The 288358-nt window shown below is 33.6% G+C and overlaps 7 protein-coding genes and 1 long non-coding RNA gene across 8 annotated transcripts; 5 read left to right on the top strand and 3 right to left on the bottom strand.

Annotated features, from left to right (window-relative positions):
- The first annotated feature begins 7589 nt into the window (after positions 1 to 7589).
- On the top strand, positions 7590 to 91960 carry LOC149482239 (uncharacterized). The gene is made up of 6 exons (XM_089704080.1): positions 7590 to 7826; positions 20358 to 20495; positions 20930 to 21043; positions 22436 to 22591; positions 79366 to 79468; positions 91879 to 91960. The coding sequence occupies exons 1-6, from the start codon at positions 7604 to 7606 to the stop codon at positions 91958 to 91960; spliced, it is 816 nt and encodes a 271-aa protein (XP_089560206.1). The 5' UTR covers positions 7590 to 7603.
- A 42643-nt stretch (positions 91961 to 134603) lies between these two features.
- On the top strand, positions 134604 to 172907 carry Ten-a (Teneurin-a transmembrane protein). Its single transcript, XM_089704519.1, has 22 exons — positions 134604 to 134996; positions 149032 to 149282; positions 155323 to 155442; positions 155524 to 156201; positions 156275 to 156469; positions 156783 to 156992; positions 157176 to 157361; positions 157473 to 157619; positions 157705 to 157912; positions 161827 to 161946; positions 164715 to 164879; positions 165338 to 165512; positions 166000 to 166242; positions 166398 to 166625; positions 166847 to 167037; positions 167148 to 167383; positions 167480 to 168205; positions 168349 to 168752; positions 168844 to 170729; positions 170826 to 170979; positions 171071 to 171425; positions 171522 to 172907. Exons 1-22 carry the CDS (start codon positions 134869 to 134871, stop codon positions 172511 to 172513), a joined length of 7998 nt encoding a protein of 2665 aa, XP_089560645.1. The 5' UTR covers positions 134604 to 134868; the 3' UTR covers positions 172514 to 172907.
- Positions 172908 to 173066: 159 nt separating this feature from the next.
- On the bottom strand, positions 173067 to 187422 carry Spt20 (transcription factor Spt20 homolog). The gene is made up of 18 exons (XM_089704521.1): positions 187227 to 187422; positions 186886 to 187134; positions 186252 to 186407; positions 185735 to 185974; positions 185255 to 185476; positions 185025 to 185177; positions 184641 to 184950; positions 184386 to 184525; positions 183576 to 183664; positions 183284 to 183341; positions 182390 to 182707; positions 181962 to 182111; positions 181707 to 181839; positions 181175 to 181395; positions 180583 to 180759; positions 178133 to 178367; positions 177112 to 177231; positions 173067 to 176085 (listed from the first exon to the last, which is right to left on the bottom strand). The coding sequence occupies exons 1-18, from the start codon at positions 187260 to 187262 to the stop codon at positions 176000 to 176002; spliced, it is 3093 nt and encodes a 1030-aa protein (XP_089560647.1). The 5' UTR covers positions 187263 to 187422; the 3' UTR covers positions 173067 to 175999.
- Positions 187423 to 189266: 1844 nt separating this feature from the next.
- LOC149482236 (uncharacterized) lies at positions 189267 to 191598 on the top strand. Its single transcript, XR_016316707.1, has 3 exons — positions 189267 to 189618; positions 189918 to 190093; positions 190498 to 191598. It is a non-coding gene; the product is annotated as an uncharacterized LOC149482236 (long non-coding RNA).
- A 4510-nt stretch (positions 191599 to 196108) lies between these two features.
- Srp9 (signal recognition particle 9) lies at positions 196109 to 197102 on the bottom strand. Its single transcript, XM_089704235.1, has 2 exons — positions 196794 to 197102; positions 196109 to 196227 (listed from the first exon to the last, which is right to left on the bottom strand). The coding sequence occupies exons 1-2, from the start codon at positions 196932 to 196934 to the stop codon at positions 196132 to 196134; spliced, it is 237 nt and encodes a 78-aa protein (XP_089560361.1). The 5' UTR covers positions 196935 to 197102; the 3' UTR covers positions 196109 to 196131.
- A 4692-nt stretch (positions 197103 to 201794) lies between these two features.
- On the top strand, positions 201795 to 214786 carry mei-P26 (E3 ubiquitin-protein ligase meiotic P26). The gene is made up of 9 exons (XM_089703975.1): positions 201795 to 202053; positions 204109 to 204285; positions 204676 to 204820; positions 204899 to 206294; positions 206406 to 206686; positions 206766 to 206954; positions 207140 to 207308; positions 207788 to 208020; positions 208313 to 214786. The coding sequence occupies exons 2-9, from the start codon at positions 204173 to 204175 to the stop codon at positions 208415 to 208417; spliced, it is 2631 nt and encodes an 876-aa protein (XP_089560101.1). The 5' UTR covers positions 201795 to 202053; positions 204109 to 204172; the 3' UTR covers positions 208418 to 214786.
- Positions 214787 to 214911: 125 nt separating this feature from the next.
- LOC149482233 (N-acetylglucosamine-6-phosphate deacetylase) lies at positions 214912 to 217644 on the bottom strand. Its single transcript, XM_089703976.1, has 6 exons — positions 217251 to 217644; positions 216900 to 217174; positions 216122 to 216340; positions 215748 to 215883; positions 215358 to 215534; positions 214912 to 215150 (listed from the first exon to the last, which is right to left on the bottom strand). The coding sequence occupies exons 1-6, from the start codon at positions 217453 to 217455 to the stop codon at positions 214969 to 214971; spliced, it is 1194 nt and encodes a 397-aa protein (XP_089560102.1). The 5' UTR covers positions 217456 to 217644; the 3' UTR covers positions 214912 to 214968.
- A 12100-nt stretch (positions 217645 to 229744) lies between these two features.
- LOC149482232 (uncharacterized) lies at positions 229745 to 249161 on the top strand. The gene is made up of 4 exons (XM_089703920.1): positions 229745 to 229944; positions 244662 to 244756; positions 245294 to 245417; positions 247880 to 249161. The coding sequence occupies exons 2-4, from the start codon at positions 244734 to 244736 to the stop codon at positions 248927 to 248929; spliced, it is 1197 nt and encodes a 398-aa protein (XP_089560046.1). The 5' UTR covers positions 229745 to 229944; positions 244662 to 244733; the 3' UTR covers positions 248930 to 249161.
- Positions 249162 to 288358: the final 39197 nt, after the last annotated feature.

Below are 288358 nucleotides of genomic sequence, written 5' to 3'. Positions count from 1 at the left end.
ATAGAGATATAAAAATATTGTAAGCCGTTAAATAACACAATTTTCAGCGATTCCATAACTTGAAAGCGTCTAACCAACACTACTTCGCTAAATTTCCTTTAAAGTACCTTAACCGCCAGATTTAATAATTATTTTTTAGCTTTTTACTTGACTAAAAGTACGTTATCAGATTATACTTGACTATAGAGACGCAAAAGGACTATAACTGCTTTATGATAAGCTTTCATATAACTATTCCAATGGAAATCCTTACCTTATTTGCAGTTACTCGCACTTAACGCTTTTTTAGTTAAGTAATTTTATTTAGGACAAATTCTAATAACACTTTTTTGCTTAGCTACAAAGCAGCTAACCCTCATTTTTTAGCTAAAAGGCAGTTATCCGATTCTGGTGATGCATCAGTTTTGGGGATGAGAGTGATGATGAAATAATGTCGCCCCCAAGCAGAGTACCGATTGCTTTTGATTTTCTTTTACAAGACGTATTATTTCTGATCAAGTTTACTAAGTTTTAAACAATCTAGCAGCTAAATTACGGAAAATATAACAAGTCAAAGTTACGAAAATTTGGTAGATAATGGTTACGACATTGCGAACTTTCAATCGTATTTCTCTGTTTAGACTCTGATTTGTCTCTGTAACCGAGAAAGAGAACATAGGCAGTTTATACTATTTAATTTTTAAAACTATTTATTAATAATGTAATTTACCCCTTGGGTGGAATTAGTAATCGACTGTCAAGCAATGTACTAGAGATGGTGATACAAAAATTGTTATGAGTACACTACCTTTGACCCGCTGACGGGGAGACCATTTTGCCACAATTGCTATTTTTTCTTTTCTATATATTAGATTATTAAGATATTAAGATTTGTATTTTTTTACATGGTAGCAAATAAAAAGTTTTCTACCTCCTGCTATTTTCCACATATTCTGGTATATTATATTTTCTAAATGTGGATGAAAGAGTCTTCTAATCATTTGATAAGCGGTTCTACATTATTTATTAACACGTTCGCTGCGAAACAGGGCTTGAAACACCCTGTCCGTGTCTCGTCGTTATAGCGGTAGGAAAAAACTTAAACTTCTCTGTCGTGCGGGAGGCATAACTTCCATCTGGTTCAGTGTAGGAAAGTGATATCTATATATCTGAGATGTGCTATTGATTCCTAGTTCAATGGTATACCGACCTTAATACCGGGTTTCTTAGACCTCGTGCCGCACTAAACAAATAAAAATTCTAGCACAGTGCGGAACGAGGTTGCGAACACCTCGTACCACCGCGCACCTCGTACCGCACCCTAAGCTAGCTTCACGCGGTTAGTGTTGTGCAACGCATTCGAGACTATTTATGGAACAACTTATTGAAGCTTTTACAAAGAAGGACTTGAATGTGGAAACAGGTACCTAATTTTCAAACTACTCGTTATAATAAATATCGTTAATAGAAACGTGAATGTGACATGTTGAGTAACTTTCTTCAAATATGTTGATAATCATGATTACTATTAGTGTGTTTGTTCATTGAATCAACTAGCGGCAAATCCAAAACACCCGGCAATCGGTGTATGGCTCATCAAAATTTAACTCTTGCCCAAGTCAACAAGCCAACAAACAAGGCACATCATCTCTTAAAGGGATCAAAGAAGAGGAGATGTGTAGGATGTTACGAAAAACTCCGCATCTTCTTAACAAGTCGTGAGGCCGACAAAAAAAGTAAAGGAAATTCTCACAGAATGCACTGGTTGCAAACAATATTCTGGTTTGGCCTGTTTTAATAAAAAACATCCATAAGTTTGATAAATAAATACAATTAAATAAAATCGATATTTCTTTTCCCATCACTAAATTATATGAAAAACTGCTATTGTTCAGTGCGGTATGGGGTACATCAGACCCCACATTTTATTTTACCCATAGAATCTAAACTAACTAATCTAACCACGGGCGACGGTAGATTTAGGTTAATGAACTCATTGTTAATAATAATCACGACAAAAGCCGCACACTTTGTCTTATTTGGCGCCAAAAAAAGGATTTTGGTCTCCTACGGGCGGTGGGGTTTAATATGCCTCGTGCCGCCACAATCTCTGGTATAGGACAAGGTTTAAAACGACCCGTAACGCAGTAATGGAAAGTACAGATATATCTGTGCCGCAGCGAACGTGTTAAGAGCATCCCACATGTAAGTCGAGCTTGAAGCCCTATTGAAACCAGGGTGTTTTTTTCAAAAACCTCGTGCACAAGTCTTAATTTTTTTTTCAGGAAACGATTTATGTTTACATTGTTTGTGGTTCTATATGTACTCACATATCCGTGACTCGTATGATGGCTTCGCAGAAGAGTACTTATAAAATAACGTTATAATTGCAATTCTAAATGAAAATACGGTTCCAAAAAGAAAAGCGAGAAGATTTATCTATAATATTAACCCCTTAATGAGCCTCTGTAATGAAATAAACGTGAACATGATGAGAAATAAAGGTTAATTTTATCAACAACTTAAAAGAGTCATTTAGTAAAAGAGTTACAATACTTGTTACTCACAAACAGACGCAAGAACCATTAATTTAGATAGTGTTTAAATCCTTAATACTTAAACCTAAAAGCTTTTGATCCTTTTCCTTTCCATTGGTTGACCTAGAGGATGTAATTCCCGAGAGCAAAGCCTAAGACAGCAGCAAATTTTTAACATTAGTAAGATTAAAATTTAGTACAACTATATAGAATCATAGTACAAAAGCATCTAAAAGCCCTTAATCGTTGATTATAAAGTTTTTGAAATTTAAATTAAAGCGAAAGTCATAGCTTAAAAGTAGTTATAGTAGCTTAACGACGTTTTAGGTAAGCATTTTATTACTAAATAAAAAAAAATCCCAAAATGAAAATAAAAATACTAAATTACTTAGCTAAAAAGTCGCTACGGTATGTTAACGGCCGTCTTGTCCAGTAAATAGTTAAAATTTTCAGATTATATGCTGAACTAAACGAGAAAAATTGAATTTAAAAATAAATTATAACAGTTTCTGGGTAAAAACTATTATTTATATATAATATAATTAAATTTCGATCGATGTATCTCACAATATTTATTCTAAGTGTCATAATTTTTAAGAAATAACGATTTCCGTGTTTTTTGCCATTTACTCGAAACTCACTTCGTGGGCTTAACGGCTTTCTAGTTAAAGGACGGCAGTAATACAGTGTTGATATCTGTCTCAGTCGATACATTCCTATAATAGTGTAAGTGGTTCAATACTGTGATATAGATCTGTTTGTTCATTTGCATTTAACAGCAGCGCGGAGTTGATTGCCAATTGTTTATGATTCCTTACAAGACAGACGGGCTTTAGATGCATCATTATACAGACATTATTGAAGATGCATATTCTTAAACTTGTTTACAATTGAATGTTTAATATTACGGTTCTACCTATATATTCTATAGTGAAAGGAATGTAAATAATGTGATTATGAATGTGTATGTTAATTTATTTCTTAAATCTTTTTGATACATTTATAAGTTATAAAAAGTACCTAATTGTATTAAATACAACGACTTTGTGCTACGAGTTGCTACGAGAGTTATCGTAGACAGCGCTACGAAATTATCCATTTGGCTCATACATATTTGTTTTCGATTGTTTACTTATCTTTAGATTAAAAATAGGGTTAACATTGCATTATTAACATTAATTGTAGTGTACAATATGATTTACAAGGTGAATAATGTACTTTAATTCAAATTATATTATCCGTAGTTTCACCTACACACGAAAGTAGTTTAACTCACGTAACTTTATCGAAATCGAAATTAAAAACGCCTCCACCTTTAACTCAATTTACAAAGATAACAAACTACATGAGTCGTGTTTGTTTTCGATGGAAAAGTTTTTGTTTCGCGGCTTGTAGTGTGTTTTAGCCGACTTACGTGATGGGAATATGATCCTTGCTGCACCGATACGAGCTGGGAGTTTGGGGCTCACGTCCTAGAACGAATTCTTCTGATTGTTATCATTAAATTTATTACACGTTCGATTTATAAATGTCATGTCAATAACCTTTTCAAACCATATAAATAGCTTTAAAGCCGTATTTATGTAGGAGTTTTAAAGAGTATCTGAGCAATCTGTTTAGTTTTCGTTTATTTTAATATATGAGCGTATGTTTTAGATGTTTTTATGCTTGTATAAACGTTATATATATTTCCATATTTAATTCATCTTCACTCAAGATACGGTCGGTTAATAAACTATACATGATTATGGTTTTATTTAATAATAATTATAAAGTTCCCATGTTTGGTTTTATTAAAGAGTAATAGATAAATAACTACTCAATAGTGGAACGATACCTACAAACTTTATTTTTTCTTATAGTATGACGCAATCATATGAAACATGCATTTTAAGCTATACAAAATAAAAGCAGGTAGCAACCGATCGAATAGCATGATACACTATACATCGTAGCATACGTAATCTATATGCATACGCAGCCAAGTGTGCTTTCTAAAGATTTTTCTTTCTAGCGTGTATAAGATATGAGATAGAATTACTGAATACACGTTTCTATCGCTTAGGTTAAAGCCTAGGTCGTGGAGTCGCTATGAGTTTAAGATGCAGTTTTAATACAGCGAGGGCCGCGTACAGCTCATATTTTTCATGCTTGTCTTGTTCCCCATTGGGCTCACGCTTATTTTATACGTGACGTGCACCCACAATCTCGCCGTATCTCCTAATATCTTTTGTTTTTGGTCATTACATCTCATTGTTATTTGGACGTATTCAGTGAATTTTTCAAAACATGTTTCTAAGGATATGTGCAGTGATTAATTTTTATAAATGGTATTATGTTTATAGGAAATAGTTCACATGTAGTAACTACTATAATGTTGTATGATTTTCAAACTACTGCCTCTTTTTTAAATTCGTTCGTTTTATACGATTTTGTTACTTCTTAATTGAAATATAAGCTTACTAAATCATTTTCTGCTAGGAGCGTCCTTCAAATATTTTATTATTTTAATGTTGGAGCGCAGATGTCTAGAAATTAAGTAATTACTATTATTAGAGAAGAAAGAAAAAAATATATAAATCAGATAAGATATTTAAAAAGAATGTATATTGTACATTACAAAATGTATTTCTTCAGTGATTCTTACTTCCTATCAATAATTCTTTGTAAATGACACTGCATTAAAACTTAAATTTAACGTAGGCTTGTATTTATTTCTGTGAAATGAAGAAGACATTACGAATTTATTTTTATTAAACTCAATACGAACCATTAAGAGTCGTATAATTCAAAGCCCAGGGGAATGTAAAGTTAACATCAAAGCGAGTTTACTCGATGACAAAAAACCAATTTCATTCACGTACGAACGTTACACTTTAATAAAGCATATTGAATATGTATAATGAGAGTAAATATTAAAACCGGTATCAGAGCAAAGCTAAAGGAAGCACGGAATTTATTAACGCTGCGACATAGGCGAATAAACAGAGCGGTCCGTTTTATATTAAAACCAAGTCCATCATACGCCATTGAGTCTGTGCTAACTTTTATTAATTACAAATATTAATAACGAGTTTTAGGGTATATTTATTCTTTCTTTATTTATGAAAATGGTGTATAAATGTGTGTATAATAAAATGAGTTTATGGCTTTTTATTTAAAAAGATACATATAAAAGCTTGCTTGAAGTTTGATTAGATTGAAAAAAAGTTTAATGAAAATTTATAAGTTTTAGTGTACCTACGAGTAAATCATTTTAAACATTTTCGGGTAAAATTCTAGTCTCCTATATTAATTATGTAGGAGACTAGAATTTTACCCGAAAATTATTTATTATATTTTAATTATTTTAAGTCTCCTATATTTAATACACTTTGCTCAAAACTTCAGAAAATTTCCATCCCCGAATAAAATTCTCCTCCATTTGTGTTTATGCAAATTTAATTTACGAACTTACAACCTTTTTTGATTTATAAAGTAAAGGTCGTAACAATGGAACTGTAAACATAAATTGCAGCAATTGGAAGCCATTTCAAACTGAATCAATATAAGAAATAATGTGGGATCGTTCGTTCTTAGTGCGCAAAACGGGAGTCGTCGGAGCACAATCCGGTGGATTAGGACTCCAACACGCACACCCTCACCATTTCACTAACTTTCTATTTATGTTGGGTCGCTAACCAAACAACTTGTAGGCTCTTTATTACAGTTGTTCGTTTCCGTTCACGATGTCGTTATCATGCTGATAAAATATCGTGTCGATTTTTTATTTGGAACATGGCATATTGGATGCTTACGGCGACTTACGATTCAAGTCTGCGATTGTTATTGGATCGAATTTTATATTCCTACTATCAATATTTGGTAACAACTTGAATATGTTTAATATCATAGTTTTTAATGTTTAATATTATTTCGAACATATTATAGGTTTGGTCTTTGGTTTTTCGTTGCGGGTTAAAAGAGCGTTTATAACATTTGTAGTGCTACTTTTACGGCCGTATCTATTACATATTCAACATTATTGGGATATATATGAAATTATGAAAACGATAATAATAATTAATACGTTTTTAGGAAAGTTAACATGTGTTTACACTACACAAATAAAACATGGGTTTACGGTGCAAACGCTACATTTGATATGCGATTTGGATTGGGCTATTCATTTTTAATATGCACATCATTTCTTTGATCTAAAAGAATTGATGTTACCTACACAAATTTTCATGTAAAATGTTCACTGTGCCACAAAATATAATTAGTAGCTTAATGGAAGTGGTTACATTATACACTAATTTAAGTATTACACCTATTATTCATTGATGCTAATGGGTAATTGTTTATCATGTTTATTTAATATGTAAATGCAGCGGTTAATACATTTCCTCTTTACGTGTATTTTCGTAAAATACTGACGTTAATTGTTTTATGCTGATGCAATCTGAAATACGGTTGGGTGAATAGATATTTATACTTTACTCTAGGTATTCAATATTACTTGTATTTTGTTAGAACTGGGGAACGGGAAACAGTTTGGCTTCTGAGAATACAATAGGCGCCCTATATACATTTTAGGAGTAGGTCCAACAATTCGAGCGGCTCAAATTTAGTTCATTGATATATTCAAAAGAGATTGTTTATGCTTGGGAATATGTAATGAATATGGAAATACATATATGAACATAATAGGTATCATAAAACTGAAACAAATACAAATGAAGAATGAAGAATGAAAAAAAGTTACGTGGTTAACTAGAACCTGTTCTTACAACGCAAACATGAACCATCATTATATTACTATCTTTGTATGACAATTATTTGGCTGTGATAAATGAGTATTATATTTAGAGCCGTTGTATTGATTTGAGATATATATTAGTTTTCAATAGAACTTTCATGTTAAACTATAAAATGTTGAAGTTTGTTCAACATTCATATAAAAAAATAGTAATTAAATGCTATGACTATGAGGCACAGATGAGATTATTACTGTGTAATCGTGAAGTAAGAACATAATTTCACCTATATCTAATACGATTATTCTTTCGCAGGCGTTGTAACAACATGACATGAATGCGTCAAAAATGGAGCGGCCGGGGCGAAGAACGAAGGCGGGATCGCTCAGCGGGCTGTCAGGAGGATTTCCCAGCGCCGTTCCTAACACGGGTAGTGTCCGGCGTCAGCGGTCGCTCGAGTGGAGTGGTGATAGATACAGCAGCAGTGATGATGATCGTCCGCAGAAACCGCCACATTTGGATGACAGAGTGTTCGCCTCCCTGCTGGCTCAAGCGACGCACCAGTTTGACAGTGAGTTGATACAATTGAAAGCTTAGGCTTGAACATGATTGATGGTATCGAGGCTTTTGTTAAGCGTGACATATTTTTTTACATAAAATAACTTCTTTAAAGTGTATATAACCGCACTATTTATCAAATGGTATTTAAAATCTCCGTATTATAAAAAGCTAACAAATAGTTTGCATATAATGTTTTATAATAAGTACTCGGTTACATCTGGATTAAAATTAACGGTTGTAGAAATGACCAAATAACAAAATGGATCTTCCCTAAAAACACATTATGACCACGTAAACGAACGTGTTATTAAACTTTATTAGTAATATTGTATCGGCACAGCTGCGTTTAGTAGTTAAGCTTTTGTACGAGTAATATGTATTTTTATGTTTGTTCTTATAGTTCTGTTCTGTGTCTATGGCAATCTAAATGTATTTTCCTTGTTAGTTTGTCGATATGAAGCTATAAACAGAGCATGTTTGCATAATCGCAATTGCAGTAGACTAGAGAGCGGGATCAGCCCAAAATTTGTTATTCATCGGGTGACACGGTCGAAGGTCCGCGTTGAGCCCTAACAAGTGGCATCATTAGTGGAACATTGAGGGGGCAGGGTGGCATGGCAATTGATAGGGGAACGCTGCGGTGAGCTTATGAGGAAAACTTTATACGTAAACTTGCTGGAGAGGCTTCCTCCAGTTTTCATCCTTCTGTCATGCTAACTAAGACGTTGATGAAGCTCTGGATAGACTTTGATTAATAATCTATTGGATATCGTCTACGTTTTAGTTTATCGGTTATCTGAATGCGGTATACTACATTCTTGCAAATAAATATAATTTGAATTTGAATTTTGAATTTATAATGTTTCCATTGGTGACAGATAGCAAGTTCAATTAAATACTTGTAGACAGAGTCAATTTGATAGCTTCTTTAATTATTTAATAGACACTTTTGAAAATTAGACCATAAGAAGGATACAACATTTATTAAATGAAACATTTAAAAATTATAATTTCACAAAACTCATCTATTGGAAAATATAGTTATTAATAAGATAACTTTACGAATAAGTCGTGCCCAGACAGAATTGCATATGGCTTTTTAGGTTAACATAGATTGGCGGTGGCCTCTAATGTGATTAGTCTGGCCGTGCGTCGGTATTTGCTGAGCTTTATGCACCACTAGATATGCCATAAACGTGTTTTCATATTTAGCATTCGGTATGTCTGGCACGTTCTCGTTATTAAGCCGATGATCAACTAATCATCTGCTAATGGATTTCCATAGTAATGAACTTGGCGTAGAGAGTGCTTTTACTGAGCATACTAACTGATAAGAGTAATATTTTTCATTAAATGCTGCAACTTGGAATCTTTGTTTAAGAGCGCGTATTAACCACCATTTATAAGGGTACTTTTGCATTTTCCGCTGACTTACGTTTATGTTGGCAATAAAATTGTTCTCATCTAATAAAATATTAAAATGTTTATGTAACGTCATAAAACATTGTTATGTAAATAGCAAAAGTCGAAAATTTATGTTTATATTTGAGAGTTTGCCCTTCAAAGCTTAAATTCAAACATGAGACTAGAAGAAATTAAATAGAAAGAAGGTCGTATTCAAAGGTAAATTATAAATATAAATTGGGCGTATTAATTAGAAAAAGTCTATAGATAAACTCAAATAAGAACGTTGATGAAAAATTTTTCTAGGAAAGTAAATTCACGGAAAAGATCGAAGCTCAAACTCTTACATATGTAATTAAATTAAGCATTACTTAGAAACATCAAAAACTGCTATTACACTCGGATTTCATATGAATAATATTGTATTACACCATGCAGTATAGGAACACTTGAAAGGAAACGGTTCACATAACATATTGATAACATAGATTGGTAGCAAGGCGGGCGGAGTTTCCATTTCATTTCGTATTTTTCTCCTGCACAAGCGGTATCGTTGGTGTTATTAGAAAGCAAGCCTAGAGTACGCAATATCAACGGGCACGCTCTACGAGAATCCGCGTAGAGATGCCCGTTATTGCATGGAAATTCTTCGACGTGCAACTTCATTGAGGGACTCTTTTGTATAAAGGTTTCAGAGCAATGTTCCCCGGTTATTGTTTTTCGAAAGCGAGGGAGGCACCTGATATTACCTTTCTTGAATCAAAAACAGTCGGGTTTATTCTATTAAGCCGATCTACATTTGCAAAATGGGTTTACGATAAGACTTGGGCAGATTTTTTTACAAAACTAGTGGATGGTCTTGAACTGTTATTAATTTTATATTATAATGGTTGGGGTTTAGTTTTCTTGTATTTGATTAAAATGCTATAAAAATGAAAACAACAATGAAATGCTTGTGAAGCAAATTTCATCAAATACTTAGAGCATGACTTTTAATAATATCTAAAAACTATTCAGATATTTACTCAAGCCTTTTCACTGCTATTTCTATAGCCAGAATTATTTTGGCATGAATTTAGGGAAAATGCGATAAAATTATTATAAATGTTGGTAACGTGACAGGTGGTTATGAGAACGTTGGCAGGTGGGACGCTTTATCGGCAATATTGATACATTATAAAGTCATGACTGTGTCCCGCGGCTGGTAAATAATAAAATGATAGGGAGCGACGGCTATAATATCTGGCAACAATGAGCAAAATATTTCAGGTAAATAAAAGAAATGCATATGATTTATAAAACGTATACAACGTAAAGCGTACAGTTTGGGGAAGTGAATATATTAACTTTGTAGTAAATTATATGAAAAGGACTAATTAAGCGATGAAATGTCAAATAGGGGTATTCACAAACGAAATCAGTTGTATTTATAGTGTCATTGCACCGGGTCGTCAGCCGCCTCATGCGGGCCCTATCACTCGTCTGTTCACATAGATAAGCCACCGACCTTTCACTAATACAATTGGACACCATTTACTTACTGAGAAATTAAGGCTCCGAGTGACCTCTTGAAACAGTTCGCTATTAAGTTTAGGATAGGGTCAGAGATAATTCCACCTATAAATGTTAATCTGGTCTGAATAATTCTTATTTGTTTAGTAAATTTATTTAATGGTTTATACTCAAAGTTTGTTGAATTTTGTGAGTTATTCGATCTTATATTCTGTTTATATGTTTAAACATATTAATAAAATAAATAAAACAATAGAATAGTATTTATCACAGAACTTATCCCCATTGATGAATGTAGGTAACTCACAAAATATAATACCTTAAATTAGATAATATTTATGGAGATGTAATAAGAAAAATCTGTATAAACGTGACACTAAAACTTTTCGAATTGGCTTCAATAATACTGGAAAGAAAAACTCACGGAGATAAAACATTAAAAGAAATCTCATAAATCTTGAAGATCAATTGCAACGCTTGTTAGAACACGCTAAATGCGTTTACAAAGTTCTTAGGTAGATTTATTCTCCGTGATTCCAGGCAAAGAATAAAAAACATCGTTTGTTTATTCAAACTTCTTACTAGGAACAATATATATACGGTAGGTAGAAACTAAGTTGAAAAACAACAGAGATCCTAAGTGAATAAATACCTAAAATTGTTCCCTTTATCATTCAAAAATAATTCATCTACTTAACTTTTTCCTTTATGCTAAAATACTTTGAAGTCGAGAAAAGCTCCCAAAAAGTAATTTTATTAATTACGAGTCAGGAATTCAACAAAGTTCCAAGCCCGGAAGGTTCTTTTCTTTTGAGGAACAATCCATTATCTTATGAAGATTTAGAAATTCCTGCGGTTTGAGACACCACGACGCGGTGAAACAGCGGAACTGTCCATTATTATATTTTATTATATTCGGTTTATATTGCTGTTTATTTCATGTTTTAATATAGGTATATTATTGTTTTATTTTTATTATATCAAATAATTGTACATTACAGTAAAATGCATACCTACAGAAAAATGCAAAATTGGTATTAAATCTTAGAATATTAAATTAATCAATATCAACGACCTCAGAGAGTGCTTTGTTGTAACTTACTGCCCTGACAATAATTGCATTTGCATTACCTAAATATAAAAAGAAATTGTTTTGCTATAGGGAAAAAATAAATAAATCTTATAAACATTGTAATGCAATGAGATTAAACTATCCATTAATTATTTAATATGTTTAAATGAATATCATATTTCGTGTTATGGTGCCGCGTACCTAATTTATTCTCACAAAGGTATTCCGTATGATGTTTGAAACTGCTATAGAAATTAATTATTATCCTTTAGTTATTACTGTGGAATTCTCAGCTGGTCATAGGCGGTGGAAAAACAAAGGGTGGAGGGTGGCTTCCTGCCTTAGGGCCATTTTCTGTATAAATGCCGTATTTCTCTTCGTCGTTTTGTTCTCCTGAGGTCACCGGGAAGGATACAGACAACCTCATTTAGCGTCTTTTACAAGACACCATGACCGCAATCTTCACAGAATGCGGCTGCCCAAATCTTTGAAAGCTTTTAACCTTAAAATTCAGCAACTTGGTATATTTATCTGATAGATATCTTAATTTAAGTTTTTAATTTAGTCCAAATAAAAAAAACGAAATAGAGCAGTGAAAAGTAAAACTGAGAGAAATTTTCATTAGTTTCAATGAAGTTAGTGGTTTTAAAAATTAAGTTAGCGCTAAAAAATATGTTTTCTTTTATAGCCTTAACCTGAGACTTGTTTAATGAGAAAGGTTTTTAGGTGGAATAACAAATTTAATAACCTGAATTTCATTGTAATGAAAATGTAGCCTATTTTATTATCGCTTACAAATTGCAGGTCCCCTTCGCAACCATTGTTCACAGGATCATGCAAGACTAAATAAAAAAATTATACTGTGTAAAATAAATTAAATATATTTGCTATGAATTAATTTATTCTAATCTTTTCATGTCACGTCGTTCACAATTGAATTAAAAATACAATTTGCGTGTGCAGTTTCGTTACATCATAATTATTAAGCATTTGTTTATATTATTACTATTTAATATTCCATAATATTATTCTTTCGTCGCCTTGACTTTTGATGTTAGGAATATGTTAACAAATTACAATCAAATGCAACGTAAAATTTAAGGTTCTCTTAAAATTAAATGATAGTCTTTTAATTTATAATTAATCTAAAATTTGTTACAAAGACACACACAATAAAAATAAATAATAATAAAACAGTAATTTCTTATTGGCTCTTTTTACAGAAACAAATTTTATCACATAAATTATGTATTATGATTCCATGTTCTGTTTTAATTGACTTCTATATTTAAATGAATTGTTTAACGACTGCTTATGATAACAGTAAGTAACGAAGTAATGTTATCAAGGCCGCTAATTGGTTATTCTGTTTAGTTAGTCAACAGGGAGTTTGAATGTTTCATAAGATTGCTTGCCTGACTTGCGTTGGGATTCAATAAAGGGCCTTCATATTAAATTATATCATCTTATTGAAAATTAATACTGTCGGTGTTTAAAGGTTGAGTGCGATTGTAAATGTATATGTTATAAACAGATTTATGTGTGAAATAAAGGGTTTTAATTTAGTGTTTTATTCTTATCTCTAAACCAAACATATTTTTAAAATTAGGTATTTCAATACATCAGTTTACATTTTGGCGCTTAAGATGTTTAGCACTTGTAAAAGATGGTAAGCTTAGTTACGTTCAAAGTATCTTTTAAACAGAAATAATACTGCAAATCCATATTTATTTTTAGTTGTCTCGATATGAACATTTTATGAGTTTTCATGCAATGGAATTTTGGTAACACCAATGTCTTGTAATTTAGGTTATAAGTACACATAAAACATACATAACCGTATTCAATATACGGCGTATGGGAATCGAATCCATGTAAAGAAAATTTCATTAACCCAGTAGATTTACGCGGAGCCGCGCGCACGTGCCTAGGATTACCAGTAATTGATGGGACCCGTGACTAATCTCTGCACTTTGCTCTCCAGCCCGAATTGCACATTCGCTATTAAATTTCAAGATATATGTCAACAGTGGATTTAGTACTAGTGATGTTATTTAGAGTAAAACCATTGTAGTCTTGTGGTGGTGAAAATGCTTTCCACTATCTATTCTATACCAATTTTCAGACTGTTACAATGTTTATTTGCAGTAAATTCATAAATTTATATACCCATTTCAATCTTTGATAATTATTTTAAGAAACTGAAACCAAATATTAATAATACAAAGAATCATTGCAAAAAAGTTTGATACCAGTGAATACTAATGAAAATGCCCTGAGAACTTCTAAAACAATACATGACACGAGAGTAAGCACCTACTTCCCTGTAATTCGATTGAGTATAATGTAAATGCATTTTTTTTCTAAATTATAGCCGGATAAATAGACAAGACAGCTCTGTGATCAAAGGCGCCGACAACAAGCTGTAGGGTTAATAAGCTTGAATAAGCCGAGGGTTTGAGGTAGGCTGTGCGTGCATGAAATTTTAATCGTCATTTGTATCATATCTAAGGTAAATAAAATATTATGTTGAAGGAATATTGTACCTACCGGTAATTGTCAGCACTTTAAATACCTTTTATGTATTCCAAACGTTTGGTATGATAATTGCAAATGTAGTTAAATAAGGAATATTTAAAAAGCAAATCTTTTCAATCTCTATTCATATTTATTTATAGTTTCCGACGACTGAAACAAATTGCTACCTATAAAATACTTACTTTTTGCTATATAAAAGAATTCTCTTTTCACATTTCACTGTAAGCAGACCTGTGAGTGACATTAATAAGAATGACTTTAACGTGTAGCCTCACGAATTTTTAGAAGCTAAAAATTCTCACATTTAACGAGAAATATCATTGTTTTAGTTCTCTTTATTTGTTAAAAGCGTAATTTAGCCAGAGCGACGGCGTTGCGGCGGCATACTATTCGCGTGAGCTTCTTATCTCCAGATATTTAAATTCCAGCGTGAGCCTCAAAATAGTTCAAATTAAATGGAGCTTGTAAATTAAGTGTTGCTATCACGCAATTTCAGCAAAATAATTTTAAGTGGTCTGTTGTGCAATCCGCTGTTTTATTGAGGCGTTTTAATGATATCATTTGTTAGAAGTCTGTATCAATATAGTAATGGATTGGAAGTTTCTAGAATTACGAACTATATTTATTGTGCACATACTACTATCATTCATTTTAAAATAAATAAATGGTGCCTTTTTATTTTTTGGAAAAAGGCTGTTTTTACATACATAGTATGAATTTACAAAAATCAATAATTTGAATGAGAAACATTTAATGTACGACATTTTAGCAGCAAACTTTCCGTAGATGCATATTAAGTGTGTTTTAAACATGAGTTTGTGGGAAATGATTTACGTGCGGACAGTTGGCTGAAAAGGGGAGGGGCAAGAGGGGCGAAAGTGACGCTTGTGATCGCTCTCAAGGGTACAGGCGAGACGAGACGATTGAATGTGAAAATTTAATTCAGGTCATTTTCATCACTAGAAGTATCCGTTATTATCCCAAAGTAACTTTTGAATAAATTTTATTTTGCTCCGTATCCAGCTGCGAGCATTGTTTCTGTTTATTAAAGCGGCGCACGTTGAGTGTGCTTACTACTTGTTTAAGTATTCCTTTCGCAACCATTACTAGTATTTAATGTCGAGACAACTTGTTATTGTGTACAGGAATTTCCATAATCATTGAATAAACTTGTATCTTATTCTGTACGGGTTGTATGAAAATGTTTACATCGTAAATAGTGTCTGTGGCTATACAAGTGCAGTAGGGCGGAAGTGCAGGGTTCAGAGCAGAGGTATAAAGACTGAAAAATGCAAATTCCGAGGGTGGTTGGACAACAACCTTCGCAGCGCGTGCTCTCCTTGCCATTCAAATAAAACCAAACTTGTCAAACTTTTGTGTTGTAAATTAATTCCGCTTTTTATAGCTTTTTCAGACTTTCAGTCAGTCTATCATAAATTGAGGCAACCGTTCAGTATTAAATGAAATGTATTCGAAAATTCGCGTTATAAAATTCTTACAGATAATAACGAAACGAAATAAATAACTTACTTTCATCGCACACTTAGTCTCTATCCGCATAAACAAAATATAATAAAATGATAAACGATAATATCTGTTGAAATAAATTAATCGATTAAATTTTCATATTCAATCTCGCCTTGTTTACCGAGGGGAAGCAATACACGGTTAGGAGAATTTTTGCCATTGCAATATGATACTTATCCACGCATATAAAGGTTGAAACAGGTGTTTCAGCGGAGATTAAATAATAAACCTGTCTGAGATACCGAGAGTAGTAATAACAAGCTGAAATATCTGATCTTCATCAAATAAATCATCATCAATACATATAATAAAATTCTAGAAAAGTGGTGTCTGTACAATGAAAATATGTAAAAAAAAATTAGCAGGGGTTATTACTAAATCGATCCCAATCCCAAAACTGTTGTTAAAAAAATTTTTGTCTGTTTGTCTGTTTGTCGGTTTGTCTGTTTGTCTGTTTGTCTGTATGTTTGAACACGCTAATCTCAGAAACGGCTTATCCGATTTAGATGCGGTTTTCACTAATATATTGTGGTAAGCTTCATTTAACATTTAGTGTTTATTTCATGTCAATCGGTTCATAAATAAAAAAGTTATGACCATTTAAGTAATCACAGCGAACATTTGCTAAGGCATTCTATACATGAATTACTTTATTACGTAAATTATACGCTAAAGTTATTCCTTGACATGTCCAGATGATCATATCGAAAGTCCCCAAGCGTGGGGGGGGGGTGGTTATGGTGAGGGGGTAGTAGGGGGGGTCAAAGGACCTTTATTTAGATTTTTGCTCATAAGTCTAAAACCTGCACAAATAGCATTATGGTTACTTCTAGGTAAATTTTCTATATAAAAGGTCTTTTAAATTATGTCGTAGGTATTATATTTTTAACCCCCGACGCAAAAAGAGGGGTGTTATGACCGCTGTGTGTATTGCGTGTCTGTCTGTGCCACCGTAGCTCGCTAACGGGTACCTAATACGAATTAGATGCGTTTTTTTGTTACATTAGTTGTTTATTATATTATATAGGGGTGAAAAAAACGCATGTTAGTTGTTAATGTAGGTGATGTGATGATTACATGTCAGAAACAATTAGTCAAATTTTATCAAAATCGGTTCATCCATTTATTTGATATAGGGGTAAAAGTGGGAATAAATAAATGAATTTTATCAAATATACTCAAGTGACGTATCTAATGAAAGACATGACGTGTAAAGTACAATAAGACATATTTTATCAAAATTGGTTCATCCATTTATTGGATATAGGTATAAAAGTGGGAATAAAAGTTGTCAAATAATATACCCAAGTGGCATATCAAATGAAAGGGCATGACCTGACGTGAGAAGTATGATGAGGCATATTTAATCAAAATCGGTTCATCCATTTATTGATTTATAGCGGTAAAAGTGGAAATGAATAATCGAATGTGGTCAAATAATATAATCAAGCGGCATATCAAATGACGTGTGAATTACAATTAGTCATGTTTTATCAAAATTGGTTAATCTGTTTATTACATATAGGGCACCTTAGGAGTGATAGTGGGGATAAATAATGGAGTACCAAACGAAAGGATATGACATGTTTTTTTTTTTTTTTTTTTTTTTTATGTCAGAGCAAGCAAAGGGGCAGGTGGGCCACCTGATGGTAAGTGGTCACCACCGCCCATAAACACTTGCAACACTAGAAGTGTTGCAGGTGCTTTGCCGGCCTTTTATGGACAAATAAGCTCTTTTCTTGAAGGCCCCAATGTCGTAGTTGTTCGGAAACACCGCAGGTGGCAAATTGTTCCACAGTTTCACCGTACGCGGAAGGAAGTTGCGGGTGAAGCGGACATATGACATGTACATAATATATAGGTATGATTAGTCATGGTTTAGATCAAAATCGGTTCTGCCATTTACTAGGGGTGAAAGGGAAAAGTTGAAAGTCTGTGAAAGTAGAAGGAATATGGGAGCGGGAGAATAACCACATCCTGGAAATTTTGAACTCTTCTGTACCTAAGTTTTATAGCTCAGTTTAGTAATAAATTTTACTAACAGTTCTTTTGTGTTATTATTTATTTTATTTCTTAACTTTATAATAATGTGTAAGTACTTATAATTTAGTTGTTTAAGATAGTACGTGTTTCAAGACGTGTTTACTCAATAATTGTGTGTTAAGTAGTAACTACTATGCAGTCACTATTCCACGCGGACGAAGTCGCGGGCACAGCTAGTACATAAATAAATTGACAAGTACTCGCTTCGTCTGAGTATCGGGTCGTCAGACTTTAATTTATTTTAAACATCTCTCTGGTCCTTCATTTTCGTGGAGCGTTAATACGATATATATACAACAAATATGTGAATATAGTACTGTGAGTGTGGATGATTAATTATTTAATAATTGAAATATCTGATTTACAATATCCAGTCCAGTGACCCTGTGATGTTGGATTGTATCAGTATCGTATTCTTTAATACCTAGCTTTCGATAACGAAATAAACTTTGCACACTTATCAGGGATCAGTGATAATAAAATAATTTTCATTTTTATATTACCAATATCTATGTTTTATTTTTTAATTGATTCATAGATTAAAAATTATTTTATACTTTTTTATTCATTCTGATATTGAAGCGGTAGTACCGCTCAATGTCAAGGTTTTTAATTAATATTTAATTTGTTATTTAATACAATATATTTTTTTTATATTTTTTGAGTCGCTATTTTCTTTTTAGAAATATAAACAAAAGCAAATAGGTTCGTATTAAAAATAATAATAATCGATAACATGTGTCAATTAAAGAGAACTGGCATTTAAGATTAAACGTTCTAAATTTGAAACGATAAAAAAAAATCGATTTAATTTAAAATAACTTACAATTTATTATAGTCTTTTCTTGTCTGTAATTTTACGCGAGTATTACACCATTAGAAAAAAAAGATAAAAGGGATTTAGTTTACACACAACAGTTTTTTTTTATGATGGCCAATAAGATATGAAATATCTTAGTCACCAAGTAATAACTTTGCTGTAAAGTGTTCAAAACGTCGGGTAATGTAATATACTGAAGAAATCCATTTTAAATTACATTTTAAATTACATTTAAATTTCTAAATTTACATACTAAGTACTTTTATTGAAATTGTAAAGAAATATTTGTTTATAAAGGAACCATTGTAGACACTTATTCGTGGCATGTGTAGGTACTTAACTTCTTTTTTATTTAGCTTTCCGGCCGCTGCTTCACCCGCGAAGTTAAAGAAAAATCCGCAGAGTTCCCGTGGGATTTCCGGGATAAATTATCCTATATCTTTTCATAAGTCTCAAGTTATCTGTGTACCAAATTTCATCCAACTCGGTTCAGTAGTTGAAGTTGAAGAGACAGACAGAGAGATAGAGTTATTTCTCATTTATAATATTAGTAAAGATTCCATGAGACCTTATGTTTTTTCACGTACATTTCTTTCTACTATGTACGACCTTTTTAAATTTACAAAAATAAAAAAGGCTATTAGTTTATATGGCCATTTGTAACACCAATACTTAAGAGATGTGTGAAGCTATACAGCTACATATATCCCTTAATGCGTTTTAGAGGTTGTTTTAGCTACTAATTGAGTTTGCTATTCGTTGAGTAAACTAAAGCAAGGTGCTTAGTTTTGCATAGCCTTTGGCTATTTGTGGCCCGTAACTTAGGTTAATGTTACGTTTAAGCCTTGTTATAGCAGTCATTTTAGATGTTAGGTCAAAGTTGTTAAATCTTTAATAATGCGTTGTGTAATGTTGGGATGTATTATTTGAATAAATGTAACAAGGGATGGTATATTTTAAATAATTAAAAATAACTATTTATCACTTTTATCTTACCGATATGTTACATTCGATGTGCAGCTGAAGAAAATTGTCTTTCAATGTCAAAATGCACGAAAAACAGGCGGACTGTTTAAAAAATAAGAGCGCCTTTTATAAAAAAATGGATAATTTAAGCTTATGTACTTAATTGAAATGAATACAAACAAACCTTTGATGATTTTTGTTGATAATCTATCTATGACAATATTATATGCTATAGTTTTGTAAACAAATTGCTTCTTCTGTATAGATACTTACAGACAAATATGGATAGTTAATAGATACATATTACCTTTAAAAGAAGGAGTATTTACACAGCTGTCCCTGACCCGAGGCGGCCTAACTACTATTTAATTCTGACCTCAACTATCGCAAAGTTATTGTTTAGATTATATACGCAAATTAGGTACAGCCTAAATGTGTGTTCATAAATGTAATGTTAATTTCTCTTTATATTGATTGCCTTATGGATATAATAATGTAGAAATAAATATAGAGATTGTTTGTTAGGATTTTACTAAAAAATATCTCGACCAGTTGTAATATTTCTTTATAATTAGAAAGCTTTATCTTTAAATAAAATTTTTGTTTATGTATGAAATCTCACTACTTGTATTTTGGAATTAACATCTATCCGCTTTCAGGTGAGCAACGACGAATATACGGTTCGGAGGGCGGCGAAGAACCACCTCGATTTCTGAACAGCCCGCAAAGACAAGCATCCCCTTTCCCCATTGAAAGCACTAATCGACGCTTCTATAGAAGAAACAGAAATTCCAAAGGTTAGTTACCATATTTTATACTTATGCCGATGTCTTAGTGATATAACTAATGTACAAATCATAAGGAAGCAGGAATTAGTATAGCGCTTGGTCAGATTAGGAATGAATTGAATTTCCCTTTCCATTATTTTTCTTTTTTTTAACTGAACTTTTATTTACACCACCACCACTTAAGTTTTATTTATACTGAACTGTTAATAAAATGTATGGGTTTGTATTTTATTCAAGTAAGTGTAGGTTCATACTTTTTTGTGGGGTCCATGCACTTCAAATGTTTCACTGATTTGATTTGATTACCTTACGGATCAATTACCTACAGCCTCAACTTTATTTTTTATCTCTTATAATATATTCCCCTGTACCAAGGAAGCGACCGAAAGAACATTAAGATAACAAATGGACACCATCTTATAAAATATTGTTTTTTCGTTTAGGTGAAGAGATATTTAACAACGAGGGCGGTGGCACATTATCACGGCGCAATCGGCGACAGGATGAATTTCAGCATGACAGCAATGGCCGCGGGCCCAGGATCTGTCAAATAAATGGTATTATATTATTATAGTTTAGCTTGCTATTGATCCTGTCCGTTCAGTGGGATGATTTGATTCCAACAATATTAGATAATAATAGACAAACATTTGAATAGCGAACCTTATTCGGTGTACTGGAGCGTTTCTGTTTTGTACGTTTATATTTTTAGGCACACAGAATCGGGGCTTAAGTTATATTGGGAACATAAAACTAACGCAACGGAAATTATTTTTCTTCCAAAGTTTTCGAAAATCGGGATGTGATAACGAATTTTCGAACAATCCTAATCATCATGTTATATGGAAATTCAAAAGCACCAAAAAATGAAACGTAGTTCAATAAAAACACGTTTGACTGAGCAATTTATTTAGTGATGCTGCATTTTCACAATAAAAGCAAATTCCAGCATTTTTTTGTATTAAATTCATTATCTATCTAAATACCATCACCATATATCGAGATACATGTGATCTTCAATTAATCCACATTAACAATACCGATCCGGTCAGAAATGTAGAGAATGAACGAGGCATATATTCAGTGGATTCCGATGTAGTTGTTGTTAGGCATTCTGTATGTAGCACGGTAGCATGCCTATTATAAGCGTAATGCTAAGGTGGGGCGTGCCTTTGATAAGGATGCTTCGAATACTTCTCTCGGAGGCTGACGCACGTGACGTTAGCGTAAGCATCCCGGAATAACAATGTTATTTGCAGCTAACTGCTTAGGTTTCGAAATTGATGTGAAAATTTTGCCCTCTATCATATTCACGTTGATAATTTTATGAACTTGAATGGTTATTGAGCTAAAAATAAGCGTGGAAGGATTCACCCTTAATAATTCGTTCGTACAATGTCTAGACTATGATAATTGATTGTTTTTCTGGATTATCGTATCATTAATCAGAACGGAGTATGAATAAAATGATTAAGATAATATTGGAAAAGAAATTTAGTGCTTATCTACTTTCTATTGTTATTTTTTGCGAAACCTACAGTTAGGAAAAAATTTCTTAAAACTTCATTAAGAATTTTCTTAGTAACTGTAGGTTTCGCTTCGCTTCATTGAGGTGGTATTGTTACAGATAGTGTAAAATATAATTTAAGAATAAGTTGTTCCATCAAACATCTTGTTGTATCGACATCCTTCTTGAACATTAAATTTATAATTTCTTACCAATTATTATTAGCTAGACATTTTGAACAAATCCTTAAAAAATCCCACAGATAAAATATAATTTTATCGTCGCACGCAATAGTCGTACGACCCGATGCGTAGAAAACAATTTTAGATATCAGCGGGACGTTAAGGGACTGATACTTGCGAGCACATGCATAATTTGCAGCTAACTTCCGAACCGCCATTAAGTTTGAATCGAACTGTACCAAGATAATCTTATAAACCAGGTCCAACAAGCGGTCAGGGCGAGCGCGAGTGCGAGTCGCCGCCCGAGCCGGCCCCCCCGGAGGTTCCCCCGCGGGGCCCCTCGCTGCACGTCACGCTGCGACACCGCGCGCCGCCCGACCAGCCCGCTGACGCTGACCGACTGTTCCTGTCTGAAGGTACAATTTAGATTATAGGATAGAAGATAAAACTTGTATGAAACTATTTATTTATCTTATTTATTAAACTCTTCAATATAATTACTAATAACTATACATAAACAAAAAAAATTTTACACGGTAGGTAAGTATAGTTTATTAGGCAGCCTGTAATCTCTATCGGGCAACCGGGGCAAAAGGTAACAAAGGGGGTAAAAAGGTAAACCAGCTAAGTAAAATAAAATTTGTAGGTAGAAAAAGACATATAGTGACGATAAAATACTTACTCAAATATTTAATAGAACTAATTCTTATACCTCTAATATAGACGCCCCATCCTAAGTGAAGATATTGACCTAATTATCCAATTATAATTTGTGTAATGTGTATGTAAAAATTAATGCCTTAATCAAGGAACAGACTCTAGGTAGAGGTTAAGGTATGTTTTAACTTTTAACTAATTATTATAAAACTAAACACTGATCGCTTTTAATCTGATGGTATGCTAATAAATCATAATAATATGTACCTACATATACATATATCATCAGTTATCTATCAGTTTTTTCTGGTACCTACCATCAAAAACTGATTCCAATAATATATGCTGTGAAGGAATGATGTAAAAGGTAAAATAAAAGGTTTTTATGGATTTATTTTTTTTGTTTCCCCCTTCATAATTTATGTTTATTTTTCAGATTTTTGCTTAATTTATTTAGCTTTATTGCGTTTTCATTTGAAAGTTTGTTTAACAAATTTTAAAGTAGTAAGTAGTTTTCGTTGACATAATTTGTTTCAAAGTGCTCAAGGGTAATAGATAGGTGGGTTGTAAGGACGCTCTTCTGATAAGTTAGTTAATTTAATTTCCAACGTAGATGTACAGTTCTGTTGCGTTAAGTAGGCTCCTCTTGTGTAGGTACTTCAGCAGAAGTTTAATCGAATTGCAGCGTCCGCACAAGTCCGCGACGGCAAGTTTGCGCTCACTGACAAATTAGCCACTTGATTTCGCTATGCCCGAGGCGCTGCAATAATAAAACTTTGATTATAAATCAGTCTGCAACATCCTATCATAAAACAATTCAGATTTTCATGCGAAAGGAATCACAATTTTAAAAACAAATATAGATGCATATTTTGATAGACTTACAAAGTGAGACAGGTCAAAAGAAGTAGCTTTTGGAGCGGTAACGAAAGAAAGTGCTGGCAAATTTGATTTGTGCGAGAGCTCGGCGCTGTATGAGCCGTTTGATGTGGCGTACCGTACCTCTGACGCGCCGGCGTACGTCCCTATAAAATGGCGCGCACTTACAGTGAAACTCCTAACGTAATTTAATTTTATGATAGCGCATTGTGATCTCCCGGGGAGATTTTTATTTAGATTTGTACCTCACTCAGCGACCGCTACCATAAAATCGCATCCATCCCTTTAGATTTATCGGCGAGAGAAGTGGTCGCACGGAAAATAATGTGAAAATATTATTTTTTAAAGGTCCTAAATCACTTAAGCCGCTGAAGGATGAATTAGGTAAATCTTAATTTAAACAAGAAAATAGCTTCAAAAGATCTCGAAAGTTTAATGGAATCGAACGGGACCGGCCGAAGTAAGTAGTCGGAAGTTTGCACGGGTGACAAATTGGGCACTTGACCCGCGCGCCGAGCGAGCCTCCGAGAGCTTGTTTCTCGAGGATCGTAATAAGTTTAACTTAAAGTAAACTATATTCCATTCCCTCTAATTTGTCCTCTTGCTACGCTGTTGAGGCACTTTTTGCAGTTTCAAATTAACAGTTTCTATTTACTTCTAACTTAGTACTTTCAACTTTATGTCGTCTTGTCCCCTCTGTGATTTGTTTGTTTAATTAATTAAAATGATTCATTCAAAATTTATTCTAATGAATACGTAGCTCGAGACAAAGAACTTATTGTTTTCGCAAATTTATTCGATGGTAAGCTGATACAAGATAGGCGCCGACTAATTATGGAAATTTAAGTTGCAAGGATATTATGCAGAGAGCAGCAAAGAGCGTCTCAAGTTTACCGAGCTTTTTGAAAATTGAAACTTGCTCGGATTCATTGTAATTTAATTTTTTGCGTTGTTGTATTGTTGGCGCTTTGAAAGAGATTCTTTGCAATGTGATAGCAGAATACAAACGTTTTTCCGTTATGCTTTATAATAACACAACATTGTGTAAGTACCTACCTACTTATTCATACATTTTAGATATAGCGGTAACTGTATTCATTACATCGTGGATGTAGTCGGAGGATAAACATAATAGTCCGGGATACATCGCCCATTTTTGCAAGTGATTACTATCAAGCTAATTTTTCGTGAGTAGCTTTATTTTGATGAGATGCCCAATAATTTCATGTACGAAACTCTCGATTGTGGTAGCTTACAGAGGTAACAAGGATAAAAATTTTTGATTTGACGGTTCTCAAATATTTATTACGCAATTTGTAGGACAATATGTCTGTTGAATTATATAAGTATTAAATAAGTGAAAATAAAAAAATCAGCTTGTTAGTAATCATTTATGATGACTTCGTTATCGATACACATTGGAAAGGGGGACTCTTTGATTAAACCATAGATTTTGTAGGACAAATATTTTTTCGAATAATTTAGATAATTATCTTGAGATTGAACAAAAAAAAACATTCAGTTAGTAATTAATATTTGAGAACCATCAAATCAAAATATTTTATCCTTGTTTCCTCTGGTAGCTACCACAATCGAGAGTTTCATACATGAAATTATTGGGCATCTCATCAAAATAAAGCTACTCACGAAAAATTAGCTTGATAGTAATCACTTGCAAAAATGGGCGATGTATCCCGGACTATAATGTTTCCAATGAAAATTTTATATGAGCACAGATTAAAAGGATGGATTTAGTGTTTCATTTAACATAGTCAACGAACACAAGAATTTAATTTAACAGGCATTCCGTCGCGCGCATAAAAACGACAATATACTGAAGCTAGCGCGGGTATTCATAAACTTTTTGTAACTCGCCGTAAAAATGTCCTCGGCCATGATCAAATCTGACATTGTCATGTTATAAGTGGAGCCTACTCGATCCCGCTGTGGTCTCGTAAGCTCAAGTTTTAAACATCCCTCACCCGGAAGGCACTTAAGTGCTCATAAAGCACCCATGCGAGCAGCTATCTAGAATGCTGCCTACTTTTTGCATTTATTGTCTGATTCATGAAAACGTTTGTAGATAGGTAGATTTCATTATTATGCATTGAAATGTTGCAAGAATTTAAGGAAAAGCTTTTAGAAATAAGCTTTTTGAAAGCGTTCATGTATTTATTTATGTTTATGATACGTTTAATATTAGTAGATTTCCTTTGAATCTTGGATTACATGAATAATATTAGTTTAAGTATGTCTAAACTAACATAATAATTATTAACAGAAAAAGTTTTGAAGACCGTCCCGTTTATCGGTGCTTATGAAGATAATAAAAACTTCTCCCGAAAACATTTTACATGCATACGCTTCTTAACTCCCTACACGAGAGGCAGTTAACTTTTGAAGAAGTACGTAATAATGTAAACATGTCAAACTTATAATTCAAGTGGGTCGTGCAAATGATCAAGTGTTCGATACGTCACAGTAACACGGAGCACTTTAAAGTTTTTCCTCAGCACGGCGCGGATCCATTCGCGAAGAGATGCGGAGATGGAGTAAGTAGGATAAATGATTGATGGCGGCCCTTCAAGTATAAACTCGATTATCCGTTGAGACGTGAACAACTTACGAGTTTTATGTAACGATGGATCAGGATTATTCCAAAGTTTCCAAGTAAAAATCGACTCATGACAATCATATTCATGATAAATAACAACAAAGTTAAAAAGAGGGTAAACAAAATATGCATTAAAAGCACGTGGTATCTTAAACAGTTTGTATGTTTAATACAATATGTGCCTTCATGTAACCGCTTACACGCAACATCTTTAATGACTGTTGGTTTAGCCATCTGTAGTTGCTGGAATGTAAACAGCTTGAATGATAATTTGGTATATAAAAAGGAGCTGCAAATTTCTGCCATAACTAGGAGGGACAGAAAAAAATCAAAGTTTTCTCATCCGCACGTTTCAATATTAGTTTTCTCGAGAGACGGGGACGCGCAAAGAAGGAAAATTGTTTCGCCGTTTACTATTCCGAGTTTTAATCAAGGAAGAAAGTCGTCTTGGAGAGCCGTCTGGAGATCGTCTGACTCGTCGCCGCGATCATCCAACCTGACGTTAATTGCATATAAAATATTTCGTTTTAAGTACTTCTTAGAGCCATGCTCATAGGACAGCACAACGTTTTGGTAATGGTATTAACAAGATAACTTCTTCGCAACGTAGAAGAGAACGTGGAGAAATTACACAATTTAATATCATATTTTAATTTAATATTATTTTCAGAATGTTTCCTATAATTAATTATCGGTACAACACGCATAACAACAATAAATTTCAGGGTATATTGGAGAAAGATGTCTTACAAAAGCTGCATTTGCCTTTTTATCAAACAAGTGGTCAATTGACTTCGTGATTATAATGTTTTGTGCACAAGGATATATTGAAAAAAAACGTCTTATAAAATCACTATAGAGAGCAATAGTATTAAAACATTTATGGGATATTTTAGCTTGTTTGTATTGCTATTTGTTGGATACCACAAACAAATCTGTACAAACACGATTTGATGGAACAAAAGAAAACTACAAAAAGCTGGCATTTGTCGCAAGTTTACCGTTCATTTAAACATAGACAGAGGAATAAGGATGTGTACAAATCGTTTTCTTTGATAGGGAACGCTGGGCGCTCGGGTGGAATAACTCGAAACGTTTGCGCACTCAAGCCGCGCTCTGCGTCTCCTCAAATGGGATTTAGCCAGGCTACTTCAGTCTCTTTATTATGTATGTTGTTTACCTTCACGTAAATATTGTTCATAGACCTATATAATATATACATTTGTTAGTATGAATAAATAAACTTCTGTTTCATGTGAAGCAAATGAAAACGTACTTTGTCTAAATGAACAATCTAATACAACATCCAAAGATAAAAATTCCTTTGGTAACTGATACATTATAAATCGCAGTGGAACAAAAGTATGGATTAAGAGTATTATTTTTAAATCAATACCTATCCTTTATCTCATAACTTACCTTTATATAACAACCATAGCGACTGTATCGTTTTCTAACAAACCGATACAAAGTGAGTGCCCGTCCATAAAGGTATATCGCCCTCGTTACTTGGTATTTTCTTACAATCTCGGTGAGGAGGAGGCTGGGACAGCGCTCCTAATGGACCAATATATCAAATAGGATTAAGTATAAATGAGAGCAGCGCAGTCTGATACCTTGTTGTACGCCGCTACAAGAATAGGTAGTATTAAATTTTTTATCCTTTTATTAGGTTGTATCTTGACACTAATAAAGTTTATTGCTTAATTATTTTAGGGTTCTGCGTTGATATGTTGCTTATTATTTATGAAGTGGGGTTCTTGATCAAACAAAGGATCGAGTATGAGTTTGCTCTACATTTATTACGCAGATGTGTAACGAAGACTTGTCGTAAGTCGACCGTTTCAACATCGATTTTTAGAATTCTTCGTGTTCTATAAAATCGCATATGTATAAATAAGTTTAATATAATTTCAACGAACTATTTACAGTTAGTTGTAAGTAGACTAATGTAATAAGTAATTTTTATAAGAATCATGAAATTATAAATTTCATTGATACAATACATATAATCATATTAATCACGTGGTTTCCTAAAGGTCATATTCAACTCAATATATCATTTTATAAAACACAATTTTATAAAAATTATAAAAAAGCAGAAAATAAATTAAGTGCATCATATTAAACTTAAAAACAATAATATCTGTAGCGGCAATACAGGGTTGATGTTTAATTAATTGAAGTGTCGTGGATGAAAAATGATTCAGTTATTTTGCAAACGCGTAGTCTGTTTATTTATAGATAACCGTTTAAAATTTTCATCGCAAATGTTTGGGAATAGAGTTTCAGTGTTTCGAGCACGCGTCCTGTGGAAAGTTTCCACAAGTTGGAGATAGGGAAGTAATATTGATTGATAACCCAATTTATGTTACTCGAAAATTGAAAGGATCGAATCCCGTATGTTAAGGTCTCTAAATGACGGTTTATCATTTCTTGTTCTTTTGAGTGTCGTTTTACGCCAGTTCTGTAAATTGGCATTGCACTGGCATTACTATAGTAGTTTAACCTTGTTTTACGTACTTACTCGTACTTACGCAACAAATATTGGCTTTTCAATTATTCAAGTTCATGTTTATACAACCATTGATTTGCAAAGTCATTATTTAAATTGAAAGAATCGTAAAAATATTAAGAAGTAAAAATAAACAGTTGAAATGATATTTAAATCAATTTTACCGTACCGAGTATAATTCAACAGCGATAGCAAATTTCCCTTTCAGCGCTGATAAAAGTCTCCGAAAATAAAACTCAGTGTGCCTTTATCAAGATCCGGTACCAATCTATTATGTTTGCACGGTTTCTTTTTACAATGAAGGCGGTGGGAGCCTTTTAAAGTCTGTTTTAAACGTGATACATTATAAAGTAGAGTCGCTTTAAAGCTTTTCGCGGTATTGCTGGAAGCGCTTCACGGATAAATGATTGATGGCAACGTACCGTCACATTGCTATCACAGCCACTTTCACTAACAGAGGAAATATTTTACTCGCTCTCCGGCATTTTACCGGTATCATGGATTTGTAGGGGTTCATTCAGTAAAAGTTTTAAATAATTAATACTAAATCAGTGATTTTGGATCTGTTTTGTTTATCCTTGTTTCTATACTATGCGAGCTATGCGTTTTTAAACGTTTAACAAGTAGGATTACCAAATTATCGACTCGCTCTTAACGTGGCATTAGAATAAATTCTCAAAACAGCTGAAAAGTTTCATTTGAATGGAACTTGGAGCATAATTTGCATACTTATTTACATTATCTCTGCAGTACACAAGTGAAGCCCTTTCATTATCAAATTTGCAGAGCGGGAGTAGAGTGGGAACACCGCCGGAATATAAAGTTAAAGTAGAAGATTATTATCAACTAAAATATATGCAAAAAGTAACACCCCATAAATAACAATAATACGGGGCTTCGCTAAACGATAATCCTTTCTAAAATATTTGTGTATAGAGAATGATAAAGAGGTTATACCAGCTACGTATTTTAGAGTATATGTTCTTGGCACGTATTATATCATATGTTATGTTTTAAGTTATTTTCAATTTCAGATTTTTTGAACGATAACAAAAACTTCGAAGTTCGTTAAACAAATATTGTCTAACGAATATATTATATTACATTTTTTTATATATAAAAAAATGTAATATATATAAGAATAGTAGTTTATCGTTCCTTTATAATACAAATAAAAGGACATTGTCAAACAATTTCCAAAAAGGCTACTTAAAATTCCATTTGACCTTTCGTTAATGTGTTATTCATTCGAATTGAGTTACAATTACGTATAATTTTTACGAGATTCAGAGTTTGTCGGTGTTGAGATAATTAAATTCAACCCTTTTACTCTCTTGAGTAAAGGAAAGTCTCGTAAATTAGAAAACTAAACTGTGCGGATCTCACCCCGAGATTCAATTAGCTACTAATCATATCTAGAGGGTGTGAATGGATCGATCGGCTTCCCTTTCGTGCATTTCAAATTAACGAATACCCAACAGCGCTGACAAATGATTATTTTTAAATATGCATCCGTGAAAATTGTATGAAAAATTAAAAACGGAGCTTTGAAGTGCAATACGAGTATTATATGTTCAGTAAGTATGTTCGGAAACGATACCAATGGCGTATAGACTTCATCGGGCGTGCACTTTCCGATCCCTTTTCTACAGCTCTCGCCTGCCGGAGACTATCGAACTATCTGTCGCTGCTTCTCTGGGAAAATTTTGCCAAGTCATTCAACTGGAAACTTTCGTCGCGCACTGATACTTTGCAATAAGTTTTCTTAATGTTCATAAATAACTATAAATCATCTCTTTTAATCAATTTATAACTATCGTGCATGATTTATTTTATTTTAATATTTTTCTAGTTACACGAGCTAAAGTCATGTTTAATACATAACATAATGTATAAATAGTTGAGAAAGAATGCAGCGTTATCGCACGTCGTTGGCCGGGAATGTGAACGATATAAACTTCCTTTCTACATTATACAGAGCAAACACATACGGGATACCAAACTATTGACCGGAGTCGTCGCATACACAGCTTTTAATATCGCGAAATTGCCTCGACATCATTTAGTCGCTGCAAATATTACTTTAATCCCACAGCAATAAAGTTTAAGCGTCTGTGCTTGCGGGGAATGCAATAAAACCTTTAGAAATTTGAGACGTGCGACTTTAGTCTTATACGTTTCTTTCTAACTTATGCCTGATTGTGTACGAGGAAAGAGTCTCGTCTCTTTTCTCTTCGTCAGGACTATAATATATTGCTAAGGCTACAAGCCGACGGCGATGAGAATTCCTGCTACCTCAATGTTATCTTATGAGGTTTACGTTTAATATCATGTTTTCATAAGTTAGACCTATGTTTTGTTGAGAAATTCAAATTGTTTTAATAACTTTAAACAAAACATGATTTTGACATTAATTATAATATATTATTACTACGAATTTCGTTATTAGTATACCAGATTTAGTCTTATAAACATTCAAATATGTTTTAAAAAACAATGGAATGGTAGATTAGTTAAAGGACTTCCAATTCTTAAAGTTGTATTTATAGTTATATAAATAAAGGCCTAGATCATAAACTATACTGGTTACGCTATTTTTGAGATGAAAAAGGTTACACACACATAGAAAGCATAAATTTCACTACATGTTGTCGTTTCATTTTGTCATCTTTTCGCGAAAGCCCGCAAATATGAGGAGACCCTATATTGTCACTTTATCGCTTCGTATATAGCCAGCTATACAAAGCGGGGTTGTAAAGCAGGTTTATGATGGACACGTGCTGAGCCAATAGAGGGTTCAAGGGACGACCTCAGTGAAAGCTGGCAATTGTAAATTCTATTTGATTTATACTAAATTGGATGTTTTATGAGAACCAAATTAAGTTCGTTTTGTGTGTAACTTTTTATTGGAATTTCTATTGGAAAATTTAATTGTTGTTGTTTTGATGATAATAATAACATTTTTGAACGCCGATTAAAATTTAACTGTCGTTAACTTTCACTTCAATTTTTTTTATGTAATTGTAGTTAGATACATAGGTACAAGTTTACATAAAATGTTTTGTTTTTGCGATGGAAGCGTAAAAGCTAGAGCGCTCATTAATACCGTGGACAAACAATTATTATCCACCTAGCCTACACAAGCAGTACTTTGTCTGTCTGACAACGGTTAATGATCATTATAATTTATTTATTATGCTTTCCTAGGTTACCAGCAATCATAACTTTTCCTGTAAATTGGATCCTTGGGGACTGTTTGATTATTGGCGAACAAGGGTGGTCTTGTTGATAGAAAAGCTCCATTTTATAGGTAGATCGAAGCGATGAGGGTAAACAAATTGCTATCGTGTGCCTTATTGCACGTCACATCAATCATCAAGCCCTGGAGTCAGATTGCAAGGCGTTCCTTAGTGGGGCCTCTTGCATTTTATCAGATTGTTGTAGCAAATGTAATGGATTGAGCTTGTAATTAGATCAGGTATGTATCTATTGTTTTGTAATGCCGGTCTTATTCAGGGAAAGATCATTCAAAGGTTTGTTGCTTCTGTCAGAATTATATCAGAAAAAAAAGAGTGTTGTGATTTAAAATGCTGTTTCATGATAAAGTTCTGTAAAAATGAAATAAGGAACTAGGTTAACTATTTTTACTAAATATTTTCTGGTTTCATGCTCTTAGAAGAAAAAAAAAACTGTTGTCTGAGAGAACTTGTAATTTCGCTATTTACGTAGCATTAAAATAGTTTTCCTTATATTATATCGTTTAAATCGATCTTCAATTGCAATAAAAAAGTTCATCATCAATTAAAATAGAAAATCATTATCTTTGAAAACATAGTGATTCTATATACATGCACCAAACAAGTGAAAGAAGCATTCTTATCAGAAATGTAATTTAAGTATGTTCGTATGCATTTCTCGAAAATTTATTTTAAAACCCAATACGCATCCTGTTATTTTAAAAATAATAATCGAGATGAATAAATATGTTTCGAGCTCCAAACAAACATTTTGTACTCAAACGTACCGTAAATTTACACAGTTCGCAGAAAATCATTAAAGGGATGTTAATATCAGTCAAAGCAGAGAGTTTTATTACAGTTTTCCTGAACAACACAACAAAAAGCTGACGACTAGACTTCATTAGTGGCCGTTTACCGTAGCGGATAATAAAAAAAATGTAATCGGCGGTGTGACGTCACAGGCCACTGAGCCGAGAGGGTGGCGGGCGCCCACAACGCTCCGCAAATACGAGAGATAGCCTCGTCCGGAAATTCAATCAAGCTCGCACGGAGATTCGATCAAGATTGGGGTAATTAAAATACGTACCTTTTTACCTAAACATGACTTACTTATTAGGCAACTGCAGGTTATGGAAAATTTGGCTCTCATATAACTAATATTGCTTATTAATTATGCATAGCTTGGTTTGTGGGCTGCTTATAATCTCAGAGGTAATTAACTATAGAAATGGAAAGAAGGGCGAATAATACGTGGGATGTTCATTATTTAGTAATATATTTTCATACAAAAAGTAGTGAATCTCGAACAGGGTTTTCCTTGACTTATTTATGGTCCGCAATAGAAATTCAATATGAAGCGATGCGACGGTGTGGTCGTAGGTAATTAAAAATACGTCACTCGCAGCCGACCTTTCAATTCGAGCGTGTGTCGAAATTCGAAATGAATCATTTCCCGTTTATATTTGTACACCGCGAACGGAACTCGGGATTGTTTGTTGTCGTTTTCTGATGGAAATATTCGAATGTCTACATCAAGTTTTCTTGTTAGCGCCGTCCATTTTGTAGCTAATAAAAGTTACGGAAACCAGTTAAACCAGTTATAGTTTATTAATAACCTGTTCATTTGGTTGTATTTAGAGTAGGTACCTACCGTACCCAGGTCGAATAGTTTTTAGGTTTATTTGGATACAAGCTTCTCTTATTAGCGCCTACGGATACATTAAAGTTTTAAGCAATGTGGCAAAAATTCAATTTTTATAGAATCATACTTTGAAGTAAAGTATAGTTGCTTTCCGTTTCATATTTAAGAGTTACTTAAATAACACAAAATGTAATAAACAATGTAACAAAGGGTGGCACGTGAACCCGTCATTAAGGAAATGTCTTATTATTCACAAAGTGAAAATATCTCTGTTTTTGCTTACCGAATTAACTTTGAGTGTTGACTGGGGAATTTTTCTGTGTAAAATTATAAAAAAATGTAAAGTTCTAAAAATGTTTCTTATTAAAAGGATGCGACTCATAGCTAGAGGAAAATTTTTGATTTGGTAATTTAAGCGCATAATTCATAACAAATTATAATTTCACTTGTCATAAAAAGCAAAAGTTTTAATATTTTGTTAGGGTTTTTCTATTCATACACATAGATGAAAGATAAAAAATATGATTACAGTCATATCGAGTATGAATGTTACATTGTATCTCTTAATTTCGTTGAAATGGAATCATTCATTTATCAGATATAGGTACATTGTGTTTGCGTATTTCAATAAAATATAAACTTATTATTACTAATAAGTACACGCCTGAACATAGAAAAAGCCGAAACTATTAAATATTTCTATGATTATTATGATCTGACATCGAATTTACTGCGCAGTTTTTGTGCGCAAGTAGTTTCCTAGTTTCTACGAAAAAATTGTATATATTGGAGGGTGCTTCATTCATTTTATGATATATATATCAAATAGTTTAGCGAAATCGTATTATTTTAACATATTACACGGGCGCATCTGGTCACCTCCGGACGAGTGCTGAAAGCCGATTTATTTTCGACATCCATCACTTGGAGTCTCTCGTACGGTTGCTTATCTCATCCCTTATCCTTCTGGAGATTCATGATATTCAATTAACCATTCTGTCATTTTATCATCGCTTACAGTTATATGCGTGTTTGCGTGTAGGTACTTGGCTCTAGGTGAATTAGCTAGACTTCTTTTCATGTATTGCTTTTCATAACAGTGAATTAAGAATTTGAGACCTAATATAATTGTATACAAAAAAAATATATATTTCATATCATCAAAGAAATCCTGAACAGTTATCGTTTCTTGCATTTAACATCAATCATAAGTATATGAATCATGGTTTTTATTTTTATATTACCTTTGTATAATAAATCAGTAAACTACGAGATACTACTAACTATGAAAATCAATAGTTGAAAATAATCTTCTAAATAGAATTTAAAACTGCCTGGGAACAAATTTACTTAGTACACCTGGTTATTCAATTTCATCGGTACTAAATCTTCTGCAGTCTAATTCGGTGTTAGTGGGCTATATTCGTTTAGCATATAAATTATATTCGACCCGCGGATTATACAACTGTGTCCAGAATTAATAATGTCGAAAATGTTTAGTCGCATACAATTTTACTAGATTTTCAGATTGCAATTTGCATGTTAAACGTCAATCGGGTGGTGATGCGTCGGGCCCTATAGCTGAATATTAATGTGACGTAGAGATTTTGTTTTACTTTGTGGGAACTCGATTATCATGCAAAGTAGCTGACGGCGTGGATGTGAGGTTGACACGCGTTGAAGCGATCGCTACGGCTTACGCTACGACTATTTCACGACGTCACCCGTCACATGATGAACTTATTTATATTCTGATTCTCATTCATTATGCATCTGTTCCGGATCACACAAATGTTTCGTCTTGTGATGGAATTCATTTATAAGGCGGTACGAGATGATCACAGAGATAATTCTGATAGTTAAAGACAACGTTATTATATATCTATTTTTTATCACTGTTGTCTGACAATAACATTTCAATGAATATACAAATTCTAGGTTGTTATTATTCAAGAAAATATTATATTTAATCATAAATATAATAAGATTTTGAAATATGTGTCTCTGTATTTGATGTAGGTTTATCTTGTGAATATTTAAGAATAACGCACCGCTAAACATAATATACTAAACAAAAACTACGTAAGTAATTGAAATTTTACTAGTACACATTACATTATAGTGCTCTTATTATACCAATAGTAATCTATAATGATTAAATAATCGAAGCGATAAATCGTTTGAACATTTTGATGGGATGTTTTCAGTCGAACCGAATGCGAGAGGCATTGGGTTCATTTATAAAATTCACAAGGCCTGGCAAGTGTGAAAATTTTTACCCTCCCTTACTACAGTAATGGTGTTTGTGTTACGGGGTGAGGTCAACTACTATTTAATCTAGCGTGAATGATTTATTGACGTTTTAAAATATAGTCGGAAAATGATCGGTTTGTTTAACTTAAACTTGGGGGAAATAGCTTTTAAGTTCACGGTGCAAAGAAGTAATTCACTATTAAACAAGTCACTAATAAAATTATTACAAAAATGTTTAGGAAAATAAATTAAAATAAAAAGACACACTTAGAGTACCTACTTATGTTTATTGTCATAATGATCCATGAAAACCAGCATAACATTAATAAAATCTTAGTCATAATTATATTCTGGTAGATATATATTCATGATAAAATTCATAATTATATTAATGCTTAAGTACTTAATACTTATCCTTAAGTACTTATTATCTATTCACAGTAGTGAACATTTCAATAAAGCATAATGTCCCATAAATTTATGTATTACAACGTAAAAAATGTTCTACGAGAAATTTAGGAAATTATCCTCGGGCGAGACGAAATTGGCTGATGTTGGGAAAACTGTAACAAGAAATTTTGGCATGTTGATCAAAATATATGCGTCTGTTAACGTAATTACGTAAAAGTTTAACCACCTGTTCTGCGGAGGGCTACCGAGGGGACACCCGTAGCTCTTTGCGAAATAGACCTACTTGCTTTAATTAGGCTGGCGTAGGCTTACAGGCGGTCATTTTTCTTGTTTAAGCGTAATTGATAAAGGGCCCGCGTCAGGGTTTCGGCCTAAAATTGGTACCTAAATAAATGAGTGTATTATTTTGTAGTTGCACCTAGAGCTATTATTTTAAATTTAGTGATAAGTTCTGTATTTTGCGAGATTTAATAAATACGAGATTCACAATGAAAGATTAATGCAGGACCATACGTATAAAAGGAAAAATGGTTGAGTGTATTATGATTTATAAGGTGAACAATAATAAATCGAAGAAATAACTGGACTAAGTGGAGTAAAAATCGTTTAACTTAATATTTCTAAATGGCACTAAAAAGTTAAGTTACAATGGATACAATTTATGGCTTATTCTGAATTATATAGAAATCTTTACAGTAGATAGGTTCAGTTCAGAGCATTTAAGTCTTAAAAATTAATATTGAAAACATGCACGTAGCCATTCCGGAAAATATACTCACAATATCATAAATGAAATTCCAATATAACTGATAGTTTTTTACAGTAGGTAGCTTTAAAGCGGATTGGATAAAATATTAACAAATTGGTCTGCAGGTGGATTTAACAGTAAATTCTCGTAACCTTATATTAACGTTTCCCCTTCATCGAAGCGTGACTGGCCTTATACCCCACGAGGGGATGAAACCTCGGCAATTGCTTTAAATCAGTACTAACACAGTAAACAGTTTCACATCATGCATATAGCATATCCGGAATAGTTTAAACTGAGAGTTAGGAAATCTCGAGAGACATCTTTGACATCTCTACGTATATAATCTACGATACATTCGCAATTTATCTTATTTTCTTTAAACATTTACATTTTACATAAAGAGAATTCACTAACCTACTCTTGGTTTTGGGAACTAATAACGAAAAGTAAATCATGTATGAATAATATTCTCAATAAGTTTATTTACAATATATGTAAAATAATTGTTTATGTAGCAATCATTTCACAGTGAAGTAGTTCTTTCTATCGGTACATTCAATCTTCTTAAAGGTAGTAAACATAAAAAAATAAAAACTTTTACAGGTAATTTCAGTTGCAAGTTTTCTTGCAAAAATCAGATAAGGCTGGATGATTTGATTTGGTCGTCGAAGCCCCGATTCGACGAGTTTCTTTTTGAGGGAGGCAGCCGTGCCTACAGAACTGTCACGAGACCAATATTGCCAAGGAAATTAGTTTATGTAAAATGTAGAACAGGAACGAAAAATATCTTAGATAAAGTAGGTACGAGCCGCGATGAAATTAATTCACTTTTTACTCCTTTTTCAATAAGAACTTATTTGTTATTGTATTCGTTTGCTTACTTCAAGACACGCAACATTCGTATTTTAGTTATAATACTTTAACTAACAGCACAACAAAACAACTTAAAATTGATTTGGATCAATTTGCGAATAATTACCCTCACGAATAATACATTAGCTGCAATGAGTATGACAATCGACTGCTATGTGATCGGATAATAGCATTGGACTCGGCCATGCATAATTTAATGAAATAAATACACATCACCATTTGCGCTTTGGCAAATAGCAAACCACATAACACCTGTAAGTACCTATAAGTGGTGTTGCTTTGCAAATTTAATAATTAACAATACCGTAACAGTTTTTTTTAAATACAATCATATTGTAGAGATAGACATACTGATTTAGAATGAACATTTTAAATGTATGTAGTTAATTTGGAGCTATCACAAAATAGCTCTTAAAAATTATTTATTAAAGTAAATATTTACTTTATAAAGAAGCAAATAAGAATCCAACATTCCAATATATTAGAAAAGCATTAAATTATGCAAAGCCGTGGCGTAGTGCCAACTCAAGGATGCGTTCAAATGCAGCCGTTGTGCATCCAATTATGTTTCAACCCTAAAATATTAAGCGATGTGCCTAGAATACAAATTAGCTAAATAAATCAATTTTATCACTGGCTACAGAGAAAAGTTCATTTTGCTAAGCCTTTGTTAGCAGTGTCGACGTTTTAAATTAGTTTTCTTTTTATTACGAAACGAATAATAATTAAATATGAAATTCGATAAGTAAGTAAAAGCAATATCATTAAGTAATTACTTATTTAGTTGTATTTAAGGGAGATGATAAAATAATATCTAATTATTACTTAATTGCTATGATAACCTTCGCACGACATAAACATTGTCAAACATGCATGTTTAATTTAGTTCTAATACATCAAGCAAGTACCAAAATCTGTTAACTAAGTCGTAGCAAGTTTGGCTATTACGAGAGACTGGATAAATTATGCAATATTGATATGTTTGGTATGACCGAACGCGGAGTTCATCTAGTGGCGTGGGAGGTGACTGTAAGCTATATTCCTGTCACTATACCTACGTATAACCTGCCAGTTCTGAACTTTGATGAGGAAACTTTAGTCCGGATTGCTATTCTATCGAACTATTTAATCTTTATTTACAACGTAGCTTTTGTGTAAATTACCCTCATTGGTTTCAAATTTCATAACTTGTTTAGGTTGATAAAATATTTAATTAAATAGCAATAATTTTAAAACTCATCAATGAAATACCTAAACAAAGAAATAAATAGAATATCTTAACACAAAAATAAATATTTACAATGCACAACTTAAGTAGATAAGATTATTTCTTATAAAAAGAGTATAATATAAGAGGTAAAAGTAATAAAATTGAACATGCAGAACATAATAGGTGTTCGGTACGTAGGTTCATAATTGTCGCATTAAGCCTCTATGCAGCACGGAGCGTTACACTTTTGTAATCACTCATTATGATGATAATCTCTATCTGAGTGATATAAAGCACGTGTACACGGTACAATTTGAGTGCAGCGCTCGGCGTTGTGTCGTAAATCCGCCATTGATTGTGTGTGCCCGCCGGAGCTTGAGGCCTTACAATGGCTACCCATCGAGTGAATAGCACCATGGATACACCGCCGAGCACTATGAATAGTTGTTTGCAATCTCCATTTTGTGCCCTCTTACCTAATTTTCCCTCTTCATGAAATTAAATAACTCACGATTATTTAGTTTCACTGGAAGGTAAAGTAATTTAGTTAGCTCCTATTGTGTATGAAAGGTTCATTAATATTGTTTGTTGAGATAATTCCAGACGACTGTTACCAACCACCCTTTAATAGTAATTTGTGTTTTGTCGACTTTCCCGGAAAATTTTATTTGCGTCGTATTTCTAAAAATTTTAAACGTATTCAGTAGATGAGCTTTATTAATTTACAGAACTGTCCAAATACAAAAGATAAAATATGACGATAAATAAAGCTATTCGTATCACGAAACGACAATTTAGGTTCCATAAATGTCACGAGTTCACAACTTGTACATATGACGTAGGTAAAAGAAATTTATACATGCTAGTACATAGTATGTTATATGAAAAGTGGTCCAACTCTGCAAGGCCGTGTCTACGAGTAGGACTGACGTTCCGGTGGGGGTCCAAGAGGCATTTAATCTTGCGTTGAATTATGTGTTGATGTCGGAAACCCGGAAAACGTTCTCGCCCCATACCTCTGTAATTTCAGTTTTTATCATGTCCCTTTATATGCCCTTTTTGATCTCGAATTTTTTATTCAGTTGTAGGTTAAATATAAAAGAAAGTTCTTTCTTTTATGTGTAAGTACCTAACCTTTGTGTTATTTATAAAAACGCTACACTAGATAGTTCTTTTTAATTAATATATTTATGAGTTTCAGACATTCAATTACTGAAAATTTTGTTAATGTAATAACGATGTAAAGCAGTTTCTTTATTGAATCGCGAAACATCAGATAAAATATCGAAAATTGGCACTAAATCACAAAAACAGGTTCATTTCCGTTTTTATTATCTCCCGTGGGACAAAAGCTCAGGTTGGACCAGCAACTCAGTGCACTCAACATGACAACGCCGTATAAACTCAATTATTTAGTTTAGGTATCATGATAAAATTCCTATTTACCTAGGTGCTGCAGAGTGAAAGCAGGAGCGGCGCAAACTCGTATTCCCTGATGTAATTATTGCAAAGTTGCCTGAACGTATCCGGTTACACAATGACCTACGCCCTGGGTAGGAACGTTCTAGCACTTACAGGAAAACTATGGAAAACAACCTTTATACGAAACGTAAAACTGAATTAGTTTTCTTGCATGGGATGAAAACATACAACATACAATACATCTATATGTGATTTAAGAGAACTATATCTTGTGGTTCCATCTGGTAAATAAACATGTACCTACACATGTAAAAGGAGAAACCTTTGTAAATTATCATAAGTTAATATAATAAATGAATGTGTGTACTTCAAGTTTTTTTTATGGAATTACATATTATATTCATACCTATTACATTCTATATTATATACTAGATTTCCGCCCGCGGCTTCGCCCGCGTTTGCAAAGGAAAACCCGCATAGTTCCCGTTCCCGTGGGATTTCCGGGATAAAAACTATCCTATGTGTTATTCCAAGTTACCCTCTATATGTGTGCTAAATTTCATTGTAATCGGTTCAGTAGTTTTTACGTGAAAGAGTAACAAACATCCATACATCCATACATCCATACATCCTTACAAACTTTCGCCTTTATAATATAATATATTAGATATTAGATTTACAGTCTACAAATTATTAAATAATATATGAATATAAATTCGGTATAATCTCCTATCCCTGATTGTATAATTTGGCATCATTAACTTTGTTTTTTGTAAAGAGTATAAAACCGTTTTTATAAGTGCTACATTAGCAGTAATTAAATTCCTGAATTTTGGCACCATTCTCGGAAATGGATTCGTTCATAACGGAGTATAACACGAATGTAATTAGGTTCTTGGTAAGTCTTTCAGCTTAAGTACTGAGAACTTTAATATTTTAGCCTTTAATAGTGATAATGAGCAGTGTCTGATTGTTGGTTATTTGATATTCCATAGGTATGGTTTAAAATATAAACTTTATATATTTTATACTTATAAAATGTTATTCACACAATAAACGAGGATAAAAACTCGCATGTTAACTTAATAAACTTGTAAAGGATCGTCGACGGCATGCAGTCAAGTTTTCGCATGAAATATTTTTTCCAGCTCTCAGTTAAAAAGTTCCCTCTTAACGAGTAGTTAGATAGCCTACAAACCATAAACAAGATCCGTGTGAGTCTCTAGTTAGCCGGAGATTTATCTCGGAAACGTGTTAAGAGGACACGTAGAAGATATACTGTACACTGAACACAAATTTTTCCAAGTTTGGTTAGTTACTGAAATATATTACCACACCGTCGTGTGAGTGGTTATGTAAACTGGGGATTTTCATTTTAAAAGAACTGTCCCACTTTTAAATAAGAAAAGTTTACATTAAATTTACTTTAAGAGCTTTTCATATTATTTTTCTCGATATCGTATATTGATATAAAACCCTGCCAAAATATCGGATATTCTTTACAAATAACAATTGCAGGAAAAACTTCGTATAATATCAAAGAGCATAATAATTTGTAGAAAATATCACAAACATATCCTTAATACACAAAAGAAACTCGGTCAGCTACGAGAGGATGCCAAAGATATTATAAATGAAAATACTTCATATATTCCAAGAAACAGTAGTTACCAATCCTTTTAGGATATTTTGCGATCGCTTCTGATACGAAGCTAATTAGCTAGGAGGAAGAACGTACTTCGTTGAATATAGCCACAGGACGTTAAAGGGGTGACAGACGTACGAGTAAGTACGCGAACTTCTGGCTCGACGACCTTTTTCGCTCGTGTATCACCCCAAGTACGCGTACTAAAAAACCGTCGAGTAAGTTCGTTGACGATCCAACATGTTTGAAATTTTACTCGTAGCTCGCCTTCGCTCGCACGTCTGTCACCGCCGCGAGCCGCGAGCCTAGCCTGTCTAGCTATAATAGGTGTTACTAAGTGCAAAAGTTCATCATATAATGGCTCAGGCATCCTTAAATTATTACGCAAGTCTTCCTTCTACATCGTAACTCCTTCATCAAATTTACGTGGGATAAACGCTCTCTTTTTGTAAGCCAGTTTTTCACCCACTTTTGCTGATTTCGTTTTCTTCTTTTAGTTTTATGAAAATAATTTAATATAATTAATATGAATGAATATACACCTCAAAGGCCGGCAACACATTCGCGGTGGCCCTAACATCGCGAATGCTTATGGGCGGCGGGCATCACTTCCCATCAGGTGACCCGCCAGCTCGTGTGCCTGCTTAAGCGATAAAAAAAAAAATATAAAATAATTGAATATTGGCGAAGGTATCTTTGAATCACGCCAAGGAAGTTTCACTCCTGACGCGTGGGCACACGCTCTTTTTTTGTAAAGTACCCTCAAAATATAATAGTAAAAACGAAAATGTCCTTCAATTTTTGAACATTTGTTTTGTTAGAATGCTATTTACTTAAAAATTAGTGCTGGTTATTAAATTAAAAATGTCTATATTTAATTCCTAAATAACATAAAATTCCCTCCGTTGATGACATAGCGATATCGGTGACACGCGAGAAGCTACTGACCAAGCTCTTGCGTGTGTCACCGACGTCGAGCCGAGTAAGTACGCGAACTTTAAAACCGCAATTTTAAAGTTCGTACGTCTATCAGCCCTTTTATACTGAGTAAAAACTGGTAAAAAAATTTTACTAAGCATAACATTTTTTTCGACTTAATTTATTTGCATTTTAAACCATAAGCGTTTAGTTCTGCACAAGAAGCAAAATCCCATTACGGTTAAAACGATAACTAAGTAAAGATAACTTTATTGTATCGTTTTTGCTGCACGCTACGAAGCGATGCTCTGCCGTAATTCAATAACGCTTGCAGGCAAATCCAGTTACGGTCAATTAAAAGTATGCCACTCTCTCACCGGATGACGGTGAATCGAGTTACGGCTGCTGCGGGAAGCCTTGAGACAAATAAGTCATAAAATAATTAAACTATTTGGAAATTTATAATTTTGTTCTCCTTACAATTTTTTATGCTGTGAGTTGCGCTTTGGATAGATCTGAATTTAAGAGGTTTCTATTGGTCATTGAAGTTCATCTTTTTTATTTATTAAAGATTGTTTATTTAATTGTTTGTGTAAGTCAGGTTGACGAACATGAAGGGCGATTTGTAGAACTATGTATTTGAATAAGTTTTCATTCTTTCATAATGATGTTTTGACGAGATTTTAAACATTGTCATAAACAATTTAAACTGGACTCTTGAAATAGCTATTGTGTATTATTCACGCGATGGCGCCGGCAGACAGCTCAGATTTTCCAATCAAAGGTAATCGCGCGCGTCTAGCCGCAACATCGTCTAATTTAAACTTGAAATGAGGCATTTCGGGCGCGAACACGAGAGTTCTTCTCCCGTGCGTCTGAATGAGACAGTGTCATTAAATTAAAGTTTCATTTGTCTTCATTTGCTAAACAATAGCAATTATACAAAGCCCCACAGCGGGCGAGTAATCAAGCGTCCCTTTAATTAAGTACAGAAACAGTGCCAAGTAATTGGATCTGAACAACTGAGTAAACAAATCGAAATGGAAGGTAATAAATCTAGCAAACACCTCCTTTAGCATCACTGAACATTGAGTTTCTATCAAAAATAACGCTCCACTAATCACTAACTGAATTTGTTATGAACCTCTACCTTCTCTGATCCTGGCCGTTTTGTGCTAATTAGATCAGAAAGCACACTTCAAATTAGTTTCTCTCGGTTTCATTTGTATAATTAGTATAGTTTTTGCACGACAACATGGTATAGTTGTTAAAATTTCTCATTAAATCAAATCAAATATGTACCTATGTTTTATTTATTTATGCGAGATACTGAGCTTTTGAAACCTTTATTAACTTAATAGCAAGGCTCAGAGCGCTTTCTTTATAATTTAATGCGAGTCAAGAGAACTGATCTTCATTGAACCATTAAATTTAAAACTCTCGGTTACTTATGTGACAAAATCGAAATCTTCACAAATGCAAAAGCTTAAAATTTAAAATAGTTTTCCCGAGGAGGAAATACAGTAACTGCATTTCCTGTTATAGACTGTATGGCCGTGTCCCCACCTCCCCGTACGTACCCATAGCACAGCGTATTCATTTCCGGCTTCTTGCATTTTTATAACCTTTATTCTGTTGCTGTTAGCCCCGTAGGCTTGTAGGGCTGCGCGATAAATTTTACTGCAGCGATAGCATATTATTTTTTATAATACTATAAAAGAAAATGACACGTTTTATTATTTACTAATATTATGGATCTATCTTATATGGCTATAACGGAAAGAGAATAACCTTTCAGTATAAAAAAGAAACATAGCTTCAAATCTCTTTAAATTATGATCATATGAGCTTGTGATTCTCATTTTCGTCCCTACTAAACCGGCGCACTTAACCAAATTCGTGCAATACCGTACAATATTTATATTCATGGTCTCAGAACCTTTATCCCTCTACAAAATAGTTTCCAGACGTTCTCATATATGTTCCTTGTGATACCAACAAACAACCTTACTTTTTTCGCTGTTCGCAATTTGATTGCAGGGATTTATTTTTATAGTCAGATTTATAGACGGTTTCGCCAAGATTTGCAACTCGGCGAATTTTTAAGTGAAGATTTTCCTACGAGGAAACACAAATAAAAACATATTGAATCGTTTATAGCAAATATGATTAAGTATATAGTTTTTATTTCATAACTTATGATTGCTTCAGTTAACTTCCCAGTCTTTCAACGAATGATAGTAATTTCCACACGGGAATGCATCGAAATGTCGGAATGGGCTGCTAAGCGGAGCCCATTTGTAGAGATTGCTTCCCGGGCTTAGATTTGATAAACGAACATTTAAAAGTGTTTCCCGAATTTTCTCACAGAAAACTGGACAAGATAATCTATACTAATATTATAAAGCTTGTTTGTTTGAACGCGCTAATCTCAGGAACTACCGGTCCGATTTGAAAAATTACAATAGTGTTCGATAGCCCATTTATCGAAGAAGGCTATAGGTTATAATATTATATCATCACGCTAATACCTACAGGAGCGGAGCAATGCGGGTAAAACCGCGGGGCACAGCTAGTAATACTATAAAAATAAAATATACACAATTAAAGAAGGAAAATGTTATGGTATGTTGACTGACATTCTATAATGTGATGTTGGGTATATTGACTATTTTTAAGTTTTGAATAAATAATACTTGTAGCCAATAAGCATTGAAGTCTGAAAGTCCAGTTGTATTAGCTTTACCAAAATGGTTAAGGTCACTAATAAGTAAAAATTTGTTCATAAATAAATCACTAATGAGACACTAATTATTTTTTTCCAGAAATTTGCATTTCATTAAATCGTTGTTTGGTAAATTATTTTAATCAGTATCATAACTGTACGTCACCGCATATTAAATGATGTAACACCGACTCCATTATTATCAAGACATGACAATTACCTGTCTTGGTATTTATTGACTAGCGTCGCTTATTGCTTGCTTGATGAATCCCCTGGCACGGCGCCGTAATCCAGTAATCTCTGCTGTGCAAAGCAACGGTACTGACTTGGGTATTAGAGGCTTTCCTACCTTTGTTGCTGCAGCTATTCCGGTATTCTGTGTATTGCAAGCCGTATATCAATTAATTGGATACAGCTAAGCCCGCAACTTTAAAATGAGACTATCGGAAAACGAAGTAAAGCGCCTTATTTATATTCTATGATCTTCAATAAAGGTTGAGACTTGTTTTTGTTGCTTTAGAATAAAAAGGTATTCCATTTATGGTTGTATTTAAGCGTCTGTGAAGTTGTTTAATGGGAAAAATATAAATAAAACGTAAGCTAAACGATTTATCAGGAAAGAGATACTGCGTTGCAATATTAAAGCATTTTCTTACTACAATAATTAGTACGTAATGTCATATGTATGAAGCAATGTAGTTTTTTTAATAAGTCCTGTTCATTAAAGTATTATGATCGTTTATATTGCATCGATTTTTACTAGGCACACACCAAATGTGATGAGTAAAACATAGTATAATGAATTCATATTATCTATTCCTCATTCATTAAAATTATACAAATATATCATTTTCAGAGTTTTGAATTAAATTAGACGATTCTAATAATAACAAGCCGGGTAACGGACGTTTCAAGGAGTAATATTTCAATTTGCTGCAATTTAGTCTGGACTCGGGCGGACGCGGTAGAGCACACTTAAAGTTTACGTACGTACAAATAGGGGCAATTCGCGTTGCAATATAAATTGAGCGACCAGCTAACCTGGCTCCAGACTTCATTAATTAAATAGATACGTCCGCTGCTCGCCTCAATCCGACCTTAATCACTCTTGAAAAGACTCGATCGTAGCTGGCTCTTCAAGAATCGAAGCCGCAGTATATTGTACAGGGAACCGCACTTCCATTTTGATTGAGTTAATTTTGATGCGAGATCGAATTCACTCGTATTTATCCTTGATCAATTTTACTTTACTTTATTAGTTCTGTACTTATAAAATGTTTGATTCTATCAATTAATTTGTTCGTTCATCCACTATAATAAATTACATGAATATAAAATTATTTATTTATTTATTTATTTATTTAACACTTTAATAGTTGTACATGGTTGTATAAAACAGTCGTACAGAAGCCTTAGAACTACTTACACAATATAGAACAGAGTACCACTATTTTGGCGGCCTTATCACTTAATAGTGATCTCTTCCAGGCAACCACGGTAAAAGGTAAACAAGCAAAATGATCACTAATTGGCGGGACGAGAACAGAAAAAGAGTAATTAATAGCAAGAATACAAAAAAATAATAATAAATATATATCTACCTTAAATAATACATGTCCATATACTATATCACATATACTATACATATACAATATACATACACAATAAATAAATATACAAATACATAAAATAAAATAAACAGATATACATACCAATTACATATTATATAATATACATAAATAAATATATACTTAGAAGGAAACACACTGATATTGAATAAGATACAATTATTATTAAACGAATACCATCTAAATCTACTACAGAAAAATCAAATTTGAATTGAAATTGGGCAAAATCCGATCAAACGATAGTACCATAAAACTTGTCAACTCTGGTAGGGTCATTGACAAAAGTGCTGATGTTGCGCTTGCTTTTGAAGATTTCTTTAGTAGTGTCCCTGCTAGTTTAACTAAGAATTTAAATTCGTCTTCAGCGCTTGCAGAGTCTTTGTCAATTTTTAATGTGGATAGACATGACACAAATGTTGACGAAGTAAACTCTGCTCTTTTACGCATATCCAATTGGTTTAATGCTAATAATTTACTATTAAATACAAAAAAAACAAATTGTGTAGAATTTATCCTCCCAAATGTAAAAAAGGTGAAAAGGATTATTATTTTAAACGGGGAGGTATTATACCCTGTGGAATCGACTGTTTTTCTTGGTTTGACATTAGATGAGAAGCTTCAATGGGGGGCCCATGTTACCACCACCGCTGCTAAGCTCAGCTCAGCTGCATATGCAGTTAGAAGAATAAGGCATCTCACCGATGAAGAAACGGCTAGATTGGTTTACTTTAGCTACTTTCATAGCATAATGTCCTATGGAATCCTGCTATGGGGCAGGGCTGCAGATATAGAAACTATATTTATATTACAGAAAAGAGCCATACGCTCTGTATATAATTTGCGTGCTCGAGACTCACTAAGAGATCTCTTTAAGAATACTGGTATCCTTACTGTACCGTCGCAGTATATATTTAATAATATTTTATATGTACATAATAACGCTTACTTACACACAAAAGTAGGAGATAGACATTGTTATGACACAAGAAACAGAAATAAAATTGAAATGCCATTATTCCGGCTAGCTAAAGTTAAAAATTCATTTATGGGCCAAGGTATACGCTTTTACAACAGAATTCCTCATAATATTAAAGAGTTTAGTAGTTCTAAATTTAAATCTTATATAAAAAATGTACTTGTCAAGAGAGCCTATTACAGTATTAAGGAATATATGGAAGATAAAAACCCATGGAGGGTTGTCGCGTAAAAACCACAGGACAGTTCTTTGGTATATTATGATAATATATTATGATATTACATATTATGTAATTTGTAAAATTGTAAATCTGACATGATTAAAAAGAGCAACTATGGAGTTTCTTGCCGATTCTTCTCCGTAGATACTGCTTTCCGAATCGGTGGTAAATGTTAAAAACATGTACTTAATGACGTTTCAAAAGTGCTTCTAGAAGAAGTCTAATTGAATAAATAAATGTTTGAGTTTGAGTTTTGAGTTTGAGTTTGAAACCACGTACATATAGAAACATAATGAAAATAAAAAAGAAAAATAAAAAAGTTAAAAAGATATTACTGGTCCGGATCAGCAGCGGAAAGAAAATGTTGTCGCACAAGATTTTTAAAACCCGAAGGGGTCTGGGCTTGACGAATATTTAATGGCAGAGAGTTCCATAACTTGACTGATGTCGCTGCAAAAGACTTGCCATAAAAATTTGTGCGTCGGCTTGGAACACGCAGGATGAGTCTATCCTCAGAGCGAAGTGAGTAGCTTTCAGTGTGCAGGAAGGAAAAATTGGACTTGAGGTAGGAGGGAGCGGAGGGGTTAAAAAGGATACGGAACAGTAGTTGCAAATAGTGTAGATCCCGGCGAAGTCGGATAGGGAGCCACTTGAGCCTTTTCCTGAAAGAAGAAACGTGGTCATATTTTCGAAGGCCGAAAATAAATCTAATACAGAAATTTTGGAGACGCTCAAGTTTATCAAGATGCTCGACTGCTAAATCAGGAAAACATGCATCTGCGTAATCAAGTATAGGAAGGAGAAGGGATTGTGCTAGCGTAATTTTGGTAGGAATAGGCAAGAAGTTACGAAGCCGCCGGAGCGTAGCAGAAGCAGCATAGATCCTACGGCTTAATTCCTGAATATGGTGAGACCAGGACAAGGTTTGGTCAAAAACCACACCTAAGTTTCTAACTACCGTTTTGTATGGTATAACAACGTCACCGATTTTGATGTTAGGCAAAATACCCCAGTCAATTTCCGAAATTAGATAAGGACTACCGATGATGATGACATTGCTTTTCGCTGGGTTGAGTTTTAGTCCAAATTCGTTACACCAGCTGGTTATGTTAGCTAATTCGGAATTAGAAAAATGGATAGCCATAGGTAAGTCAGCAAGGGAGGACTGGGTGTAAATCTGTAAGTCGTCAGCATACATATGGTACAGAGACGTCAGCCGCGAACATAAGGAGTTAATGAAGATGGAAAAGAGGAGAGGAGACAAAACGCCGCCCTGAGGCACATCGGCAGAGACCGCACACCAAGATGAGTACTTAGTATCCACCAAGATACGCTGCCTCCGGCCGTGAAGGTAGGAATGGAACCAGTCAATTACGGAAGGAGAAATGTTAAGTACACGTAGCAGACCCAGCAGTACGTCAAAGTCCACAGTTGTAAAAGCGTTGCTGAAATCTAAAAGAGTAAGTACTGTGAGCTGCTTATTGTCCATACCAGCACGAATATCGTCAGTAACCTTGACCAGGGCTGTAGTCGTACTATGACCGGGACGGAATCCGGATTGAAAATCACTAAGGATATTATGTTTGTTCAGGAAAGAGGTAAGTTGCTGATGTATTATACGTTCAAGGACTTTGGATAGGAAAGGTAATATGGAAATTGGACGGAAATCTGAAAAGGAATTTGGGTTGGATTTTTTGGGTAAAGGGATGACTTGAGCATCTTTCCAAACAGTTGGAAGTGTACCGGTGGACATGGAGAAGTTCAGAATGTGAGTAAGGGAGGGAATAATGATATCAAGGATGGGAATGATCATAGTACGGCTAACAAGGTCACAGCCAACAGCATTTGATGAGATGGACAATATGTGTTTCTTAACATCCCGTTCGGAGACTTGCTTAAAAAGGAAAGGAGGATAAGCAGGGGTAGGAAAGGTGGAGAGGTTTTTGAGAGTACGGTAGAGAGTACGGTAAGAGAGTATTATTGTGAGGGCATACTACGGATATTTTATGTATTTATTTTTATTATCACAAAAATCAAATTTTGACATTACGACAATAGCTAACAATTTGAAGCTTTCGTTTAAATTTTTAAATTACTCGCTTTATTCCCATTTTCATTTTCAGCGAGATGAATGCTTTCCTAAACGGAAAAGTGAATGCAATCAGAACGTAAACGCGACTTATCTCGTATCATTGAAAGCAATTACATTCGCCATAAGTGTTCACTCACATTTGCAATTAGCGAGTGGTCCAAAAACGTGCAAATCGTTAACTGCCGCCGCCGAGAGCCGTGTCTTTGCATATTCATAGCCTGCTTAAAATATTTTAATACGCGTCGACCCCGCGTATCCAAGCCTTTCTACTAATGTTGAGTTCTATTAAAATTAATAAAAAAATTGTTTGTGCTCACTTTCCAATCAACCGCTTTTATTTGCACTCTGTGAATCAGCAAATATTTTTCGAAGTAAAATACAATAATGAAACGAATAACTTCTGTGAGGTCGCTAATGTCATGAGGGAATCGTAGATGGAATGGAACGTATTTTTCACACGTTGAGCGTAATCGATATTTTATCCATGTCTTAACCTAGTTTACAAAGTCAGATCCAAGTAGCACATAGGATACCTTACAAAAACGTACGATATTTCCTCTATATCCAGAAGTATTTTTATAAAACGTATTCAATTTTCATTCTTTAAATAATTCTTGGAACGCCATGCAATATTTGAATTGGTACTATTATTACACACATATATTACGTTATTCGATAGTACCGTCAATTTCTTCCGCATTCACCCTCTTCCTTCCTTCCATCCACTTTAGAGGGTATTTAGCTATAAGGGATCCCTAATTGCTATTAGAAGGAATTTATATATATATTTCAGCTAATTTCTATGTAAATTTTTTAAAATTGCTGTAATATTCTCGGAAAAAGTACCTCATTTGAATTTGTAACGAGAATTTCGCCTAGCACTGAGATATTAATGTAATTAGTCACGTAAAATTCAAAGATTTCTAAACGGATTAATTTGTAACTAACACAAAGGACGATTAAATTATAGAAAGGTTTAATTTTGAGTGGCATCGTGGTTTCTCTTGTCAATAACGATTTAAATGAAGCCGGCGAGAATTTTCAATTAGCGGGGACACTGAGTGATGGCTGACAATTGTCTTCAATGGCATCTTTCCCGAACTCATCTATCTACATTTGAGTAACCAAGTGAAAAAGCAATGAGCCGCGTTATTACCAGTCTTTACGCAAAAATTTTTGAATTACATTTCTCCCTTCCTCAACCGGTACACCATTTCCTGTGGTTACCAATGTAATTGTTGCTACGTGGAGGCTTTTTAAGCTGCTACCTACTATAAGGACAAAATGAAGCTTTAGTAAAACTTATAGAATATAATAATTGCTTCTCATAAGATAACGAAGTAAGTGCTTTAACTGTTTTACATGTTGGTATTATTGGTATTAATAGATATTATGTCCTCTCCGAATTTTTGTTTATTGAAACAAACAAGGACTCAGTAATCTTAATTACTACTTATCATTTCATCAATTTTATGGCACTTATACTATCTCTCATTACGGAATTATGTAAAAGAGCTCGTAATATAGTCTAATAGTTCATAATTTACCAGCAAACGGAATATTTTCCTGCTCCCAGCCGTTATACTGTCCCCTTGACACGTAACAACATACCATTATGTCATATTCGGACAATAATGACATGTTAACGTCACAAAATGGCTTCTTATAAAATATGTAATGGTTTGCAGAAAAAATATATTATTTACTATTTAATATACTAAGTATATCAATTCTTGAAAGTTTACAAGTGAAATATATCTATGTTAAATCATATATTTTTTGTTGTGAATTGTTACAAGAATACCAATCACAGTAATTGAAGAAAAGATTACATAGATACACATTGAAGTATAAATAAAGTCAGTAGAATCGTAGCATGCATTCTTTTAAACCAATTTCTATTTATTATAGAATTAAATTCCAAGTTACGATTATGTCATGATTAAAAAAAAAAAAGAAAATCAACATCCATATGAAGTGTCATTAAAGCTGTCATATTCTGATGATATGAACCGGGGCCAGATTGCTAGGCGTTATTGACTGTTACGCGTGCAAACAGTCACCCTTCGTACTGGGACTTAATTTTCGAGGACGACACATGTCAGAGGACATCACGCGTCGTATTCACGCTATTAACATACACATAGAATGATCCCCGGATGGACGCCCTCACTGCTTGTAAATAGACGAAGGCGTGGCCAGAACTTGATTAAAATGAAACTAGCCTGCCGTATATGTACGTTTTCAGAGAAAATATTGATTTTCATGTGTGATGCACTAAAGAGTTATGAAATAAAAGCTTTAAAATTATTTAAAACCAATGGATATGTAAATCTCATAGGAAAATACAAATATCACATATATTTTTAAGAGTAGGTACTAATTTGGGAATGTATGGAAATTTAAAGACGTTAATAGCAGTATTTTAAGAAATATACATCGTTTCACCTGATATTTTAAAGACTGAATAAATTCAAAGAGAAGTTAACGTATTGAAAATTTTCTTTGAGTGGTAAGAGCGAATAACCATATAAAAGTATTTGCAATGGGACCTGTTGCTATCGCGACTCTATATTCACGTGAAAAGCCAAAGATTACAGGTACCTACGCTCAATAATGTCTTATATTTATATACATAGGAGGCATTATTAACCATGACAACCGCCATCCCTCGCCCTCACAACTTTTTCAAAATACCGGCTAACAACGTCTGATCACCCACACCCTGAGTTTCAACTTGTTTTCCTTTTTCTATAAAATATGATGTTTACGTTTGTGGAATTTTATTAGTACTAATTGTAAATAAAAGGCAAATAAAACTGTACGCAATATAATATATATTTTCCTTCATCATTCAAAATGGGAGCAAATCATTTGAGATAATGATTTTAGAAAAGGTAAAGATTTGTTTGTTAAAACGTCTTCATTCGAATCCCCTGTTTAATTTCGCTTCACTCCTCTTTGCGCTCCCTAAATTTGCAAGTCGTGAACTGCAAAGGGTGCGTCATACGCCAAATAGATGACGGGATTATTTTTGTGTTTGACATAATCATAGTGACAAATTTCTCTTTAGACCTGTCATATTTCATATGAAGTTTAGTGAAAGTGTTTGAAAACACCGCCTTTTCATTCGGGGAGGAAGAGATGAACTCGATCTAACAGGGTATTTTATAAAAAGTATCATTGTTATTATAATAAATATAATCGTTTAGAAAATAGCAGATGTTTTGCTATTGTGTCCAAATAATATCAAAGCATTGTATGGAGCTAAGGGGATTATGAGAGCGGTTGTAGGTGCCATGACCGAAGACAGGGCTATTGAGGGGTCGAAAAAAGGTATTGTTACAACGAAAATACCATATTTTTATTAACCGAACATTTCTCAATAGAACATAATAAAATGCAGTTGTACGTATTACTTGAAATTTTCAAGATAAAAATGAAAAAAAAAAAAGAACTGAAACATAAAATAATTTTAATAATTTCCGTTACTTTAATGGACATGTTCTTTTTATATGCTGAAAAAAACAAATATTTAATTAAAGATCACGTCTTGAATGCTAGGATTTCGTGATTATCAGTAAGCTTCTTATCACACTTACAAAAGTTTAATATCATGCAATCAAAAGTTAATTTGAAGAGCATGACAGGTACGCATCTCCGATGTCTTCGTAGGAAAATGTAAAATTATCTCGCGTCTTTATCTTCAAAGAGATGTCATCCACATCTGCGGGGCCCGGCCAGTTTCAAAGTTGTTTGCGGCACCGCTGGAAATCGTTCTTATTAAACCTGCTGATGTTTATCCTAATTCAGAGCTTTGGAAATTATAAGACGGGGAATATGGCTTTAATTGGATATGTTGGGTCGGGAATATTTTAGCGCAACGTGGGCATGGTAAATGGTATCTTATATTCAATACTACAAAATAATAAGAGTGGGATAAATATCATCTATTAACAAAAGTTAGCTATAATTTTGTAATAATGGCAGCATGACATTGTTTGTCCAGTCGTTGAATTCTAGATTCACGAAAAATATCTTTAATATTTCAAATATAAAAAAAAACTTTTGAACGCGTTTGACATGTTTTTAAATTTTCATTTATTTGGGGGCACTACCGTGCCCCCGCCAAGACGATGCCAAGCGAGGCGCACGGGCACTACCTACCTTTTCTCGTTCTAAATGACAAGGGACCATTTATAATAATTACAGACGAGTTTTCAAACCTTCTAAAAACGTACTCACAAACAATGTGTTTTTATAGAGGAAAACGTCGTGTATTTTTACGCAAAGACTTAGCAAGTGTCACAAACAGCAGTCGACAAAAATTGCACCTCAAAGGGCGGCACCGGTGACTCTGAAATGGATTTTGTTCATATTACCCTGTCACGGTCACTCTTTGTACAAAGCGCTACTAACTGTTACCTACACCCACACACCAGAATGTTATTATTCAATTCCAAAACCATTTAGTCTATTTAAATGAGTATTGAAATAAATATTCACGTTTACAATGTTATTTTGCACTTTGACAAAGCTACAACTCAATTATAAGGAAATTTACCAAACATGCGGAACGGTAAATTATCTCCATTTAATTAACGTGATCATTATATGAATTTTGAGCGAATATGACCTTCCAAACATTTTCCGGCGAAGCAATTTGGTTATGAGCGCAACAAACAAACTACTGATGTCAAAAACTGTTTTGTGTGAGACAGCTCAGAGTTTTGTAAATTAATTCCGTGGTTCCGAGCTATTACACAAACTGTCAGCGCAGGTGCCCCGCTCTTACTTCTCTGCTCAGGATTTGCATTTGGAAATACTCCTACTAATTTAACTTCTCTGTTTGCTAAGTCAAACTAAACAACACCCGTAGTTTCTGGCTCACGGGAGCCAAACTAACATTCCTACATTATGCAGATATCTTTACAGGTATTATGATAAAATGAGGTCGGCCCGCTACGGTTCACGTTTATATTCGTAGAAGTATCTATAGAGATGAGGATTCGCGCAATTTTCGGTTCCATTTAGAAACGCACACAGGCGTCAGACAAATTAAAGCAATTGTGTTAGACGGATTATGTTGCGACGTCCATTTGTATGTAAAATAGTGACGCGTACGATCGGAGCCAGCCAACCGTGCCGGTGCCAGCCGCCATCGACTGTCGCACCTATTGATAATTTGGTGTCTATGAATTTTAAATGCAATCAATTCTGATATATATCCTTATTAATTCTCAATTGTTTCTTCTTTCTATTCCATATAAAATTTTCGATTTATATAATTATAAGGTCGACAGTCGACACACAATCAATGAAACACCTACTTTATAAAATTCTTCAATAAAATTAACATTTAAAGGATAATGGATTTCCATTTCAGATGTAGGTACTATTGGGACAATATGCTTTTTGGAGAAAGGGTTGTGACGTACATACTTGTCACCCTTTAAAACGTGTGAAGGACCCTTTATGTTCAATCAACAAATAACTCATTAGAATTTTCATTTCCAAAGAAAAAATATATTCAAAAACCTGGAATGATTACCTGCCTATTCTATGAAGAATGAAAAATGATTTATTACACACTTAATGCAGAATTACAAAAAAAAAGCTATAGCTATATGCTTTAAAAAAACTTTCAAGCTATTCGGGTTGTTTCGCAAGTTTATAAGAAATACAGTTTCCATTAAACAAAAACAAACAAAAATTTCAAATAGGAATTTTAGCATTTTGCAAAACAGGGCGTAAACAAAGTCTGTTTGTGACAGACAGCACGTCATTGACGCGACGAAAGTTTTCACAAACACGGTGTAAGCTAAAATATCGCCACTTGCAGGCGCCGCGAACGCTGACTTAAACGGCAGCAGAGCTCACATTCAAGTGCGAGCATTCAAGTCATGATGCCTTTGTGAAAGTATAATCAACGACCCTCAGATACGTTTGACTGTTATGTAGCAACCGCAGTTTCATGCTCTTTGTGATGTGGAGAGATTACTGCAACTTTCCGGAACGTTATATTATATTCATCTTTAAGTATGTACTTTAACTTCAAAAACGATTTTTTTTAATTTGATTTCTAAACGCAAATCAACCAACTTTGTAATTGTAGTTATCCAGTTTTTTCTCCATTGTAGAGATAATTTTGAAACGTATTTAAATGCATCTGTTATTTTCAAACCAATCTTATTAATGAAAAAATTGTTCAAGCAATATTATACTTACCTACCATAAGAACAATATTATCATGTGGGTTTGAGTTTTGAAGTTAATCAATTGGTTTGCACATGTACATCAAAACTGCGGGCGGAACAAGTAGGTAAATAATATAACATTTTGCTCAAAACTGTTGTGTATCGCAGATACAGCGTGCATTTCATACATGTTTCATTGTAGTTTTGTTAGACAATCGCGTCGTGTCTTGCTCCATACAACATATTCGTTAGCCGCTTGTTTCAGTTCGCACGTATCCATATTTACATTTCAATGCGTCAGCTCAGTTCGTCGTGCTGTAAGCGGACACGTATTGGCTAAAATGTAACACGAATTCTGCATTGGCAACAATGGAAAGTTCACATGAAAAATCCGTTCAATTTTGGAGCGGTCCGCTAGATTAAACAATTTTTTTATAGATATTCATTGCTTTTTTTCCCCACTGCAGATTACAATAGGTGGTGGCTGAGTTTTCATGATTAAAAAATAATCGAAGATTTTCATTAGCAATTAGGAAAATATTTTAAGTCCAATTACAATCGTTACGTAGGTGGTTAAAAATGAATGCCATTTTTTTCGTAAAATTTAATATCAATCGAGAGGTGTGATCAATTTGCTTACCCAGACTGTTTGAAACAAATTACCCCCATCGTATGGGATGGATTATGTAAAACGACGCCCATTTGTATGTTAACTAATGGTGGGTGTCGGAGTACAGTGTACTGTTGGCGACAAAGACATGACGCGACAGGATCGATCTTTTTATATTACTTTTATTTCTAAATTCAAATGCAACCGATTTAAGCAAGCAATTCGTAAACATAGGATCAATTAATATCCAGTATTACAAATATGAATGGCCTCATGTTATTGGATTAGATGTGATATTCAGTCAATAAACAAATTTTCTGATACTTTAAATTATTTATTTATAACTAGTTGTTAAATTAAATTAAATTTTTGATGTATAAGTTCGATTGTTAAGTTTATGGAAAAAAAATATACTAAACATTATTTCATAATCAAGTGTAAATGTGAAAATGAAATAAAAAAGTTACTATAATGTATAATAGTTCGGACGTGCTCCCATGTATTTTTAAATATTCCACTTTTAATACGTTTTGAACATTTCAGCCCAGCATCATGTTGTTTTTGTAACGATAAAAATGTAATACATATTACAACACCTTTAGAACGCAAAAACGGTAACATTTTCGATGTTACATGTGAGTAAAGCTGAAAGATTTGGTTAAACTCGCAATATCTGCGTGTTATATAATATCGTAAAAAAAGAAAGCGTGCATTAAACATTCATTTAATGTTCGTTGAATGGACGAGCAGGAAACCGGAGGTGGCATTACGTTCGTAATGGAGCTTATCGGGCCACCGCAGCATCCTTTAAATGTTTTGTGTTCTGGTTTTAGCAGTGCTTGAGATTACTGTTATATCATTGTAGCGCTATTCCGGTGATACCGTTTGTGAGTATGTGAGACGGTGCACGAATGTAGATCTGCAAATTAATACTCAAATGTCTTGTTAAGGATTTCTGTTGCGTTTTCTCAATGTGTGATAACTGTTTATGTATTTCATTTTTAGTAGATATACCGTAGCCATTAATACGTAGCAGATGTAGAGACTACGTCTACACATACATCTACAACACTACGTTGAATGTTGTTTTCGCTGATATGCACTCAAATCAATTCGCAAGAGCAGTAAACATTTAAGTCTAAGTTTAGTCAATGGTATGGATTATTAATTTCTTTCAGAAAGTTTATACAGTAAGGTTATATCGTTTAAAACACATCTAATTCTCGCGTTTATTAATGAATATTGTATAATTGATCCCATTATACTTTAAATTAGTTTGGAGACATGGTTGAAAATCAATTATGAATCACCCGGCACATGTGTCTAAAACGTGATTATATTTTAAAATATCGTTCGAGGTTTGTGCTTAAAATGGAATTTTGCTCAGGTGAACACTGAAAGGCTGTTTCCGAGGGGAATGCTACATGAAAATGTACTAGCGTCAGTAACAAAAACGTGAGGGTTCAAAATAAACTAGTTTGCCGAAGAAATGTAGAGATGCGACAAAGAAAATGTTCTTTCGGTGCAATATCTACTCACAACGTAATAACGTTCTCAATAATGTATTGAACAAAACTTTGTGAGGGCGTTTCTCATAGAGAAAAACTTAAATATAATAATTATTACGCAACTTTGGATCGCTTACAAATTGATTGTTATAATTAATGTTGTATGTTTGATGAGTTTGTGCCCAAAATATATCGTGGAGAGTTTTTAAATTCAAATAATTACATTGAACATGTTTACAAAATATGAATTTATATATTACTTATTTTTTTTCCTTTTTATATTAATTTGATGAGTATTCAAATTCATGGAATAATGGAAAACAAAGGTTTCTCCTAATAAATCAGTAGTCTAATTTGACTAAACAAAAGGGATTTTTGTTTGAGGTCAACGCTTAAAAACTCTGAACTTTACGTAGGAACTATTTCTATCCGATATATTTGCTATGTAAGCCAACCCTTTATCGGATAACAAAAAGAATTCCATGAGATTAAGTAAAAAGGACAAATAAATCTTTTGCTTTTTACCCACTGTAGGAATCGTAATAATGCAGTTGTTACTCTAATCACTAGATCCATATCAAAGAATTTTTCAACAAAGAAATGTCTATTTTGCGAAACGCTGTTACGTTTATTATATTCCCGGTTGGCAGTTATTACGGGTAGTTGCGAGGATAAAAGATAGGGACGAAGATCACGCGATACATTTCTTTAATTACAAGCGGAGGCATTTCTGCGAGCAGATGAAATGACACAATATCATTTAAACTATTGTTTTTTTTATACGACACTTTTGATAAAGCAAATAAATTGTTGAAGAAGAAGACACTTTATTTAAGTCGCCAAAAGAAAAAGTTTGTTTGGCAACAAACGCAAAGTAAACTCGAACATGCACTAACACCACTAACACTTATCTTCGTTACGGAGAAATAAAAGACTGTGTTGTTAAATAATGTGGGTTAATATGGATTATTATCATTGTGTGGAAAACTGTATATCTTCCTACTTTGAATAAATGTGATGAAAATTTAACATACTTACATGAAATCATATAAATTATATAGTATGGTAAAATTTGTATAGTAGGCTTAGAATTATCTATCAATTATTGATAAAAAAGGTGTTGTTATTTTAAAAATTTTAACCATTTAACACCACAGGTGACCTTATTGGCTAGGCCAATTCAGCATATAAAAGTAGAAACATGTTTTAAAGAATATATATTTTAAAGAGGTTATTTATTGGTTCGATATTATCCAACTTCTTTGATATACAATACTTGTACTATATTGGGCCCCTGCAAAAGATTCACTTGCCTTTATAAGTGTCCATTAAGGAGCCAAGGATGTGTAACCCTATATGTTTGACGTGTTATAAGATGGAGGTGAAAATGGCTGATAATGCATCCTATAAAAGCCATTATAATACAATATTTATTAATTTATGTTACGAAGAAGTCAATGCTAAACTAAATACTAGACTTAAACGCAAGGACAATTCCCTATAAACAAATTATCAAAGACTGATTATCAAGGATTTGTAATTAAGAACTTAATTTATCAAGACTACTTAAGGAACAATAATTTATATAATTATTCAATAAGCTAATGATTTTGCCCACAATCATATGAAATTAAATTGATTATATTAATTTTTCATAAATCCACTATTTTTATAAAGAAAGATAATAAAACTGTTTTAACACGCAAAAAGCGACATTAGATTGAAATATAATCCAACACTGCGTGGTTTAGCAAATCAACGAGGCGAACTGTCGCATCACTCTTTTGATATTACATTTTCCCATATTGATATATGATTTATGAAATATCTTGTGAACAAAATTATCCGACGCGTATCCCGGATGCTATACAATGTGATTGCCTTATCTCGCTCCTATTTTGGTCTTTACATGTTATTACCGTATTGAAAACCGACGCACGAAGGATTTTCGCTATCGTCTCTTGATACGACATTGTCAAGGATTAAGCCGGATATATTGATTTGTTACGCGATTCTTGTATATTTATCCGATTCTGTATTTGCTGACATTTCATGTTTCATTCCTGTACTTTGTAATATGCTTATCATACGTAGGAGGAATATTGAATTATAGACCGGACTCTCAGTGGAGTTTCGTTTGCAAAAATACCGGACCTAAATCTAACTTCTGATATATATTGTATAGATCCCAGACATCCTATAGACAGATGTTGCCAACCAGTTTTGTGGTCCCCCTCTCCCCACAACGGTAATTAAATATGGCATACAAAGAAAAAAATAAAAATTTCCAAAACATGCCGCGTGGGGTATCAAATGAAAGAGCTTATGGAGTAGATCACGAATATATAGCATACTATAACATTTCTTACACTTTCTCTAAGATTTTTTAGAAAATTTACGAAAATGGTCCATTTTTGAGTTAACTTTAAACCACTATAGATTGAAATCTCATGAATATATTTCTTAAATTATTATTTTAAATAATTAACAATAGTCCATTGTTTACGATTCAATAGTTCGTACAGTGAAATAGTTGCATGGGGGAGTGGGGGGAGCATTCAAAGATGGCGAGTATATTTTCAAGTTTAGAAGAGGCTGATGAAGTTAAGAGGCTGATTCAAGAATGTTCTGCCATATTTTTCATTCTGTCAAACACAACGACAGTGCAGAGATAATTATTCTAAGCCCTGACACCGATATTTTTGTATTAGGCCTTTATTTCTGGCATAAACTTGAAAATATACTCGCCATCTTTGAATGCTTCCCCCACCCCCCATGCAACTATTTCACTGTACGAACTATTGAATCGTCAACAATGGACTATTGTTAATTATTTAAAATAATAATTTAAAAAATATATTCATGAGTTTTCAATCTATAGTGGTTTAAAGTTAACTCAAAAATGGACCATTTTCGTATATTTTATCACGCGGCATGTTTTGGAAATGTTTATTTTTTTATTTGTATGCCATATTTAATTACCGGGGTGCGGGGAAGGGGACCACAAAACTGGTTGGCAACATCTGTTTATAGGATGTCTGGGGATCTATACAATATATATCAGAAGTCAGATTTAGGTCCGCAATTTATGCAAACGAACATCTCCTTGGAGCCTGCTCTATTACATAATGATGAATTGATAAAGATTGTTGCTAGGTTGTGTTTTGTTCAGAGTACCTATTATGTTTTGAAATAATTTTCTTTTTCTAAAGCGACATTTCTATGAACATTTTGCGTTATTGTATTCAATCATTATTTGTTAAGGGGTTAATTTTGAAACCCTTTCCTCCCTTCCTTAGACGTTGCTTTCTAACATATATCATTAAAGATATGGTAATCCCAACGTACAAAAGATAAAATGTAATTATCTTCGTAAATATTCACCACATCACACGAAATTAAAATTGTAGACAATGAACAGAGTCTCGTCATCAAGCGTCGAGATTTGAAGCTTCTATATATGAAATTTAATTTTAATCCGAGCCGCAAATAAGATAGGATTTCACCCTTTCTTATCTCGGGTACGAAGCAGCGGTGTCTGACAATTCTGCAAGGTTAGGTAAACGTTTGGGGTTTCCGCGAAATGAATTTTATAATTTTTGAATAATTACATCAGTGTTTATGATCTTGATGAGAACATTAATGGAAATACATTCTTAGGGAAACGTTTTAAACATAATTTAATTTTGTATGGGTTTAAAGCAAATATAAATTATGTAATGTTTCTAATAATAATTGTTTAAAATGGAAGTAAGTGCTGTTATGATTTATTTTACTTTCAGTTCTATATATATTTCAGTTTCTATTATAGATTTTAATTTTAAAGTGCTATGTATTACCTTTCATGTTTTCTAAATAACTAAAGCACCTGTCTCCTGAAAAAATTCATTTCAGATTTTCTTGAGCGGAAGAAAATGTCATAACAATATTATAATGAGACTACCGACACCATTATCATTCAAAAACCGTACCTTAATAAGAAAGCGTTAGATAACGCGACGTTAGGTATTCACATGTCGAGTATATGGTATATCGTAATAGCGTGGAATCACAATATCTTGTTATACGCGAATGAACAGAGTGCGTGCTGCGAATATAAAATCTTGAAGGATAACCGTTGCAGCCTGAATTGTAAGGGATAGACATTTTCTGCAACTACAAATAGATTTTTATGAATCATGGATGTGCTTAAATTTAGTTGTAACGGTCAGTGTTGTGTAGATTAGACTATACTAAAACTACTAACTACTAAGCCCTTCTTCGCCTTTTCCTAGTGCTCTTCTTTGTAAAGCAGCATTGATGTTATATACAGTGTACTTCAGTACTAATCTTCTGCCCAGAAAATAATTCCCCAATCAGTGAAGTTTTCCATAACTGTTTATCGTAATTATCTACAAAACGAATATCTAATTGACATCCATAAGAAGAATATAAAACACAAATACGTTTATGATGAAAACAACGGAAGTCCATAATATAAAGTACACCTGAATATAGTGTCTACGAAAATAAAAGAGTATTGTAACACTTTATATCTCAATAAATTGTGCAATAAAGTAAGCAGATGTCCTACGAACCTATAGCATGCCCCTTAACCTAATTCTGGCATTCGTTTCACCAGTTCACTCGTAAAATTTTAATAGCTGCAGAGAATGTGCGTCTTATAAAAGGAAAACCATGGGATCGGCGTGCCTGTAAATTAATCACGTTTTATGACATAATGTAAAAGGGAGCAAGCCCTAGTAGTTATCTATCAGTAGCGTTTTTACGATTGCGGCAAATTAAAGTTTTTTTTGTTAGAGTTCGTCTAAGAAATCGCCCATTTAAATTACCTCACCCAGTAAAGTTTGTTGTTTCCAAGTTTTTTAGATTTATGGTTAAGAAAAACTTTATTAGCTTTTTTATTTATTTTACCAAAAGAAATTATTATAAATTCACACTTCAATAGTTATTCTCAAACTATTATTTTATTTCTAAATTATTCAGCCGTAGTTAACTTTAGAATTGAAAAAAATTCGACTAATTTACCACAACAACGATTGATTGTTATTTGATATAAAAACGAAACGGAAATTTATGAAGTATTTTAGGAGGCTATATATATTTGAGCGCATCCCGAGCCTTACGAAGCGATGGAGTTTCCCATAAAGCGAACATTAAAGCGACGACTCTTTTTACACTTTATTATCATTGCATGTGAGCGTGCCGGCTCAGATTCTAAAGCAATTTACCACTCGGCGAGGAAGACTCACTTGTCGGACGTTTTATCGCAAAATCAATATAACTGATGATGGACTGAGCGCTCCAAAAACCGTGCCTTATGAACTCGAGTTTATGAAGCAACCTTTATTACATTTACGCCCAGCTTTATTGCGAACAATTTTTATAACACATAACTTTATACAGTCTCATAGTTATCACATTACTATGCTAATGGCATATTGTAAGTTATCGTCAAATTGACGTCCGACGCCCGATGGATCGGGGAGATCGAGTTGCCCAAGTTTCGGCCAAGTTTTAAGACCGCTGAAGGCCTCTTACTATCTTCCTTAACGCCTTAGTTAAGAAGCGTCTTATGAGAACTTTGACGCTGAGATTGAGGAAGCTATTACGGGATCCGTTCAGATAGATATAAGCATGTCACCGCCACGAGTCGACTTTGTAAAGTTTACTTTGAAGCTGTGTCTTCGATTTCAAGTTCAAATTGGAAGTTGAAATGTAAATTTTCCGCTCGGTGACTTCCCGAGAAAAGTAATGCCAATATTTCCTCATAATTACGTAATAAGAACATGAAAAGCGATGGGTCGCGAACAAAATTGCGGAGGTAAGATTAAAATATTATCTCAAACAATATTTGTGTAGTGCACTATACAGTTGGCAGTTGAATCGGCCAGATCGGGTGGGCAGTTGGTTGCATCTCGTTCTATCATTACTTCCGGCCTGCTCTCAACTGGGGCAATCGATAATGGCGGCGTGAGGGGAGTTCCACCCGCGGGCACCCTTTTCCTCGTAGGGCTTCGAGCGCATCACTCGTGTGACAATCGCTCACATTTAGTGTACCTAGTATCCATTACACAGACTTTCTATTAGACAGCTAGCACATCAACTCAACTTTCGTACGACACTTGTTTGTATAGTAGACTAGCGGTCTGCCCCGGCTTCGCCCGTGGTACATATTTACGTTTTCTCTACATAAAAACCATCCTCGTACTTCAAGGAATATAATAAAAAAAGAATTATCGAAATCGGTTCAGCCGTTCTCGAGTTATGCGCTTACCAACACATTTTGCGATTCATTTTTATATATAAGAAGATATATTTTGATTTTAATATTTTTTATTGTTATATTAAAAGCAGAAGTTATATTTTTTAAATATTTCAGAAATAGATGTCCTTCACATTTTGATTCAGTGAAAGCTTACAAATTTAAAAACACGGTTATGGAATAAGTAAGCAAAACAAATGTAATACATATACGGGTATTATTTTCGAACGTTTTATTATTCTTTAATACAAAATTATAAATTAATTCATAATATAAAAATAGTTTTCAATTAATTAATTAACAAATAAAATACAGAGCTTAATGACCTTCTAAATGAATAAGTTTATAATATTACCATTAACCATATTTTTTAATATTGGCATATTGTTCTTAATGTTCTGGAACTATTATGAGCATAACACAAATACCTAATACAAAAATAAGCTTATTTAGTTTAAAAGCTAAATAAAAGCTTATTTAGTATAAGTTTTTTTATTTTTACAATCGCAATTTCCCCCCTGTGATTTTAGATCTCTAAAGAAAAGAAATGTCTGTAGGTTAGTACCATCGTCTCACGTCTACACCTGGGCGCAATCACTGCACCTATTCTAATATTTATTGCGTGTAAATATTAAATGTGTCTAAGGCTCTGTCTCAACGTAATATGTTTCTTACGTTTTATTGTATCTTGTATAAGTGGATACAATAAAGATGGAAATTGAAAGAATAACGTATACAATGAATATAATTTCATATTCGTAATATTTTTGTGAGAAAGTAGAAAGAGAGTACTTACTTTTGTACTCTGTAAAAATAATTACATTTCCAATGTATTTCTGTAATAATTGAATGAGATTCATAACTTTGCCTATCTATCTTGTGTTGAAATTAAACTGTACACAACAGTAATAAAAATTACTCTAAATATTATTCCGAAACAGATGAAACATATAACATAGGGAAAGAGTAAAATAAGCCACATAATATCATGGATACATATCTATAATCTACATATACATTCATACACCGCTAAAAACTTCATGCGCGTATCTCGCTCGCTATCTAGAGACTGAAACTAAAGTGGAAGAGCAAAAGTCAAGCCTAGAGCAGCCTTAGCTGGTTTTAATTAAACCTTAAGTTACCGTTCGAAGCTTAATGAAGCGGTTAGGTCTTTACCAGGCCACAAAGTAGTTATTGTTATCTAGGCAAGTTCTCGTGCAAGTAATCGAGTACATACTGGCAGGGAGAAGCAGTTTCCCGCCGCGACGGCAGGACAAGAACAAAAGCCTCACGTAATTAGAACGACCGTGGCAATACATAAATAATTTGCCTCGCATTGTTCTTCCGCCAGGTTTTTATTTAACGCTCTTATATTAAGGACAACACTTGTGCGCTTTTGATGACAGCAATCCGCGATCCTTTTATCTTCGCAGGCGGTTGGTGTTGTGTCGGAATATGTTTTATTTATTAGGTGATTATGGGTAGCGATTGTTTATGTTACATTTGTGCTTTTGCCTTCTAATAGCTATTGTTTTCCACGTACAGTTTGTTAGTTACAAAATTATAATAATAAATTGTCTGGTTTTGTTATTAGATTTGCTTAAATGTAGGTGTAAGGTTTTTGTACCTTTAGACAAATTATCGAATCGAATAAGATTCTCAATCATTATGTAATGATGTTCATCTATTTGCCACATATCCATTATTATTATAAAAGTTGATATACACATACATAATCTAATATATACTTTATCCCTACGTATTTAAATTGTTTGATGAGGAATGAGAGTGATGGTGCTACGGCGTAGCACTAATACATCGTAATCATAGTTAAAGTAAAAAAAGTTAGAACATGTTAAATAAATATACAAAAGACTTAATTAACATGGTACATCATACATTATTAATACCACTATTTTAACAAAAACTAGAAAGTTTTTAGGAATTTAAAAGCACACAATTTAAAATAAAAAAAAATTACTTTTAAAAATTTAAAAGCTAATCATATCGTAATACACATACTTCAGTAGAAGGCATTTCACCTGCACATTGACCCACTTGCACCATATAATGTGCGTGGCGAGGTTCAAGCGTCGCGCATTCACGCGTACATGAGCGTTAAGTAGCCCCTTCTGGACACGTTCTAGAGTCTAGTCACTTGTAGGAATATTTTATGCTCGATTGGTGATGTTTATCCATTTAAAAAAAGTGAATTTTATTTTCATACTTTGCCTTCACATACAGTACAATGCTTGCAGTAATCATGCTTCTCTACGAATGTAGTTTAATGCTATGGGATGCTATTATATCCACATATATACTATTTTATGTATCTACTAGCGGTCCGCCCCGGCTTCGCCCGTGGTACATATGAAAAATAGATGTTGGCCGATTCTCAGACTTACCCGATATGCACAGAAAATTTCATGAGAATCGGTCCACCCGTTTCGGAGGAGTATGCAGACTAACATTGTGATACGAGAATTTTATATATAAGATTCATAAACATTGATCTTACAAACTCGTTGAATTGACGATAAGTTTGGTACGTAAATTAGAATTAATTAATTTATTAAATGCTCATGTTATTTTTTTTCTTGTTCCCCATAATTTCATTTATAGATCGACCCGTTTTCACGAATTACGCAAACTTAGGACCAGCATCTATCGCTTACGCGTCGGTAGATTTACATAAGACAGATCTTTTGCTATTACTTTACAATTTATTTTACGCCATAATAGGGTATAACCCTTGCCCTTTGTTATTTTACACCCTGTGTAAACAAACGCGCACAAAATACTCGATACTAGATTATAGAGCTTTTGTTTTTTGTGTTGAAGGAAACGAAAATTTAGGCTGGTTCGCTTAATGAAACAAATTTTGTGAGCGGCGACATCTAAAACCTTGAGCCCTTTGTACATTCGGCCGCTTTGTCCCAAAGCCGGTTGACCCGAGGCGACACTCCTTTGTGCCTTACAAATATTGCTAATTACGATTAAAAAAGAACCTTCCAACTCTGCCTGCTTTTATATCCAACGTGAGATTCTAATCTGATAAGCCCTGCTGATTAAATTAGACATATTTTTATTTAGTTTCAATTAATTTGTTAACCAGATTGTACTTAAAAATACGTTTAGTATTTATATTATATTTGTTTACAAAATATATTTTACTCTTAAATTATGTTATATACCTATTTGAATTAATAATAACAATGGGATTATTTACAAAGATGATGTTTACGTTAAAGTTGCGACACGAGTTCACTACCGATGGCATAATATTTTCTTTTTAAATAAAATATTGTTAACTTGCTCGCTAAAGCGATATAAAAGTTCTGATACTATTTTCTCGTTGTACGGCCGCAATCACCTACCAAGATCCTACATAGTTATATAGAGTAACAATGTTTTTATACAAACACATTATCCTTAAGCTTTTTCTAACCAGCATGGCGCTTCCAGATGATATAGTTTTATGAGAGACTTACGTTTTGTAAACATAACCTATAATGTATAAGATAAGAGTATTAAGGAAACATCGCAGCACAATTTCATGTCCATCGCGACACCCCTCTAATAATGTCTGCTTAAAGGCGGCGACAACACGAAGTACACATTTACGCACCGTTAAATGGGCAAAAGCTTTTTTCGTGTTTACTGTCACAAAAACTGTTATTAGCCTGAATTGTGACAGATAAAGCCATACTCCGTCAGCTTATGATATTTCGGTAAAGCCAAAGGGTATAAGGGGTGTTACTTATTTCGATTTTACGTTTAAGTAATTCCTATTTCTAAAATAAACCAACCTAATTTTTATTTATTTCATTATATTTCTTTTGATTTAATTTAATTTATTGTGTTAATATAGTTTATAATAAAAATGAAGATTACAGTACATTCAAAGAATATTCAAAGAATACTACCTACATACAAGAAAATAAAACATATCAATAATTTTACTTATATAAATAAAGACATTAAACCTTCTTGTAATCAATTTCTTATTCGTCTCACTGTATATTATTTTAAGAAAGTCATTTCTTCTGAACTTATTTAAAATGAAATTAAAATTTCCACCAACACCTACGTTCTCAGCGCTAAATATATACAGTCACTTATGATCTATTTTTAAACTTAAATGTTCAAACATACATAAAGTGGAAATAATAAAGGGGCGATAAATCAGATAAAACTTTATTTCTCATTTTAATTTCTCTTTCAATATTATTATTTACACCTAGCTTTTGTTTGCTACTTTGTCCAACTGTGTGTCATATATCTATTTATTTTGTTATTATATTTTTTAACATACAGACAGATATTCATAAAAATAAATGTTTTAGCTTGTCTATATAATTTATATTCAATATCTGTAAGTATAGATTCATATTTATTTGAAAAATACCTTTGAGTGTTACTCACATGAGCTCGATGCCATACGTGCTGAAATTCAGCTTTGTCATTATATTCGAGGACACTAAGATCGAATCCACTCAATGGAGTGCTATTAAACCAGATGAAGCAGTCTAGATTATTGGATTTCACAATATTGTGCGTACAAGCCCCTACTGTTATACAAACAATAGGGAGTTAATTAATCTAATTAAAAACTGAGTATTCAATTTTATTGGATCTAAATATGGATAAATACAAAAATGTTTAAGTATCACCACTACTGATAAACAAACACATAAATAACATCAACACCATTTTTCTATTCATACACCAGTGACAACGTGAAATATGATATTAAATAGCTGAAGCATTTTAAAAATGTAAATAACACAAAATTGCTATGCAGACAACAGAATTGGAACAATCATGTCTACAATTCACCTGTACGGGTAATTGAACGTCCCATGTCCTTGTCAATAGCCAGTGCTTTCTTGACTGACACCCCTAATGTGAGGTTCGCGTGGACGGAAATGGACATTTTGTATTCACGCCGACAAATTGTACCCGTGTTTAAAGCGTCTCCATCATTAATAAAATAACAAATGAATTGTTAAAATTCATCCTTGTTTTAATAACGGTTTCAGTGAATTCTCAACAGTTGTTGGAAAGTCAAGATACGAAAGATCCATTAACTTCGTTACTATGCAAGGTACCTTGAGCACTCTAAAACTCATCGACCTGAATTGGAGATACAAATACGTGTCTGTTTACGAGTACAGTTTCTTTATATATTCGTTTATTTAGAATGTTTTCTTTTTATTATTAGAAAGTCTGAAGATTTACATAACAATATTGTATAAAAAAAACATGATTTTTTCACAAACATTACTTTTAAAATCACTGTACCAAAAACTGTTGCTAAATAAAGTTATTTAAATGGTTCACGTTTAAAGATGATTTAATATTGATTAGGGATAGCTACTACACGATTAATTTAAATAACGTTATTACGGCCACATAATTAAATTTCGTTCCGTATCAGTTGCATGATTAATTAGCAATATCATACGGTAATTGATTTTAGTCTAACAATGGTATTTGTAACCGCACCCGTCTCTGCCACGCCCAGCCACAGGCCGCTAAGTGACACAACGTCATTTCATGCTTCAAAATCCGTGACGAATGACACGTGCCTTGTGCACGACTCACTTTGCGCGAAATCATAATAAAACCGCTAGATCACCAACCAAGTTTTAACAAATTGCCTATTCTATATAGTAGCTTTTACAGATAAAACAATTGTGTATTAATAAGGATTTTTTCTTTAAAAACAAAGTATTATATCTTGATACATAAGAGCTAATTAAAGAGAGAATGTACGCAATCCCAAGCAGAAATAAAAGTAGGGATGAAGAAAAAACAACGTATGGCATACGTAAAGCAAATCTTTCAGACGCAGACGAGCACTATTAGTCTGTCTGCCCGGACTGACAAAGGATAGAAAAATAAGCGACTCTGAAGTAAATGCACTGCTTTCGATAAATGGGAGAAAATGAAAAATATAATAGCAAATACTATAATTGTTTAGCGGGGCGAAAGCGGGAGTGACGGCAGGGAGTGTCTGGAGATGGGTATTAGTTTTCGCAACATTGAACCCGTTGTGAGATCCTACTTATTAGGAGGCTTGATCATGCGAATAATACCCGTTTTATATATTTTATTACATCCCAAGAGAGCTGTCAGGTTTGATCCCGCAATATTTTGTATCCATGATACTGGTCAAATGTTATATCCACTGCAGTGTTAGATTAGTGAAATGTTTTAGTTAAATATTATGGCTTATTGAGATGTTATTTATGAGAAAGAACTGTGATTTTGCTGTTTATATGAAACGGAACGGATAAAGATTTCGAAAGGTATTCAAATTATCAAAGTATATTGTGTTCTCTCTCGTAAATCTAAAAATATGGATTAAAATCAAAGACGATTGATATTCCTAGCGCTTTCGAGATTCATGTTCGTTAATAATATTTTTTTTACCTATAGATTTTAATAATTCCTATTTAAATTTATTTTAGTATAAAATTCATGTTAAAATAACTACTCCTTGAAAATAACGATAATGCTTTGTAAAGAAAGTATTTTCACGTAAGATTCAACGTTTGCATGTTTTTAGCTCGTAATTACATTTTCTATGTTGGAAATGTAATTTATGTGCATTCTGCTTTGAAGTTATGTCCTCTATGTAGAGACTCCTTATGAACTAAGTTTTAAATAGAGATTATGATTCATACTATCAATATTTTTAGTCATGTATTTACTTTCATTGCCTTTTTATTCAACTAGCAATAAAAAATTTATGTTCGTATGAATTTATTGTTTTAATGTGTATAATATGGTTATTGCTTACTATTATGTTAACTTAATTTATTTTTATACATTGCAATTTGCATTCCGTTTTGATGAACCTTTATTTTATTTTATTCTTTAAGCATTACTTCAAGCAATCACAAATTGCATTTAGACACTAATAAGTGATAACAATTGAGCGCAATTGTCGCCAAAGGTATATGTTACATCCAGCACATGTGCAAGAGACACTTGTGTCATAATGTTCATAGTGTATTGGCTGCACGGTCCCAGTAGATACGGAACCAATTTATACCTATCGCTTTGTACCTTTAATTTATAAATATTATGGTTTTCCTCGAATCTGCTACACGCCTGGTCTTCGCTTATAGTTCTATTCTCAGTTATAAATTATTCTGGTTTGCTTAAGGTTTCGGTGTTATTTCATTGTGTTTCAGTAATTAGATCATCAGCCTTCTGAGTACTGCGAAAGCGCCTTGTTATGTTTTCGGATAAGCTCTGGCCTCTAACTATTATTTGGAGAAGGTCATGTCTTACGAAAGTTAACCACTGTGACTGTATCTTCTTATATATAAAAATGAATCGCAAAATGTGTTGGTAAGCGCATAACTCGAGAACGGCTGAACCGATTTCGATAATTCTTTTTTTATTATATTTCTTGAAGTACGAGGATGGTTCTTATGTAGAGAAAACGTAAACATGTACCACGGGCGAAGCCGGGGCGGACCGCTAGTAACTTAATATTTAAACTCGCGTTGAGTGATATACTTTACTACAAACTGAAGAAAATAAATATCATATTAAATGAAGCATGTGTACGAAAATGATGTCTGAAAATCGACGAATTCCGTTGGCAAGTTTAGCATCTATACGCTAGGAATATTTCTTACAAACTCCTGACCATGAAGTTGGCGCCGATGAGCGTCCACCTCCAATCTAATCGAGTAGAGTGCACGTTCTCAAGCTTTCTAACTTATTTCCCTGAAACGTTTTGGTTGTTGACACGGCTACCTGCGCTCACCTTACGATAACAACATCTTTCGTAATGTTATTTAAATACAAGTATTCAGATGAGTTTGGTACGGATATTTTGTTGCGATGATGCATTCATTTCGTGGTTTCAAATACTGCAATCTGCAGGTTATATTTTTTTCATTTTAGCGAAATATTACGAAAGATTTATTTTAAAACTTAAATATAGTTTGCTTGAAAATAAACTAAATTGTATAATTTTGTGGACACAAAATGCATAAGCAAATTGAGAAGTATTTAAATTGAAGATAAGTTTATGCAATTTTCCTGCTTGTTCCGAAACTCTGCAAACCACTCGTACAAAAAATAACTAAACGAGCTAATTAAAATGGAAATACTAGAATAAATTATTACCAAGCTTCAAATTGTTTAAAATTTTATAATTTTCTAGATAAATATTTCATGAATTTGCTACTCAAAGATAAAAGGAATCATGTTGTATGTACCACTATAGCAACCTACAAAGAAAAATAATATCAGCAAATGAAACTATTTTGATAGCACCTGCTAAGGCTATTCGTTTCCGGTAAGCAAAGAACAAAAGTTAAAGTAAAATGTGTTCTGGGAAGTAACTAATGGGTGGCAAGTTTCAGCTGTAGGTACTTAAGCGGCCAATTCTAGTGGCAAGACTACTTTCTGAGTACACATTAGTGGGCGCTGTAGCTTTCTCGGCTAAATCTTAACTATCTACTTAAGTCAGTGTCAGTGTGAACTCGCGAACGAATTGAATAAGCCCCCTTTTCCCCGCTTGTGTTTATCTGCTTTCATTACATGAGCTTCACTCACAAATTTCGGTTCAATTACGCCGTAATTTGGGGAATTGGCGTGGCATTTTATTAGCTTCTTCGAATGTTGTTTGGGGCATAAGTACTGGTTATATATTTCAAACGTATACGATTTATATGGCTTTATTTCATTGGTTTTGGAATACTTAGAATATTTATTGACCTACTGACAACTATATGCGCATAATTCGGATGAAAATAAGTTGTGATTACTTTTAACGATGAAAATTTTAGTCTGTATAGATCAACAGACTAAAACAGACAATTTCATAGCCAGACAGCTTTACTTCAATATAATTTTCGTTTCTTTGAACTAATATTTCATTGATCTGCTCATTATTTGTAATTTTTATTTTTACTTTACTGCTACCTATCGTTTATATCACGCGCTACTAATAATAAACAAGATAAAAATAACAATATGTAACTCCAGCTTTTATCTACACTAATATAATAAATCTTAAGAGTTAGTTTGTTTGAACGCGCTAATCTCAGGAACTACTGGTCCGATTTGGAAAATTCTTTAGATAGCTCATTCATCGAGGTAGGCTATAGGCTATATTATATTATATCATCACGCTAAGACTAACAGGAGCGGAGCCGCGCGGGTGAAACCGCGGAGCGCAGCTAGTTTAAAAATAACCTTAAAAATTCTAATGCTCATGTTTTAAACTATAAAATGTTTATTTAATTCTCAGAACAAATTCCAAATTCGTGTAAATAAAAATATTCTCAGCAAAGTAGGTACATACGACTTGCACAGAAATGTAACAAACAAGAACATACTAGGACTATGTTATAGCAAATTACATGGCGTGTAGTGCTCGTTGACTTAATTACGTAAATACAAGAGCTAATTAGGTACAGGTTACGCTAACGTGTTACTAATTTCAGCAGAACTTCCAATAAGAGCATCAGTACTTCTTCGGGCCTTGCGTTCTCTCATTAGTGTGTTCTGCTAGTTTTCCAGGCGAACTTGTTATTTATTAAACCTGCTGCTTTGTAATCAAAAATAGCGTAGAGATGTGCCAGTTTTTTGGCTGTAACTAATTGTACGGTTTACTAAACATACAAAAACGTTTATAAATAATAATAACATAACTTACTTTTGTAACAAGTGTAACTTGCTTTTGTTACCAGTGTATCGAAACATTTGTATATAAGACGAATCCAAAATACATTTGTATTATAAACAAGCATCGCATGGCATATGCATTATAACTACGTTAATATCTGGCCAAAGAAAAATATTCCCTTCGTATTGCAAAATAGCACTCTGTGGTGTCCTCGTAAAAATATGTTTAATGCCATCGTAAAGATCGGATGTGTTAGCGAGGCAGTGTGCGGAAAGTGTACTCTAACTCCAAGTTTACGTTATATCTATAAATCTAAGAATGTCTCATTTTATCACCACCTCTATCGATATTGACATTATATTTATTGATACTTAAATATTAATGAGAGAGCGAGCTTGAAAATAGTTTATGAGGAAGACTAAAATACCTCCTGTTGAGTATTGCTTTTGACGCGCAGGCTGAAGCTGATAATAATCTGTATTTATAAAATGTACTATTTATAGAACAGTATTAATATTGTTCTATAGAATTGAAGATTAACACATGATTCCTAGAAATATAAAATTATACATATTATTTAAATAAGTGCAAACTTATTTTTATTGTTCAGTATACGAGCCAACGCAAGACTAACCAATGATCCATCCTTCTAACGGTATTTTAATTAACCTATAAAGGCATTAGCTTATAAAGCTTGGATCCAACAATAAGAAAAAAAGACGTCCGTGGATATTTTTAGACTTAGCAACTTGTGGTTGCCATCAATGTCTATAATTAAAGCATGGATATGCAATTAAAAATAACGGTAGCATTTTTCTAGGACAGCTTTAATAATATACTATTATTTTTACGAATTTAATTTAAAATTTAGTATAACAAGTATCATGTAAACGGTGTATAAATAATTAGAAACAAAGTAATTAAACCGCGCAGAATCGTAAAAAAATAAGTGGAAACAAAGATTAAAATATCATGGCCTTAGCATTAAATACGTGAATCTCTAATTACATTTCGACGGATTACGCGGGATTTCATGACATGATGTTCTGAAAATGTATCGTACAATGGAACTTTCACAAAGGCCGATTTTCCTATTGAATTGTCTCGAAAATTCATCCCAACCACCCCTTCCCCCTTGCTATTAACCGCAAGTTTCGCTATTAGCGACTGTGTTCGAAAGTTATAAAGGAATCACCTTCATTTAACTTAAGATTAAAATCTTACTTGGAACGCACAGCGTGGTAATAGTTATGTCGCGAAATTATATTGCTGTCATTATGCTACGTAAGTTATGTGAGGACTATTTTACTTTTTATGGTAATTTTATGTGTGAATTTTATGAATATTGTTAACAATGTTTTAAATTTATTTTTAACTACATACTAAAACTATTAAGGTTTTATTTCTAATTGTAATGGTATAAACATTGGAAATTTGCGTAGTTTCTTCGTACTTTTTATACAAATAACATAAGGGCAGATACAAGGCGCCGTACGCAAGACATTATGAAGCTTTCATAGAACGTCACGGTTAACTTGGTAAACTCATTCGATGCGATATATATAACCTCGTAAAAATCTATGCTATCAAGGTTCACAAATAACCGCATAGGTATACATATTCAAAAACCTATTGGTGTAATTTAGTTTGGTGTCATAATGTCGGCATATCGCATGTTTTTCAAATATCGTTCTATTAAAGCATTTTTTCTTTACAGTAATATGATTATAATTGTTTGGTAATTTTAAATTACAATAAAAACTAATTACTTAACTAATTAAACCAATTACAACACTCCAAAATGCCTTACATAGTTATCCTACATTAAATAAACAGAAGAGAGTGACGGTAAACAATAAATTACACACAAACTTTGTGAGAAGTTGGTACAATCTTCAAAGGCCTGTAAACGAGATCAAGTAATTTAAAGCGAAATAAGCAAAATTACTCTGGCATTGTCGGCTTCTCAACGACGGCACGGGAAATCGTTCCCACGAGTATTTCGTTCAAAACATCTCAAATTAAATTTATAATTTTAAATAAGTTAAGTCAATGATATTTCGATGAGACGATGGGATATTAGAGTGCAAGCCCTCGGAAAATTTGTATGAATATCTCGTAGGGACGTGATGTCCGTCCTTTTTTTGGTATTCAGCGTGCGTGTCGCGGAGGAAAATTAAGGTAGACCGCTGCAGACATGTGGACTTTGATTCTACAACGATTCTTATGTAAAATGACAGCCACCTCATACGGTATTCATCCTTCGACATAAGACAGCCTATGTAACCTGTCACTTTCATGATTCACGCACCCGAAAATGATTAATATTGAAATAGTTACACACGTGTGCTTTATTTTTTGGTACGTGAAATACTTAAACCTAATTACTTACGCTTAATAACAGTAATTTAAAAAGTTATAATCATTTATTTGAAGCCTTACAATAATTCTCTTATTTATTTTGTTTTAATACACAATTAAATAAATAGCTCTTCTTTACCTTTATTAGTTAATTTATTTATCATTCGTCCTTATTTTATATAACGGTTATGAAGATTTTGTTTTCCCGGCTCGTCTGAAGTACGTTCATTCCATCGTAACTTTCCAAACTTATCTTAGTTAGTGACGATCAATTTTCATTTTCTCTCGATTACACGCTCCTAGAGATAAAATTAAAGTACAGTTAAATTGTTGTCTTAGCTATTACGGCTCCTTTAAGTAATTATATACTGCTATGATACTCGTGCACTTTCTAAATTAGTTTATTATGAACATTCGTTACTTCGATAATAACTATGCAAATGTGAATATTTTACTTCAGATAAAGTAAATATTAAGAAATATAGGCTTGTACTTTAATTTGTTATTTTATTTATGTACTTACATATATAAAACCCTAAAAACTGACACTATAGATGTTATATAAACAATTTTTATCTGTAGAAAAATATTTATCCTAAAACTCAAAGGCCTAAATTTAATTTATTTAAACAGTAAATATTGCCTGAACCAATAATTAATATTCTACAAACATTATGTCATAATTTCCATTTCTTCACATTAAATGACAACACTTTTAAGCCATCTAAGCCAAAACAATAACCAAAGCAAAGCATGTTTAAAAATTGAATTGAAATTATACAATTTATTTATAAACTTTCCATCAGCGTGGAATATAACGAGGAGTCGCTAGATTTGTTTTCGTTTCTTCCGCTTCAGGGGCGTATTTACATATTATACAAAACGGAAAACCTTCGTAATACATTCGCAAGATGATAAACAGAACGGAATACGGGAAGTTATATTTTAGACTGTTTCGACGGGCATATATCAAGCGCTCCTCATAACTTCATCTTGTGACATACATTCGTCAGTCAAAAATACGTCAATTAACCTAGTTAATTTAACATTTTCCAATAACTTTGTTTTGATAAACCCAGTTCGGATGTTGAAAGTCTTTGTCGTAGTATGTACTTTCATCACGATATTTTTCTTCCCCAATACCATATGTAACAATAGAAAAGCTATAAATAATATATCTACACATCGATATCTCAATGCATACATTTATGATAAACTAGCGGTCCGCCCCGGCTTCGCCCGTGGTACATATTTCGCAATAAAAATTAGCCTATGTCCTTTCTCGGGTATCAAAATATCTCCATACCAAATTTCATTCAAATTGGTTCAGTTTAGGCGTGATTATGAGTAACAGACAGACAGACAGAGTTACTTTCACATTTATAATATTAGTATGGATAAAGTTTCCAGTCCCCACTTTAACTTTTTTAGTCCGGATGTAAGCCATTCGTCACCATAACGTCCAACTGTATAAAAACATCGATATATTGGTAAATCTTGTTGGTTAGCGGGGCGTTCGGTGTTCGATTCAACATCCATCATGATCACAGGCCGCACTTCGAGAATAGATTGATCGCTATAGCCGCACGCTACATAAACATAGCCAAGAGCGAGGAAACACTGAGACAAAAATGGTGAGAGCAAACAAATGCGCTGTCGATGGCCTGACAGAAGGATTGATAGTTGGCGACGGCCGACCAACTAACGCCTTGTCTTTTCGCAGCGCAAATATAACCTTCCTGATATCAATGAGAGTAACATATTAAAGCGTGTTTCCTTTTGTTAGCGTATAACACGTCTTTTTGTTTTGATCTGTGTTTTTTTTTCTTTGAATAAGAATATATCTTTTTTATTATATCAAAATTATTAAAAAAAAAACTACTGATGTAATATTGATCTAATTATTATCTTGTTTCAGAATTCGTGATGTCTGAAGGCGGTCACGGGGCTGGCGGCAACTACCCCGCACGGTCACCTCTGTCCACATCTACTACGGGTCATTCCAGCTCAAGTCATCACAGGTAAATATTTTTTTATAAATACATATAAATTATCTGTTTCAATTTGTTAAAAAATTATATTCGTTAACTAGTCCGTTACCATATTACTTACATAAAATAGTTAATCTTTTCAAACGCGTTCCCATTTCATTTCTTTTTTTTAGCCGACATTCATAATATATTTTCATACAAATACACAAACTATCTAATGTATACAGTAATTTTGGATGGTAAAAGAGGCCCTATTTATTAGCAAAAACTTTATTAATGCGCTTATGTTCGAAAGTTTCCTTTGAGCTCGAACCCTCCGAAATTAATCTTAGCTCTCATCAAAAGGCTCCTCTAAATATTCCGCATTCCCACCGCTTGGCTAAAGAACAGTAGAGACGAAATTTTATAGCACGAAATTCAATAAAACATCTAGCGCGGTATCTAATTGAATACAAAAAGTGCCCTTAAATTATATTCTGCATCTATTCGAAAAGGGCACCTCGTAGCTAATAAAAATTAATAGACCCTCCCGCTTTGACTTCTGAAAACGTAGGGTCATTGTCCTGTAGCGTTATCTACGGGTATTAAATTTTAAATTACGATTGGACATTTCATCGCCAATAGAAAGGGCTTAATCAATGTTTTATTATTGTTTTTATTTTATAAGCTAGTTTTATTACTGCTTTTTATGTTAAATTTTCATATTTTATTCGGTTTTTGGTTTTTGAAACAATAGAAATAAGAATATTTCATAGCGATAAAATTAAAGATGTATAAAATGGTGAACATTCCATTTTCCCGCTTATTTTAGGAAAGAGTAAATTTAGTCCGCATCAAACGAAAATGGAGCTGCTGTTCGTTTTCGTTTTATTTGCTAGCTAATTGAATTTCATGTTGCGGTATCATGAATTCGTAGTTCATATTACTATTGTATATCTAGCCAATTTTTCTCACTTTCATTTGTGAAAAGTGATTAAGTATGTTTCATTTTTCTTTTACAACACGTACCTATTCAATTATTTTTGAGCAATTTCAATTTGCAATCTATATAATTTTTCACACATTTGAAGTATTTTTTCTGAATTGAGAGAAATCTACATATTATTTATTTTGAATGTAATACCGATAATTTAACAAAAAAATCTTATAAATGGTATACAAATTAGGTCCGTCTCCAACTAATCAAATCAATTCGTAAATGTTGATTTTAAACTGAAATTAATGCTCTAACGACATGAACATATTTTTAAAAAAATTTTTTTGTAAAAAGTGAAAAAAGGAATGAAAATCGTTAAACATTCTGGAATTAAGAAATTTAAGTGCATTGTCCTGTGTTCACCGCGTGCTCGCCAGCGAGACACGAAAATGCTCTACTGAACCTGTTATAACTAAAACCGCTTAACCACTTTTGTGCTGTGAAAAATACAGTAAATTTTCCAAATTACTGGACATTAAAATTATAAATACATTATGGGATAAAGGACAAATAATTCGCATTTGTTTTAACAAGGAACAAACATAAAACTGATAGAGTTCCTAAAAGTAACTGGTTTAAATGTATATTGTATTATGCTTGCCTATAATCCGTTTTTCAAACTACAATCCCATAACCATCATAAACAATGAGAGATTATCCATGCCTTCATAACATATGCTTCATAATCACTAATCTTCAAAAAGTACACGCATAACATGATGTAAGCAAAATATTAATGAGACTTTCATATCGCATCTTGGGTTAAGCTCGGACATAAAGTGGTATATCATTATTATGTTATAGGGTACGACCCCGTCCGGTCACAATTTTGCCTGCTCACCATTCCAGACAACCTTCCTCGCGTTAGCTTTTAAATTGAACCTAAATAATACATGATCTAACCTTAAAATGTAATTCTGTGTATTACCTTTACAGATTGCTATTTTATTTGAGTGCTATTGGCCACTGAAGCGTAAATTGCCTGCCGAAATGTATTTTGTACTGGATATTTTAGATCCTGCTAGTACAGAAATATCATAAATATTAACATCATGATAATGTCTCAATGGCTCAATGGCTCAATCTATACTCACCTATTGTATTTCAATATGGGGTGGTGCCAATAAATCTAAAATAATATCTCTTGAGAGGGGCCAGCGATGCTTATTGAAGGTCATGTTCCATAAACCAACTAGATTTCCTACAGAAGATTTATATAAACATTGCGGTCTCTTATCTGTTAGAAAATTGTATATTTTAAACTCTGTCTTAAAAACTCACAAAAATTTGCTATTTAATCCTTCGCTAGATTTTGATAGAAGAAATGATATTATTAAAATTCCGCATACTAAAACATCCTTTGCTAAATCACAATTCGCTGCTCAATCTTCAAACTTGTACAATAAAATAAATAAAAAATTAAATGTAGGTAAATTGCTCAACAAAAAATGTAAAAAAGTATTAACGGAATGGTTGAAACCTTTAAGCTACTCAGATACCGAAGCTTTGCTCCAATATAAAAAATAAACGTGCTGTCACACACACACACACACACACACACACACACACACACACACACACACATACACGTACACATACACACACACATACACATACATACACACACAGAGATTTTATTGAATTCTTTCTTTTCTTTTATGTTTTTGCATTGTATTCATTCATATTGTATTATTTCTGTTTCTGTAATCTAGTGTTAAGGAAGAGCGGAACCTCCTGACACAAGCATTTTATTTGCTTACTAGGAGTGTTCCAATCACAAATTTGTTTAAGACGAATGTAAAGGAAACGAAATAAATAATTTTGAAATTTTTTTGAAATTTGAAATGTTATGAATTTCAAGCGAAACTTTCATTATGAATTTATGCTATAAAACATTATTGGATTTATAAAATTTGTTAGTGAATTAAAATATAATTTGGACGTGTATTACTTATAAAACGCATAAATCCTAATAACGTCTAATATGAAGTAAGTTAGATATAGATTTGATAATTTTTTTTTTCCAAAAAACACATCACTCTTTTGGTATAATTCTAAGATATGAACAATTTCGTGTTATTTCATTCAGTAAAGTTATATCTACTATATAAAAATAAGTCGGGTTTTCCTTCCTGACGCTATAACTCCAGAATGCACGAGCCGATTTCCACGGTTTTGCATTCGTTGGAAAGGTCTCGGGCTCCGTGAGGTTTATAGCAAAGAAAAGGTGTCTCTGGTGACGAAACGGAGTTTTCCCGGTTTGCTAGTGCCCTATATAAATTCATCAATTTTGATTTTATCACGAATACCTACCACGAAATCATAGATAATATTTTCTTTCTTTTTACGATTATTAATTTATATTTAATCCAAAAAAAAATTTTAATCTAGCTTTTAAAACAAAGTCAAGACTAACTTGTCTAATTTACTTAAAACTTTAATGTTAATCACATCTTCCTTGACATCATTTTCTGTTCGAGGAACTTATATTTTATTATAATTAAGTAATTGGTTTTTAAAGGGTTTTCAATTTACCAACATAATAAATTATTATAAGCAGGGATCTTATCATGACAACAATAAAACATTAAAATTGATGAGTCATTTACATTCATTAGTTACTTATATCAAAAACACGAGGCAATGAAATTACCCCTTTTACATTGTGTTAAGTGGTAACGAATCATATCCTATCATCAATCATAATTGCCCCTCTAACTTGCACCTAAGCCCCACGGGATACCAATGTCTCTAATTTTATTTGCCTCAACTTCCTCTTATAATAAACATGCTACCGGAACTAATACACTGGTAGGTCATTTAATTACTTGACCGTGTACAATAGTTTATGTTGGGTAGTTGATAGTTGAGTGTGTAAAATAAACAATCATCGCATACGCACCCCTCAGGTTTCGAGAGCGGTAGGTGCAACTAAAATTTGTTTTGTTTTAAAGTGTTTTTTTTTATCAATGAACGGAGATTCTTTAAAGGAATGTTTGTAAATATAGCGAATATTTTAAATACATTACTATTACTAATATACACAAGTCGTTGGATCCTTAAAATCTTTAAGCAAGTTCTGGCATTACTTTATGTCTTGTGCATCTTTCATAGTTAACGTATATCCTCCCTTCGGTTTACTTAAACTGTTTATTCGTTCTCTATCGACCTGTCACTCACCAGGGGGAGGAAAAAAATAAGCTTGGACCACATGCCGGACCCGCTCCCCTCTTGTCCCTCAACATCCAAAAGTGAGTGACGTCTCGGCCTCAAAGAAGCTCCATTAACCACCAACTTTAAGGGGCTCAACCAAGATGCGAACGCGTAATAAATAAAGCGCTTGAGACAGATAAATTATCTTTGACTCGAGCACAGTCACTTCAGACAAATTGTCTGTCATAAAATGCAGAAACAAACTCGTTTTTCTGAAAACTTTGTAAACACCTCAAATTGAAGGAATGTATTACACGAATATTCGGCTTCTAAAATGCCAAGTTTCATCTATTAATATTTAATTATGAGAGTGGATTGTTAAAATTAAGGTACATCGAAAAGAGAGGGTCTGATGTTGTTAAAGTTTTAATTGCTTTTATCGCTGGCTTTGGCTTTAAAAGCCTGAAAGTGCGTGTGACTATGTACAGTTATCGAATTAAATCTTTCAGCAGAGTGGTTTTATAACGACACACCATTACATATTGTGTGGTCAGTAAGCCCTTTTAATGCAGAATTAAATCACGACCGCCGAATTGAATTTGAGATTTGGAGTTGTAGATATTATCCCGTAGATTTTATTTTTTAATTTAGGCAAATTTAGTATTTAGTAGGTAAATAGGCATAATATTTCTATAGTTAAACGAAAAAAAAGTGTATAAGTAGCTTTGCATTTGTACTTTATGTAGATAAGGTGCGTGTAAAAAGGTATAGGAACTGCACAGTGCATTGTTCAGTTACTTACGCAAATGACTCCACTGTCAATAAACGCAGTAATCGGTATGAATATGGCAGCCATTTGGCCGGCTGTGGCAGGATTTATTCAGTGCACCGGTTTCAGCGTCCAGCCCAGACAGATATAGTTAAAATCGTTTGTTTCAATCGGGAACAATATGTCATAATAACGACGCGTCGCCACATGGTCGGGGAGAGTCCAGTTGTCCTACTATTGTTCACTACTATCCAATTAACAGGAAACATGTCAAGCACATTGATGTAGAGTGATGTTTCGCTGTGTCACTAATTATCGGCCTTTTGTATGGCAAATATTATTACACTGGCCAACTGAACGTAAATTTGCGTTGCAATTAAAATTATTTTGCATCACAAACGCTCTTATCGGGGGAATGATAAGTCAAATAGGGAACTTAGTGGAACGAATTTATTGTATTCTGTATTAAATACGTCGGGGATTTTGGGGATACTCGTTTATTCAATTTTAACCTGTATATAAATTTCGTAGGCATGTTTTTACTTCGAAAGATTAGATTGCCTTAAAGTGAATTAGATAATGGAAACCATTTAAGTAGGCGAATAACATTTATATTTTGAAAAAAAAGAAAACAGAGATAATATAAATTAGGAATGTCTATTACAAAAACCTTAATCTTCGGACAAAAATCTGAGTAGTAAATAGATGATAAACAAACAAGCTAAATAAAAACGTTCGGGAAAATTATAACGCGATTTTTTCAATACTCATTCATCCCTTATCCGCCATTAGCATTAAAAGTAATTATCCAAATCGTAAGAGCAAATAAAATCGGCCGCTAACGACCTCTAGAACAAATCATGCGTCCATAGGCAATCCTCTTACGTTAAGCCCTCGCCCTCGCACGGCACATAAGCCGCGCAATAGAGATATGATAGACGTTATTAATTAGATGTCGTTACGTCTTCTGCCATTTCATTGTGCGAAAGCGGAAAAACCCATAACCCCTAAGTGAACTTTGCTGGAACAGCCCTGTGATTCACCCCACGATATTTTGATCAATATGAAATTGTTAGATAAAGGTATCCGGATTTCCAAAAATAACTCCAGTTGCCTATAATTAGAATACATTTATTTGGAAGCAAATTTAATTGAATTTGATTTGATTAGTAGTTATTTAATTATGAAATACTGTAACTTAGGTGCTTACCACATGGTTTATTAAATCTATCGATTACATGACTTGCATAAGAATTCTAAATATTTATTTCTATGATATAATTAAATAGTATTATCTCCCTGTGAGGAATTGATAGGTACTTAATAATTCAAACTCCATTGTTTGTATAATCATCAGGTAATTTGAAATTAAGAGAATTGAAGAGGTCTGAAGTTTTCAATACCAGCATCCTTTAAACCTTTATTAAAATGTTTTTTGATAAAGTAACACGTTTTTTACACAATATACATCATTTTACAATTAAAATATTTATATATTATTAAGTTTCGGATTTAATACCTGCATTTTCAATCATTTTCCTCTGGGACATCGACATTACGCAAACATAGCGTAATAATATATGCAATACAATTTATAATTGACTCATAAATTAATCCCGTAGGATTGAAAAATTCTATAAACAGCATTTGATAAGTTTTGTTTTGTTTTGTTTTGTTTTTGTTTTTAAGGATATATTTGAATTTAAATGTTGTATTATTTTATTCTTCAGTTATATATAATGAATTTATAATTATTTTTCATAATCATTTCAAAATTTATTACTATAAAAAATATTACTAAGATTCTTCAAAAATAATGTTTGCTATGTAGACTACAGGCCCATGTTGAAAAATCTCTATCTGTACTTTTGAATTCCATCTGCACTCAGTCGGACAGCTAACAAGTGACGGCATAGTGCTGAATCGTATTATTTTATGCTCTTATATCGTTCTAGATAGGTCACCTGGTGGTTCAAATGACCCATAACTTTTTCAACATGGGCCGGTAGTCTAATGTAGACGCATAGCAAACATAATTTTTGAAGAACAAGACAGACGGAGATAGAGAAAAAAATTCAGGCAGAATGCAAGAGGGCGCTTTAAAATTAATTTCAGTAAAATGGACAATATATTTTAAAACCATATTTTTACATAAAAAAAATGAGTGTTTCCAAAGTTTAACACATATCAAGTAGGCATATTCGCTTTACCATTCCGCTATGGAACACTAAAAACAACAGATTCATATTGCCGAAAAATCAACAGCAATTATTTACAAACACGATTCCACATTTACACGCCAATTAGCCGGCTGCATAGTTGACAGCGAACAGTAGCTACAATTACGCAATTGCGACCAGACACTGAATTGAATTTTATTTTAAAACCGTGATACCGGAGCGGAGTCTACTGTTACGCGCCATTTCATGCGTAATTTGATATTCGGATGACAAATTAGTTGGCGAACGCCGGTAGCGAGCGTCGCTGAAATTACAGAGAGGAGCGCCAACTGAGCTTCGCTTTAGCTAAACTTGAGCTAGCTTTAATGCAAAGATTGTTGTACTTTCACGCTATTTATCTAAATTTATTTTTAGTTCATTGGCTATGTCTATCAGTTTACAAGACTTAACATCAATTTTACGAATAAAAAAAATTAAAGATCAATTCTAAATTGCAGCATATATAAGTAATAGTAGGAAATATTATTGTAATACTGTGGTAATAGTCATTAAAAATAAAGTTCAGCTAAAAATAAAAATTGAGATAACATGTCTATTCAAGGCATTTTTTTATGTATTCATTTATAACAAAATATTTGAGTACAAATAGACGCGAATACCGTACGTGTGTACACTTATATTCTATAAAGATGGGTAAGCTCTAATTTCGTAAACAAAGGCGCTCAATGACTCGCTTCCTTCCTTGGCTTGACGAGCGGTAATTGGACGGGCGTAATTACAGCTTGCTTGTAAAGCTATCATCTTATCATTTTCGAAGGGGTATTAGCGAAAAACATGGCCTGAAAGGGGACAGACAGAACGCTATAACCGCGTTGTGGTATAGACAGCCAACGAGTTAAGTTCGTTATTAATATCTTTAGACAAGTCGGAAATAGCGACGGCTCCTCAAAGGGTAAACGTCAAAACAGGGCAATTATGGGATGGAATAATTAAGTTTTGTGTATGATGCCTAAGTCGTGATTTTCGGCGTTTCTATTCAATTTCGTGATTTTAAAAAAATATTCTGTACGTGACCATACATATTTATATTCAGAAGGTATATAAATAATGGTTAAATTATTTTGATAATTTAGGAAAAAATTCGCTCACATAGGTACGTAAATAAAAAGTTATATACAGAATTACAATAAATTAATACTGTCACCCCCAGAGTTATACGCAATTGAAATAGGCAAAGGTTTATTATTCTACAAATAATATTCAATCCAATCTAACCTATATATTTCAGTACATTATTAAAATGACAATATATTTGGTTACAAAACATTTATATAATAAAAGTCCCTTTTAGTTACAAACAATATCAACACAGAGTTTATTCACCATATATTTCAAAGAAAATTCTCCCTATTCTGTTGTATAAAATTTTAAACATACAAATAGAGATAAACCTTTATATTTCAACTTACAAATGCATTATAAAATCCTGTGACAAATTCGCAAGCAAGTTGTGAACGTCGTCGTATCAGGGGCTGAAGGGTTAAGATATGCGTCACATTTATTTGATGGTTTGTCATCCTGACAGATGCTGCTGTAATCTGATTTTTGATAAATGGCCGTGTTACCCATCTCCCTTATAAAAGGATTTTCTACTTTTATTATTATTCCGAGTCATATATTATATTGAACGCTATTGATCACAAACTGACTAGCAGGTTTCATTTATTAAAGAAAAAATAACCAGCCCCCCTAGTCAAGTGGCTTTCTGTTAGCGTAGCGTTCAATAGAATAGACTACGAATGTATGAGATTGACGTAAGCTGTAGATACGTTATCTACAGCTTACGACTATTCTATTGAACGCTACGCTAACAGAAAGCCACTTGACTAGGGGGGCAGGTACCTACTAACTCACGTTACACAGGGCAATACACACGGCATTTTATGGATTTTGAATTTTGAAGTAAGTTTGAAGTAAGTATGAAGTCAATAAAAGTATGAAAATCTGTTTGGCGTACCTGTCTCACAAATCCTTGCACATGTAACTAGCAGCATGTATTAGATCGAATAATTCCGAAAGTCACTTTGCCACGCTTCGCGAAGCCGGTGCCGGTAAAAAGTACGCGCACATTTATGAAGAGCAAAAGAACAATTTTGTTAGGTGCCCGTTGGAAATTTGCTGACTTCAAAGGGCATTTCAACAACGGCTTTCCTCCCTCTTTGTTGACCTTTATAAAAGTGTTTAAAACAAAAATTATATTACCTAAGAAGAGATATTTGTGAGTGTCGTTAGGATACATTTGTTTGTTAAAGTTTATTAAGTCACAGTTCATTTACTAAACAAAAATACAATTTATTGTGTAAATAGATTGGATTGTATGACATACGATATTTATAGAGTGTGATTAGCGTACTATTTTGTTGTAATGAACCGCAACGTAAAGTATTAAATTGTTATAACAAATTGTGGTGATGCTATAGAATCAATCGTTATTAATGAGATTAGCATGTAGGCACACCTTGGTAGGTGTTTTTATAGCTAGTTGTAGAAGCTGCTATTTTTTTTTAGGATTTCATGTTATTGATTTCACGTTAACTTCCAATTAATAAATAAAAATTTAAATCATAACCAAAAATAAACCTTAAAAAAATGTTAACAAAACAGTTGGATGTTGTAAGCAATTTTGAACGATCGTGTAAAGTAGAGTCACGAAAACATTTTTGACTCACGGTATTTATTGGGCAAAACTTTAAATTGCTTCCTACCCACTTTGAGTGGCTATTGAACCAATTTGCCAGTTGCCTCCGTCTAAACTCCATGACGATAAGTAATCTGCTTCGATTTATTTATATCTGATAACTTTTACTTGTACAATGTTATTATTGGCGTAAGATAGCAGAATTATAAATTCAATTATAAGTTTATTGGAATTTTTATAAGTCATATTTTGATAAATTGGTAAACGCATTACGTTCATACTGTTTCTTTGATGGATAATGCTTGTTTATGCTAAATAAATTTTCATTTAAAAATAACTTTATATATCCAATATTAATAAAAACAAGTTAACGTAAATAAATTATTAAGCATGTTATTGCCTTTGACAGGATTTGTGAAAGATGAGTCGTCAAGTCAGACAAATCCATTTATATAATAAACTAGAGGTTCGCCCCGGCTTCGCCCGTGGTACATATTTCGCAATAAAAGGTAGCCTATGTCCTTTCTCGGGTATCAAAATATCTCTATACTTACCAAATTTCATGGAAATTGGTTCAGTAGTTTAGGCGTAATTGAGTAACAGACAGACAGACAGAGTTACTTTCGCATTTATAATATTAGTATGGATTACCTATACAAGGCTTTATAAAATATTATATGTTTTATTATTAATAACTCTAATATAACCAAAAGCTCTTATTTTCACTTATAAAGTTCTATAGAGTATAGACATATGCTTAGATGAATTTTCGACGCCTGATAGTTTTACCACCAAAGACTTCTCAAGTGTTGTTTGCTCCTATAAATTTACTGTTAACACTATAGTAGTTACTCCAATAAATACACTGAAATAAATAATATTTATTTTATTTTATGGCAATTAAATACTCAATAGTAGTACAAATAAGAATAAACCATTTAGATTTCTGTCGCATCTTTGTTGTATAATACAAATACGCCTGGTCGGAAATCAAAGGAAAACTGCAACCTCCTCGCATTGAATACTGCTTCATACTGTAGTTATGTATCGGGTTAATCAAGTGGCGCATTCACGAATCACCAACTTCATACACAGTGTTATGGAAGCGTTTGTAAAGACAAGACGATCTAGTTTGTATATTCGAATTCCATATACAATATTGTTTGGGGCTTTGGTTTAATCGTGACTTCATAAGTTCGCAAGTTCATGTAGGATGGTTAAAACTTTAAGTACTATTTTTATCGGATAGACCTTGATAGAGATACTATAAGCGGCTCCCTTGGCTAGACTAATATTATGTTTGTTCGTATTTGCAAAAAAAACAACAGAAATTCGTTAAAATAAAACAATTATATGATGAAATGGTATTTCTTCATAAATAATGTTGAAGATAAAAATGTAATTGAGATTTCAATATTTTAAAGTCATGACTAAATTGTAGTTATTTTTCACAGACTTGCTTGCTACGTCGTACGCATTTAAATTGGAATTTATCCCTTCCGCTCCCTTTTCATTTAAAATAGCCAATGACCTTTCTGGCCTTAAAATATGTATTTACTAAGTCACAAAGGAATACAATTATTCACTATCAACTACGAAGTTTGCTAATGAAACTTACAATGAAATACTACCATAATGTTGATGTTTCGAAAATAATAATATCAATAACTTTGCTGAAAAATTTCAGAAGACGCTTTCAGGCGTTTGTGTTCAGTGCTTAATTAAAATATTTACGTAACGTGTATATGCTTAAGGCATTCCATGTATTGGTGATCAATAACCACGTACGGCTGAAACGAGGGGTTGGGCGTAATGAGACCGGCTGCGGAGGCGTTCGCGCGTGGCGACAAGCGAGCCGTGTCAATTTCGTGGGCTTAAATGTGCGCACCAACATACAACCACAATATATTACGTCCTTTATAGCAGACACAACAAAGTTCATCAGCGATAATACTAGACTTCATAAAAATAATTGAATTAATACTCATGTCAAAGTGAGAGCTCTCGAGTTCATGTTCTAGCGTTCTTGACTAATGCTCGATTTAAATTAGCCCGACGAGTGTCGACGGCGCTGCGTGCAGCTAGTAATAAACGTACCTACTATGTATTTAAATTTAGTTTAGGAGATTAATTAAACCGAAACCGGGTGAACGGACGTCGTTCGCCGCGCTCTGTCAGAACCGTCAATGGCAGCCGTCGCACTGTTTTATTCTCGCACTAACGCCATCAATGGGAGACGCAATCGAATTTGCCAAATGACGCTCACACTAAATTGGTGAAGAGTGATTGATTGGAACGTTCCACGGTTAAAGTATTTTACATCCACAATAATTGAATCTGAATATATAGAGCGAATCGCTGCGAGAAACGCGAAATAAAATTTGCAGTTTCATATGACGCTTTCGTTCCGCCTGGTTACCTAATTAGATCATATCAGCATGAAATATGGCCGAGTAAATATTTTATGCAAAATTGCATCTTGCTAGAATTTTCACATGCTAAATTTTCTGTTTATAATTGCATCAACTTTTGCTTGAAACTTAGCTGAAAATATTATTTTCAATTCTTTAAGCTGTTTACATACGGTATACAAGCAAACATACTATAATAATAAAAAGTTCTTTAAATGCGCTAACCAATCGTTAAAACTAAAATCTGTTACAGCCAGTTAAAGGAAAACAGAAAACCAGCTCTCAAAGAGTTAATAAAGGTTATCAAGTTGAAGGTGGACGTAAAGTTAAACTGAATGTTTTATCTTTTTGCTCCGCAACTCGTAACTCGATAAACGAATGGCGAGTGACCACCAGGTGGGGGGTTGCTCCGCTGACCTGACACGCAGTATTAGCCTGATTAGGTCTAAAGCGGGCGTGCCTCTGGAAAAAGCTTTAAAAACGTCGCCAGTAATTCAGTTAGGGATGGCACCAGAACGGCGCTTTGGTCCAACTACGACATTTCACTGTTGGAAATGTTTTCGAAACATCTCCTATTTAAAATATCTACTAGTACCGTATATGATTTATTTCAGTTCTGGACTCACTCAAGCAGTTTTGCTGTGAGAAATCGCATAAAAATCTTGTGGAAATTAAATCCGGGGCGTTTCCGTTTACACTCTTGGAAATTACTTTCCTGGAACCAACTTTCCCTAGAATTAATTCATCCTAAGATTGTCTCCAACTACATGGTAATATGGTTTCATAGTTAAAGTTAAACTTACGGTAGTATATTTCATCGTATAGTTTAGTTTGTTTCTTTTCTATCTTGCTCTACATTCCGGCTGTATTTTTTTATATTTTCAAACTACTATACCACATATTCTTACTAGACTGATATTGACGTGAATAAAATTAGTTTCCTTATTAAAAACTGGATTAAAATGACATTAAATGGGTTGTTACAGCAAGCGGAGTGAAACGTTCGTGAAGGTATTCATGGTACGGCCACTGTAACCCGACGATAATTAGATACGGCGCGCTTTTACAGCGGCGCGACTCTGAATACGAACCAAATTGCCGCCCTCCCAATCCTGTTTATGCCACGATGGCACTCTGAAGCTTCGTTTGGCGATCATTTTGTATTCTTTTTTATATTCCAACGAGTTTCCACTCTGTAATTTTATAATTTATACCATTTTATATTTGCAAACTTCAGCGTACAATTTCACTAAAATTAAATCTAGAAAAATTTACTCGCATTTCAAATTAATTTTTTTCTGACTAAAATAGTATTCCTAAATTAATTTAGGACTCTTTCTTCTTTTATACAAAGAGAATAATAATCCTTTCATAAAGGAGCTTATTGTTATTAGATTTTTTTAGGTATTATTTCAATTAATGAAAAAATACTAACATCCGCGCGACTTCGTTCGCGTAGTCAAAGAAAACCATAGATAGTTCCCGTTTCCCTGAAAAATCTTGTATAAAGAGCGAAAAGTTCATTCAAATCGGTTGTTGTTGTTTAGGCATGATGGAAAAGACAAACTGCAGACAGAGTTTCATTTGTATTTATAATTATACTTAATATTATTACTGCTGAATTGAATATGACTGAAGGATTATAAAATATGTTTTATCGTTAAATGTATACATACTTCAGCAATACATTTAAGTAAATTATCACTTAAACGTTGACAGAGAGATGTTATTTCGTTCTCCGTGCCTTTATTCAAGGTACACAAGCGAGCCTCAAACAAACAGAACACACGAGGTTTAAGCTCATCACATATGCATCTTTCGGTAAATTTCTCGTTTTGCTGGCTATAGTGCGCTTCAAATTTCGACCAGTTGATTAGGCGTCGCCGGATGCCGAGTTTCCTCTCAGGCTCGCCGCTTTCACGATCTAACTGTGCAGTGTGCACCTGCAGTTTTTGGCGCTATTGTCTGATAGAAAGGAATGAATGCGCGCAATTCTCGCTACTGAAATTTTAAACGGAAAGTTGTCTGCTGATTGCTTTTTAACGAAGAAAGTATTTTATTCGAAATGTTAAAGGTAATGGCTGAATGTGCAAAATGTCGAACTTGTATTTACTTTATTGTACCTACGGATGCTGAAAATTTATATAAGTGATACATAAATATTATATAAAATAATATTGATTGAAATAAAATAAATATTATTATCATAATATAAGTACAATGATAAGGATCAAATTCTAAGTTTACTGTGTAATTTAAAAGGTGATTTTCACTGCACTGCACCGTCTATAAAAAGATAGAGAAAAACGCATATATGAATGTCCATTCTTGTTCCGATCATATATCCCTGTATATACTGTATTATAGTGCTTAAAATAATTGTATTTTTCTGTTAGTAGATTGAGACTTTACTGTTCTTAATACGAAACAAAACAATGCGTTATGTCCGATAAAATCATAATCACACTATTTGTTTCCCTAATAGTATAATATTTTTGTGGAATTTTAAAGAGGAGAGTAGTGGAAGGTTCAAAGTGATTTGTAGTAAAGGCGTTGTCACGACTTGGCTTGTATCTGATAAGACTTGGTTGTTCCGAGAATACGTTCATTTGTCGAACGGACGGCTCGCTTCAATCGTGACTGCGTGGGAGTGTGTAGCGACGGTTTAATATACAGTCACCCTTCTAACAATATGGAATCAAAAATTTGCTTATAAGCTCGTCAGAAACTAATACCGACAATCTACATAAATCGTTGTTATTAGCAGAGACAACCATAAATCAAATAAAAAAATCTCTATCATCAAAGCGGTCAAAGCAACTGAACTCTTTCCTTATTTTGTAACTAGTAAATCATTTTATCATTTCCCTACAGTCATTTATAATTCTTTGGCGGATTACTCTACCAAATTTTATAAAACATGGCTTCCATGATTCTATGTATGAATGTAAGTAAGTATTTAAGGGCTGCGTTTTATTCTCAGAAATGAAAGGAAGTCATTACGTAATTCAGACTAGGTTTTATACTTTTTCTGTACGAGAATAAGTTTTAACGCACTAACGTTCCCATTGAGCAGGCATTTACTGAGATAGGAAAATTATCGGAGCGCTATTTGTTGTTTCAAACTTCTCGATTCGTTCATCAAATAATAGCTCTATTTTAAAACAATGTTCTGGCTGTTCTATATAACCGTTAATTTAATAATGATACATTTTAACATTTACAAAACATAATATTATTGTTGGCAGATAAATAACGATTATTTAAAAAAAAATGTTTGTATCTAATTCTACTATCAAAGCATAAAATAATTTTCTATTGCCAAGGGGCATATAAGACGTATTGAACAACAACTCTGTAGAAAGATCATACACACATGTAACTTCTTCTTTTTGAACAGCATCAAAGGCTAGAAATATAGTTCATATAATATAATTAATGTTTGTTTTATGATTATCCTACACATGAAAGAGAGGAGTACATTTGTTCCCACGTATATAATCCACACGAGCAAGCAAACAACGAGCATTTTTATTGTGACACTGAGGATTTATATTTTAAAATTTAACATCAAAAACTTCTTATTTACGGTGTTGCTGAGAGCTCACAGAGGTGGGTATAATTACCACATCGTTACATTTTAATTCCCATTAACGCTTCCACCCACTTTACAATTTTATTTCATTTTTGTTTCAGGTACGAGTACATTTAAATCTTCGGTGAGCAGTGGTAAATTATAATAAAATACACGTCATGTTCCGCATGTAATGTGGTTATTGATTACAGGTATTTCCATAATTTTCTGAATCCTACATTTTTCAGGTTGGGTACGTTCCATTTTATGACTTATTTTTAGATAATTTATATTTTACTACTGATAAAATAAATTTAACAAATATTCATATTAAAACAAAATAAATCATCAATTAAAATTGCAAAATATGAAAGTGTTCAACCCTTTAATTGCTACACAGGAAAAAATCATTATAACGCCCCTATTAATTTAATTCTGAATTTCAAAACGCTTTTGTCGTCATTCGTAGATTTCGGAAGCGATCGCATTTTCACCCTTCACTTCTAGCGGGCGATTCTCATTACGAACTTTTTTAATCGTCCTTTATGCTAGTGAAAAAAATAAATCCGTTGTGATGCCGGTCGAGACGCCGTATCCCGTGCTCGTAATTAAACTGACACCGTCCCCGGGGACGAGTTTTGAATGTTATTAGAATCTCTTTCGAGCTGTCGCCTCTGATTGAAAGCTTATACTTTTCAACCGCTGTTTGTTTTAATGGATATATAAGATATGAGATTGACTAGCTAGAGACAATTCTAAGAATATCCAAGTGGAAGATTTAGATGATTCCCATTGTTTTAGTTTGGGAAATTTAAAAACTCCCTGAAAGTGAAAATTTAATTGAAACTTTATTTTAAAATGGACTCTAAAACGATGCTGTTGCTATTTATTATCACATGCCATGATAGCCGTTTCATTCTTAAAAATAGCTTAAGGGTGCGTATAAAGCAAAATTACCAATCTTCTATTAGATGATACGTGTAATATTCAAGACCAAATCTAAAAATAAAATATATATCAAACTAGATGATATGTTCAACGATTCTGTTCAATCAAAAACATAAAATATTAAAATTGACTCGATAAAAAAAAATCACCAAGTTATCTCTAATTTTCACACTTTTACGTTTTCTACTTGACATGGTAATACTTATTATGATTTTTTTTTCATAAACAATTATATTAAAACATTTGCAAGATATTTGTCAGAGCATTTTGTGTAATTACTTTTAGTTTTGGTTTTATCTGCGATAAACCACTTTTATCGTGACAAAACCAAACGTTTATCTCGAGAAAAAAAGAGCGCCAAAAGTGGTTTATCGCAGATAAAACCAAAACTAAAAGTAATTACACAAAATGCTCTGACAAATATCTTGCAAATGTTTTAATATAATTGTTTATGAAAAAAAAATCATAATAAGTATTACCATGTCAAGTAGAAAACGTAAAAGTGTGAAAATTAGAGCTAACTTGGTGATTTTTTTTTATCGAGTAAATTTTAATATTTTATGTTTTTGATTAAACAGAATCGTTGAACATATAATCTCGTTTGATATATATTTTATTTTTTAGATTTGGTCTTGAATATTACACGTATCATCTAATAGAAGATTGGTAATTTTGCTTTATACGCACCCTTAAGTGAAGTATATTCTGATACATATTATAGGACGTGAATAGGGATGTCGAGCAGAGTTCGTGAAGCGTCGAGAGAGCATGTTGACAGTCCTCGAGCCGCAGACCGCTCGACGGAAAAACAAACAAATTTGTTTAAACATCGACACATCCATGTGTGTGCTTTGAATTTTAATTAAAGCAATAATGAAAATCGAAATTCGAAGCATTCCCAATTTACTCTCTAAACATATTTCGTTAAACGCCCAGCATAAACACACAATTTGTTCATGCAAAACATCACTGAATTGTTGGGAAAAAAATAATTAATTATTATTAACCAAGCGTGTTTAAAGCGAAACATTGATTGATGTTAATAGCGTCTCAATTCTCAAAACAAAACCAACTGATTGTTATTTATTTGAGTAAATTGGGTCTGTTATTTTCATGCTATCTATCCAATGGTACTGACATTGTTTATCTGGGATTCTAAAGAATGGATTTATAAAGTATAATATTATGACAGTAATTATGAAAATATTTCAGTTACATATTTTATTTTTAACGATTTAATGAAGCCCATTAAAACGTGGTTAGATTCGTTAATTGTTTTATATTTTTCCAAAAACAATAAATATGTCAATGTTTCGAATGAAACGTAATAAAATTAAACGAACTCGATGTAATCCTTTTGCTGACAAAAATGTTAATTATCACCTTAAATTTCCTTTCACAAATTAGGTGGAATTAATAAATTTAGACGCATTTTGATGGGCGGCTTCTGTTGGCCGAGCGCCAAGTTCTACGTTACTTTCTCTTAAAAGTATATCCTCTTTCACTCCGATCCCTATATTTCTTTACTCACAACACTGGCCACGATTTCCGCGAACTATTCGTTTCCAACGTATTCGAAATGACGATGCCATATTTTATTGTAGAGGACAAAACAATTCTTTTTTTCTGTTTTCGTTAATTGACCTTTTTGTCGGAAACAAAGTACTCTCTTTTTTATAAAGTGTATTACTTTATTATAGCATAATATAGACTATTCATTCCATTCAATTGTTTATTAATTACAATATTACTATAACTTACCCGAACCCTATAAAGTGTATTCGTTTAAAAAGTCCAATTAAAAGTACAATTCAAGGCAATATTTAGTTTATAAAAACTTATAAAATAAATGCAAAGCATAAAAAAGTTCAGAAGAACTTGTAAAAAATATTCTGTACCTCGTATATTTCAAATTATAGCACTCGTTTATAAATTAATGAAAACGCCAATCTCGTGAGAGTGCTTATATAAAACTTCTGCGTTGTTTTTTCGTTTAACATTAAGCAACTTTATTTGACTTTTCCAACATTGACCAAAACAAAAACAATTAAGTTGTTTATCCTGTGTTAAATAACTAACCTTTCCTTAATTTATTCGTTCATATGGTTGTACTTTGCGATGAATTAAAAGGGTGATAATTAGATACATTAGAAGGAAGTTTTATCTTTTTTTATCATTAAATATAGGTATGTTTGAAATACCATTACGATTATTCAAAACATCATAATAGATATTATGTTATTTCAAAAGCAAATCTATTTTCATATTAACACATCCAGCGAACACAGGGTGTACACAAAAGGAGCATCACGTGTAAGTCCAACAAAGCGTTGTTTCGCCGCGTAATTCGAGATCCCTGGGTTGAATGATCCCATATCCACTGAAGAACCTTAATTCGGCTCTTACTGAGACTGAGGTGAAGTGCACTTGGGTGTAAATAAAAAGTTGAACGCTGGTGTAACGAGAGTGATGTAGACAATGACGCTAGACAATGCGTTAGCGGAATGACACTCCATAACCACTGTAGGCGCGCCCTGCCAGCCTAACGCTGTACTCCTATTTTACATTAAGGTATTTAGTAAAATTAACTGTTCATTATTAATTTGAAGCACCACTACGGAATATTTGTTGCAAAATAACCATATTATTATAATACTAAATAGCACAGCGGCTTAATTGGGCTGGGTTATTGGGTATAAATAATGAAAATGTCTCCAATTACGTAAAAATAAATGATTTTATTGAACATTAATGAAATCGCTACCGAAATATCACACTAAAAGAGCTCGAAATATTCACGATCTTTAGTTACGTTTTGTATCCAAAATGTTAATATATTTAATATTATATCAAGCAGGCACTACTTCAAAAACAGATATAATTTTATCGTAAAGCTATTAACGAGAAGTAGATTATACAGTCACTTAATTCGATAACATGTTTGCCCGTAAAGCAAATAAGAGATCAAGTAATGAACGTACGATTAATTATTTTGCACAATTAGTTTCGAATGGCGGTTCGGTAGTGGATAATCCGGGAGATTATTAAACGATACCGAGCGACGAGTGTGGTGAGCTTCTTATTCACTTGCTTGCTATCATTTTAAATTTAAATGAATATCAAAATTGGGGAAGGGGATTGTTGTTTTTATATGTATTTATAAAAACGTATATTTTCTATCTGCGCTACTCTTTTATTTATGTACTATTATGTAACTCAATATGTATAAGTATCATAATAGCAAAACCTGGGCTGCAATATATTTTGTTAAGCTATAGAAAAGACACGTTAGTTGTGTTTCTAAGAATTCTAAGTAATTACAAAAGTAATGATTCCAAACTATACACGCTGGAAGAGACTGATTATAATTATTAAATCTAAGAATAACCTTTTTTTTAATAAATCGTAAATTTACACTTCAAGTTCAATTAAATTCATCATTTAATAGACTTGGTTATGGTATAAATAAAAAGATCTATCATACGAATATCTTTCATACGAGCAAATTAGCTATAACTCATTACTATCCGTACAAAAATATACTTCAAACAAAATTGATTACATTTTCCGCAGCGGATTTAATAAAAATGAAATCGCGGTGGAGAAACCGAGTACCTAGACGTAAAAAGAAGTGCCTTTGCTTTAATCCACATAAAGGGTACTCCGTTGCTAATTATAAATGAATACTCTGCGCTCACGTGAACAGCGGAGATCTTAAAAAATAAATTCAAACATTTCATCGCGGCTTTTCATTTTCCTGAGATTAAATTAAAGCTATCAACGGCGACCATTGTTATGAATAACTACTATTGTAATTTACATGCCGCCTATCGCGTTAACGATGACTGAGTGGTTTCTCTTAATTATCATTTTGTACGGTTCGTCAGCCACATGGTGGGCTGTCCTGACCGATAGCTAGCTGCCTATTAAAATGCTTGTTCCTATGATCCTCCCTCACGTAAATAGTGTTTTGCCATAAAATAATTCAATCTACATAAATATTTATTATTTACTTTGAACGTCGGTATAGGGTTGCTATCGAGATGTTATGAGACTCAATTGCTCTTCAACAAACATCGTCCGTGGAGTTGGGACACTGGAAGTTTGATTGTTTATTCAGATACGACCAACTTCTGGAATTAAGTAACCCGGAATAGCCGCATTAATTAATATTTGTGTTTAAACTGTATCCATGCCCTTCAGTGATTAAGCGACTAAGAGTTATTCGAAGACAATTTCCAACGTTTGCTCCAATTTATTATACTAATGCCATCGCGTCACAATTTGATTACAGCGAACGTTTGAGATTCAGGATAAGCGGCAATTCCTTCAAAGATTCAATACAAGTACGAATTGATTCAGTTACGATTACTGAATATATAATTATAGGACTTGCACTGAGAACATAAGGTTCATAGTCCCTTAGATTTAAGATGACTCCACACATGTCTCGATTGAACAAAACACCGCTCGGCTTTCGAGCAATTTTCGTATTATTCTCCCAACAATAGTAATGCGAGACAATATTGGGTGTATCGACATTCGATCTTATCCTCTCGCCGGCTAAAGAGGCGAAGCGAATCGTAAATAATATATGAGAATAAATGAGATGAACCCTTTATATAACGTTGCGCATTTACATAAAAGCAGACACTTCTCATTTTATTTACAGAAATTGGGTTCCTTTGTCATTTAAATGATATGTAGTAAGTAATGATATGAATAGTATATATATATAATGTACTAGCGGTCCGCCCCGGCTTCGCCCGTGGTACATATTTCGCAATACATAATAGCCTATGTCCTTTCTCGGGTATCAAAATATCTCCATACCAAATTTCATGCATATTGGTTCAGTAGTTTAGGCGTGATTGTGTAACAGACAGACAGACAGAGTTACTTTCGCATTTATAATATTAGTATGGATAATGTAATAATAATATTCTTTCATAGCATTTCTTTGCATTGCATCGATACAATCATTACTAAATGGAATATGTAGGTATAAACATTTACCCTTATTGGTACACTGCGCACTTTTTATAAATTAAATGAACTACAAGGAAATAAATTAAATGAACTCTAAGGAAGATCCTTCAAAGTACGATATTCTGTGTATTTCATTGATATTCAATAAGAAATCGCAATTTTACTGTCCATTCAAAATACAACATCCGGTAGGGATGGATAATATAATTGTATCCATACAGAGAATTGTAAATTTGTTTAGTAAGGGATTTTATTTGAAGGGCAACCATTACCGCTGAAGATACGATGATAAGACGAACGCTGGGCGCATAATCCTCTCTGATACGAAATGCAATGTATTTGCCGATCTTCAGGTATCGATTGTTATGGCAAATACATAGTTATTACAACGCTTGAAGTGTTAGTAAAAACCTATTTGTTATTTTGAATTTTATGTGGGGTCATATTTGCGAATATGACCGTTAAACTACTAGGTGAATGCATAATTTTATAGCATACTTTTACGATTATTTTACTACAAATACATAATATAATATAAAAACTAGTGGAGATAATAAATTGAAGTGCAATTTCATTAAAAAATTACTGTAAAAATAAGAATAAGAAATTCTACCATTAAATTTATAAAAAGATGTCTTTAAAATCGCTTTAAATTGAGTATTTTTTATTTGATCATTAAAATAATTGTTCAACAAAAGTTGTCACACAATATTAGAATTAGAGCGATATTGAGTACCTACCTAATAGCTACACAAACATTTTTATACAAAATATGTTTTGTTTCACAACGCTTCCAGCAAAAAAATAAAACAAACAAATGGAACAAAAGTTTTGATGTACCCGAAATTTGTAATGTCATTCTTACGTCTATGACAAAAAGTAAACATTCTAAAGTTTGGCTCGGAACATGCTGCGACTGCGGTCCCAAAATTCTTCGCACAATACGTCATTGTTGTCAGGACATAATACACGGCATTAACATTTTATACCTCGATTCGTGTCATTGATGACGATTTATTGTTACGCAGTACCACCAACTGTACACGGTATAATTAATCCCTCATTTTTTTTATCTCTGCGATGATTTAGGTTGTTGAAGTTTGTTTTGCAGTGACATCTGCCGATCTATTGTTTAACATGTCTCTTTTCAGGTAGCGAAGATAGGAATTATCCTCAAAGAGTTGGTATCTCCTCGTGACCTTTTACATCGAGTGTTTTGGGAATTTTTATTTATTTAGGGATTAAGTTTGTTTATTCCGTATTTATGTATCGCAATCGTTTGTTCAATCTAAAGAGGGATAAACGTGTATTCTTGAGAACATAAAAAGATTTAACGTTTTATAGAAAATAAGGCGTGAGTAGATCATTGCTCTGGCAGAAAGTCGTTCATTTATCCGGTAAACAAAGAATTTATTGGTGTCGTATAATTTTATGTTCTAAACAAAGGCTCGTCAAGTCTCCGCCTCCCGCTACCCTGTTCCCCCCCTTCCCCTCCTCTCGCCGCACACCCGCTGCGCTGCACTTGTTGCCCGCATATGTCTACACGTGCATTTGTTTGTATTTCCACAGTTTACTACAGATCTTTCAACAGATAAATAAATCGTTGGAATGTCAAAATATTGCTGTACTTTAACATCGTTGTGCTCCTTTACTTTGTTTATATATTACCATGGGAATGTAAATAAAATATTCGGTACAGTTATCTATCACGATAGCATGTCGATTCTTGTTAAAGTTTTATGTACTTAGAGAACAACATCGATCAAAGTTTTTCTACATATAAATCAGTGTGAAATCAATTGGACGGCGTCGGCATTTACATTCACAATTTGCCACGCGTGTTGTCGAAATATTCCAACGTTTTTTGTTGTTAGTGTCCCCTGCTGAGAAATCGCCAATACAACTCCTCCCTTTAACGCCGCGGCCGCTTAGCGACCATACTTAAGAAATGGTAATTTATCATTCTATTAGAGAATTGAACTGAAAAACCGCAAGTTGCTTTTTCATCCCGCGTCTCTATGTGTAAACACAGCTTAGATGGGCTGCGACAACATTTTAAGTCATGAAAGTAAATTGTGAATGTTCTAAACAAAAGTAGATCGCGAGATCCAATCCGAGTTTGCAAACAAGGGAAGTTACGTCAAGGCGGGCGCCGGTCGCGGCTCGGCAAATAGGTACCGGCCGCGCCGATAAGACGACGTCTCTTGTGACTTCTATTTAAACAGACAGGGAAACGCTCACAGATTAAATTTTTCGCCTGTTTATTTTTCTTCCCGGCGGGCTGTCACTGAGTAAAATACCCTAAACCGATATGACAAGTCTACTTATCTGTCCCAGCGCTAATCTAAACGAAGAACGAGTTTTTAAAAGCCACAGTCCGCTTGCTCTTTCGGTGAAAAGTGCACGATTCGGATTATGAGAGCTTTCAGCTTCGTATTCCGTTGTGGCGGAACCTACGTCATAGTTATTAAGGTAGCTGCTTTGTTTGCGTATTCGACGATTCAACGTAGAGCTTCTGGTAAAATATTAAAACATGAAATCCTGCTCAGCTCCACACAGACTCTATCTACAGTGCAGGTAGTTTGCCGCACGCAATCACTGTAAAGGATATTTTTGCTTTGTATTATTGTATACCTCATTTTTGACCACATGTTACAACTTCCTCCTCCTCCCATCATGTTGCACTGACGACTTTATGTTGATAAATGATTTGATAAATATAATGATCTACAGATGTAAATTTTGTTATCTCGTCTATGATTGATTACATTATTCTTCTCATATAAATTATATTTGTCATTGTAACTTTATAACGGTATTGTCGACAATAAATGGTATATTTCGTTATTAAAGAATTAACTTATGTAATTAATAACTGCTTTAACGACCGCCTTTAATTTGTTAGGCGTTTTAAACGGCTTTGCACATTTGAATCGCAAATTTCTCAGAATATTTCAGGAGGGTCGCTAGCGTCGGAGGATATTATCTCTTCATAATATTCAAGATCGCGTAATATAGTAGGTATAATAAATACATTTTAAATTAAAGGTGAATACAGAATATACATTAAATACAGATATAGTCAAGCAGACGAATAAAAACAGAATTTTACTTTTAATATGATTTTGTATTGATAAGAAAAAGTTTATAAAGGACAAAACTGTAAGAGAAATAAAAATATTGTATAATGATATTTATATTGTATAGTGTACAGAGTACACTCCTATTGTAAAAAACAAGCCATTAATGTTTTGCATACTTTGTCATACTAACTTTGTAAATTTTAATTAGACACAAGAATTGTAAAAGCTTTTCTCATTGTATGAAACAGCAAAGCAAAATAAAAAATGAAGTTTTAAAACTGACCTCTCATTCATACAAACTAATTATAGTAACAAAGACTGTGTTCTTTGAGTGGTCGAAATGATTATCATTAAATATTTATGAATTTTTCAGTAATTTTTTAATATACTATATTTTTGAAAAAGGTATAGGTGTATACCATAATTTTATTTGTATTAAATTAGCTATGGACTACCAGTTAAGTATCAAGGATATAAATAATGAAAGTTGGTAATTATTTCAGTCAAAATGTAAAAGATTACAATGTATTGAAAAAGGATACGACATTATTAGATTAGCTATTAATATAGCGATATGAACACGAAACCGCTCTTCATCCATACACATCAAAATAATGATGAAAGCAATTCCATTAAAAAGTATAACCTGAACTAATTAACGAGAGAGCTTACACAATATTTCATTCGTTCGCAAGAGTTCCCGGGGCTCCGGAACCACGATCCAGTCAGTCGGCAATCGGTCGCACATCCGTGCCGTAGGAACTTTGCCGACAATCTGCAATGTCTCTAACTAGTTATTTGCCTGCCTCACAACTATAAGAGTAATTAGCTATTGACGTCTCTAACTTAGCAGGATGTTTGAACTCCGTTGCATCCAGTGAAGTTGGAAGTATTGCACCTTTTAGCATTTATAAGGTGCATATGAATGATAACACAAATACGCCATTTATATAATTTCCTTATCTTATTGCTATCAAAAAGAGCTTTAATAGCAAATTAATATTTATAGAAGGGTTTATTAATGCACTTAAAGATAAAACAAGCACAGAGGTCAGAGTGAACAGGTACCTTCTAGGGAAGCGCGTACCATCTTAGACCACATCTCAGCTTAACATCAGACGAGATGTGGTCAAGCACTTCCCTATCCAAAACAAATTGGTAATGTATTCCAGGTTAAAGTTACTATAACAACTCAGTACTTCACCTGTTAAATGCTTGCCAAAAGCATTTGCCAAAATTTAAGCAAAGCATTCGCTGTGCAGATCTTGTCAATACCAGATTGTCTGCTATTTTGAGATGAACTATAAATTAACTAACTCCAAGTTTTGATTGTGATTTGCCTACAATACTAACAACATTTTGGTTCAATTACAGTTATTATGGTGCAGTTCTACTTTGTTGTGTATTATGTGCATTTATAACACCTGGTTCAATAAAAAATGCAATCGATGATTTTATGACATTTTAGGAATCACTATAGTTTTCGTATCGAAATATTTCATTACAATCTTTATGTTTTTGTTTAATGAATTATTTCACATCTTCTATTTTTTCATAATTCTAATACATCTTATCTAAATATAAAATATTATATAAACAAAAACATTATTAACTTTAACGTATTTTCATTACAAACACAACGTAAAACTCAGATTAAATAAACAATCAAGCTTAATTGGTAGCAAACTGTATAAGATTTACATCAAAACAATCTCAAACAAGTATTGATGTGATTTTTGATTAACATATTAATGGGGTAAAATACAGGGTGACATACAACAGAGCTGATGTCGGCAACCCTTTACTTTAGTCCCCGAAGGCGTGGCCCTCGTGGAACAAACAAACGGAAGCGAAATTGAGAGGAGCGCCCGGAACTGACGGTATACCTTTTCATTACAGAATCCCTTTTTAATTACCACAGCACAAATAAAAATTGTATTTTTTTATTTCAAGTAGGCGTAATTGAAAAGGAAATTACCGAGTTGTGCGGCCGCGCGCGGCGTCGAATGAAACTTTAATATAATGCATAGGGCTCTTTGATCTCCGCACTTTGCTGCTATCAAATTGCGGAGATATCATTATTTATAAATAAAAATACGGAGTAGCCCGCTCGCGGTTTCGAAATTGTTTAAATGAAATTATGTAGAGAATCCGTTCTTATTCAAAAATGTATTTGAGAGTCTTTGAAATAAAACGCCTTTAAAAGAAAAGAAAGTCACGAAGCTAAGAAGTGACATAAATTACGCGTGATATAATAAAGAGAGGGAAATCTTTCATCCACAAACGTTTTACAAAGAGAGGTTCCTAAAAGAAATAATACGATGATCTTTCCCTGAAAAGTTGTCTTTTATTTTCGTCTCTAATGAAACTTATTAAGCGTTTATATATTACTATTTTACATAAATTTAGTTTTTTTTTAAATCTGACTTCACAAACGTTCATATAGCATGTATTAAATATTACAATTTATGTTACAAGTAGAAGGTACCGCATTAAACAACATTCGAAAATCTTTTAGTACCTATAGTATGAAGTGGAAACGCGCTATGAAGCAGTATAAAGTACGAACCAAAGTTGAAAGGCATGAAATACTTCAACTTCTGCTTCATAAACATCGGCGTTTTAAACATTTTATCATTTGAAAAGCATCTATAAGCACCGATAATTGCTCTCCCCGCCAGCTATAAGGGCAAAGAGTGGATACGCAAAGACACACGGTCAAAGGGAGGATAATAAAGCCCTGTATTTTCCATTCTAATCCGTAGTCGAGGCGGGATGAGTCGCGATTTCAGGAGGGTCGCTCGATATCTAAAATTACAAGCCTGCGGAGTGACTGTCTAGAAGCAGACTGATATATGATTTATACCTCACTCTTGAGAATATGTAGCTACAGAAATATTAAGGCTATTTTTGGAGACAATGATCTTATTCTATTACGTGTTGATTGATTTTCTCAAGGGATATACGTTAGCTGAATTATTAAATAATTATATTATTTTATTTATATAAAGATAACATTTAATATAGAGTTGGGAAATAAAATCCGCTTAGTGACGAAAAAAAGGGCAAAAAAATTGTGTAGCTTTGCTCTAGTTGGCTGTAGTAGTTAAAAATGAATTGTGTTCATTAGCACTCGTGATTGGCCTTTGTTTGATGTCATTTTATAACTTACAAATCCTTTCGGACGATTACATAGAATTTTCATTAATACTGGTTATATAACGTTTTAACAAGCCATCACATGCAGTAGTACAAACAAACAAAATTTATCATTCCGTTCCACTGAGCATTAAATTTCTTGGTGGCCTTAAATCATAACCGCATATCAGCCATGAGAAGCCATGCGTAACCGTAGGAACCACTGCGGTCGCGTGCCGTCATAACATAAGGTTGCACCCTGCACATACTTTATTAACTGAAACCTTAAACGAACCTTGCTGGGCTTAAATTTCACGTACATCTGCGTTGCGCATAATATTTATTACGGCTTATTAATTACCTTAGCTTGCAAGCGCAATATAATATGTTAAACTTTGTTTGTGCATGAACGTTTCCCTCCGACATAGAGACTATTTAAATCAGAATATAACCATGTCTTATTATTATTCTTTGGCTTTATATAGAGATAATTGTGTTTTCAAGTATGATTAAAACTGATTGTGATTGAGTGATGATTAAAACTGCATATATGGATATAATATGTGCAGTTCAGTTACGTAACCGAATAAAAAATCACAACTGCAAACAGTTGAAGACACGTGAAAGCATAATCCCTTGTCGATATTTTACACCAGGACTTGAATAACAAAGCAACCAAATAGAATGCAATAAAAATCACTTTAGCAGTACCTTTCGAAGGGTACTGATGTGTATCGGCGCTGTGACACACGATGCGGCTTCGATGTATGTCACAGGGGAGGAGACTGCGTCGATCCAACTATTATTTTTATACGACAAAACAAAATTGATTGTTCCTCATCGCTGTCTACGGTTTCAATACGGGTAGTGTAATTTGAATATGCCTCGTATATAACAAATGAGCTTCTGCTTGATATATTGGATGATGAAGATTGTGTGTCATTGAATTCGTTTTAACATGCGTTGACTTCACTTGGCACTTGTTTCATCTTTATTAATAAGTAAAGGCTGCCTTCTGTGCTGTGCCTTCTTTAAGCATAAGTTTCCTTTTTGTATTGTATGGTGGCAGCATAAGTTTAATCAAATTTCACTTTAGTGTTTAAAATTTAAATAAATTAATGAAAGCTCTTAAGTAAAATACTGTGCAAGTAAAATACTTGCCATTAATGTGTTTTCGTACAGTAATTGTTATAAACTTATAATAAAAAAACTTGATAAACTTTAAAAAATCTAAAACGTTGTGTTATAAAATGTACAATTTAATATTATAATTAAAATATTAATATTTAAACAAACACCATATTTTAAGAATAATTAAAAACAAATAAACATTGTTTTTAAGCAAATGACTAAAATATTTGCATAACACAAAACATTTTACGCACCAAAATATCGGAGCGGATGTTCGCTACAATAAATGGAATTTTACAAAACAAAAATCTCCAAACGTATATCTGTTGAGTATCATGCAGATTTCGTTCAGGATGTAACTAGCGATGTGTAAAAAATGGAGGTAGAGAAGTGGGAGCCGCGCGTGTCTTTTAATGACATCGTCGATATCTCACCGCGGGGGCGACTTACACCCCACATTTTATTATTTCAACTTCACCTTTTATGTCAGAATGCGAGTTTTATAGCTCTTAATATGAATTTTTTCATACAATTAACTCTCACCCTCCCCTCGACCTACGAGTACCGCCTGTTAAGTTTTTTGTCACTTAAATGACATAATTTGTAACGCGCATAGCGGAGTAATTATGTTCAAAACGTCTGTGATTAAAACGAATTAATTAGAAAATGAAAGAACAATGAATAAAGTAACAATACCCTATTGTATAACTTGTTATTTGACTTAAGCATCCACAAATTAGTTAAATTTATAGCTTGAACGATCACGTATTTTATTTCATGAAAGTGACGCACGTCGAGATTTAGATGTTGAATTTGATGCTGTATTTTTCCGTAACTAACAATTTTTTACTTCTTTACATCTCCATTACTGACATTAATGGTCCTTAAAATTCCGACACAGTCACTTTCCTTTTTGTTCTCGTAATCTTGTCCTTAATTGTCTAAAAAGTCCGTTACCTAAAACAAGTTTGATACTTTGACAGTGCGATATAAAAAGCGCCTGTCTGTTCGTAATGAATGATGGTAGCGCAAGGGAGGACGTAATTGGACGTCGTGGTGAAGTCTAAAGCTAAAAGCATACACGTGTTGCCGCCGATCGCCGCGATCTGATAGCCCATTGTCTACGCTTTATCACAACAAGTTGTAGGCAATAAATCGTCCATGTAGCCTAGTGTCGGGTTTATTGATGTACGTTGCTATCTAGGTGCGTGAAATATGGCTCCGAAATGTTATTAGAACCTGGCGAAATACCGCATTGATCGATGTTTTGAGGCGACGAAACTCCGCATGGAATTCCACGAAAATTGAGGAAAATAATACATGTAAAATTGTAAAAATACTTGTGATTCGTACCGATCGGTGATAAAGATTTATCATGTTCAACTTAAATGTTTTCGCATTTTTTGGATAGGTTTTATAACAATTGAGCTTAGCCAGCTTATATAATAATATCACCAAAAAATATTATATTTTGGATATTCGTCGAAGCCTCCACAAACATGTAGGATAATGTTTTCCTATACATATCACGTAATTAGAGATGATAGTAACATCAGAAAAGACCTTAATTAGTCGCATATTTCTCTAACACATTCTTCCATAACTCACAATATTATGAAGAGATAGAAACAAGTAAAATAATGAATGTTTATTACGTATTCATGAAGCAAATTTATCATGCATACGCATTGTAAGCTATAACCTCTGATGTAGAGCCCGCTCGCCGGTAAACTAAACCGCAATAAAGCTAAATGAGTGTCTTTTTCATTTTCCCTACGTATGAAATTTCACATAATATTTAATCCTCCCTATCTCAGCTAGCTTATAACTTTGGAATGTTTTAATTAAGGCGAAATTAATATGTCAAAGCATTTTTTTATTTGTGCAGGTTATTCGTGACACACGGACAATAAATTCCTTGTCCTAGTATAGTATAAAGATATTTAATATGCTCAAAAATAAACAATGGAATTAAGTAAGGATATTATCTAGTTATTATATTTTTGATATTTTAGAAGTTGTATGAAAATTACTTTTATAAAATTTTACCTTATTTTTATAGACTTATATATGAACCTCATTCCTCATATTATGTTTTATTGTTCACCAAGGTTGCCGTACAAATATAATAGTTTGTAAATAAGCATGTTATTACAGTACCAGCAACTGTATGAAGCCAGCCACGCAGCCACCACTGCTCTAACAAACGATGACCACTCACGACTCTATTGTCCGCCTTCCCTTATTTCTCTCTACTCTACGATAATAGGAATCTCAGAAATTGCAATAATAAACAGTACAGTTGCAATGGCCGACTGTAGAAATTTTGTTCTCTTCAGACTAATGGTCAAGTCTCAAGATGTTCCAGTCCGCCATTTTTCTACGGTGATAAAGATAATTAAATTTCTACGTGAATAATGTTGATACTTGTTATTTTATTTTTAAATAAGAAATTTGAGTGCTTTGATTGAATATTATAAATGCATGCATACATTCATAGCATAAAATATGAATAAACATGGAACATACATAAAACGTGCCAACAAAACATCAACTGTCATCAGTATTTGTAGTCTATTGTAGAGAATAATGCATATGCATACAACATACAGGTAATAGCGCAATACAATGAGCTATTCAAGGCAGTGTTGATCGATGACGACCACCTGTCCACCCGATGGGATAGGAAACGGAAGCGCACGCGTCCACCATCTGCCCTGTATGACCTATACTTCCTCAATAAACCTTACAAGTGTTAAGACTGTACTCCGCGGTTTTTACTTAATCTACCAATTTACCGTCCTATATGTCCGAATGTAGAGTACACGTGTATAATGTAAAGAAAATATAGCGATGATATAAATACAATTATTTGATCGTTTCGTTACTATAGCAGATATTATGCTTATAAAACAAATTTTGTTCATCCAATTTCTATAAAATATTAAGAAATAGATACCTTTAAATATTTGATTCCAAATATTCATTCCACAAGAATACAAAAACGAATTTTTTAATATTAAAAATGAATAAATACGATTTACTTTGACACCGATATTAAATCACGGACTGTCAATCGTATTATTCATATCGGAATACATAACGTGATATCGTACAAAGTTTTAAATTTTCCTTCAATCGAATATCGTAAGATTTTCTTATTTATATGTACTTGTAGATATATATAAAAACTTTGACGCTAGAGGTCGTCTGCTAACGTTCGCGTTGCTGAGATGTATCTAACGGTGCATACAAACTTGGGCAAATTCGTAGCTACAATTAATCAATACAAAAAATATAGATTTTTTGTATTGATTAATTGTGTCGTATATTGTCATTCTTTATTTGTTTTAATTAATTAATATTATAATAATGAAGGATCTATGCATCTTCTTCTTATGGACGAAAGTTTGTTCAACACCCCAAAATCACTTAAGTACAATGTAATAGATATCAAAACTTTTATTCTGCTATCATAATACCTAATAGCAAAAAAGGGCTATTAATTGGCTTTAAATACACAGTTAAAAGTTATTCGGTTTTAATGATTCATCCAACTTGTAATGTTTGTGTTATTTCTCGTTAAAATAATACGTTACAAATGCAAGACCTAGTGCAAATGCACCGTTAGCCATTTTCTCTTAGCATAATACATCATGATCCCGTTCAATGTTCAACTCGGTGTACTCTTCTCTGTTGTATGTCTTCATTCTCTGAAATGCATTCATTTTAGTCGTACATCGAAATAAAGAAATGTTTTCATCAGACATTTTCTTTCCATTAGTTTTAAAACAGAAATGAAGGTACAATGCCACAAAAGTGCAGTAGCTTTCAAACGTATAAGGATGATATTAGAGTTTTATACAATCTTAGAATAGACTGTAAGGGTTTGTAACTTATGCATATTGTAAATAAATTAATAAAGGTATTCATAAATTATGAACGTACAAAATAAAGTAATATTTATATACATTTGTACGTTTCTGTCCAATCGATTTATGGAGTTACGCAGTATGTATCCTCGTGGCGATCTAGCAAGGAGACGATAAAGCGAGCGACATCCGGGACAAGATTACCCTACTAAAGGCGAGATTGATATAACAATTGATTAGTTGCAAAGGTGACGTGGCCATTCCATTCGGTCGGAGGAATGTTATTCGGGATCACGTGCGACAGTGCCTAGTATGCAAAGGGCGGCGACACGGCTTTGCATGCGCCTCGCGTTCTTCGACGAACAACTTCGAAAATTGACTTTCAATGGAACTTCTCGTTTCCACGTCAACTTTCCACTTTTATACGAAACAGTACCGAACAACTGTACGAGGTTTTACAACATTTTTAATAAAATATCGCGAAAACAACATTTCAATTTATTTCAGTTCGGTGCGATGATCTATGAAATTCCATTCATTATAAGTTTCTAGCATTTCGTGATGGATCCGATATTTAAATAGTTCAAGTTTCAGTAATGTGTGCAATTATAGAATCGTGTTCAACAAAGCGCAGCAATTTGCATACTACAGTGATTCTATCGGTGCTTTCTCGATAATGGTCGTTACGGATGACCTTTAACGAGTAGGTAGGTACTTATGGCAATTTAAGCTGTAATGGGAGTTCGACAGGCAATCTTTGTCACGTGTTTCAATTTTCATTTGTCTCTACCTGCAACGTTCGGCAAACAGTAAACTCAGCACGTGCGAGCGGCCGGCCGCAGCGATTCGATTTGCTCCGACGCGGACGCGACAGTCACGCATTCGGCTCGAGCTCCTGACGGACCCGGTAGCTGCATTCACTTCATAGCCATTATTAATACACTCCCGGCCTCCTCTCGAGACCCTTTTTGTGCGACGTTCCGAGTTAATCCTTCGTCCACCATTGAATTCCGTCCCAACTTTGTGTAACCTAATAGGATCTTAATATTAAATGGCTTGTGTAATTCTCGATTTGCACATGTTTATTAAATCAGCATTATACATACATCGCTTATATCTTAGAGGTCGATTCGATTGATTGATTGAATTCTTTCCAATACATATCCATCACCGTGATAGACATACGACAACGCTACATTGTATGGTGCATTAGAAAGTGGAAATTAAGTCAGAGTTATGAACGCGTATCTACACGGACTCAAGAAAGTGTGTTTTAAAATATATTTTGACATTGGTATTGATATTTATATACTTCTTACTTCATACCTGACTAAATTAACATTTATCATCAAATTCCATAAAATGGTAAGTAATTCGTAAAATGTGCGTGGAATAATAGCCGATCGTGGGTTAATTTAAAATATAATATAAAATTAATTAATACGCAATTATGAAACATAAATAAATCATATTCACAATATCCCCAATGCGGTTCTTATCACATAGCCACGGCATTCAGAAATTTTCTATTAATAGTATTAATGTCTAACAATAAATAAATCCTATAAGATGATCATTGATAAAATGTTCTAAAATACACAGAAATTATATTGTGATGAATCGCAGAGAGTATAAATAGTTTAAAAGGATATAGCGGTCGGTATCGCGTTGGTGACGGACGAGTGGACATCTCCCTGTGGAGTCGCAAAGCCAAGCTCGGCAAAGCAATTTAACCAATTTAATATCGTTCGCGCCCATTGACTGGCTCCCGCGCTCTTAATTTGAAAATAGACGCTATTGTGTTGCTCTTGCGAAAATGTCTAATATCTCGATAATTCTGAACCATCTGCGATATCAGCTCACAGCTGTATCGTAATAATCCTTCCAATTCTAAACCCGACGAAACTACTAATCTTTTCTTGGAATATGATTTAAATAGACGTTAAATCGTCATAATTGCCGCATCGGTGACAACATTATGGCATAATAAAGTGAAGCCAAGACTTGACTTTTATTGACGTACCTAATTATTTATAGTTTTTTTAAACCGTAATTCTATGAATCAGTTTTCTAGCACCGATATTTTATAAGAGTTTTAAAAATATCATCGTAACGTTATTACTTTATTCAAAACGGATCAGAGTTAATAAGTTTAAATTATGAACTTGCAAATAATTTTGTTAGCAAGCAAAACTGCGGTAGACCATTAGTATGTTAAAATACTCCCTACAGCTTTATTATGCCCACACAACTCGTCACACTTATGTGCTAAATAATGTCTGCGGTAGTGTATGACGGTATAGTGGTAAGTGAAATGTAACTTACATTTATCTTGGTCGTTAAAATATTTACGACTGTTTACCTAAAGCTATAAATTCTTCTGTACTTAAAAATGTATATGCTCGTATGTTTTATTATTGTAGAGACGTCTACAAAATAGGGAACAAAACGGTTTTAGAATAAGATAACAATTGTAATGGATGTTCGATGCAACTTCTGTGAATATTTTATCATAAATAATTATGTGCCTTGTTTGACAGTTTGTAGTCTATAAATTATACTGGGCTTAAAAGTTAAGTTTAAATTAGTCGGCGAAGTTTTACTTAACAAAGTTGCACATCGTCTAGCCGGATAATTAATTAATAACATCATTTTTAATTTTTTTGACAGCAACAGCTGAGTAATGCTTTTGATTTAAGTTACCCGTGAATTAATGTACACTAAAATTTAATTCGTAGTGGTAATAATTTGCTGTCATCTTAGTATCAATAAATTCTACCTGAAGCAGCTTACAAGATATAATTTACATACAATAGGCGGTGGGCGTGCGGGCGAAAAGCGTATTTATAGAAGTATTTCCTGAAACGAATTAAACTAAATTCGTGGGCGAAAGCGGCGACTGCAAATATTTTATCAAAATACGTCAATTAAGCGCAATCTGTGGGTCTCATGCAGGTAATGGCTAGTCACTAGCGAGGCGTCCCGTGAATTAGGGTTCGCCGCCATCTTGAATCAGGGGGTCAAATTAAATTGACATGTGGTTTATGCAGACGTATTGTGTTTGCCGTGCAGCATTGTGTTGTCACCCCTAATTATACAGGTCCGCTGATACTACGAGATTAGGCTTGGGTAATTAACGTAATGCCTGTGTCGGATTTAAATTGCACCGATTTTGTTACGTCGTTACATAAATCTTATAGATATTTGAACAATTCGTTCCAATTATGTTCAATACATTACTTTTGTGGGTTTGCTTTCTGTTTATGAATTGTTAATATGTAATTGATTTTTTCAATACCTATTTCGCAATTCAATGTTGCTGTTATAAGTTGCACGTGCACGAGCTTATTTAAGATCAGATTCGCTGTTTAAATTATAAAACGCAGCCTGAGGCTACAATATTGCGCAGGGAGAGCGGAGAGATCTCCGAAGCGTTGTCGTTAAATTATCGCATCTTCGAGCGTTGGGGCAGACGCCGTGTCAGCGAACCGAGCCACAAGTTTAGCATATCGCTTTAGCTCGCCAAATCCCTACCACGACATAACACAGACGTTTACCCCGGCGTTCTGTATAAAAGCCATTATCGAACCCTAATACTATTTTAAAAAATGGCCATCCTAAAACTGAACGTCCGCAAGAAAGGAAAACTGATCGTGAACAGACACTTAATAGGATTGGATGAAGATGGCGGAGTAATAAAGCGTGTTCAATAATGTATTTATAGAAGATGTGCCGACACCGCTCCGTTACATGGATCGCCTTCAATTTACTCTTGGAGATTACAATTAACTTTTTTGCTAAGAAAAGTGTTTGACTTAGAAGTTATTATAGCGAGAGAGATTTCCCATATAGTAAGTTTTTCTCACTAAAGCTTCCATTCCTCGACATTCGGTTTCAACTTCGACCTACTACACTAACTATAATTTTTAAAATCACATCAAATCCAATTCCAACAAATCCTAGGAACATTATATTGTTTTTCAAGATTTACCATTAACTGTATCCTTACAGTGGTTTAAGTTCAGAAACACGTCTGCTATTTTTTGTTAATTATAACTTTCTTAATTGCTTAGCGCACTGCGCCGTGGCGTTACTATCACTTAACAAACAGTCGTAAAGAAAGACATTTGTTTAATTACTTATATTGCACGTACAAAGTAAGAAACACATAAAAGACAGAATCGTAAAATAGCATTTACTATAAACCATTTTAATAATAGAGTAGATAATCTTCAATGTCTTTTATATTTCCATTAAAGTAATTGAAGATTAAACGTCTAGATCGAAATAAAGTTATAAAGTTAAAGGGCGATAAAACACTGCATACATTAAACACAACCCTTGCTCCGGGACTTCAAATTAGCAGCAACAACACACAGGCTCATCGGATTTACAGACATCAAGCGGTATCATTACTCTGATACCAAAATAAACGAATATAGATAATGGACGGCGGGATCAATACAAAGTAATCGCGAGCGGATCCAATAAGCTCGACCAAAACAACGGGGGGTCGCAACGGACGGGATCGCAGGCTGGCAGCCGAACATGGGGAAACAATATGGCGGCATGCAAATACCTCGGCCATTATCGCACCTGGGCAGCGAGCCGCCCGACGAGTAAACAAGATTACGAGAACTGAATGGCTAATTAGGGGAAAAGAAGCGGCCCAACCTAGCTGAGTTATCTCACCTCGTCTCTGCTATATTTCACGACGCTAAGTCACCCTTATTGTTCCGCTGCCTCTTGTTTAGCTAAATAGGCTTGTTAGCTTATCTGGTACGGTCTAGCACTGCATTAACTGCCCTCACAACCTTGAGCGGAGGTTTAACTCGACATCATTTCTAATAGGCACTCATGTATTACAGTTTAATATGCGTGAGCCCGCATTTTTATACTTTTTTATCTCTCATAAAATAATACGTTGATTATACACTAATTCTACCTATAAGACGAAATTTTATGAGCTACTGAACGACATCATATAGTTAGGCACCGATATAAAATACAATTTATGATGCCAGCGGTCACATCGTCCAAAAAAGTACTTAATCATTATTCAATTAATTAATCAGTGACATTTACAGATAATAAAATAAACATATATACGAGCTGACTTCGTTAATTTAATGTTATCAGTTTAATTATACGATGCTCTTGTGAATATAGTGGCGCCGTACGGTGTGTTAAAAACCTGTCATATTCGTTGCAACTTAATGGTTATTTTTGATGAAAATATTACTCAATAGACAATATTATGTTTTATCGTTATCTTGTTTTATATCTGTTTATTATTTTGTTTCTTGTAATTCCCAACGGACAGAATAGACATTGTAAGCAGGCGGCCGATGGGGATTCCCTGTGTTTGACCTTTGACGAACCAGTCGCTAATACATTAATAAATAGCCGATTGTACTATTAGTGAACATCGTACAATATTGGACATCCTTTAAACTAGTTAATCCGGGATATGATTTAAAGAGGTCCGTCCGGTTCGGTCGACGCTAACCGTAATTTAATTACAAACATGTAGCCTGTCACTGTGCCCACACAAAACCTATTTAATACAAAATTAATGAATTATATTTACTGATAGAAAAACATGGTCAGTTTGTAATTTTGAACTTTTAATGCGCTTATACTATTTTATACATCAATTATATACTCCTTTTTCTTCATAAATTAAAATACATGATATTAAACTTTATTTGTCTCAATGTTGTTGCATAATGTAGAGGTAGGTACAAACTATTATATTAGTTTGTTATTACAATAATTAATAGTTATTGTTTATTTTCGATTTATCATTATTCATTATCGTATGTACATGGAAAGAAACAAGAATTTATACTATTGATAATGATATTTATTTAAGTAGCCGGTCCGAGATATTTCTCGCAGGGAACCATAGTTTGTATTGAAGCATGTAGAGTTTTTATTATATGTATATTGTATATACATACCGTATTTCAAAAAATATAAATTAAATTAAGATTTCCTTTTCAGCCCCTGTTGCACGTGGCCATGTTTATTAAATTTCATACTAAGTTCCGGTGTCAATTCCCGACGGGCGATCCAATTTGTAGAATCAGACAACTGTTTGTCTACGAGTCTAGAATGCGTATAATGTATTATAGGCTAGTGGCTAGTGCATCCACTGCACATACCACTGGGAATGTTATATTGGTGGTGACGACCGTGGTTTTGTTCTTAGAATAAACTAGCTTTCCGCCCGCGGCTTCGCCCGTTTTGTCTAAAACATAATAAATTATACACTAAAACCTTCCTCGAGAATCACACTAGCTTTTAAAACACACCACATCAGAATCCGTTGTAAAGTTTTGAAGATTTATGCATACTATATAATATATAGGGACAGAGAAAGCAACTTTGATTTATACTATGTAGCGATATGAAACTCTTTTCATAATTAATTGAATTTATTAACTCGAATTTTTAATTTACTTGTCTTTTATTGCAACTATCTGACTTAGCTATTTAAAGCTGTGTTTTTAACGTATATTTAAATGTAGAGCATTCAAAATGTATCAATGAAATTGACAATGTGAATACCATTTTAATTCCTACACCGATTAAGACAATAATAGACAACAATACGGTTGAATATATGAAGACTATGAAAGAAATTTAATACTCTTTACTAATTTTCGTTGTAATAATTATAATTATTTTTACTTTTAAATGATTATGGACAGAAATAAATATTACTGACAACAAATGATGTTAAGTAGTTAAGGTAAGGACTGACTTTAAGGCGATCAAAGAAAAGGTTAAAATCCGAACATAATAATAACTCCTTCTTGGAAGGATATATTATAATCTTAAAATAGTCAAACATGGTTTTGCGAATTGATTTACAAAGTTAAATAATAATCATAGACAAGTTTTTTGATGAGATTCGTTTATAAGCCACTGAGAGCATTTTTCAAGGTTCCCACTTGGGGCATAACATGTGCGTAAATAACGCATTTTTTACCCGTCTTTATTATAGTCTATTGTAATTTGAGTTGAATCATTGTTTTAATTTAGTTTATAACAATTGAATAGGGGTTTTGTAATAAAATTTTATTCAACCTTTTATTATACTGATAAACAATAACTTTATAACGTCCACTGGGTAATTTGAAATTTAATATGAAGGTTCATCAATATCTAACTGGTTAGAGGGGCTTTCAGCCTAATCAGAGTCATTACGGTATTGTAATGGCTTGTTCCTTGCCTTTATAGTGCAGTACTCGATAAAATATCATGAATTACATTGTAAAACTACAGTTTATTCATACTTATAAGTTATAAATGTACTTATATAAAAAAATAAAAACAAGCTTATCTTACTAGAAAATGACATTGACAGGGTGAAAAAATCTCATTAATTTGTGAAAAGCTTTCAGTGACCCGCGATTTCGAAAAGCTAAACACTTTGTCTAGAAGAAGGCAGAAAGTTCCATAATTTCTTTACCGAGATAAGAGGCGAAAGTTCACGCAGGAGCGGAGATTTATGACATCACCGTCGCTCCTTTCACTAAATAATAAAAGGTCCGCTGTAAAACGCGGTAGAGGCATAAAAGTTTTACGTCCATACAACCCGTTGGTATACGTAAACGTAGTATGTAGGGCGTGTTAGACGCCAAATCTCCATAAAAGGTAATCAGTGTCGGCACAATAGTCCGTTGCCTCATAAATCGTACGCCAACGTATGCTTATTTCGTTTGCTGCGCCTGAATTGAACTTAATATAGCCTGTGCGTCCTTTTCATTTGATTCAATGATACTACACTTTAAATTTACATCCATAAACATATATCATACTACTCATTTCTGTGACTAAGATTGCTCCGTATTCAAAATAACAAATTTGTAGAGATGTACATAAATTAATAACATTAGACGATTCATAACATTTCGATTATAACCTTTGAACTCTACTTTACATAAATCCAGTCTTTATGAATGAATTTGAACCAAATATTAACAAGTACTAAAACCTATATAAGTTCCAGTTATTGTAAATAATATACTATAATAGATTTTAGTTTCAAAATGTATTAATACTCTTCGCAAAAATTCACAAATAAAGTAAAATCCCTTGAATGAGGCTGGCTTGTAAAAAGTATAATATTTGGCCGATTAACAAAATATCGGCTTACAAAAAAGCCGTCTACTTTTTTACTGTGTATTCAATAGGATTTAAGATCTGTGGAAATTCAAGCTTTGAATCGTTTTTTACGACATCGATTGCTTTTATGTTACACGAGACGCTACTGTACACGAGAATAACTGAACGCAATTGTGTTTTATACACAAAAAAGCTGTAAAACTTTATTTATTACAAAGTACCCGTTTTATTTTCTGTTTAACCTAAGTTCAATATCATTTATGTAGTGCCAGATCATACTCTGTCGAATTATATTACAAAAAATATATCAAAATATTATTTATAGCACGTTCTTAAAACAATGAAATGTAATAAGATAACGATAGTACAAAAACTTCAAACAACTTCTCATTGATGATATCTGATATTATCAAAAACCACTACTCTTCCCGGTTTATCTATAGCTTTGACAGAGTTTTGATAATGTTCTATCATGATCATAGACCGGGAGATACTGACACAAAATTTCGAGTCATTTGTAACAGGATGGCGGTTCTACAGGGGTCTTAGTACGCAATGATAAAAAGAAAAATGATGGTGTGATCGCTGGTATCGGTGGTTTAGTCGCGTGGGCGTTAGCCGAACTCGTCGGAAAAATAGTGAAAGTCAAACGATTTGTAACACAAAAATTTTAGTATTTACCGAAAGCCCATAAAAAAGAAGTAGGCGGTAGTGTCATGCCATACTTTTCCGGTGTGACTTACAGCCCGCCATACCGACGCGAATATGTTGATTTAAATAAAACAATTATTCAACCATTTGTACCAGGCTAACTTTTGCACAGGTAACCATCGTCGTGCAGCCATTTACGAAAATCGCCATGCCATACTTTTCGGACGATTCCAAATGGTCGCCATACCGCCGAAAATCTGCAAAAAAAATTTATTTCGCCAAACTTTTTGTACCAGTATTGCATTTGGATTTTTGGAGAGTATTTGATAAAATGTGACCATTATTATATTTGCCATACTTCTAGTAGGGGGAAAAAGTGCTGTCATACTTGAAAAATTAATTTAGTATTAATTTATATAAGTGAAGATTTCCAACACCTAGATCTTTGAAATTTTGCATTTATATTCTTTGATCCTCAAACTTCCAGGAAAAATAAGTGCCATACTGTTACAAATCGTTTGACTTTCCCTATTTTCCGACGAGTTCGACTAACGCACACGCGACTAAGCCGCCGGTACCAGCGTTCACTCCATCATTTTTATTTTTGTCATTGCGTACTAAGAACCCTGTAGAACCGCCATCCTGTTACAAATGACTCGAAATTTTGTGTCAGTATCTCCCGGTCTATCAGTATCGTTATTTATCTGCCGTCACTAAATCTTTCTGCTCGGAACAGCGGCACAGTGTAAAATTCGCTTAGAATACGTGTGAATATATTTTACACCTGTGTACTCGCAACATACTAGAGTTTCACGATGACTGGGGAATAATGCATAAGAAATTCGTCAACATCTCTCCCTTGTCGAACTTAGTTTTGTTCACACATGCCGTGTTTATTCAAGCGAAGTTTACCAACTCCAGATTAAAACGACAAAATTCCCTGATTTTAAGAAATGTTATTAAATTGTTTGTTTGCTTTTATAGCATTTCTTAATGGGCAATGAAATTGATGTCGATGAAATTCAATTAAACTACATAACAGGTATAGGTACCTAGAGCCTAGAGGTAAGAGATAATGCATTATAGACGCTATACTATGTTAGAAATTAAATCAATTATATAGTAAAATAATCTGTAGACTTAGTTAGATATTAATAAACTTAGTTAGATCCAAACTCAAAAAAGTACTTTATTACAAAAAAAAAATTACAATCTGAAATAAAGATCCTTCGTCCACTTTTCGAACTACATACATACACCTACATATTAAAGCAGACATTTAAAACGAAAAGCCAGACGGTAAAAATATCAAACGAGTTCAACGACATTTACATAATAAGTTAGTATTTCATGGTGATTATCTTGTAATCGGACAGTAGGTATACCCTCGTGTGCAAGCGTCAGTGACAAACATCGTTCATGGATTGCTTTTATGCGACGTCATGCACTGTCAATAGAGACGCTTCGGTCGTGGTTCCATCGATCGTCCATTTTGTTTTCTTTTGTTTTCGAAATGATTAAATTCCCCGATAATATTGTTTTGAATGGAATTTTTAATACTTTCGGAATGAAAAAAATATTAACGACTAACTAGAGCTCTATTTCTAGTGTACCAGGTTGCTTATCCGACAAATACAAGATTTTAAATTTAATTTATCATACCCCTGCTTGCTTTCTTTTCCCCTGCTTAGGGAAAAGGTACAAAAACTGATCCAATACGAAATTAATCGTGAAAAAGTGATCAATTCCATGAAAAACGTTGCCGTTTAAAAATAAATTAAACAAAAGCTGCCTCAGAATATTATATAATTATTATTCATAAAGATATTAAAATAACAATGACCCCAAATTTTTAATCCTCTGCACCTTATTCATGTTTCTGTCAATTCGATTACGTTAAGAGGCTTAAAATATAACAAATTCAATCTACACGAAAAACAAAATTACTTGTTAGATAGCTGTCATAAGTACGCGTCGGTTGAAGTAGATTAGTAAACACAATAGTCAGTGAAGTTTTCGAATAAATACGGAGGCGATCAGATCGAAACGAAGACAATACTTGCGGTGCGGCAGCGGGTATAGGGGAGCTATTTGTATGCGTAATAGAGGATCGAATTTCGTATTTGTTCGTGGAGTCGTTAACAGCACCTTCACGGTTGTTTATAAAGAAAACCAAACCCTTTAGCTAGAGCAGGGGGAGGCAAGACGCGGGGTGGTCGGCGAGTGGGTCCTACCCTGTAAAACAACCAGATATCAAAATAAACTTGATACGAACATTACAGTTATGGTTACGCAGGCTACACCAATTAGTTAAATTAAAATAATGTTTCATGCTTTAACCAAGAACAGTTCCATTGTTTCTTTCATAAAAGGGACTTTAATGCTCAGATAAAGCAATACAACTCATGATAATGTAAAAAAGGATGTTTTAGCTAAGATGGACTGAAGTTGACGCAACAGAGAAAACCCTCTGTGTTTTATCTCGACAGCATAAAATAAAAAATAAACTCGTTTTGTTAAAGCTTTGTATGCAACGTTTACAAATCAAAAGTAAAGGGACGTAAATACGTAACACTTGAACCTTATGTTGACTTTTAAAACGAAAAACAAAAGCCGTTCAGTACAGTCGTATCTTCGCTTCACGTTTCACATACTCGCGATTCACGTTGAAAGTGCCCGCGTTTATGGAATTTAAGTATACGAACAAGTCTTGTACAAGGAGGTTACATACCAAAAAGTCGATAGCGCGTGAAGCAAAGTCACGCGCGGAGGATTTTGTGCCCACGTCCCGCCCGTCTGTACGCTCGCTTTGCTTGGTCCTTAAGCTCTTCGAGACTCACCACTCATAAAGCTAACCGCACAACCATACGTACACGATACAATCATTGTATCTTGTAGATCATTTTTTAATCTTACTGGTTCAGGCTTTCCCATGTATTCTGATTAACTCAAAGTATTATTTAAACTTGTGTAAATTTACATACTATTACGATACATAATAATGACATTAAATTGTTTTCCTTAAGTTTTATAAAAGCTCATCATGGCCAGTTAAACTTTTTTTATTTCAAATTACCCTTTGACATGTAGTTCTTGGATTTAAAACCGAATCAAACAATTTAAAATACATTTAAAACAATCTGATTCCGGACACGAATGAAATATACCTCATTATTCTAATCGTCTTGAATGACAACATCTAAATTATGTCATTATGTAAATTCAACATCTTATCTACACTATCTTTAATGATTTTAAGATTGCGTAACTATAACATAACATATTTTAGGCAATATTATGTCTATAAACATTTATAGTAGCAGTAATGTTGATGATCTCTTGTTACATACTCTTTCTTTTTAATTGCGTTGGGTTTTAGACGAAATGTTCGTAAAACATAATATTTTCCTATCGTTATTTTGTTAGAGTTTTAGAAAGCTTTAGTTAGATTTGTAAAATTAGTCTTTACCTCTTTACGATTGATTGATGACTAATTCGAAATAATTATTTATAATCCTACTCATAATTGGTTAATATTTTCAGAAGTTTGTGACAATATTTTTTTTTATATGAATGTGGACTACAAAGCTCTTGAAAGGTTTGACGCAACAACTACTTGACCGATTTGGCTAAAATTTACTATTCAAATAAATGATGCCCCCGAATAAAATATGGTCGAATATTGTAGTGTACTTACTACACGAGAATGTTCGCGGGTTAAATAAAAATAATTTTATATTAAATATCGGTAATTAGCGTCTAATATTTGATTCATATTCATAATAATCGTCAAGTTACACTTTTTTAAATAACAGATTTAAATAAAATACAACAAATAAGATAATTTAGACTTACTATAAGGGATTGTTCCTGCAAAAAACTCTAGTAGATAAGTAGATAGGTATTTGATTACCTAGTTTTATATATTACATACCTTTTTTATTTAAATTTTTTTATTTAAATTATTAATCCCAGATTGTTCTCAAGAAACCAAGCAATCAAATACAAATTTCGCTTTCACACATAAAACATAATTCGTCGATAATTCATATATCTTTACAATCACAAAATTCAATTTGAAGGAATTTTAAACGCGCTATAATAAATTGATAACATATTGTTGTATAACATCTTCAAATTTATTGAAATGTATATAAAATGCAAATAACGGCGGTATCTCCCACGCAACAATAGCCGAGGGCTATGGGGAATATGAAAATAAGGGAATGTTTATTAAAATATGCATAATATTGGACCGATCATAAACGAGTCGGTCGTCAAACTGTCGAATAAAGCTGTATTAATTTGTAAACTAAATGACCTTAAACATTCAATGATTCACCGATTTTGACAAACAATATACCGTTTCGTTTTAAAGATCTGCTCTTGTACATTGTAAACATTTCTTTAGGAGCTTTCTGAAAATATTTTTCTCTGCTTTATTCCACAAGGTCGCTTTTGCTTGGACCGGGCACGTTTGTGCCATTTATTCTCCTTATGGAAGAAAAGAAAATCAGAAAAAAGATGTCAAGGTCGACAAATAATGTAATGATATAAATTAATTTATGCTTGCTGTTACAAATTTAGAATACAATTGCGAATGGAAACAATCATATTAATTACACTGTCGACCTTAATATTAAATGACGATCTCATTACGTTTAAAACAATTCCTATTATGTTGCTAATGTTCGAAAATTGAAGTAATTGAAATTGTTAATTTATTTTGCTTAGAATGAGTTTTAGGGCAGTAATACAGCTTTGCATACGTGGTGTCAAGATCACGTCGGCGTAGCGTCGCGCCACCGCCGCGGGTGACACGCGCCTTCCCTCCGGCGCCCGCCTCCTGCACCCCCGCGACCATCCTCCTACCCCCTACAACCCTCGCACCACGCATGCTCCAATTATAATCTCCTTAGTGATGTTCCATGTCGATGAAAGTATTTTATTAAACAATAATTAATAACGACCTCGCAACGTTAAGCTTTTCATATTTCTTAAAATGCTATATAGAAAAATGTTATTTTGTGTAACATAGGATAAATCTACTTTAAGTTACTATATTATTTTTAGTAAAAGCAAATTACAGAAATGAACCCTCAGATAATTCGCAAAAGCTGTTACAATGAAGTGTGACCGCGATCCAAGATCGTAGAATCTCGACATGAGATAGGGCGGCATTATCTGGTCGCACAGAATGCGCGCGCAATGGCGTCGCGAGGAGGGCATCAAATCGCCTGCGGAGGGCGATCGGTCCGCGCGTGTTTCCGCTGTGCCCGCACGGTCACTCGGCACAACACCTCCGACGGTGAGAGGTTCACTTGGTGCTCGTCGCGCTGCGCGGTCACTGACCGATACGGTGTCGACCTCCGCCCTTACGACCCGCCACGGACGCCTTACCACCTAAGCTTTGCATTGCCAGGTAGCTAGCGTGATACCTAGCAATACAATATAGGTGCTTACACCCTAATCGTGTGTCCGACTTTAATTTGTTTTTTATCGCTTTCGGTGTTTATTGTTTTCCTAAATGTGCGCTCTAATAATACACCTCTATGTCGTGACTGAACTGTGTATATGCCGTGTTTGCGGGACAAATTGACGTATCGGCATGGCGTGAGTTTTGACCTAATAACTGACCCAATTTTTGCATGAATGACTCTAATGATATTTGTCAGATGACGTGTATTTTACACATCTTTATACTTCAAACATAAAATGAAAAACAAATAAACAAAAATATTGAAATGGACACGTTTAGCCATGTTTTAATGTTTACACAAGCACAAGTGGAACTATTTTATATTCTTTTAAAATTGCAAAATTAGTTGCAAGATTCATATCTTCCAATTTTATACAAAGAATTCAGTATAAATGCATATTTTATCAAAGATGTAATAATTAAGATAATAATCTGTTTAACTCATTGGGTTACGTCATCGGCATACCGTACCCAAACTAAATTTGCCTGTAGGTACACTATAATCTTCTTGGTTTCAATTATCTTTCTATTAGATTAATATAGTTCATACATATCCATAATTTACTTAAAAATTAACTCACAGAATCCATTAAGTAATAAACGAAATTAATGTATTTTTTATTTCGTAAAATCTCTTTCATACATCATATCTTCTGCATTGTAAAAACCTCACAATAGTGCAGCAATAGAATCATAAAGCAGTAGAATCCGCGATTTAATGACTAATTAAAATTGAAAAACATCAACCCATTACACGAAATTTTTAGTAAGGATAAAAAAAACAAGTAAGGAATGTTCCAACGGGTTGATTTTTGATCGTGCTCTTAGATATTCTAATCGCCCGTCCGTGGGCTGTTTCTTTTTGTAATCCCGTATAACACGTGCTTAGAACCAAATTATTATTGCTTCGGGAAATTTATAAGAGAATTTCTCAAGATTAATCGAACAGATAAAAGCTGTAGCATTATTAATCGATCAAAATTCGTATCTTACGATTACCTATTAATACATTAATATATACTTACATTTTTTGTCAGCTTACCTTTCTCGTATTAGTTATACTTAACGATTATTTTAAAGTAAAGGCGTAAAAAATTATTTACATTGTACATTTATAATTGAATTTATATATCTTCTCTCTATTAAGAATTGTCGTTTCTATGATATTTATTTATTATTTGTTTTTAGTAGATAGATAACCATTAAAACTACAAACGCATTCTTTATTGAGTTATGTAGAGATAAATAATTCAGAAACTCTATGTTGTTATTAATGTCGTTCAAAATTAGCTCTATAAACGTTAAAACGACGTTAGAAACTGTTTTTAATTTGAAAATTGACACTTTCATGTAGGTACTGTAGTATACTTAATACTAAACATTAATAATATGGAAATACTAGAATCTAGAAGATAGAATAGACAAAATGCATATACCTATATGTTGTCTTCGTTCAATTCAATACTTTTAGGGTTATCTTTGTATCTTCATTGTCTATATCAAATTACATAGTATAAAATTATATCATTCATTCTGAGGTTTTGAGATAAATTTCATTTGATTATTTTAAAAGCAATAAAACATGAAAATAAATTGCAACAAGTAATACTGTTGGACTATTAAAAAATACCTACTTTCGTCTTTAACAACCATATTATCATGTAACAATGTTAAAAGATTTAAACTTACTGTACACCATAATGATGCCTGTAATGTTATGCCCTATTATGGTAAATAAAAGCAATGTAACACTAAAAAGCTATTTAAAGGTCTGCGGAAACATAAAGTACGGAAAGGATGCTCTTTTTACGACTTTCACGAAAAAGATAATGGACCTAAACGAAACTATGTTTATGTTCCATGGTTGCCGGATAAATCTAGAGGTGGTTAGATGAGTTTTGTGCCTCACTTTTTAACTTTAAATATTATTTTTTATTCTCCTTATTATTTCAATTATATCCGTCAGTTTATATACGATGTACATTAGTGCGTTGAGTAGTAATTTGATTGAAGATTAACATTTCTTATCGCTAAGCATCCTTAAACATTTTTAAATAAAATACGTAAGATTTAATTACACGTACTTTTAAAATAGATGACGAAAGATTATAAATTTCATTGGCATTATTTATTTCAAGTAGGAAATGATACAAAGCGTTCATTGTAAAATACATTGCAACTAGTTACAAATTAATTTCTAATGCATTTACTTGACACAAACATAAACATAGAAACTTAGCACCATTTGAATTATTTGCTATTTCCTGTGAGAACCATTGCTCAGAAATAGTTTGAGTTTGCATTAAAATAATCTAGTTTCATCGCCTGACGCTGCAATGAATTACGACTAGAAATTCTACAACGCTTTTTGTTTATTGCCAATATTAAATTATATTCAATATTCTCAGTCACTTATAGAACGTTTAATAAATATAAAATATACAACTATACATATATAAACCTAGCTATGTGTTTATTGTCAATTTCAAAGTTGCAATGTTGTTAATGAAACTTTTTCTATTTAATGAAAATATGAACATAAATTATTTATTACCTACACACCCATCGTGAAAACTGTCTAAATATTGTTTTATGAACGAGTAATGTAAATATAATTTCGAAACTTAAAAATAATACCTTTTTTGTAATCTACTATCAAAAAGAAGCACAAATAAAGACATAATTTATTTGAAAATAGGACAGTGTTGTTTTCCCGAGCTGACAATGAACGTTGTTTCGGGCTGAAACATTGCCAGTTAGCTATCAGATAATTTAATGTCCAGGTAACTGCAAAACATAATTTAATTAGTCACCGGCTAGATAATTTATTCAACAACCAAACGCTATGCGTTTAGTCCGTAACGTAAACAAGAACCTGTTTGCGATACATTAACGGCAACTTGAACCCGGACCCGACGTCAATTAACTTCGACTTATTCCCGCAATTATATGCTCAAACTAAATTGGTGGAAAATTCGTCGATAGTTAATGGCTCCACTAATACTTTACCGTGACATGATGGAGCTCGCTTCGAGAGCTGCGCGTTCACACGCCTGTGATTATCGGTTTGTTGGACGGAATATTGCAACCTCAAGTGGACGCTGACAGATCAAGTGCATGAAATATTACATTTTTTGCTTCAAGGTACTTGATTTGACCCGAGTGTAAAAATGGCTTAAATTAAATATTCTAAAAAAGTCTTCAAAAATAAATTACCTAGTACTTTTCTAATGAAATCTATAAATATCCTGCAAATACAGTTCCAAATAGAAGTGAAGGAAATAAAATACAGTCTTCATATTAAATATTAATATATCACATTATGTATTTCATTGTAAACATATGAACAATGACCATATTGTTTTTAATAACTCAGGCCCCGGAATCACAGACACAATAGAAAATCTATTGTGTCGTAGACCGATCGGGCCGTTCGGGGCTCAATGGGTTAAAGTCCAAATAAAGAACACTGCGACCAGAATAAATCCTTTAAAAGCTGTGGTTAAAATCAATTAAATTTAATGATAAACTGTTTTTCCATTTGTATTGGTGCGGTAAAAGCTTGATTGTTTTAATGGGAATTCCTTCACTATCATTTGCCCTTTGTTTTTATATTCGTAGGTGACGTCACGTGTCACGAATGAATACGGACACATTGTTTGCCAGCGCTGGCCTAATGTCCTCGGCTAATGTGACGGTGGTCCGACAAGAGGACAATTTCCGGGCTCGCCCCTACCTTCCCGAAATTATGTACTAGAAACAATTCCCATGCGGTAATCATTAATGACACTGCGACAATCAACTTTAATACAAAGTCAACTTCAAACAGCTTTTACTACTTTAATAATGACATATTTGAAATTGGTGTCTGCTTTTTACTTGCTATGGTCAGAGGATACGTACCATAAATTATACAAATTTCCTCGTTTTGTATTCTCTGTGATGTAACTTTTACATATTATATGAAAACTTAAAGATACAAGAGCTTTAACTATAAAATAATAATCATTCCTTAGTCTTAGAACCTCTCAAACTGTGATCAAATATTGAGAACCTATTAACAAATAGATTGATTATAAATTGTAAAGACTGTATAAAAATACTAAAACTATAAAACTACTAATAACATTCTAGTAGATCCATTATCAGAAGCTATCACTCACGTCGTAACTCGTAAGACAAAAGTTCATTTGGTGTCAAATGCAGGACTAATGACAAATTAACCGTTTAATGTCGTTGAATGGTGACTCAAATAAAAACTCTCAAAGTAAAGTACGTTGAGTGCTTTTATCTCGGAGCATTTTGCGGAGTCCGCGAAATGTTTTAAGAAAAACGAAGTATGATCTAAGTCGCACGCGGCCCCTTTCAAAACAACAACGTCCGCTTCTGTCGGATGTCATGGAGCTCGCATCGCTTTTGATCTCTTCTTATAAAACCCATCATATGTCAAATTAGAAACCAATTTACTTTATAGTCAATTTTGTCCCTCGTAGCGATTAATATAGCAATTTTTAACATCAGGAATAAGAAGTATGGGTCATTTTTCATTTTTTTTGTGATTTCCTTTTGTCTTCAAAAATAGTAATTTTAAACCAAAAAATAGTTAACTAACACAAAATTTTAAACTAATTGAGCCACAATACAAAAAACGCTGAAAAGCTTGTATTGAAGCTTTAAAAAAAAATAATTCGCACGCGAATATATTTTTCTCCCACGACAATTACATTAAATAATGTGTGCAGCAAATCACATACTCCGAAATGAGGCATAAAATGTTAGAGCAGGAGCTTGGGAACGGGAGTACGTAATTACCCGTCGAGAATGCGGCCGAGTCCTGCGGCCGGCCAGCCTCCGACCGTCTGAACTAGGAATAAAGTGCTCGTTCCGTGCCCTTAACTCGTTAATTACACTTACAAATAGAAATCATACAGCGCACTTTGCACTTGTAGTACTTAACGGTAATTTTTTTACAAAATATGTTCAGTTTTCCTAAAGCTTCGAAAATATTACTATGTATTATTTTTTTTTTTTATTTAAGAGCTTGTTTATCAATGTTTATTTTAATTTGTCCAAAGCGACCATCAATATAAATCAATACCAAGCACAGTGAGACTATTAAAATATGGATCATAACGTCAATCCCTCAGTCACGCCTGTATGTTTTTTGTAAAGCGTTCATTGTATGAACAAAGTACATATTATGTTGAAGTGCTCGACTCCTCAGGGCATCTATTAAGCAGACAGGAATCGTTTCCCACAGCCCGCGCTCGCCTCGTCACGGAATCAATATCGTCTTTTTTTATTAGAACATGCACTACATACACATACTCGATCTAGCAAACGAAGGGTGTCTAGCGTCACTTTTAGAACACAAGAAATTACTTCAATTAATCGAATTTTGATCTGAACGACACGTGTTTCTAATGACTCACGACTCTCTATTTCATTAAAATCTGTTTAAAGATGATTTAAAACAAAAATTATTAATTCTCTTCTTAACAAGTACTCATATAGGTAATTTAATTTCATATTTATTGAACATTTTAGGGCTGTCCAAACAATTATAGATACTACAAACAAGTAGAAGTCTGACTTCCAAAACAAATTTATTTTTAAATGCCCCTAATATGGTAAAGGAACCGCAGATGTCACGTGTGAAGATAGTCATTGACATTTTTACGAGACGAAACTCCAAACCTTTACGCCAATTAAAATAGCTGGGTAATTTTTTGTAGCGGAGCAACAGCAGCGACGGATGTCGAAATTTATTTGGGTCAGAATGATTAATTTGTTACAAAGAAATTATTTTAATAATAGCGTAAATACTGAGAGAAATGTTTTCATTGCTCGTCTCTTACAAAGTTCATGGATCTTAAAATGTAAACAGTACAGTATTAATTGCTGCAGTGTTATTGTGCAGCATTGTTCGTACAACAAGCTGGCAACTGAGCTTGAATTGTTTACTGGCTATAATAAACCTATTTATAATACATTTGATAAATTACTTCGCTACTCGTCTACATTTTAACACTAAAGAATGAAAAAACTATTTTATTAAACAAGTTTAGCTCTATATTTACCTCTGCTACAATTTTTTATATAGTTTAGAGCATCTAATTAGTTTCTAAAATAAAAATAAACTTAAAATACTGTTTCAGAAAAAAATGTAGAGTAAGCTGATATGATATTTTTAATAATTTTCATAAATAAATAAAATTATTCATTACAAAAAGTCTAAAACGTAATTACAAATACATATTATACTCACCCATAACCAATAAACAAAGCTAAGGCTCAATTTGGATAGTTTTCAATTAGCTCCACGCCATAAGCTTCATAATTACTCCCATCATTACGTTACATGAAAGATGTTCTGTTCTAAACTCAATACTCATGACATGTAACAGTGCACACATCGAATATAAGCGATGCAAGTTCAAGCACATAACAGGACCCCACACATCAGGTCAGAAATAAATCAGAGTTGTCGATGGGAAAACGATCGATGTAATGTGGACCGTTTCCTCGTTGCCTTTTAAGCAAACTAGCGACTACGGCATGAGATATAACCGTACCCTAACGATAAGCCTGCCATTAATTCATACGGTCCAAGAATGTGTATAGAATACGGGATACGAGGATAATACAAAGTTATTCTATTGTAAAACAAAAAACTTGTGTTCGATTAATATGTTATTTAAATATTTAATTTAGACGTAATTTCATCTTTAAACAAAGAACGTTTATGACATTAACTCCAACTGAACAAATTTATGTCATTAAAGCTTTACAATCCCTAATCTATGTCTAAACATACTTAAACCTGCCACGCTCCGCTTGTTTTAATTTATTAAACAGGCATTCGGAGACACTTTGACAGCAAGCATGTTTACCCATATGTACGAATATATATGTAAATCTGGTGTTCGTAGCTGCTTAAAAAAATCCGTATGGAAAACTCTGAGCCTCTTTTATATTCTTATTCCTTATCCTTCAGGGATAATTCGGGCCCACAGGATAGGTTTTACATAATTTTGCGACAACCCTTCTATTGGAGGGTCGGTTTTGCGGAGTCACTGTTTGTGTGAATTTTGTGGGTCACATAGGGCGAGCGCCGCTAAATTAACAAACATTCAATAAATCAGTTATGAAATTTTTTAATGGTTAGTGTGTTTAGCTGGCGCGCTTTGAAAACAAATAACCTAGTGAGCATAATGTGGAAGGGTAACGAGAGCACGCCCGTCGCATTCGTCGTGAACAATGTATGAGGGTAATTGTTTGACATGCAAAGCGCTGAGATCAACCAGCCGCCACTCCACCTCGGCGAGGGCGCTGCCATGCCAGTGATATGCTGTCTACACACACCCCACCATACATACATGCTCTCGCTAGAAAACAATCAACTCAACAGTCGAACGGTCGGCCTATGAATTATGTATCAATCCATTTTATGATCACTCGCAAGTTACACTATTGACATAGACCATTTATGATGTATTTTCTGAGAAAATCTATATTTTATGTACCTACTTTATAATTAATGTAATTTGGGCGTTTTATTCAAAATTAACTTCTTCGTCAATAACATCATTTACGTATTTCCTATCTTTATTCCGCTGATCTTATATTTTTCAAGCTTGCAAAAAATACCGGCGTCTTCAAATACACTCAAAAGAATTACACACGCAAAAAGTGCTTTTGTTCACACTTCACACAAAGCATGTTCTATGAAATAAATTTAACCGCATCACGTCATGCCGAAAACGTATAGCTCGGGCCACTATTCATTCCGTTGCGTCGAGTCTATTACTTGCAATATGCCGTATTCCGTATGGCCCGTATTTTTTGTTCGACCATCTATCTAATAACTCGACGAGCTTTTATGGCACCTCAGCGCGGGCGCAAAAAGTTTGAAAGCTAGCGAGGGTCGCGCGGGGCTAAGCTGCAGGGCTCCCCAGTTAGTCGCTGTCTTTCAGCGTGAATGGATGCGTCGTCGAGCGCTCCTAACAATTTAGTAAACAAACACCGAACGCGACTCCACAATCTTATCTATTTCTTTAACAGTCCATAACAACCAAATAAATTCGAATAATGATGAACTCGAACAATTAGACAATCCAGTGATATTATAAAATGATGACGAACGTTCAAATAGTGATATCGTGATGTAAGTGATAAAAGATTAAAAGTGATGTTGGGCTCCCGAGTCTTATAGTTGTGTAGTGGACTTTTGGTCATCAAAATGACGATGAAATCGCTGAAATACAGCGAACGGGACGATATGATGGAGGGCTTCAGTCCCGTGCCTCCACCCCTGCCAAGACGTCAGCCGGTGCGAAACATCTACGCGGAACCCTTCGTAGATCCGAGGTAAGTGTTGACAGTTAACGGACTAATCAACAAAATAAATAACAATGCATGCAATACCTAGATGTTTGGAAAGATAAATAATCAAACAATTTCTTTAACAATATTTTTTACCTAAATTGACTTTATCAAAAAGTAAAACTTCTAACAGTCATCATACAAATTAACTTTCTCTATGTAAATACTAAATACCTTATACCTATAACAGGAATCGAGAAAGAAGATACTTTATAATAGAAATAAATAATGCAACAATACTCTTGAAGTAAGAAAATTGAAAAGCGGTTTCATAAAAGCATTCTTTTCAATAGGTTAGCTCCGCATACTTAAATTACAAAGCTTTTGATGTAACCGATCGCATTTATCTTGACGTGAAACAAATTATCCAGTTAATATTGTGCTTTATGAAATACTAGCGGTCCGCCCCTGCTTCGCCCGTGGTAAATATTTCGCAATAAAAGGTAGCCTATGTTCTTTCTCAGGGTCTAAAGATTATCTGTGCCAAATTTCATCGAAATCGGTCCAATAGTTTATGCGTGAAAACCATACATACATACATACATACAAACCTTTCCTCTTTATAATATTAGTATAGATAATATTATCTTTATACTAAAAGACATTACTATCGAAAATTTTACATTTGGATAAAAAAATTAATTTGGCATTGTTAGTGAATAAATTGCAGTTCGAGAAAAGCAATAGCATCATTTCTCGTTTCAAAATGTTTTATTCATAATTGGAAATACTTGAAAAATTACAGGAAGGATAGAACGAAACGAGGAAATTTCTCATTCAATCGAGTAGTTCGAATCAATTGTCGATACTTGTTTACCTTCCTACCCCAACTTCCAACCGTCCCCTTGTAGTTCTACCCACTCGATGCCTCAAAGTAATAATAAACCGCCTGAAGCCAGAAAACATCCATTTCATATCGCACGACTATATAAACACGACGCGGAAACCCTGCAATTCTCTAAAGACCACATAGCATTATTAAAGTAAGGCCTTACACGAAACTAATTCAGCGACTCTTATTTGGGATATCCTTTGGGGCCGCCCGGGTAACATGCAATAAAATTCTTGGGCTTCTTTACAAATAAATATACTAGAATATGTAAATGCGATTACGAAATTGCTGGCTTCTAATGTTTATGTTTCTTTCATTGATTCTTAATTGTCTGAACATCTTATTTCAACGTACTTAGGTAATCATGCATCTATAACGTTTGATAATTTGGACTTGTTTACTCTTAATTATATTTTATTTCTTTTACGTATGAGGAACTTAAATACGAAAATATAAATTGGTTAGGTATTCAATTTAGCCAAGAATTTAGCAACCACCTTAATGATAGACGAGCAACGGATGCGCGTTTCTATTCTCAATCATAAATCATATTTTTACACTTGGCGCACGTTTGCTAGAGTAAGCATTAAGCAACTTCGAAAGCAGTTAGTGGCATCTGTGACATGCCAATCGCGCTGTGCTTTACTCCGAGAACAGGGCAAGTCGCGTTTATTAAAAGACAAAATGAATAATCTGCACCTGTTATGTGTATGTAATATCTAATAACACTTTGACAATAAATATGCTAAAATATTGTGTACAAGGACTAGCTGTTGGTTCAAAGGATATTGGCTTTTATGAATTAAATAAAAAAGTAGATACATATAGGAAAGTTAAACTACAGAGCTTTTTTTCTTACAAGATAAATGAAAACGGAATAATATCGGGTTATTTCATTACCAAAGTATAATAAACGCATAACTATTTATTATTTACCCTTTAACGACAGCAATTGGACATGCTACAGTGATAATCGATAACGGAATTATTTGACGCCGTATTCCCAGCGTAGAAAAATGTAATTTACTTTACACTGTGTTAACAAGGTTTGAACACAAGCGTAGAACATGTGACGGTTAAGTGCACGCAACAATGGTGGACAGATAGCATCGAGGGGCCCCTCCTTGAAGCCACCGCGCTTAACGATCCGCAAGAAACCTCGACATTATGTGCACGGACTAAACTGTTTGTGGGTCACAAACAAAAATAGGACCATTATCATCAGATGCTAAAGAAATTTATTTATCTTCGCGTTTTCCATCAATTCTTACTTAATATTGGCATTGAATAATTCAGCAATAAACTGCTACGTTAAGTCTTAATCTCCGTTCCCATATCCTCCTTCCCTGTTCATTCTTGTTTCTCATTTCCTATATGTTAACATCCGCGCGTTATAGTACAAAATATGTCTTCATCTATTATCGCTTACCATTGCAATGCAGTTTTCTATTCAAAGACATCTTAAAAAAATCACAGAAAATTTCAATGATTCCGAATCAGGCAATAATATAATTTATTCTGTTCAATGAAAATCAATTTTCTAAGCAATCAGTAACGGACTGAGGATTACGCATGGCTAAATTTCTTATTGATCTTCAAAGACGCGATCAAAATTGTAAGAGGTTTGATATCGAATATTTGGTCATCCGAACGAAAGTTCGCCCAAGCAGGTAATTATGTCCGGATGGGCAAACTGTTCGCACGTAAGAATGATATATTTATCATTATATTGATACTTTATACATGATTGCAATACGCTTATAAGATATTTTAAAGAAATAGATTTTTTGCTTAAAAGCTAGACAAGACTTCTGTGGTAGTTACAACTTTTATTCTTGGCGCTGGAGACGTCAATTAAAATCCAATTACTCACTAAGAGGCGTAAGTTTCAAAATATAATAGGAATGTCGATTATTTTTTATTCTTTTCGTCCGACATTTCATATTTTAATTTAAAAGCTTGTTACAAGCATGAGTAGAATTTTAATTAAATGTGATTATTGGTGCTCATATAATAATAATTAATTAGTCACACAAATATTAATACTTCTTACCTCTATCATCATCTACTTACCTCATCTACTTACCTCGTGGCTATTTTTACCAAATAAGCAATTCTAATATGATATGAGATACTTGAATTTTAGTCTAATGTGCACTTGAAATTGTGAAGCACCTTAAGCTGTATCATATTAATAGGTATAATTAAAGGAAACGCTCCATCAAACCAGTGTCCTAGTGTGGAATATAAGAGGGGCAGGGAACAGAACATATAAACGTGCGGTGCACTTCAAACTGTATTCACCGCTTCTCGATGCAGGAAATTCAATTACCTTCTTATACTTTAATGTACAATATCGACACAATCATTTCATTAGGGAGAATCTTGTCGCTCATAATAACCACACTCGCTCAAACGAACCAATTTGTCCTGTGACGTAATCGACATCTGTTTATACTAACTTTAGGAATCTTTCTCGTTTAATAAATGTCAATGATAAATTCCTGAAAGAGAACTTGTGAGAGTTTTGATTGAAGCAGTATAAATATAAACTTTTACAAGACATTCGTTTTCTTTTATTGATTTTATTATAAGAAAATCAAGAGTAATAATATATAAGTACTCCTTAAGTTAGAAAGATTTGGAGGTAACAAGTATTTTAACGAGGAATAATCTTTAACATTTAACAATTAAGCTCATATTTTTAAAATTTCAACAATTTCTCAAAACATAAATCTAATCAGCCATGTATGATGTTTGGAACAAAGGATAATCCAGGATTACAACAACAATTCCGATGTCACAACGTTGGACGTAAATCTTTCAAGTTGACATCGATCCACAGCATGCATTCCCAAACTATCACACATACAGGGTGTACCAAAAAGTAGTGATGAACGGAAGCTGAGAGGTAGAGGACCTAGAGGGCTATCCGAATCACCCCCATGTATGTTATGCGATTTTTCGTATTTTCGGAGTTATGACGTTTTTTTCAATTTTTCACCTATCGCCGAGTACGATGATATTTTCACTCATGCTGACGTCAATGATTGCGGAAGATGCTTGATTTTTTTTGTGTGCTAAGCTGAAAGATAGGCCAATTCAGTATGGTAACATTTACTATCGTTAGATCTTTGAATGGAATAAAAAAAAGAATTAAATGGCAAGAAAGATAAAATTACCCAGTATGTTCACCACTTCAAGGGCCCGTAAAAAAATAAAATCACATAAAAAAAGTTTTCCGTTTGACTTTTAAAAACTTGCTCTATCTATCAGATAGCTACCCTGAAAATTTCATTTACTTATTCAGAAGGCTTCAATAGAAAAATTTAAATCTAAATGTGGTAAGTGCAAAAATTGAATTAACATGATGATCATTAAAACCAATAAATAGGTGTTTATTTACCAGAAATTTTTAAAATAACCCCGCTGTTGCTCAATGCAAGTGCGACATCACCGTAAAAAGTTGTCTTTTAAATGTCTGAATGCCCTTTTATCATTTTTAATGGTTTCTTCTGCTACTATGAATTTCCGGGTTATTTCGTCCAAATTGTGGCAGTCTCTCGTCTTTGTAGTATCCCCACGGAAAAAATTCAATAGGGTTTATGTCCGGAGACCGAGCAGGCCAGGCTAAAGGGCAAAGATACCCTGAAAGATGGATTGGTCGTTGCAGCCTGCGCATGCGCCGGTGACGCCTGCCTTAAAGCCTGGCCTCTACGGTCCCTCGACCTAAACCCCATTGATTTGTTTCAATGGGAATACTAAAAAGACCTCGGCTACTTGAGAGAATGCCACGATTTGGACGAAATAACCCGGAAATTCATAGTAGCAGAAGAAACCATTAAAAATGATAAAAGGGCATTCAGACATTTAAAAGACAACTTTTTACGGTGATGTCGCACTTGCATTGAGCAACCGCGGGGTTATTTTAAAAATTTCTGGTAATTAAACACCTATTTATTGGTTTTAATGATCATCATGTTAATTCAATTTTTGCACTTACCACATTTAGATTTAAATTTTTCTATTGAAGCTTTCTGAATAAGTAAATGAAATTTTCAGGGTAGCTATCTGATAGATAGAGCAAGTTTTTAAAAGTCAAACGGAAAACTTTTTTTATGTGATTTTATTTTTTTACGGGCCCTTGAAGTGGTGAACATACTGGGTAATTTTATCTTTCTTGCCATTTAATTCTTTTTTTTATTCCATTCAAAGATCTAACGATAGTAAATGTTACCATACTGAATTGGCCTATCTTTCAGCTTAGCACACAAAAAAAATCAAGCATCTTCCGCAATCATTGACGTCAGCATGAGTGAAAATATCATCGTACTCGGCGATAGGTGAAAAATTGAAAAAAACGTCATAACTCCGAAAATACGAAAAATCGCATAACATACATGGGGGTGATTCGGATAGCCCTCTAGGTCCTCTACCTCTCAGCTTCCGTTCATCACTACTTTTTGGTACACCCTGTATACAAAATCCATCACCAACAATTCTTTATACTTATCTCTAGCAGTAAACAAACACTTTTCGTTTGAATAATTTACTCGGTGAGGTGAGGCTCTGAATACAATGACACGACTGTAATAGTTTCCGTTTTGAATAAGAGATGCCTATTGTCTCTCTACAGTATTGATTGAGTTCGTCGTCTCTCTATAGATTGTTAGGCTTGTGTGCCATTCAACATTGTCATGGACTTTCCCATTGACTTTTGTAAAATCTATTGCACAAACAATGTGTCTTTATATTGGTATGAGTAAATAATTCGTCTTTCCAATCAATATTTCATAAAACACGCAAGATAACACGACGCGTTCTTAAGTATTAATAAATTTCTAATTTTAGCCAGCAATATTTCGTCACGTCAACGGTCAAGCCCATGTTGGATCAATGGCACAGACAAGGCAGTATCAGTGAAATCAGTCGCTGTACGTTTATATTTCAGTTGCGTCGGATCGAGAAGCTTATCGGGCCGGGCCATTTTAGCTTTAACCCTTTTAAAATAAACAAACTGTCATACCATCCGAATAAATACAAGCCACGCTTGACACTGCCACCTATAAATATCTGTAATGAATAGGCGGACGCCATGACCGCAGTAATATGTAATGTCGACATATCCTCGTCTGGATTTATTTAAGTCCTTATTTGAATATTTATATTTCGGAAGTTTGTACCGTGTCTTGTTCCCAAAGCAATAAATAAACGAACGTGTATTTATATCCACCTCCTTTATGAATGATGTACATTGTGCATTCTTATTAACAGCTGATTAAATAATTAATTAAATATGATGGATATCTATTATCAAACAGTACATAACAATAAGCAACGTTCACATTTATATTGAAACGCACATTTTTAGTGCGAGTTGGCTAAACAGTGGACCACACAGGATGCCTCCATTTGTCCAAGCTCAGACTCCCCAAGAGATAACAAACGTGTAGTGCAAGCCGCTCTGCTCTCGGCTGCACTTATCTAAACACTTAACTCGCACCATGCACAAACAAAGCTGCCCCAAACTCATTTTTTATAACGAAACGCCGTTCCTTTTACCCTTTAGGACTTCGCGGTACTGCATGCTTCGCGTGTCTAGTGCCTTTGTTTGCGTCCGGAAATTCATGCATTTTACCGCAACGTGAAGTTAAGGAAAGATACATACGTTACCACAAGAATGTCTTTTTCGTTTAATTTACGGCGCAGGACCGCGTAGCACATAAACTAAAAAGGAGAAAGAATTTTCGTGTCCACTTCCACTAGGTCAGCAATAAAACGAATGTTTAACGAGTTCACATCGCACCTTAAAACGTGTGAGACAAAAAAGCTTTTAAGACAAGTACCTTACAAGAAATAAGCTGACGATGAAATCTTTCTAATAATAGTTTTGGTCTTGTCCAAGGTACACGTCACCGGGCGTAACTAACGAATGGCTCGCCCTACAGACCCTAAATACCGAGTCGTAAGTATCAGAGACACGACAGCGGCGGAGGCCGATATCTACAGAGGTTGCCGAACATTACCATAACTCTACCCGAACTATAAACGTAATTAGAGACACCAATAACACTTGGAACACTCGAGATGCCTTCATCTGTTTTGATTTGGCAGGGTTAATGCTCTAGGTCTAGGGCGTGTGTCACACTTTCCTCATCTGTTCCAAGAGAAATTATTTATGCTGCTATAATAATACTTTATTTTTCTTCTAAGTAATAGGAAATTATCAAAATTGCTTTAACTGATAAAGCTACAAACCAAAACATTATTTTCTACATATAAAACTAAAAGCGTCGCTGAACGTGTAAATGTTTAATAGTTCACTAAGACAAGTAAGGTTAGCAATTTAAGTGCTGAGGAAGGAAACCAATGACCCGATACCCTTATCATTTATTTGCTTCGGTCAACCGTAAAGCGAAGCTCCGTGCAAGTTAAGTTTTACTGGTCGATTCGCCCTCCACTTGAAACTAACGACTGCACAATAACAGCGCTTCGAATAATCGATTTGTTTTAAACGTGACCCGGTATTCAATTTAATTAATATTTACACAGCTTTCCAGTCGAGACTTTATTTTAGAGAGCTTATACATAATTCACTCTTTGTTAATAGCAATGAACGGTTAACAATTTTAACGATTGGTTCAAAACGTTTTAATACCTAACATAATAAAGAACAATGTAATAAATGTTATAATAACCATTAAACACATCACTGTGACATTTTGATTTATAAAATTATAGTGTGTAATAAATTGCGGGTTGTTCAAATGGGACGGCGTAATTCCGAAATCGAAACCGACCGTATTTAATTGATAAAATATCGCTCATGGAATTGTCCTTTAATAAATTTCATGGTTCATGAATCGGATATGGGCCAAAAATAGAGATGAGAGAATTGCTCGATATAGTATAATCGTAAAAAGGAATAGCGCAAGGGACAGGCGCAATGTAGTGCAACGGTTAACTCGCGCCCCTTCCCTCGTGGCGCCAATTGTTCAACGAATGTACTCTTAACCATTGCAAATGGAACGTATTTTTCCACTGTTTCTGAATAGAAAATTCATTTCAAGCTATACAGAGCAAACAATTTACTTCATAAAGTATTTAAAACAGAAAATTATAACCTTGTGTATTCATCGTGAATATTGTCAACGCATAATTATTCTTTTTCGTGATATTTATTGCTCTTTTGACTTTTACTTTATGACTATTTTAAAATGCAGCTTTCATTTGAATGTCAAATTCATTAAATACATTATAAATCATTCATTATTTTGTTTCCATCAGGGTTCGATGATAAGGAGCTACTTTAGAAGTTAATATAATATGTATCAGCTATATAATATAGTTTATTATGCCTATGACATAAGTAAAATGCATGAAACATTTTTCTGAACTTAATGGTACATTAAAGTTACTATTAAAAGTTATTATTATAAGACACTAGCTTTTCGCCCGCGGCTTCGCCCGCGTTTTCAAAGAAAAACCCGTTCCCGTAGTATTTCCGGGATACAACCTATCCTTTATTATATGTCCTTTCTCGGGTATCAAAATATCTCTATACCAAATTTCATGCCAATTGGTTCAGTAATTAAGGCGTGATTGAGTAACAGACAGACAGACAGACAGAGTTACTTTCGCATTTATAATATTAGTATGGATTAGTTGATGGAAGCAAAAGAAAAAAGTATATTTGTATTTAATAGTAATGGTATCGCCTGTACACACGAGAGCGAACACGATCCATTAGAAGAGGAGGTAGGGTTGGAATGTGATAACATTTTTCAATCAGGCAGCCACCAAAAATATTTACAGTGTAACTGGAAGCAGTAGGGAGGACAATATTGTAGTAGCACAGCCACGCCTGCGGCGGTGCGCGGCAAGGGCTTTCCTTTTCTTTGTGCCGTTGTCGAAATAATATTGAACTCTGGATAAAATACGACCGTCGGGGGTTTCGCCTGCGAAACCGTTTTTCCGTTTCGCTGAACAATAGCAGGACGTTTAGTTAAGACTTGCGTTTCGCACTGAATCGTGGCTCGCTGATAGTTATCTATAAAAATACGCATTCCCCTCAAGGATCGCTCCTTTATACTTTTTATCGTATTTAACAATGAGACATTGTTACCGTCTCGTGATCGCTTTTCTATTGTAAAAGTACATTTTAAAGTGGGAATTTAAATTTAAAAGGATAGTGCCTTAAATCATATTCTGTAATTTAAATCAAATCTCTTTCTCCTAGCACGCTATTCTTGCAGAATCTATTGCCGTGCTGCATTTGCATTCCTTCGCCATTACCATAATAATATCTTCAAACGACAAGTTCGTAATAAAAGGTTATCGCTATCGCATACGGGTTGCGGGTATGTATGGAAATTGGAAGTGTGCGCCCGCCCCTCGTGCGGCTCGCCTCGCCCGCGCCAGGACTAATGGAAAATTGTTTATCACTATCGAGTTTCTGCGCGTGAGCACGATTATTTACGTGCGGGTCCCCGCAGTACGAGCGGTGCGAGCGGTATGAGACCGGTAATTGGCCGTTTATTCAGTATCGCCGGTATCGCTTCCATTCATTCTCGCGATAATACTGCCCGAAGCGCTTGGAACGCAGTAGACTAGTTTGATGCGATTGCACGGCCGTAGATCCATTGATAAACACAAAACTGCCGCTGGAGAGGTTTAATTAAAATTTGCGAGTTCGAAACAACTGATATTACTATAATTTTTAGTTACCAACGCTTTATGAAAGTATTCAGGTTATAAATTATCACGTGAATACATTCTTTATTTAATTAGAATTAAATATAACCATTTTAGCATATTTATAGTGAAAATATACATCATACAACAAATTGTAGTAGCTACATGAATTTACATAAGCTACCACATAAACATTTACATGCAATAAATATGTGGATGTCTACTTGTAGACTAAAGTAGGAATTTTACGGAACCACTTAAAATACGCCTTGTGAATATGCGGAGCTGGGTTAGGTAATTATTTATTAAAGCTTCCGTCGCTTGATGTATTTCCAAGAAAATTATATTTGCTAAATATATTCACGTTCGCGAATACAGAACTCTCGCTAGGCACCGACACTCGGCAGCGGGCCACACTCTTCCATTCATGAATCAACTTCAACATTACCTAACCGTACCCTGAGGCGAGTAAAACAAACAGCACGCTATGAGAGTTATTATTAATAGTAGCGAGTTCAACGATTTCAGCCATATTTAAATCTCGACGTATGCTGGATTGTACGAAATGCAAATTTATTGACGGACATTACTGATGTACTACAAGACTACGGGAGCGCACGCCACTTGCATTAACGGCAATTAATATAGTTTCGTTTATTACTAAATTTATTTAAATATCATATTTATTTAATAATAGACTTTTCGTTTCTTATGCAATACCAATTATCGTTTCCAATTAAGGAATCGTTTAGATGATTCATAATTAATCGAATGGGTGTGATCGAGATGGAACGGTACCTTCCGAACACATGCCGAAAGTCTCAGATAAATTACTTATTAGATTAGAGATTATGTCATTCAATAATTTAATTAATGAGTATAACGGTAATCACTAAATAACGAAAATTCGATGATTTCATACTGTCAATACTTATTCCGTCTATAAAGTAATTTAATGTGTGGCGTAGATATTAAAACACTTTAAATCTAAAACCCAATTTATAACGCAATATTGGCGGCAATTTTATTTCATGTCTTGGTAATAAACGCGATTGTAGAGGGCGGAAATTGGCAGAGCGCGGTACCTCCATTGTTACACATTTCGTTTTAAATTGAGGGGCTTTCTTAAATTTACACCCGTGACTTGCAGGCGAGGGTCGGTAGGGACGAGTCTCCAAGCCACACTTACAAATTCAAATCAATCGATTTACTTCGGTACTATTTTATGAATTCGTTCTCAAACTTTTTATTATAACATTCATTATTACGTGCTCTTGTAGGTTTCTTAAGAGTTTCCGAAAATTAAATTAAAGTCTTTGAAGCTTGTGGAATTTTTATTAACAAGTTTAACTTATTGCGGATTTTTATAGCGTTTGTAGGTGTTCAATTTAATTTAGATATCATACTAAAATTTTATTTAGAATGGTTTTATAAATCTTTTGACTCATACAAGTAATTATGTGTTTATTCAGATAATACATATTTGCACTGAACAATGAATACAGGCAACAATCAAATACTGCAATCATCGTCGAATCGTTGTTGAATCTTTCGTCTGACAATTCACTATTATGAATGTATTCATTCAATTCATGTACGTCTGATGCAATTAACTTACCGATATTGAATATACCATTAATTACACCCACAGATGATGCCAACCCTTCCATTTCATTGTTTCAAAATGAAAAGATTTCGTACTTCAATTTTAATTTATTTGTAAACGCGTTTATCCTGTATATATAAATGATACCTATAATTACGTATACATTCAATTCGTACCAATATTGTTATTTACGTTTCAATAGTAGGTAATAGAATGATTTTCAATGATACCTAAACGTCTACAAACCGGTTTGACCCAATAATTTTAGGTCTAAGAACATAGCGGCTCACCTCCGCAAACCTATATTTAAGAATTCAATGCAATAAAAGCACATCGCTGTCCGGTCCATTCTCGCACGACCGTACAAGATAAATGGTTGGAGTGGCCGCACCGAAGGAGACGCGTTCTCACGGCCCGTGCCTGCATTTTACTCTTTTTGTTTCATCTGGTTTCCGAGTTAGAGGTCGGTCGAACCGCTCCGCAGCTAGAATTGACCGCTGCACGCGCGATTACAACGATAAAAACTATGTGACCACGACGCGCCACGGATGTCTAACGAGTTCCTACAACTACCTGCTGTGAAAATGGCGATGCATCGCGTTGTTTTACTATCCTACGATCAATATTTTTCTTGAATTCTTTCGCCGTCATAAAAACGGCGTTTACCGTTGTGCTGTGCTCACAATTGTTTTGTTTTTGATTTGTTTAATTAAAATGTGGACTTGTGTGCATAAAATGAGGTCTCTCGCGTTAATTAGAGCAGCTTCTCGTGCAACGTAACACCTCTCCTCATTATTTACCGCTTCATTAGGAGAGTTCCTTTCGTGAAGTGCTGTCAAAATCTTGCTACACTTTCCTGTCTGCGCCTTTAAATACTTTGATCCGACAATAGCTACTGTCGTCAACCTCATCTATTGTCTTTGCTGTCAGGTTTCACAACATAATATTAACTCACGATTAAGTCACGTTATATTTTTCAACGAAATATTAAACCACGTCTTAAATTTTATTTCTAAACTCAATCATAATAAACAAAAACCAAATTATCGTTCTGGTCATTTCGATATTGCGCGGAAATGATGTGCACTGACCAGTAATGGCTCCACGAGATTCAAACTATAAAAAGATAATGTGTAGAGACGATATAAAAATCAATTTGGAGTACTGTTACAAATGGCCGATGTAATAATGTACAAGATTTTTTAGTTATATTTTTATGTCGTAGTTTTTTCTCATCTTATGCACTTAAGGGCCGATTTTTCAATCGCGAGATAAACAGTCTAATAACTACCCCTCGAATAGATTTATTCAATTATTTATCAAACTCATTACGGCTCGCCTATTTTTCAATCGTGATTTATTTGATGAATAACTATCTGACCAAATATTTCCATATTGGCAGCTCTGCTCTCGGAGTGGCGAAACAAAAATATTAAATTAGTCAGGTTAGAGCGGGATAGAGTCAACTCTTGCAATTTGTCAACAACCGTCATTATGACTCACGTCAGGAGTGCATTTTAGTTAGTCTTGTATTGCTCTTGTCTTCTATGATTGTTGATTTTTGTTTTGATTCGAGTAAAGAGTTTGGTTAAATTTGTGTTTCAATTTATATATTTTACGATAGAAACGACATACTTAAATGCAGCGTTCGGCAAATTTTCAATGGCATGGTCATCAGTACTATCAAAAACATCAATTTCAATATGATTTTAATTGATAATAATTATATAGAAAGAGGTTTAATTGTTAATAATTCTACGCTCTATGTTATGACATACGAAAATATCCCAAATTTGACGCGTCAGTTGTCAACTCAAACGCCTAACCGTCGAATAGCGCGCTATCTGGCCGTTGGAGCGGCAAATAGATTTATTCCTCAAATAACGTAGTTATTCGATAGATAAGGCCTATTCGTCTATTGAAAAATTGAATATTTTGTTAACTGAAGAATAAAGTCTATCTAGCTGTTTATCTGGGCATTGAAAAATCGGCCCTAATTATAATTTTATGAAGAAATCAGTTTCATTTATAATTATAATAATTTAAAATTACGACATCGCATTGTACCAGGATATTTTATTGCTTAACTAATTAATTATTATTGAATAAGCTAATTCCATGAAATAAACGACACCTTTCTTTCAACTTGTGTAATTTACTGAAAACTGCTAAACAAGCCTTGAAAGATACACCCCATTATTTATAATGATATGAACTTAATAAGAACTAATTCTTTTGTTTAAAGCGAAATAATTATACAAGCGTCGGACGTAACGCCTGACGCCATATGGTATAAATTTCAACCTTTACAAGTAGTGACAGAGAATTTCGTATAATTGATTAATGGTTTCTTGTCCAACCTGCTTAAATGCTCCGATCATCTTTTTTTGTTATAATCTCGGATAATGATACGTTTTGATTGTTATAAAAAACGACGACCATATGTTGCGGGACACCGATTATTTAAGCAACTGTTGTTCGGCAAGTTATTTTCAATCCATATCGAATTCCACAAGATTTCTTATAGATAATAATAAGGAATAGATTAATTCGTTGGGTTTTGTTTTCTTACAAATGATTTGTTACGAGTATCTAGAAATCAGATAATGAAACTTGTTAACATATTTTATAAAGAGATAGATGCATAGAGATAATGGTTTTAGAACAGTAATAAAAATGTGTCATTAAATACAATTTTGAAATCGTCTGTTTCAGTCGTAATTTATTATAACGAGGGCGATAAAACGAGTTGATGCGAAATGCGAACGCGAAATTATGAAAAGAAAATAATAAAAGCACTTATTTTGCGGGAACAGGAGACTACAGTATACAAGGAAAACAACAATATTGTTTCGAATGTTATGCTTTAATGTTTTTTCTTTCAACAGGATGACCGGGACGGGTATGTCGAGTGGCATGGGCGGAGGCACGCTGGGCGGCCACTGCCAACTCGCCAACCAGCCGCTGGTGATGCCGGTGTTCCCGTTGCGAGCCAGCCAGCCCAGCCCGGTGCCGGTGTATTCGCCTTCCCGGTTTCACATAGACAAACGATGTCAGCATAGGTGCACGTGGAAATGCCTAGCCATAGCTATGATATGTCTTTGCGTGATACTTGCAGCTATGCTCGCGTACTTTATAGGTAAGTTATTTTTAGTATGTAAGCGCGTCAAAACGTGCAGGTTTACATTATTTAATTTTAACATATGTATTTTGATACAGGCCATATTACCTACACTGCACATTTTTCACGTTATCAAAATAGAAAAATACTTTTCTTGTAATCTATAAATAGGTAAATAAGCGGTTTCTCCTTCTACATAATAAAAATGAGTATCGATAAACAGCGGAGCTCTTTGAAATTTATGACTAACGATCGTTGAAACAAAACTCTAACGTTAAAATATATCATTGTTTAGTTAATCACGGCGGGGCGTCGGTGCGTTCGTTAAGCTAGCATTTTTATTTACTCGTTTGGTATGCAGATTAGATTGTTTCCAATATAAACATTTCTCAATCCATTAGCCCGCTGATGTGCATCTAAAATCAGCTGAATTAAGCCTTCATGAGCTTTTATAAACAAATCAGGGGATTTCTTTTTTTTTCAACACGGTGTGTTTGTTATACCTACAGTTTCGAACGAAACTGCTGTACGAATTAAGAAAACAGGTGATACTCGTGTAGAAAGTAAGCCTATAAAATTAGTTATTTTAATTATTGGAGCTTTTGTGAAATTTTTGAATGGATGTCTCATCATTATCTCTTGCTGTTACATAATTCAGAAAGTAACAATTACAAAATGCTATAAGGATAATGAATACAAGATTAAATCATCTAACTTGTGTGATTTTTTATTATTGCCATTTATATGAGCAACATGTTCCACATATGTCATTTAATTGAAGAAAAATTAAAAAGAATAAATAACAAATTCTAATATAAATCACATCCCCGATCCCAGTTCTTCGTATGAAACAATTTTTAATTTCCCCGTCTATAAATCCTAATGTGGGTTTCTCATTTGTTGCCGAGTATTGCCCGCAGCGAAGATTTTCTCTACTGGGGGTAAACTTAATGTTTCCTGATTAGAAAATCCAAAAGTATTGCAAGTTATCTTCATATTATTAAGTCCCTTCCCTCGGGCCACAATTTCTAAACTGGATAGTAGCTTAACGCTGTCGAAAATAATTTCGTAATTCCCGTTTATAATATGTTCTTCATTTTTATTGTGAGTGTAGTGCATTGAGGTTTATTAACCGAAACTTAGATAAGGCACAATTTTATAAATATCGTGACACAATTCTTACATTTATAGACGTGTGATTTTAATGCATAAACGAATATAAAAGAACTTATCACCAGATAAAATAAATATTGAACTAGCTTCTTCCGTATGCAAATGAGTTGATCAAATATCGATGTTGCAATGAAAACAGACGTGAACATTATTCTATCTCTTTGTTTAGATCTCGAAAGAACATTCACAAACATCGTAAAAAGTAAACATCAGAAAAAATATAAATGATGCCTCTAACCTGCGGCAACGCGATGCGTGCCTCGAGCCCTCGCTTCTGTGTTAGCGAGGTTATAAATTATCTTACACAGCCACGTCCCTTATAATTTTACTACGAATATATCAGCCAATCGCAATCTTGCTGGTCCTACTCTTCATAAATTAAAAACAAAATTTGTCATGTCACATCATAGGCATTCAGGAATCATTTCGCTTTTCGCTTTTATAATTTGATAAGATATGAAGGATAAAATATTACATAACTAATGAGATAATGTTTTGGAACATTCTTCTTAACAATTTTAATTACAATAATATGATTTATTTTCTTCCATTTTTTCCTCCTGAAGTACGAAACCCTAAAAACGACGAGTAGAGTAATTATACCTAGAGACATTAGTAGAGTGCAATTTTCATAAAATATTGTTTTGGTAAGAACTTGATATTATTAATCCCCAGACTTAAAAATACCTGGAAGTTTAAACAAATACATACAAAATACATACATTTTTTATAGGTTTAATTATTCTTCTCCACTAGTTGGTTATTATTACATTAAGTAACACGTCTCTAACTTAAATATATGGATCATAATAACTGAGATATGTTGACATAAAGCAAGATTCCTGTAATATAATAAATCAATACGAAAACAATAATATATGGGTCGTTAAAATATAAGCGTATAAATTCTAATTTGTCACTGGGTGCGTCATTCGGGAGAATGACACGTGAGGAGTGGCTGTGGCCTGTGACAAAGTCGTTTTCATTCAGTTATTTTGGAGCATTCTTCAATCGACCGCACACGCGCTCTTTGCGATAAAAATCTAACCGCAGACACATTTAAGAGATCGCAAAAATAGCATCAAAAGATACCGAATACACTTGGAGTGATAACTACCTCTGACCTACATAACGGAATCTGAGGAAGCTTTTACGAAAACTCGTGAATGACACCAGATTTAAAATATTAAATGATGATAGTTATAAGTTTTCTACGTTTCGTATTTTTACTTTCGTTTAAAACATAACTGAAAAGTTATAAAGTATAGTTGTTTCTATATGACTATAAAACTGAGCAAATTTATATATAAATATTAAAACAAGGTGCTTCATATGGTAAAGAGGTTGTCAAGTTGTTTCATAGCTACATCACGCGATTCCCATATTATGTACGAAACTACATATTTTGTAAATGTTATCATTCACTGCTTTTTTTTATAACAATAACAAAGTATATCAGAGTTTTCTTTTATTGGTACATTGCACCGAAAAATGTAGAGCCAGTCACCGGGAAAACGAATTTGTTTTTAGGAAATATATATTTAATGGTTTTACAGGTATTTTTTGGATGTACATAGTTACAAAAATTTTAATCTTTTGTATAAATATAGTATAACGATGTCACATTGCAATATGGAGTTCCCCTGATATAATATAATATTTTATAATAAATGATACTTACTTTCACCTGTTTTATAACTTTTAGTGAATTTATAAGATAAAGTAGAAAAAGATTACATTTTCCTTCATTCTAAAAGCGATGTAATGAACCGGATCAATACTAAATATTTCAAGTCGACGGATCTTATCGTATCGGATCTCACTTCATTTAGATTCCCATTAAATTATAAGGGATAGTAGATAAGCCTTAAGTACGTGATACGTTGCATACTGATCGCGGTAACTTCTCAAAACGATACACGTTTTTCTAATTGAATGACTTATACACGTTCGAATCACCGCATTAAGATTTTATTCAGATATACCGTAATCTGAAAAGATATCGTGATGGTGAAATATGCCCATCCAAACCAATTATTTAAATATGTTACGAAGCAGTTACAATAATTCTTCTAATCTTCTTAGTTCAGGATTATTCCGAAAAGTAATGTCCTCTCTTCTAAGTTCGTAAAACTCTATGAAACGTTTATCAGAAGCAAAACTTACATTGCGGTAACGTTACAAATCAGTTTTACTGGGATAATTACCTGCTGTACTTAATAGAAACTTTGGCCATTATATACGACGCCTGCATACTTTAGAATCAATACTTTCCTCTAGCAAAGCTCCGTCTGTGAAGCGAATTTCTAATTGGATTATTTAAAGAATGAACATCCGAGAATTTGTCAATGTAATTTAAGAGCGATTATGTAAACCAATAAATAAATAAAAAACGATCCCTCAATGTTTCTACGGGTCAACCTAAATTACGAAATTGAATGGATAAAAATATATAAAATATAATTTGTATCTGGGATACAATAAAATGTTTGTCGAACACGCCTTTTAATTCCGGATGTGTAGCAAATAAAAAGTGGTTCTATAGTTCAATCCGACATTAATCCTGGGCCCGCAGTAGTTTTGCTGGTGTAATGAAAAAATGTCTAACATCTGTTGCACCCTTCATTACGTATAGGCACGTTTAACGGGACTAAAGTGTAGCGTCAGCTTTTTAATGTAATTGAAAATTTAAGGGCCCCAAATGTTTTATTAAAGCTTTCACTAACTGTAACGAATGTGCGACACCATTGATAAAACGTCAGCGCACATGGCAGCTTAAGTAAATACTTTTTAACAAAAGTTCATGAAGTCAGATATTTCTCCTTATCATACAGCAAAATAATTCTAAAAAAATCGTAGCAATAAGTTGTTTTCTTTTAGAAATATGGTTTAAATTGTTATTTTTTAAAAAGAGGACCGAATATTACCTTTTAAAAAAATATTTTTCATACCGCATACGATCACGCTTTCCTATATCTTCATACGATATAATTTCATACGATATTATAATATATCAGGAATATTATATTTTAAAACATAAGTCTCAATACGAGCAAAAGAAATCAGATCTATCAATTGTTGTTCGCGCATAATACGATACGCGGCAAACAAAGCTTCACCCTCGGTGAACGCAGATCATATTTAAGGAAGAAAGAGACGTCCGTACATTCTGTTGACAATAAAGGAACGAGACGACACACACGAGGTACAGGAGATTTATCACGTGACTAATACCAAGTCAGTGCGACAGGCCGCCGTTTTCTATCCCTCGGGACTCCATCAAACGAGTTTCATTCCCCCATCGCACGATGCAATCTATGCTGAATCGTATTACAATAAATTGCATTAACTCGAAAAATAGTACAGATAGCAAACATCGTCCATCTGCACACAATCGTTCCGTGATCTTTTAGACGTATTCAATAAAGTCTTCCCTCGATTTCTGTGCTGCCATACTATGGCGAAAATTTATAGATTTTACGAGGGATCATCGAAAAGTCGCGACATACCACATTGCAATATATCATTTTTGTGGGCGGAAATTGCGTCATTTACGCTCGTTTGCTCGTACTTTTCTGTTGTTTACGGCCATTCGTTTATTTTGAACTGGTATTAATTAATATAAATCTTTTTCTTTTCTAATTTCACTGACATGCTTTTTTGTTATTTTTTTTTTTTATAAAAGCAAACACTATTTAAAACAAAACGTATTAACTGCTTGCAATTTTATATAGATAGTTAAAAAAGCGAATACCTCAAAAGAGCTTAAAGATCCGATAAAAAATGATCATAGATATAATAATTATAATCTTATCTCTTAAAATTTATTGCGTTTATAGCACTATTTAGAACGGCTATTTTATTAGAAAAATGAGAATGTTAATGTTTATCTCAACACAGCAGCCGAGGATTTAAAAATCAATACGACTTCCAACTCGCCGACTATGAATAAATTACCGATTTAACCATAGATTGTCGAGATGATAAAACTTATTGTCGTTAACTATCGAGTATCGACCCTCGGCTAGTTAAAGTAAATTGCCCAATTCGGAGCGCAAGCGGCCAAATGGCGTCAACGCATCGAGATCTTATCTCAAAGTAAATCTAGGGATGGATCGGCACTTGTCAAGGACCGATGATAACTTAATTGCCGTGACACGTTTTCTCTATATCCGCAATGCAATAAATCGTTATTATAGGGACTACAGTGTATATTATGAATTAAATTAATGCATTCCGTTATTATATGTAATTTAAATACATAAGGCAATAAAACAAATGTAATTTACTTAACGTTATATTATTTTGTAATAATTTATTTTATTATAAATCCTGGCATATTCTTAAAGTTCACGTCTCAGCTTTGTTAAACGAGCACAAAAAAATATCGAAAAGCGTGCCTGCCTTCAAGCCCAACGTGGTTAAGCTTAACTGAAGCATGAAGAATTATGCTATTAAAATTACGTAACACGGTGCACGATAGCTTTTATAGATCAATACTCGATAGTGCAGGCAGGAGCAAGAAATAGTTAGACGAAACTGACAAACCTACGTACTTGATAGACGTTCAGTTTGAGGTACCGAATCCAATTGTTCCGTCACAGTTCCACGAAATGCGCTGCGCCATGCCTCGGTTAATTAAAACTCGACGGGACGTCACGACACTTACTCTACTCATGCATACACCTCTCAAATGTCGCATTCCCAAACGACATCTCTTTATTGTGCCTGATTTCGTAATGCGACATGTACGAGATATGTGTCGCAATAGAAATCAATTTCTCTGCTTGTGATTGATTGAAGCAATCAGGAGCACTAGTACGCATACGTTTAACGATAGTACATAGTTAATACTTCATTTATTGAATGTTTACTTTTGTTTCAGCATTATCGTCAATTAAAAGTAATATAGACAATTCTAATTGTATACTGGTACAAGATGTTAAAGCAGTAACGCATTCTCACGGCAACCGAGATGCATTATCAACATCTTCTCCATCAGATGGTATGATTATAAAATTTATTGAGTTTCAATGATATCAGTTATAATAGACAAAAAATTTAACATTTCAAATTTTATTTTAAGAATCGATATCTACATCATCTCTGGGTTGGTCAACGACGGCGGAAGCAGCTATAGAATCAGCGGTAATACCTCAACAGGCACAACAAGCTGCGCCACCGCCGTGGTCTCCCGCATTCGAAGTTAGAGATTTCGACCAACTGCACAGTGCCACCATACCTGCCTATCAATTTTGGAGCTCTGAATTTAGAAATAAACAGCCAGCCTTCGTGAGTCTTAATTTTACAGTACCGTGGGGAGCAAACTTTGCCGTTTATGGGAGACGAAATGTAGCACCGAGTGTAACACAATACGATTTTGTTGAATTTATACGAGGAGGTCGAGTAGATCATCGACTGAGACGTAGAAGAAGCACTCTATCGCGGGATATAACTGATCACAACTTTAATGATATTGAGTCTTTGTTTACCTCTTCGAGATCATACCAAAGATGGAATCATACGTTAACGAAAAGATCCACAGACATGAGAGTAAACGTTAGTATACTTCAATATCTGGACACTGGTAGATGGTTTATATCGGTATACAACGATGAACTTCAACCACATAACGTAGAAATGATAGTATCTGAGGCTGAAGGTGTTACGAACTCATGCCCAGACGACTGTTCAGGACATGGCTCTTGCTATCTAGGAAAATGCGATTGTATGGATGGATACGAAGGACACGATTGTTCCAAAAGTGAGTATTATAAAATCCCATAAAATATTTTATTGTAATAAAAACACAAAATAAAAACATTGTATGGTTTTAGGCGTATGTCCCGTACTTTGTTCCGGTCATGGTGGTTACGCGGGCGGTATTTGTCATTGCTCAGAAGGATGGAAAGGAGCTGAATGCGACGTGCCGGCCCACGATTGTGAGCCAGCCGATTGTTCGGGACGGGGACAATGTGTCGCGGGACAGTGTCATTGTAAACCTGGATGGAAAGGAGTTAAATGTGATGAAGGTAAGAGCTTTACGTTAATTAAACATATTGAAAAGTTGTTCCTGTCTCTACTTAAAAGAATTGACCATATAATATTTTGTTTTATTTACGAACATTATGTTTCAATCTTCAATGAATAAGAGGCGTTAGCTGTATTGTGCATATACATTTTTAGTTTTATTTCCATCTTTATAATTTATTTTGCCAACATGCAATCAGAAAAAAAAACTAATTTTTTATGCAGTAAAATATATTAAATTGTGTTCATAAATGTTATTTTATCGGTTGCGATTTACATAATGTATGATGTGTGCTAAATAAATAAATGTAATAGAGGATTGTCTGGACCCGACTTGCGGCGGGCACGGCTCGTGCGTCCGCGGGCGCTGCGTGTGCCGCGCGGGCTGGCGAGGCGCCGCGTGCACGGAGCGGGACGCGCGCGTACAACGCTGCCTGCCCGCGTGCTCGCAACGAGGCGTGTACGATCTCGATGCGGGAAGATGCGTTTGCGACCCGCTGTACACGGGCGATGATTGTTCGCAAGGTAAAAATTTTATTGATAGGTACTTAATCTTCTGTTGGTGATGATGACGATAATTTAATTAAAAACAAGTGTTGAAGTGACGTACTTTAGTAATTTACTACTGAGCACTGGATGAAAGAGTATCAAGAGAAATAATGATATTATTGTAATAAAACAGATACTTTAACTGCGTATTGCCAACAGTGGTATGTTCTCTGGACTGCGGCCCACACGGCGTTTGCGCGGAAGGTGTGTGCCGCTGTGATGACGGCTGGACAGGATCGATGTGCGACCAAAGACCTTGCGACACCCGTTGTCATGAACACGGACAATGTAAAAACGGGACTTGCGTGTGTACTCAGGGATGGAATGGAAGGCATTGCACGATACGTGAGTATTCTTGTTAGAAAAAGAGTATTGTTCACAAATATAAAATACATATTCAAGATTTTTCCATAGCAGCATTAAGTAAAATCATTATTAAAATATTTTAATGTGTAGCTGGTTGTCCCAACGGATGTTCCCGTCACGGACAATGTCTGCTGGAAGATGGCGTCTACCGCTGCTCATGTGCCGACGGTTGGGCGGGGACCGACTGCTCCATCGCTCTCGAACTTACCTGTAGCGATAATGAAGACAACGATGAAGGTAACATTTGTTTAAATTTCCCCATGTGTGATTCATTAATATAGTATTATGACCAAATGGATCTGACGGAAATACAATTTTGAAGATGGCATGACGGACTGCTCGGATTCTGAATGCTGCAGTCGACCGGAATGCTCGGAGCACATCATGTGCTTAGCTTCCAACGATCCCGTCGAAGTTCTACTACGTAAGCAACCACCATCAGTCACCGCATCATTTTATCAACGCGTCAAGTTCCTCATTGAAGAAAACTCCGTCCAGAGCTACGCACATATGGACGAATATTCAGAAAGGTAGGTTCGCATCTCAACAACATTTTCGACACCGTATTTGTATAAATGACATGTAGGCCGTTAAATACAAACAATAAATATATTACGTATAGGATCTTTATAAAACTTGCACTATATATTAATAGTAGATCGTACGATCATATATTTTAGTGTAAAAAGAAACCATAAATGATAGTACCTACCGATCATATTAACATGATGTATGTAGGAAATAGCACCTTTACCACTTATCCCACTCATCTTCCTAAACCCCTCCCTGGATTTGGTGTGTTTATTTTATTTGACTTATAACAGTGATTCAATTCATATTTCTTTTTCATCTGGTGGAAGTATTTTGATTTTCCTATTTTATTTTAATAAAGATTTTGGCTGTCCTAGCATGGATGATTTTAAAATTATTTGGTTTTTTTTTTTGTTCGAACTTATATTTTATTTTAATGTTATGTTTTCACACCAGATCCGATGTGTTGTGTATTGTCTAATGTTTATCCTTTGTGTGTGTCTTACCCTACCTGTTTGTCTTAATAAAAATAAAAGCGTCTAATTGATACGATAAACATACTTGTAATTACAATTAATTCAGTGCTCAAAAGCTTCCGAACAGTTTTGTTTGTCTTACTGTTTGGTACATTAACACAATAATTTGGATGAGGCTAATTTTAGGCTCCAATCATGACAGATTCCTAAAACATTGAATTAATCATAAATCGTTATTATTTCGTATTTTCATTACTTTTTAATTGGTACATAGAAAAGAATATATTTATACATTTTTGTCAATTGGAATAGGTTTCTTTCATGATCAGAGTCGAATAAAGGTAAACTCGAAAGACTTTACTTCTTTGAAAGACAAAAACAACAATAGAAACGATCAAATCCCGAACAATAACGAACAAGACAAAGCAAAACTGAGAAAATAAAGTAGTAAACCCACCTCGCTTTATATGCAAAAGCGCCTCAAAAGTTTGTTTGCATTAAAACACAAGCCGCTTCACTATTTTATTTGTGTTGAAAAGTCTGGAAGGGTTATATTGCGTTCTGGCATTTGTTTCTTAGATGTGAATAACATAACACTTGACGGACGTTTGGTTATTCACCATCCAGCATGTCTCATACTTCGTGTTCGAATAAAAACCATTATCTTGGTGCAACCTACAAGGACGATTCCAATTACAATGGATGATTGAATTTTTTTTCATAATAGTGGTGGTGCTGTTCTAATGCAAACGGGCTTCTTGTTTGAATCATTAATTTTTACATGTGACGAAATTCGTTTAATTAATCATTTTAAAACAAGTGTTAAAACGCAAGGTAACCGGGGTAGACGAGCGCAATCGACCGCATCGGTTGCAAATCGGGGTGGGGTTGCACTGAGGGTTGTAGGTATCTGTGTAGTAATCTGTCCTGTCTTTCTGTGTCCCTGTGCCGCCGTGTGTCCGCCACTCCTAGCGAGTTCTGGAATTCCTTTACACCATGGTAAGTGTCAGTCAGCCCACCCTCGCCCCTCAGTGTTCTGTATCTGTTGACCTGTTCCCTTTTGTTGCTACTCCTGCATATATGTGTGATGCCCGCGCCCGCCGCCTGCCTCACTGGCACGCGAAAGGCTGCACTAACGCTTTTTATGTTTCGTTCACTCCTTTGTCTGTATTTGTTTCATTTTCTATGTGTATGTAACATCTGTATGTCTGTCTTGAATGTTTCTTGTGGCTGCGACAAACTTCCTAAATTAAGTCCGTAAATCACGCCTTAAAGCACAATGGCCGGCGTTTTATTTCATGTATTTGTCGCAACCACAACAGTATTTTGTAATGTTTATTGTTCTCGTCTACTGTGCTTCTATTATAGCTCACATATACTACATATGGTATATTTTTGTTAGACGATACGAAATTTAGGAAAATCATTACGCTTTCACGCAAAACGTTAGAAACACATTCGTTAGGTTTATGTAAAATATACAAATGACGCGAATCGTATAAATTGAATCGAGCAAAATTCAGCGAACACGCAAAATTAGCTTCAAATGAACTTACCCCTTTATGTGTTCCTTACCCTTTGTCTGCGTCTTTCATCTGTTAACCAAACCCTTACCCTTAGCCCAAGCTCTATGTGTTAGATCCTTACCCTTGTAACTAACCAAACACAACTTTTGAATGTTCTCGGCTACTTCACAGCAAGACGGTAGTAAGCTCGTCGACTTGTACAATACAACCATTGCTTACATTACATCACACGGTCATTAAAATATTATATTCTATTTCAACAAGCACTCTGAAATTGGTGCAAAAAAGCTTACGATGTTTGCATTTATAATTTAAGAGTAATAATCATTGTTTAGGTAATGGAAACATATCTAGCATAGCTTTACCAAGTAAGAAATAAATAAGTTGTTGACCTCGTTGAACTAAATGTTTAAAATGTGCATAATTTAAGATGCATTTTCGTATTGTGTAATTTTTTACAGCTCAGTACGTGTATACTATCATGTTATGTAGTGAATATATTATGTGTATCTAACTATCTATTAATTATGTGTATTAACAATGCATATAAATAAAACGAAGTAACATTTATGTATCAATAGAGTTAGGAGCAAGCTTAACATAAATATTTTTTTATTGTATATTATTTTAATTACATATTACATAGTGTCACAAAAGTTTTTTTCTAGATTAACAAGTTTATTTCCAAATAAAATAAATCTCATTGTCATAAATATTGTATCACAAAATATTATATTAACATGTGTTTTTTTAGTATTTCGTTTCTTTGTTATGTTCAACATTTCAGGTTATTTGTGATTAACTATTTTATTAAAGATTACACACAGAAGAAGAAGGAGGGATGGTAAAGTTAAATATTACATTTTGTGCTTTAAGTATACAAAGAATGTAGACATCCAATTCACTCCATGCTTTAAAAGTTATTTTGCAGTAGCATATTTTCTTGCACCAATTTCAAGTGTCACAGTTATGATATTGAACATACAACATACTCGTAAAAGTCATGTCGAAAAATTACTATTATGGTCTATGTGGCAGCTGTTACATGCATAAAACCTACATACAATCCTAGGTAAATTTCAGTTAATATTTATTTTTAGCTTACAATGTTTTTGTAGCCTATTAAATAATTATAACTTTACCAAAAATAAATGTTCACTGGAATTTGTTCTATATATTTAGCTGATCCTGATAAGAGAATGTGCGATGCTAAAAACTTCTTATTTTATTTTCAATTTTTATTTTCATACTTCACTTTCACAGTGTATATTAGAGAATGTGATAAAACGCACGAGCACAGATATCCTCTAAGTTGATTGAGGAAGACCCACCAACCGAATGATTCACAAGCTAAATTTAACTTGTCTTAAAAACGTTGTTTATTTATTTTAAATTGAGATACGATTTTAATGTGTTTGATTTTAATTTTTCTTACTAAGTATATAACCACTTATAGACTTTAACTATCCACGTAACATTGTTAAATATTCGATGGAATTAAATTAATAATTTGGCCTGCACGTGACTGCCAATAAAAGTAATTTCATAAAACGTGTTCGGTCCGATGCCTCGGCACTTGACCTATCGGCCGTACTGCGTCGGAGATGCCAACTCTAGTATATTTAATAGTTTCAAACTTTTTTAGGTCGGCCTTTCAATAAAATATGATAAATTTCGAAACATTTTACTTTTCAAATTGCTTCTACTTGTAACTTTTATTCGCTTTTCATATTGAATTGTTATATTTCTAGTTGAAACATAAAACATTTCTTAAGAAGTTTTCTTTTCAACTGTGAAATGAAATTATGTAGGAAGTTTGATGCATTCGTTTTTAAAAGCTTGTGAATCATGACGTTGAGCTGTGCTCTGCGTTATATCTGGGCATGAAATGACGAGGAGTGGTATGTGCAGCCGAGTATCCGTGATGCGGGGCCAAGTAGTGTCCCCTCAGGGCCTGGGAATTATCGGCATCCGAGTGTCCGTGGACCGAGAGGCGCGCTTTGGATTCACGCTCACCAGACAAGGAGGATGGTACGTACACACTTTTCTTTAAATGGTATACTTATATGATAATTTCACATCCATCATTTATTTATTAGTTATGCATAATGCATCAATTTTAATAACATATAATAATAAAATATCACAAGGATAATATTGTTTATTTTTAGTTCTTGAATTTGAAACATTACCCGTAATAATAAATAACAACAAAATATAAAAATATATACGTAGAATCTGCCTTTACAGGTTTCATGTTAAAAACTGTGTTCTATGTTCATTGATTGTTATTTATCGTTCTTTCATAAGCATATTATTCAAATAATTTGGAAAATCCAAAAGTGCACGCCTCATAATTTTTTTTAATAAATATTTATTAATTATTATTTTTGTTTATTTAATAACAATTAAACCACATCGAATCAGACCCTGAAAAATGAAAGGGGTCTAATATCATGAACGTTAAAAATAGTGTTTTTTCTTAATATGTGTGTGTATGTATTATCTTACAAGTGCAATGTATGATACATAAAGACATTTTAAGTTTGAAAAATCAGATGTTTTGCGCGAAGTGACAGTAGTACCCACCTCAACGCTTCGCTTATGAGGCGTGCAAAAGTATAATTTAATAATTTATTCGAGAATATACTTAAATGCAAGTTTTGCTAACTTGTATTTGCATTATACAACAAATTATTATTAGTTCGCATAAGAATGATTGTTGAGCTGAGCTTTAAAGCTCCTATAGAGCTTTTAATTTTCAATTCGAAATATAATCTGACTTTCGAGAAACGTGTTACATTTACACTCAAATAACACAAAAGTTAATACAATTTAACGTTACATTGATACAAAAGCCCTCAAACTTATTTGCTAATGTACATAAAAATATACATAAACGGACGCCAGGTGCGACGGCACGTGGTAAGGATGTATTAATAGACAGTAGTGATATAATAAAATGTACGGACGCAGCTTGCAAACCTGCTAACCTTTACCTTACACGCAAATGCTACATTATACGAATTAAAATATTTGTTTGTAAAAATTTTAGCTATACATTTCTATACGGCTCGGCTGGTAGAGCAAGCTCATTTAATTAAACGAGCCAAATTCTTTCGCTTTTGACTCTGTGATCATTACATATTTGGTTTGATTTGATCAATTCATTAGGTAATGTAAATGTCTTAAATTAATCTAAATAAGTTAATTATAAATCCGTTACATATGAGCTTGTACGTTTATCAATTAAAAACTTGATTAGAATATTTTGAAATTATGTATTTGACTCGAACCTCAGTTCAAAATTCTTTCTTAAACAAGGAACTAAGTACTAGGTATCTTATATTCAACTATCTTTACCAATACTTAGAATACTAGGACAAAATGTGATATAATTATGTGTAGGAACATAATATTCGAATTATTAAAAGCTTTATTGTGGTATAAAATTTATAATTGTACCAACAAAATTAAATCAAAGTTTGATTAGATTTCTCTCGAACAAAATTCAAAGTAGGTTATCATAAAATAAATCAGCTTCAATCATGAAATGAGGAATAATTTATCGAACAAAGTCTAATCAATCGGCCTAAATGCGGACATTCAAAGAAAGTGGGCACCTCAATTACAATCAATTCAAACCCAACATAGTCCTGAAGCAAACCAAGTGCGTACCTATATAAGTTTAATTGACTCCAGAACATAATAGAGTTCAATGAACTTGATTCTTTTATTTAAGTATTGGATACAAAAGTAATGAATAAATGAAAAAGATATGAAAATATTTAATTGCTATTCATTTTACAATATGCATTATTTAATTTACTTCTATCATTAATTATAAAATTATTAAATACAGCTCCTTATAGACTTATTTAATAAGATATTAACTTAAAGATTACCATATAATGTCATTAACTCTCACTTTAAAGTTTAAAACATAGGTAATTTAAGAATTCAAAGCTTGAGATTGAATAGGAGGTAGGTACGTTTGATGAGTTATTTTTTATAATATTAGAATTTACAACACGTATCAAATATTATATCGCGTGATGCGTGAAAATATAAACATGGGAGCCGCTGGTCGTTACAAATATATAAAAATAGTCGTGTAGGTATTATTAATTTTCAGTCACGGTTATTACAAATTCTTTAGACGTTACACGTAATCATATTACGTGAAGCGGAAACTATCGTCCATTACCGAATAGCTGGACACGCTTTGATGTTATTTCAATATTGACTTTGTTTCCAATTAAAAGTTTTTGTTATGTACACTAATCTTGCACATATATTCCATGATTATTTTATGAAATTGTAGAGATCAATCTATTATGCAGAATATTCATACTCTATACTTACACTAATTCAAATGTTGGATACACAATTACACACACGACACACATTTGCCTTTCGATACAAATGATATTCTTGATGAATGTAATGCTTGCACTCAATCACAGGTATAATGGATTTTTTCATGATATTATATAGAGTATTTTATGCAACTCTACAATGCATAAAAACATATTTTAGTCAATTATTTTATGCCCCATCAAAATGATATCTTAAGTATTTTTTTAGTATAAATAATTTATGTTTATAAAATATATGCTTATGAATGAACGGTAGACACGTAACAACTGCGATTAATATCTACTTTTGTAATTTTGCGAATGTAATTTTAAATGTGAATAAATTCCCTAGTAAATGGTTTTCAATGGCATGTAGATAATTAATTTTATTTAAAAAACATATCACCGTTTAAGTTACATTAGCCAATTTAACTCTAAAAGGTTCGACGTGCTCGTCAATGGTGGTGGAGCAGTAACGCTGCAGTTCCAGAGATCGCCCTTCAAGCCTCTGCGGAAGACGGTCTTCGTGCCGTGGAATCAAATCGTGGTCCTGCCTCCAGTGCAGATGGAGTTGAGCGATGAAAATGTCAAAGTACCGACACCGAGGTTGGTAGGATTTAATGTACTGTTGAGAGAAAAATAAGTACCCAAACTTTTATGTTTAACTACGTAAATACATTATGAAATTATAATTAATTATTTATTTCACCGAATTTTAATTGTAGAGAAGATGCTGAAATAAAACAGCCTACATCTTAGTTTTTGATTGAATGTAGCAGTTGTAATTAAAAGTCCAGTCAGTTCAGTTTTTAGTGTTATAATGAAGGTCATCATAATTCAGCTTATTATCTCATTCCGAGGTTGTTCATTAATTATACTGTATTAAGTAGGAATTCTTTAAATATTTGTTTTGCGTCCAAATCCCTTGCCTTTGATGACTTTATTCTACCCGCCCCGCAATTATAACATTGTCCAAATTTTGTTTTCATTTATCTTACCTGCCATGCAATTATAACATTCTTTATTTTGTTTTCATTTTTAGAACTAATTTCCTATGTCTACAGAGCCCCTCCACTGTTGGGTTGGTCGCCAATGCCTCAATGGTGGGAATCCAACGCACCTCCTTGTGGGGTGCACGACCATGAACGGTTAAGGCCTGAGGTAGTCGCCATGCCAGCTCTAGCTGCGCCGGCAACATCTTCTCCAACAACCACTACTGTTATATACCCTGAGGCTCAGGTTAGTACAGAGTTATTGAATTTTAATTCCACACCAAGTGGTAATCAAAATGTTTGCAAGTGAGCAATCAAATGATTGCGTAAATGTATGTGGTTTGTTTACACCGCTCTCAATTGAATTTAGTTTGCATTTATTTATCGAATAGGCTATATTTATTTGAAAAGCCTATTAATTTCTAAAAGCATTTAACTAACTGCCGTATATTTGTTTTATTATATTATGTATGTGCAAGATACGTAATTATATATTATTATAATATATTATATTTAATTTGTGACACATGCTGCTCTAAAAGTAGCTTATTTAAATAGTCAATAGATATTATTTTATTGCATTTAAGTCAATATTTTTCCTTATAAAATCTGTACTTACTATAATATATTGTATAGATTATAGAGTATTAGAATCCTCTGTAACATATACTTTAAGAACCGAAAGCTACAAATATTTTTAATACAATTAACGCAACAATCTCTCATCTTCGCAGATCGTCAGTGAATCAATCGGCATCCCGGGCTCGTCAGTGAAACTCACTTACCGTTCGTCCCAAGCCGCTGGTTACCTATCCTGTGTGCACATACAACTCACACGAAAGATCGTACCAGCGGCACTAACCAGGGTCCACGTGAGAGTGGAGATAGAGGGCTCCTTGCACACGCATACGTATGAAGCTGATCCTGACTTGACACATGTGTTCGCGTGGAACAAACGCAATGTGTATAAGCAAAAGGTGAGTTAAAACTATTTTAGGATATTTCAACGATAAAGATATCTTCAATGGTAAATAATAGCACAAATATTATAGAATAATTAACAAAAGTTTTAAGTCTTTTTCACATAAAAGTGCGTAAAAAAGTTTTTAAACCCACGTTACATTAATTTTAGGTATACGGACAAGCTCAAGCGAAAATTTCCATCGGTTATGAATATACATCCTGCGCGTCGATTGTATGGGAAACTCAAACAGCGACTCTTGCCGGGTTCGATGTAGACATATCGGATATCGGCGGGTGGGGTCTGGATATCCACCATCATTATAACTTCCACGAAGGTGTATTACAGAAGGGTGACGGCGCGTTATTACATTTGAAACAGTACCCCAGAACTGTACAGGTAACGATGAGTTATAAAGAAAACTTTTTAATGTGTAATATGCTCGGTTCATTCATTATTTTCCTTTTACGTTGTATACTATTCAATGAAATTGGATAGTATCTGATTTAATTGCATTTTTTTTTTGTAACAAAGTACTTTGATGGTAATTTGAGTAACATCTAACAAGTAATATGGAACGAAATAGTTTACAATATTTTTAAACTTCCAAATATTTTCAGGTGGTAATGGGAACAGGACTTCAAAGAACTCTTGAATGCCCTGATCATTGCAATGGTAAAGCAGCTGATTCAAGACTATTAACTCCTACTGCATTAACATCTGGTCCTGACGGATCACTCTACGTTGGAGATTTTAATCTTGTTCGTCGTATTACACCTGAAGGAGTGGTTACTACAGTTCTTCAATTAGAGTAAGTATACTGGTGACGCTTCCTGTAAATAAAAAAAAAAACACCACACATTTATTTATTAACTATTATTGTCATAGGCGCTAAAATAATAATATTTTATTTTTAAACAGAACAACTCAAGTGGCATACCAATACTATATCTGCATATCGCCTGCGGATGGTTATCTTTACATATCAGATTCGGAGAGGCATCAAGTAAGAAGAGTTATAATTTTGGATAAAGTAAGAGATCCTACTGCAAATTCAGAGCCAGTTGTTGGCAGTGGCGATCGATGCGTTCCCGGGGATGAATCTAATTGCGGTGATGAAGGACCTGCTATTAAAGCCAAGTTGGCCCACCCTAAAGGTAAAATTGAAATTTTAAATAGAACTAGTTACCAAAAACCTATTTATATGTCTAAATGTATCCCTTTAAATATTAAACATTTTTTTAACGTTTCAGGTCTTGCTATAGCAGCAGATAGAACCATGTACATCGCAGATGGAACTAACATTCGAGCTGTCGATCCCAGTGGAATTATTCACACCTTGGTAGGACATCACGGACATCATAACCATTGGTCACCAGTACCATGTCGCGGAGCCATCGCTCCTTATGAAGCCCAACTACAATGGCCTACTGGAGTAGCTTTATCTCCTCTTGATGGATCTCTTTATTTTATAGACGATAGAGTTATATTAAAACTGACTGTTGACATGAAAATAAAAGTGGTTGCTGGTCAACCTTCACATTGTCGATTAGGAAGTGATGGTAAACCTATTACAAAAACAAACAAAACTACTACCGACTTCAGGGAAGATTCCAATCTTGGAACTATTCTAGCAATAGGTTTTGCCCCGAGTGGCATTTTATATGTAGCCGAATCGGATTCCAAAAAAACGAATACTATTAAGACGATTGACCCATCAGGCAAAATTTTACATTTTGCTGGAAAGTTACAAGAGAACTTGAAGGAATTAAGCTGTGAATGTAATTCTTCGTCATCTGCTACTGTTATTCCTGTAAATCAAAGAGATGAAGGCGCTGGTTGCCCCTGTAAACTCAGTGTAGCAGCTGGAGATGAACCTCCAACAAATACTGAAACATTATTATCGTCAAATGCTAAATTTCAAACGATATCAGCCCTAGCAGTTACACCAGATGGTGTGCTCAATGTCGTTGATCAAGGTAAGTTATTTTATTATTGAAAAACTATTTATTTTCCACGATTATTGATATAAAAATAATATTCTTTATTTAAGGAATGCGATATTTGCGATATTTGCGATTATGCGACAAGAATTAACCAATAATTTTCTTGTTTATTTTAGGTTCACTGCACATCCTAGCATTGAAACATTACTTACCTTCTCACGATGAAAACGGAGAGTTCAGGATTCCATATCCACCAACATCGGAAGTTTATGTATTCAATCGTTATGGTCAGCATATTACCACCAAGGATTTAACTTCTGGAAAAACAAGATATTCATTCCTTTATTCCAAAAACACGAGCTTCGGTAAACTTTCCACTGTAACGGATGCATCTGGCAACAAAATACAACTTCTTCGTGATTATAGTAATATAGTTAGTTCTATAGAAAATACACAGGACCACAAACTTGAATTGAAGATATCTGGAATTGGCTATCTGACGAAAATATCAGAAAAAGGATCAGCTGAGTTAGAGTTTGATTACGACGCTAACTCAGGATTACTAAACAGTCGAACTGGGGTACGTAAAAAGCTGCTATAAAGTTTTTTTATATAGTATATCAAATTAAAGTATCATTGATGTTGCCTAACTTTTTATTGCTTATTTACAGGCTGGTGATACAGTTATCTACGATTATGACGAACTTGGCCGCGTTACTAAGATAATAATGCCATCCGGTGAGCAAGTACATATAACATCGGGATTAGCTAAAAACTATGGACTCGCAGTAACAGTCTCTAATCCTGCTAGTACTATACCTGTGGGAGTGGCAAAGAAGTGCGAATATGTCTTACATGGACAATCCTTCAAACAAATAACGATAAATAATGGAAAACAAGTTATAGAAGGAAGGATTTACTCCAACAATACTTTATTGCTTGATACTCCTTGGTCCGGTAAATTCGAAAGCATAGCTGCAGCTAAACATCCTTTACTGGAAGCAGCCTTACCCATTGAAGCTGAAATGCTTCGTATGTGGTCACATCAAACCACTACATTTGGCGACGGTCTTATCAACAATATGTATTCATTATACACTTTAGTGGGAGACGTAAGAAACCCGCAACAAACACTAAATCGTGAAATATGGGTGAATGATTCAAGGGTTTTAATCATCGAATTCGATCAATTTAAGAGCAGAGAAACTTTCTTCAACGCTGATAGAAATCCTTTGTTCACTATTGCCTATGACGTTGCTGGTTTACCATTATCCTTTACACCTCATGGAGCGGGAGTACCGCTCAATATTTCTTACGATCGATTCTATAGAATAAATGGATGGAAATGGGGTGTTACCGAAGAATCCTATAGCTATGATCCTCACGGCATGCTCTCTGAAATTACGAGCTCTCAAGATGGTACAAAATTCATTTACTACAATGAAGGTAATCTCGTCTCAAAAATATCCTTAGCTAGCCAACGAAGTTTTACATACAAATACGATAAAGATGGTGGTCTTACTCATGTTATTTTACCTTCTGGAACGAACCATTCATTCAGCGTTCAACCTTCAATTGGATTCTTAAGAGTAACTTATACGCCACCTGGCTCTTCTAAGAAATATTTACAACATTATTCCCATACTGGAGAATTACTGCAAACCGTCTTTCCTGGTGACGGCGCTAGAATAATATACCGTTATTTCACAACGAACAAAGTATCCGAAGTTGTTCATGGAGATGGTCAAACACAAATTCACTATGCAGAAAATAGTGGCTTACCTTCTGAAATATTACACGTGGATCGAGAGGTAGACTATCGTTGGGAATCAACGTATGTCGGCGGATTATTAGTAGAGGAAAGATTAGATTATGGAGCTAAAACTGGTCTAAGTAATGCCAAAATAATTTACGAATACGACAATAACTACCGAACCATTGCTGTGCAAGGTCGTATAGGTGGACAAACTTTAATACCATACCACATTGTTTACAATAGTAAAACTGGTGCACCCGAATTATTGGGACAATTCACAGTATCAAAGCAAAAATGGAATGAAACATCTGTGTACGATGGCATCGCTATGTTCTCGCGTACTCTTAATGAGCAATTTTTGGAAAAAGAAATTACAGTTAATATTCACAGAATGGAAGTTTTCAGGATGGAATTCTATTATGATAGGCACGGCAGAATATCACAAACAAGAACTCATACGCGTAATGTAGGAGTAAATACGTACACAAATGTGAAAAATTATACGTGGGATTGCGATGGTCAACTCACAGGTGTGGAAGCTCAAGAACCTTGGGGTTTCAGATACGATGACAATGGAAATATGTTATCCTTAACATACAGAGGGAATACCATACCTATGGAGTATAATGATATGGATAGAATAATTAAATTCGGTGAAGGTCAATATCGGTATGATAGCAGGGGTCTGGTATGGCAAAATGCTAGAGAAGAAAAATTCCAATATAATTCCAAAGGCTTATTAATTAGAGCTACTAAACGTGGAAGATTCGACGTCCGCTATTATTACGACCACCTTGACAGGTACGAATTTAAACAACTGACTTATTTTGGACTTATTATTACATCTTTCCGTTTAGTTTCATGCAAATTTTTAATTATGTATTCATCTTTTTACAGATTATCTACAAGGAAAGATAATTTTGGAAATGTAACACAATTCTTCTATACGAACAAAGCCAAACCGCTTGAAGTTAGTCATATTTATTCCCCTCGAGAAAACAGATTTATTACTTTAGTTTATGATGACCGTGGTCATATTATTTACATGCAGGTAAGACTAAATTGTAGTTAATATTAACAGTTGAAATCTTATTTAAAGTAATTGCAAATTGAGAAATTACAAATGTAATCTTTTTTTTAAGGTTGCTCGACATAAATATTACATTGCAACTGACCAATGCGGAACACCGGTAATGGTATTCAATCAATATGGAGAAGGAATAAGAGAAATCATGAGATCACCATACGGCCACATAGTATACGACTCAAATCCATATTTATATTTGCCTGTAGACTACTGTGGTGGACTTCTAGATCAAGTTACATCTTTAGTTCATATGTCAAATGGGAAAGTATACGATCCGCTGATAGGACAGTGGATGTCTCCATTGTGGGAGAGTCTTATTGAAAGAATTCACGACCCCACTCACCTGCACCTTTACAGATTTAATGGAAACGACCCTATTAATGTGAGGCCGCAAAATAAAAAGCCAACTGGTAAATATTCCAAATACAATAATTCAATATCCTTCTTTTTATATAATTTCATATCTTACGTTTGAATGCTTCATTAATTTCGTATTTTCTTTTCAGATCATTTATCTTGGTTAGAATTATTGGGGTATGATACTAAGAGTCTTGCACCTCAACTGTACCCGGATGAATTGCCAGGTGGTTCTGTCTTGCCAAGAATACCTCAAGGACGACCAATATGGGGAATGGCTCCCGATTTAAGTGGTCCAGGCCTTCCTTATGCAACATCACTTCTGCCGAGCGTTAGCATTGAATCAGGATTTTTGTCACACATGTCAAATAAAAGAATTGCCGACTTCCGCAGTCTATCGATACCCGCTATGTCTGCTCTCAAAGCTGATGCCCTCGATCTCACTCCTAAGCGGATCGGTTCCGATTCTGAACCTCCCTTCGGACGAGGCATTTTAGTTTCAAGAAATTCACGCGGTAGAGCCGTGGTCACAACCGTGCCTTCGGCTAACGCTATCTATCGCGACGTTTACACATCAGTATTTAATCGATCTCATCTGCTGCCCTTTTCGTTTGTGGTGCACGGTGACCAACAAGACGTCTTCTATTTCGTCAAGGAAGAAACTTGGCGCGCCGCCGACGATAAGCAACAGTTGAAGCGAATGCAGGGCAAGCTCAATGTCACATTCCACGAAGTGGCGGAAGGCGGACGCTCATACGCAGACGTGAAGATACACGGCCAAACGAGTATCGTCAACTTACGATACGGTACTAGCGCCGAACGGGAGAAACAGCGCCTTCTGCATCACGCCAAAGCGTCCGCCATAAGGAAGGCGTGGCACCGGGAGCGCGAGATCCTGCGCGCCGGCATGGGCGGGTCGATGGACTGGTCGGCGGCGGAGCTGGACGAGATCCAGAAGGCGGGGTCGGCGGGCGCGTACGAGGGCGAGTACGTGCACGACGTGGCGCGCTACCCCGAGCTGGCGGAGGACCCGTACAACATCCGCTTCGTGGCGCGGCGCTCCGAGCGCGCGGAGCGGCGCCGGCGGAAGCGCGACGACTGCACAGCGCCCTGGTGGCTCGCGTGGGACGACCTCTGCTAGTCACGCCGCCATCCATATGCCAAATCGAGTGAATGCGATCTATGTGTCTAGTGTGTGCGTGAATGGTGAAGGACGCGTGTGCGAGTGTACAAATATATTTTGTAAATAGTATCTATTAATTGTTAATTGTTGATGTATGTATGTAGACGCGAATCCCTATCGCTGTGTAAATATTAAATTTTATTTGCAGGGAGAGAATGGACCTTTTGAGAGGACTGATATTAAATTAAATAAATATAATGTATTGTATGTATAAATAAGATTTATGTGAATATGAAATTATTTATACTTATTTATCGGTAAAAAAGCTTCGATCGTGTCCAATGTTCTTATAAATTTAGATGAAGACTATTTGAAAGAATAATAAAAAGGCATACTTTTTTAACCAAATTAATGTTGTGTTGAAACTTTTTTTAACCCTTCCTTTTCCATCTCGACTTGCAACAACATCAATAATCATCAATCAATTAATAATTTCTTATCTAAATTAAATTTACCATCAACAAGCAATAAATATAAAATGGCAGAGGAAAAGATATTAATAATGCAAATATTGTGTAAAACTTATTTATTCATGTTCGAAACGTCAATCTCTGAACAACATACTCAAGTTAATCTATACAATATCAATTTATACACAAATCCATCAACGCATTCATATATATCTTATTATACATTCGTTATAAGCGTTAAGACGCACATCACATATCATTTTAAAATATATTTACATTACCTACATTAACATAAAGTACTAAGACACTGGAAACTTTATACAACTGACTGTCACATAATATTGGGTTGTATAAAAAAATCTCCTTTTAAAAATATACACATTAATATACGCTATAATAGACATTTACATTCGGTTAAATTTCTGAGTTAATATTTAAAAATTCCTCTACATATTGAGCTACATGTCCATACACAAATGAGATCAACAATTCGCACGATTTGACTACTTCATATTAAATAAATATATTTCTTGTATTTCACGACCGTCTCTATCTATTATTATATACCTATTTATGAACTTTTTCGCTTATTGCCGATGCTATAAGAACACAATTGATAAAACTTGAAAATAGTGTGAAATCGGAAATCCAAGAAATATATAATATTATAAAATGTGTAAACAGCTAAGCTCCGGGTCTAACCACAAGCTGTTTACACATTCGATACAACAATACACAAATATAATTTGCATGAAATAAAATAACGTTTAATAAAATAATTAAAATTGTGCGCCAGATTGTACATAACACTTGATCTCTACTTCGACCTCAATGATAAATTAATGAAGAGATTAAAACGAGACACGAAACTCGGCATTTCAAATCTCGTTTTTAAATCAGTCTACACCATTTCCAAAATTAACATTCGTATGCAAACAAGCACATGGACATGGTCATAATTATGACTACTTAAAACTTTAAGTCATTTAATTCACAATATTATTAGCCAATTAAAATTATTTGTGCACCACAACGCTCAAAACAATAAAATATTTCATTACAAGAGAGTCCTCGTCAAAATAAATATATAGCGCCAAGCTTTTTTAAAAATTCTGACTGGTTTTATTATTTCTGTACAACGCGAGGAACATGTTTTTAACGTTACTATTTTAATAAAATCGTATTATATTCAGTTATTATTTTTATATATCTAATTCATTTAGATATTAATATTTCCATTCAACAGCCTTTGTGGGTGAACGTCAAACCAATAAAACAGTTTTAATATAAGCTATAAATAAGACAGCTTTCATACAATAAAATATTACCATTAGAAAATTATGTCCTAAACAAGAATATTCTAAAACCAATCACCCGTCAACCACGACTTTACAAATAAAATATATTAACAACAACTTTTGAACACAGTAACACACGTGACACGACGCAAATTCAACTTATATTATATAACATTATTTTAATTTCATTGTGATGTAACGCGACAACAATTATAATACAAATTTACAATTTTTACAATACACAGGTATACGTTTCTTGTACTTTCTTCAATGGTTAATTACGAATTAATTTTTCTTGGAACTGGCCCATAATACTGATTTTACAATGTGAAACAAAAGCAGGTTTAATTTCGTTTTAAGTACAATTGACTCATCCTTCCCTTAGGGAAAAACTGTAGGTAATACGATCTATAGAAATCACTGCATGAGAAAACCAATAAATTTAAACGAACAACAAGGAACAAATTCTCCTTATTCGTAAATATATAACCTTAATCAATACACTAGTCTCTTATTTGGGCAGTAGTAAGCATAGGATGTTTCATATGGGGTTAGTTATAATTGAAAATTTTAGTAAGCAGTGGTACAAACAAGTTATAAGACTAGAAGAACAAGGAATATATAAAAGGAAAATATAGCGACCTGATTGATATTTCCTATACATAATTCACCTACTACTTAATTAATTCGTTGATTGTTCATACCACTTTACGTTGTAAACGACGTGGAATATTGACGTTTCAGGCATGCATTTTCTGGATACATATAAAAAATACCCATGTGGTGCCATCTACACTACTATCGAATAAGGCTTTTATCGTATTTAACAGCCTATTATTTACTATATTGTTCGCTAGCATAGAGGAAACTGTAACAACCCAGTGTATGCACCCTGCTAGATCAAGAAGTATATATTGCTGTTCGAATATTGCCTTATCGAACTACGTAATAAGGTTCAAATTACGAATACGCGTACCCTACGCGTAAAATTATTAAAATAATACAATTAAAATCATTATTAACACTAATTTCATGCAATTAATTAAAAGATTAAAAAAATCGTGCTATAAATATTTTCAAATTTTTCAAATACATGATTACTTTAATTAATTACCATAATATATATTGCAATTTATCCATCGGCCTATCAAATTCAATTGTTTGATCAAACCCTCGTTAATAAAATAAAAATTAAAAAAAATTCAATGCCTCGTTCTGATTTACTTTAGGAAGCTTCTAGGCAAAGAAAGATGGCTATTTAAATGAAGGATCAAAATAATTAATTTGAACCTTAATACGCAGAAAATTGGTTAAGTAATTGAACGGTGTTTTACTTATAATTTAAACCACATCCATGTCATGATCAAGCAAAAACTAATGCGCATTCAAACCCCATACATAACGTTTGTGACATAAAAATATACACGATAACTTTGTATATAAAATATTGCGTTTGCACGATTAAAAATTATCATTTTATTTTATTATTTTATATATTGGAGATATTTATTGTAACAAAATGAATTCGTCAGTCTCATTCGGCGATTTTTAAAATAGTACGTATAAATTTACAATAGTTGAACATCTGGCATAAATAAGTTCAATGTTTGGATTCCATCGATTGGCTATTCGCATATTGCACGGATACACTCATCACTGTCACCTTAAATAAATTTCATCTACTTGCACTTATTTACAATTTAACTAACGGCAGTGTGGTGTACATAAAGTCTTTACTATGAACTGTCCGGGTTCGATTTCCGCCTCACCTGGTGCGCGTTCAGCGTTTGCGTTTGGGGCTGAGTAATGAATTGAGCAGTGCCTGGAAACGAAAATACATGTACTATTAAACCAAACAAATCTATTTATGCAATTGTGATTTAAATGATAATTATCTGAATTGGTTCAGGTTGAAATTAATTAATCCCCGCATGTTCAGACAAACTTGCCACAGATAATAAATGTGTCGATAAATTCGGTAGAATAGTCGGGCGCATCTTCGTATATTATTGTATCTATACATTTGTGTTGTCCGTGTAAAACACATAACATAAAAAATGAATGAAATGAAAAGTGTCAGTTAGGCTATCAGAGACATTATTACCGAAATTTCACAGCTTTTTGTATGGTATAGAATAGAATAGAAAACACTTTATTGTACAATGTACACAAAAATAACATTTACAGAATAGATAACTTAAAATAAATGTACAAGTTGGCGGCCTTATCGCTTAAAAGCGATTTCTTCCAGACAACCTTGGGATATAGGAAAAGTAAATCATTAAAAAGGAAGGAAGTGCATACATATACAAGAAAGTAGTGGTATTTAAAAGAGAATATGTTAAGCGATAAAACCAGCGCAAAATTTGACAACTATTCATTAAACAATTTAACCACACCAAGTCAAAAATATTCACAAGTATAGAAAAACAGATGAATGTATAGTCCATTGACGAGGATAATGAGTCATTGATAAAAATACCAAATTCCACCATGGAGGCGAATATCATTTTTACTGCGTGTAACTCAGAAACGGTAGGATATAGGAAAAAATGATTTATGTACAACATGTAGATAATTTTATGGCCTTTCAACTTTTCCTTGAAAGTTATTCTCTAACATGTACCGTTTTTGAGATTTAAGCGAAAAATTAAAAAATGGACCCATTCCCCCCCTCTCCCCACTCCGGGGCTCCTCCTAGTGTCCCGGGGTTTTAGTATGTTTATTACCTAGGGACTCTTGAAATGTTTCCGAAGAAACATCTTACGTTACTAACTCACGCACTCTAGACCCCCTTGGAGGGACTCATTCAATGGACTAGTAGGATAAGAAAGGGAATGTGTCTCACCGGCGGGCTGCAGCGCGGCGCGCGGGGCGGGGCGCGCGAGGCGGGCGGGGCGCGCGCCGCGCACCACCTGCACCGTGCCGCCGCGCACGCCACCCTTCACGCCCGCTGACATCAGTTGCGCTGCAACCATATGGATGATTATTATAATTATACTAACATTTCTTAGGGCTGATGTTTCAATCCTTAGTTAATACTTATTCGTCGAATAATGTATAAAACTACATTTTAAAAACGTAATCTAATTGCCCGTATTTGACAGTTTACGTGACATTTTAATATTATCGTGTAATACTTTATTGGACGGATAAGTTTTATCCAAGCATTGAAAAATCGGCCCTTACTGGTATTTCTGAAAACAATAAAATTGGCATTTTAGCTGTTTTGGAAACTTTTATTTTATTTGATGAATTGAACAATCTCAGATATGGTTTGTGGTTTGAAATTCGAATGCAGAAAAAAATAAAAATAGAATTGCCATTCTTGTTTTTATTTTCTTATTTGTTATTTCATTTAGTAAAGTGACCAAATAGAATCACAATAGCTAAAGTTCAATAAAACAGCGTGCGAATCAGTACATTTATACGTTAGATTACGTTACAGACAAAATTAAGCCATCGCACAATTTAAAGAAGGTTCATGGTCGTTTGTACGATTGAAATAAATTTCGTAAGGCCATCGTGTGACGACAAGATTCACCGTGAACACATTTTAAGCGAAATTGTAAATCCGTTGATTTAAATGACACAATAAAGTAAAATTTATAAGGTGCCAAAGAATTTTGTAAATGCCAAATCCACGACTTTTTCAATACTTTCGTAATAATGGATACATAAAATAACATATATAAATGATAATAGCTATTCGATAATATATTAGATATTCAAATATGGCATTTAAAAAACTAAATTAAAAATTTCAATTTACACGATTCCAATCCTGCTAATATATTACATATATACAAACTTATAAATAGCCTTTAAATACTTCACATTTTAAACACCTCTAAATACTGTCTACTTACCAATAGGCAAACTGAGCACAGAAGGCTGGTTAGCAAGCACCACAGAAGTAGTCGGCGGGACCGATACGAACAAACTACTAGGTGCACCAGACACATTAAGTGACAATGATATAGGTGCCGCCAACCCCGGGATCTGCACTTGTACGTTCTGAACACCCTGTAGCCCCGCCAACCCCGGCAACCCCTGCAGCCCTTGTAACCCCTGTAGCGTCTGCAGCGATGTCAGGCTCACACCCTGCACGAGAGATAATGACATTAATAATAATTATTTTTACATTTTTAAGATAGTAATAACAGAATAGACAGACGAAAATCAAACAAATAGTTAAAAAAATTTAAATGCCTAAAAATTATATATTGGGGATCAGTGGCGGTACGTTCATACAAGCCGAAAAGCCCGGCTTGCCTTAGAAATTCGCTACGAGACAGAAAAATACCTATATTCACGTTTGAATATTCGCGCGCAATGAGCAATTCATAATCTGCTCCGAATTCAATGAAAACTCACCTACAATATAATACATATATGTATAATACGCCTAGCATAAAATAATGACGAATTCGAGTAAACTTTTTAATTTCATCCTTCTTCCCATCGGAATAAGGTCGTACCTTTTATTTGGACGTTACAACCTAAATTGGATGGATTATAAACAGTGCGGTGTCTCGCTTGCACGCGTGGGCTTTTACCGGGCTTTGCGCTCATCTCTTCTAACGTATGAAATTTCGTCGGAGTAGATACATACCTAGCTATAGAACTCTATAGCAATTTCTAAGGGAAAAAATGCCCGGCTTTAACAGTGTGAAGATAGTTACGATTGCGCGAACGAACGTCGTGAATATTATTGTTAAATTATAGTTTGTTTGAGCGGGTGAATATACCGGTGTAATTTAGGTTAAGTTTTTCGAATTTTGTTGTAAAATAAGTGTCGCGACAGCAGATTGTGTTGTAAATTGTGGTGGTTTGCTTTGTGCTCAGCGGGGGAAAGGTAAATTTCTTCATCAAAACCAACTCCCGATTTGTGCATTACCGAAACTAGTACATTAAGTCACATAAACGAAATTTCAATTGTAATGTTTACGAACGATTTCATGAATGAGAATTGCTTTGAAGAAGCCTTTCCCCAGCTGTTGAAACTTGCACATATTTTGGTAGTTACGATTCCTGCTAGTAAATAGGTAGTAGTTCTTCCACGGAGCGTGCTTTCTCATCGTTAAATCGTATTCATGGGTATGTACGTATTAATTATTATTGTCGAGCCAATTTAATAGGCAACATTTGACGTCTATCAATTTTATCTTCGAAGAGAGGTAACCTGCTTAAAAACATCGATTAAAGTGAATTAATCGATACGGATTTGAAACATTTGTCAATCGAATTTATTGATTTATGATAATTTTTATTCACAAGTAATCAATGCATTCGATTCTAGATGTCAGATTTCGATTTTTAGAGTAACGTCTCTGGTATTTAAAAAGAAAAAAGGTTTATTGACACAAAATTGTAGTGACGTCAGTTCTTCAATTCAGAAATTGTTTATTATGTTTAAAATGGTTTATCAGTAAAATGAAATCTTAAAATTACTTGTATCGGTCATTGTTATTATAAATATGTAGTCGTAATTGAAAAAAGTCAAGCAAATGTGCAGTTCTAACAAAACGAAATATCATGTTATTCTATGTCGTCGTCACTAGGTTACGTTCTTGAATTTTGTTGAACTGTCAAATGTTGCCTATTAAAATGGCTCTACTATAAGAAATACGTATAAGTATTTATTTGGCCAAGAACGCCTTTCTGTATTAGGTATCAATAATTGCCATAGAAAAGTAGCTGTTAGGTACCTAATTGAATTCTAAAACAAACACCTACTTTCTATAATTCCGATGTTATAAAATCTTTCCTTCAGAAAGATTGGCGTTTTGAATTAGAATATAAATGATCTGTACAATTTTATTAATAATATAATGTCATACAGTTTTATATAATTTATCGATTTTAATAATAAACGTTTGACTCAACTGTTTGCGGGCGCGCGTGAAAAAAGAAGATTCGGTATGTAGGTAATATTATGTTCACGTTTTTTTATAAGTTTTATACGAACATAATTACACAGTATACCTAGGTAGGTATCTTATTAATGAAAAGGGTACCCATCAAACATTTTGAAAAATTTGCGCTTGCCCAGTCCTTACACCCTAGGCACGCCACTGTTGGGGATATGCAGAATTTAAACCTGATTCCAATAAGTGGAATCAGGTTTAAATCCTGCATGACCAACACAAATAATTAATTAATGCACTCCCTATATAGTCTTAGAGTCCGGAAAAAAACGTAGTAAAAGGATTATAGGCCTCTGCTTTATACCTTAATTATGATTTACAATATTGATACTTATTCCTATTACATTAAGATTCAAAATACAGTTTTTTTATAAGGTGCAAAAGTTTACCTGTAAATGACACACAGGTTGCGCGGTTTGCTGCTGCGGTTGCGGCTGCGGTTGCGCTTGCTGCTGATGCGCCTGCGCAGTCGCAGTCTCTTCACCGCCCATCAAACGCTCCAATAGCGCACTCTCACTACTAGATACGTTCGTTGATTCCCCGTCTCGAGTGTATGCACTCATAACCTGGAATTTTTCATACCATAATTAATATAGGAAAATAATAATAGCTGGACTAGACTGCTTATGGTCATTGAGGATGTAAGGAATTTCAAATGTTTGTGTATTGCACTTCAGCGGATTGTTTGTTAACAAAAATGCCACAGACATATCGTTAAAACATACAATTTTGATTGATAATTTATTTTATACATTCAATTTCTCTGAAATTCCTGTCTCCCACTAACGTATATAAGAACGATTGAGAAGCGTTTGCATTACACTACTTGCTGTATATGCTACTGTTGTGTATAAATGGGCAGCGTATGTGACGCAGTTGTTGCGGCAATGAGTCTCGCGCCCGCAATGGACACCGTTCGAGTTAGCAGCTTGTGCTCGAGCGAGTTATCCACTGTGACGTCACGTGTACGTATTACATTACCTGCTGAGTATACGTTGGCAGCGTGTGCGACGCAGTTGTTGCGGCAATGAGCCTCGCGCCCGCAATGGACACCGTTCGAGTTAGCAGTTTATGCTCGAGCGAGTTATCCGCTGATGACGTCACGTGCGTCATTGCTGCGGGCGCGCTATTGAGCAAGTTCAATATCGTAGCGTTACTGCTCGCTGTACTCGCCACTGACTTTGCCGCATTTTGGTTTGCAGCTGCAATGGAATTTTAACTTTATGATTATACACATGGGGTAGAAAATTATAGGGCAGTAAATACCTACATACATTATTCCATTATATATATATCCATACATTATTCCTATATTCATTTTCACTATATACTTTTCACTATTTGTTGAGGGTGCAATTTAGATTTAAATACCTAATGTTCCGATTATGCTATGCTATCATTTTTGTAATTGTACTTGTGTATTCTCCAAATAAATAAATATTCCTTTTGAAAATTAATGATGAAACAGTATCATTAAAGAACCGGCGAACATTTTCACAATAATTATACTCACCTTGCTGGAACTGCTGCGCTGAATTCATAAGACTGGTGACGAGAGCGCTGATCGCTGGATTTGTCGACCTCGGCTTTGTAACTGTTGTCTTTTGCTGCGTAGTCGTTGCACTCGTATATTGAATAGTCTGTACCTGTACCAAATAATTTTGGATACTTAAGACACAAAAAACTGAACACAAAAGAAACACAACTTAATTTTACAAACATATTTGGTACGAAAATCTTTATTCATGGTAAATTCAGTTGATCTTACTTGTGATGTGCCAGCAGAAGACATCAAGGGGTGTTGAATGTGAATTATCGCCGACTGCATTTTCTGTGGGTTGAGTGGTTGCGGAGGATTCGTTAATTGTTGAGCCAACAGCTGATTTGTGGACGCCTGCGTCGAATGAATATCGTGAACCTGTAGAACACACAAATAAAAAATGATTGAATGAAATAGTAACAATTCAAGGTCAATTTATAATCCACTAGCTGTGCCTCGCGGTTTTGCTCGCGTGGCTCCGCTCCTGTTGGTCTTACATGATGATATACACCCTATAGCCTTCCTCGAAAAATAGGCTTTCTAACACCGAAATAATTTTTCAAATCGGACCAGTATTTACTGAGATTAGCGCGTTCAAACAAACAAACAAACTCTTCAGCTTAATAATACTACAAACATAATTTGTTAATACTCACTTGCGGAGACAGCCGTGGTGTGGGCGAAGGTTGCTGTTTGAGAGCTGACTCAACAACGCCCGCAACCGCAGGAACGCTGGCCACAGCCGGCACTGTAGTTACGTTGCCGACCGTACCCACAACCGTGCCAACATTGGGTACGTTACCCACGTTGGCCACATTACCCACGTTAGCCACGTTGGCGACGTTGCCAACGGTTCCGACGACCGTGCCAACGTTGGCAACATTGGCGACGTTGCCGACCGTACCCACGACCGTGCCGACCGCGGTCACTCCACCGACCGTACCAACGGTGGCAACTTGCTGCAGTTGCGCTTGCTGAAAAATGGCGCATATTTTAAGTTTGATATTAAAATTGTTATTTGTTTTAATAAAATATGCAAAAATATATGGTTGTTTTATTTTCCACATATTTAAATCTACATATTAAATAATAAAATCTTCACACTTAACTTGTTACACAAAATTGTTGAGTAAATACATAATTATTCATTATAATACATTTAAGATATGAGGTACACAAATAATATTATGTGAATATTGTGTTATAAACTTGATATTAAATATAATAAAATAAATAAACATATTCAAGACTAGATTTCCGCCCGCGGCTTCGCCCGCGTTCTCAAAGAAAAACTCGCATAGTTCCCGTTCCCGTGGAATTTCCGGGACAAAACCTATCCTATGTGTTAATCCAAGATACCCTCTATATGTGTGCTAAATTTCATTGTAATCGGTTCAGTAGTATTTGCGTGAAAGAGTAACAAACACACACACATCCTCACAAACTTTCGCATTTTTAATATTATCAAAAAAAAATATAAATAATAGTAGGATATGATAGGGTAGGATAGGATAGGATAGGATAGGAAGTAGGATACTCTGAATACTCACCAATATAGGCAGTTGCCTGGTATTTGGATGAGCAGTTGGTGTAGCTATTGCTGACGTGCTGAAAATTTATTTATGATACATATTATGTTACATTGAATATTGGCTAAATTATAATATTAAATTAAACATTACTTAAAAATTATGTATGTATATTGTAAATTGTAATCAATTAAATATTAGGAAGTAAATTAAATTAAATTGTACAAATTATTCGAGAAACATGATAAAATAAATGAAAGCATTATTAATTATAAATATAAACTATTATAAGATTAATTAGACAAATTCTTACACAACAGGTACGGTGGTGGCATGTGTTTGAACAGTAGAATTACTGGCAGCCGCTGCCCTCTGCTGCAACAATAAATGCTGTCCTTGTTGCTGCAATATAAATTTATTTACAATTATTCTACAAAATTTTAAATATGCCTTAGATTTCTTGTTGTGATGATACACATTTTTTATTGAAACCCATGACACATTAGAAAATACATTTACTAAATGCACAATGCATTTTAATTAGGCATCTTCACAAATTAGCCATCTTTTTAATATATTATTATATTATGTATTCTGTAAGGCGCAGACAATAAGTCAAGTAGACCAACAAACATCGTCTAGTAAAATTAATTAGTAAATCAATGAGAGCATGTATTTGTATTCATTATTTCTATTTGGCTAGTTCAGGTAAATACAACATGCAACAGCCTTACATGCAACTATCAAAATGTAAACCAGAATATATTGAAACATGCACTGAATGAGTCATTGATGCTCAGTGACAATGGATGAATCTAATTGATGGACAATCATAGTACTATATAAATTTTATGATGTAACACATAGATTTATATTATATCGTCATACAAATGAATATAGAATAAAATTTAGGTTCAACTCTTAACTGTTCTACTAGAGAGAGATAATAACAGAAGGAATTGATTTTTTTTAACAATTATTAGTACTTTGCAAGCTAATTACACTACATCTACAACTCTTTATTTGATATCTGTGTTTATATTTTCAATTTCTTGTCACACTACAATAAAATATTACAGATTCCAGTTACTTTTCTAAGTACATATATTATAATGAAACTCACAATTTCTCTCATGCCACCAGTAAATGATACTCTTGGTAATTGACCAGGTACTATGTGCTTTATCCGAACAGACTTTCGACCTTCCTCTGTGAATATCTCGGTGAACTGTTGTATATACTTATTTGCTTGTAACCGTGAACCTTAAAGTACATTAAATTAAATTAATAAATCACTGCAACATAAATCATTTTTGTTATTTACTTTGTCAATAGAAATTATAATTATTGATATTGCAGAAAATATAAATATTCATACCTAAAGTAAATCGACAAGCAGCGCCATTACGTTCACCTTCTACATGATCTCTATCTACATATAATTCCCCTAAGAATTCCTGATCTGATGGCCTCTGCAATATACTCAATTTTATGTGGAAGAAACCAGCTCCAGCATGCGGTGAAGTTTTCTCCGTTTCCAAAATATATTCCTCAACTAATTGAGGTTGGCAGTCGGGTGTAGGCCTCGGGCGCTCATACGCTCGAGCCAGCCGTAATGGTCCACTTGGTTCCGAGGGTAAAGCTAAAGGTAATGGCTCCATTTTTGGCGGTTCAATTGGTTTGAACACCTGTTAAACAAACATCAACATTAATAAAATTCTTAATTACGTATGATTACTTTTGCTTGTAATAAAATAATCACCTCTGGTGGTTTTTTCGGGTATTTCGACGTAAGTCGTGTATGAGGTACTGACTGTCTACTATTTTTCGCCCTCTGTCGATGTATTAATTCCAATAATTCTAAACCATGATAGTGTGTAAACTGGTCTAATTTCCTCTTTCTATTCACAGCCACCTGTTAATATAACACCATTTGTATAAAGACCTGTAGATATTATTTTCACATTTACATAGATGGAAAAGAAATGAAACCTGTGAAAATCGTTTCGCCTGTCGCCTTATCCGAGGTGTATTAAATAATCGTGGAGCAGCATGCAACCGAGCTGCTAACAATCCCACTGCAGGTCTAGGTTCAAGGCACAGAGGTGGGGCAGCCGCATGAACTAATGCTGCCTCAACTGCCTCTAATGCACTGCGTTCCTCACCTGCCCACCCACATCGACTCCCAATGCACATTGCATCTGTTATTATACTCTGTAATTTACAAAAAATGTATGAGTTTATGGATAAAAAAATATTGAAAGATTTTTTTTTATTTAAGAAATAATTCTTACAATATTGTATCATAATTTTAAAACATACATAGATAAATATAACTTAAAATTAAGAAAGATTACTATCAAAAGATTTGATCATGCCAAAAAACTAAAAAAAAAAGAATTATATCATGAATTAAATGTGTTATGATAATAAACTTGTACATTGATGATAACTTTTCCATTTTTTATATACCTGATTGGTGGGCCTTAATAAAACATGATGAGTATCACACATAAAACTTGGATATGCCTGTCTGTAGTCTCTGACTTGAGCAATAATACATCCTGAATAAAATAAGCAGGAGTGTTCTGATTCCAATAGATCCAATAGCACCACAGGCAGTTCCTCATTGTCTATATAACTTAAGAGCTCTTCCTCCTCATAAGGCCATCTTGGAGTCTCTATGAGGGTCTCATCCTGACTTGTTGATCCCTGAAGATATATCAAAATGATTTAGGTTTTTCAATTTATATTAAAATTCAAGATTTATTATAATAGTTATATGAAATGTATGTAACTTATTTGATGAAAAATATTTAATACAAGTTAGGAGGTGGAATTATTATAAAGGTAATGATTACTTATAAAAGGTAAGAAAAAAATATTGAACAGTTTGGACCAACTGGGTTAAAATAAGTACAATAACAAATTAATCATTTAATAATGTTCAAAAATATATTAATGTTGTTAGGGGAGGCTTTCTACTCACATTTCCATCAGGTGGTTGAAGACACTGTGTATTTCCATTGACTTTAAGAGATAATGAGTAACCCTTATTACCAGGATACAAATTAATTATTAAGGTATTAAGATTGTATGTAGCCAATAACTTTTCTAGTAAATATGATGTAGTTTTAAGCCCTTGCTGTAATTAAAACATATTTATGACAATAAAGACAGGCATATTAATTTTCCTCCTAAAATATATTTATACTTTTATAGTGTAATTATGAATATTTAATGATTAATTACAAAAATATTATATAATGGTTAATTACAAAAAACAAGGTTGATTATTTTTTATAATATCTCCCTCACAACCCCCAGCACAACCCTGCATTTTCTTCTTCTCTTCTGTATCTAACACGCCAATATTTATTCCTGAATAATCTCTAAAAGGATTTGAATCCTAGATTTCTTGTTTTTATAATCTTCCTGTGACCAGGAAGTTTTCTACTCCTTTAAATAGGGTTGAAAATAACAATTTTCTAACATTATCTAGCACGGAAGGAAAATGATACTTACTATCCCATACATAATAAAGCATACTGCTTTCATGAATTAAAAATTATAAATAAAATATTTGTGTATTATCTTGATTATAACAACTTTTAAGAACTTACATAGCTTGCTTGGGATAATTCATCTCTGCTCAAATCATTGTACAATTCATGAAGTTTTTTAAATAAATCAAACTTTTCACTTGTTTTTGTCGACGAGCTACTGGCGCTACGTTGAAACTTCATTCTGGTATCATCAACAGATTCTGCTAGATGCATTTTTTCATGGGTCCAAGTCATTTTATGTTCTGAGACACCACTGTCAAAATGCATTAGGTTTGAATTCACATGTTTAGCCCGATTAAGTATAACCTGTAACAAATAGTATTATTAATTTACGAATTTTCAAGTAAATTTTACAAAATATCCTCAAAACTAATTAAAAAATAATAAGTACTACTTGCCTCTGCTTCCAATGCCGCGTGAATTAAACCATCCATAATGTGATTAATAAAAATAAAATATGTGAGTTCCAGTTACTTTTCTAAGTATATTAATTAATTTTAACATTTTAGGCTTGAGTATTAAGTCATGATTTATTTAAAACGAATACGCTTTATTTATGTTTCACACTGCATGACAGTAAAATAACATGTCCAATGTCCATCAACATTTTTGACAGCAACTTTTGCTGTCGTTTTAAGCGTCGTATTCACGGTCCATCTTGACGTACGTCCCGCCAAGGTCATACACGATGCACGACGCAAAACGACAGTGAATAGTGTTGACGTACGTCAATAATTATTATTATTAGCTTGCTGGACGTGCACGACCAACTTTTCATCCAGCGAGCACCCCCACCACCGCGAACGTCGTGCAGATGGACAGTGAATAGCGCGGACGTACAGCAGATCAGTGTTGCCAACAGAAATTAATGTAAATACTTGGAAACGTGGCCTATTGATATGATTTTTTTGTGATAAAATAGAGTATTGTACTATCATGTAGGCATACTCTATAATCTATAATGCTAAAATACTCTCTTTCACACAATTTTTACTTTAAGTGAGTGCCAGTCGTGTAATATTATGCAAACCCATTATCAAAACCAAAAAAGTCGACTATTTACTGTATCGTCTGTATCCCCAATTCCCCAAGACAAATGTTTGATTTATTTATAAAAATGGTTTGATTTTAGTAGTGATAATTCTATATCTTCACTAAATACAATATCTTTAAAAAAATATTATTGAATTTAATAATTTAGAACAAATTATAGAAGGAAAACTTAATTTACGAAGACTAAACATACCTACATAGGTTGATCCAAAAGTAATGATAATCAATATTAAAAAGTACACATGGACAGTTTATATTCAGAAGTTATTATTTTAAAAGAACTCCAAGGCGAATTGTTGAATAACACAGATTTTATGCAAAAGTCCACTGCAGAAAAATGGCAATTTATTTAAAAAAAAATGTCTTGACGAATTTGTTTGTTTAAAAAAAATGATTAGCTATATACTCTCTGTTCCCGCCACTTCAGCTTTTATTGAAAGAGTCTTTTCGGTCATGAATGTGAAGTGGCGAGAAGAGAGAAACTGTGCTTCATTATAAATTAATTAAAAATGAGCTCTTGAAATATATAAATTTAGATTTGGAATGTTTGGATTCATATAATTCATTTAAAAATAATGAAAAATTTTTAGGTATGTTCTGCTAAAAGTATAAAAAAATACATTTTTAAAAATATTTATTTACTCTTTATTTACCTCCTTTAAAATCAGATATACTCTATAACTTCAAATAAAAGTTGGCAACCCTAGCCATGCTTGATGCGCGCACGATCGTCAGTAGGATACATCCAGCACCGCGGCCTTGAGCCGACGTACGTCGGGGATGGACCGTGAATAAGACGCTTTAGTAGTTTCATAAAATAAATTGCTAATTGAATACAAGGCTATTGGCCGAATTATTTTACTAATGTTGCCATTAATTTAACAAAACTTATCCGTGTGGTTTTAATGCCATCCATTCCATTACAAGCAAGATTACATACAACTAATCATTTGAATAAATTAAATATACATTATTTCTATTACTTTGTTTTGATATATAGTTATGATAGAAATTTTAACAGACAAAAAGAACTGTCGTTTTGCCCCAAAGACATTAACTATTAACTAGATTTTGAACCACGCAAGGCGCCAAAATAAGTCCAAGTGAAAGCATTTTTCGTTCTAACTTGTCTTTTTCTAACTAAGTGACCACGGCTCAACAAAATAAGGGGCAAATTTCTTGAAAAGCGAGTGGGTAAATGTCCAGTAAACTGTACATAATACATTTACATTATATTATATTATAATGTTGATGATACGCTACCTAGTTAATTTAATGTATGAAAAACATAAACTAAAACGTAGTGTACGTATATTGTATCGTAAAATTGTGTGTGTAAGATGGTGCAAAGTCAAACAAAGGGTGTATTCCGTTATGCACTGCGACGTAGAGGGAGAATGAACTAGAGGAGGCACTAAAATGACAAGTAATGCGTGAGAGAAATACACTTATGACTATAAAGCTAAGAGCAAGCGAGACAGAAACATTGTTTTTTGTTTCTCTCATGTTATGCGATTTCTTTTGTTGGGGACAAAGGCAGTTTGTCCCAAACAAGCGGCTACAGTCCATTGTTTTGCTAGTTTTCTGTTTTTTCTCGCTGTTAAGTGACTTCAAAGTTTAATAAACGTTGACAGTGATCTGTTTTAATCCGACTTTAAGTGAAAATATGGTGCGTTGTAGTGTGATTGGTTGTAAAAATCGGCCGGAACGAAGATTACCAAATATTACCTTTCACACGTAAGTAAACTTATTTGAAGTATATTGTTTTATAGAACTGGGTATAGTTGATACATTTTCATTAACTCTAATGTGAAATTATCTACAAATATATAATATTTTCATCGAAATAGACGTAAACATTTTTTTGTGTTATCCGACTAAATTACGAAGTGTTCTTGTTGTTCAGGACGCCATTTGTTTTTACGTAGTTTCAAATTTATGGTATAATCATGTGATTAACATAAGGGATACCAGTACAGGGTAAAATTTTCCCCAAAATCGTGAAATGTTTTTTTAATATTAAATATGTTTTTTAGGTTTCCAAAACAAACAAGTACATTAAACAGATGGATTCGAGCTACCGGAAGGAAGAACTGGTTACCAGGAAAAAGTCACAGAATATGTTCTATACATTTTGAGTCGCGTTATTTTCGAAAAACGAAAAAAAAAAACCTATTTGATGCCCAATGCAATTCCAACACTTTTTACAACAGTGAGTAATTTTTGAGATGCGTTTAGTTTGGATTTAAATGGTGTAGTTTAAATATTCATAGACCGATTTTGTTGCTACGTCTACATAATAAACAAAACAAGTTATTAATTTATTTTTATAGAGGTATATTTTGTCTTATTTAGGTACATCTGTGTGGTCTTAAATTGGTCTTAAATTCTATTTTTTTAAATTGTAAAATTATTTAAGTTGGAAAAGGTATCAAATCTACTAAAATTGTGAGGGGAATCTAAAGCCTGTAACATAGTTTTGAACTACATAATACATGCTTTAATTTCCCCAAATATATAAACTGTTTTATTGTAATACTTTTTAATTAAAGATTTTTTTCTATTCTATATTTCTGTTTCTAGTTTGCAAAAAATAACTTAATATTTTTTTTCCAGGTGGAAACACCGAGAAAAATCAAATTAAGAAAAAAATTAATAAATAAAGAACGTGTAGCCGAGCAAAGAAAAAAGAAAATTGCAGTATTGAGGACTTGGGCGTGGCGGTTAAAGAAAAAGAATGCAGAACTGTTCAGCATATTAGTACTCCCCACGTCCTATAGCACAGACAAAGAAAAAATTGCTACAAGCAACATTTAAAGATACAACATAATAAAACAATTAGGTTTGTTCGAAGCCCTCGGTGCGCGAGTCCGACTCGCACTTGACCTTTTTTGTCCTAATTTTACTGTATTTTCTATTATTATTTACCATTGATTGAAAATAAATGATATCTAAACTTTAGCCTTGTTTTTTTATAAAAAATATATGAACTGGGATATTTCGATATTTGTGGTTAATTGCGAGAAGTAATTTGTAAAAGCAAAAGTTGTAATAAATATTTTAAATACCTACAACTTTACCATTAAACTTTATTCCGCAGTTATAGTTTTTTTTTTAATCCCGATCTCAGATCGATCGTAAATAACTTTTCCTCTAATTTTTGTTACCTATATTCTCTTCCGTTTGAAATTGATTTCATTGTTCTATAATATTACTTTTATGTTTCAAAAGTTAATAAAAAATCATGTTGAACAATATTACTTTATTAATTTCAAAAGTTAATATTAAATTAGTGGTCCACTTAGGTCGTGCACATGGCCCAGGGGGGGGTCATGACCCCCATGACCCCCCCCTGGATCCGCGCTTGTACCGGCCGGCCGCCCGGCTATATATTTTATACCCGTGCGAAGCCGGAGCGGGCCGCTATGTTTTTATATACAACGTTCACAGTTTTTCTGTAGTGTATTTACTATTTAGTATCAGCATTGCACCCGTGCGAAGCCGGGGCGGGTCGCTAGTTAAGTTAATAAATAACAAAATCTTTTCAAATCTGTCTTTTTCTTCATAAACCTATCTTACAAAAAAATACCCAAACATTTATAGATATTTTGCCAGTTTTTCGGATAAAAAGTTTTTGTAATAGTTGGCAACATTGACGTAAGGATTCGCCATCTCGTTCGGGTATACGCCGATGTGATCTCTAGTACATTCTCCCTCTACGCACTGCGACCACTGTAAGGTGTGACGTCAATTCAGTATACTGTGAAGCCGTTCCTTTATAGCCAGTTATACTGGTTACGATTTAAAACGGAACGCAATCCAGTATACTGTCAGCTGCATTTTTTGACGCAGCATTCAAATGAGTGTATTAAAGTTTTCTAGAACATAAAAATAAACTGTTTTGGAGTACTGTCCAATTAAAAATATTTTAATTAATATTAATTGTAAATTGAATTTATAATATAATAAAAGTAAGTACTTTTTCATAAAAAAGAATAAAAAAGAACTTTCAGCTCGTATTGAACATTTTCAACACAGTCTAATAAAGTTAATTTTTGCAATTCTTCCATTGTTTTATTTATTAATCCAAACTAATTACAGAACTTTAAAATTTTCTGATTATACTGTAGCTTTGTATAAGACGTAAGAGCTAGCGCGCACGAGCAACTTTGTCTCCGCAACTTTTTTGTCTCCGCAACTATTTTGTCTCTCCCACCTAAGGGCTAGTATGAAAGTGCGCGCCAAAGAGTATAGTAACTATGGTGCGCGCACGTAGCGACGCAACTCCCCATACAAATTGATGGGAGAGACAAAATAGTTGCGGAGACAAAGTTGCTCGTGCGCGCTAGCTCTTAGGCACTCGAGTGGTTTTGACTGATCATATTACTTGCTCTGTGGACTGATCACGTGATCAAAGTACTGCGAGTACCTTACCTCGAAAACGCCAGTGCTCACAGTAGAATATGGTGGCGATTAATGACGTCATAAATTTCCCTAGGGTACTGCGGCAGTATACTGGCAGTCCATAACGGAACGAATTTTTCTACAGTGATAGCACTGTGCAGTGGTTGCAGACTCATAGATGTAAAGCCGGTTATTAACGATTTTAACCGTGCGGTTAAAAATGCATTTTTCGTTATTAACGGTTAATTAACCGTTAATAACCGGGGGTGGGGGGAGGTTGCGCGCCGGCGGCATGAGATGATGAAAGGTTATCGTTTTTAGGCTATTCATTTCATAATTATTATGTTGCAATAATTAAAGAATCTATTTTAATCAATATGTATAGTAGGTAGGTATCAGTCGTTTATGTTATGTTATTTATTATAGGTAAAGGTTTGTAGTATGAATATTTTAGATACTTAAATTGTGTTTAGTTTACGTTAAGTGACTTACAAAAAAACAAAACACAGTACCATTTTTATAGGTCGCAGTCGGATAACTAACCGTTATTTACCGCACTTTATGGGTAGCTAACCAAAAATTTAGTTAAATAACGGTAGCTAACGGGTTTTTTACAACTATAGCGTTTATATTAATCAGTGTTGCGACTGTGGTATATTCCCTGATTTACTAAAGTTTAGCAAAGTTATTCCTTTATTTAAAAGTGGTGACCAAGAAGACAGTAATAACTATAGGCCAATTTCCATATTACCAACTTTGAGCAAAGTCTTCGAGAAACTAATTTTAAACCAATTAAATAGTCATTTTGCATCAAATGGTTTACTGCACGCCAAACAGTATGGTTTCACAAAGGGGCGCTCTACCACTGATGCCGGAGTAGCTCTTTTGTCACATATATACAAAGCATGGGAAAATTCAAAGAATGCTTTGGGGATATTCTGCGACCTTTCTAAGGCTTTCGACTGTGTAGAACATTCCACTCTATTACGGAAACTAAATTTTTATGGTATCAAAGGTTTAGCTCAGGATTTCATAGCTTCATATCTTCAGAACAGGGTACAAACCGTTGTCGTTAATGGAGAGAAATCTCGCAGTGCGCCGATTAACATAGGTGTTCCGCAGGGATCTATCTTAGGACCGTTTTTGTTCTTAGTGTATATTAATGACCTACCTTATTATTTGCAGGATATGTGTGAAATAGTACTGTTTGCAGATGACACCTCATTAATTTTTAATGTGGATAGACATGACACAAATGTTGACGAAGTAAACTCTGCTCTTTTACGCATATCCAATTGGTTTAATGCTAATAATTTACTATTAAATACAAAAAAAACAAATTGTGTAGAATTTATCCTCCCAAATGTAAAAAAGGTGAAAAGGAATATTATTTTAAACGGGGAGGTATTATACCCTGTGGAATCGACTGTTTTTCTTGGTTTGACATTAGATGAGAAGCTTCAATGGGGGGCCCATGTTACCACCACCGCTGCTAAGCTCAGCTCAGCTGCATATGCAGTTAGAAGAATAAGGCATCTCACCGATGAAGAAACGGCTAGATTGGTTTACTTTAGCTACTTTCATAGCATAATGTCCTATGGAATTCTGCTATGGGGCAGGGCTGCAGATATAGAAACTATATTTATATTACAGAAAAGAGCCATACGCTCTGTATATAATTTGCGTGCTCGAGACTCACTAAGAGATCTCTTTAAGAATACTGGTATCCTTACTGTACCGTCGCAGTATATATTTAATAATATTTTATATGTACATAATAACGCTTACTTACACACAAAAGTAGGAGATAGACATTGTTATGACACAAGAAACAGAAATAAAATTGAAATGCCATTTTTCCGGCTAGCTAAAGTTAAAAATTCATTTATGGGCCAAGGTATACGCTTTTACAACAGAATTCCTCATAATATTAAAGAGTTTAGTAGTTCTAAATTTAAATCTTATATAAAAAATGTACTTGTCAAGAGAGCCTATTACAGTATTAAGGAATATATGGAAGATAAAAACCCATGGAGGGTTGTCGCGTGAAAACCACAGGACAGTTCTTTGGCATATTATGATATTACTTAGGTAATTTGTAAAATTGTAAATCTGACATGATTAAAAAGAGCAACTATGGAGTTTCTTGCCGATTCTTCTCCGTAGATACTGCTTTCCGAATCGGTGGTAAATGTTAAAAATATGTACTTAATGACGTTTCAAAAGTGCTTCTAGAAGAAGTCTAATTGAATAAATAAATGTTTGAGTTTGAATGTTTGAGTATAGTTGCAGTGCATAACGGAAGACACCCAAAATTCATGGTCACCCTAAGTACCATTTATAATTAATAAACTTCAATGATTGGTTGAGCAATGAGTTGTCAAAACGTTAGACAAGGACCATTTCCTTTTGGGAGTCTTCTCGCTCGGACTGTTTTTGGTTAGCTTCCACTTGTAAGGAAAAGCAACCTTGTATATAGATACTCCACCCCTGTTGGTCGTAGCGTGATGATAATATATAGCCTATAACCTTCCTCGATAAATGGGCTATCTAACACCGAAAGAATATTTCAAATCGGACAAGTAGTTCCCGAGATTAGCGCGTTCAAACAAACAAACAAACTCTTCAGCTTTATAATATTAGTATAGATAGATCATATTTTATAATAACAAATATTTTGGTGCAGTCTAGTTAATAGTATAATGTATATATTTTGCCCTGTTGGCTGTTTGATATATTATGGAGTATGAACATAAATTAACATGATTTTTTTTAATTATGTTTATTTAAGTAGACACAAGTATATAAACAGAAAGGTCACGCTCAAGTTCAGAATCTGTATTCTGTGTGCCTGTTCCCGTGGGATTTGAGGGATAAAACCTATCCTATATCCTCTCTGAAGTCTATACTGTAGGTGAAAATGAGACCGAGTCGGCTGAGTCACTTTGTGTAATATATTACTTACTCTGTGTTTAACTTAGGTGTTTAACATGTTGATTGAACATCATTTAGTATGTATTTGTTTAGCATAGTCGTTGATTGAGATAAGAAGGTGGATTAGGTTAATTTTTTTTATACCTATGTAAGTACACAGAAATAGGACGCAAGTTGACTCGCTTCTTGTGGAAAAAGTAAATTCTAAGCAAATGTCGTCAACAATATTCCGAGCGTTATATCCGCTCTGTTCAAAGGGCTATTTTAAAATCCGCTATTTGTTGATGTCGAGTGACGCTTGTTAAATCAACATTCGGCCTAGCCATTCAATTGAATGTCGTCATTCAATTATTGCGCCAGCCATTCAAACAAATAGGAATAGCAAATTCAACCAGATGATGGTGACATACACATGCACAGAGTATATTGTAAGTGCATTACAATATGCTGATTATGTTAAAATATCTATACAACTGTTACAACAAGAACTTAGCATAGCCAGACTGAGATTAGTTGTTCAAAGAAACATACTTTTCAGCTTTGTCATTATTCTCATTATTCTTTAATAATGAGAATAATGACAAAGCTGAAAAGTCTTATATCTTTATATTCTATACACTAAATCCATGGCACTCTGTATAGCTCAGTAGATACAAATGATATAATGGTACCGCAAACCTTTGAACATTTTCTCTGCTTTTTATAAGGAGTTTTAGTATGTTGGAAGGTCTTATCAGGATGCTATTTGAGCACACTCATTTTTTCCTCTGTATAAAAAAATGGTCCATTTCTTAACCTTCTTAACATATCCATAGAGATGAGGAGAACCATATCTCTATATTAAAGAGTATCCGTAGAAAACTCTTGAGCACAATAAAATAAAACATACTTCTTATTTAATTTTTTTATTGCTTATACTTCATTAGAGGCCATATGTCTAATTAAATTTGATATAAAGTTGTCTATTTTTCTTACATCTTGTTGAACTTCAGTTTTATATTGAAGACACTGAAAAGAGGAAAAGATATTATGTTAAGAGGACATAATATTACAATCATAAATTATTTAATAATAATTAATATACAACTTTACAATATTAATGTCACATAATATGCATTAACATTTAAAAAATAAGGTTATATTACAATTTACATGTAAGATTTAACTTGTTGCGATATTAGGTACATTACTCAGCATTAGAATTAACTATAAATTATATAACTAGCTTTTCTATTATCTATCTATATATATATATCTATTAAAAACCGCATCAAAATCCGTTGTGTAGTTTTAATGATTTAAGCATACATAGGGACTTCTCTGTAGAAAGCGACTTTGTTTTATACAGTGCAGTTATAGGGATTATTCTTTAAATTAATTAATTAAACTCCTATTAACTTTTATATCCATAATAAACTAATAGAACCTTTTTTTATGATAGTTGCTGTACCTATTAAGAATTATTTACTTTTCTATTATTCACAGATTTTTGATGACATTTTGGATAAATATTTGCTTATAACTTTTAAGTAAGTATGATAGGTATCTTCCAAATTTATAGAAAAAGAATTTACCTTTTTGTTATCAGTTATTTTTACAAGAAATACTCCCTTTGAATGTGAGTATTTGATACTGTAACGTGTGTTTTTTGGATCGCGTAAATATAACATTTCCGCAGATTTTTCAAATTCTTCCCAGCTTGGTATAAACGTCATTTTCCAAATTTATAATATTATGCACACCTGTCTTGAATTCTTATTCTTTTATTTTACAATAGGATCTTCTTATATGAAAATTTGTATGGTTTTAATTAATATAAATTAACTCCTCTAATTCTGAACTTTGATGACATTTGTAATTTGTATAACGTGTTGACACTTGACAGTTGGTGACAACTGACAGAAGGTATGACTATTTGCCAGTGTCAAGTAATAGCTTGGCATTTCAAATTTCAATATTTGGCAGATGGTTGGGCTCATGGGAGTTTGGCACTAGAATTTAATATTTGCCACCTTCAACTTAATTTTACACCAAAATAAACTCGATAAGAGTTTATTCCTAGCTCCTAAGAAAATAAAATGCACTTTATACAACAGTCTTGTTTTAAACACCCAAATACGTCATAATGATCAAATAAAGTGAAAGGGTTTTTTTAATAATAATAGTGTAAAATAAAGTGAAGGTAAAGGATGTGGTTTATATTATTCAATAGGAATGGAAATCCCTCCCTCTCATAGAAAGCAAGCCATTATTTTAGTAACTTCGTTTCATACGGGTGTCCCTTGACATCTCAAGTTTTTATTTGACGACTGACAAAGCGTACTAAGATTCCTTTAAATTAGGGTAAAAATATACAGCTAGTAACATTTAAAGCAGATGAGTGTCAGCCACTCCCGTAGACAGAGAAACCAATAGACAAATTGATATCTTATGTCGCATTCACACAAGAAAAAGAGCAACTTATGCCGGTGTTGTGTAAAGAAATGAGAGAGAACGATAAAATTTTTTGTTTCACCCAGCGTGCCACTTTTTTCAAGAAAAGCAACCTACTTTGCTAAACAAAGTTTGACAGCTAACTATCGTCTTCCCTAAAAATATAGTTTTTACATGTTATAAGTTAGAAGTAATTCATTGTGTTTGGTTTTGCATAATTTAAACTTACCGTTTATACCTTATAAAATAATACCATGGTGCGGTGTAGTGTTAAAGGGTGTAAAAGTGATAGTGGAACGAAAATGCCTAGATTGTCTTTTCACTCGTAAGTATACAACTCTTTATCAGTTAATAGGCCTTCATGATATTTTAGCGTGTTAATATATTGTGTATCACGTGCTGTTGACTTGAATACATTGTTTAAAAACCACAAAAATAACAATTATAAATTTTAACCTAAAAAATTTTGTGTTGCCAACTTTTCTACAAATTGTTACCCACTATTATGGGAAATCTTAATATATATAAATCTCGTGTCACAATGTTTGTCCTCAATTGGACTCCTAAACCACTTAACCGATTATAATAAAATTCGCACACCATGTGCAGTTCGATCCAACTTGAGAGATAGGATAGTTAAAAACATGTAGGTACCACGGGCGAAGCCGGGGCGGACCGCTAGTATATATATTCTGCAGTGTGTATTTAATTAAATATCTGAAATATTCAATGGCTTTTTCCAGTTTTCCTGGACCGGATAATTTACGAAAAATTTGGATTGTAGCTACAGGACGAACAGCTTGGAAACCAAAACCGTCATCAAAAATTTGCAGCAACCATTTTGAGAAAAAAATGTTGATCCAAAAGAAAAAACTTACAATGCTATATCCTTATGCTGTACCTATTCTGGTAAATATTTAGTGGCATATTAATCTTATCAATTAAAGTCTCAACTTTTATATGTTTTATGTTTTTAAAATTTAATCACCTGTAGGAAAAACATTATTTTGTGCATTTTATTACTTTTATAGACATTTTATTATTATATTATTTTATTATATATATTATTTTACATTTATAGACAAATGTTAACTAACGAAATTTTTTTGAACTTCCGTCCTTATTGCACATTAAAAAAAATGTTTAAATAATTGTCGGTAAAATATTTCACTTTTTGGAGCCCTTCATATAAATATACTTAACAAGATCGCGCCATAAAAGTTTAAAAAATGTTAATACTTTGTTTATAATATTTTTTTCAAGTTAAGTAACTTGAACAAAAAACTAGCTAGTGTTTTGTTAACTTGAAAAAATTTTTGCGGTTCCAGAAAGTATTACGGCAATCACCACCACCGCGACGCTGCCCCGCCGAAGACAATGGACACTCTTGGTTCCAACATTGAACCGGAGGGACGTAGTTAATTAAGTTAGAGATAATTTAAATGTAATTTTTTTATTACAATAAATTATTATTAAGTAAATTTCGGTTTTTTTGCGCCTTCGCGGGTCGGTCAATATAATTGGCGCAGCCGGTAGGATTGTTAAGTACATATAACACGCATTGATTATAGGAAGATGCATAAGGCCACCCAGTAAGGACTTGTATCCAGTAACGATTGCGACATCGCGCACACCTGCGGTTCCAGAAAGTATTACGGCAATCACCACCACCGCAACGCTGCCCCGCCGAAGTCAATGGACGCTCTTGGTTCCAACATTGAACCGGAGGGACGTAGTTAATTAAGTTAGAGATAATTTAAATGTAATTTTTTTATTACAATAAATTATTATTAAGTAAATTTCGTTTTTTTTGCGCCTTCGCGGGTTGGTCAATATAATTAAAGTGTGTATCTGTTAATTTACGAAAATAAACATTATTTTATTTATTTTATTTTATAAAAAATAATAAACAATCGAGTTTTCATCTGCATTATCATTACATACACATTTTCATATGGGATTATGATAATGATATATACATATTATATAATATATAGGTATGTGTAAATACATAATTTGTATTACCCATCTAAAAGTAATATGTTTATTATATACTAGCTGCGCTCCGCGGTTTCACCCGCGTGTCTCCACTCCTGTTGGTCTTAGTGTTACGGTACAATATAGCCTTCCTCGATCAATGGGCTATCTAACACTGAAAGAATTTTTCAAATCGGAATCAAAGTAGTTCCTGCGAATATCCCTTCCCTACTCACCTTCACCCCGTCCCGTACTACGCCTCCTCATTGAATTATACAGTATACCTACTATTTTCTGTAAATTGACACTTTTAAAAATTCGTTATATCTTTTGAATGGAATATCGCGGACTTTCTTGTAGATATTGATCCATTCTATAATACCGTAGAACATTTTTTTGTTCTATCTTCAATAGATTCCGCAGCGCACGCGATGACAGAATTTTTATTAAGGATACATTATTGCATTTTTGGTAAGGATCTCTAATTTTTTTGAAAATGCAATATAGCCTATGTTGCTCAGTGAAGATGCAACTTTCTAATGGTGAAAGAATTTTTGAAATCGGTCCAGTAGTTTATGCGTGAAAACCATACATACATACATAATTACAAACCTTTCCTCTTTATAATATTAAGTATAGACATGTAAGTATGTATCTACATAATATCATTATGTGGATATCTCATTATTATCCACTTATGTGAATAATGATATTGAGAGATTTGTATCTTACAAATTGTGGGGTAAATTTTCCCTCATACGGTAACCCTAAATATTGTGACGTAATCTTTTCTATCCCTTTCTGCGACACGCATTGCCGGTGTCTATTGGATTCTCCGTCTACGGCCACTCCACAGCCACTGAGCCTAATGACAATTACCACAGACGATATATACGCGATATTATATAGACAAAGATATAACCACAGTTAAAACAAGCTGGATAACCATAAATGATTAATTAGTATTTATCTGTGATGAACAGTAACAAAACCTCTACACTTCCTCTACAGCATTATCACTTGTTTGGAAATGAGAAATTCATGAATAAACTTCTTTATGGCCTTTAAGAGAACATGTTGTAATCATATTCACTGGCGCGCCCACCCACCGGAATTTTTCACCGGCGACAAGTACGAGGGCAAATCTGCGCGTGAATGTATGACACAAATGCTACGGTCGTGTTTATTGGAACTTGGAGCTAATTTTATTTTGCAACATATTTTGACGTCTATCAATTTTATCATTGTAGGGGGGTAACCTGCCTAAAAAAACGATTAAAGTGAATTAAGATTTAGAAATTATATTTATATGTTGATTGTGTTATGATTTAGAAATTATATATGTATATTATGTTTAGAATGGTTTATTAGTAAAATCAATTATTAAAATTACTCATATCGGTCATTATAATTACAAATATAATATGTAATTGTAATTGAAAAAAGTTAAAAAAATGTGCAGTTCTAACAAAACAAAATAACATAATATTATTCTATGCCATCGTTATTAGGTTACGTTGTTGAATTATTTTGTTGAGCTGTCTGTCTGTTGAGCTTTAAATGGGCTTTAATATAGTTTGTGGACGATGGTCACGGCTCGGAGCTCGGCTCGCGGTGCGTGAAGAAAACGCTAGGCATTCGAATTACCAAGTGAAAGAATGTAAAAGTTTTTGATATTTATTGTAATATTGTTTTAAAAACCCAACACAATATTGTAATTTTATAAAAATGTTTGTCTAAAAACTGCGTATTCTATTCACAGAAAGACTTCTAACGAAATAAAGAACAGATGATATTATTTTGTTAAGGCATAATTATTGATAACTAGTGGTCCGCCCCGGCTTCGCCCGTGTCCTTCTCCTGGCTCTAAACTACAGGCCAATTTTCAGCTAAATCGGTTCAGCCGTTCTTGAGGTATAAGTGGAGTAACTAACACGACTTTCTTTTATATATTATATAGATTATTGATATTTTAGGGTAGTTAATGTTAATTCATATTTCTATAATTCATCTGCCACATATTTCTTATATTATCTCCCACAATACAATCAGTAAATCGTGATTAAATCGGTGCATTAATAATTATTATTTAATTTTAAAAAGTATTGCTAGTCTATGAAAATATGAAAATTGAAAATTTCTAAGTGGTAACCCTTGACTAGAGCACTTAGCGCAACGAACTACGAAGTGAACGAATAAAATCAATACTATGCAGTAATGTATTCATTGGTCTTTTTAAAATGAGAACGTGACAAAACTTTAGTTTTAATTCATCGAAGATACATACTATTTTAATTAAAGTCTGTTGAAGCTTGATGCTCATTTTTTATTTATTTACATAGTGATGAATATTTTCATAGTTACGGCGTGGTAGAACATTCTGCGTTGATCGTCTATTTTAAAGCAAAATATTAACTGTTGAAGGTTAGTAATTATTTAATATAATTTAAGCTTTATATTCGTCATATCCATTTATTTTAATAACTATTTTTTCAAATATTTTACTTTCGCCATTGTCTGCAGTATGCATGCTGCATTGCGTTTTTGGTAGATGTCCCTAGTTTAAATTTAAACCATTATTAAAGGTTCCCAATCTTTTTTGTGTGCTTCATTAGTTATCGACTATTGTTCGGTTTTGTAAAAAATACTTTTTTTATGAAAATTTTTGCCTAGAAATGTATTTTTACATTTCCAACATACATGTACCTATAGGTACATAATAGCTTGAAGGGAAGATCCCTTTTAGTGTCGCTAATATAATAATTTCTTATCGGTAGTATTTTAAAAATAATTCCTAATGATATGTTTTAGTATATTTCAATTAATATAAAACATTTTTTATACTAGTTAAACATGTTATACATGGACATGTGTGCATTGATATTCTCTTGACTTGAGAATCATGGTTCTTAAGTTTGTATAGGTAATATTTTTTTAGGTTTCATTAAGCTTTCTTTATTCTATTAAACTACTTATTATATAATACCTATTTATACAAGGAATAAAATATTGATATTAATTTAAACTATGTTTTATACCTAATTTGACCATTTATAAAGGTGACAACACCTTAACTAAACAATTAGTTAATAAATTTCAATCTATGTTAAAACAAATAACTTACTGATTTATCAGTATTAACATAATATGAATTTACATTTAAAGATGTCAACATGATTTCTTGCCTGTAGGTACAACAATCATTTCAGTTTAGTTAAGGCAAAGCTAAAGGTATAGCGCCTGGCAAACTTCTTGGCAAAAAAGTAGCATGGTGGGGGAAGTTTGCGCATCAAGTATTAGTACATTTTTATATGCGCAAGCTTCCCCCACTATGTTAAAAAGTGGCCAAGTTACGTGCCGACAACTATATTCAATTCAATTTCCACTACTGTATAATTTAACTACATATTTTAAACTAGTCCTATTCATATATAGTTACTGTAATTAAACTAGAAGAGATTTAAGCTTTATTGATAGCTTTTAAATTAATATTATATAATCTAGCCTTGAAACCAGGATCTTGATCAACTTTAAGATTTGAGCTTATTTAAAATAATAAAGATGTTACAATAAACAACTTTTAATTCTTTGAAATCATCCAAGACATATAATCCAACATCTATAGTCACCAAATATTCTGATGCTTCTGATGATTTTTTGTTGTTGTAATTCACTGCAGCATTTAGTTTATGATCAATAGATTATGTTTAGCATTTAAACAATAACATTATTGTTCAAGTACAATAAATGTTGGGTATTTGTGATTGTAAGATCAAAATTCAATAGCTGTTTGTTTGTTTTTTAGTTCATAAGCCCAGTTATTATTTATAATCTGATTTAATTCTAATAAGAATAAATAAATAGTGTTTATAATATCTATATAAATTTTTTCTCTTTACCAAGTTATTTGTGTTAAAATGTATAGGAATTTGAGGTATAATGAAAAAAAAAAAAATGTTCTGAACTTGTGAAAATAACACAGAATATTGTATGGCAAGTAATAGGTTTATCTCTTATTTGGAAAACAATATTATTTGCTTTTTTCATAACTCTTGACAATTGATTTTTCATTTAAAATTATGTAAGTATACATGCTCTGTCTTACATACTTATGCTATTTCAATTTTCAATCAATGCCATTGAAATTCTAAAGAACAAAAAAAAAATCATAGATGTGAATAAACAATTATCCTCTCTTTCTTTTGTATAATATCTTTATTAGGAACTAAACATAATTTTGTCTCTTGACTTTAGATATAGTGTGTTGTCTCTCTATTTCAATGTTATATTTAATGGCAAGATATGTATTAGGTTGAATGAAAATTTAGGTGAAAAAAATCTAAGTGAGTTAGGGATTACTAAGTGATCCTACTATTTAAGTAATTTATAAGTAATAGTAAGTTCTAGTGGGATGTTTAAAACAATTAATCTGCTTTGTTTTCTACATACATTTTAAACATTTATGCATTTTTGTTGCAGATACTTGTTGTTTGAAGTGAAAAAAAAAATATACATTATATACAAGGGTTATTTGTAAGTTAAAATGGAGGAGATTAATGGGGATCTATACGGGGATGGTCTTGTTAGCTTGGGGGATGAAGGTTCTTTAGAATCTACTGATAGTGGCAAGCAAGAACAAAATTGCAAAATTTGCGAGTGAGTAAAAGATGTACATTTCTTTATATTTTTTATTTATTTATAAATACAATTAATTATTTGTATGTCCTCTCAGTATGAGGTACCTGAAGTGTTATATGCACGTGTTGTTTAATCCTTTTATTGAAGTGAAGTAGAATTTAATACAACATTTTAGTTTAATACTGAGTAAATAAAATAAAAATTTGGATTTAAGTTCAAATTTGTTATTATCAAGCTAATAAAGGATAACTCTTCAGGTACCTTATGCTTAGTTTTTAAAAGATCTTTATTATTATCAACTGTTGGTAAGTCAACATCACCCTTTTTGTATTATTAGGGGCAATGATTGTCTATGCATTAAGCAGTAAATGTTAGTGCTAAGAAAATATAATTTTAATATTTTTGTAGCAATAAGTTGTGCAGTCCTCGAGTATTATCATGTCTTCATGTATTCTGTGAAGCATGCATAGACAAATTGATGGTTAATGAAGCTGGGGATTCCCTTAAGTATGATCTAGCAGTTGAATGCCCTCTGTGCAAGCAAGAAACAAAGGTATTTATTATTTACTAATTTAAAAATAAAACTTCTGTTATTAATGAAGTTTTTATGTATATTGTTTTTTTTTACTAGATACCTGCTGGAGGAGCTGCATCCCTACCATCTGATTATGTAATCACTAATATCCTGGATGTTTCGTCTATGGATCAGTCTGTGGTTTGTACTTGCTGCAAAAGTAAGGAACCTGCTGTAGCTCGATGCACAGATTGCTCTCATTTCTTGTGCTCCAATTGCAATTCAGCTCACGAGTTCATGAGGTGTTTTGAAAATCATCGCGTAGTACCTTTCGATGCACTAAGATCATCTAAGGAAAAGTCGGCCGTGCATAAGCCGATATTCTGTAGTCGCCACGTAGGAGAAAGCCTCAAGTTTTATTGTTGCGAATGTGAAGTTGGCGCTTGTACTGAATGCCTCACTGTCGACCATAAGGTGGGTGAACATCGTTGTGAACGTATAGTGGATGCCGAACCCAATCTTCGTGCTGAATTACGTAACTTTATCGTCGAAGGAAATGCGCGTGCCGTTACTGCTGGAAGTGCTTCAGCCAGACTCGATGATGCTTTGGGTGACTTACAACGCCAACGTGATGAGGCAGAGAATGTCATTAATGAAGCATTTCATGCTTATAAAGCAGCATTAGAAAGACGACGCGAAAAAGCTCTCGAAGAACTGGAGCGTTTACACAAGGAGCGAGAATTGAAAGTAATGGATTTGTTCGACCGCGTTGACAAAACAGTGCAGCGCATTGATTGTGCTTGCAAGTTCGCGGCGCGACTGCTACGACGTGGTGATGGAACAGAGATAGTGATGCTTAAGAAAACCGTCGCATCGCAATTTGCACGTCTTTTGGAAGGAGCTCCTGAATTTGATGTTGATTACTCTTTAGAATTTGTCACAAAGATGGAAAAATTCGATGCCGTAACTGATGAAACATTTGGAACTTTTCGCACTGAAGCAACCAAAGCCGAGGAGAGAAAACGTCTCAGTGAATCGTCCGCTATTGTATCCGTGGCGTCTAATGCTCACTCGCCTGCTGTGTCTGTAACTAATGCTCCAGTGTTTGACGATTTTCCACTGGGTAATGTTCGTCGTGTAACAGGAGTTTCCGGAGTTGGAATGGTAGGAGTACCCGGAGTGGGCGGCGTTCCAACAATGGGTGTTCCTGGCGTTGGCTCCGTGCCTGGTGTGGGGCCAGTTGCGAATACCGGCGTCCTGCCTGGAGTAGTCAATGTCAATAATGTACCTGGTGTTGGAGCTGTCACTGGCGTTGGAGGCGTTCCTGCTTTGCCATCAATGGTTGAATATAACTTGCAACAATTAGCAAGCATTGCCGAAAAAGACGTTGCACCGCCCACCCATGCGTCTCCAGCTCCATCGTTTACTCTGGCGGAGTTGCTTGCCGGGGATTTGAACTCGCCTCAAGCATATAATAATTTGCAAGCACTTGCTAAACTTGGACTGAATACAGGTTAGCATTATTTTACAGCCTGAAAATCTATTAATCTGCAATACACATCTATGCTGTAAAGATCTTTTTTATTAAAAAAGAGTAGAGCATAATTTTATTTTTATTTTTCAGAAGTGAATGGCTATGGAGGAGTTGGTGCAGTCAGCAGTATTAGCTCTGTTGGGCCTCGTGGTGTATCTCCCGGTAGGCCGCTGTTAACAGCCGCTGAAGAAGCAGCTTTAGTTGCTCCGCCAGCACCCCTCGTGCGCGCTACCAAAGCAACACCAATGCATATTCGATTTAAATTTGGCCAGCTTGGTGGAGGAAAGGGGCAGTTTAACTCCCCTCATGGATTCTGCCTAGGAAACGACGAAGATATCATTGTTGCTGATACAAATAACCACCGCATTACAGTAGGTTTTTTAGCCTTCCTTTTTTTAATTCTGCGTGCGTTTGGCGTGAAAATTTTGCTACAATATGTAATATTTTCAGGTGTTTGATAAGTCTGGAAATCATAAGTTCAACTTCGGAGTTCCCGGCAAAGAAGAGGGTCAGCTGTGGTATCCTCGCAAAGTAGCCGTTGTCCGCGCCACAGGAAAGTTCGTTGTTTGCGACCGTGGCAATGAACGATCCCGAATGCAAATCTTCACCAAAAATGGACACTTCTTGAAAAAAATTGCTGTATGTTATTTTTTTTATATATGTAGTACTTTTAAAAAAGTAACATTTTAATAATTGCTTTATAAATAAGGCAATACAGCAAATACTTTTCCCGACTTTATCTAATGTTTGTGATAAAAATTAATAATTTTGATTTTATTATTTACAGCAAGCTGTACAGGTACCTAATGTTATAAATTTTGTAGGTTCGCTTCATTGATATTGTGGCCGGTCTGGCTGTGACAGCCGAGGGCCTTATAGTTGCCGTGGACAGTGTCACACCGACCGTGTTTATCCTATCGGAAGAAGGCGACCTTATGAGCTGGTTTGATTGCAGTGAGTGTATGAGGGAACCATCCGATATTGCTATTAGTGGTGAGTATTGAAGATAATGGTTATGTAATGTGATGCTGTTGCTAAAACATTAGTTTATACAGATTGTAATCAAGGAATCTAAAGAGTTCAGGTATTCAAAACATAATGATGATTTATAGTTATAAAGTTCTTATAAAGATACCAAAAATGATTTGTTATTATATTGCTGATAATTTTCTGTTTCTGCTTTACTCACTAATTTTTTGGATGGTTAATATACATTATACATAATGTCTTTTATTTTTAGTCATCACATTCATTTTGTATGTAATTGCAGTTTTTTTTTTTATGTAGTTAAACCTTCCTCTTGAATCACTCTATCTGTTAAAAAAAACCGTATCAAAATCCGTTGCGAAGTTTCAAAGATTTAAGCATACAAAGGGACATAGGGACAGAGAAAGCGACTTTGTTTTATACTATGTAGTGATTTGATTGGCTTCAATATTTGATTGGAACTCGTTTCCCCACCACTGTTTCAGGCAAGGAGTTCTACGTGTGCGACTTCAAGGGGCACTGCGTGGTCGTGTTCGACGACGAGGGCCGGTTCCTGCGGCGCATCGGCTGCGAGAACGTGACCAACTTCCCGAACGGCATCGACGTGTCGGACGCGGGCGACGTGCTCATCGGCGACTCGCACGGGAACAAGTTCCACGTGGCCGTGTTCTCGCGCGACGGCGTGCTGGTGTCCGAGTTCGAGTGCCCTTATGTCAAGGTGGGTGCCTAAAAATTATTTACTGGGTACTTTTCACCGGGTAGGCTGTACATATACTTCTGAACTATCCAAATAATTTGTCTATCACATTCATCTATTCATTCATTCGATATTCATATTATTCATTCGATTTTGATATTACAGATAATCTTTAGACCCGGAGAATGAACATAGGCTACCTTTTATTGTGAAATATGTACCATGGGCGAAGCCGGGGCTGACCGCTAGTTTTATATAAATAGATATTATTAAATCAATGTATTTAACTTGAAATATGAATGTGTCTCGGCAGGTATCTCGCTGCTGCGGTTTGAAGATAACATCTGAAGGTTATATTGTCACTCTGGCTAAGAATAATCATCATGTTCTAGTCCTCAACACCCTTTATATTGTCTGAGGAACTACTCGATGGCTGTAAGTCTGCATACTACAAGATCTCACATTTATTCCCTATATTTTATATTTTAATTGCTGATTTTACAAAGCTTAACATTTTTGCTTAACAGTATTTGACTACTTATTTGTTGTTTTTTATTATGTTGAATTCACGTTAGTCTCATTATGTCCATTCGCAGTGTATACCACAGTGATCCTGGCTATCCTATTAATCTCGGTTACTGTCACCTTATTTTGTGGAATTTAGAATTGTTAAGTAATTGAATCGGTGTCACTGCTATTGGATAATTTTATTATTAATCCCAAAGTACTGAAACATTGCGTATTTTTTTTGGTTAATATCTTTTTTTTATCGTTGCATTTAGTTATAGTAACAGAAAATCCAAAGTTTAGGCTAATATCATTTTTATTTACACATCCAGTCGATATTTATACAAACGCTTCAATATTGAGGGAATTCATACTTGGTGGAGTTTGTGTAGTGCGTTAGTGTTCGACAGTGATAATTATTCTCGAAAGATGCAACGAATTTTATTAATTATCAAAATTGAATTTTCATAAATATAAATTGTTTTGCTATAAATCCTGTCGAGTATGAGTTTCGTTAATACTTTCAAACATTTCTAGCGGCTGACTGGATTTATTATAATTTTATTTCTAAATTAGCAGCTGGTATGGTTCCTAGTTCGAGTGAAGTTAATAATTACATGTCAATTAGGGGTCTGCGTGGGGGTGTCGCCTCATTCAGACGAAACTTGTAATGTTATCGAAACTTACTTGCATTCATTGTAGACTATTTCACTGACAACAAGTATTTTTATTGCCGTATTTACTATTTCGAGCAATAATTATTCAAGTATTGTCATGTGTTTAACGCACAATTGAGTTTATTGTTAAAAATATTTTTAGTCTTTTGACCAAAGGAGGCGACACTAAAATAACGTGCCATCTAGTTTAGGTTAATCGCTTATACAATATTATATATTGTCCGTTAAAATATATTTACCTTTTACAGAAATTCTTGTGTCTATACAAAATGTTTTTCCATGTACTCTTGTTTTGAGAGCCTATATTCAAGATTTTTCATGGTTTAGGCTATTAAGCAAACATAATATAAAATTTGGTTAATATTTAACGTTTGGAAGTTAAAAGTGTAAATGAAAAACCACTGTAAATATTAAACTTGAAATTATATATGTATACATTATATAACGAGTGGTATACAATTAGGAAGAAAAACGTTTATGTGGCATCTTCATGTGTAACTTATATGAATATTCGACATTTGTTATTCCCTTTTACATAGGCATTAGTAACTTTTTCAAATAATATGTCACAAACTTGATTAGCAGGTTTGAAGGCTGCTTGTAATACCTACTATAATATCGATTAATGTTGAACAAATACTAGGCTAATGATATCGAAGTTCGAAGACACGTTTACATATATTCATGAATGTGCCATCATAAACCAATTTTATTTCTACAAAATATCTTCAAAATTACTGTTCGCCAAAGTATATATTTTTATAGCGATCCACGTTTAAAATTTTTGAAAATAATTGTTCATTAAACTAGACAGTAGATGATTGTCTATATAACTTAACTTAACAATTTTAATGTCACCAGTGAAACTACTTAAATATTACGGTATATTTGGTAAAATATTGATTAGTGAAATAATGGTTTTCTCAACGCAATTCGTCATCACTAGTCTTCCAAACAGTTTGAGGCATAAGTATTAAATTTTTTGTATTTACAAATTTATTTCTCGCAAAGTTGCATGTGCGCAAAATATTTTATGGAACATTACAATTTATGGAGATATGCGGAGATTCCATTGTTTCATGATCAGTATTTTTTCATTCTTCAAAATTTATGAGTACTTATACAGACCACCTATAATTGAGTGTGATATTTTGTTTATATATTATTTTATACAATGCTCTCTAGCTCCCCTAATATAAAATTAGAATTGCAAAGACAAAGAACCTCATGGTATTTGAATAGGCTTCAAATGTTTAAGTTCCTGAATTCCTTAATATAAGGTGATTGATAATGAAACTATATACATCATTATTATATTTGCATTAACCAAATCTTTCGCCGATGAAGGAATATTGCTGAGCCATATTATCATTCAATATACACGTTATTATCGTAGCAATTCACTTCTATAATAGTATATCGTAATCTAATGTATGTACTTAATTAGTAATATTTGTTTATTTGTTGTGTATTGGAGCAGTTTAAGAAAATTCAATACATTAGAAACATTTAATGTGATATAAGCAATAATAGAGAGAAATAATGTACCAACAGACGAAAAATATTGAAAAACTGCTGCGCATACAAATTGGCTGCGACCTCCGGGTTGTTGGGAATCGCGAGCTTTGTCGGTCAGATCCAGTGATAAGTTGAATTTTGACGTTGAGTCTTGAATCCTTTATTTATTAGTGAGTAACTTTTGGGTTTATTTTTCTTATTGTTTTTAAGTTATTTGTTTCAGGATTTTTTGTCCCGATAGTATTAGGGAATTTTATTTTCTTTATTATTTTAATTAAGTAAATAAATGGGTCTGCAAAACCCTGCGGATTAAAATGTGTGATTAATACTCTTATTTTTTTCATTTTACTGTATTTTTTTAATTAGAAGTCCCGGGCCTATCTTTGAATAGTATTTATGGCCAGTGCGTTAGGCCTTTAGAGTTACGAATTTTTACTGCCAAATTATTTTCTTACGATATTTGTGCATGCACATAGTAATTATTTTATTGTATAAATATTTGTAAAAATTAGTTACTAATTGTTGCCAATTTTTTTTGTTTTATTAATATTCAGGGTTTTAATATTATTATAATGTTCAATACTTTTATTTGTTGTCCATTGATCAAAATTATTGTGTGTTAGTGACATATAATTAACAGAAAATACAACAAAATAGGGAGCCCCAAAGGGAGCGTTTGACGCTAATAATAATAATATTGCTTAGGGTTGCATAAAATTATTAAAAAGTGGTGTGATAAGTTTTGGATAATTTTACAAATTATACTATTTTATGTGTGAATTTCAATATTTATAAATTTGAAGTTAAATATTGTCCTTTTTCCAATTACTATCGCATCGGCTTCTACGTTTATTGGGCCGTATGTTCGGAAGTATTATCATTTTTATAATTATTATCTTAATTTTAATTTTATGTAAACTTGTTGTCAATGTTTCCTTTTGTTCTTGCCATGTATCTTATGTAGGTGTCGAAGTAGAGGTTTTTTGTAGGGATTAGTACTTTTCAATTATTGAAGTATACAAAGAACGGTTTGAGATGTTTGTCAGTGGTGGTGTCGTTTAGAAATTATTAGCGAGGCAGGGTAGCGGATATTCGCTGCATCTCTTTGGCTGTACATTCTTGCTGTAACGAGTAAGCACTAAGTCATGGGGTAATGGCAGGTCAAATGGTATCTATTGTCCATTGACGTTACACGATAATAATTGTATCATTAGAGTACATTACAGTAGCCTTTCTTGGAAATCTTAAAAGTTACCTATATACACTTAAAGCAATTTTTGGTAAATATATTTCTCTTGAATCTATATTCCCTTATGTATCCAGCAATAAATTCAGTAGATGTAGTAAAGACGTTGTATGGCATTAAGGTTGTATGGTTTGCGACGCTGGAACCGGCCGCTTCTATTCAGAACGTGTTGCCGCGCGTCCGCGTCGCGCATCTGTACAAGGTTAGTGCTACACAATGTGGTATTGGTAGGGTTCGCAGCGCACAAGGTGAGCTCTCATGTTACCCTCCCTATTGGAGGTGGGCGTATTGCCTATTTTGTGGCACCAAGCACAGCTCGAGTTTTCGGTGGAGTGTGGGACGTGACTTGTTACCGAAATCACTTTAGGACCGTGCTAATAGACCGTGAGTAGGGTTCGGCCAGCTTCGTTACAAGACGTGCGTTCAGGTTAGGACACAGACAGCTGATCACCTGCTTGACTATCGGGTACAGTGATCGTATATGTTTGCCGCATACGTCCCCGAAGGGGCCATATTGTTAACGATTTCAATTGTCATAGAAACGATTTTATTGTGTCATTAGAAATAGTAGATTAACGTTAATTGTTCGCGCATTTAGACTTGTTCAATGTTCACCCACCTTACCACCGCCATATTAGTTTGGTCTCTCCACTGTTCAAAAACCAAAATAAATAAGGTTGTGAGCTCTATTCCCTTTGGAATTATAAGCCACAGAGTGCTTGTGCAATAAATATCACAGTTTGGATCTAGGCTTTTAAATTATTATAGATTATATACATTGTTGAGCTGATTATAAAAATTTAATATATTATTATACCTTTTAATATTGTTAAAGAATTCTAATTGCATTCCACATAGAGTGAACGAATTTGAGATGACCATTTTCAATCTACATTATACAAGTTATTTTTTTTACAATTGTAGGATTATTAGCAGTTGCCAATGTTTTTTCCTTTAGTCAGTAAAAGTACAAATATTTTAATATACAATTCTTGGTATTTACGTATTGTAGTGACTTATTTTTGAATTTGATTGTTTAACTATAAGCATAATTTTTCACATAAGCGGCCATTTAGATATTCTTGAAAATTGTTCAGTAAAATAAAACATATCATAACGAATCTGTTTCTCACATTACGATTTTTGTTAAAAGCAAAAACGCTCTGCTTTTGATTCTAACAACTATGTAATAGACTATAGTACTTTACTAATAACACCAAACATTTTGCTTCATATTTCGTAATGTGAGAATGTTCTCATTTTACTAGAATTATCATCTGTATTGTTCTTAATTTTACGGTATAATGGCTTTGTTTTTTTTTTTTTCAATTAGTTATAAGTATATTATAAGTTACAATTTTAAGTTTCTTGTCATTTTTATGTTTATAACACTGAAATTTTAGTAATTTGTTTGTATGAATGGTGCATGTTCCAAATGCATATTTTATTTTTGATCCAAAGATTTCTTTTTAATGCTTATTAATTTAATCTTATTTATAAAATGACATTTGTGGAGTGTGCATTGGCATTTGATATTAGGATTACATAATATTTCCGTAGAGTTGGTGCAACCGAGCAAATGTCTACTATATTCTCATAAGAATATATTGCTCAATAATTTTATTCTGTTTAAAAGTATTTTAAACTTAGGTGTTAGTCCACGTGGAATGTATGTATCGAAGTGGACCGGTATTAACACGAAAAGCATATATCTAACCGACAATACCCTCCGTAAAGATTTGAAAACATTATAACGTTAAAATTCTATTGTTAGATGTAGTTGTTTGCCTTCGTGGCAGCTTGCGCGGAGCAAGTTGCGGGGCCCAGCAGCATCGGCACACGGATATCAGGCTCTGAAATCATTATTCTAACTGCTCCTCTACTAACTTGTGTTTTTCTATATTTTAATAATCGATTAATTTCACATTTTATTCACAGACTGCTAAAAGCACATATCTTTTACATAGAGCGACTAACATGTTACGAATAATGGCAGTTTAAATAATGTCTTCAGCGTACCTTGTGCGGTGGTGTTGACTGAACAAATTAGAAGGTTTTGCCCCACAGTCAACGAAAAATATTGTTATATATTACATACAGAATTTTCTGCAGCATTGTGCCTAGATCTTAGAAGATAATGGTATTGAGGTAGAGATAATCTCAAATATTTTGGCTCTTTGAATATTCCATGATATTATTTTGTTTTTCATTAAATAGTATTTACATTATTATACATTCATACACTTAGTAATATTGTATACATGAATATACATTGCGTAGTTTGTAAATTATTTTGTTGTAAAAGCAAGACGTGCAAATAGTTTGTCGGGTTCAAGTCGTAAATACTGGCAGGAATTGATCGATTTAAATATTAGAGCAATCGAATAGGATGTACTGCGTTGACACTGGGGCCTCGCTCGCTGCGTGCGCGTCTTGCTTTCGCGAGGTGTCTCTCCGCCGATGTTACTTGAGAATTTGATGTTGTTGAACTCGTTTCTTTTTATAGCGAGTGCAAATTTTCACGTGACTCTTGCGGTTTTTATTAATTATTAAGTTTATTATTCGTGAACTGTGGCCAGGATAACAACAGCACAGAGCAGTGTAATTCAGAGCCTGCCTAAAATATATTTTTGTCATGATTTTATTTAGGTATATACATGTTATTATTCACATATTACAGTTTTCTCAATATTAGCTTGTATTTTAATTAAGAAATAATCATATTTAACATTGCCAGGTGATCAGCAACCTGCACTTTAATATTTTTGGAAACTATTGAACTTAAATTGTACTGACTTTATAAATATATTTACTTCAATAAAGATTTTCCATGCCACTACGATGAGGGTTTTATTTTCAAATTACCTATTCCTATTATGCTTACATTAGGCATTAACTTAAATATATTAAAGAAATTCGAAATAAAACATTTTTTTGTATAAAATGTATAATAAAAATGTAAAATAAATGATGCACTTGGTGCTATATTCTTATATCACAAAATGGTAACAATATAATAAATTATGAAGCTTTATAAACGCATTCACCAGCAATCCAAGTAGACATAACTTGCAATGTCTTGGAATGTAAAAATACGAAATCGGCATCATAGCCGAAATTCAGTTTTCCCTTTCTATCATCTATTCCCAATGCTTTTGCGGGGTGTAAGGACGCAGCTTCTAAGGCGTATTCGAGAGAGCAGTCTGTAGAAAAATAATATCATTATTTTCATTCATTTCATATAATTATACTTAAGACAGGGATGATACAAATATTAAATTAGACAAAAAAATTTAGTCTCATGGCGTTTATTTTAAGGACATATAGATCATCTACTTTCTGTTGTATAGCAAACAAAATTATATAGATCCAAGAGAAAAGAAATGTCTGCCTATCAATAATCAACTTACCAGTAGCTTTTTTAAAGGTTTTGACACACTGGTCCAATGCCATAGTGCTGCCACATAAGGTCTTTGTTCCAGCTACATAAGCCCAACCATTTTCTACACTAACAGTTTGAGGGCCAATTCGGAAGGTTCCATTTGGTAATCCTTGGGCTGCAACTGCGTCGCTCACTAGTACTAATCCTTTAATGTAACAACATAAGTATTGTGAGTGGATAAAGTGCAGATGATATTTAAAAAAATAGTTTTATGGCATATTTTAGGAACAGAAAGTTACTTTACTATAATTTTAACTTATCAATGTAGACTTTTCTACAAAAAACATTGGGTAATAACAATTATTAAGTAAATTCTTGTGAAATTGATTTTGAATTGTATGATATGGTTAAGTTTTACCTTCAGGATTGGTTCTACAGGCAATTCTTAGTGCTGCTGGGTGAGTATGGATGCCATCAGATATTATTCCATAATATACCTGCTTTTCTGTGGATGATGCTAGCAGACCAACTAGTCCGGGGTCACGATGATGGAACTGTAAGTAGTTAGTAAATAAAGAAAATTGAGTTAAATACTGTTTAAATTAACGAACAGTATGTTTCTTAAGCACCAGCATGCCAGTTCAGTTTATTGAGCAATATGGCTAGATACCATTCAGGCTATTAATTAAACGGCGCCATTAATTGGCTAGGCTCTTCATTAAATAACTGGTTCCGATAGTTGGAAGCATTCAAGCAAAACTGATTTATAAAAGGTAGGCATTCTTTACTTACTGGCAACATAGCATTAAATAAATGTGTGATTAAGTTTGCTCCATGCTTCACCCCCTCTTCACTTTGAGCAAGGCTTGCTTCTGTGTGACCGAGGGCTACTTTTATACCCATTTCAGTTAAACTTTTTATGGCCTTCAAAGCTCCAGGCAGTTCTGGAGCAATGGTTACTATAACAACATTGTCTAATGTACCATAAACATCGAGGATTGAATCAATACCCTGCAAAAGGTGAAATTTATTAGTAAACAGTGCTTCTTGTAAATTAAATAATTATTCAGAGGAATGTTTTAAATACAATTAAGAATGTAATCTAAATTATTTATATTTGAAAAATGCATTATATTTTATTTTGGCCATTTAATAAAGGGGTTGCAATGTGTGTCATAAATAAGTATTTTAATAAACAAGATAACAATACATTAATTATCTATAAGTTTGGTTTCACATAAACTAGGTCAATGATAAGTGCTATCTATATGTTGATTGTTTGTATTTATATTATTTCTGAAGTTGAGAGTTTCTGAATAAAATGCTAAAAATAACACTAAAACTAAAGAAAAATATGTTTTTCAAATAATATTGTGTGTTATTTTAAAGTCATAACTTTCTACCAGATTTTCACTAATAAATATATTTTTGTAGCTTTCTGTTAGTGGAAGAATTAAAAGAATATGTTGGTAGTTAGTTATAAAAAAAAAGCTTTAATATGTATAGTAACAAACCCATCATCAAGTACTTGAGAAAGTAAACAAAATGTAATAAGTAAACAAGGAAATACCTTTTCTGGATTTCTAATAAGCTCTGGTGAGTGTGCACCTTTTTTTGCTAAACTTATGAAAGGGCCTTCAAGATGTACACCTAGAACAGTTGCACCATTTTTGCTTCCTTGAGTTTTCTGTATTTTTGGTAAAATTTTTGAATATTTTTCCTTTTCAGATGTCACCATAGTGGGGCAAAATGATGTTACTCCATGGCTTAATAATTCTTTTGCCACTTTATTAACTCCTTCTTTTACACTTTCGGAATCGTAGGAAAAGTCTACTCCCCATCCACCTAAAAACAAAATATACAATAAATAAAAATATAATAACTAAACAAAGTTCTAGTTATTTAAATTGACCGAACTTACCATTAATTTGAATATCAATAAATCCTGGAGCAATAAGCAAGTTATCACAGTCAATAGTTTCGTCGGCGTCTACCTGTTCCACATAAAAAACTTCCTCTGGGCTTACAATTTTTCCTCCTCGAATAAGTAGGTCCTCTTTAATTATTTGACTTTCACGAAGAATGTAACAGTTGTGGAGCCTTGTAAGTCCAGTTTTTGCCTTCATTTTTTAAATTAGTACAAACACATAAAGTGCAAACGTCTTCGTTGTGCTACTTCTAACTAGTTACAGATTGGTCATTGAACTGAAATCTCAATGCTCTTTAACCAATAAACTGATAAAAATATTTAAAAAACAAAAGCAAATAACACAATTACAACAGCTGACGTCTGGAGTCTGATATTGAATAGTGATGACTGATGAGTTGATGACAATTGACACTTCATATCAGTGTTGCCAGATGATGATCCAGCATTCTCCCCAAATCTCACCCGAAAGCTCCCTAAAATGTGAGTATTTTGAGAAAAAACCCCCAGTGCTTAGAAAAATATTTATTGATTTAAATACAATCAATTAACATTTATAATAATTCAACAATTGCTTCCATGACTGAATTAGCATCTCCACTTGCGTCTTCAGCATTTCCGTACATTTTCTCGGAGTTAAATCTCTTGAGCATATTTGAAGTCGGATTAAAATTAACACATCCTTCCTCCATTAATTAATATCATATTCCCCAAATGGATCCGGCCGCGCGTGTTAATGGCTTATATATTCTGTTTCTCAATAATTTGTCTTTAATAATCGCAACTTGCTCGAACTCGAAGAAGGCTCTTCCCACAACCGCGTTAGAAAAAGCACGAAAAAGGCAACGAAAAATTGGTAATGTAAAATACAAAAAAGAGAAAAAGAATTTCCGATGTAAATATTAATAATTTAAGTGATGAAATAATCTTCGAACAAGCGCCTTTCACGCAAGACACGGGTTTGAATGCGCTATCCCACTAGACGCTAGGTATGGGGAATGGGGATGTTGATGTGCTTAAACAGGGTGTAATCGTTAAGTGTGCACAGGCGATTATTCCGTAACTATAACAGATATCAGAAAACTTTAAACTGATATTGAAAGTACTATATCTAATAAAATAACAATAATAACTTTTTAAAAATAAAACGAGAAATATCTAAATATATTACATGAAACGCTCCCATACATTTAGTATGAAATATGACTATTCCAAACATTTAATATGAAAGGTTTTGCTTTTTTATTTGATTTTGTGCTTAATTACTTCGCAAATTTTAATGAAAGTTCATTTAGAGACTGTAAATAGAGCTCGATGTGGAATACAATGGTTTTCCAAATCGAGGATGTCATCTCGAACATTTGCTTTGAATACAAAATGTATGGGAAATAAAATGTACGGGAGCGTTTCATGTAACATTTTTAGATATTTCTCGTTTTATTTCTAACAAGTTATTATTGTCCTTTTACTCATTAGGTATAGTACTTTCAATATCAGTTTAAAGATTTTTGATATCTGTAATAGTTATGGAATAATCGCCTGTGCACACTTAACGATTACATCCTGTATATAAGTATGTTACCAGAAATGTATGAAATCAAGGAATTGTATACAAATTACAAATCCTAGGAAATGTGTACAATTCCGATACCATTTAGAAAATGTATAAAATATGTATTGTTTAATAAACTATTTAATGCATCTAGATATCCTAGGAAATGTATATAATCTTCCAATTCCAATATCGTACATATTAGGAAATATTGTGGGTATAAAGTAACTAAATGATTTGTCGTGTGTGTGTTTGTGAATGTGAAATGACCAGTCAAAATTTGGCCGCAACACTCAACCTTAAATATTCAACATCTTTAACAGCCGGCAACCCTTATTTGCGGCCGGATTTAATTAGGCAACCATATATGATAATAAATAGAAAAAAACTAGCTTTAATTTGATAGGGTCAATGTACCACTAGCTGACCAAGCGCCAATACATGACCGAAATTCAAATAAACGCGCCAATTAAGAAAATACGGCAGCCCCAGATGATAGTTTATTGTTTTTTCTATAAAGCAACATCATCTATAAAATAAAAACAAACCTTGCTGCCATTGGTCAGAAATATTGACATTTTTTCAACACGAAGATGTTTTAAGTAGGTGCCCCGTAAGTAATCACATTTTTTACTAAGAGTTTTTTATCGGGAGTTGATTGGGAAATCTTAATTTATCTTGAATGCAATCGATTACTCTTTATATGTCTTGTTATAGGCATAATGTTGAACCATTCTGTTATAGACTTTCGGCTTCATTTTTGGCATGAACAGTTTTTCATGATTTTTAGCGGCCTGGTTATCTTTTGGAGCAACGAAAACAATTTTTCGCCTATTGTTGACCAGTATGGTCAGCTCTTGGTTCTTTATATTTTGCTAAGAAATACTTGCTTTGGTTTGTGCTTATACCTAATTTAACAAACCATAATATAAGCCGTAGTTAAGTCATAGCTTTATGTTGCATATTTCCAAAAGCTGACCACCGTAAGATTTTTATACCGAACTTAGTTGGTCAGGTTTCGGGGCCGAGAATATTATTAACCTTGAGTTGTCCACTTGATTTCCGTGACCAAGTGGTTTGATTTCATCAACCTATCTTTATTTATTAAATAATATATTTATTTATTAAACAAAACTAATGTTCGAAGAAGGACATTTTGTCCATTTTGAAAATGGTCAACTTTTAGAGTAATGATGGTCAGATATTGGTGATCAGTGGTCAAGTAATGGTGTTTTTAGCAGAAATAACTTTCAGAGTAGTTTTCATAAAACCTTTGAAGGTTATCAAATTGATATTAAGAACAATAGTTACAGTGAGTATTCAATTATCTGTGTCCCAAAAATAACATTGAACGTAAAACAAATAACCCGTTTTTTATATATAGCTAAAGATAAAACCGCTTAAATGGTCAACTAGTGGTACATCCACCCTATATGATTCATAAAATATGTGCGTTATGAACGTAAAAATGAATCGAAATCATACCTGTTTGCACCAGGCTGCCAAGATGTTGCGGCCAGGTGAAAAGCGGCAACCGTGATTTTTTAGAATTTTTATATCATTAATTGACGTGATGTAGACTACATTTTATTCAAAAAACAAGTGAACGAATTTTTTTCCCAAAAACCGATTAGAAAAATTTTAATTAAACATGCTTGCGGCCACATTTTGACTGGCAACCTAGTCGATATAATATTATATTCTCCTAATCCATACTAATATTATAAATGCGAAAGTAACTCTGTCTGTCTGTCTGTTAATCAATCACGCCTTAACTACTGAACCAATTTGCATTAAATTTCGTATAGAGATATTTTGATACTCGAGAAAGGACATAGGATAGGTTTTATCCCGGAAATCCCACGGGAACGGGAACTATGCGGGTTTTTCTTTGACTGCGCGGGCGATGCCGCGGGTGGAAAGCTACTTATAAATATACATAAAAATTCGGTTTTCAGCAAAAAACCGATGAACGCACTGATCCTGCAGGCGGATCTCGTACTAATAGCTTCTATCGCGATTCGCGGGCCTTGAGCGCGGGGACCGAATCCAAAAATTGCGTAACGAAAAACCTCACGCTCCCCACTCCGACGGGCGCGGAGGTGTGGCTTGAAGGCATAGCATGCAATAGCTTTACCGCGGCAGTCCCCGAGTGTCTTTTTACACGCTTTATATTAGCTTCACCTGTATGTTTGTATGTTTGTAACCGACTTCTTTGGGCGCGATTTTGACCCACTTTAAACGGTTAGATTTCGTTCAAACTTTGTAGATTTATTGAGGACCGATGACAATACACTAATTTGATAAAATTTTCTATTTTTTAGTTCGGTTTTCTATAAAAAGCGTGTTTTTTAGTTTTTTTAAACTATTATTATTATTTATAATAGCACTTATTGAGATAATCGGCTAATACTTAGTCTTACCGTAAAATAATAATAATATTATCATTATCTTTCCATAATACACGGGTACCACCAGAAGGAAGATACCCGGTCCTTTGGGAGGCTTACGTTGGGACACAGGTCCAACACGCAGAGGCCCTTTAGAGAATTTAATGTGTTGTGGGACACCAGCCGCAGCCTGCCCATGACTGCACTATAGAGATACAGCCCTGGGCAGTCCGCGGCCAATGTAGGACTATTGCAGAAAAATGGAAATGAACAAAACTGGGTTATGGAAGGGGGTGTTAGATGGACTGGTATATTGGTTCTATGGGGACTATGGACGTCTGCCTTTTCAATATTAAAAATTGAAAATAATGGCAGACGGTGACTCGCCAGTTCGGTCGATGGGCTCCCAAAAAGGTTACCGAGAATGGCAACAAGGGGGCAACATCAGCTGAACGGCTAGGGGTGTAGAGAGGTGCGGCACCGGTTTCACCATCGCGGGCCCGCAGGCCCGGAGCGGGTTTCCCCGCTATTACGCCGACACGGCGGCTCCACTCTGGACGGCCAACAAAGGCAAGCCAGAGGTGGGGGATCCTAAACCTCGTCATTGTTCACTCCGAACTGCCACTGGGACAGTCCAGAGGTGAGGACAGGGACCTCCCACGGGAGCGCTCGGTTCCCGCGGGGTCGCTTATCCCCGACACCTCGCCACAAGGTGCCCTGCGGGGTGACTGACTGCACGGTTGGGATATCTATTGTAGATATGCCAACCGGGGCCGGGGGTGATGGGGTCGTCACATCCCTACGCCTTCATTATCTTAATACTTAATTAAAATTTCTTAAATCAACTTATATTCAATCAAATCAAATTTTCATTTGGTAAGTAATCAGTCTCCTCGTCCCGCCTGTCCCCGTGTACATGTCGCAGTCGGATTGTATAATCCGCCGTATTACAAACGGCCGGCACTTTGTAATGTGCCGAAATACGTCTTTTTCCAAAATTCTACAAAAAGACGGCCGTGAGCCTATGGAGCCACACTTCGTGTGGCTCCTATTTCTGTGTAGTTTTAAAAAATACAAACCTAACCTTACCCACCCCCTTATCCAAACCATAAATTTCATAAATCGTTACAACATAATAAAAAGTAGGTTTGTTCCGAGCCCTCGGTGCGCGAGTCCGACTCGCACTTGGCAGGTTTTATTTTTAAAGAACGCGTGGATTTATCAGACTGTTTTTTTAAAGCTGTGAAAATAATCTTAGCCGTAAAGCGGTAAAGTTTTACAGCCGTTTATGCTGCAAATTTTCGCAAATTTCGTCCTTCGCAACGGATTAAAAATAGGTTTATACGGAACTTTAGGTGTGAATGACTCCGATTCGCACTTGGCCAGTTTTTTTTTTATTTTGTACAGTATAAGAATTTTTTCTATTTTATCGAGTACGATTTTATAAGAACAAGATCGGCGTGAAATTTAGGCCCATTGAGATTTGTAGTCCGATTTATTTAAGTTTGTCTATATTTAGATAGAAATACGAAATATTGTCGAGAGGGACATTTCTGACGCCGTTCATAATTCTTTGAAGTCAATGACTAGGTACCTACTCCATAACGCAATAGCCCCCGCGACTCTCCAGACAAACTCACTGAATTATTATTTACTTACTGTAGTGTTTGAGTAAAGTATAGGTACTATATCCCCGGATGTCTCGGGTTCGCGGGTAGTGGGGAGCACAGTCACGCAGCAGCATCAGGCGTGAGCGGACGTGTGTTTACCCTAGTTACTGGCGACGTAACGAGCCATTCCCATCCATTGCGTATACGAGTGTGAACACGTATCTACATTTGGCGACGAGGATAAAGGTCAGACCTATAATTTTAAATAATTATTCTTAGAATTTATAAAAAAAGGGAGGTAGATTACTAATGTTATTACGTTACGTTTTCCTTTTGTTCAAGTCGTAAGCGATAATCATGATTTAGGCTTTGAGTTTGACACATAGGATGCTTACCTACTTACGTACGCGACGTCAAGGCACTAAACTTAACGTAACACTAACCTGACGCCGCGCTAATATTATGTCAAACGTGTTGTACCAGTATATTTTATATGGTTGTAATGCGCAGTAACTACTGTATACCGCTAAACAGATTACCAAGCGTGAAGCGCCAGCGCTGGGTGTACCTACTCAGACGCTTGACGTCTAACGTTATAATTTTCATAAAATTTATATTAGCTTCAGATGAAATATTTGCTTTTTTAATGTATTTGAGTACATAATTATTGTAAAACGGATATTATTAGTTAGGAAAAAACCTAGCGTGTACAAAATTATTGTATTATGATAATTCTTACTTATATACTCATGACACAAACAATGATATTCTGCTAAATGATTTTTCTTTATAACATGATCTTAATAGCTTCACCTACTTGTATTAAGTTAGTCCTTCAGACTAGATTTTAACCCATTTTGAACGGGCAGATTTGGTTCAGTATTTGCATACTTATCAGGGATCGGTGGTAAATGGTAATGCAATAGTTCTTAAGTTAATGGTTTGCGAGTTTTTAGGCTACGCTTTGGTGTATAGGGCTTTGCTTAGCGAGGCACTAGTCAATCGGTATGACATGAGCAGAGCGTGACACTAAAGCTACGCGGTGCTAAGTACGTGCACTGTCTGCGAAAGTTATTACATATATTATGTAGTTACCCACATGAGGATAAATAAGCCAAACAAAGCGGCCAATGATTTTGTATCATAAATTTTGTAGATTGTATTAAATATTATGATTTAATTATGTAATTGCTGAGCTCTGTTTTATAATAGTAAATAATATACAGTACATTTATAGGGCTGTAACTACTTATTATAAATAATAATTATATTTTATAATATAGTCGGTATCAGAACAATTAATAAATATGACATGATCATTTTGTTTCGAAATAGAAGACTTTATGTGCCACCATAAAGAAAAAAATGCAATTCTTAATAATCAAATAAAATTAAAAAGAAGAAATAGCAATAGCGGCAAAAAGGATTACCGCAAAGCAGCAACCATTAATTGAATTATTCTAATAAATATTACGTATATTATGACACTGTATGATAGACATAATTTATATTTGTTTATATTATAATATGTTGTCGTAAAAAGTAAATGAAGACATAACTTATTCCTCTTCTACGTATTAGCTGTTCAAATATACATACTTAATTCATATAATATCCGCCTACTGTACCTTAACCTCTTTTGCTGTTATTTATTGTCTTTCTGTCAACTTCATCTGTGTGTACAATAAAGTATTTTTATTATTTATTATTATTACACTCTTTACGCGTGCACACTGCACAGTACCCGCTGTACACATTTGTATGGCCATAAAACTATTTAGAGTATTAAGTCGGAAGTTTTATCTAGGTACCTACTACAACTTATACTTACTGGATACAAAATCTATTAACTGTACTGTAGTATCTTATAGCGAATTGTGTACCGACTAAATGAAATAAAATTATGTAAGTAGTAGGTATCCAAAAGAAAGATAATATAACTTTATAATTGATCTACGCTTGATCTACGTATTTCGCTTAAAATTAAGTATGCAATTGTAAATATTAATTTTATATTCGATCAATATATACATACTGGCTGACCCGACAGAAGTTGTCTTAATTATGAATATGAACGGTCAAACGCGTAGTCTTCTAATTATTAAATAGCGCCATCTATTGAATACTTACTCAATCCAGTCAATAGATGCCGCCATATTATGTAAGAATCGATTGGAGCTAACAGATACACAGAGAACTGACTGTCAAATAATAAAAAAAAAATATATATTTTTGCGACTATAAACTGAAATGTAACCTATTCATCTTCAAGTTAGACGAGACTGCACACTGGGTGCAAATCAAATTTATATATACAAGGCTCAAGGGTGACTGTGTGTCTGTCAAGTGATCTATCGGCGCGCAGCCCAAACCACTGGACGTATCGGGCTGAAATTTGGCATGCAGGTGGATGTTAGGACGTAGGCGTCCGCTGAGAAAGGATTTCCCGAAAGTCTTGCGGGAGCGGGGAAAGACGGTTATGCACGTACGGGGTCGTGGGCGGAAGCTAGTTTAAAATAAAAATAATGAATAAAATTATTGGTTTATGCAAGATATATAGGCAGTACGAGCCTTCATTAAATGTAAATCGTGCGTGATTGGTTGTATAGGCAGTACGAGCCTTCATTAAATGTAAATCGTGCGTGATTGGTTTATAGGCAGTACGAGCCTTCATTAAAAATGTAAATCGTGCGTGATTGGTTTATAGGCAGTACGAGCCTTCATTAAAAATGTAAATCGTGCGTGATTGGTTGTATAGGCAGTACGAGCCTTCATTAAATGTAAATCGTGCGTGATTGGTTGTATAGGCAGTACGAGCCTTCATTAAATGTAAATCGTGCGTGATTGGTTGTATAGGCAGTACGAGCCTTCATTAAAAATGTAAATCGTGCGTGATTGGTTTATAGGCAGTACGAGCCTTCATTAAAAATGTAAATCGTGCGTGATTGGTTGTATAGGCAGTACGAGCCTTCATTAAATGTAAATCGTGCGTGATTGGTTGTATAGGCAGTACGAGCCTTCGTTAAATGTAAATCGTGCGTGATTGGTTGTATAGGCAGTACGAGCCTTCATTAAATGTAAATCGTGCGTGATTGGTTGTATAGGCAGTACGAGCCTTCATTAAATGTAAATCGTGCGTGATTGGTGACATAGGCTGTACGAGCCTTCATAAATTGTAAATCGTGCGTTATTTGTTATATAGGCTATATGAACCTTCATGAATAGTAAATTGTACGTAATTGTTTATATAGACTGTATGAGCCTTCATAAATTGTAAATCCTGCGTAATTGGTTATGTAGGCTGTACGGGCCCTCCAAACCTTATGTAAAAGTAGTCTGAGCAGGACGGGCCGTTCGTCTTGAATTTGCGATAGCTGTATAGGCCTCATTTTAAAATGTAAACTATACGTATATTGTATGTTGTTTGTTAGCAGTAGGCAGTATGAGCCTTCATTATATTAATGTAAAGCATACAGACCATTTTTAAAGTGAAACTTTTATTACATCGTCTCAATCTTTTTGGTCTGTGTAGCGCATGCCGCGTGACGGTCGGCTACCGAGGTCGAGGTATAAAGCAAGTTTCACTTTTACCGTGGTTTCATAAAACCACACAACATTTCTTGTAATTTTAATGAGTACTTTTTGTGTGATATATTGATAAAACATTTGACTTAATAATTAATAAAATAATAAATAATAAATAAATAAATATTATAGGACATTATTACACATATCGACCTAGTCCCACAGTAAGCTCAAAGGCTTGTGTTGTGGGTACTAGGCGACGATAAATATAATATTATAAATACATATATAGATAATAACACCCAGACCCAAAAACAAATAATTGAGTTCATCACACAAATATTTGCCCTGACCGGGGATCGAACCCGGGACCGTCGGCTCAGTAGGCAGTTGCTTTTACCACTGCGCCAACCGCGTCGTCAATTAATGATGGTATATAGTTACTGTATTCACTTGTTTATGTTATTGTAATGATTTAAATGTTGCGTGCAGTTTTAATTGGGTTGTAATCTTAATACTGATTAATTTAGTAAGTTGATTTAAATGTTTGTGGATTATATCCTGTAACTGTGCCTTATATAAATAATAAATAAATACGTACCTACCGGTGTTATCACATAAAATCAAACCTGATTTTAGGTTGTCCCTATTGGACTAAAGAATGACTAACTTACTTTCCCTCCTGGTATACTCGACCTAGAAGATGACAATGCAACACTTGCTTTTTGTTGGAAAAGATGGAAAAGGTGTTCTTGGATTTTCTTGGACGCGCGAAAGGCGCCGAAAAAAATAGGGCCACTTTGTTATTGTTAGGTGGATCTGAGTTACAGGAGACTATTTACAGTCTACCTGAAATATATGTAACTGATTCTGAAGGAGTCGGTGTAGTTATTTGCCACAGCTATAGGAAAATAAGACGAGAAGCTACAGTGGGGAGTCTATGTTAGCACTGCCGCTGCTAGAACCAGCTCAGCTGCGTACAGTTCGGAACATGAGGCATCATTTCACGTATAAAGATACGACTAGATTGGATTATTAACTACTTTCATGACATATGGTTACTATGGCGCTTGGCAGCAGATATTGAAACTGTTCTTATATTGCACAAATGGCCCATACGCATTTATATAAATTGCGTGCGCGGGACTCACTAAGAGATACTGGCATCCTTACTGTAACTTCACAGTATATAATTAAATTTTAATAACGTTTTAAATGTACGCAATAATACTGCAATAATACGCAAGAGAAGGAGATAGACATTGTTATCACATAAGGAACAAAATAAAATTGACATGCTATTTTCCGGCTCTCTAATGGGTCAAGATATTGTACTCTTTTACAATAAAACTCCTGATAGAATTAAAGAGTTTAGTATTGGTAATTTTAAAACTTAAATATAAAACGTATTAGTTCAGTGAGCCTATTGCAGCATTAAGGAATATAATATGTATTATGGAGAATAAAAAGCCATGGAGGCTTGTCGCGTGGGATCCACGGGACAGTTCTTTGGCATCATCATTATGTTATATGTTAAATTAAATGTAATATTGTCATGATGTTAGAGGAATAGCTAAAGGGTTTCTTGCCGGTTCCATTCATGGATGATGCTTTCCGAATTGGTGGTAAAGCGTGAAACTATGTTGCGACGGTTCAAAGGAGCTTCTAGAAGAGGTCTTATTGAATGAGTAAATGTTGAGTTTGTGTTTTTATTTATCGAAAGGTATATGTTTCAACAAATAAAACAGGAAGAAGGAGAGGTATTCGAGAAGTTGTAGGAAAACTGTGGAACCAAGCTGGAAAGTTGAATATACAAACAAGCTCCGAAGAACAACCGATGAAATGAAATTCTTTTGGAAAACAAGGGCATTCTCTGGAAGACAGAAAATAAAGATAAAAAATAAAGATAAAATTTCCTCTCGGTTGTATAACGAACAAAAATTTGACAATTCCGATGTTAGAGACAGGGATTAAAAAACAATAGAAAATAACATACAGATAGAAAGAGGAGATTTTAAGGTCAATAACAAGTGATAAAGTATAATATGTAAAGGAGATGGAAAAGCGTAACAAACTGACAGCAAACTTTAAACCAACTCGAAACAGTGTAGAACGATTAGAAGGTGGATACGTACTTGTCAGAAACGTGGATACTAGCCAAAAGCATAGAAGTAATGTAACTTAATAAAAACAGAGGGAGAATGGAATGGAAGGGGTCCAGAAAGTTTAGGATACAGGTGGAGACAACGGTGATGTAAATGAAAGCGAAGAATACCGCTAATGAAATCTTACCGAACTAAATCAGTCTGATAGCTTTCTATAATGTATGTCTATAAAGTATGTTGTAAACGATTATATTTTAATAAAAGAAAAAAATAGAATAAGGAAGGGATGTAGTGTTTGAGTAAAGTATAGGTACTATATCCCCGGATGTCTCGGGTTCGCGGGTAGTGGGGAGCACAGTCACGCAGCAGCATCAGGCGTGAGCGGACGTGTGTTTACCCTAGTTACTGGCGACGTAACGAGCCATTCCCATCCATTGCGTATACGAGTGTGAACACGTATCTACACTTACTGCTAACTATTTTTACGCTCCTGTTTTTGTTTCCATACTTACTTTACAACAGCTACAAATAAAATAAGATAATGTGATATGAAACTTGTTCAATAGGTACTACAATGAGAAATTAGTATATTTGACTGACGGGATCAGTTTTCACTTATATAAACTCAATTTAATATTTCACTGATTAAACCTTGTGGTTAAAGTGAGTAAATAAATTGAAGGAAAATTTAAAGCATAAGGACATATTTTAACGGAAACAATTTTGTAGGTATGCTATTATAGGTACCTACCGCAATAACAATAGGTAAATGCTCAAAGTTCCTACCCACGTCTTTTAAAATAATAATCTCTACGTTGACTTTGACGTAGGTAGTAGTTACCTGAAATAGAAATGAATTTAATTATTTATGGGTGCTATGAGAGAAGTGTTTGCTAATAAAATTGATTTTATACTTCATATAAATTATATAATTTGCGAATTGAAAAGAATGGACACATATTTTGTTATATTTTTACTGTAAGTTTAATCACATATGGCTCAGAGTATTTAACCAGAGACACAGTATTTAACTAATTCAGTCTTTATGTCTACTACTTTATGTCAATAAAGTTTTTATTTATTTATTATTTATATTGGAGACACAATGAATATTTAATGTGAATTTTAGGGCTTAACACATGTTTAATAGCACTAATTTGGGATTGTATGAGGCGACGCACTAGATGTATTGGAATAGTGCCGACTTAATAGAGCTCTGAGACAGATGAAGGCTTCCAACGTTGCGACTGCGCGAGAGAGCGAAACGCGAAGGCTGATACTGGGCTCTATCAGTCAACGGCCCGCATCTGAGCGAGTCACGCTAATCCATCCACAGGAGTCCTCCAGAATCTATCGTGTTCTGTGAATACACATCGCGGTTTCATACATTTTCATTAGTGTTAAGTGATATTTAGTGAATGGATTATTAAATGTTATGAATTATGTTTTCGTAATGACCGGTTCTTCATTCGTAGAAGTTTTGTGCCGTTGGGATTCAAAGTTTCGGTACGTGACGTTTCTTTTAAACTTTTTGCGCGTTGCTTTTGTTGTTTTCATTGAATTATAAATTAAAATATTCGATATTAAGTATATTTACGCTGTTATTTGCCAATTGTGATTGGAACTTTCAATTTTCAGTCTCCCGGGAGATGTGCGTGGATCAATTAGGTAATATGTATTAAGTAGAGTTCTAAGAATAAATGTATTGAAAATACAAATTTATCCAATAAATTCAGTGTATAATTGTGCTTTTTATAACGTGAATCACGTATAGGTATATATCGGAGATATTATAATAATTATGTTGTTTGAATTGCAGGTAGGTCATATACAAGATAATGTCAAACGTAACATATTATTATCTAGGGAAATATAAATCCATGCAAATGTAATGATCCTCGGTTTTTGTAGGACTTTATACAGATTTGTTTAAACCCGATAATGGGGATTAAATTTCATATGATCGCTAATATACGAAATATATTTAGTATTTTTAAAATGGCTATGTATTTGATTATCAGCGTATTTATTAGCGACTAGCTTTTCGCCCGCGGCTTCGCCCGCGTTTTCAAAGAAAAACCCGTTCCCGTAGGATTTCCGGGATAAAACCTATCCTATGTCCTTTCTCGGGTATCAAAATATCTCTATAGCAAATTTCATGCAAATTGGTTCAGTAGTTAAGGCGTGATTAAGTAACAGACAGACAGACAGAGTTACTTTCGCATTTATAATATTAGTATGGATTAGCAAACCTTTCTAAACATACCTACTTAAGATTAAGAAAAAATGGGTATTTATTTGGATTAGGTTTATATTGATATTATTATATGGGTAGTTCTACAAAGTATGGAAGAAAATGAGTCTCATTTCGGCCCACATTTTTTTAAACGTTCTGTTTGCGGAATTCAGTCTAATGACAAGAGTACAACGTCTCTAAAAGTATATAGAGCGGAACAGTCAGAATATGTAATAGTTTTCGATTTATGACCATTTTAAGGAAATCAAGCCACAGGAAACTGAGCAGGTCACCAGGAAACTGAGAAAAACAACAAAAATCGGTAGAGATCAACGAGATCAACGTTTATTTATCATGTTTTACATGAATTTGTATTATTTAATAAATTTTTAATGGTACTAGTACCTTTAATAATAACGAAAAATAGCTCTATGCTTGGCTTACATACTAATTCTATACTTAAAGAGTCTTGAACAGGAACTCTATTCATCAAATGATCATTGAGCATTAAGAATTAAGTAAAATCTTCCTAAAGATAGTTAACAACATGAAAATAATGAAGTCTGAGACATAATGACACTTCATCCTAGCATTGTACTTAAATCTAGTAAAAATAAATAATAAAAAAGGTAAGTATTAATAACTTTGGCGGTTGAAATTGATACTTTTTGTTTAAATATATAAATTAAAAATATAAATTTATATTTAAAAAGCATTTGAATGCCATAAAACAAAAAATATCAATTTCAACAAAAAAAAAGGTCGTGTTCCATCGTTACAATATTGTATTCACTGAAAAGTGTTTCATATTGGTTAAGATGGTTGTTAATCATCTCAATAGATGGCACGCAGTGTGTCCCTTAGACACATAAAACTGAAAGAATAGAATAAATTAGATTGCTCTGGTGGGTCACGAGTGGCTGAATTGGTCAGGCATCCGCCCCGGAATGGCGTGAAAGGATGCGGGTTCGAGTCCCACAAATCTCGTAATTTTTTCTATTCTTTATAAATTTAAACTTTTTTATGCTAAATTTTAAAATCACAGTCAGCTGAGCAGTCAGGGCATGTAAACAATATAGAATCGCCTTTAATGCATCCATCATGTGCCCAATTATTGCATACTAGACACTGGAACCAGTCATTTCCTGTAGTATTTTCGCTGTGAGACCACCACAGATAAGGCACTCACAGTCAGTGTATTTATTTTCCTTTCCATTTTTTTTTGCCTCTACATTTCTTGGAATTCAATTTTCGCTTCTGTTTTGAGTCTGTTTTTTTATCGTAGTCTGTCTTTTTTCTTTTTCAGCTGCCAATCTCAGGGGATCTATTTTAATTTTTCATACCTCAATTTCTAGCTTTTCTTTGGTTTCGCAATTTTTTCTGTACAACAAAATATAATATTTAGTGTTCAAAATACAGTGCAATGCAACCAACTTTATTTTACACTTACATGTGTATAATCATTGTTATTAGACTATTAAAGGTTTATTTTTCTACTAAGTCATGACATAAGTTAAGTTGTAGTGTAAACACCTACAGTCAAAATAGTACTAGGAACTGCCAAGATCGGTAAAAGTAATGTTTTATGCTTTTTTCCGAAGTTTCTAAAAGATTACGTGCATACTTAAAGATGACCATTACCAATACTAATTATCTGTAGATATTTAATTACGACAGCTACTCAAATGATTTATTTCATTAATTTATACGTAGTTTAATGTTTATAGGTAGAAAGTTTTAAATTTTCTTACGCAGAAACAATGTTTTAGTGTGAAATTATCAGGATCCTGGATGGTCCTCAGTATCCTGGCTTTCAATTTGACAGGAACCTGAGACCAGGATCCTGAGAATATCTGTCTAATATTTAAAAAAACATATCAATTTACAACATTTAACCAGAATTAAGCAAAACTAGGCCTTTGCGTCAGCATCTTACGTATCAAAACGCTATATTTCCTAATATTATTTATTAATTACGTAAAAAATATCTTACCAGGATTCTGGGAACTTCACTGATTACGACACCACTTCCCTTACTTACCGCGCCGGGCTGACTGTACTACGCGCTAGGTGTGAATAGCTAGATGATATTCTTTGTCTCTTTCGTACGTCTGATTGACTCAGCTGAACGGCAACATCGCACGACAAAAAACCTAGCTGTTATTTGCTTATTTTACATCGACCAGGATCCTGATATGAAAGCGTGGGGACAAAATGTTGACAATATTTTTTTAATGTTTTTTTGGGAAAATAAGATAATAATTATTCTACCTAGCAAGAAAACACAGTAAACTCACCGATTTGGCTTTCAAATTACCTTGATACAGAAAAGTAAATAAATCACGACGAACTTTAAACCAGAATTTGTCCGAGGGACACTTCAGGATCCTGAGAATTTGACACTTTGAACAAAGATTTAGTGGCATAAATAAATGTTTTTATTAATTATTTTCAGTGACCAACAAGTAGCAGCTTTAAATAACAGTATTCCGTACAAATTAATTACTTTGAAACGTTTTTTTTAGTATAATTTGGCTGAGCCGCTAAAAATTCCTTACTTTGTAGAACTACCCATATTGTATTATTCATTCATATTTTGTATAGGACTTACCTATACAAAATATATATAGTATGTAATAGAAAATTATAATTAATTTTCTTTGAACAGTTAATCAATGTGCGGCCTCGTGATTTAACTTGATTAATATTCAATTCGAGTTTGTAGCTACAATAAAGTCGGCAATACTTTTGTTACATATCATAAAAGTTATATAATTTGCTATATTTGAAATTTTAAATTGCCCTATAAGCAATGTAACTGACTTGATCTAAAATAAATTTGTTTGAACGATATTAAAAATTGATAAGATTTGAAGCACAAGCCGCTGGATTCAGGCCGCTGGTGATCGGTCGTTTTGGAAATCTTTGGGGGAGGCCTATGTCCTGCAGTGGACGTCCTGAAAGGCTGGAATGATGATGATGATGATGATGATGATGAAGCACAATTTGAAGTTACGTTTGAGAAGAAGATCTTAAATATTTCCAAACTAACAAGTTATTTAGAAATTTTTATATGCAAAAAGAATACAATTTCACGGGTTATTATGATGCAGAAAAATAATTTAGATAATTGAAAATATCAACATTTACTTAGTATTATGCAAATAAAGCTTTTACATTTTATGCAGTACTTACGTTGTGAGGTTAGTTTTATGTGTAGTATACGTAGGTATCACTTGTAACATAATGGAAACTTGGAAAGTAAGGAAAATAGACGCAATGGAAAAATAGATGAATTTTATATTGACGTCATTGTATTTATAGTAGAAATTGTGTTTATTTAGCTTTAGTCTACCAAACACTATCAACTTAACTAATTCAGTAGGACACCCGTTATTCATCATACCTAAGTAGAATTGCATAACTTTTTTTGATATTGAAAAGAATTCTAAAGTATCTTGTTACGAATATTTTTATTTTGAAATTCCTAGATCACGTAAATTGGTTGTTTCTTGGAAAACCAGTAAAAGGTTTTTTCGTTTATAATATCGAATATGAGTATTATGGTCATTATTATGAATATACATTATAATACATACCTGTGTAAAAAATTTAAAGATGTGCGCACTGAATTCATGATTGATTTTTGATACAATTTGTATTATTCTTATACATTACATATATGTATTGTAAAGCTTGCTTAAATGCACGAACGGATGACAAAATTTTTAAAATAGATAATAGGTGTAGATATATATGCAATAGCTATGGAGATTATCATACACATTTAGTCACTTAATCTTCTTATATATAAAAATGAATCGCAAAATGTGTTGGTAAGCGCATAACTCGAGAACGGCTGAACCGATATCGATAATTCTTTTTTTATTATATTCCTTGAAGTACGAGGATGGTTTTTATGTAGAGAAAACGTAAATATGTACCACGGGCGAAGCCGGGGCGGACCGCTAGTTGAAAATAAAAACTCATTATCATATCAATGAGTGATTGGTATACATTTAACTATTTCCATATTTATAGTAAAGCTTCAGCGCCTACTATAATATGATTAAAGTATTAAATCCTCATTTTCTAACTACATTAATAATTATAATGTATATTATAATTGTTGTATCAGCTACAAATGCCGAAAATTACAAAAAAGTTGAGCAAAAGCGGGTCGTGACAGTGACTTATACGATGTGTCCGCCCTTTCGTTGCCTTTCGCGATTGTCGCTACCGTCGCTACTCATTCTCTTAAATTGTTACTCAAATTTATATTTGGGCCCTTTTCTTCACGAGCTCCGACAATTAAACATGGCCTAAGATCTTCATCTTTCCTTAAAGATTGCTCTTTTTCAAATATTATTTGAAAAGCTAGGAGGATAATAGGACTTAGAAACAATTTAAATAAAGAATTCGGGTAGAAGATATTATTTTGTAATAGACCGGGAGATACTGACACAAAATTTCGAGTCATTTGTAACAAGGATGGCGGTTCTACAGGGGTCTTAGTACGCAATGACAAAAAGAAAAATGATGGTGTGAACGCTGGTACCGGTGGCTTAGTCGCGTGGGCGTTTGTCGAACTCGTCGGAAAAATAGCGAAAGTCAAACGATTTGTAACACAAAAATTTTAGAATTTACCGATAGCCCATAAAAAAGTAGTAGGCGGTAGTGTCATGCCATACTTTTCCGGTGTGACTAAAAGCCCGCCATACCGACGCGAATGTGTTGATTTAAATAAAACAATCATTCAACCATTTGTACCAGGCTAACTTTTGCACAGGTAACTATCGTCGTGCAGCCATTTACGAAAATCGCCATGCCATACTTTTCGGACGATTCCAAATGGTCGCCATACCGCCGAAAATCTGCAAAAAATTTTTATTTCGCCAAACTTTTTGTACCAGTATTGCATTTGGATTTTTGGAGAGTATTTGATAAAATGTGACCATTATTATATTTGCCATACTTCTAGTAGGGGGAAAAAGTGCTGTCATACTTGAAAACTTAATTTATTATTAATTTATATAAGTGAAGATTTCCAACACATAGATCTTTGAAATTTTGTATTTATATTTGTTGATCCTCAAACTTACAGGAAAAATAAGTGCCATACTGTTACAAATCGTTTGACTTTCGCTATTTTCCGACGAGTTCGACTAACGCCCACGTGACTAAGCCGCCGGTACCAGCGTTCACGCCATCGTTTTTCTTTTTGTCATTGCGTACTAAGACCCCTGTAGAACCGCCATCCTGTTACAAATGACTCGAAATTTTGTGTCAGTATCTCCCGGTCTAGAAATTATAATGAAAATATTAAGGACTACTGTGTTCAAACAAGGTAAAATCTTTTTAGTTAAAACATTATTACGCTTTTGTGCTCGAGCTTTGGCAATGAATTAGCATAATTAGGTATTAGCTCGAAAAACGTGTTTCTCGTTAAGGTGAAGCAATTTCTTTACAAAGGTACAAAGTCATACTTAATATACCTAAGAATTACCGAAAGGTTATACGGGTGAACATCTAAAATTATAAACCTCACAATGAAATGCTTCAGACCTTTGTAATCATAATATGGACTCAAGGTTGGGTAAAATGATAATATAAGAAAAGTTAAGTACCTATACCTATTATTCGATGTTTGAACATTTCCAATCGGTTCTGTAGAATATCTACAGAAAAGCTTTTTGATAAAATATGCAAGTTATATCAGCTTTTGGAATATTTTACGCATAATAATTGCGTTGATTTATTCATCCACTGAATTTTATAAAGCAATAATTATTATATTACCGGATGGCGTAGCATTTTATCGCTACACATTTTCATAAAACGCCCGTAGCAATCATTTATCAGGTGTTGTGCCGTTGGGAGAAAACATTTTGCAAAACATTTATTTGTTTCTCTTGCAGAGATTTACATGTGGACGACACACATTAATCGCGTACTTAGTCCCGAGTGCAGAATTCAACTACGCAAAATATTCACGTAGTTTGCAACAGAAAACCACACCAAGTTTTTGTACCGTACTCATTAACCGGGATAGAAAATTCTTTCGACCATGATTTCGTAAACCCAAGCTCAATTAACGTCGGATGCAATTTGAACGCGATATATTTTAAATGCAGATTTTTTTACAAAAAAATTTCGTGATGACGCTTATTCTTGAAACTTTATACGGACTGTGAATACCTATTCCTAATTAGTAATTCTGTTCTTTTCAACTGAATTTTTCCATTGTTGAGTTCTCGGTTGATAAAATAAGTAATTGTTTAGGAATGTTGAATTTAGTATTCTTTTTTATAAAATTTTAAAACAAATTACAAGTGTTAAAATAAAACTTCACAGAATATAATTTCTACCTCAGGGTGGGAGATAGCCGAGCGCTCTGGGCGGTCATCCGTGCATGATCAATGTGAACTTTTATAGATATTCAACCATGCACTTACTATTTTCACCTTTGAGATAAAAGAAAACTATTTCTAGTCCAAGGTCTTATAAGTTGTCGAATATTCTTGTTCTATTAGAATATGAGGATTGTTTTATTTTACCACTAGAATATGATCTGGTAACCTTTGTTTCATCTCTTTCGCTTTTGTACCTACACGTTTGGGGTTTTTTATTAGTTTCTTTGTTTGAAAACAATAACACAATCGATCGCTGTTTTTTTTTCAAGATTTTGTGATAAATTATGATTTGTATTGTGATCAAAAACATGTCTTTCTAAAAATGAAATAAGTGAATAAAACACCATTATTACGATTAATTAATGTAAGCAAGTGATTACATTAGTTTTTAACTAATGTAATCTGTAGATAATTCCAATATTATGTTAAATTTATTCGTTTTTCTTAAAAGAAAATTCAGTTTTTCTTAATGAAAATAGTTACGATTCGTAGTCCGTCAAAGCTCAATTTGTTTTTCATTATTTTTAAAAGAACAACAAACTTTTGAACTTGTACATGCTTTTGGCTCTGATTCCTGCAACTTTAGTAATGTATATATTATATACATTTTTAGACTTCTATACGGGTTTATATTGAAGTAGAACCTACAAGACTTTTGTAAGGCTGTCGCAGTTCGTATGTAGGACTTTCCCGTACCGCTTTCGCCCCCGCTATTGCCAAGGAGACGATAGTGAGTAGTCAAATAAACATAAAACATAAGGGTACCGTTACTTTTTCATACCCTATAATAATGTAATATGAGTGACTAGGAGTTCACTGACGGTATTATCCTTGGAGCTTCGAAGTAAAGCCTGATAAATGCAAGTCGTACAGAGCACATATTAGGCCAGGCCTGAATGAATTTTATTATACCGATCATATTCGACGAATACTTTTCAATTTACTTTGATATATGCATTTGGTTTGAGGTTATGTGTATTCTGTCATATAAATTTATTTATGCAGCAGCTCCTACACGACTTTTTTGCGTTGGAAAAAATTAAAAAGTGCGTTACTTTTTTACGTGTACATTTAAATAATATATACTTAAACATAAAGTCCAATCGTCTATAATCTAATTTTTTTTATTTATATGTTCTAATAAAAAAAAAAAAAACTATATCTGAATCCTATATTTGAAAATTGGTTTTCGATCGATCATGCAGGTCAGATTTCATATGGATTTTATATTTTGATTTATAAATGTCATTTGATAATTTCTTCAATAACAAAACATCTCCTCCTCATTCCTCAACCTCAGCGACAATCTGAAACTATATTATTACTATATATTATGTGAAAAAATTTAATATTATAATCATTAATCATTTTAAACGTTCAGACAATTACGTTAACATATAGATCAAATAATTTCGAAGTGTTAATAATTAAATTTGATAATGGTTTATCTTGAGTAAAGAAGTTAATCTTCTTTAATCGACATTAAATATTCTTTGAATTACAATTTAAATTAGATTAAAGACAGTTAATCTATATTCCTGATGCTTTACATCTAGGTACTAAGCCTTTTTGTACTAAGATTTTGGATAACTGCTAGGTTTTCCCTAAATTTATGAACAGTCGCTTGAAAGTTTACAATCAATGATTAAAAAGTTGTTGATTTTGAGAAAGCTTTTACTTTAAAAGTATTAAAAACGCAATATTTCAATCGTGATTAACGAGGAGCTTATAATAAAAATACAAGTAAATACGCGAGATTGGTCATAAAAATTTTTCAATATTTTTCTTTACAAGACCTACAATTGCATCCTCTATTATCTTTATGGGCAAAGTTGCGTTTTCAATTTCAATAGTTTTCATCGTAATATGAAATAAAAACTAAGCTGACGTTAAGGAAGTCCGCTTTCAACGTGGAATACGTGCAGGGCTTTTATTTTGTACTTGGGTATTGTACAAGAGCACAAGCTCGGACTCGCGGGCTGCACTGAATGTTAATCTTGTAAAAGAAGGTCTGTCTCTATTAAGGATTCACGTCGGCAAAAGTCCTTCGATTTTTTAATCCTTCCTGCTTTATATTTTTCTGTTAGAACTTATATTAAGATTATTTTTAGAATTTAATTTAATAAACCTGTGCACATAATATAACTTTTAATATTTAAGTACATTATGATGAACACTACTCTACATGAACTGTCCCAAATCTTTTGGAGTTGGAAATAATTTTTGGCCAACTTATTTCTACCTAAAAGACTGATTTTGATTGTAATACACATTTCTGTCTTTGTTGTCATGATATAAAGATTTATTTTTAACTCCAATTTTCATTATAATAAAACTGTTTTAAATTGATTTTCAACTTTAAGCAACTCATAAACTCGTGCGCGAAGTTCCTCGCTTCGGAAAGTCACAAGTCAAACATCGCAAATAGATTTAGGACGGTATTCTGTTCAGTAATTTAGTTGAATCAGTAAGAATTTTGCTAATTAGCTAAAGCGTGACTATGCCAAGTCTCTAACTTCGTGTTATGCGTCTTGAGCTACAAGGTATGCGACGTATTCATTAGATTAACATTTTCTGACATTGTTTTCTTATAAAATCAAGTAAATTATTTATATAAAATTCCATCTTCACGTTACCATTTAGTATGCTATTTAATAATATCTAAGTATCTATCATTTAATAATATCCACTTTTATGCTGAATTTATTTTGTTTAAATATAAATGGAACTACTTGAAATAAAAAAAAATACAGTAGCCTTTGAGTAAATACTCTGAAATCATTGGACCAGAATACATTTGTAGAAATTTTAATGCGTTCCTCGTATTTTCCGATGGAAGGTAAAAAAAAAATTGGAAAAGATTTACTGAAGGCTTTAATAAAATTAGGAAATGTTTTAAAAGCTTTTCGCGAACGGACGATAATAGGGAGGTTGTCATCCGGCGCGCCTCTGTCGGCGACAGTTTGGGAAGAGGATTTGTATGCCACTGAATGTCGACAATGCAAAGACAAAATTTTTCCACTTAACTTTCCTTTGCTATTCATCTGATATTGATTTATTTCCTTGACTTAGTGCTTTCCAAACATATACACACGTCTATTTTCGGTACTTCTCTCGTGCGACGTTCATTGTTATTTCAAGATAGTTATCTCTAGAAGCATTGAGTAAATAATAAACTAATTGGCTTATAAAACGAGTAGGTACATCTAAGGTCTATTGAGTTGTAGGTAGATACCTAATTCAATCCAATAGGGAAACAATACTTTTATATGTCTTAAATAATATTTATAATAAAATTCAATTCACTTCATAACTTCACACATAGTATTATATTAATTAATTTCTTATTTATTTAAACATTAAGGATTAAAATATAGCAATATTTCACAAAGCTCTATCAAAAGACTGAGCATTAAAGTTTAAATAACTTGAATAAGTAATGACAGAACTTCTAACAAGTGGTTATTTGCATATTGACGTTTTAAAAATATAAATTCGAAGCAACTAGTCTCGTATCCCTGTTCATTCCTCGCGGTCCAACCATTTCCTCCCGGGAAATTTCCGCTTTTCCGCTCCTAGCTGCTTCATACTTTTCTTAAAACACGAACGCTGAAGTTAAATTGTTGAAACAGAGTTAAAACAATAATAATATTTTATTATTAAATTTTTCGTTACAAAGGATTTACTTTTGTCGGAATTGTTTTAAAAGCAATTTTTCATAAAAATATTTTTCGGAATCCGTTATTTTGTTTGGTGCATAGTGCTCCTAAAATTTAGAGTAACATTAAATCAAAATCACATAAAATATCGTCACACATGCACACACCTACATACATATATGTTGTATATCACTTATATTAGTTACGCAGTATTTATTGTTATTTTATATTTTCGAACTACAGCTATCGCAAACTAATTCCATGGATGGGCTGTGACTATAATCATAAATTACGAACTGGGCGAACCACTCCGACCCAACTTTGTTAAGTTTACTAATCTCTTGTTGTGCTAAAGTATGCCAGCCTGTTCTAATGCTGTGTGAAATATATGGTGTAAGCAATATGTTGTAAATGATTATGGAGAGACTGAAGTTATTATATTAATATATTGTTATAATATGATCTACTAAATCGTTGAAGTTTTCGCACACTCGTAGAAGCGCTTAGATTCGAGGTTTATAGAAGAGGAGTTATACATGTGGATAGGTATATAATATTATTTATATCATTGTGCTTTATGGGTATAAACTGGCTGTATAATAAAGATTATTCATGGAGTGTTGATGTGTGTAAATGTAAAAAAACACGTCCCTTCTGCATGTTTCACAAACATCGTATCGCTTTAGCCCTCTAAAATATTTAGTTGTCATTTTAAAGCATGACTAATTAATTATCTACAATTTTGAGATTTTTCTGAGTATTTTAAGGTGCACGATGTTATAACGAGGAAAAGTTGTAAGATTGCTTTTAGTAAAGTAGTTTCAAAACTGAATAATAAATCACCTGCTTCAGGAGTTACACTTAATGTAACTACATTATTAGTATAACTTGTGTCTCCTTTCAAGTGTAGCAAAGGTAATGTATTTCATACACGTAATTGAGTGTCATTTATTTACGTCTTCTTCACAGAGAGAAGCTACACGTATCATAATGTTTAATGATAATAGGTATTAACTGTTTGTTAGAGTAGCACAGTGTACATAAACCAGTTCGAACTTAGTGTTTGGTTTAGCAAATAGTGATAGCAATATTAGATACCTACTTAAGATTATGTATGAAAAGCTTTTTCACTGAATATTTTCGTTAGAACTTCGAACTAAAAATTTATTTTATTCCATGACCTGACTTAAGATATAATCCGCTGAGAAAAATCAATACAAAATTTTGATTGTCAACATGTGGGGGCTTATCGTGATTCGAGACGCTATCCGGGTATTATGGGAACGAAGCCGTGGTTAATGCTAATAATTATTAGCTGCATCTGTATATTTCATAAAATGTATTGACCGCAAAAGTAAATCTTTAAGAAATTGACACAAATTGCTAGCTATTTTGCCTATTTTATTCTTGAGAGTTATAAATCATGAATAGTTTATGATAAAAATCTTATATTTTGGTAATGAATTGGCACGCACAAGAATTCCTGCACCGTGCGGTCGATGATTGATTGCTCAGTCGGCGGAAACCAATTAAAGTTGTCCACTACACTGGATGTTATAAAATTTACCAAGATTAATTGGAAATACGACAAACAAGAAACGGTAGTTTCGATACGTTATACCTACCCGCAGTTTCATTTCAGAGTATTTATACTGTATAATAAATATTACGGTCTTTTGGTAGGAAAACAAACAAAGTTGTAGGTAGATACTCCTAAAATAAACTCGAAGACGTTGAATTACGAATGAAAATTAAAACGCAAGAGAAATATAACAAATTTAGTATTAGATTTTTTTTGTAGCGGCAATGACATTGCAAATGGACCTAACGACCAAAGTTAAAAGTTCAATCGAACTTTAGATTAAAAGCACTACAGAATGTGTTAGCTTTAATTTTCGAATACAGAGTAATAAATTCCATGTATTAAACCAATATAATAAACACAGCTTACAATGCGGAGTTATTTTTTATATGAAAATATAAACATGGCCTGAATTAAATTACATTTTAATTTACCATTATAGACTTTATGTGCGTTCTTTAACAAATATTTGAGAGCTCTCTGAGTACAGAAAAATAACAACGGAAAGCGACAGCGAGATAATACAATTTTCGACAGAATCATTCCGTAATTAATAATTAACATCTTTATAACCGTAAAGATCTATTCAAGCTTCGAAGTAATTAAAATTGAGATGAGATTTTACATGTATTAAGAGAGAGGCTCTATTATAAATTAAATTAATATCTTCACGTAGTCTATGGAAATACGTCTACACACTTTGTTGGTTAATTGCAAACTGGCGAATTCATTATGATAACTAGCTAACGGTATTTGCGTGAGTTAGGAAGCTTTTCAGTTTAATTTTTTTATGGAAATATAGCTTTCAGAATTCATTTGATTAGTAGCTAATATGTATTATATCATATTACTAAGATAGTAGTAATAATAAATACTTTATTTAGTATAATAATTATAACAATAATAGCAGTAGATAACAAAGAAATAGAGTGCCTCTTTAAGTTAGTTGTACTTTAATAAGTGGTTTTCGGCTTATCGTTAATTTATTTATTAATACTTTCTCATGCAATTTGTGTATGGTTTAGTTTAAAAGCATGTGTCTCTCGCGGGCGGGCGTAATGGTGCTCGGGGGACGAATGAGATGAGGGAATCTCCACACAGCGTAAACGTACTCTTGCAATTTTAAGTTTTTGGCATCCGACTCCGGCATTATTCAAAGCGGTGTTTTGTATTTCAAGCCACTGCGACGTCTGCAGCCCATTATTTATATGTAGGCTTTCATTATAGCCCTTTTAATAATGTCGGTGTTTAAGTCCGCCTAGATGTTTTATGTAGCGACCTTTTTTACGTATTGTATAAGTAATAAGAACAAGGAACATAAAATGTCTAGTCTTGTACTTGTTTTGTTATTGCTTAGCGTGCTGTTAGTCTTATTGTAGTCTATAGGCTTCCTGTAATAATTGTAAAGCTTTTCACGAAACATAATAAAAAAAGGCATAATGAGAAGTTCATGGACGTTATCGTGATAAAAAAATAAAATCTATTATAGCAGTAAGTACAAAGTTGAATTGGACAGATAGTTATATAAACTCATAGTTTAGTATTCTATTTATATAATACATACAGTCTAAACGATATTTTTATCGCCAATGAGACATCTAGTATCAGTGCTGCACGGCAGTCTTTTTCAATTTCCACTCAAATTACTGAGTATAATTGGATCTGACTACATCGAAATGTCCTTTTTCTCTAGAGCAGTAGACTGTTAAATCGAAACCAGTTCAGTTGATATTAGAATGAAATTTGAAATTTCCCTAGTTACCAGGTGTTTGCAGAATTGTAATTCCTTCTTTTCCTATTAAAAGTTATCCATGTAGTTGCTTAGCTAGTGCGCTGAGTTAAAACTGAAAGTTATTCTAAACGCAAACAATAAAACTTTTCACAGGACGGGTCACTGACTTGTACCGACTTTATATGTTAGCAAATAACCCTTACTCTACTTGCTTAGTTTTAAACGCGTTATATACTCACTCAATTTTGGCACTGCCAATTAATAGATACGTAGATACTATTAATAATTAATTAATTTAATAATTAATCAAACTCTTATAATATAATTACCGGTTAATGTTGATTTATACATATGGAAAATCGACGACTTTAAAATCGAACTTAGAAATAATTTTTATGAAGTATATATTTTCTAGTTTTCTACTATTTATGAAATATGTTTATATTACAAACAATATTGCTGCCAATGATTTAAAATTTTACATGATTACCAAAGCTTGTTTGTTTCTAATTTCTATTAATGTATGAGTGATTTTGTTACACACAGAATGTCACAAACGAAAGATGAATTATAATGAAAACAATTTTGTATTTGTTCACAGGCCGGCTCGGTATGGGTAATGGGGCGTAGGTGAGGGCGCACGGCGGGCGCCGCGCTTGGCCTGCGCCCGCCCATGGCACCCACGCTATCCATCAGGTTAACTGACAGATTATTGCTATAATTCTCATCTTTATTACTGATTAAATTGTGTTTACTTTAAATTACGGATCTTGTAAGGTCAATGGTATCGTAATGGTTCGTTGTTATGATAAGATAGAATAGATATTGTTGTAATGCTTGGGATTTTAATGGTTCATTAAATGAAGTAAGGTACGATTATTTAGGTATTTTAGTGATAAGTATTTAAAAATAGTAATAAAATATCTATAATGTAGAGCTAAAGGTAAAATATAACAAAATAATAGAAAACAAATTGATATTGTGGTTAGAGAACTGATTGATGTTAGATGGATATCTGTATCACGATCCTGCGTAATTTCAACGATACTCAAACGATTTGAACGTTTGGTGTTTCCTATTGACGATGGTGTGAAGTAAATTTGGGATCTAAACTTGGCTTTTTAATGCGTAAGATCTACCCACCATCAATCATTTCTATTTATAGTATAATAATACACATAATGTATTTCCAAGGTGACGATTTATCGTGGATGTTATTTGTGTATGTTACAGGTGGGTCGTGCGTTGGACTATATTGGTGGCGTGGGCCTCCCTCGTGCCCGTCAACAACCAGGTGCTCGCTCCTACCCTGGTGCCGTCCTGTCCAACGCAATGCATCTGTCTTTCTCAATCCCAGGTTTATAGCTCAATATTATTAACAAACAAAAAACAGTATTTAAGTTTTTTTATCTCATACTTCTAAATTCTTATATTTTTGGAGAGAATAGCCAGCTTACTAACTTACCGATGTAAATTAACAATCACAATGGATCTTGAACAAAACATCGTCCAAGTTCCATATTTATAGCGCTTTTCGAAAAATTACGGCTTCATTGATAAAACTTTCTGGCAATTATTAGGATTATTAAGATAATAAGAAAAGTTTGCTAAAATGTTCCATTTTCCTTCTACACCGACTAGAGGATTATGGAATATATGTGGTTTCTTATAACTTATCACTATTCAATTATCTGTAAGTGGTTTAGCCTGAATTAGTCTTTTTATGAACATTAATAACAAAATGAGAATTAAAAATGTTGTGTGGTTTTATGAAACCACGGTAAAAGTGAAACTGTTCGAACGGTTCCGAACACTGCTTTGTGTAGCGCATGTCGCGTGACGGTCGGCTGCCGAGTAGGTATACCTACTCGGCAGCCGCGATACACGCGACATGCGCTACACAGACCAAACAGTTTGAGACGATGTAATAAAAGTTTCACTTTAAAAACGATGAACGTACCAGGATTATCTCGTTTAATTTTCCACATCTCTACTTTTTTTTACATATTAGATGTATTTCCCCAGATCCCATTTCACAGTTGCACAAAGTTCATTAGTCCACAAAAGTAACGTAAACAGTAATTAAAATTGTTGCAAGCAGGAAACTCGGTAAAATACTTTTCACCGTGTGAGAAAGATAAAGCCGATTAACGCGGAGGCCCCTCACGAGTCACTTTATACGTTACACGGGAGTTTCTATCATTAGCGCCCAAGGGAAATTTTATTCTTATTGAATATAATTTTCCTTATAATGGATAACACCTGCTGTCCGGCAATAGAAATAAAAGCGTCCCTTCGAGCTCATTCTCCTGATGCTAAATGATGGTATTACGAAATATTTACTGAAGTAGAAGCGAATTGCCTAGTTACTTGTTGCCAAGTTAGCGACGCCATTGTACTAAAATTTCATATGTTTTCTATATAAAATATATATCGGGGAACGTCCAATTGGATACTAATAACATTAATATTTAATATGTATCATGTAATATCCATTATTGAGTGGGTTATTATATATGACATATCGATGTATGATTAATAGAAAACTAGTGGCTATTTTGTTAGTGTAGTTTATAGATAATAATTTTATTAATTAATTATCTGGCACACGAATGGAATACAAAACAAAACTTGTTAAAAATGAGTATTTGCGTTTAATCTATGCTGTATAAACGGAATCGATTTCGATTTTGGTGTCGGGTTATTTGTAAAGATTAAGTTTGGAACAATTCAATCACAATATGGGTGAGGGTGTGTGCGTGGGGAGAGGATTAATTTTATTGACAAAATAAACAATGGCAATTGTGCCGCGAGTCATTAATCGATACGTTAGTGCACGGATTCATAACCCTTTAGATATGACATTTATGGACATAAATAAATTAATATTATTACATATGTTAATAATAAATATACAATATCACAGTTAATGATAAACAATAATCACAGGGATCATACATCCTATAAAGGGACAGTTAGTCGAATTTGAGAATTGTTTTTCGAAAAAACATTTGGACCGTTTCACATCAATACTTCATCTAAAACATTACTTAAAAACTCAATTATAAGAAATGAGAAGAGAATATATAGAATTCATTACCTATTTACCATCCATCTTTTATATACCATCTTTAATCACGTAACTACAAAGATTATGATGCTACAGAGCAGCGAGACTTTGAATTGTAAAATATAAAACCGGCCAAGTGCGAGTCGGGCTCGCGCACAAAGGGTTCCGTAGCAGCAAATATAATAAATTACAGTTAAATCAACCTATCTCAAAAACTATAAGAGATACTTTGATCAAACCAAAAATCGTTGAAAGAGTTAATTAGCATGCATCACCTCTATTTTTTTTAGAATTTTATACCCCGTAGTTATAAAAATAGAGGGGGGGGGACATACTTTTTACGACTTTGAGAGCTGATATCTCAAAAACCGTTCACTTTAAGAAAAATGTTTTTTAGAAAACTTTATATCATTTTAAAAGACCTTTCCATTGATACCCCACACGGGTATGTACATCGAAAAAAAAAATTTCATCCCTCAGTTACATGTATGGGGGGCCCCACCCCCAATTCTTTTTTTTACTATTTAGTGTCATATTTTTGTAGCGGTTCATACAACACATATTCCCATCAAATTTCATCACTGTAGTACTTATAGTTTCCGAGTAAATCGGCTGTGACAGACGGACAGACGGACAGACGGACAGACGGACATGACGAAACTATAAGGGTTCCGTTTTTGCCATTTTGGCTACGGAACCCTAAAAACTATAAATTGTTCTAGGATGTGTATCTTTTCTTTGTATTGCAGGTCGTGTGCAACAGTGCAAGTTTGCGAGGCGTGCCGTCAGCGTTAAGTCCCAATGTAATGCAGTTATCACTGTCGAGGGCTGATCTTCGCGTCCTACGGTCCGATGCATTCGCGCATCTCAGGCAACTCCGCCGCCTGTCTCTCGACGCCTGCAACCTGACGCGCATACGCCCTTTCGCCTTCCGAGGCCTGCCCCGCTTGGATGAGCTCTACATACAACACACGCCACTCGCTACGGTGGACGCGTTCGCCTTCGCTGCGCTCCAGAATATATCATCAATCGTCCTCTCGCATAATCGAATAGCACAAATCGAAGGCTATGCATTCGCCGGAACCAATTTTATAAAACTTATCTCGCTAAGGAATAATCCCATAAAACGGATATTGGCTCACGCTTTTTCTGGTCTAAATGATGTCTCTCAAATAGAATTACCGTCTGGTATAAAGTCCATCGAGCCGAAGGCTTTCTTCGGTTTAGAAGGCGTCGGTGTGCTGGAACTAGCTTACATGGATTTACCGGCACTGATGCCGGATACGTTCTTTGGATTAACCCGCGTCGGTCGACTGGCTTTACGGGAATCCGATCTGGGAGTTATACGCGTAGGCGCCTTTGATGGTTTGCGGCGTGTGGATATTTTAGAAATGTGTAATAACAAAATCGACGGTATCGAGGAGCTTTCTTTAATACAGAATAATAGTGTCCATACTTTTAAAATGACTGGAAATCATATGCTCGAATCGCCCGAAGCGGTCGTCCTGGAGGTGGAAAATATTATAATACGCGGCAATCATTTGCCATGCGAGTGCGGCCGAGATCCACTGTCGAACCAGTTGGCTTTGACGGCCGACTTTGCAGAAGAGAACTTATGTATATCTCCATTGAAAGTGCGGGGCCGGAGCTTGGCGAGCGCGGCGGGGTCGGCGTGCCGCGGGGAAGGCGGCGGCAGCGCGCGCGCCCGGGCGGCCGCCGGAGCCAGCCCCGTGGGGGACGCCCTAGAGCACTCTCTCGCGCTAACTATTGTGTCGATCGCTTTCCTTGCAAACAGCTAACCGCCTGTGGTGTTCAATATTGTATCTGTAAATATTGTATAATATGTGAGAGTGTAATGCGAAATTTTACATTGAATGGGTCCGTTCATTTAGTATACGTTGGACCATAAAACGTTTGCCTTTGGAATACTTGTTTTATTGACTCCATTTGTACGAGTTGTTTTATTTGAACTGCTTTATGTAAAATAATATATTCGACTGTTATGCATCTTCAACGATCCACATGAATGTAATAAAGATATTAAGAATAATAAATCTGTTTCATTATACTTCTTTTTCTTTTATTTCTATTGAACATGTAATCATTTATGCTAAAAGTATGTATAAAATTAGCAACATTTCATTTACCACTAAATATAAAGATAAGAAATTCAGTCAGTTGGTTAAATACAATGAAATAATTTTCATGGTTATATTTTAGTAGAACAGTTTAAAAATTAATGAAAGTACGAAAATAGCTGTATCTGTATTTCTAGGCAATTAGCAGACGACATCAGATAGGGCTGAGTGATGCTGCCCTGTCGGACGGAACCACTGACTGTAGCGTTCTGACTTGAGATATACCGTTTATTCTTAGATTGTGCACTGCAAACATTACTTATACATTTATTTTGGACTATTTATTTTAATTTAATAGGCGGAACTTGAGCGGAACGCCAAGTATTCGAATAATAAAACATCTCCAGCTATTGATATATAATCGGGTTTTCATTATTATTATTATAAAATAAGTAACAGATATGATTTTAATGGGTCTTTTGAGAGGTCAATAATGATGAAGCTGCATAAGTCCATCTACTCAACTGTTTCATAAAACGGATTATTTTGTGCGATGCTATTTAATGCAATTGGGCTGCATTACCGTGACTCGAGACGACTTTATACAAGTGCTCTTGTACGAGATTTATTTTATGATATTTTTGTATAATGAAATTATATGAAACGGATTTAAATTGCTGAAAAGATATTAATTAAACTCAAACATCGCATCCGTATTTATAATTTAATAACTTTTTATTCGTATAAAATTGTGAAGCTATATTTTCAGTTGCAGGATACGTATAAACTTGGAGGTGTTGAAAATTACACCTAAAGACAAAGTTTCTGATTCTGTTGTTTTATTTATAAAGAAAATTGGAACATAAATATGTTATTCACATTATTAAATTTAACACAATATTTTTCCTTACATATAATAATATGTACGCCGCATGCTCAACATTCACACATGGTAAAACCGCACGTCACGCACCACTCATTAGCGAGATATCGATCGGATTCACCACTTAGCACTCGCCTGCACAAATTCCCTTAAATGTTGAACCAACGCAAATCGAATACTCATCCTGCCAATTTCAGCTACTCCTAATTATTTCAGCTTTCAAGTTCGGGCGTGTCAAAAATTCAGTCTTCATTGTAATATTCTATATTTAGACCGACAAATTGTAAGCTTTTAATATAACGTGTGCAAAATGTATCGCAGTTGTTTACGACGAGGTGTACCTATATATCAACAGAATAAAGCAATTACCAGGCAAATGGCTGGTATGTCTGACTGCTAACTTACAAACTACAAAGGAGTTCATAATTCCGAAAACACATATCAACTACATCAGCGAGATTTCAAAGTGTGATAGAAAGTTGCAGCATCACGTTCGAGTTTGAAAAGAGCTTCGGTTTGTGGGACATCCTTTGAAAGTAGTTAGCAGAATGAACCGTACTAATGATCTCAGTCCCTTGCACCTGACGGTTTTGATTCGAAACGTTAAGAGTAAATAAAAGGAAATAGCGCTGTCAAGACTCTTTCAGGTTTATTGTAGGTACGAACACGAAGCACGTTGACACTTTATTAACGCTGCGCTAAAACATCATCGTGTTTACGCGTCACAAAGTTGACTGCAATTCACGCTTCAAAAGTTGCAGTATTGGAACGTATAATTTTCACACTAATGCTAAATCGGGTTTGTATTTATTAAAATATAAAAAATAATGGGAAAGTTTGGAACTACACAATGGAATGAATGAATCAAAAAAGAAATAAAATGCACGTAAATCCTGTATTATTGGCAGAGCTTTTTACTTATAACTGATACCTACACAATATGATGTTTTATGATAACTTAATAAGTTCATGTTATAAAAAGATGTTGCAATGTGTGTACAGTGTACATACATAGATTTGATACTAACAATAAAATTAAAGCTTAATTATCTTTATAGTCGTAGTCGATTCTTCGTTGCAATTGCAATTGACAGGTATATTATAAAAATTTCTACAAGCACCCTTCTCGAAGTTTCCTTTATTGAAGAAAGATCTTTTTATTTTTTCTATTCATTAAATACTTTACGTTTAAATGAAATAAAATAATTATTTTTTAAATCATAGAGCTATTGTGAAAATAGCGCTATTTATAAATTATTATAATAAAACCTACTGCCAATAGTTTGAGTGCTCTATTACGTAGTTTGGCCTGGTTACGAATTGAAACTGTATAAAATAAAATCAGGTGCTTTTAATAAAATTAAATTGAGGTAATTTTAAACATGGCGTAACTAAAAAATTTGCGTATCTTGCGCTGTAGGAACCTAAATCTCTGATGTTTCTTAAAATTACATGAATTTATTACAAACGTCGATATTATTCAAATATTAATATTCAATGGTTTACATTTTAGTGTTTAAAATTTTTTTTAACATTAAAAGTTATGAACTTAAACAAAATTATAATGAATGTTGATTTTATTATCGCATAAAATATGTAATATATTTTTGAAAGGCGCTGTTTATATTATGAATTATTAATGACGAGTTTAAAACTTAACGACAACTGAACCTGTAGGTTGTAATAAAGAATTACTAATTAACGTGTAAACAATCACGGTTCTTTCGGCGTGTCACATAAAATATTTACTGTTTCTGTATTTAAATTGTAAAGGTGAATTTGTTTTTATCCCGGCGTAAACGAATTTATTATTGCCGAGTACTGCACTCATCCATTCCCCCGTAAGCCACGCATACGTGACGTCACGGGCTCTTGTGATGCACTGAGTGACATAATTTATCGCTCATTGGGATGACGACCTCGATTTTCTGAATGAATCTTGATTATAAATAAGTTGAATTGAATTTTAACGTAGGTAAAAATAGGTATATTTTTTAAAGCACGCCGAATGAAATGCCCAGATTAAATTGTTAATGATGCTATTCTTACGTGCCCTTGGTAGAGTCGTGGAAGGTTGCATTAATGTGATGCAGTCGATTAATTTCTGCAATAGCGTAAAGAAAATTGTAATGATAGCTTTGTTCCTGTATATGTAAATCATACAATATTAATACAAAAATATTTTTAAAAAGATTTGTCCTAGATTTAGAATTAAACAGACAGGAACAAAAAGCAACGCCTTATACTTTACGACCCATAGTTAGAGATTCATATTAATAAGTTGTGATAGTATTATAATAGATCCGTCCAGGGAAGCAAGTTAGAAAACTAGCTTCAATAGATAAACATACCTACTCTTTATGCTGCATCTGAAGTAATTATCTTCCATGAGTTTAATTTTAATACTATATTAGTACAAGGCTAATCAATTTCGTGCAAAAGCATTGCTCCACTTTTAACTTCAAAGGTTTTCCAAATATAGCAAATTGCTAAAGGACAATTTAGTTGTTTTATTTGAGCATTTTAAAGGTAAGCCTAAAAGCGTATACTGAAACTAGTACTATAATTATATAACATAATGGATGTTAAGGTTAATAGTTGTTGTTAAAAACTATAAGCATAACAAATTGATAACCTCAGTCATTTTTATAAAGTTAGATTAGGTTAGCTTCTACGCTTATTGTAGTTAATTTTAACATGTTTTAATAATGTGATGTATACATAATATTATATACCTGCTTACATAAGGATGCATTTTTAATTTTTATACATATAATATATAAAAGTAAAGGTTATAAATGAAAAAAAAAACACTCTTAATAAAAGGCAGAGAATGATAATAATTTTCATCATTTTGATGTGCACGTAACTGTTTTTACCATAATGATACTTATTCAAATTACCTTTAATATATTATGCCAAATACCTATGTGTTTATTCCAACATTAAATTCGTGGAATTTGAGTTTTACTGATCATAACATTTTATTTACACGAGCTTTAAAAAGATGTGTTTTATTTAGAAGAAGAATATATGTAAATCTAAAAAGTTAAAAGTTACCTATATTGAAAAATAATATAATATTATGCCACGTATATGTAGGTACGTTACCACATAGATTACTTATTAATGATTTAATTAAAGTGAAAATATATAGTTTATTTGTTTCTAGTTGAGTGTTTCTTTTTATGTGAAGAATTTAAACAAACGAAAATCGTAGATATATGTAGATACATTTTTCTAATAGTAGTTTCAGGTTTACATAATATACCCTTCTAGAACCTACAAAATACATATAAGATAATACGTTGGTATAGCGACTTCTGTGCAATGTTAACTTATGTTAATAAAAGTAAATGAATATGAAACACAGTATGTTTGTATGTATGTATTTATCTAGCACATTCAATTTATCAACTACAGTTATAGTAATAAACAAAAGGAAGATTTAGAAATGCCTAAATCTACCAATTACATTATGTGATGGAAGTGCTTTATTGTAAAACAAAGGATAAAAATGTTTACTAAAATATTGAAGTTCTGCATGTGAAGCCATAAATAATATTTTGCTTTAAAAATTCACATTCTGTTTTCCAACAGCGCAGCTAAGTGCAATTAAAAAGCGATTCGCATATTTATGACGTCACAATAGATCACTTCTATAAAATTTTTGGTTTTAAGTTCATAAAATATTTATATATTCATATCACGTAGGAATATAGTGCATACGTAGGAAAAAGCTTTTTTTTTCAGTTCTTTTAAAGAAATCGTAAGAATGGATACCTACATAGTTTCTCATGAATGAAAATAACCCTTGTTAAAAATTTCAACTAATTCTTATTTTACACTAGCGGTCCGCCCCGGCTTCGCCCGTGGTACATATTTACGTTTTCTCTACATAAAAACCATCCTCGTACTTCAAGGAATATAATAAAAAAATAATTATCGAAATCGGTTCAGCCGTTCTCGACTAGAGAGGTCGAATGTTACTTAACGTTACGGGTTATGATCATTGTTATATGCTTCATTTATTAAAAAAAAAAACAAACTTCAGACAAGATGTTAAAGTAATTTAAAAATATACGATGAATAGTGATAATAGAATTACTAGATACAGAATATTATCATAAATACCTATAACAACCCATGTAACTAAATAATTCAAAACTCTTTAAAAATAAACTAATAAACTTCTAGGAATAAAGAACATAAAATCCAATATGACTTTATCAACGACGACATAATATACTTTTAAATATTATATAATGTTTAATATAATTTTAAGGTCATTACAAATTGTTTTATATCAAGGAAAATACTAATGCCCATACTTTGAAATGTTTACGGATACTATAATTTTAATATTATGATGAAAAGCTTGCGTGGGTGTATAATCTGGAAATTTTGCGTAGGTTACACGGAAAGGTATGAACGAAGTGCTTAATTAGAATAAATTAATCTGATTTTAAGAGAATAAGATTTCTCATGAAATATTATTCTATATACTTTTGTCCCTAAAATATATTTTTTGTATAAAAAGTCTATGAAAAGTACGTGGCTGGCTTATACAACATCGATCTTCCAAATAACAAAGCAACAATAGATGGTAAGTACGACGATGAAAAGACTCATGAGCTTGCCGAATAGTAAAAACGAAAAGGATTAAAATCGTACATGTGCTTGATTCCCGGGCTGTTCCTTTTGTATTGTTCTCCACAATCAAATCTTATTTCAAGCAGTGTTCTTTCATGAATAGAAATCAAATACCTATATTAAATATTACCCAAAGATTTTACGTTAGGTACATAAGAACAGGCACTCTTTTGTTCAAATATGTGTTGTCAATATGATACTTTCCCCATAAAGCGTTAAACATTTTATTGAAATCTCTTCTTTAGATAGATAGAATAAATACTAATACATTTAACTATTTTTTAAGCCGCTTACTTTCTTGCGCTGTTCGTATGTACTTATGTAATATTTTTATAACGGTTTTTTTCAACAGTTCTTATTTTTTTTAATATTACATACTTAACCTTATAAATAACCCGTTTTCACCGATTCACGTTTGATTATTTAACGTTCTTTAGAAAAGCAAAAGTATACTTGAGAAGATATACGACGCCTGCATTTATTTTGATGTCCTAGTTCGTACATTTTGGCTAATATATATTTTATTGTCATGCATAATATCAAGAATCTATACAAAACATTATTACAGAATATAAACAAATAATAAGTAAAGATAATTCCGTACAAACAGGTATTGAATTTGCGGCTTGCGAACTCATTTTTATTTAAGATCCTTTGGGATCTGTGTTTGTCGATATCAAAAGGAATTACGTTTTTTGTTTCTATTAGCTTACCGATTTTGTTAGCGACTTGGTATTCATAACACAATGGTGAAACGAATATTTCTTTTTTGTATCATTTTTAAATTGACAAATTAACTTGTTTTCGATATTATATAATTGGCACAATGTTGGTAGGTAGGTACTAGAGAAATACATCATATTGTTTTATTTAATTAATTTATTTTATAAATTTGGTTCAGCTTATGAAGATGCCATACACGTTAGGGTCTACCGAACAGATACCTGCGCAGGTTACCTGACGTGTGTACTGTGTGGGGACGTTCAGGTATATCGAATTTCGAAATAATTGATTCGTCTTGCTCCGTCGCCTGTACAGCTTCAAAAAACTGCACAGATATAATCCCACACACGTAGTCGGTCGCTGTACCTATATAGGTGGACCTGTAAGGTGTACCGTGTGGATCGTATACCGTAGGTCTGTGTGGACCCACCTAGTTTATATGTATTTCTATTATAATTTATGATTTATTGTGATTCCATAGGTTATGAGGGTATGAGGTTACATTGTATGAGGTGATTTATAGCAGATAACTACCTATATTATGTACTCATATTTATCCCTACTTTTACATATTTATAAATAAATAATAATATATTCGCTATATTTATATTCAACAGATATGAAATTCCAATCTTAAGGGTATTTGAGGAAAAATTGCAAATAATTTTACGGCTTGCCCGAACTTTTATTTGGTAATACCCAAGAGCAATTTATACTTTGTTTACAAATAAACTTTATTTAGAAATCGCAAAAGAAAAAGCCTTTATTTGAGAAAGGATAGGTAAGTAAATCGATTTATGTAAAACAGATCGGTCTTTTTATATGTAAATTCTCGTTGATTTCACAAAGATTGAATTGGTGTTGTCGAGAAGTTGAAAATATTGGTTACAGAATGAATTCTGCTGCAAATGCAAAAATATATCTTCACAGTTCAAATTCAAGTTTTCTGGTACAAGGTTTTCATCAAGTGCTGTTGGCTTAAATTGCAGTTTGTCCGTTTTGCTTTTTTTCCGTTATCATTTGCTAGAATGATCGATGATACCTTCATATTACATTGGGAAAATAAAACAAAAGATTCCCCGATTCCAATATCCATTCTGTGCATTTTGTATACCTAATAGTATATATAAATTAATATTATAGTTAGTATACCTACGGACCTAGTCATACTAATTTAAAAGGTGTGTAGATATGTTTTGTTTTCTGGGGCATGGGATGTCAATTGTGATAATTTTTTTTTTCATACACAATCTTGAAGGAGGACTTAGACTGTCTTTTACCATCCGCAAAACAGAACTAGATTCGTCGCTAATTAGGGAAGAGTAAGAAGTTAGTCTATAATAAATAAAATTAAAATTAACAAAATACTTTATGCATATAATTGTGTTACATGTATAAGTAGATATAGTCAATGACGAATTACTATTTGTGTTAAATTGTGCGTTTATAGGGTATTGGAATGTGTTACATGACGCTCGGTTACCAATTTCAGCCATAAGTGTCCGTAATGATCAGTTAACATTCTCTTTGAATTATTATCGTATATATTATATTGCTTGTAAATTATTAATTATTCAAAAAAATAGAATACGCTGTTTTCATAATGATATATACAGTGTATCTGCCATCTAGATATAAGCGTGAACTTGCTATGCTAATAGCATATAATATTAACCAGTCTGGTACATGTTCGGTATCAGACCATCAATCTACTATAATTTTATGTAGTAGTAATTTTATACATCAACCTAGATTAAGTGTAGACAGACAATCTAGCCCTAAGCTAGATTTAAACTGGTATATAAGACAACAGCTAAGCAGTCTTTTTCCATTGTGCATCAAAATATTCAAGGCTTGGCTAGCAAATTGTTAGAAATAGAATTGTTTCTGAATGATAACAATATTAAAATATTTTGTGTAACAGAACATTGGCTTAAACAATGTCAGTCGTTAGTAAATATTGAAAATTACAAATTAAAAAGTATATACTTTAGGACACAGGCTATTCACGGAGGTTCCGTTATTTTTGTTCATGATAGTGTAAAATGTAAAGAACGAACTGACATTGTTAGTCTTTCTGTAGAACGGACCATTGAACTGTCCTGTGTGGAGCTGGAGCGTTATATTATTGTTTGCGTTTATAGACCCCCTTCCAGTGACTATAATATGTTTGAGACAGTCATGGAAGAAATATTAAAGCGTCTAAGCAGGAGTAAAAAAAAAGTTATAGTATGTGGTGATTTTAATATTGATTTACTTTTACAAACACAAACGGCTACACGAATTGTTAATTTATTTCAGTCATTTAATCTATATAAACTTTTTAGCGAACCCACACGAATTACACCTACTTCTGCAACCTGTATTGATAATATATACTGTGACTGCATCCTGTTTAGAGAAAAATATTCTCAATACATTGACTTCGGATCACTGTGGCCAGAAAGTAGTTTTTGAATGGGATTGCATACCTACATTTAAAAGGATTAATGTTAGGCCTATAACTAAAAAAGGCATTAATAAATTTAGAGATAATATTATTAAAAACCTGCCCGTACTGAATGATCAATCCTGTCATAATAATCCTTGTGAAATGTTTAAAAATCTTTTTAATTTAGTGCATAATGAATTTGAAAAAATATTTAAAGTTAAATCTTTAAATATTACCAAGGATTTACCATTTAGTAAATGGGCGACACCTAGCATACATAGGTGTAGGATCGTTCTTTATGAGTTATATGGTATGAAGCAATATAATAAAGACCCATCTTTTCTTAATTATGTTAGAAATTACTCAAAAACTTTTAAAATTGTTTGTTTTACTGCGAAGCGTTTGTATATCAGAGATAAAATACGCGACTCGGATAATAAAGTTAAAGCAGTTTGGTCTATTATTAATGGTGAAATGGGTAAAAGCAAATCAAGTAATACCATAAAACTTGTTAATAATGGCATGGTTATTGACAAAAATGTTGATGTTGCGCTTGCATTTGAAGATTTCTTTAGTAGTGTCCCTGCTAGCATTACTAATAATTTAAATTCGTCTTCAGCACTTGCAGAGACCTTTTTGAGGGACCATGTTGCGGGGTGCAGCACATTATTTGAATTGCGACACGTAACTGCTAATGATATTGTTACAGCCTTTAAGACACTAAATTTAAAAAATACCTGTGATCTTTGGGGAATGTCCGTAAATTTAGTTAATAATATAATAGAAAATATTGCGAAAAATTTAGCTTTCATATTTAATAAGTGTTGTGACTATGGTACATTTCCTAATTTACTAAAGCTTAGTAAAGTTATACCTCTATTTAAGAAGGGCGATCAAGAAGACTGTAACAATTATAGACCTATCTCTATTTTACCAACATTAAGTAAGGTATTCGAGAAGTTAATATTAAACCAATTGAGTAGTCATTTTGCATCTAATAATTTACTGCACACCAAACAGTTTGGTTTCACAAAGGGGCGCTCAACCACAGATGCTGGAGTTGCACTTCTAACACATATATATAAGGCATGGGAAAACTCAAAAAATGCTCTGGGGATATTTTGTGACCTCTCCAAGGCATTTGACTGCGTTGAACATTGTACTTTGTTACGTAAACTTAATCACTATGGAATTAAAGGAAAAGCCCAGAACCTCATAGCGTCATACCTGCATGATAGGATACAGACTGTAGTTGTTAATGGAGAACGTTCTAGCGGTGCGTCAATTAACATTGGTGTTCCACAGGGGTCAATTTTAGGTCCCTTCCTGTTCTTGGTATATATCAATGATCTTCCCTATTATTTGCAGGATAGGTGTGAAATAGTTCTGTTTGCAGATGATACCTCATTAATTTTTAATGTGGATAGGCATGACCCAAATGTTGACGAAGTGAACAGTGCTCTTTTACACATATCTGAATGGTTTACTGCCAATAATTTATTATTAAATGCCAAAAAAACCACTTGTGTTGAATTTTTACTTCCTAATGTAAAAAAGTTGAACAGAGGTATTACCTTGAACGGGGAGGTATTGCATCCTACTGAGTCTACTGTATTTCTAGGGTTAACATTGGACGAGAAACTACAGTGGGGAGCCCATGTCAACACCGCTGCAGGTAAGCTCAGTTCTGCTGCATATGCAGTCCGAAAAATAAGGCATCTCACCGATGAAGATACGGCTAGATTGGTTTATTTCAGCTACTTTCATAGCATTATGTCCTATGGAATTCTACTGTGGGGCAGGGCTGCAGATATAGAAACTATATTTATCTAACAGAAAAGAGCCATTCGCTCTATATATAATTTACGTGCTCGGGACTCACTAAGAGATCATTTTAAGAATACTGGTATCCTTACTGTACCATCACAGTATATATTTAATAATATTTTGCATGTACACAAAAGCTCTGACTTACACACAAGAGTAGGAGATAGACACGATTATGGCACAAGGAACAGGAATAGAATTGAAATGCCATTTTTCCGATTAGCTAAAGTTAAAAATTCATTTATGGGTCAAGGTATACGCTTATACAATAGAATTCCTCACAATATTAAAGAGTTTAGTAGTTCTAAATTTAAAACTTACATAAAAAATGTACTAGTTCAGAGAGCGTACTACAGTATTCAGGAATATATGGACGATAAAGACCCATGGAGGGTTGTCGCGTAAAAACCACAGGACAGTTCTTTGGCATATTATGTAGTTAGATATAAGTTACATATTATGTAAATTTATTGACATTATTTTAAAAGAGCAACTATGGAGTTTCTTGCCGATTCTTCTCCATAGATACTGCTTTCCGAATCGGTGGTAAATGTTAAAAATACTATGTAATGACGATTCGAAAGTGCTACTAAATAGTAGTCTAATTGAATAAATTAATTTTTGAGTTTGAGTTTGAAAACATTTTATCTATATATACAGGGTGTCCCACTATTGGTATACTAAGCGACAAGGGACTTGTAGTTTTGCATACACTGATCACGTAAAAAATACTTAAACAACAAAATTACGTCAAAATTTTTTTGCTAAATTTTTCCTGAAAATCCATGTTTTCTTCTCTAGCTTTGGGCAGCCGTCATATACCGCTTCTCTAATGTGAGCATTTTGTCTATGAAAACATAATCTTAAACGATAGCTCACGTGCTGGTGGCAAAGTTGGGCGGGTTGCTTGTCATGGGTGTACCCATAGACTTTTAAGAATTCATCTATTTGAAAAAAAAAATGGGTCTGGAATTTTTTAAGTATTTTTTACGTACTCAGCGTATGCAAATCTATAACCTCCTTTGAGCTTAGTATACCAACAGTGGGACACCCTGTATATTTAAAGCTTATTAAGAGGTGTTTAGTTTATACTAGTGAAGATCACAACCTCGTTCACATAGGTAAAAAACTTAACTTTCTCTATGAGATATAAATTTATATGTAACTAATTAAATAACTCAAACAGGATTTTCCCACATTTGTACAATGCACAAAACTCGCACACACACAAATATACTAAACATGTTATTAAATACTTAATATAATGCGAAATAGAAATGTAATTAATTTAACTGTCTCTAATATGTTTCCTTTTTAATATAATTTGTAAATTAATATCTTGAAAGTAAAGTTACGAGGTTTGTTTGAATTACTCGCTCTTATCAAACATGATTTACTATAATTTCGCAGCAGTAGATCAAGAAATTGAAACCGGATGATTAAATCCACATGACCTACTTGTTCGAGCATTGAAGTTTAGGTATACTATATGGAGAAAATTGGAAAATTCAATTTTATAAGACATCAGTACAGGTTGCTACAGTCCTCTCTATTGAATACAATATTTATATTTAAACGTACTTCGTCGTCATAACAATGAACACAAACATAAATTCAGTATAATACGGTCTCTATGGCTTTAATTTAAGCACAAACTGAATTAATTTCAATTTCAGCGTGACTTTGGCAATGTAAGTCAATTAAAGCAATAAAAGGGATTATCTGTTGGTGCTTCCCGTAATTACGTGAATTAAGAAGGCCGTACTTTTACTTTAAAGAGATAATAAATCTTATACTAATTCGCAAGGTGGGGAATTTTTCCGCTTGAACGGTTTAGAAACTTATTTCAGCTACGATATTTGTTTTTAGGATATACATTTATACATTAATTGAATATTAGAAGGATTTAAAGTACACTATTAAGTAATTCCTACACAAGAATAATAATAATAAATAATGTTATACATTTAACGATGACAATATGTATGTGATCACATATTATATTTTTATATACGTGAGTATTATAGGCTCTTCGGATGAAACGAGATTACATGGTAACAGGTTGACAGACAGATTGCGTAATATAATATTCGTAACTTGGAGTTAAATAATAAATAAATTAAGTTTAAATCAATTGTCGTGTCGTTACTCGAACACTTAATTATTTTTTTTTAAAGTCGTTTCCCCTTTGGCTTTGGGGACATATGCATCATATTTATATGTATATCTCATTCACTGATTGTTCTTTACAGAAAAGTAAGCTTTAGATAGGTGTAATTATTGTCAATCCTGCCACACGGAGATTTGTTTTTAATTAGTCCTTTAACGGGAATCGACATAGTTCGAGTCTCGATTCTAAGCTCACGGTATAAAAATTCATAAGTAAATAATATATTCTCAAAAATCGCTTACAAACGTTATTATGGTTTCAGTTACAGCTCTATAAAGTTCGCACGGGGCAGTTATAAAATCAAGCTGTAAATCAGACCATCCCTTTTATGACCACAATTAAATTGATGCATTAACAGCGAGAAACAATTTTATTTACGAGCGCTCGCGTTTGTTCCAAGATTGATCACTGATGTAAATCAACCTGAATGTTTATAGAGCAATTCGCGATATCATTGTTTTCTACTTTAAATTAAATATTCTTACTGTTTATTTCATGAGATGTAATGTATTTTTCGTTGATTTACTTAAGTTACCAAACAAGACATTTATTGTACTTACTAGCTTTCCGCCCGCGGCTTCGTTTGCATTTAAAATACCCGCATAGTTCCCGTTCCTGTGGGATTTCCGGTATAAAACCTATCCTATGTGTTAATCCAAGTTACCCTCTATATGTTTGCTAAATTTCATTGTAATCGGTTCAGTAGTATTGGCGTGAAAGAGTAACAAACATACATAATATATACACATACACATACATCCATCCTCACAAATTTTCGCATTTATTATATTAGAAGGATAGGATAGGATAGTATTTTGTATAGAATCTTGTAATAAATCTTTTTTTTTATGCAAGAGGAGGCAACAGAGCAGACGCGTCACCTGGTGGTAAGTGCTCCACGTCGCCCATATGTACCCACAGTTCCGGAGATATTGTGAGTATGTTGCTGGCCTATCTATATCTTGTTCCGGTCCGGTCTATATCTTGCTGGTAATATACTATCTTGTCCATGACTTATTTTAATCGTATATTTAAAGATAAGCATTTCAGGAAATCCCTCATCTTTTTTATTTTACTTAACACATCCCATTCCTTTATATCGGTATTATATTATTTACAACATTTCAAATCACTCTATAATTTCGTTAATTGATTATTTTAATAAGCACGTCATAAAACTATCGTTATTATGACGGGCTTTATCTATAATTTCTTTACATGTAAAGGATTAAAATATTAGTGTATTGAAAGATAACTGTAAAATTCTGTGGTGCATATCACGTTCTGGACAATTAAATATCTAGATGTGGATAATGAAATGTGTAGACGGAAATATTTAATTATCCATAAAGCGATTGTATGCAGACCGTACTCTTGTAATCTCTTAAATAATAAAAATAAACTAAATTGACCGATTAGGGATTTTCATTACAGTCACAAAAGGTCATTGAAAACAGCTTCCTTCAATGCTTTCAGCGTTATCAATAAATGCATTTGAATCGATAAATTTAATTAAGTTAATTGACTCGCTCATTTTATGTTGAAAAAACTACGTTGATGCCGCTCGTTTTCCAATTAAATACCTTTTTAATATCGGCGATAAGACTTTGATAGATTCTCGGGACGAAGTCAGGTACTCGTATTTCTAAAGAGCAGACTATAAATCAATGCTATCGCCGAGGAAGATGTTAGAAAAATTATATTGTAGAATAAAGTGAGTGTAGGTATGTTTCACAATTTATGTAGTAGATGTTCGCGTGAATGATTATATTCTCAGTATATTGTTCGATTCATAGGTGTGGAGGAGGGGCATTAGTTACCCGTCACTTGTGAGCGAAGTGAGGGCGTGCAGGCGCGGACGACACGATTTGTTCGCAGAATTGTATTGTTCGCGGACACCTGGAGTATGGATTCAGTATCTCCTTCGAAACATTCACCTGCCGCGGAGCAAAATTGAATAAAATATTTGATGGCATTCACTAGAAATTCGGGTGCTATTTGTGCGAGCGAGTTTATAGTAGAGTTCTTTACCCAAATTCATTCTTTAATCAAACTTCTGTACTCAGTATTGCGATCTATTTACAAAATAGTGTGTTATTCCTTCATTTGGAAGTAAAATGAGGAAATCAACACGTAGAAGAAATAAGAAATTCCACATTATAACTGTAATATATTTCCATTTAAGTATAAAGAAAATACTTTGCTCCATCTATCTGTTCCGTACATCACATGTAAGCTCTATAGATATATAGTATGGAGAAAGCTTTAACTGGGTACTAAGGGTGCTTTGTCGTCGATGCAAATGGGGATATCTAGGTAGAATTAGAGCATACGATGTACGATGTCCATAGTAACATCTTGTACTGTATGTTAAATATTGTGAAATATGTCCTATTTATTATTGATACCTAACTAAAACTAGATATACATATATAATTTTCTTAATAATACAATTTTTTGGGTGCAGAGAAGCAAATAAGAAAAACATGGGATAATCAGTTCATGATTAAAAACCCATAATTTTCATGAGTATGTGTTCCGAAAACTCCACATTAATTGATAAAGCAACCAAAAGTAAATAAGCGGAATCATTTCGTTATTCCCAGATGGCATAATGAGAGGAAACTCAAGGTATTGAGCGCAGTGTATTGTGTAATTTTCCTGTAACACGTCACTAGATAGCAAGATATTAAACGTGTTGAGGGCAGACAGCTAACAAGTCCAACTACCTACATGTTTGTGAGCTTCATTTCAAAGCGCTGAGCTAAATGCTCATTATCCTTCCTAATAATAGAGAGTGGAATGTTGTTTAAAGATTGAATTCTTTGTATTCTTGTCTAAATAATATGTATTATGTTTCTAATTTTCTGATAAATAAAAACAATTGTAATTTACGAATATATTGATACTAATTAAACGACTTAGGAGCAGTTGTTTTATAAAAAAAATATTTATTAATAAGAAATCTTCAATTGAATATAGTTATTTGTGTATGTGTTTGAAATCTTTAACTATTATTCCTTATTCATGTTCTCACTTATTAACATGTATGAAAAAATAAAGGGCGTAGTCGTATACAAGTTCTGTACAATAATATGATTCAAGATAAAACTTTTCAAATTATTCTTCAGCAGAATGTTAATACAAGCAACGTTAGCGTATTCAGTCTGCGATCCCACCTACACCTGCGACGTATAGGACTATAGGTATCATACAGTAGAGCAAAAGTTTCAATATTACTTTATCATTTTAATATACCATAATGGATAACAATTAAATAAACTTGTTTACGCAGTGATAATAGCTTCTGAAGTAGATTTATAGTTGCATGGCTCCCCCTGTTTCCGCGAAGTTAGCAATATTTTGTTTGTGATACAGTAAAGTTGAATATCAAGTGAACAATCCGAAATGTTACGCAGGGAATGTCAGATAAAGAGACGAAGATAAATACTAGTGGAGATTTTCCTTTTGTGAATCGGCTTTTATGAGAAGCTATGCAGTTATGCAATTATACTATTCCTTTTTAAAGTACGCGCTTACCGAGATGATATTACGCTGAACAAAGTAAGACAAAGGGAAAAGATTTAAAACTGTCTCTAACTTTTGTATCGTCTGCTTTCGTTTTATTAATGTGAACATGGCGTCAACAGCTTGTATGAAATCGTTGAGTCTAAATTTATAGATACGTTTTTCAATAGTTATTCTATTAAATTCATAAACAATAATTATCGAAATAATACGTATAATTTTTACCCAACCATGATTATTGGTCAGATTACTTTATCTCACTTATATACGAGTCATGCATTTTAGGAGGTTATGTCTATCCTGGGATATGGAAAATTGTCTGGACAATAATATACAAAATGGATATGAACGAAATATATTTTAAGGTATTATGGTGTTATGTTACTGTACATGTACTAGAAAGAAATAAATGAATTTATTCTTATTATTATATTTTAAGGCCGGTAAGACACTTCCATCGTCCATGGCTTTACAAAGCACTCGCTTTTGGACGCTGATAACTTTCATCGGGTGAAGCGACTTTTCTTTTTAACCGACTTCAAAAAAAGGAGGAGGTTATCAATTCGACCGGTATGTTTTTTTTTTATGTATTTACACCGATTACTCCGAGGTTTCTGAACCGATTTACGTGATTCTTTTTTTGTTCGATGCGGGATGGTGTCGAATTGGTCCCATAAAAATTTTATTCGGATAGGCCCAGTAGTTTTTATTTTATGAGCATTTTTGTCTGTATATTTGTAAATGTTGCAAGTGCAAGTTTGAAGTCGGTTGTTTTTAACGCAGTTATCACTTGTCATAAAACTTACGTTTTCTCTAAAAAATAGAATATATTATTATCATTGACCAAAAAAAAAATTAGAAATAAATATTTCGATAACATTTTAAACTCGTATAGATAAAACTCTATCTTCAGAAATGTTTTCAGATAAAATTTTTTATGACATATACATATACACGTGTACGATTATACAGGGTGTCCCAAAAAGTAGTGATGAACGAAAGCTGGGAGGTAGATCAACCAACAAATCGTTGCTCTATAGAAGGGATAAGAACGTTTCAGAGGTGCTAATTGGTAGTCCTATAAGGGTGATAAGAACGTTGTATAAACCCCAAAGTGGCGCATTTATAAAGCCATTTGATGGTATTGTGTTGCTGTAGCAGCAACTCAGATGCCAATTGGACCTATAGAAGAGTACACTTATAGAATCGCGATGCTGTTATAGAGCGAAGTAGTGTTTTAGGAGTAACCGCAAATCTTTTGTAGCACGAAGTTGCGATGTACGAGCCACTGCGACGCGGACGCTATAATTATAATACAAAATGGTAAATCGTGTACCAGTTGATAATACGAGTAAATGACTATAGGAACCATCATCGTGGTGTCGAGTATTAATTTACGTTACGCTGTTAATTATGTTACGCTGTTAATTATGTTAGATACATAAACTGACTTGTGAATGAAATTTTACTGATAGATTATATGCATAATTACGCTGTTTTTTTAATGCCCCCCTCGAATTATTGAGTTTTAAGTAATTAAAAAGTAATTTTACATCAAATTGCTGTATAGGATGCCAAATAGCAACTCCGTGGCTATTATACATCCGCAAACCAAGCCGCAAACGAACGTAGTTTTGACAACTGTCATGCCATATACTGGATTAAATTAGTAGGGTTCCCTGATGTAAATAGAAAACCCACACAATATGTTTTTTTTGTATTTTCTAGTGTAAATTCCGATTTTTAGATTCCGATCCCTAAGTGTCAAGCAAAACACTAGAGTCTGAATGGTCTGCTTCTGAATTATCACACACCACATGATGGCTGTTAACTTGGTTTTGTTCATAGGATGTAACAGATTGTACGGAATCATTGTCCGTATTCGAAGCCTCACCTTGAATTTGTCTGGTGTCAATCGTTACTGAAGTTGCGATTTTTTTAAATAGCTTTCTTACTTGTCTTACATAATATGTTCTACTTCGTTTAAACCTTTTCGATTCTTCTAAATGCATGATTATTAAATAGAACCCTTCAATTATTTACGATACGGTGCTGACAATATGGCAGGTTTTTGTTGTTTTAAAGTGACAGAAACTCTCTTATAGGCCGTATATCTCTCGTAAGTGTCGCATTTTACTACATTAATACGCCGTTTTTGTAACATAACAGAGTTATTAACTCTTTTATACAGTAAATCATATAACTCTGACCACTCAGCTATTAAACCACTGCGTTATAATGGGCAGAAAAACACTAATATAATTCAATTAGGTTACAAAGAAGTGATATAAAACTCGGATATATCACCTAAGAGCCTATACGCATTATGCGGGTAGCCGCATTGCGGGTAGCCGTCCGGCTGACCGCAAGCACAATTATGTACGTAACCGCAGACCGCACAGTGCGCATAGAAATGAATATTACGTACATAATTGTGCTTGCGGTCAGCCGGACGGCTACCCGCAATGCGGCTACCCGCATAGTGCGTATACGCTCTAATTGCTCTATTATGGAGTTTCAGCAACCATGAAGATTCACAGTGCTATAATAGTAATAAGGAAAACCATTACAACACTAAATTGTCCTATTGTAGATTTTTTTACGCCTCTATAGGCATGGGACTATAAAGGTTACCCTACAATCGTTTATTGCACTAATTTGCTGTAAAAAAGAGACCACTAGCGCTGTTATGGGATAATATCGCCCTGTTATTGCTGTATCAAAATCTGGATAAGAGCTGCTCTATAAACGCCGTATAAAATAGTGATATAAACGTTTACATCACCTTGTTATGGGACAAATTTGCTGTGTATGATTATACAGCAAAATCATCTCATTAAACGCTATTATACAACAAGCTTGTCACCGCGACACTGTTATACGTCATTTAAAAAGCTTTTTAGTGATGTAAGTTATTGTTATAGGACATCTTTGCTGGTTGGTTGGTTAATATATATATATATATATATATATATTAAATTTATATATCGAGGACCTAGAGGGCTATCCGAATCACCCCCATGTATGGTATGCGATTTTTCGTATTTTCGGAGTTATGACATTTTTTTCAATTTTTCATCTACTTATCGATGCTTGATTTTTTTTTGTGTGCTAAGCTGATAGATAGACCAATTCATTATGGTAACATTTACCTCAGATCTTTGAATAGAATAAAAAAAAGAATTAAATTCCAAGAACGATAAAATTACCCAGTATGTTCACAACTTCAAGGGCCCTTAAAAATTAAAATCACATTAAAAAAAAATACCGTTTGGCTTTTAAAAACTTGCTCTATCTATCAGGTAGCTACCCTGAAAATTTAATTTTATTATTCATAAGGCTTCAATCTAAAAATAGCAATCTTAATGTGGTAAGTGCAAAATTTTAATTTACATGATGATGACATCCTGTATATGACTTTTTTACTATTGTTATAATCGAAGTACATGGACCTGTGACACGGACGTCTAATCTCGAGATTGGCCTTTATGAGAATTGCCTCGTCTATATACTATGACAATGATACCGAACTCTTCAAACTAAATAATAAAATGCCTTAAGGTCACTCACGATCAACTCACGGCAGAAGCGTAGTAGGTACTATTATATATTCTGTGCCAAAAGGTTACAAATGCACTCGAATGTGTAAATCGAAACCTAAATCTAAGTCATTCGCAAATCGCAATGAAAAACGTATTCACGTTATAGTGGTGAGGAAATTGCGTTTTATTTTATTTCGAGTGGGGATTTTCTCTTAGAAAGGTTCCAGGTTCGTCGGTCAGATAAAGTGCGCTCAAATATAAAGTTTCAATTTCCCGCCGTTCGGGCGACGTGCGGTGCCTTCCCAAATGACTGCCCGCTTTGATCTGACCCTCTCTCATATTCTTTTACATCTCATCGATGCTTCATTAATTATTCAAATTTCCAATGACATGTGCTTCTTTTCACATTGGTTTCGTATTTTATTATAATGTTTTCAGTGATTGTGATTGACATGAACATTAAAAAAAATCTGTGATTTGGTTTCCGTCAAGACAAAATATCGTACCTCAGAAAATATCATATTTCACATGAACACGAGCGGTATATGCCGCATACGTTGAATGATCATTACAAACAAGAAATTCGTAGACATACGGGCGTATCTTACCTTCGTAACACATTTCAGCAAGCTTTAATTGTGATAGCAAAACAAGTTTTACTATTTATTGTTGTGTTAAAAGTATAAATATTTTTAATACCCATATAAACTAACATAATATTATACCTACCATGCATAGGTTAAAACATTTCTTCCGAATATATCTATTTATTAACATTTTGATAATGCAAGTTACGATTAATTACGAAATCCAAGTTATAACAGCAAATGTATATAAAATAAATCATTCTTAAATATGTTAACCTGAAAATTCAATCTCCGAACAATGGGATCATATTAGCATACAAAAGGTTTCACATATTTTACGCAAATCCGTTATATTTTGAGTTATCTTCGCACAAAAAGGCAAATACTCTGCCCCTGACCTGGGAAACAAATTTAACGCGAGCTTGAATTCTGAGGAAGTATTCGATTGTGTGAAGTAGGTATTACATTTTAATTGAGCGTGGGTCGAGTTTATTAAATTTGTAGTAAATTGAAAATTGATAAGTTTCAAAATTGCAGAATAATTAATTTCATCAACTTAAAATCACAATGATTTATTTTGGGTGTCGTAAAAGTGTTTAAATAAAATAGTTCGGACGGTATATGTGGATTCGGTCTGTTAGTAGTGGGTGGTGCAGCTGCGCCGCATCTCATTCGCGGCTGATTGTCAATACTACGAGCATCGCAAAACCATTGTGTATCCGCATACGAGTACATCTTGTATTTTGGATTTTCCGTGAATCAATTCCATCATTCGGCAACGTTGTGTTTATAAGCGTGCGTTTCGTCGGTCGATAATAATTTGACATGAATAGCATAATCCGAACGACCACAGCTTATCATGTTTCAATATGAAATGTAGGCGAACGTTACAACTCGTATGGAGCGGATTTATTTGGGCCTTGATAACATTAACATATATGGAAACTAATTTAAACTTTATGACTAAAACAAAATAATATGCTGCTTTTCTAAAGAAATTGAGTTAAATAAAAGCTTCAAACAAAAACATGTTACTAAAGTCTCCGCTTTGTTCGATGATATAATATTGTGTTCAAAATACAATTAATAGTGGATACGTACTCTTTATAGTTATCCTAAATCACATTTATGATTTCTATCACACCTTCACGAAGATCAATATTAATTCTGAATTCGCACAAAGCGCTTTCAGTAAACGTTTAAAGTTATTTAATTTCACGTACGAAAGGTCGTGAATGAGGTCGCATTTTGACCAATCATTCAATCAGTGTGTTCGTAATTGATGGTTATCGTGTGGCGGGTCTCGTTAGCAAATGTTGTTTGCATTTGTTACGAATGTAGTCTATGTAATTGATAACACCTAGATTACGCTAAAGATATATGGCTAGAATAAAGTTCACAAATTATACATAGCATTGCGTGATCATCAAGCTAGATTACCTATGCACAAAATAAAATATATAGTTATCTATAGATACAGTATATTTATGGCGGTATACAATTTTATTACTTACTATTATTTCGATGAAATTAATGTAATCCATCGATTATGTAGTCAGAATTATTTATTTATGACGAAATATACGCTTACTACATCCAATCCATATCTTTCATGAAATGCGACTATTTCATGAAATGAGCAAATTTATGATATGGCCGCGACATATACATGTGTATTTAGATTTAAATAGTTTTTTTTGTAAGTATATATTAGTTTATTTTTATTTATTTATTTCTTTCTTTATGTCAGGCAGCATTGCCCAAGTAATAGAAGCTCATTATTATATGCAATGCATTATGCATTGCATATATTAATGAGCTTCTAAATGTAAAATAATGGAAAGTAAGTAAGTAAGTAATGTAAAATAACGTAAATGGAAGCATATATATAACATGTAATTTGATACCGATATAATATGCTACGTATGTATATGGAATACACATAATATCTACTCCATTGTTGAAGTAGACAATAAGACAAAATTGCGTGTTCGTCCTTCTTAACAACGATAATAATATAAATCAGGGTACAATACCTGACATAAATAGCACGAAGAATTTATTGTATGAGAAGTATGACAATATGCTTATGCCTTATCCTGTTCAGGTAATTAATTTAATTAAATCACTAAGTACATAGTATAAACAAAGTTTTTCTGTCCCTATGCCTCTTTGTATGCTTAAATCTTTAAAACTAAGCAACGGATTTTGATGCGACTCTTTTTAAGATGAATACTTCAAGAGGAAAATTTTACTATATAATTTATAGGTTTTAGACAAAGCGGGCGAAACCGCGGGCAGAAAGCTACTTTTTTCTAAATATGAAAGATGCTGTGCATGTCAAATGTATTTCTTGGTATTGATTTCTAGTTCTGTATTAAGTGTAGTGTACTATATATATTCGGAAAGGCAATGCCTATAATTTATAGCTTGCATATATCAGTTCTTCTAGGTATTGTGTTAACAATATCTACGATTATTTGAGTAACATTAAGATAAATTCAAGCTTAATTGTGGTTTGCAAATTCCGAAAAAAATAATACTTGAGCTAGTATTCCAATTTAACTAAATGATTGGAGAATATTAACAATACAAATAATAAAACAGGATACAACTAATAAATAAACGCGAAGATTTACAGCTTCTTTCTACTAGTAGTTATTGTATAGTTAGTTACCTATATTAACTATGCGGTTTTCATAATAACATTTATATAAATTAAAACTGATGTTGAAGTTTTATTGGTTTTGTTTATAAACTAAGATACAAGTCGGTCTATATGGGGTGAACGTTTCATGTTCGCTGAAGATAACCTAAATCTGAAGCTCGGAGTTGTGTCTAGCGATAGTTTAATATTAGTTTCTATCATAGTTGTTCATGTGCATATACAAAACTTACGTAAGTCTATTTAAATGCATAAGCTGACTAGTATTGTCTTAGATATTTGAATATATTTAGATATCGGAATGCATGCACGACTTAAAGCACGTGCCACTTACAATCCAATATTGTTCAAATTGAGTTACCTGCCTTTATATAAATAGAAACAACAGACCGTCATATCAAAATTAAAAACCTAGTTGAAAAATGTAAATGTTGAGTATGGGATCCGATTAATGCAACAAATCCTACACGGCATTGTGAAATGTTATTGGAGATCTAGCACTAGAGGAGTGAAAATATGTCTAAGATCCGTTCATAGGTCGACCTTCACCGGTATGATAATATAATGAGAGCACTTCTATAATAAATTTAGTCTATTAAAAAATGTATTAAAAATGGGTTTGCTGGAAAAATCCTGGAGAGGACATTTTTAATTAATTTTTAAAAAATATATATTTTTTTATTAATTGCTGTACCTAAGTACTTATCTCTATAAAAAAATATATAATAGACTTGAAGTATGAAACCTACAGAATGTATAGGGTTTTCTAATATTTACCTAGACAAACTGCTAGGTTGGCAGGGTTGGCAGGTATAAACAGGTATGTCGGTACCAGTTTATTTTCACTTGGTGGGATGATAGAAAAAAAATTATATCCGCATGAGCAATAAAAACAGTTATTACAAAATTGTTTTATTATCTCGATACTGCAAAATAAATAATAATTAAGTTTTTTTACTGTCCAGGATTTATCCAGCAAAACCATCTTTAATATAGATAATATTTTTTAATAGACTAATAATTATAAAATTCGTCTCATTTTTTTATCAGTTATCACGCCAGCACGGTGAAGGTCGGCCTATGTTCGGATCTTCTACTAACATATTTTTGATTACATCATGACAACAAAGTCAGTGGAAATTTTATTTTTTTATATCTATATTATTCAAGAAGCTTATATAAGGTGTCCCAACAAGAACGCAAGATTTAAATTTGGCGCCATTCGAAGTGTTATTGTTTGACATATCAACAAGTGTTATTTTTTTTTAGTAGAAGGTATAAGGTTAGTGAAAATGGAACGCTAAACGAAGGATCAACGCATTCTCATTGTAAAATTTGTTTTACCAAAGTAGTGAAAGTTTTGCGGCTATAGTACGCAAATTGCGATCAAAGAAATTGCGATCAGTAAAAGAGATTAATGGAAAAATTTGCTGAAACTGGGTCTGTTACACAAGACTTCGCCACATGTCATACAGCCAGAGAAACAATACAATTGCTGCATCAGTCATTTCTCGGTCATGTTACTTCACGCTTTGGGGACCATAATTGGCCACCTAGATCATGCGATTTAGGGGTTTTTTTGAAATCGATGGTTTATGCAATTAAGCCGACGATGACTCAAGCCTTAAAAGACGAAATTGGACGCTGTATTAATGAAATACCACAGCATTTATGTAAAACGGTCATTGAAAATTTCATTAAAGATCGCGTATGTGCCAGCAAAGCCGCGGTGGCCATCTCCCTGATGTGTTGTTCCAAACAAAACCTCATCTTGTCTACTTTACGATATAATATACTTTTCACAAGTTTTTTTAAATATCTGCGTTTCATGCCAAATTTAAATCTTGCGTTCTTGTTGGGACACCCTATATTATTGATATTCAGTATCTATGGAAAAATAGATTTTTATAATCTATAATTTATTGCAGTTTTACCCAACGTATATCCGTTATCGTTATTAGAATTAAGATATCTAACAATACCGAAATAAATATTTATGATATAATATTTCAATAATCCTAATTTTTTTTTCAAATACGGCTCAGACTTAGATTAATGATATTAGTGTGAGCTTTGGAAAAAAACCGGAGTCTAGAATATTTCAGCGAGTGTTTCTAAGTGCAATAAATGAAGACAGTTATCACAGTAATTTCAAATTACGATGATAAGTACAAATTTATATTTCTAACTCAATTTAGCCCATTTTTACGTTATTTTAAACACATATAGAGACATTATGTAGACAATATACCTACTATCGTACATTACTTTCAGTTGTTGCGTTACTCTACATTATCACTTCCTTGAAGTCAAGAATGTTGTGTTTTGTCAGCAGGCGCGATACATTGGATTGTTAGAAATATAAGTATGTACTATGTATGTACTTATATTTCTTACAATACCCACTTTGAATAAATATGTCTTCTTTCCTTATGATTATGGGTTTCAGATATTTTGATTTTAATAATAATTATAACAGCACTCGATAAAAAATAGTTGCAAAAACACATTGCTTTAAAAACAATGCTTCGTTTAAATATTTTAAGCAAAAACGGGGCTTAATATATTGGGAGTGGAACAGAAACAGTGCTAGTAAAAACTCCCATTAAATTGCTTCACGTTGTTTGTGTCGATTCGGGCGCGACTCGAAATATTGCGATTCAGCTTTAACGGACTTTTCATCATGGAACTTGATTAGTCCTTTATGCTGTTTGTGGTTTTTGCGACTTGTATTTTTATTTTGAATTCCGAGTATTATGTACTATATATGTTAAATGGCAATCAAATGATGCAGTGGCAATACATTAAAAATATGAATTTTATGAACAAACCTTGATAGTAAAAAACTTGTAAGAGATTTGATGGAAACAGCATCTGAATCTTAATATTATGTAACTCGTATTGGATAGTAGTACCTACAATTCAACATAATTAGTTGAGTTTAGTTCGAAATAGTGCAAATGTTTTAATTGCGTCTTTATATAGGTACCATACCATCTGTATATTTAGGAGATTTTCAAATTCCTTATGTAAAATAAACATTATATGGAGGCATTAATCCGGTGAAAATAACTTTGACATGAAATAGGTTCGGCATTGAGTTTCTAACTTAATTCATTATATTGCGTCGTGTTTGAGTTCCTTAAACAGGCGACCTTATTTCACAAACAAGTGTAGTGTCAAAGTTCACCGCTCTTCCCTTCTCGATTGACGCCGATACCGCTGCTTTTGCCGCCACTTTGCATGCTAAAACATCGAATACACCATACACGTCCGATATTTAATTATCTCTATAATAAAGTGCCAAACAATTTTAAACAGCAGAGCAAAGCGCTTCAACTTTTAATTAATTTAGTTAACCACATATCTAAAGGAATAAGTTAAACTTTGACCCTTGTATTTCTTACCTTCCCCGGGCACTTTTGACGTAATTTAATTCGAATCGTATATCGTTACAAAAGAACACAAATTATTATGAAAGAAAGATCTCTCTCGAGCCGCCAGTTCGAGAAGTGAAAACAGAACAAATCTTCAAGTTAAATTACCTCTCAAACCGAAGAATGTACAATGTAAGACGAAGAATTTCAGCATTCCATTTCGTTCAAGGTTAGAGTAATGTATTCCTGAATCCCAAAGCTTTATTTGTATGTTCCTAGCAGTAAAAGTTTTTGATATTAGAAATATGTTCTCCTGTATATTAGAGGAAAAGTTTTATTTGTTTAATAAAACTCTATGTTTTTCTGTTCTACAAACGGGATTATTATACCTACGATAAATGAATAAATATAAATAAAGTAAATAAATAATAAATTGTGTATCAAATTAGAATAGTGCTTCATTTTATTGAAAGCAAGCGTGAGTGTTAAAATACATTTATGTAAATGTTAGGAGTTAGGACAACGATAAGAGTGGCACAGTCGTATCGTATAAAGAGAGCTTTGCTTCTAATGAATTAAAGCGCGCTGTTAGACTTTGTCGGAAAACTATTCTCTGCGTTAACATTAGTGTTGTGTGTCTAAACAATATACCTATGTCAACTATTTGACAACAACTGCACGAAAGTAACTTTGTACAGAACTCAACAATTTTGGAATTTTCACCTGTTTTAGTATGTGTGGTCACAAGTTTTTAAATGAAAGAAAAATAAAAGCCGTAAATTCTGCACCTATACACATAATATTTGTTTTATAGTTAAATGTTAATAGCACAAAAAGGAAAGATTGAATGTTAAATGTAAATAACACAAGAAGGAAAATTCTGGCATAACACTTATTTGCAAATATAGGTTGACGCTTTTCTAATAAAGAATTTGCATAATCTGTTGCATATGTAGATGCTTCGAGTCTACTAATTAAAGTCACAAACGTCATGCTTATTTTGTTTCATTATTTACAAGTCCACGTTCCTGATTTAATATATGATTAGACCGTTCGGAGTTTTCAATCATGTCAGGAACGTAAGTGTGAGTAATTCAAAATATTTTCAGTATCGTAAGATAAAGGTGTACTCTCCCGGGAAATTACTGCCGAAATCTCTCCGCCCGCCTATAGACAGTTGTTCGCCTCCTTTGTGTTCTGAATCAATTCCCGTGACTTATCTGCATATTTTATAACGTGAAACGAAGTTGCAGCATCGAGAAATTCTCTTAAGAGATTATTTCAATAATACACCACGTAAAGGCTTTAATGAGGGAATAAGGAAATAGCACACTTCACGATGAAGGACAGCTACAAAAAGAATGCGTTATAATATTCTTTCTTTTGCAACGCTATGAAAAAAGGTGCTGAACTTTGTATGTAAAATCACGTCCATGTTTGCGACTCATCTCTGTGTACGTTTTCGCTTCGGGGAATTCTTTTTTTCGTACATAAATCACAAAAATTGTAAATATCTGGCTTTTGTATTCTAACAACTTTCTTTTGTGTGATTGAAAGAGCGTAAGTAAAACGTAGATAATAACATTAAGTGTCTTGTTATTTCCTAGAATTTTCCTAAAAATTGTAAATAATGAAGATAGAGGTACAAATAATATAACACAAAGTTATTATGTTAATTTAATGATATTGCGCAAACGCAGATAAATCGAATAAAACACACGAAACTAATGTTAAATATATTTTATTTTAAATAAATTCGGTGATATAAATCACCTATTATGCAGGGCAGGCAATTGAACTTTTTCATGCGAAACACATAATGTGAAAATGAAAACGTGGGCATCAAAATACCAAAACACAAATACATAAATGTTAATGAAATGAACGGCATGAAAACTGTGACGGAAACATTTCAACAAACTTTACTTTCCAAACAGGTGGAATAGAATGTGTCTACAGATGGAAGCGCAGGGTGAGTGCTTTCAATATTGCAACACACGTTTCAAGCTGTATACAGATGAGTAAAGTAGTCACCCTTGCTGGTACAAAGCCCGTAGTGCGATAAGTCCCCGGGCGTTAGCGGCGTTTTGTTAGTAACGCGTTCTAACTTTTAGGAACAACTGGTGCGGCTCGGCACCGCAATAGGATTACCGACAGACCTAGAAGCGTGCGCGCGCCAACTAATTCAATTTTATTGTCAATATAAAATGTTTTTTAAAGCTTTCAACTTTGCTTTAGACGCTCCATGTTGTGAAACGATAAAAAAATTAAGCTCAAACTGTATGGCTAGATGAAATAGGAAATTGAAGTGTTGTGTACACAATATACGTCATTGTTGATTCAATAAAAGGTATAGGAAACATGGAGTGGAATTTCATTTTTGTCGACATAATATGTTATGTCACTGGGACATTTTATTATGCGGTATTTATTATCATCCACCATTCCTTGCCATTTAACTTTTCAGTTATGAATATTTGAATAATAAAAGGTACGCAATATGCAAGCCGGCAATCGTTAAACATGTCCATGAAAGTGACTTTCTCGCTGTCAAATATTCAATTTCACCAGTATGGCAGGACGTGCCTTTGAAATCGCTAGAGAATAGGCAAGCCGGCGATTTGTTCCAGTGCCGACTGCAGCCAATCAAAGCTTTTTCCATTTCCATTGCTGACGAACGAGACTTGAAACAACGGAAGCAATGAATCGACTCAACGGTGTGAGCAATCGTTGTTAACCAATACCGTCAGAAACCGAGTTTTATTGTGAAAAACACGACTTTGACCACTACCGAAAGATAGAGGCGTTAATCGAAGCGTGTGGTTTATTCTAAGTACTTAAAATGTAAATCGGCTCTAGAAGATGACTGTTACCTACCTTATTAAATTGGAGTGCCAATTCTTATTGCTTCAGGATTAATATAAATAATAACAGAATTAAGAAGTCAGTAGCAATAAATGTCCGTGCATATTAATCAATTACAAATATTGGTGGAGATTGGTCAAACGCAAATGCACTCGCCACGTATTCATACATATCAACTCATAGTGATATGAAGCCTAGAGGGATCAGGCGCAAGACAAATAGCTTTACGAGTTACATCACTAACTCCATGACTTCGGGCTAGTGCTGTTCTCGTATAATCTATGGTATTGTGATAGTGGCAACGATGATAGACAAAGCTATGGGATTTTTTAACTTATGAAAATGTTATGAAGTCACTTTTATTTTTTTATTGTTCAGGCAAAGCAGTTGCGATATTACATGTATATTGTATATCATATCATAACCATGATACAAATATATTATGTTAAAACTTCAAAAGTTGTAAGTTATTTATATTTTATAAAATAGATATGTAAGTACTTACCTTAATCCATCAGTCCTCGGAATCACAGACACAATAGAAAATCTATTGTGTCGCGCCCCGATCGGGGCTTACGGTGGTCAATGGGTTAAGTATAAAAATTCTATGCAGATCTTATTTAGTTTTTTGATTAGTTTAATAGTGTCTATATTTAAACTACAAAATAACAAATAATAAACCGAAGAAGAATTAATTAGAAGTATTAATTATTATAGAGCAATAAAACCTGACAAAAACTACTGATAAATGTCCATGACTGGCACAAATGTATGAGAGAAACTAATTAGCAAAATTTGGTCAGCAATTTATGCCAAAAGCACGCTATGGATGCGGTATGCTCCCTGGCGGACTTGCGGCAGTGTTTATAACAACAAAGGCACGGTCATTAAATACTTAGACACGACACTTGCACACGTAGTTAAATAATAGAGAACATTCTAGATTTGATTTCGGTTTTTTGCATTTCTTTGTCTGTTTTGAACGTATATTTTGAGAGGTTTTATTTATTAACATGAAAAGTCAGATGTGTTTATTGGATTTAAAATTATTTAATCCTCTTTGACAAGTGTGTAAACCTTTGGAAGAATATATCGGGTCGCAGAATAGAATTGAGTTTTGTTGTATAGTACATGGAGCTAGTTCCATTGCGCCGATAAATAAAAAAGTCGACTACCTATAACACTTTGATATTTTATCCCTCATCTATTAATATGGAGCTTTAATAAACTTAGTTTTACAGTACCTCTTACTCAAATCAAATGGGTACATAAGTATAATCTCGTAAAACACGTTAAATAATATTATTTTGTGAAACAAACCGCGCAGCGCTTCGCCTCTGGAGATTCGCAAATATTTCATTGTAAAGAAAAAATACGCAAGTTTAAATAAGAACGTATTTATTCTGCATACTTTAGTTCCCTTTTAACTTTTCTCTTCATTACAAAAATATTGCAATGAAATAGTTTATATCTTATATTGAAATCGGTCTGAGAGTGGCCCAGTTGGATGGAACTTTAATAATAGAAAGAGTTCGATGGTTAAAGTTGGCTCGGGTAACGACGTTTACTCGCAAACTTAGACCATTGCAAAATAAAATTAAACGACGTGAACACTAGTTACTGTTTCTTATTTCTAGTGTATGGCATCCTAGATTTATGACTTATGAGATAGATCTATTACTTTACTTATCGGAGTACAACTACTTTAGAACTTATTCGACATACTTGTGCAATATAAATCAATAAAGTTGGATGCAACTTTATTGATTTATATTGAGGGGATAATCTATACAAACACGGAAGTTAATGATAGATTTCATAGATCTTTAAGAACATAATAAGCAAATTTATAATATCTTATATTAAATATATCCGATTACACTTTCAAATAAACGGACCATGAATTATAACAATGTCTTCGAATGTTAATGTCTCACGCAACTGTTATGGTACATCCCTTCCATAGCCATAACTTAGAACTAATAAACTATGTCACACGACTCTGTGCGGTGTCGTAACAGAAGTTTGTTTTGTAGGCTGTAAATCAGTTGTTAGTTAACATTTTACTTCATAAAATGTTTAATTTCATCAGTTCCTATTGCAGTCTTCGCAGCAGTCTATTAAACGCTTGAGATATTTTTCATTTCAGTTGCCTCCATGTGGCTATCTGTGGTTTCTTTTCCTTTTTAAATGCGCTTTGTGAAATGCAGCTTTTTAATAATTAATGTGCTTATATCATGCATACTTTAGATATAATTTTCTTTTATTTAGTTTTACATTATTGTGTTATACTTTTTATGTTAAGTATAACAAACGATTGTTTCATTATTACTCAAGGCTTTATAAGTATTTAACGAATGAAAAGTGTGTCCATTTTATTTATCGATTGAACGTACCTAGATATAATGAACAAAATTCCACATTGTATTAATCCGATTAAATAAATCAATATTTATTAATTGATGTTAAATATCTATAAATTTTACAAAAGGAATACAACTCGAGAAATCATTTAACAGTTAGACCGTGCCAAATAAACAAGCAACAAGGGCGTTATTTACTTCTTAAACAATATTAACAAGTCCTTTAGTTCTCTCTTACCTTCAAAATTAATTTAAATTGTAAATATATTCAGGAGGTTTACATTTGGGGTATATTTTAGTAATACTTCTACTCTTTTGTATGTTATCAAACGCGAATGATCAGATTGAGGGAAACTTTACCCATTGACTTGTAACTACAGAAGAAGTTTTGTACTAAATCAGATCAAGGATATCTTTCTCTGGATAAATTCCATGTCGACAATTTATAAGTCGTTTGTAAAATGTGTTTGCAAATATGAAAGAACTAGATATAGACACGAAGAATATATTTAGACTGAGTGAATGTATATTGTCTAGTGTATACCTACTATAAATCTTCGGGCGTTGAACATTTTTTTCTCTATTAGTTGTAAATTGTACCTCGTAATAAATTATTCTTAAAATATTTGTTAACGTTTTGTAAATTTCCCATAAACACCGCCATTACTTACGAATGGCGCAAAATTAGATCCAATATAGAGTTCCGGGTAAATTAGACAAAACATTGGAACAGGTAAACATTGTCCATTCCTAACACGCGCAGGCTGGAACACGGGGCGCCTCAATCGGTTGCCCGCTACTAAATAAGATCACTTAAATTCAAGATCCGTACCTTCACCTCCCTGATAGCTATTCCAGTTAGTTCCTTTACGTATATGAACCACACACGGTAATTACACAAAAGAAATTGAACTAAAGAAAACCGTTTTAACATTTTCTCTGATATCTATTATATAAACATTTACTCCGATACCAAATAAGCCGAGAATTGTTTAGGGTAAAGGCCATGCTATTAAGTTTGTTCAGCGTTTGGGCAACCGGGGCATTGTATAGTTCCACAATAGTTTGTATTGTTATTTTCAGTACCTTAAATAAAATGTTTTAAAAGGTTTTCATTATTATAATAACAAAGTTACGATAACTTCTACTTGGGAATAGTTTGTAGTCGTTTTACTTTTACTTTGTGAAATATCTGGCGCGAATAATAATCAAGCAAGATGAAACTTTATCTTTGGATTTGTGACAGGAAGTTTTGTAATATTACAGACTTAGGGTAATTTAATACAATGTGAAGTAATTATGTTATTATCACTGTTAATTTTGTTGTGAAGAATGCAATATAGAAGTTAACAGGACTCATGTGGTCATAACTGCACTATGATCAGAGTCTGTTAGCATATACGAGTACGGAGTAGGTAAATAAGAACAACGAAAGCTTTTTAAATATTAAATAATATTTTTAAAAACATTCATTGTGTATCTTTTTAATTTGTCAGTTCTAGCGTAGTCCGTCCATAATATAATTATTAGAAGACGAAGAAAAAGGTTGTGATGGTTCTACGTTTGTTAATGTGGAGAATATAATAGGTACATCTACTATTATTCCGACATTAATGCATCTCAATTTCATCGACTTTCTTATGTTTAAAATGCAAATCTTTATACGCTCAAACATATCAACCAAATTTCTGAAGATTGGATATTTTTACTATTAACCTCGTCTAACAAACGCCAATTTTGTTGTTTTTGAGACCACGTTGCAGAAATGAAGATTGGAAAATGTCATGAACAAAAAATAAAACATCACGTTTTAAATGCAAATAAATTTGTTATTTGCCTTTTTTTATCGTTACATTACTGAACTCAATATGGAAAGTTGATTATTTTCAAATTATCAACTGCACAATTGTCACGTCACGTTCATATAAAAATGTAAAAATTCTAAAAATTTTGCAGTTTAAAATACAAATGGACCGAATTGTTTTAATATAATTTTTACTTAACTGTCTGTAGGTACCTTAGATTACAAAATAAAAGAAGTAGGTACTATGTGGAGTTATTATAGGTAGTAAAATATCTTCTTATATATAAAATTCTCGTGTCACAATGTTAGTCTGCATACTCCTCCGAAACGGGTGGACCGATTCTCATGAAATTTTCTGTGCATATCGGGTAAGTCTGAGAATCGGCCAACATCTATTTTTCATATGTACCACGGGCGAAGCCGGGGCGGGCCGCTAGTCTTATATATAAAATTCTCGTGTCACAATGTTAGTCTGCATACTCCTACGAAACGGGTGGACCGATTCTCATGAAATTTTCTGTGCATATCGGGTAAGTCTGAGAATCGGCCAACATCTATTTTTCATATGTACCACGGGCGAAGCCGGGGCGGACCGCTAGTATAATATATAATAGTAATGTTCTATTCTGTAAAATTTGTCAAGAACATAATGCCCTCGTCGTGTTTGGGTCCAATGACATGCAGGATTGAGGTACAGAGCATGTAATCGATACCGACAGGTGGTGATTCAAATTCCACTAATCTAATCAGGTTTAGCATTCCACTTGAATGGCATTGTATTGTCGTGTACAGGATCACTCAGCAAAGCAGTGACAAGCAATATGGGAGGCGTGTTACGGCTGTTTCGCTCAGGAGTCGATTATATTGGAAAAATACGGGAATAAGAAGCTTTTATTTTACAATTTATGTGTAATTGTATTGGGTTAACCGTGTTTTGGGATTTTTTTGCAGCAAGGACCTATAATTAAAGAAGTAAGATATTCAGAGACAGGCTCAAAGAAAAATGGCAGAATATATCAATAAAAATTTAATTTTAACATTATTATAAAGAACTAAGTTACAAGTCAGTTCATATATTTATTAAAGCTGAAATTTCACTGTCCTCATTCGCTACTTTGTTTTTTGTTAGCATAAATAAAACACATTGTTTAGTGGGCATCCTAAACTGCTAGACCCCTATAAACGAGCATCCCGGAACGATATGCAAATTTAACACGAATATAAATATAATTTTATATATATATGTACTTACAATGAATCAGCAACTATATGGTATTTTTGAAAATCAAAATCATACTTATATTATATTTGTCATAAGATATAATTTTCAATTCAATACTCTTAAAAGTCGGATTAAAAAGTCAGAATCAAGTCTTTAATAACTGAATGATAGCAACTTGTAAGGTTTTAAGGTGAAAAATTACAAAATAGCGCTACAAACTTTCCTGGAGATACAATTTTTAAATCCTTTTGTAGTGGCTACTTCAGTTATAACATGAATTTACAGTCCCTTCAGTAGTTAGGCAGGAAATGGTTTACTAAAAAATATTTTTGCACAAAACGTCCTTATTTATAAAATTAATGCATGTTAAAAGATTGATTGACATGATTTTATTTTATAATTTATTAGGTATACAAACGATGGAAAGGAAAGGAGCGTAAGTATAATAAATAATAAAGGCGAATCCAGCTTTCTCTAACAAATTATGATAAGGTAGTTATTGATTTTTACTCAAAATTTGCCGTATTTTTATTTGTACGTGATTGAAATAAGCTAAAATATATAACCCGTTATTAGATTTTTATACGAGAATTGCGGTTTTGTTCCCAAACCGCCCAAGGTAAGTTCGTATCTCCGGATAATGTTTGATGTAGTAGCTTTCATTGCGGACCACGCGTTCCGGAAACCTTTAAAACAATGTTAATATTTTATTATCCGTGTACGAAGAAAGGAAAATATTGTTACTTGAAATCACAAATTTAATGAAGATGAAATCTTACTCTTTGCCGAGTCAATTTTAAGTTTATTTTAGATTCATGCGCTGTTTTATGCTCGGAAGGTTTTTCAGTTAAATAAGGGTAAATTAAATACTTATATGAAGCTTAGGTACCTATTAGACTACAGGCCCATGTTGAAAAAATTATGGGTCATTTGACCCACCACCTGACCTATCTAGAATGATATGAGAGCATAAAATAATAAGATTCAGCACTATGACGTCACTTGTAAGCTGTCCACCTGAGTGCAGATGAGAATTCGAAGGTTCAGGTAGAGATTTTCTTCCCTTGTCTCCATGATTTTTGTACGGCGTTGCGGAATAATGGCTTAAAAGCAGTATAGAAATAGTATGACACAGATGCCGTACAAAAATGGTGGTTCACAAAGGCGGAATTTATTTTTATTTTTCGACAGTTGCCGGGGTAAATTTGGTCATTTGATTTTGTACGGCATCGGTGTCATACTATTTCTATACTACTTTTAATCAATTATTCCGCAATGCCGTACAAAAATCATGGAGACAAGGGGAGAAAATCTCTACCTGAACCTTCGAATTCTCATCTGCACTCAGGTGGACAGCTTACAAGTGACGTCATAGTGCTGAATTTTATTATTTTATGCTCTTATATCGTTCTAGATAGGTCACCTGGTGGGTCAAATGACCCATAATTTTTTCAACACGGACCTGTAGTCTATATATATTATGTTAAAGAACATAGAATAAGATTTTCACCCACATAAAATCTAGGTCTGACGCTCGTCTGACGTTGAAACGAACAAAGGCGTCAGGCGCGTTGTACATCGGCATGAAGAATCTTTCTGAATTGTATTTCTCTGGTTGCTTAGGATCTTATATATGTACGTGGGCCACACTGAAAGTTTTGCGTAACTAATAAATAAAACAATTTATTCGTCTAATATTATATTTACTACTTTTTAAAGTATTCTCCGTTACATTTAAAACACTTTTTCATCCGTTCAAACCATTTCTGGAAACATGAGGACCATTGGTCCGAGGGTATGTTTTCTGCGTGCTGTTTGAAAGCAATCACGGCCTCTTCTGGCCTCGTAAATGTCGAACCACTCATTGAATCATAGATTTTTGGGAAAAGGAAGAAATCGCAAGGTGCTAGGTTAGTACTGCGTGCGGCATGAGTCACGTGCTCTATGTTTTCAGAAGCCAAAAATGACTTTGTTTTGTTCGCGGTGTGCGCCGAAGCATTGTCATGGTGCAACAAGATGCGACTTCTAGGTCGCTTTTCTCTTATTTTTTCTAAGACATTGGGCAAACAAATAGTGGTGTACCACTCGACATTAACAGTCTTTTGTAACTCAAGTGGGATAGTGCAGACAGGATTCGTCTTAGAGAAAAATAATGCAATCATTTGTTTGCCAACCCTTCTCGCCTGCCTCAATTTGGTTGGTTTGCTGTCACTTTCAAACACCCACAAAGAATATTGGTGTTTACTTTCTGGAATATAACCATATATTCATATTTCATATCCTATCACGATATTATACACGGCATTAGAATGTCCGTAATTGTACTTTAATAGCATTTCTGAACACCAATCTACTCGATGTCGTTTTTGTTCTGGAGTGAGTTTGGGAGCAATCCACCGTCAACCAAGCTTCCTAACTTTGAAATGTTCATGTAAAATTTTCTGGATTTGTCTCATACCAATCCCCAAATGTCCTCGAATCTCCTAATAAGTGATATGGCAATTTTCTTAAATTAGTCGTCTGACGGTAGCCATATTTTCCTCCGTGATCGCAGTTGAGGGTCGACCTTCAGGAATTTCATCATGGTGAGAAACACGGCCTCGATGAAATTCAGCATATCAATGCCTTACAGTGCTCAAATGAGGTGCTTCCCTCCCAAAAGTATTTTGAAGGCGAGCAGTGCAAGCTTTCGGAGAAAGCGAACTTTTAAAATCATCAAAAATCATCGCCCTAAAATTGTTTCGTGTTAGTTCCGTTTTTACTACGGACAACGAACTTCAACTTGAGATAAAAAAAAAATTGACAAGCGCTTTCCCCCAATTTTTTTTTCCTTAACTTATGAGACTTCATATGTTAAAAAAATATAACACTCGAAATTCAAACATTTATGGGTGGCCAGAAACGCAAAACTTTTAGTGTGCACTAGGTATTATGTATATAGTCCCGTAAAATATTACAACCGTAGTGTCAGCACCATTTATGTCATTTATGTCTATAAATGAAATTCTATGAAGATATGTGGACGGGATAAGTTATGTGTAGATTTATTCGATAAGTTGTTAAATTCTGACGTTATTTTTTTATTATAATCTTTTAAAGTAATATCCGATACAAGTAGTACTCATCATCATCATTTATATAAATTATATAAATACCTACCTACTATTAAAATTAATGTTTATATAAATCTACTCAATGCATGCATTTTTTAACTTTAATATGACTTGATGATTAGAAACCTCACCTAATTACCGACCTACATATAATATATGTAGGAGTATTACTGGCTGGTAGAAGTATAACTGGCTGATGAGAATTACATCGGAACGAGATTTGACAACTGTCGATCTGGCGGAGCGTCGCGTCGATGGTCGGCTGCAGACGTTGCTTGGTTACAAACGAAGAACGGCTAGAGCACCACGTTTGCGACGAATCGCTATTGTTCCGAGTAATCTTGTGCATTGTTGTAACGAAACTAATTAAAAGCGATTGATCAAGTGATCCCCTAATTACTAGTGCATAGATTTGTACGATTACATAACATTTGTTTGTAACATTGATGATTCATTTGTTTCCACCAACATTATAATTTACTGAAGATATGGGTGATTCTGATGATTATGGCCATCCGCCCATATCAGAAGTGGGATATACCATGCGCTCAAGACCGAGGAAAACCAACCACCTGACGAAAATAGCGCCTTGAATTTGTTAAGCAATGTGGAAGTCTTACTTACTCGGATGATAGCAACGACGCAACCGCGCTCCGGTGGCAACTGCTAGCGCTAAGTCTTGTACAGTTAATCTTGTAGAGTTTAATCAGTAAGATGTAGACATGGATGTAGAAGGTTGGTGTTAGATTACAGCTTATAGTACTGACTAAAAATTTAAAGGAATTTACTTGTGGCTCTTACCAATGCAATGAAAGGCTGCGCCGCCTCTAGCTTGACAAAGTTAAATTTGAATGAGCTCACATGGGAGACTGTAAAACAAAGTTTAATGGCCAGATTTTGTAAACCAAAATTATTTCAAGACTACTTTGATGAAATATTGCATTTTCAAATTGGAACAAAAGAAACCGCAGCAGAAGCTGGCCTGCGCTTATGGAATATGATCGAAACTATACCTAAAACCCGAATGCCAGAAGATGTTATAACTGAATTCGTCATTATATCGGTCTTATGTCAGAAGGATGGTTTGATACGCCGTGAGCTAAACGCATAAACTGTCACTACCAAACCTCAGCTATTTAAATCTTAAGAGGCATTTTTCTAAAGCGAAGATCGGAGGTTGAAATCCAAGAGCCTAACTTGAAGCAACCTTGAATTGTGGACGCAAGATTTCCAATGTCATTTGTCACCGGCAAGCTGAATGTAAAAAGCGTCTTTGAGAAGATTCTTCTTGGATAACTAAACAACAAAATCCGTTAACTGCAACACGTGCTCGCGAGAAAATTGCGACCGTAACCTGCTACATATGCGGTCAAGCTGGACACGTAGCAACAAATTAT

Source organism: Colias philodice, chromosome 15, assembly GCF_061535455.1.
Source record: "Colias philodice isolate Cphi_HAF_F1 chromosome 15, ilColPhil1 Martin Lab GWU primary, whole genome shotgun sequence".
Lineage (NCBI taxonomy): Eukaryota > Metazoa > Arthropoda > Insecta > Lepidoptera > Pieridae > Colias > Colias philodice.
This window is presented reverse-complemented; position numbering and strand designations above follow the sequence as displayed.

What these genes read in the sequence shown, in the direction of transcription:
- LOC149482233 (XM_089703976.1), bottom strand. Translation starts at nt 217,455, where the DNA reads ATGAAGGCAAAAACTGGACTTACAAGGCTCCACAACTGTTACATTCTT. An exon ending in TATTTAATGCTATGTTGCCA is followed by an intron (nt 215,884 to 216,121) that starts GTAAGTAAAGAA and finishes AACTACTTACAG; the next exon opens with TTCCATCATCGTGACCCCGG. An exon ending in CTGTAGAACCAATCCTGAAG is followed by an intron (nt 215,535 to 215,747) that starts GTAAAACTTAAC and finishes GTTACATTAAAG; the next exon opens with GATTAGTACTAGTGAGCGAC.
- LOC149482239 (XM_089704080.1), top strand. Translation starts at nt 7,604, where the DNA reads ATGGAGCGGCCGGGGCGAAGAACGAAGGCGGGATCGCTCAGCGGGCTG. An exon ending in AAGAAACAGAAATTCCAAAG is followed by an intron (nt 20,496 to 20,929) that starts GTTAGTTACCAT and finishes TTTTTCGTTTAG; the next exon opens with GTGAAGAGATATTTAACAAC. An exon ending in CAGGATCTGTCAAATAAATG is followed by an intron (nt 21,044 to 22,435) that starts GTATTATATTAT and finishes CTTATAAACCAG; the next exon opens with GTCCAACAAGCGGTCAGGGC.
- Srp9 (XM_089704235.1), bottom strand. Translation starts at nt 196,934, where the DNA reads ATGACGTTTATACCAAGCTGGGAAGAATTTGAAAAATCTGCGGAAATG. An exon ending in AAATAACTGATAACAAAAAG is followed by an intron (nt 196,228 to 196,793) that starts GTAAATTCTTTT and finishes TCCTCTTTTCAG; the next exon opens with TGTCTTCAATATAAAACTGA.
- mei-P26 (XM_089703975.1), top strand. Translation starts at nt 204,173, where the DNA reads ATGGAGGAGATTAATGGGGATCTATACGGGGATGGTCTTGTTAGCTTG. An exon ending in TGTGCAAGCAAGAAACAAAG is followed by an intron (nt 204,821 to 204,898) that starts GTATTTATTATT and finishes TTTTTTTACTAG; the next exon opens with ATACCTGCTGGAGGAGCTGC. An exon ending in ACTTCTTGAAAAAAATTGCT is followed by an intron (nt 206,955 to 207,139) that starts GTATGTTATTTT and finishes TAAATTTTGTAG; the next exon opens with GTTCGCTTCATTGATATTGT.
- LOC149482232 (XM_089703920.1), top strand. Translation starts at nt 244,734, where the DNA reads ATGGCACCCACGCTATCCATCAG. An exon ending in GCACCCACGCTATCCATCAG is followed by an intron (nt 244,757 to 245,293) that starts GTTAACTGACAG and finishes TGTATGTTACAG; the next exon opens with GTGGGTCGTGCGTTGGACTA. An exon ending in TCTGTCTTTCTCAATCCCAG is followed by an intron (nt 245,418 to 247,879) that starts GTTTATAGCTCA and finishes TTTGTATTGCAG; the next exon opens with GTCGTGTGCAACAGTGCAAG.
- Ten-a (XM_089704519.1), top strand. Translation starts at nt 134,869, where the DNA reads ATGACGATGAAATCGCTGAAATACAGCGAACGGGACGATATGATGGAG. An exon ending in TTATATACCCTGAGGCTCAG is followed by an intron (nt 165,513 to 165,999) that starts GTTAGTACAGAG and finishes TCATCTTCGCAG; the next exon opens with ATCGTCAGTGAATCAATCGG. An exon ending in TATTACGACCACCTTGACAG is followed by an intron (nt 170,730 to 170,825) that starts GTACGAATTTAA and finishes ATCTTTTTACAG; the next exon opens with ATTATCTACAAGGAAAGATA.
- Spt20 (XM_089704521.1), bottom strand. Translation starts at nt 187,262, where the DNA reads ATGGATGGTTTAATTCACGCGGCATTGGAAGCAGAG. An exon ending in ACGCGGCATTGGAAGCAGAG is followed by an intron (nt 187,135 to 187,226) that starts GCAAGTAGTACT and finishes TATTTGTTACAG; the next exon opens with GTTATACTTAATCGGGCTAA. An exon ending in TGCTTGTCGATTTACTTTAG is followed by an intron (nt 184,526 to 184,640) that starts GTATGAATATTT and finishes ATGTACTTTAAG; the next exon opens with GTTCACGGTTACAAGCAAAT.